Source organism: Oreochromis niloticus, linkage group LG17 (assembly GCF_001858045.2).
Source record: "Oreochromis niloticus isolate F11D_XX linkage group LG17, O_niloticus_UMD_NMBU, whole genome shotgun sequence".
Classification (NCBI taxonomy): domain Eukaryota; kingdom Metazoa; phylum Chordata; class Actinopteri; order Cichliformes; family Cichlidae; genus Oreochromis; species Oreochromis niloticus.
This window is the reverse complement of record NC_031981.2, coordinates 3,770,395-3,991,866: the sequence shown is the minus strand read 5'-3', so window position 1 is coordinate 3,991,866 and position 221,472 is coordinate 3,770,395. Positions and strand designations below refer to the sequence as shown.

Sequence of the window (221,472 nt, the reverse complement as noted above, 5' to 3'; positions counted from 1 at the left end):
GTGTTAATGTTGTCCCTGGGACATCGTGTAAATGTTGTCCCTGGGACATCGTGTAGATGTTGTCCCTGGGACATCGTGTAGATGTTGTCCCTGGGACATCGTGTTAATGTTGTCCCTGGGACATCGTGTTAAAGTTGTCCCTGGGACATCGTGTAAATGTTGTCCCTGGGACATCGTGTAAATGTTGCCAGAGACATACCATATGAAAGTTTAGCCTCTTTTAGCCCCTGTTTGTTTTATATTATATATATATTGTTTTAATATTATATTTAATATTTACATTGTATTGCAAAAAAACCCAAAACAAGTTAAAATGAATTAATGAATATTGACTAATTAAACCTTTGTTATTTTTCCACCAGAAATGGATGATATAATTAGAAGAAGTGTCCTGAATGACGAAAAAAAAAAGACCTGTTAAAGATACACAACTTTGTGTGCATGTGTCACAATGCCAGGAGGACCCATTCAGTGTTGTGTTAGAAAAATTGAACTCATTAACCCTTCATGGACATTATAAATGTTTAAATGTGGCCTCAGGTAAAGACAGGAAAAGAGACTATTACAAATTCAACTGCATCAGAGCTGGAAAAAAAAGTCGAAACAGCTACAGAGCAGTGGGCTGTGAGGCCTATGTTTCATTTAAAGTACTCAAATGTTGGAAAGACCACACAGTCATCGTGCAGCGTACATATGATAAGCATGATGGGCATGATCCTTCGGACCCAAAAGACGCACATTTCAACAATATTTCCAGTGGTTTGAGGAGGAAGATTGAGGAACTGCTTTCCCTTGGAACTAAGCCAGCCATCATACTAACCGAATGTCATAAATGGGCCAAAGAACATGGACACAGAGATCTTCACAACAGAGAGCATTTTGTCACACCACGTGACACTGACAGTGTTAGAACCTGCATGATGAGGAAGAAGCACTTTAACTGTAGAGACAGTCAAAGTGTACATACCTTACTTAATGGAAAACATCAAGAACATGTTCTCTTCTATCAACCATACACATCTGACCAAGAACTAATGATTGTTTTGCAGACACCTGTAATGAAATCAAACATGGAGAACTATGCAAAACAGTTAGTATTTGTTGACACCACCCACCGTGTTAACCAGTATTCATTTCCCTTATTCACACTTGTTGTAAGAGATGATCATGGGCGTGGAGTCCCTGTGGCCTATGCTATTGTCAGCAACGAAAGTCAGAAAACCCTGGAAACTGTTCTTGGAATAGTTTGTGAGCATTTCCCAACTTCCCCGAGGTAAATAATACATTGACAGCTATTAATTTTGAAATAATTCCTTTTCAAAAAAGTTATAACATGCCAGAATCTAATGCTATAGCTGCAGCATGGGCTGCAAAAAACTTTCCTTTCCAGTTGTTAAAGTTATTCCTATAGGCTGTATGCAGTATTTTATATATCTACTTGTGAGTTGAAATGTTTAATTTGGCATTGAAGTGGTGCTTTGAGATAGCAAAAACATTTTCATACTGTTTAATCTCATTTAGTGTTTTCTTGTTTTCTGTAGAGCATTTATGGTTGACAAAGACTTTGCGGAAATAAATGCTTTGCAGAAGGTTTTTCCAGAGTCAGCTATCCTTCTATGCTGGTACCATGTCTTGCAGGTAAACCACATTGTTTTCTTTTCACGTTGTCTAAGATGCACCTGAAACACATTTTTACAACTGGGTCACTGTTGTTATGATTTGCCTCATAGTGATATTCACCTACTCAGGTTAATGAATATAAAGGGATAAAATGTTGAGTGACTATGTCCATCCATTTAAGACCACAGTGCACTCATCTTCTGGTGGCTGCTTCCCAAAGCTCTTTTTGACATTTAAAAATATGTTTGCCTGGTAGATTTCTGTAATGCACAGGTCCTCTTGTCCAGTGAGTGACAGTTATTTTTGTACGTCAGCTTTCTTTTATGCTTTTTGTACAGCTGTTCCTCTGTCTCTCTCTCCAGATTAACTTTTTTTCTCTTACATTAACAGGCTGTTAATCGATGGCTTTCAAAATCTGAGTCTGGGGTCCATGGGCTTTCTAACACCCAAAAGAGAAATGAAATCATTTCTTTCTTTGGTAAGCTGAAAGCTTGCACATCTGTAAGTGTAATTTGTCTATTTCACATTTTGATTTCTTGATTACACTAAGAGCATAATAACTTTCAGTTGCTAAAAAAAGTTACAGAGAGATACAAAATAGATTTTTGAAATGATTTCTAAAACTGGCTTCTTATCTTGCTTATCAAAACAAGTACTTAAGCTGTGCAGACCATCATTGTGTCTCCCACAGTGCAGTAGAACTTGTGAGTGGGATTCTTTCACAGACAGATGCTGAAACCAAATATGCTTATAGGTTTAGTGTTCCTTCTTAGCCATTGTAAGGGAAGAAATAATTGCTTCTTAATACAAAAACACGACATATTATTAATAACTTAAAATTCTTAATGTTATTCAATAAAAGGAAAAGGGCTTCAATACATAATATTAAAGATTTCAATAGGTCTGTTAAATGGATTGAAATATATTCTGTTGCATCCAATTCTCTTAGGAGGAAGACTTTAAAGCCACATCAGCAGAGTTTTGCCAGACATTTAAGCAAAACCCTTATTGGCCACATGTGGTGTGACTACGGCCGTCGCTTCAGTCACGCTCGTTCTGAAACAAACAATGTGATTGAAAGGTATGATTTATTATTTTGACCTCATTCAATTTTATTGATGAAAAAAAGATGTTATGCATTAATCCAAGAGGCTAAACTAAGTAGGTTCTTCATGTCATTGCCAGAACAGCTTTTAGGCGAATCCTTTAAATTCTAGCAGTGTTTTTTATGTTATCACAACAAAAAACAGAGTAGGTGGATTTGCCTAAACCAGCTAAACCGGCACAGAGCATTCCTTTATAAAAGACGTGTGCAATAAGTATTCCAATTTTTATTTTTTTTTTAATAATACACTCTTGATTTAAACTTTAAATTCCTTCAATTACAGTTATTAATCATTTCAAATAACTTTTTTTCAGATTTTTCCACCGCCTGAAATACCAGTTTTTATCTGGCTACAAGAATAGGCGTCTGGATGATCTAATTGAAGTGCTCCTAGGGAAGGCCGACGACTACTTCTCAGTCATAAAAACCCTGCAAGATGTGGGCCGCATGAAAAACAGGTTTGCTGACACCTTGTCTCAAGTTTCAGACTCTGCTTCAAGACTGATGAAAAGTGGTTGGGCTCTTAAAATTACAGTCAAGAACAGCCATGGAGTTAATGCATATCAAGTCCCATCTGAGTCAAGAGAAGACATAGTGTATGATGTCTGCCCTGTTGAGTCCTACTGCAACTGTACATATGGCTTACGAGGACTTCTTTGCAAGCATCTAATGTTACTTGCAAAATTAGCAGAGGTTGACAATGACATCTATCCAAACATGGAAACAGACATTTCTACCTTGGCAAGAATTGCAGTGAAAGAAAGGCATTACTTTGTACACTGTGAGGACTTGAAAGTGATAAAAATGCCAAGTTTGTTTGGAAATCTGTGTTTTTTTGCATCGGCTGAAACACTTCAGTGCACTTGTTGTACGTTCTCTCACTATAACACATGTGCTTGCCTGAAGGTGGCTTGTAGCCATTTTAAACAAATGAAAAACTCTCTGAAAAGTCCTTCATCAACTTTGAATGACACTCCTGTAGTTGAAAGCACAGACAAAAAATGCACAGAAGATGCGGTTGGAAAACTAAATGCTGTTTTAGACACAGTTAAACAGTGGGCATTCATTCCAGAAGGCATTACTGCAATGATAGATGAACTGCATACAAATGTCTTAAAAACAAAACAAGAAGTAGGCAAAGGTATATGTCAGTACGAAATAAAGACGACAGATAATGCACGCAAAATTAGGCCATTGCATTCTAGCAAGAAACGTTCGGCCAGCATCGACATTCCAACAGTCTGTGAAAATGAATGTGAACAATCGATAACCACTGAACGGGAGACATCCTCTGGAGAAAATGAAAACTTTTTGGAATACAAAACAAAAAAGAGAAGAGTTAAAGCTAAGTATATGCACAAGTAGACTTTTGTGTAGACATTTCAAAGGGACCATCCATTACTTCTGTTTATTGAAACCTAAAGCTGAATAGCTGTCTTAACTTTCTGCCAAGGAACAGATGAAAAGAAATTGTTTGGTCTCTCTCAAGCAGTTGTTATTTATGTGTGTTATTCATTACTTTAGCTTGGTTGCTGTTTTTGATACAAATTCATCTGTGCCCATTGTAATACTATTTTTATATTGCTATGTATTATAAATGAAGGATTACTTATTACTAGTAAAAGTCTGCATTTGTAATAGTTGGTATTATTTATAAAATATGTGCTCTTAACTTTTTTGCTCCATAAAACGGTACCTGTCACTTTTTGGACATAGAGTATCAGCTGTTGAGGACCCCTGGCTCATACAAAATAGAAGTAAAAGGTTTCAACATCCAGCCTTTTTATGATTAAATACAAAGTGTAATAACAGAGTTATCGGGGTGTGATTTTGTTAATAGTTAATCATCCTTAATTGTAATTTAGAGTATGACTAATTATAAGTGTAATAGTAATGATGAGTAAGAAAATAAAAAATTCAATTAACAAAGAAATGGGTTTTTTTTAACCCCCCCCCCCCCGAGAAAAAAAACAAAACAGAGCAACCAAAGCAAAGCATTGCTGCTGAAATGGTTCAATCTACAAAAAAAATTGAGATTTTACCATCCTGCCTCTAAAGCTTTAAAAACTGAATAGGCAAAAATGTAAACATTACTTATATGGGGGCGATTGTGGCTCAAGAGTTGGGAGTTCGCCTTGTAATCGGAAGGTTGCCGGTTCGAGCCCTGGCTCGGACAGTCTCGGTCGTTGTGTCCTTAGGCAAGACACTTCACCCGTTGCCTACTGGTGGTGGTCAGAGGGCCCGGTGGCGTCAGTGCGCCCCAGGGTGGTTGTGGCTACAATGTAGCTTGCCATCACCAGTGTGTGAATGTGTGCGTGAATGGGTGGATGACTGGATATGTAAAGCGCTTTGGGGTCCTTAGGGACCATAAAAGCGCTATATAAATACAGGCCATTTACCATTTTTTACATATAGGTTAAAGCTATAGTTTTCAGTACCATTATGACATGCACTCCACATGAGTTCCCATCCTGTTGATGTGGGTGGCTCACATGTGACAAAGTCCACTCTCCAGTGCAGCCTCTTTCTGAAGCAAATGAGCTGAGAGATCGCAGTTATTACAAATAAAAAGCATACAGAGAAATCAATAACCACGTTCGGTAATGATTTCAATTAAATTAAATATGTTATGTTAAATATGTTGATTAATTACCTCCAGTTTTTCAACACCGCACTTTTTCTGACCTCCGACTCTCCAAATGAATTCATATAGACTATGGTCCTCTTGGGTATGTCACAAAACTGTTTTGTAAAAAGATGGATATGGTAGGCTTGGGCCTTGAGCCTTCCTAATGAGGGACACTGAAAAGTATCATGCACTAGAGAGAGTGCAAAATCTGTGCAACTTACAAACAAGGTCCAGTGGCTGCCGTTTTCCAGACGGGCTCCAATCAATTTCTCATACATCTGAAAGATGTTTTTCTGGAAATAAAAAGAATGTGACAAATATGTTTTTCTGTCAAGAATGACACTGCAAAATTGCGAAAGCTTGTCAGGTGAGACTTGTAATTAATTCTGCAGATACACAAACATATAGAAAGTGTCATTTTTTGTTTACATTAATTAAGTTCTATAGTGTGTACGAAACAAATCAAGACCACAGACTCAACACAGAAGTGGAAAAACTAAAGACTTTTCCACTAAACTGTTAGTGGACACCAAACTTTGTCGTCCTTGTTAAATGTAGGTAATCGAGATATTATCATATGATTTGGACCCAGTGGCGCTCCGTAGAACGATTTCAGGCAGGGTTAAATAAATACTGCTTTACTATTGTCTTCTTTGTGTTGAAGTCTATTCTGGCATGTCTAACAAAGTCTAACAAAATTCCTTACTTATTTTTTTTTGTGCATTTACAACGTCAATGAGTAGAGAAGCAGAGAGGCGAGAGATAGCAAACGAAACCGGAAGTAAATAGGGGTTACTTCTCTCGCCTTTTCTCCTCCCCGTTAGTCTTCGGTCTAACCACGCGGAGAGAGGAAAACTTCCCATAATTCTTTGCTCAGCATGGCTGCCTCCTGTTGTCGGCGTGTGTGTAAACAGTTGTAACATTTGATAAACGAAAGAAAGAAAAAAGTGCAGTTTTCATGAGTCTTTTAAATCGCACACAGATCTCTGGAAATCCGCTCTTTTCTTATCAAGCGACGAGGCCAAGATGAAGATCAAATCCAAGTCTTCGTATCACAAATCGGAGAACACCTTCAGGGTAAGAGCCCACAAACACACTGCGGCGTGTTAATAGTACAGCAGCAAAGACAGAGCTGAGAAAAGCTAGTTTGATGTGACTCTGTCATATTTATAATAATTTATGTACCATCTGCAACACGTTTAAAGTCATGTGATCTGAGGTTCTTTTGGTCTTTTTTTAGTTTCTCACATTTGCTGAAAGACTCGCCAACGTCAACATCAATGTGATCCATCGCATTGACAGAACTGGATCTTACGCTGAGGTCTGGAATCAAAATATTCCCCTTCTTATTACGAACACCACTCTCATTTGATTGCATTCATCTGTGTCTTACTGCTGAGTACTGTTTTGCTCTCTTTGCAGGAAGTAGAAACATACTTCTCTGAAGGACTTACAAAATGGAGGGACCTCAACTTGACAATACATTTCAGTATGTATAAAGAAACATGAAATATCCCATACCCTGGGGGAGCTTGTGTGTTAGTATTCTGGAGGAGAGATTTGCACATGAATCTAATACTTTTCCTTCACAGCCACGTTTCTGAAAGAGGTTTCCAACAAGAGCCAGTCATTCAACATGCTGGTTTTCCATCAGAAGTCCATCGTGGAATCTCTGAAAACCCACCTGGCCGTCCAGAACAGTCTGGCCTACCAACCCCTGCTAGAGTAAGAAGTATTTTATTTTTTGTAGCTGTAGACTTGCATAGGATCATCAGGCTGCAATCTAAGCGCCTAATTTCTTCCTCCAGCCTCGTGGTGCAGCTGGCCAGAGACCTGCAGACCGACTTTTACCCCCACTTCCCAGATTTCTTCCTTTTGATCACCTCACTGCTCGACACAAAGGACACAGAGCTCCTGGAGTGGAGTTTCACCTGCCTCTCCTACCTATACAAGTACCTGTGGAGGCTTATGGTGAAGGATATGGCCAATATCTACAGGTGAGACTTAACATAAAGTCAGAGGGGCGAGTACTTTTTATTTTTTAATGAAATTTGAGATAATCAGGAATCTATTTTTAAGACTTAAAATGACTTAAGAAGCTAGTTTTGGGAAGCAAAGTGGGTGAAAATGGGTGTATGCTTTGTAATTTGACCTTAGAAGTGCTCTGGTTTTCCTTCTGCATCCTTCGCAGGTTACTTGTGTTACTAGAGATCAGATGCACATGTGATGGTTAAATGTGAAACCTCTTTCCACCCCACAGTTTGTATAGCAGCCTGCTGGCACACAAGAAGGAGCACATCCGCATCTTTGCAGCAGAAAGCTTCTCCTTTTTGATGCGAAAGGTTGGTGATTTGGGTTCATGTCTCCATTTCTTGTTACTTTTGATTTACTCGTCATCTGCTGCGGTACATTTCCATCGAACATCTTCTATTATTATAGACGGTTCTTGTATAGCACTTTTCTACTCTACACTCAGCACTTATTTCTTCCTCTAAGTGCACTTTTATCTAACGCTCATACACATTCACACTCCGATAAACTTGTTGGGAGGAACTTGGGTTAGCATCTTTCCCAAGGATAGGTTGGCATGCATTGGCATGCATACTGGAGCAGCCAGGGATCGAGCCGCCAAACTTCTGATTATAGATGACCTGCGCTAACCACTGAGCTTGTAGCAATTTCTTTCCTTCTACTGTATTTCTTTATTTGTTGTCGTTTTCCCTGATGAACTGGTGTGTCACTTTGTCCTGCAGGTTCCAGATCTCGATGCTCTGCTCACCCACGTGTTCTCCGACCTAGAGGAGCACCCTGACAAGGTGGAGGGAACGGGCCAGCTGCTGTTTGAGATGTGCAAAGGAGTGCGAAACATGTTCCACTCCTGTGCTGCTAATGTGAGTTAACAAAGTGACTGCACGGGATGGACGTCACTTAGGTTGAATTAAGCACTTTTAGGTGTCGCTTATATAACTTGATGTGCTAAGCAACCTTTTTATCTTTCCAGGCTTTCTCTGTGGCGTTGCGTAAGCTTGGCCCAACAACCAGCCGTGGAGTCTGTCTCCCGTGGACCTCTGTTAGGGACGCTCTGGATCACATGGTCCAGGCAGCAGCCGATCACGTGGACAGAGAGCACATGCTGGTTTTGTGGGAGTCCCTCCAGGTAAGGCTGGACTCTATTTTGTGTCTTTTCTGCACTTTTTTTACTCCCTGCCACGTGTTTTGATGGGGGCGTGTCCTCTTCTTAAGGCCAGCATGTTGGAGGTGCTGGACATTATAGAGGCGAAGGGGAAAGATGCAGACCCCGCGACAGAGCAGCTGGAGAGCCTTCTGTTCATTCTGCACACCCTGGCATCCCACAAGGGTGGAGCCAAGGTCACCAAACCGGAGTCTGTCTGCCAGGTGAGAGGAGAATCTAAGAGATTTAATTATATATAGAAATGCGAGAAATTCCGTGCGTTATGTGCGTCTGATCGTACGATCTCGTCCTGACAGACGGTGTTGAGGCTGATCCAGAGCTCGTGTCTGTCAGCTTCCTGCTCCCGTCTTCTTCTCCAGATCACCTCCTCTCTGCTCCTCGGGGAGAACGTCAGCCTGCCAAACTCACTCATCCAAGAGACTGTGCAAAAGGTTTGTGCATGTAAACATGGCTTTTTTGCATCTGGTGTCACAGTGTGCGTAAGAACTCCATTATAAACACGACCAGAAAGAGAAAGTTGCCCGTTGCTTACGTGCAGACTCTCTGGAAATCTTCTTTATCAGATATTTCGGAGCACTGTGGGGCACGATCTGATTCTGGAGTTCACCAAAGAGATGTTCACCATGAAACAGTTTGAGCAGGTGAGTTGACTTTTTTATTTTATGTTTCTTTTGAATCTCGCGGACTAACTCGCTTCCTCCTCTGCTGTCCTCCAGCTCTTCCTCCCCACCCTGCTGCGCTTCACCACAGGGCTGTTCAGCCAGGGTGATGCCCTCTCTCGCCATAGCGGCCTGGATGTGTTGGTCAGTCTGATCCTCGCTAAAGCTCCGCCCCCCACAGATGGCTCCATGGCCTTTGAAACCTACCCACTGCTTTTCACCGGTCAGACAACAGGGTGAGAGTCTACGGTGAAATGTTATTTTCTACTGTTGTCGTGTCATTTTCCACGAGGTAAATCTGTTTTCTCCTCCAGCAGAGTGTTTAGCAGGAAGTTGGAAGTTCAGCTGGGCCCTGCCGAGTCAGAGCAACTAGCTGTGCCTGAGCTGGTGCTGTCAATCATTAAAATTCCCGATGAGCCGGACCAACCCGTCAGTAACCTCTCGCTGCCGTGGGCTGCACTTGTACTGCTGCCTCATCTCAGGTAACTCCTCCCTGCAGTCAGACTCCTTTTGGTCGTGTGTGCAACAGCATTGGTCAAAATGAGGAGGTGGTCAGGAGCGAGGTACAACAGTGAGCGTCTACAGGCATTTGTAAAGCATCTTAGCGGTTCTGTCATGGTTTGGGGCTTTTATCAGCCAGTGCTGTTGGGGATCTTGTCAAAATTGATGGAAATATGAACACAGAAGCACTATCAGTCATGGACTGACCTCCCCTGGAGCTCGAAGCTCAACATTGTTTAAGTCATCTTAACTGAGAACAAAACAAAAGGCAGCCAACATCCAGAGAAGATGCCTGGAGAGGATTAGTTTTGGTTCTGCAATGTAGTTGCGTACATTCCTTTTTCTCCTGTCTGTTCAATGCGTAAAACTGGCTTTTGTGCTGGGAGCCTGTAGTTTGTGTTACGAGTTCAAAAGTATTGGAGATGGATACAAGAGGAAAACCAAAATAACAACACTGGTCCGGCCAGGTTGAGTCAAACGATGATTTTAATGAACACACGTGTGGGAGAGGAACACTGTACGCAGACAGCATCGGATCTCAAAATGGTGGAGCATTGCTCAAACTCTTATAGCCTCTAGTGGCCCCACCTAGTCATAAAAGCCTAAACATTCACATTCTTTCTCTCACACGGCGCCTAAGCTATGACCTCGGCTCCCTGTTTATCTGCTCCTGCTGAGATGGGGCAGAAAACATCTCCAGTATATTCTGTTCTCTTCTAATCAGACAAATGAGATCATGACTCTCTGAAAACAGTATTTCTTATAACTCGGCCGTATAATGCATCATAAAACAATATCATTCATTCACAATACATCAGCAGTCTAATGTAATGCAAAACAGTTTAACAAATGTAATAGTTATCACCTTCTTCTAATTCAGGAGAATAATGCAAACTAAATATTTCACAATCTTTAATTAGGGGTATAACATGGCATATGGTAATATTATAATCCCACAGTCCCCCTTACACCCTGCAATCCAGTGTTGCAGGGCACTCTGTCCCCCTTTAACGTATCGACCATATGTGAGATGACCTCTGTGTTTGCGCAGTTCAGATGCAAGAAAAACTATGATTACAACAACAACAGTAGTTACAGATGATTCCCCTCACTCCCCAGTTCTCCTACAGCTTTATTTTGGTGCTACCTTATACCCTTGAAACGTACTCAGACTAGAACCTCTGTCCGAGGAGCTTTTAGCCTTTATTTTATTGCTGCAGCTACCAGAGTCTTCCAGTCGGGTGATTCTCTGCTCTTCTTTCTTCAACCTCAGGGGTTAGACCACCCTTCAGTCAGTGCACAGATCAGGGGATTATTCTGCCCCGATTTCAAACGATGATCTGTGTATTCTGGGGTCACAGACGTGTCCCCCACAGAAACGAACAGGAACGTGTCCCCCTTTTTACCAAGAGCTTCCCGAATCTTGTTGGTCTGGTGTTCCTGGATTTCCGCCAAGCCCTTCATGGTTATTGCTGTGTTTATGGGATCCATCCTCTCCAGGTCACTAGTCGGAGCCCAAACGCCATGACACTTGAACCCAGTTGGTGTCTTGGCAGTCTCTGTGTCTGTCTCTGCTGCGAAGGATCCTCGTATCTCTGTGACCTCGTCTGGTGTCTGTTCCTTTCTCTGTAAGAGACAGTAAACCAACACACCTCTCTTCCTGGCCCTAATAATCTAATGTTGTTATCCATTGTTCCTCTAATGATTCAAAATCGGTTCAGCACACCATGTTCAGGACTTCCTGACCAGTGACTTATTCTACTCATAATTTATGTGTGTGTAAGCGTGTTTGCATTTAGCCCTCTGCACTCAAGTCATTTCCTATACTTTATCAGTCCGGACATCACGCCGAACGAAGCTTATGACCTTCAAAAGACCGAGTGCCAACTCATTATGAGCACATTTGCAATGTGTGTATGAAAATTATTAAAACCACTCATTTTAAAGGTTGCTGTGAGCTAACTTTGACAGTTGCGGCTCAAAGTTGATGCTACCAGGGAGCAGAAGTGAGGCATTTGGGGGCCAGGGACCCACCCATGGATTTTCATGGCAAACTTGGCCCGAGTGCTTAAAATAAAAATCCGACCACACTCAGAGGCAACCCAGAGCAGCGGCTCCCACCTGTTTTGCACCACGGACCGGTTTTTTCTGACAATATTTTCACGGACCGGCCTTTAAGGTGTCGCGGATAAATACAACAAAATAAAACCAGTACCACAAAAAAGAAGATTTAGTCAGCGTTGGGGACCGCTGACCCAGAGAGTTGGGGAGAATTTCAGTTTTTTCTTTTCTTTGTCACCTTACAGTGTATTCATACACAGGCAAAAAAGAGAGAAACATGTTAAATGTTAATATTTACACTCTTTTGCTTCAGGCCTCTGGCTCCAGCTGCTGTCGTACCTGATGTGACAGCTTTCCTAAACCGCCTCCTGTGTGAGATCGAGGCAGAGAAACTAGGGAAAGGTTTGTGATTATTTGTTTGGTTGGTTTTTATTAACACAAATGTTTTCATTCGGTTGCACTTTCATACGGCTCAGTGGGGTAATTAACAAATACGTCCAAAGCAAATAAAATAAGGACTGGAATTAATCATTTACCAACAAGTTAGAATGACTGGTTGTGATTTTAGTTATTTTTTTAAAAGTCTGAGTTAACCTTAAACTTCATGTCAGGGATTTCTACAACCCTAAATTTGGGCACCAAAGCAAAAACAGATTAATGAAGAGGAAAATTAAAATACTTTATATATTTAATCCCCCAAGAATCCCCCCTTACCAAAACTGGTGAGGGGTGAAAAAGTAAACAATGATTTTTTAAAATTGCAAATTGAGTGACTCCTTTCTTTCCTGTCCTCTCTCCAGCTGCTCTGTTCGTAGCCAGACAAGCCCTGAGCTGCCTCCTGTCTCTGGACAGCTCTGCCCAGCTTCTCTCACTGGTCACGGTGGAAAAAGTCAACTCGATCCTACGGTAAGCTCTGCGTGTGCGACCTAAAAACACATTTAGCACCCTTTCTCTGTTGCTGAATGAGTTTCAATCTATTGCATCAGATTCTAAACATCTTTTAACAACCTGTAACTGCTGTCGTCGTGATTGTCACAGGAAATTTCCCACAGACCTGTCAGCTCTGCTGTTAGCGGACTTGTACTACACCCGTCTGTCACTCAGTGGGGTTTCAGAGCACCTATCCCACAATGCCTTGCTTGAACTCTACCAGATGCTGTACTGCAACCTCTCGTCCAACATTTCTAAGGTTTGTGCCAGATCACAGAACATTTCGGAATAGTTTACAGAACAAATTTTTCCCCCTTAAAGTTGAGATATCTCACAACCTGAAGGCGCTGATTGTTTGGGTGTTGGTAAAAACAGACATATTTAAACACAGTTTTGTTCTTTTTTAAAATTCAGATTCGTCTGTTGACTCTGAGGCTCTTCTCTCAGTTCGATGCAGAGCTCCCTCCACAGACTGAGGTACAACACCCGCAGATTCTCATTAAACACATTTAAAGTTCGGAGTTGTTGGAAATGTTGTTTGACTGTCTTCGTCCAGGGTGAGGATAACGTGGAGGTGCAGTCGGTGTTCGCAGTGTGTCTGCAGGCAGAGTTGGTGCCGGCTTCAGTGCACGACTACAGAGAGAAGCTGCTTCACCTCCGGAAGCTGAGACACGACCTGGTGCCGCGCAGCCTGCCCCGTGGGCCTCCTGGCACCGTCCAGCAGGTGTGGAGAAGAGCAGTGATGAAAACATGACAGGATGAATAGTGATGCATGTCCTTTATCATGTGATAAGTTGTTTTTTTTTATTGTTGCAGAGAGTATAAATACAGTATGTTAGCATATATAATAATGTTACAGTGGCCCTGAGAGGCCAAACGGACTGCAACTTAAGAAAACACCAGCAATAAGTTAAACGCTGCAAAAGCACACAAAACATAACGGAAATAGAAAAAACAAAAATGGAAATAGGAAAAAACAGATTTCCAAAAGCACAGGGGAAGTGTTTCTGGGGAGACAATAGCCCGACGGATCAGTTGCAGGAACCAAAATATGCTATGAATTGTGCTGGGAGACACTTAAAAGAAGTGGAGGATCTGTCAGTTTTGTGATTAAAGAAAAGATGAGAGGTAAGTGTGTTAGCCTAACTATTAGCCTGAAAATCCATCATCAGTATTATATGAATCATGAGATTAAAACACACTTACCTAGCATGTTTTGGTTCCTGCAACTGGTCCGTCGGGTTATTGTCTCCCCAGAAACACTTCCCTTGTGCTTTTGAAAAGAAATTTCTGTTTTCTTTTTTCCTGTTTCTGTGTTGTTTTGTGTGCTTTTGCAGCGTTTTTCTTATTGCTGGTGTTTTTTAAGTTGCAGTCTGTTTGGTCTCTCAGGGCCACCGTATAATGTAGTTATAGAGAAGTTATACGGTTCCCATACATGAAGGGAACTTTTTTATTTTTAGATTCTTGGGTGGATAACCTTCCTCTTGTTTTGCTTCAGGTTCCTCTGCGGTACCTCATTGCAATGCTGTTTGTGAACTTCAGGCCTCTGTGGGACCCAGTCATTGAACTTATTGTGTGAGTGTAAAATAATCACGCTTGTTTATGCTTTGAGAGCCACGTACGTTCCATCATCTATGCTCCCGTCTTGTTACATGGGCCTTTCTAAATGAGTATGCTGCTATAGAATGCTTAGGATTTCCTCTAAGCTGGCCTTTCTGTCAAATTACAGCCTTTTTCTGCATTTCCTTTAAAACTACGTTGACACTTTGAGGTATCCATGGAATACATTTGGCGTAAATGGGTTTCTATCTTTCCTCGTTGCAGGAGCCATGCCAGAGGCATGGACAACAAGGACTTCTGGATGGTGTACCATGAACATCTGGAGATGGTGGCCGGGCTGGCAGGTAAGGCTGTTTGGTACTTGTGTCACAGCATGTAATTATGATGGCATATTTATTTACCTATGAATGCCTTGAACTGCCAAAAACACATTAAAAGGGAATTCTGCTTTCTGCATGTAACAGAGAAGGAATTGGAAGAAGAAGATGATGATGATGATGAAGAAAAGCCCAGTGTTCAGAGCGAGCCAGGCTGTGATGTCATTGAAAGCGGGGATGTGGGGACTCTTTTCCTAGAGCAGCTGAAGTTGGCCTCCGACCCCAGTGAAAGGACAGACTTCACTAACTTCCGCAGTTTACTGTGGCGCGCTATGGCCCAGTTTACCGACAGAGTAGAGCCACGCAGCCGGGAACTGACCCCGCTGCTGCTCAGGTTTATCAGGTCAGTGTCAGCTGATTGACCATTTTCCTTAAATTTTATTAAAAGAATATGTTCTGTTATCTGATCTTAATCTTGGCGCTTGTTGGCAGGAATGAGTTTTATCTCACAGACCTGCTGGTGGCGCCCACTCAGGACCTGAGGAAGAGAAGCGATGCTGCCCTGCAGGATAAATCAGGGATGACTGAGCACATGGAAGAAGGGGAAGAGGAGGAGGAGGAGGCAGAGGAAGGAAGCAAACAGCAGAGGAAGTCACTTCCAAGAAGAGCAACGGCCAAGTAAGAAATATTTGTAATACTGCAGTCCTCAAAGCAATGAAGTTGTTTTCAGGGATATGATTTGCAAACTGTTTTTGATTTTACCATAATTTTTTTAATCATGTTGTTTCTCTGATGTCAAAGTGATAGCTGCTTTATTATTTGTAGTTACTAGTGCAATGTCTGGTTTCCATTTTCACTTTAGACTTCATGTAAAGTGTGTTTAAGGTATTTAACTGCACAGCATTCAATTTATTTGTTGGATAATTGCATAAAAATATCTCCCAAAAAGTCACTTAAGTTTCTTGTTACTTAGAGACCACTCTCCTAAATTTCCTTGATATGGTTTAAAAGAGCAAGTTATAAAAATACATTTCTCTCCAGGTTTTACGGGGTTGAAAGTGACCAAGAGACCAAAAATGCAGACTTCATTTCTGCTCTGACGTTTGCCATTTTACCATGGAAGTCTATGTGGATTTAGTCTCTTTTGGATTCAGCCTCAAGTGGCCAATCAGGGAACTGCAGCTTTTGCCACAATTTTATTTTATTTTATTTTATTTTATTTTATTTTTTTTAGCCCTATGGGTTACCTATTCAGTTCAATTCAGCTTTATTTTTGTAATGCCAAATCACAAAAACAGTTGCCATCTGGGGCTTTATATTTTAAGATAAAGACCCTGCAATAATAGAGAGAAAAACCCAACAATCAGACTAGCCCCTATGAACAAGCACTAGGCGACAGTGGGAAGGAAAAACTCCCTTTTTACAGGAAAAAGCCTCCGGCAGACTCAGGGAGGGGCGGCCATGTGGCGCAAGCGCTTGGGCGTGGGGGTAGTTTTTACCTAGTGTGCATAATTAAATCAACTTATATGTACCAGAAAACTTTCATTTTTAAATAAAACTTTGATATAATAACTATAATATAATTCTAGTGTATTGTGCAGTAAGTAGAACATAATGAACTGAATTTGTCTTTTGTTTCTCAGACAGCTCATCGCTCATCTCAAAGTATTCGCCAAGTTCACCAACCCTCGGGCTCTCTATCTGGAAAGCAGCCTCCATGAGCTCTATAATCAGGTAGTGCCCAAGTCTGTAGCATGCAGCGTCACACACCCTGTCCTTAAAACATATGAGTTGTTCCTTACTTGAGTCATTTTGAAGCGGTTGCTATTTTCTGGCAGTTGTATCATAGATTTCTTCTCTTATCTGTCTGTGTTCAGCTGCTCACCCATCAGGATCAGCAGATTCAGCAAGTGGCCCTGGAGTGTGTCATCACATACAAGGACCCCAACATAGTTCCGTACAAGTAAGGAAACTACCCTAATCACCTTAGGAGATGGAGGGGAAGTGATTACAGTGCAATTCTCTTTGGCAGCGGCTCTCTCTCTCTCCCTCTGTCTCCTCTTCAGTGGTTTTATTGTTAGGGCTCTTATCATCAGCCCTCTGTGGTTACAGATCTAGGAATGCTGAGTTCCACCTCTGTGCTGTTTCTGTCTGACATTATGTTCTCTGCTGTCTGTTATCAAGATATCCATTTACCACACATTCAGCCAAGCCACAGACAGACGGTCTGATCCAGGGGCCATTACAGATGCTCGTGTGTGTGTGTGTGTGTGTGTGTGTGTGTGTGTGTGTGTGTGTGTTTGGTGCTTTGTTCAGGATCAGCCTGACACACTGAGCTGCTTTCAGAGTCTTAATTACATTTTTTTGTAGTTTTTTGCCACTTGTAGATCGAATTCTAATTCTTTCATACAACACATGTATTGTTTGTGCTTATGAAACATATTACAATATGGGAGAAAATATTTTAGCAAAGGTCCTGCAACACCTTTACTGAGTGATTAGACCTGTGTGTGTGTGTTTGCATTTTTTCAGGGAGAATCTTGAGAGGCTGCTGGATGACAAACACTTCAAAGAGGAAATCGTCCATTTCAACATCTCTGAGGAGACCGGAGTGGTTGATGCTTCCCACAGAGGCAAACTTATACCACTGCTCATGAGGTACTGTACAAGTTCCACTATAAAGTTTCAACTGTAAAGGTAGAGGCAGCATAAGCATGCACGAGCAATATCAAACTTTTAATTTACCACACAGCAACAACAAAGAGAAGGTTTTTTTGCCCCAAACTTCTGACTCTTGCACAGTCTTGATTGTTAAATAGCTCCATTTGGGTTACATATTGCCTTCTTAGTTCATAGATTTACTCTGGTGTCCTCGAGAAAAAGAGGATGTTGCTTTTGTTCACACTCTGGCTGTTTGTCTGATGCCCTCCAGTTGCTGAACATTTCTTCTGTGTTTTGCTTAGAAAGATTTTTTTTTTGTTCTGCATTACATCCATCCAGTGTTTTACATAAATCAGCATGATCGCGGCTTCATGCTGTAACCCATCTGGAGAAGTAGTAAAATATTTTTACTACCTTTAACTTTCATTTCTAAATTTATTTTGGCTTTAAGGGGAAAATTTCTTTCAGAAAATCACGTATTTTATTGTAAGTTTGTACAGCTCAGTGTTGTGTTGTGTACGACACAGGATCCTGTTTGGTCGTCTGCGCTCCAAAGCAGGCAGCAAGTTTCAGGGGAAGGCGAGCGCCACCTACCGGTCCTCCATCATTCTACGCTTCCTGGCAGGATGTCAGGCTGAGGAGCTGGGGATGTTCATTGACCTGCTTTTTGAGCCAGTCAGCCATCACTGCCAAGGTAGGATACGAAAACGTCACAAGTAATTTATAAAAACAGACAGAGTGTCAACAGGTTGCAATTAATCTGAGTCGGTTTGTGATAAAATGTGCTTCTTGTCTGCAATGCATCTCTTTGTAGTGGGGGACTTGATTCACCTGGTGCATTCCTACATAAAAGGAAGGTTGCAGAGTGCCTACATCTTTTTACAGTTTATATATACAATTTCTGTATGTGTAGATGGCAACAGATGCTCGACTTTTAAGGCTTTATTAGAAACAGATGCCATGTAGTTTTGTTGAGAGCCCGAAGTAATATTGGACAACATTGTTGCACGTTATCAGATAATCCAAGCGAGATCCGCTAGCAAAGTGCTTTCACAGACTATTTGGGTACAACAGGCACTCACAGATAGCTGCTATCTAATGCAAATGTTTATAAAAAAACAACAAAAACGAACCAATATTTCATCCATCGTTTCCTCCTCCTGCGTCCTCAGGTTCCTGTCTGGCTGCAGTACAGAGGGCGATAGCAGATACCGACCTGGGAGCTGTCCTGCCGCTGGGCCGTCTTCACAGCCTGCTGAACACAATAAATGTGGTGATCCAGAAACTGGGCCACCTCATCCACGTCTACCTGCCCAAAGTGCTGCAGATCCTAGTGTGTGTCACAGCGTCCGTGTCCACCATTTTGGACCAGAGAGACCAGGTAATCAGAATTATTCTTTCAGGCTAGAAGTTGTTTAATAGTCCTAACACTTTTTAACCGTCCTTATTCCTTTCTGTAAAACATAAATATAAAGAAGTTCATATCTGCTCTCTCAGCTGCGAGCAGGCTGTATTAATCCTCTGAAGAACCTGAGGAGACTCGGGATCCTGAGGATCCTGGACTTCTTCGATTGCTTTGACACCTACAGCTTCAGGCCGGATGAGATTGATGCTGTGTTTGAGGCAGCGATCTGGCCTCAGGTACGTGTTGGAGAAAGATTTATGTATTCTTACTGAGTATTTCTTTACTTTGTCCCGGCTTTCTGTTGAGTTTAAATTTGTTTTTATATGCAGGTGCGCCGTCTCCAAACAGAGAGCACCTACTCCCCCACCCCTCTGCTGAAACTCATCCATGTGTGGTCCAAAGATGCCAGGTCAGCATCCTTCACAGTGTTGGCTGGTAGCTTCATCCAGGCTTAGTAAACCGTGCTCAAAGAGATTTTTTTTTTAATTGTTTCAGGTACTTCCCCCTCCTTGCCAAGCAGAAGCCAGACCACCCAGAGTGCGACATCCTTCTAAACGTCTTTGCCCTCCTCTCAGCTAAGAAAGTATCTCCAGCAACCATCGCAGTAGTAATGGACATAGCTGAGTATTTGGCAACAGCTGCAGACTTTGTTGCCTCGGACACTGAGATGGAGCTCAGTGTCAACGGCTGTGTGTTCCCACAGCCTGCAGAGGGAGCTCTCATCGCAGCAGGTTAGCACATCGTGACGAGAGTTTGGTTTGATTTCCCTCTGCTGCTGATCACCGTTAAACATGCACATGTTGTATCCTCCAGATTCACTTACTCAAGGCTCCAGATTGCTGCTGCCTCACATTCCCACGCTGCTGCGCTACTTCAGCGGAATTGTACGCAACACAGACAGACTCAAGAAGAAGAAGTTCAGGGTACAGGTGGCCAAAGAGCTAAACATCCTGTCCAAGTGAGTTGAATGTCAAGTGACTCATTTTGGGTCGAGATAAAGGTTATGATTGTGATTGTGGTTATCGTTATACACGCGGTTGACTCTTCCCCAGCTAACAATAGGATGTGTCACTCTCTCGCTGCCAGGGTCAGCCGATTTGTGAGCAACAAGGAGCAGAGCTCGATGCTTATCAGCCTGCTGCTTCCTTACCTCCAAAAAGGCAACAAATCACAAGTAAGACTTACAACTGAGTTTGTTAAATGACTGTAATTTCAAGGTTCAACATCTGTAGTAACGACATTAATTTATAAAAACTTTTACATAAAAGATTTTGTAGTGTTAGGGTGTGTGCTCGAGAGGTTCCGCTCAAGATGAACTTTGTTTCAGGAGACAGAAATCGACCTCCTGGCCACCATACAGAACCTGCTGAGACAGTGTGACAAGCCCTCCGTCTTCCTCCGGCCGCTCAGCAAACTCTTCTCCATCATTCACAACAAGCTGCCAAGGCAGGCCCTCACCAACGTCTTCCAGGTACAGCAGAGAATTAATGCAGCATTACGCTGTCTGTAACTTATAATGTAGGCATGGTGAGATCAATCATCAGCGTATGGACAGATGCAAACCCAGAGCACTTAATCTCACCATTTTCTCCACCACAGTCCTGCTGTTAGCCACTGTGTTAAAATGTGTTTGGCTTTGTCTTATTTTTATTTATTTATTTATTAATTTTTATTCATTTCGGGGGGAGGTGGATGACTGTGTTTGAAGTTACCAGCTAAGAGTAAATGATACTCAACAAAAATAAAATAAAAAATCGACTACTTTTCCAGTTCACTGCACACCAAGATAGCTAGCTGCTATAGCGGCCATGTATTTGCTCCCGCCTGTCGTTCTGTCATTCAAAGCAGCCACGCCCCTATTTAGGCCTAATTTTAAGCCTTAGTTGAAAGAGGTGTGTTATGTAAAAATTAAGTTCACTCCTGTACAACATTAGCTGTTGGAACTATTGTATGTCGTTGCACTGGGTGTCCAAAAATAGTATAAAACAGTGGTGTGAAACATAAGGACTGGGGCCCAGAATTGGCCCGGCACTCGAAAATGTGAAGGGGGAAATCAATTTTGAACTTTGAACCGTATTTTCATAAGTTTTGCAGATTTTTCTACTGATACAGAGCTTTCCCATAACCATTCATACTACACTAATGTAATTCAGTAATAGAGTTCTGTAATTTTAAATGTTTACTGCTTACAGTTTAAGCCGGTATTCCTTCATTGTGTAGAAAGTACTGTTGAAACTGCACTTCTTTTTCTAATAATAAAATATCTCAGGGATCAAATGTGTAGTTAAGCTTTTGTACACTGACAGAAAGTGGAGTTTCACCAGTCTGGTGAGCTGTATGTGGCCTGTGATGCCTGGTGTAAATGAAGACAAATTGGGACAAATAATCAAAATAGGAACTAATCAATTTTCTTATAAATAACAATTAAAAGAAAGTTGTTATTATTACTTTTTGTAGCCCTTTTAACTGACTCCCTGTGTGCGCTGCTCTGTTCTCAGACTCTGTCGGATCTGGACCCTTCACTCACATACATCACTGACTTGGCAACAAAGGTGAGATGACTTGTGATATTATTATTTAGACAATTATGAGGAACATTAGAGAGGAAATAATATCCAACTCTACAGGTCTGAACTGTAACCTCTGCCGTCATGTTCAGTCTGGGTCACGATCCAAAGAGCAGCAACTAACGGGCTTTTCTTGTGCTCACCTTTGCAGCTGAACGCGTTTGACAGTCGACACTTGGATGAGATCCACTTCGACGTGCGTCTGACGGCGTTCCAAGACGCCACCAGACGAGTCAAAGGCATGCAGACTCTGGACCTGGACTACATCAGCACCGTCATTCACAATTGTTTCCACACTTATGAGGTAAATAAATATTCACTGTGACACTTTCTAAATCATTTACCTTCAGGATAAACATTTCATTGGCTGATGTTTTGCTTCTATTCTCATGTCGCTCCTCTGATGCAGATCGGGGACATGTCACTGGGAGACAACGCCACCTTGTGTCTGTCTGCAGTGATCACCCAGCTGGCAGCGGTCGGGCCCGGAGAACAGATCTACAGGGACGTAGTGCAACACATCATCCTGGACGCTGTGCACAAGGGACTCCGCAGCAAAACGGAGGTAACAGCTGTAACTATGGTTACCGCTTTGTTGTTTCTGTCAAATGACACAGATGCTTGCTATGAAGCCACTAAACTCACTTGCTCCCTCTGTTGTGCTTCTTTGTCTTTCAAGAGTGTGCAGCATGAGTATACAACCATACTGGCCTGCCTGGTGAAGACCTTTCCTTCCAAGAAAGAGTTTAGAGACCTGGTGCAGCTCGCCAACTACAGCGACCTCGAGTCTGACTTCTTTGAGCACATGAAGCACATCCAGGTAAAAGAGAGAACACAAAAACTCACACTTCTGCCTCCTCCTCCTTTATCCGACTGATCGCCTTTTCTCTCTGTTCAGATCCACCGTCGGGGTCGTGCCTTGAGAAAACTCGCCAAACAGCTGACCGAGGGTACGGTGGTGTTGACGCCCCGTTCCCTCCAGAACTACATCATGCCGTACGCCATGACGGCCCTGCTGGACGAAAAGATGCTCAAGGTTACTTGATTGTGGTTTCATTTGAAAGTTCAGGACGTATTTTTTTCCTTTTTCTTTGTGTCTAACATCTTTATTATTTCTCCTCCTCCATACTGCAGCATGAGAACATGATATCAGCATCGGTGGAGGTGGTGGGCGCGGTATGTCGCAGGCTCACCTGGTCCAAATACCTCTACTACCTCAAGCAGTTCATCCACATCCTGCAGACAGCGCAGGCTGAACAGAAACTGGGTGTCAGGTAAGGTTGCACATATCTGTAATCACACCATATCTTTTTTTGTCGCTTCTTTTTAAATTACCTGTTGTTCTGCTTTACTTGCTCCAGTTTGCTGGTCACCGTCTTGGAGGCTTTCCATTTTGACCACCAGACCCTCAGCAGAGAAATGGAAGCCGCCAAAGCCAGAGAAGGTGAGTGAATCGGTGGGGTGACGTGAATTTGCTTGACTAATTAAATGAATAAATGAAGTAAAGAAATATAAATGTGTGTCTTTGGGAAGCTGGGAGTGTGGAAATCAACGCAGACGACGAAAACGTAGCTGCGGATGACCAATCTGACGCGAGCGACGATGAGGAAGAGATGGAAGTCGACGGTAATGCTTCCACTGATGTCCCCATGGAAATGGAGGAAGCTCCTGCCACTAAAGTCAAGGCGCAGGCAGCTTCTAAATTATCCACGGCAGTGAGTGGACTGCCGCAGAGCGCGGAGGAGCTGGAGTCTCTGATCGGTTTGATCCATCAGACTGTTAATGAGAGCGTGCTGCCCCGTCTCCACAAGTGTCTCAATGCAAAGGTACGACGGACACGAACGTTTGGATGTGTTGGTAGTTTTTCTAAAAACCTTCAGGAGCAGAGTGATGGTGATAGTGTGTGCATTTCCTCCAGGTGAAGCGTGACGAGGAGCACAAGGTAGTGAAGTCAAAGGATGTGAAGGATGAGGAGGTGGTGCGGATACCGATCGCCTTCGCCATGGTCAAACTAATGCAGACACTGCCTCCGCACATCATGGAGGCCAACCTCCCCGGGTACGCAGCACAAAAAAGATCATCTGTTGTGTATTTCAAACCTTAGACAGTAATATGACATCCAATTGATTATTTCTGCTTCTTTTACAGGATTCTGATCAAGATTTGCGTTCTGCTGAGGAACCGTTTCCAGGAGATCCGTGACGTGGCGAGGGGAACTCTGGTGAAGATAATCGAGACTTTAGGCTGCAGATATCTGCAGTACCTGCTCAAAGAGATGCAAGGTGTTCTGGTCAAGGGATACCAGGTTGGAATACACACACCCACACACACGCAACAATGCAGTCCTGCAAACACCAATAAATGCTTCAGGTCACCTTAGCTTTATTAATATAGCGCATGCATCATGCAGCAGTATGTGCTTAAAAGAGTACCACAAGTAGAAGTATGCAAACATAAGTACAAGTGTAACGTGATAAAAGACAGTGACAGTTATCTTTTTATGTGCATGCTCAGACTTGTATGAGTACATCTAATTCAGCTAACCCTAGACAGGATATATAATCTAATGTTACATCTGATATCATAAAAATGTGTTACAACAGTTGACATGAGGCAAACCTGATCAGCCTAATATTTGTCTGTTTTTGTCCCTCCTCCATCCAGCTCCACGTGTTAACATTCACAGTGTACCAGCTGCTCTCAGCTCTCACTCCAACCCTAAAGAGTGGAGACCTGGACCCCTGCATGAACATGCTCATTGATGTAAGCTTGACGTCTTTCAGGAAAAAATTTTTCTTTTTACTTTTTTGTATTTATATTCATCTCTGTCCCCCTATTACACCCTCCTCCTCCCTGTTATTGTTGCTCCACTGACCAGATCTTCAATAACGAGCTGTTTGGGACGGTCGCCGAGGAGAAGGAAGTGAAGGGTATCGTTTCCAAGCTGATGGAGGCCCGCCACAGTAAGAGCATGGACTCTTATGAGCTACTGGCACAATTCTGCAGCAAGGAGAGCATCACCAAGCTCATACTGCCCCTGAAGGAGGTGAGGAGGGATTTGAATTTAGAAACCGAAGATAATTGGTAATCAGTCACAGCGGAGGGTAATCTTTTTAAGAGGCCAACAAGATCTTTTTGTTTGTTTGGTTTTTGTCAGTTTTAAGATTACCTTTGAAAGGATGAAGATGCATCTAAGTGTGCCAAATAATGAATTGACTGATTGTCAGGTTATCAAATATAAAATTAAAAAAAAGATTTTAAAAATCAATAATTATAAAAAAGTAAAAAATAAAGATGGTTACATTTGGTTACATTTTTGAAAAACTTTTTTCCAGCAATCATATTGACATGAAATATTTGGCAAACAAGCACTACTGATCACATAAATCATGTTTCTTGCCTTTACTAAGACTTTGATTAATGTACAAACACATGGTTACCTACCTAGCTAAATAGCCTTTGTGAAGGCCTCTAATAATGACTTTTTTTTCACAATTAGTTTTCTGTTATAACTTATCTTCACTCCAGTAATTTTTTCAGGATAAAATCACCTGAACTCTTTTTCTTCTTTTTAACTTGTAGCTTTTAAAAACTCTAAAATCTATTATTATCAACACAAAGTAACAACTTTAACCACAAAAACATATAAACAATAATCATAGCTAGTACTTAAATCGAGTTTACAAAACATTGCAAAGCATTTTTTTAACATCAGTGGAGTAACAGAGCCCTACTGTGTGGCTAGTTTAGCTTAATTAAAAATGCTGTCTAACATACTTGAATTGTCAGCTAGTTAGCTACCTAGCTAAAGCTAACTAGCTGCTGGATTGAATTAAATATAACCATATATTTAATACACATCTGTTTTATATAACTCTTGTACATAAATAAATTTTGTTAGCTGTTTTAGCTAGCTAGCGTCTTTAACATTACTTAATAGTATTTCTTTCTTAATTTTCGAGTCCATGTTTCCTATTGTTAGCAACAACATTTTTAACAAATGTGTTAATTACTAACAACAAAATTCATAAGTCGAACAAAATGCCGTTGTTGATACAAATTTCGGTGACGGGTAAATTGCGCACGGGCAATATAATGTTGCCAGTGTTTTGTTTTTTTAAAATAGTGAATGTAATATAAACTCTTCATCTAAATTATTTTTCATTTTTATTTCTCTCAAACCAGATCTTGGAGGCTACATCGAGTTTGAAGGTGTGTAACCGGGTGGCTGCTGTACTGCGGCGACTGGTCTCAGGTCTGCTTGTCAACAGCGGCATGACTTCACAAGACATCCTTCTGCTGAGCCACGGCCTTGTCAGCCAGAGCCTGCCACTTCTAACGAAAAGAGACCGGTACACACACACACACACACACACACACACACACACAGAGTCTAAAATCAGAGTACAATAAATTATTTCTAATATTTTTCCCAATTTTCTGCCTATCTCATGTTTGCTTGTAGGGACAAAGCATCAGCTAAGCCTCCCCCAGATCCCAGACTGCCCCCTCCCAGCTGTCTGCTCCTGCCTCCCACTCCAAAGAGAGGAGGTCAGAAAGCTCCTGTCAGCAGCCGCACCAACATGCACATCCTGGTGGACGCCGGCCTCAAGGTGCGCTTTCTCTAACAATACGAATAATCTCTGTAACATGGCACCCTGTACTTTTATCTCAAGAAGGAATAAATGTGTGTTAATGTGTGTATGTGTCTAATGCTCAGCTGCTCCACCTGAGTTTGAAGAAATCCAAAGTGACATCATCCGATCCCTCAGCCCTGGAAATGCTGGATCCTTTTGTGCACTTAATGCTCACCTGCCTCGACTCCATGCATGTCAAGGTACTAACACTTACCTGGGCATCTTTTTATTTTGTTTATCATGGATTGCTTAAATAAACCTCCATCAACCTCTGCTTGTGTCCCTCTCAGGTGATCACGGAGGCTCTGATAGCGTTCACTTGGCTGTTAAAGTTCCCTCTGCCAGCAGTGGAGCAGAACGCTGGGCAGCTGACCAAGCAGCTCTTTGTCCTGCTGAAGGATTACTCTAAGGCTGGAGCCGCCCGCGGGGAGAACTACCACCTGGTCCAGAACTGCTTCAAGGTATAAAAATGCAGGTTTAAAGAGTATTCTTTAATAATCGGGGATGAGGTAACATGTTTTCTTTTTCTTAGGCCATGACTGTTCTGGTGAAGAATGTCAAAACCAACATCATCTCTGAGACGCAGCTGCAGGTGCTTCTGGGATACGCCGAGGAGGACATCTACGACCAGTCTCGCCAGGCTACTGCCTTCGGTCTGCTGAAGGTAAACCGGTGGAGCTGTAGTCAGACACATTTCTAATGTAATGTGCGGTGTGCTTACGTGTGTGTGTGTGTGTGTGTGTGTGTGTGTGTGTGTGTGTGTGTGTGTGTGTGTACACTCCAGGCAATTCTGTCCAGGAAGCTCGTTGTTCCTGAGATGGAGGAGGTGATGAAAAAAGTGGCCAAGTTGTCGGTGACTGGCAGCAACGCTATGATCAGAATCCACTGTCGACAGGTACAAACTCCTTTTCTGCTTTCACACCGACTCATTTGCAGAATCTCAGGTCCAGCTTCTAAGTGAACATGTTTTTATGTGGTGCAGATCTATCTGAAGTACCTGCTGGACTACCCGCTGGGGAAGAAGCTGAAACTACACCTGGAGTTTGTGGTGGCACAGCTGCGCTATGAGCAAGACACGGGCAGGGAGTCGGTGCTGGAGATGCTGGCATACATCTTCCAGACTTTCCCTCAGGTGTGTAAAAATGTACAAAATAATAGAAACGGCAGGATAATGAAATCCAGCCGCACTGTACAATTAATTCCTCAAACATTCACAACATCAATCCTGTTGTCAAACATTGCTTCTTTTTTTCTTTCCCTCCCATTCAGAAAATGCTCTTGGGGCACAGCGCTCTGTTCTTTGCCCCGCTTGCTCTTGTTGTGGTCAACGATGACTCTGCGCGGTGCAAGAAGATGGCAGCCATGGCCATCAAGACTCTGCTCACACAGTTGGACTCGAACAACCAGAACACCCTGTTCTCCATTGTCAGCACTTGGCTGAATGCAGAAAAGGTACATACAAAAAAGCTTGTTTAGACCTCATTTACTCTTCATAAGTGCTTCAGTTCTTGGTGGCATAGTTTCCAGTTCTTAGCTGAAAGGAGTGGCCCTCACTGTGGTCTTCAGATGCTGTAAACCATCTGGTTCATTATTAGACGTGTGCGTTCAGAAATACTCCTTTGCATATTGGTTGTGGGTTTTTTTTTTTAGTGACTGTTTCCTTCCCATCTGTTCAAAGCACTCTGGCCATTCTCCTGAAACTGGATGTTTTATGTTTATCGGACCATTCTCTCTGTAAACCCTGTTGATGGCTGTGTGACCAGCAGCTTCCGAAATACTCAAACCATCCCATCTCGCACCAATAACCACACCACGTTACTTAAATCATCTTTCCTCCCCATCCCATTCTCATGCTCAGTTTGAACTTCAGTGGATTGTCTTGACCATGACTACAAATGTGTGGAGTTGCTGCCATGTGATTGGCTGATTAGATATTTGAATTAATGAGAAGTTGAGCAGGTGTACCTAAAGTGGCCCGTGATTGTGTATATTCTTTCAGGGGAACAGTTTTACTAGTTAAAGTGAACCGTTAGAATAGATAATTTTTAAGATTTTGTTTTGTTTATCCCCGGTCTGGCAGACCGGGGTGGTGGTCCCCATCTTTAAGAAGGGAGACCGGAGGGTGTGTTCCAACTACAGGGGGATCACACTCCTCAGCCTCCCTGGGAAAGTCTATGCCAGTGTGCTGGAAAGGAGAGTTCGTCCGCTAGTCGAACCTCGGATACAGGAGGAACAATGCGGTTTTCGTCCTGGTCGCGGAACACTGGACCAGCTCTTTAGCCTCTCAAGGATACTTGAGGGTGCATGGGAGTTTGCCCAACCAGTCTACATGTGTTTTGTGGACTTGGAGAAGGCATTCGACCGTGTCCCTCAGGGTGTCCTGTGGGAGGTGTTGCGGGAGTATGGGGTGTCTGGCCCATTGCTACAGGCCATTCGATCCCTATACAACCGTTGCAAGAGTTTGGTTCGCATTGCCGGCAATAAGTCGGACTCGTTCTCGGTGGGTGATGGGCTCCGCCAGGGCTGCCCTTTGTCACCGGTTCTGTTCATAATTTTTATGGACAGGATTTCTAGGCGCAGCCAAGTGGCGGAGGGCTTTCACTTCGGTGGCCTCAGAATCTCATCTCTGCTTTTTGCGGATGATGTGGTTCTGTTGGCTTCATCGGGTGAAGGCCTCCAGCTCGCACTGGAACGGTTCGCAGCCGAGTGTGAAGCAGCGGGAGTGAGGATCAGCACCTCCAAATCTGAGGCCATGGTTCTCAGCCGGAAAAGGGTGGAGTGCCCACTCCGGGTCGGGGATGAGTTCCTGCCCCAAGTGGAGGAGTTCAAGTATCTCGGGGTCTTGTTCGCGAGTGATGGGAGAAGGGAGCCGGAGATCGACAGACGGATTGGTGCTGCACCGGTCCGTCGTGGTGAAGAGGGAGCTAAGTGTAAAAGCGAAGCTCTCAATTTACCGGTCGATCTACGTCCCTACCCTCACCTATGGCCACGAGCTGTGGGTAGTGACCGAAAGAACGAGATCGCGGATACAAGCGGCAGAAATGAGCTTCCTCCGAAGGGTGGCTGGCCTCTCCCTTAGAGATAGGGTGAGAAGTTCAGCCATCCGGGAGGGGCTCAGAGTAGAGCCGCTGCTCCTCCACATCGAAAGGAGCCAGTTGAGGTGGTTCGGGCATCTGACAAGGATGCCTCCTGGGCGCGGTGTTCCGGGCATGTCCCACCGGGAGGAGGCCCCGGGGCAGACCCAGGACACGCTGGAGAGATTATATCTCTCGGCTGGCCTGGGAGCGCCTTGGTGTTCCCCCGGGTAAGCTGGAGGAGGTGGCTGGGGAGAGGGAGGTCTGGGCTTCTCTGCTTAGGCTGCTGCCCCCGCGACCCGGCCTCGGATAAAGCGGACGAAGATGGATGGATGTTTTGTTTATATCTTATAGTGTGGTAATGTCAAAATGAGTGCAGTCAGCGTTAATCTCGTTAATACGAAGTTAACGCCATAACTGCATTAATGCGGCAAATCCTCGTTGGCGAATTAACACGGATTGCCCCGTGTGAGGGCTGCATGGTGCTAACGCCTTAACAAGCTAACCGCGTTGACACCGTGCAGCCCTTGCTTGGGGCGATCCACGTTAACTCGCTAACGGGGATTTGCCGCGTTAGCACTAGTTAAAATCTATGAAGGGCCAAAATCCACAATAAATAAATCATTGGTCACATTTATTTTCTATAAGCAGTTAGGAGATGATTACATAACTGACTGGTTGATGTAATTTGTTTAATTGTGCATGTGGTGGCTACATTTGGAAATAGTGAAATTAAATAAAAGATTACATTTTTTTAACAGAAAAGCAAACTTGATGCACTCATATGTAATGTGTCAATTATTTATTTATTCAACATTTGGCAGTTTTGGTCCTCCATATATTAAAGGTCTTATTACAAAATCTGTCCTTATATCCGTATAACTTCAGAAATGTTCTCCTTCCCAGGTCAGCCTGCGGCGTCTTGGGGCGCAGATTTGCGGCCTGTTCGTGGAGGTGGAGGAGGAGAAATTTGCCCGTCGACTGGAGGACCTGCTGCCGTTGCTGGAGAGGGAGATCAACCCCGACAACTATGAAGATGTGAGTCATCACACAGGGAGAAGCAGAAGTGCGATTGAAGGCAGTGAGTTCAGAATAAACGATCAATTTGTAACTTTCTCTTTCAGATCGAAGAGGAGCAGGAGGAGAAAGGAGCTGACCGGCTGCTCTTCAGTTATCTGACTCTCCTCACTAAACTGAGCAAACACTGTGGATTCCTGGAGCTCAGCAAGCCTAGTGACACACTCCGGAACATCTGGGGTAAAGAGCGCACACGCGTTACCTCGCCGTTACTGACATATGCATTCTGCACATGCTCATTAAAACATGTCCCTGCCTTATTTTAGGTCACATCGAAGCCCACCTGCGGTACCCTCACTGCTGGGTGTGGCTAACGGCCTCACAGCTTTTCGGCCAGCTGTTTGCAGCTCACCGAGCAGAGCAGCTGGTCACCGTTTGGAGAGGTGAGGGAGATGCTTCATCTCAGTTGGCAGCCACCGACTTTATCACCTGCAACCTGGATAAGAAGGTAGAGCCAAGATGCTTTTTTTTCCCTCTTGCAGCAGATTTGATTTCTGCTAATATTTTAAATGAAATCTTCCTCTTTCCCTTTGTTTTCTGAAATCTAGATGAGAGAGTTGGCGCTGTCTTTTTGCTATCAGCTGCAGTCCAAGTATCTGGACACGGCATCAGGAGAGCAGGTGCGCAAACCCCACTGAGCCACACACCTGCCTTCCTGCACCTCAGATATTTAAAGATCAGCTCATACAGGTGTTTGGCTAACAGAGGCCCTTCTGCTTCACCCACAGGTGATCAAGAACTTGCTGTTCGTCGGCAAGGTGATCTACCTCATTTCCCCCGAATCCCAAATCATAACTCCTCAGGAGGAAGAGAAAGAGGGAGAGGGAGAGGAGGAGCAAATGGAGAATGGTGATGAGGGAGATGAAGAGGAGGAGGAGGAGAGAGAGGAAGAGGGAAAAGAAGAGGAGGAGGAGGAAGAAGATGACAAAGAAGACAGGCCTCCTTCCCTGCTGTGGCTGATGAAGAAGCTGTCTCTGATGGCAAAGAGAGAAGCTGCATATGCTCCTAAAGTTCCCCTCAAGGTACACTTAGAAACACTTTTTTTTTTTTCTTTTTAACCCAGTGATGATTTGAAGTGTCCATGCTGTGACACTGTTTGTCCTTCACTGTGATTTCTCTCAGAGAACATGCGTGTTTAAATTCCTGGGAGCGATGGCCATGGACTTGGGGAAAGAACGACTCGCCCCGTATTTGACCACGATAATCACGCCTCTGTACAGAGAGCTGGACAGCACATACGCAGACCAGGGTAACTGCTCTGACCCAGTGTTGCCAAGAATAAAAAAACATCCTGAAAAAAAAAATGTTAGATTTACTGAATGACCCCTGTTGTCTCCTGATCTCTGAATCCAGATCCCACACTGAAGAACCTGGCTCAGGAGCTCATCGAGCTGATGAAGAAACAGGTGGGCCTGGAGAGATTCTCCCTGGCCTTCTCTGCCGTCCAGAAGGAATTCTCACAGAGACGAGCGGCACGCAAACAACACAGAGCCATGCAGGTATGATGGACATCGGAATCAGACACACACATGAAAAACTGCTTTAATTTGCCATCAATTGTCCTCACAATTTCTTCTCCGGTCTCTGCAGGCGGTCGCAAACCCAGACATCGCTGCAAAGAAGAAGCTGAAGAAGCACAAGAACAAAATCGAAGCCAAAAAGAGGAAGATCGAGTTCCTCCGGCCTGGATATAAAGCCAAGAAGCAGCGAAGCCACGCGCTCAAAGACCTGGCCATGGTGCAGTGAGCCGAGGACACTAGGCCAGCTGATGCAGAACAGAGACTCAAAAGGAAGCATGGACAAGAGTATACCCAGAATCCTGCGGGCTTCCGATTCAGCTTAACATGAAAGACCAAACAGAAGCTTGACTGTGTGTTTTGATAAGTGTGTACAGAGCAAGGACGCTGTGAAAAACCCAGATTAACGTCTGTTACACATCACGGCGCATCACTCATTCATATGAATTGCAAATTTTATGTTCCTGCTGTGAACAGGCTACAGTTTTGCTCCGATTTCCATCCTGTGCAGTTAAATGTACATGTATTTGTAATTAAAAAAAGATCCATCTGTTTGTCATGTCTAACGTCACTCTATGAAAATCAAAAAAAAAAAAAAAAAAAAAAGTCTCAGCACCGCGGATACAATCACTGAAAGCAATCTTTACTGAGAATTAGTTTCACTGTACAAGCAGATATAAATATGCAACCATAAAACTTTGAGCATACAGTTAGTGTTCAGTAACTGAAAGACTAATATGCCAAAGCTGCACCCAAAAAATTTAAATGAAAAAAAAAAAACTTAACCCCTAAATTATTTAAGACAAATCAACAGAAGGAAAAATAGAAACTGGTGACAAACCATCTGCCTGCTATATCGTACAAAAAATGGTCAGGCTGCAGTAACACTTGGCTAGACGACGGCTGATACAAAGAAACGTGTTCTTTCACATTCTGAGTCAAAATTATTTTTTTGTGATTTAGTGAATGTTCTGTTTTCAACCAGGAATGGAAAATCAATGTTGTGAGTCAGTCCAGTGCACTATAAATATTGTGCACTGAGGTGGACGTTCACCCTCTCAGGAGCAGGACTGTCGGGTCTTGTAATGTTTGTGCCTTTAATGGTGAAACGCTGCCTCCTGGTGGATATTTGCTGGATCTTTTCAGTGACTGTAGTGCTCGTCACATGGTCAATGCTGTCTGGCTGTAAAGCATCCTTCAAGAGGACTTAAAACCTGAAGCTGACTGAATCTTTTTAATCCACGATGACTTCAAAACTACTGCTAATGTATTAATAAGATTAGCAACATTTATTTATATACGTCAGTTATCAGCTGTAACTTTGTGTTGCCAAAATATAGGAAAATGTTGACACCACATTTAAACTGTTGCTCATCCATTGCTGCAGTCTTACAGTTCTCCCAAACCTTCATATGTCTGTGTCCAGTCCACATGTTACTGCAGCCTCTGCTGCTCAGTCCCAGGCTTCAGAGACGTTTGGCATGGGGAGGACTCGGCCAAGGCTTCAGATGGGTGTAATGTAGGGAAGGTGATGGGGAAGGGTAGGAGTGCAATCACCTGTCCAATGGAAAAGGGGAAATAGGGAGCGGTCCATTACAAGACTTCATACAGAACGGGGCATAAACAGAACAGGTGCCAGCCTTTTACTGCCGACTCTTCAGGGAATCCACCAACCTGCAAGCAGTGAGAGCAAATAGAGTTCAGAGGAGAACATGAAAATGATATCCTTCCATTAGTCTCATTTCTCTGTGTGATTAGCAGCCTACCACTCCATAGCCTCGTCCAGCCCTGTGCCTTTGGTGGCTGAAGTCTTAAAGATCTGCCATTTTCTGTCTTTAAGGGCAGGCAGGCCCAGGGCGTTGGCCACCTCGGTCGGTGTCATGGCCTGATCCATGTCCTGTTTGTTCGCAAACACCACAAGGATCGCCTTCTTCAGCTCCTCTTCCTGAACAAGACAAGGTCACAAAACTCCAGCTTGAAAAGCAGACCTTTTTGTTCCAACTTTCAATAAGCAGCTGCTCCACATTATCAGACGAACGGAAACAAATGGCAGCAGCCATTTACAGCTCCAGCTGCTGGGTTCATTATCACCTGCTAGCTGACAGTTAGCACACTTACCTCCAACATAGCAACCAGTTCAGACTTTGAGATGCCCATCCTGTCACGGTCACTGCTGTCGACGACATAGATGACTGCGTCTGTGTTTGAGTAATAACAGCGCCAGTAGGGCCTGTGAAGCAGAAAATTAAATAGAAGTGCTGATAAACTGGAGACTGAGACAGGTAGGACGAGAGGAAGGGGCTCCATCAAAGAGCAAGTGAGAGGTGGAGACTGAGTGCAAACATCCAAAAATAAAGATGAAGGCAAAGATCTCAAACACTTGGAAGGTGAAAAGACTGTGAGAAAATAATGAAAATGAATGACGGTGAGCTAAGAACACAGCTGCTTCTTACAGCAGTAATGTGTGCATGGTCTCAACCAAAGATGAAATAGTTTTGCTTATTCAAATGAAAAGAAAAATGTAAATCTGCAGTTAGAAACACACGCAGGCCTCAATTCTCTACTCTTAACAAATCCACAGGAGGCTGTGCTCTTGTTCCACTTGCACTGTCACAGCACCACCTACCTGATACTCGTCTGTCCTCCCAGATCCCACACCTGGAACTTCAGGTTCTTGTATGTGACCGTCTCAACGTTGAAACCAATTGCTGCCGAAAAAAGAAAATATTATTCATGTTATCAAGTTATGCACTATAATAACGAGACAGGGGGAGAAAATATATACTGCAAAAATATTTGTGGTGCTTTTTAAACATGACATAGAAAGACAATATTAAAACACTTTATTTAGGAAAAAACTTGTGTGAAAGCAGCTGAGTGGCTCCAATCACTTCAGGTGTATTTAAGGCTTTTTATTGCAATGTTGTATCAAACTGTTTCCTGTTTGTTATGGGAAACAACAAAATACCCTTATCTTTAAATAAAAGGCACCCCTGAATGGTCAGGTATCTTACAAAAAAGAAGTAAAAAAAGATTCTCCCTCACTGACACAACATGGCTTTGAGGGAAGTTTGGGTTGGAACTGTGATTAAGAACTACTAAAAATGTAAACAGCCTGTGAGGTGAACTTTGCACACAGAAGACAGTTTGAGTTCTTAAAACTAAATTAAACCAAAATCTGATTAAAACCAGTCTCAAGGTCAGCTGAACATTTTTGGATATTTATGGTGTTGATCTTGATTGATTTATACAGGCACCTATGTCTCCATAGCAATACATTTAAACCTTTTCTGTCCTATCCAGAACTCAACTCAAGTCAAGTGGCTTTATTGTCATTCCAACCATGTGCAGTGGTACAGTACAGAGTGAAACAAGACAACGTTTCTCCAAGACAAGACCATGGTGCCACATATGACATATAACAGACAATCAACACAGGACTACATAAAGTGCAATGTGCAAAAACTGCAACACCCCCCCCCCCCCAAACCTGTATTCATATCTACATATAATAGCTTCCGTGTCATCTGACATGCTGCCAAGTCAACTCAGCTGTGATTGCATAAAACAGGTTTCTCACAGTGTTTGGTTTCAGAGTGCTTCGTTAGTTTGCTCGGCTCGCTGGCCTTTGATGTGTCAAACTTTGATAACTCCCACTGTCTGGCAGTTGATTAAAGGCATATTGCACGAATTACACTGGTTCTCTCTTTTTCTCTCACTGAACCACATTACATTTTCTTATCATTCGCCAACATAAAACCTGAGCCATGGAAATCAGTCACGCCATTCTTTGCCAAATGCACTCATTTTATCTGGCTGTGGATCAGGTCATCTGTGCTGGAGATGCTGGGTTATCTTAGCAGGGAGGCGCTTCATGTAACAGTTAAATCCACCTATAATATCTCACCACTTATCCAAAATCACAGTACATGTGATCAATCATAAAACGGTTTATGTATTTCCACCAGCACGGCGCACCACATAATTGCTGGGCCCAAAGTCAGTGGCACAGTTCTTTGCTGCATGATTTACCTCACATGGATATCAACGCTACTTGTGCCAGTAATGCTATGTACAAATCATTCGCAAACCTGTCAAAATATTGGCTGGCTTTCAAAAGACACCAAGGCAGAACAGGCTCTGCATCAGCACCACACTGGCGGAAAACAAGCATGTCTGATACGGGTACAGGTGGAACAGGCACTGCAGCATTTTTCTTCACAATAACAAGATCAGTAGCTTTTTTTCACTTTGAATTACTGGAATGTGGGAGGAGGGGAGGGGGCGTGGTTTCACTTATACAAATATTACTTGAAGCAGACATGCAGCAGCACTTTGGAGCTCATGAGCGTCAGGCACACGAGTGTGAAAATGTAAAGTTGCACTTGACACGGCACAAAAATGAAGGCATAAAGACATTCAGCTGCTCCCTTATTTCCAGAGGCGTCACTACAGCAAATCTGCACATGGAGCCCCACATTTTATATGGCACAGATTTAATGATGGATGCTTCCCAGGCTTGGGAATACCACAGAAAAACACTAGCTTGTGACTCAGTTGAAGCTGGGTTTGAGTCTCCTCTTGATCTCAGTCTAGAATCTCTAAGGCGAATATGCTAACCGCTACACTATGGAGCCACTAAATGTGCAATCCAGATACAGACAAAACAAATACGTACTGGGAATTGTGGTCACCACCTCTCCGACCTGCAGTCTGTACAGAATGGTGGTTTTCCCGGCACCATCCAAACCCAGGATCAAAATCCTCATCTCCCTGGTGCCAAACAGGCCAGAGAAGAGACTAGAGAAGAAACCACCTGAAGAAGAAGAAAAAGAGTAGTGAGAAAAAGGATGAATGGGCAGAAGAATTTACTTTTCATCAAACACCTAGTTCACTTCGATTTTAGGGGTAGTATTCCTTTTTCTTTTTTAACGTTGACAGTGTGCTGGTGTTGAGCCAAAAAGTGATTTCCGATGTTTATGTGTTTTTTAAAAATGTGTAATGTCTCTGCTTGCACTGGTTAAAAGACTGTAGTCAACAGGATTTATATGGGGTTTTAAACCCCAAACCTTTTTGGCCACTTCAAATATCTTTATACAAATATTATGTTGTATTTGTTGCAATTTCTCCTACCCCCTTAGCCAGATCCTTCTTAAAGGAGACATTTTCAATGTCAATAATAGTTTTAACTGGGTAAATAAAGGATATATAAAAGTCACTTTGCCATAAAGTGACTGCAGCTTCTCCCTTGTGACAGGAATATTGTTTGTATCTCAAGATGACTTAATTTCATTCATGGCTATGGATAAATTTGAAATATTTTTAACATAGTTATTTATCTAATCGTAATGTTATTTAATCACTTTTTGACAGACGATCAGTTTTTGGCACAACACCGGCCAAAATACAAACCTTCACTGACAGCAACGAAACTAGAAGTTAGCAAAGAGATTAATTCCAGAGTGTATTAATGATAATACACATGATACTGTAGGTATACTGTACATACGGGAGCTTAGCTGCAGATGCTTTAAACGCAGAGACATAATTGGACAGATTAAATCATGCCTTTTTATCACAACCATAAATGACCAAACAGGTACAGAATACCAAATATAAAAAATACTATACAGGCTCCGACAATGGACGCAAGTCTTTGCTTTTCACTTTTAAGTGGGTGAAAATTTATGATGCCCTGTGCTACAGATTTCACTGCTTCAGTTCTTAACACTTTTTATTGAAATGTATATAATTTACGATTTTTCCTCACCAAAGTGAAAAAAAACTGTAAAATAAAAGCAAAATTTCAGTGGTTTTAATTCAAGCGCTTTGAGGCAACTGTTGTGATTCGGTGCTATATATATGTAAAATTGATTTTATTTGATTTGACAAGCAGAAGTGACCAAAAGGGCGAATATGCCGAATAAATTTGTAGTTCTTTACTCTCTTCCTGATTTCCATGGAAGCTAGTTACCCAATCTACTGTCACTGTCAACCAGGCAAACTGGCTAACTGCAGTTACCTAAGCTACACACACTAGTGTTATGGAGTACTGGTATTAGCAGAAGATGAAATGCATGTCATCCTTCATGATCAAAGCCAGTTTGTAGATGTTTTAATTACAAAAGAGCTGTGTGAACAGGGAATATTAACAACAACATGCCGTTAATAAAGAGCAAAACGTACTCACTGTAAATTGCTAATGTTGGCTAACTGGCTACACTCGCACATTAAATTAAACAAACCCAACGGAAACAGGGGTATACCGAGATATAATCATTAATACACTTGGAGATTACATGTAACTACACAAAATCACGTTTTGCTGAGCAGTAGTGAAAATACTCACCCATTTTGATAAAGCCAGGGTCCTTATTTCCACGCTAAAGTGCCAGATTTCACTGGATGCGGATCTTCTTCCGTCTGGTTGACGTGTCGCTGAACGACGTCATCAACTTGTCGCTTGGATTTTGCTTATCAACATTCGTCACACACAAAAGCGCTAATAAAATATAAAATAAAGAAATCGCTACAAATGGAGCAAACTTCAATAATTCTGGCTAATTAATTAATTATTTGACCGTTTATATAAAATTATTACTATAAAATGTGTCGTATTGGCTGCACTGCTTTATAAAAATATAATCGTAGTGATCGAAAGTGCGGCACGCGAAAAGAAGATGTTAAAGCCCAGGCTACATTCAAGAAGACAAAACGGAGTCGCGTTCCCACCTGTTTTGAAGCCAGTCTCAGCCAAGGGAATGTAACAAATAAAATTGCGAAGAGTTTTGAACGCAACTCGCATTAGACGAAGGAGTTGCCCTCTCTGAACAGCATCAAATTTATGATCACCAGATACTGGAAAGATTTTAAAGCTCGGCTTTCAAGCTGCTAATGCGTAATGTTAATTTAAAGCGAGATGCAGCCGTTATGAATAGCCGTTATGAATTAGGAGTAACTTCACTGTGAAGAAATTGCTCTGGGCTCTAATTATCCACGAATGGACCTGGTCACTGTCGGCTGAGACATCATTTACAAATCCGCGGTGAGACTGAGGCGGGACCGCCAGGATGGTGGAGCGGTCGGACCGAGCCCCTTTGCTGGACTGGGAAGAGGTTCCGTCCGCGGAGAAGCCCGGAGGTACTTCTCCGACGAAGGAGCGACTGTCGAGCCCCTCCAACAGCCGTGCCTTAGGATGCTCCGCGCCCGGGTTTGGGTGGAGCAGCGGACCGGGGGGTCCCATTGCCAGCAGGTCTGTCTCCAACGCAGACGGCTGCAGCGCCCCGCCCGCGACCTCCAGCGATCTGGCGGGTACAGACGAAGCGCTGCCACCCAACAAGGAGGAGCATCTCTCGGATACAGGACCGAGGGAGGTGTCGCTAGAAGACAGGATGGTGAAATGGGAGGAAAAGGACCAGATAGTGTCGGTATTTGTGGTTACATTCAATACCAGATCAGGTGGGACATCAAATGTACTTGTATGGAATCAATTTAATCTTGTAAAAATAAATACAGGCAGGCTTTAAAAGAAGGGCAATGATCAGCTTATAGACAGGGCAGAATAAACAGATGCAGCTTTAAGTGTTGTGTCTGAATGACCAAGTCTGCAGACCACCCCAGGTGTGGCTTTTTCTAACCTGCAACAGTAGTTTGGAGACATTATCTAAAGGCACGACATCTTCTGCAAGCCTGGTGGCAGAACAAGCCATGACAAAATGTCAGGAAGAGTGCTGTGGTAGAAAATCAATCAGCTGGTGCTTTATGCACAGTAGAGCCATACATTTTTAATGACAGATATGTTAAAGACAGGGGCGAACCCACTATGAAACAGTCACTTAGGAGGGGGGGAGATCAGGTCAAGATTCACTGGATTTAAGGCTTCATGATGATGCTTTGGAGGCATGCAGTGCAGGATATTCCCTACAGGGTGGAGCTGGACACTTTATGATTTTGCTGTGTGTCTGGTTGAGTGAAGACCAGGAGGATGGTGTAGTGAGCAGTTTTATTTTCTAGATTTGACGAAAAAAATCATAAGTACCTGTGTCACAGGGGCTTCACAGGAAAGACCTCGATTAGAAACCAGCAAGCTACCAGATAAACTGAATGTGAATCAGTTCCCAGTTCCCACTCTTCAGTGTTACTGTGGACTTCCAGGCCATTCATGACCCGATCCCACATGTTTGCTTATTGCCGGAACCACGTGACATCTCCACAATATCATTTCCAGTTGCATCATTCTGTTAAGGAGTCTAGTTTGTGGTATGATAAACACAGGATGACATTTGTTTGTTCATTTGTAGGATTTTAAAAGAAAACCGAGATAAAACGAGCAGCAGCACATTGGACAAAGTCTTCTTTAACCAACACTTAGAAACATCAGTGCCTTTCTAAGTCGAACGCCACCCAGATATGTTTATAAAGGATGGATGCATCGATATAGAAGTATAGTGTCTCATAATGGTGGGGTAGAGTTGTCACAACATAACAGTAATGGCAAATATTTTTATTTGAAATAATCCAAATCATTATTTGTATGATGAAATACTAATGACGTGTTATTTACACATACATATACAGTTACTTACAGTGAATACATTTATTTTGTCAACGCTCATATTTTGAGTGTTATTCATTATTCATCACATATCAAACAAAGCAAAGTTACAGGTGGAGTTATTATGATTATTTATCATGATTTCTTTATTAAAGTTTTTATGCACATTACAGTAACATGGTTAAAATATCGATGTGTATATATATATTTTCTTGTGACACAGCTATCTATACACTACACCAGTGAAACTGACGGATTCCCCGTACCAGTTTGACCTACCAGACTCACTTCAGCGTGACTCCCAGTGGTGGCACTTATCAGATGAGTGAGATCGAAGGGAACTGAAGTGAAAAAAATTTGTATTGGATAAAAAATTTAATAATGGAAAAATGTCAGACAGTGAGGAACAGCAAAGTAGAGCTGATTAATTGAACTGATATACCGTTATAATTGGAAAATAATAACACATATACAGACAAACAACATGGTGAATAAATGCATATATTTCTCCTCCTTAAGTTATAGAAACATATGTGTCCTCAGGACCTCATGGTACTCTGCAAATATCTAATTTTAATACTTTATAATGTTTTTTAGGAAAAGGCATTGTACTGAAGTTATATAACACGAGTTCTTCATCAAGGTTGTTTTCTGATACGCAGCATTTGATGTCAGATACGAGATGAAGCGCCGTTTTATGACTCATTCCTTGCATCGAAATGAAACATAATAACACAGAAGCAGATGGATGCATGGAAAAATAATCATCATTAGTTTGTACTTGAAGGTTCGCTCCCTAAGCTCATATGTGCTCATGTTAGTAAATAAAGCAGTTTATTGCAAATATGCTTATGAATTTTGACTTAAATTATCATGCAATATATCGAGTATCACAGAATCGCTGTATTGTCGTTGTGGGCAAGTGTTCGTGGTTTTCATTGCTGAGTAACTCCTCTCGTATTTGCATCTGGTATGTGCATGTGGTGTTTGGGCAAATGTATTTCTGGAAAGTGTCAGTGTCCTAAGGTGCACCGGGTCCTAGACAGAATTCAGTATAATTCAATTTTAGTCATATAGCATCAAATTACTGGAACAGGTGCCTCAAGCTGCTTTATAACAGAGAGAAAACCCCAACAATCAGGCGAACCACTGTGAGCAAGCACTTGGCAACAGTGGGAAGGAAAAACTCCCTTTTAACAGGAACAAACCTCAGGCACGCCCAGGCTCAGTGTACAGGGTACAGGGATTTTATTATTCCACCTATAATAATGCTGTAGGATGCTGTGAGAATGTTTAGACAGAATTTGGACTTTAGGATAATTCCTCCCCGGACGTTAGTTGTGCATCAGCAGTAATTTTTGTAAAATTACTTTGACTTTCCATTCTTAGCAAGACCCTTCAGTAACATCTGGTCCATACAGAAGAACACCTAGCACTGCATGAGAGTCGAAGTTAAACACTTGAAGTCACTACCAGCTGTCAAAGTGCCAGTAAAGCATCTTTTCTTCGTGGATGACAGACACCTGCAGCTTCATTTTAAGCACTGATCAGCTCATATTTCAGCAGAAACTCTTACGCACAGATCTCATGATGAGATTGAAAGGCACACTGGCTGAGTCACCTTCGGTTTCTCAGCTCCTGTCAGCTCATATTTGCTCAGCTGCGTCAACCAACAAGTAATGAATTCCAGAGAATATAGTTGGACTCCTGAAAACACACTGTCCCTGTATCAACCTATATCTATTTATTCAAGTTTTATCATTATTGTCTCTGCGCTGTTTGTTGGGTGTGATAGGAAACATGCTGGAGTGGTGTCTGCCCAAAGACATGGACCTGGAGGGAGTGGAGTTCAAAGCCATTGCCAGCGGCTCCCACCGAGTCAGCACAGACTTCATGTGAGGATCAGTATCTGTGTCTCTTACACTCTTACACAGCTGAGTCGCTAATTCGCTAATTTTAAGTATTAGGATGCACCCCCATGTCCTCATCCTGGCAGGACAGAGCCGAGGAAAGTGTTGCCTGGCAAAAAAAAAAAAAAAAAGGAACAGCCATCTGGCAGCATCTTTGCTTTTCATGACTCACGGCCTCATCTGTGTCCCTCTCCCCTCTTTCCACAGCTACTTCCGTAAGGGCTGCTACTTTGGCCTCGCCTGCTTTGCCAACATGGCAGTGGAGAGCACGGTGGAGAGGGGGGCGAGGATGAAGTCGGTTGGGATCCTGTCTCCCTCCTACACCCTGCTCTACCGCTACATGAGCTTTCTGGAGCACCAGGTCAGGTAAGAGCACCGAGCTTGTACAACGGAGAGCTCTGCTCATCAAGATCTATGACTTTCTATCAAAAAAACCATTTAGACCAACTGAGCGTACTTTTTAGTTGTTTAGTAAAAAAATAGAAAATAGCATATTTGTGGGAATAGTGATCACTTTTATTTATATTGCATGTTTAAAAGCAACAGGCGTTTACCCAAAGTGCACATGAATTAACAATGTAATTATCCCTGCAGTGTGCAAGCCCTTTTTTTTTTTTTTTTCGGAGGGGCGGGGTGGTTTTTTTCCTATCAGTTTTTGGCCCAGCACCTATCCCCTTTCTTTGGTAGGGATGTGCATGTATTTTCCTAGCTTTCATAATATTTCAAATACAGAATACTTCAAAAACAGTAATGCCAACAAAATAAGATAAACATCAAGCTACAGTTGAGAGAAATTTAAAACCACTACCGAACGGACACAAAATGCAAAAGAAACTTTTTAAAAGACGGTGGAAATTGGATTTATGTGATGCCTATTTTGATCTGGTTTAAGTCCATTGAGTGAGTGACTTTTTGTTTATGATGAAAAGAGTCGACTTTCATTTTAGTCGACTGTTCAAGTTGAACTCTGTGAGAACTGGTTTGAAAATTCAAAAGGACCTAAAATGGAACCCTGTGGTACACCACAAATAATGTTACTTGTGCACAACGTGTAATTACCTGTAGTGACTCAATGCAGTGTTGATTAAAAGTCTTGAGCCACCACTCATTTTTTTTTTTTTTGCTTCCTAATAGCCAGACTTGTAATTTTTTAATGTCTGCTTAAACAATAGTCCTACAGCGTTTCTGAAGGTCCTTCAACAAATTTTCTTTTGGAGCTTGACTGCTTTTTAACTCATTTTTAGTCCTTGTACCCGACCATTTCAGGGGAATGTTTTTTAAGCCACTTGACACTTTTAACTACTCAACTATCTAAACAGATGAATCAGCGTTTTGTCTACACACAACATCCGTCTTCAGATACTTTTGTTATAAGCAGCAGGTCACATAACACATATTTTGTTCCCATTTGTTTTGTTGAATCTGCAAAAATGCCAAAGATAACCTTGAAATAAGTTTGCAAACAAAGTCAATCATAAAGGGTCATTAGCTGAAAATTTGGCATATCATGGTATTGTGTGCAGTGCGTCCTTAAAAAAATCTGAGGAAACTGGGTAAGTGGAGGATAGGAGAAGAAGTGACAGGACTAAAAACTAATACAGCAGACGAACAGAATCTGAAAGTCGTGTCCTCAAGAAATAGGCAAAAATCCAGTAACACAGGACCTGAGACATGTTCCCGGACCTGCAGTTGATCTGTTCACTGAAGCCTCATCAGAAATGGCCTCAGTGGCTGTCAGGAATCTCTGTCTCAGGCAGAGATTACACAAGAACTGGACTCAAGGACAGTGTCACCATTTTCAAATTCCAGACGACAAATTAAACAAATGATAAGAAAGCTTACCTTAGAGAGTTCAAGCTAAAAAATAAAGGTGGGCAAACCAAATATTAACTTTAAATCGAGAATTTGTATTATATAAAATATTTCCTTTTATGTTTGGATGTTACAATAAATTGCTGCACCTGTTACCAGTTTTTCTATAAAAAAAAAAAAAAAAACTATAAGGAAATGAGTACGCAGTACTGTAGATTCTTTTTGGTCACTTGGTAATAATCCAGATAAATGAAAGGATGAAGATGTTTAAATGTCCGGGTTCCATGTTTCAAAGTCAGTGTTTCTCTCAAAGCTGAGATCAATCGGTAAGATAGCGAGAAGTCATAAATTCAGCAAATCTTCAATGTTGAAAAAAACTGCAATCAGTTATTCATTGCTCAATAAATGTTTATTGTTATATTGTGTCTTTATTAGAGATTAGACTCACCCTGGGTCAGTATTATTATTCACAGCCAAATGTAGCATTAAGAAAATGGCAGATTTTGGCCAATTCTGAGTTGAATATTTTTGCTCACTAGAATAACAAAAGGTTTAAAAAGATTATCACTAAGTGTCCTACAAAGAGACAACATCAGTGTCTCTACAGCTATTTTTGGTATGTGGAATTGAATCTTGTGCTTGGCAACAATGAAGCGCTCATTTTCACCTCTCTTCACTGTTAATCTGTGCAGTTGTGCAGAGTAGAGTGCCGTGCAACATGCTCTGAACAGAGATACCCTCAGTCCACGTGCACAAAGACTAAATTGGCACAGAACCAGGCTTCCTTGTTGATCCTCTGTCATGTGATCTGTACCAGTGTATCCCGTACAATCTTATCGCCTGTAGTTCACCTGTCATTGTTATCACACAGTGCAGTTTTGAGACTTTTTAGACATCAGATCTACTAGATTTAGTATTTAATGTCAATCAGGACAGATGGTAAGGAGCTGCAGGAGACCAGTGACACTGAGACTAAAGGCTAAAACAGGGGTGTCAAACTCAAATGTGGGCCAAAATTCAAAACTGGAACAAAGTCGTGGGCTAACATTAATATTTATTGAAAAAAAAATCTTCCTCCAGATATAAGAATGAATCTTTTCTTATGGACTCAAACAAGTTTTGCTGAAAAACTGAATATGGAACAAGCAAAGCTTAATACTAAACGATATATATATTAGCTGTATAATACCAGTAGGCCAGCTCTAATAGTAATTTGGCATGGCTTCGCGGGCCAAATGTAATTAGGCTGCGGGCCAAATTTGGCCCGCGGGCCAGAGTTTGACACCTATGGGCTAAAAGATCATCTGCATATATCATTATTTCATTAGTCACCAAAAAAAAAAAAAATTCAGTAGCTTAACAGTGAGCATTCAGTCTCCATGTTTCCTTCTGTGCTGAAACAAGGCTGAAAAGATGTAATCATAAGAAATTTCTGCCTGATGTGGGTGTGCAAACTTGCCTAGTGGGAACACCCTTAGCACACAGACACACCTGGTGCAGACTGGTCTGTTTGCTGTCGAGCAGCTGCACAGGGAGCAGTTTGGGGTTAAGGACAACGTGGAGGAGCAGGCGGCGCCGTTTTACTTCCACCGCTCAGAATCGCTCGATCTCTTCTGTACAAATAAGTGAGAGCTCTAGAAGAAGACACCGGCTTGCTCGCAGTAACAGCTCGCACTTTCCATGCTTCCTGTTTTTTCTCTTTCAAGCAGCACATTCCTCCAGACAACACTTCACTTCCTTTTATTATTATTAGTGGTGTGCACAGGCCCTTTTACTCCCGTGCCTCATCTCAAGCTGTGCCACACTTCCTCCTCAGCAGCTCCTCGAACACATCTCCCTCTGTTCTCGGGCTCTCATCCTCCCTGCTTTCCCTGACAGTCCTCGCTTCCTCTTTCCACAGTTCCCACACCCTGGCCTCTCCTGGCCTCCAGTCATGCAGCGGTCATGCTCTTTACTCACCAATTCCCCCATAGCTCACTCCACATTCCCCATCTGCTGACTGCCATGGTAGTCGTCTGTTTCTTACATAATGGCCTCTCTCGCTGGTCACAAGGCAATTAAGATATTAAGCAATTTGCGAAGAGTTTATCCCGTTTTTCCCCCTCGCTCGCTCGATCTCACTGCTTTTTTAAATATTTTCTGTTATTTGTTTTCTCTTTGCACTCGCAGCTTGTGGAACTCATTAGTTTTGCAGGGCAAAGCTAAAAAAAGAAAGGTGCGATGAATGAAATTGTGTCTTGGCATAGAGTAACTGCAGCCTGAAAACTCTAAGCAACTCCCAGTGCAACACAAAACACATTAAAACATTTACAGGTGATAAATGTGACCCTTTATCTTGTAGTAAAACCCTACAGTGGAGCCAGAGCCACTACAATTCTACCTTGATTTGAGATCAAGCACACACATCTCTTTGATAAGTAATTACCCTGCGTGATGAAGTTAACCTTTGAGGCCTATAATAAGATTCATTGCTGAAACTACTGTTTGACTAGTTGAGTCACAGAAAATGAATCCACAGTAAGTTTACAACAACAATAACAAAAAAGATTTATCAGGCCAAAAAAGGAGCATTTGGTAGTTTTAGTTTCTAATTTGGAAGAAGAGAACATTTGGAAAATAAGACATTATTAAATCATTTCTGAGGTTCAGGAGTTAAGAAACATGCTAAACTTAAAGTTTAGCTCAAATCCATGAGGAGTAAGCTGCATATTGGGTAAAAAAGAAATGAGCTAGCGTGACTTTCCCTTTGGTAGCACAGAGTAAGAGTTTAATGCAGTTTATTAATGTTAAAACTGAATATATTACATTGCTGTTCCAATCTAGTTTTTCTGTGAAAACTCAGTGAAATTCATAGACTGTATATAAAAGATGGATGCAGTTGCTCTAACTTCACCCACTACCCCTGGTAAGTGTCAGCATTGTCATTTTGGCTGCTGCAGCTGAGGCAGGTGCTAAGTTATCAGATAACACCAGGTAGCTGACATAGACCATAGGAGTGCATGATAAAGTTACCAGTTAGCTACAGATTTTAGCATTTCTGCAGTGACTTCATTTTACAGAGGTTCCTGCCACCAACAACACTACAAATTAAATAATCAGCTGATCTGAGCAGAGTAGGGTAAACAAGTTAATAAATCACTGAACATAACAAGTGTTTTAGAAATCTTTTATTTCTTTCATGTGTGAAAGAAAAAGATATTGTCTGAAATATCAAGATATCAGACTTTTAAATCACTAAACATCGGTATCAGTATCAAGCTTCCAAAATTCCGGTTGGGCTCTATTTATACTGATGTACTAGTATAAAGTTGATACTAACTGGAAAGGAAGTCCTGAAAAAAATTGGCAGCTTTAAGTTGGTTAGTGAGACTTTTTTTGGTAGCATTTTCTTTCCCTCAGACTGACGACCAGTCCACCGCATATTGATGGGAATTTGACCCACATTAAAGTGTGGTTTAAGGGCCATACAGAAATTCATTGGTATAACAAAACCCTGCAGATGATCATTTGTTTAACAACACCGCTGCACTAATGAGCGAGTGTTACGTGGTCCATATTTTATTTTGAAATCACGGCTCGCTCTGATGAACAAGCGCACGCACTGTTGTGTTTATGTATGAGCAAAGTGAAGGTGCGCGTGCATATGCAGTGTTTGCCTTTTAACTTAATTAGCTGATGGCCTGAGCAGCACCATCTGTGCAGACACAGAGTAGTGAACTGATTTGAGACAGTGTCTGTTAAACTGATCATATGGTATCTGCATTTTTTTTAATAATCCGCTGTTTTTGTTTGTTTTTTACCTCTTTCTTTTTTTTTATGCCATTCTTACCTTTCTCTAGGCTCCAGCTTCAGTCCCCGGGCCACTACTCTCCCCTTGAGGCCTTCTATGAGGACAAGAGAGCACTTCTGCCCCCTAGTGGAGACGGTGTTGTCACTGCATTACCAGCCAACGCTTGGAGTGCAGCAATCAACCACAGCATGCACCCCGAGATGAAGGTGGGATGGACCATTTTATTCCTAAAACAGTTTAAATGATTATTTGTTCTTCAGTAATGCATATTTCTTCACTTGGATACATTTGGAGCAGATCACCCACCCGGCCGGCTGCATGTCCCACTTCATCCGCTTCTTCGGGGAGCAGATCATGGTACTGTGGAAACTGGCTCTCCTCCGCCGACGCATCCTCATCTTCTCTCCTCCACCCGTGGGTGTGGTCTGCTACAGAGGTGAGAAACATTTGGATAAAGGTTGACTTCCCTGTTATAGTTGTCATCTGGTCCTCAGCAAGGTAGTGAAAAATGTCTCTTTCCCAAAATGTTAATCAAGTCCTTAAAAAAAAAAGAATCAGCCAATTAAATCTTTGTTGTTTACTAAGCTGCCACGGTGTGGGGATTTCACGTCACAGTACAAACAGTTCCTTTCCAGCTGTAGCAGCGTTTGACAGCCCATACATCATGTGCACATTACCTGCTCTGCTCCTCTCGGTCTCCCCCACACTCGTGCATCATTTCTCTAATTTCTCCCTTCACCCCATCAGTGTACTGCTGCTGTTGCCTGGCAAACATCTCTATCCCCGGGGTGGGCGTGGCCGTGCCCGAGTTCCGGCCCTTCTTCTACGTTAATGTGGCTGATATCAGCGCCCTGGAGAACGAGCTTTCCTATGTCGCGTGTAAGTAGATGCTCAAAATAAATTGGTGTTTGTTAAAAACAAAAAGCCTCACTAAAAAACCAGACTCGTCAGGGTGATGTGGAACCAGGAGAGCTGAGCATGTTCTTAAATGTGAGGGATCCTGCATGTTTGTATGTTTAGGCACCACTGAGAAGATCTTTGAGGAGAAGAAGGATCTGTACGACGTGTACGTAGATAACCAGAATGTAAAGACCTACAGAGACGGCCTGAAGCCGCTGCTCCGCCTCAGCACAGCCGACAGGGAAAAGTATCGTAAGCTCACCGAGCAGAGGTAGGCTAAAGTCTGCTTTTTAAAACATTAACAGGCTCTAAAGTTTGAGTTTTTGTTTTGTTTTTTACAAATATTCTTCTTCACTTGGTACATCTTGCTAGTACGTTTTTAGCTTCAGAACTGACTTAATTCTTCATAGCATACATTTATTAAGCTGACAGGAATGGCAACCGCTGCGGTCTTCTGCTGCTGGAGCCCCTCTGCTTCAAGGTTCAATGAATTGTGTGCACAGAGATGCTCTTCCGCATACTTTGGTTGTAACCAGCAGGTATTTGAGTAAGCTCAGAGCAGTCTGGACATTCTCCTCTGACCTCTGACCTCCGAAAGGCATTTCTGCTCACAGAAATGCTGCTCACTTGCTGCTCACCCCTACTGTACTTACATGTAGGAGACGTTAACATGATAACCCAGGAGAACCAGTTTGCAGCTTTAGCGTTATGATTTAACTCTATACATTTAGTCGTGCTAATGTTGGTGGTTCAGACCTGCTGGCTGGTGGGGTTTGCATGTTAAGCCTACATACAGCCTCACAGGGCTGCTAGCACCTGCATGTGTGCACGCTGGGATGAGTTTGTCTTACAAGAACCTCTGAAAATTGTGTGTGTGTGCAGACAGATGCTGCTGTACTCCCAGGAGGAGAATGGAGACTGTGTGTCCAGTGAAGAGGATCTCTTTATTCTGTGAGTACAGAGCAGTTTATTTAATCGGTCTAGTGACAAACCACAGTACTCTGAGCAGACACGGCTCTATCTTATGAAGATTGTGGAGAAAGAACAGTGAACAGGCAGTGAGCCTGCTTTATTATCCTCGTGGTAGCTGTTACGTGTCACAGAGGGCCGTTTTGTGCTGATTTTGTGATTTCTCCACAGTTACTGATATGAATAGTGGGGAAAAAAGAACAGATTGAACAGATTTCAGTGACTGACTCGTCTGCCTTGTCTGCCTGGTCTACCCGAGGTTTTTCCTGGAACAGAACAACAGGATTTTCCAGACGCTGAGCGAGGTGGCAGGAAGCCCCGACCCCACCGTAACCCAGGAGAGCGTGAGGGCCATGGGCCTGGATCCGCACGGAGACAGGCTCTTCCTGCTCCACCTTCTGGAGATCTACGGCTACGACACCCTGCTGGTGTCAGAGCAGCTGTGCTGCAGCTGAGAGTTGCCGCTGCTGGTTTTTAAAGGTGGGCTGATTTGCCTCGAGCCAACTGAGAGTGCTGCACTTCATGGAGTCTTCAGGACAGTTTGAGTGTCCAGAAACGTCTCTGGAGCATTTGTTTCGTTTTGTTTTCTATGTCCACCTGCTTCTTTTGTTTGCTGTAGTTGTGCTCCTTCATAACCCTGCCTGTTGGCAGGCTCAACAATAAGTCAGCTGCTGTGCTACAAATGAAAGTAACGTAGTTAGTTTTACTCAGCGCAGCTTCACAGAGGCGATAAAGTCACTGTTTGAATTTCTCAAACTCGGCTGAGGAAAGAGATGCGTCGTTTGAACACCGTAGGGAGCCTCTCCTAACCCAGGATCGATGATGTAACTGATGCTAAACTGGAACAAACAGAACTGGGGCATCTAGCGGAAGATGAAGACAGAGAGATGGAAACTTTTATTCAAACTTGTTCTGAAAATTAATGTATCTAAGTGAAAGAGTTAGGGTTGTTGTATAAAATCTCGATTTTTCCTTTATGTGTCGTGTGTCCATGTGTGACTGGAGGGCCAAATTTCAGCCCACTGTTGCTCTCCTTGTATCAATTGCTGGATTTAAACATCCAATTAAGAAGCCTTTATGTCGATATCAGGGCCTCCTTTTTTGTATCCTCACTAACAGGTCAAACTGCCTTCCTCTTAAGTCTGTAAGCATCAGTGTTTAAGTGGCATTTAAAGCAGCTAATGGAAGATGTTGCTGAGTAATTCCATTTACATCCCCCAGGCAAAGCTAAGACTACAGATCATTTGTCTCCATGCACACAGAGGAGTGTTGAAATGGCTTGTTTGCACCCAAAGTCTCTTTCATTTTTCATTTTAATTTACAATCTCCAGTGTCAAGAGAAAGTAAGGAAGAGAATGAACTCACTATATATTTTCACCTCCAGCAAGTCAGGGGTGAGTGCTTTAGCTTTTTATTGCCTCAATTTCTGGATGCTGAATATGGAGCTGACAGGCAGGAGGAAAAGAAGAAGACCACAGAGAAGATTTATGCAGAGGGTTGTTGTGACAAGAGGATGCTAGAGATAGGGTGAGATGGAGGCAGACGATTCGCTGTGGCGACTCCTAAAGAGAGCAGCCGAAAGAAGATGATACTGTGAAATACTGAGGTCAGTGTACGTGCAAAAAGAAAATCTCTTTAAACAAAAGCTCAGGTCTTAGACTGATCCTGGCTCTGTATGATGTCAGTAAGAGAGGATATTCCTAATATGGTAGCAGATGCCCCACCCACTTGCTGTCTGGAGGGGCAGCCAATCAGAAGAGAAGGTGAAAGTGAGCTAAAACTTCAGACACAGGATGAACTCAAGGGCTACACCAAGGCCCCGTATAAGATGAGCAAGGATCCTTTTTGAACTACATCCCAGACCTAGAACAGAACCATTTAGCTGGAAATGAGAATATAGGTTCACTTTATTTAAAACACTAATGCATTTTTTATAATTATACATTTGTTTGTTCAGGGTTTTTTTTTTTTTTTTTTAAGAGTTCCTTCGTCTTCAAAAGCTCACTGCTAAAATAGCATGAGTAAGCTCTTTTAGCAGATATGACCATGACACCAGCTAGCAGCAAAGGTTGTAGAGCTGTTTTGTAAGCTGCACACTGGACTTATCAGTTTTTGGTTAAAACAACTGTTGACCGTAGATAAAAGCCGGCTTAAAAGTGAGGTTCTACTGCACAACCAACATGTATAAAGGACATCAGAGCTCTGGTGGCAATTTTATCAAAAGGAACGCTTTTCCTGTCACAAATGTTCATGTAAAAGTGAAAAACTATCCTAATGGAGCTTTAAATCTGCTTTCCTTCTTGTGGGATGTTTTCAGGTTTAGCCTGCACGTTTCCACGAGTCAGGTACAACTGCCATCAAACACTACAGCCAATGTGTGAGGAAGTTTCTTTATTGTCATCATCACATGACCGCTTCATGGACATGCAGTCAGACAGGAACATTTTTATTCATCTCAGTGACTGAAACACACCGTACAGTAAATGAACCTGGTGCTTTTGGTTTCTATGTGCTGCAGACGTGACAGGATGTAAACATTCCTTTTCCAGTTCTTTTCTTGTTTTTGTTGCTTAGCTGTAAACTGTTGAGTGTAAATATCCACTTACTGTAATAATATGTGAAGAAATGGGATCAGCTGAATGTGTTTTATAAGGCGATCGTGATCCCGCAGAGCCTCCATGTGTCACTGGAACTCTTTGCAATCGTGCGTTCTACTGTCTGCTGTAAGAAAATAACCTTGAGCACATTTTCTCTCCACTTGGCACCTTAGCACTTGTACAGAGCTGAAGCAAATGCATTTGTAGTTGAAGGGATAGTCTGACTCACGTTAAAACACCTTCACTTTATTTATTTTACTGTAAACCATTTCTGAAATAAAGTGCACAACACATTTAAAGACAGCACAGCTTTCAGAGTACTGTAACCTTTATATTCCTGAACTTTCATTTTACAACAATGGACATTTGTTCTGCTGTTGCATACGTGACACACTACAAACATTCAAGAGTGATGTTCCTTGTTGCCATTGACTACCGAGTTCTCACCACCAAGACTCCCATTAATGCCAGACCTGATTCCTCTGCTGTTGTCACAAACAGCCAGTGAGCATGCTGTACGCCATCCTGTCATGGCAACTTTCAGAGCACTCAGCCAGCTGCGTTTGATGTCCAGAGAATCGCAGGTGAAAGTGTGGCTGGTTTTGGACTGGGTCAGACAGAAGCAGGACTGACCCTGAAACGCCTGGGGGAAAGCCTCTACGCTGCAGCCCAGTAGCGGTATAGTGAACAGGGGCTTTAAATCCTGGAAATGTAGGGACAAAAAAAACAAACAATGATTCAAAAAGGTTTTTTTTTTTTTGGTTTTTTTTTAGATGACGAGTCAAATAGCAGGGCTGCAATAAAAGACTGGAGGCTGAACCCTTTTATAACATGACACCATCCTTCACCTGTGGGAGGGGCAGCACACCAAACAGCAGCACATTCGTTAAGAAGAGAAAGAAAAAGCACGTGCACCAGGAGACCAAATGACTTGTGGAGGGATGTATTCAAAACCAAAGATTTTTATTTAGAATTTACACGTTTGCCTTTCTTCCTTTACCAATCACAAAATATATTTAGAAAACTACTGGTGGTGGCCAGTGATACCCCTCAACCCCCAAGTGCAGGGGTGGGGGAACTCCAGGCCTTGAGGGCCGGTGTCCTGCAGATTTTAGATGTGTCCTTGATCCAAAACAGCTGATTTAAATGGCTAAATGACCTCAACATGTCTTGAAGTTCTCCAGAGGCCTGGTGATGATCTAATCATTTGATTCACGTGTGTTGACACAGGGTGAGATCTAAAACCTGCAGAACACCAGCCCCAGAGACCTGGAGATCCTCACCCCTGCCCAAGTAGATGCCCCCTTGGTGTCAATTTGAAAGTCCTACAGTGCTTCGTTCTCGAGTTATCACATTCACAAACTTGTGTGTCCATGTTGCCCACCTGCCCAGCAGGGTGACAGCGACACCCCATCAATCTTTTACAGCTGAGGGGCAAACATTGCTTGTACCATACCATCTCTACAGTCCAAGCTGCATTTCAACCATTTGTCTTCATTTGACCATATGACATATTTGCTGTGTTGCAACATAACATCCCAGTGTCCCAAAGAAACACAGTTTTACCCTTATACTTAAAAGCAAAATCCCTTCAACATCATTATTATTATTCCGACTTTTACACAGAGCGGTTTACCTGTGAAATGGAGTACAGGTAAAGAACCGGAGGCTCAGCCCTGGTGAGCACGGACCACACTCGCTGCCAGGTCTGGGGGTTGTCCCCATACTGCAGGAAACCACTCATTACACTGTCAGCAGGCCCTGGAGATGCTTTGGACTGAGGGAAAAAAAAAAAACCACACAAATAAGGCAATGATCAAAATTTGTTAGGTGGCCTTTTTGATCTAAAAAACAACCCATAAAGTTTAAATAGTTGAAACGACTGCAAACGACTCGAGGCTCACCTCCAGCATTCTTTGCTTTTTTCCATCCAAGCCCTCCCCTCTCGGGCCAGTCAGGATGGCGTAACAAGGTTTACACACTTTGTTCAGTTTGTAGCCGTCATACTCTAAAGCCACTTTGTAGTCTGAACACTTCCAACACACCACCTGTAGGAACAGAGAAACCATCATCCCTGAGCCATCCTTAGATAAAGTTCAGTTTTGTGTGATGAAAAGCCGCAGTTTATCATGTCACCCACAAAACCACAGGCACGGCAATGATGTCTTCTTCTGGTAAGGGCATTAAAAGGCTCCATGCAGGACATACACAGGGTCACCTCATTGTCTCTGATCCAGCGAGGGGCTCGTTTGCCAAGTTCCTCCGTCTGTGGAACACATTTTGTTTTAAAACAACAGTCTCCAGCCCCCCTGCAACCTTAAATTACATAAGCTGAAGAGAATGGATGAATAAACAGTGAAAGAAAAAAAAAAAAAAAAAAAAAAAATCCTTCTTTACTCCATATTCCTAGAATTGATACAACGTACTGGTTCTGCTACAGTAAGCTCCCTGGAAGCCAGTCTGAAGGTCTCATTTTTCTTCTGAAACACATCAATGGCTTCACGAATCACCTAGAGACAAAACTTGCTTTAGAAGATGAGAAAACTTTTTTCAAATAAATGTATCATTTAGTTTGTAGAAAACATAAGACAATTTAAAAAAAAAAAAATGCAATCTGATTATACCTTTATCCATTCATCTCGTTCTTGTTTGGAGCTTGGAAAAACAAAATTGAATGCATTTACAGTTAATATAAGTGTAACTGTTCAAGATAATGTGTGTAAACAGTTTAATAAACAAAAAGAAGAACTGATGTGCTTCAGCTAAAAAGGATATTACTGCCATTGTTCAGTCCATGAAATGTCTTATTTCCTAGGACTCAATATGTGCTTGAACAGAAAATGTAAAGTGTACTAGACACATGTGCCCACTTGCATAACTTCAGAATTTCTTTTGCAGCAGTAAATCTCAATTCAGTAAAATGGATATTTAAAAATATTAAAAACAATCATGACATCCACCTGGCCTGCAGCTCAAGGATCCTTTCCCTTCCAGATATTTGGAAGGTGTATGGATGGTCCTCATTGGTGGTTTGCTGCACCTGCATCCCATCCATCCCAATCCTGCAGCGCACAGTGAAACGCTGCCCGACTAGGCTGAACTTTGGAGAGCAGCACAGCAGGAAGTTGTTAAACTGCAGATAAAAGTTACCAAGCAATCAGTCAGTTTATGCAATGAACTAGTGTTAGACTGATGGCAGCTGAAGTGGAATACAGATATAAATTTAAGCTAGTTATGTTTTCATGAATGCTCAATCAAGGTAAGTTAAGGAAATCCCAAAAAGTTCATCTGGACGTAACATTTTCAGTGGGAGAAACGTTTCGGCACTCATCCAAGTGAGGAGTGTCCAGGATGTGTACATCCTCATCATTGAAAGAGTGTCCACAGGCCTGTAGGTGTGAATAGACTGCAGAGTCCTGGCCTGATGAGGTAGCTCTTCTGTGTTGTGCCATCCGCTTAGCCAGAGGTTGTTTGGTTTCCCCGATGTATAAATCATGACAATCCTCCTGGCTCTTAACAGTGCACACTATGTTACTCTGTTTGTGTCGGAGGACCCGATCCTTGGGGTGGACCAATTTTTGGCACAGTGTGTTTTGGAGTTAAAAAGCCACAGAGACTCAGTGTTTAAAAGAAGAAAAAAAAAAATGCATCTCAACTCTTCCGATACTCCAGACACAAAGGATCACTAAGGATTTTAGCTTAGGGAGCGGTTGTCCTTCTCTCCTGGATCGGCTGAAGTTTTCCTTAGGTGGCCTCTCAGCTTTGACAAATGTCCATCTGGGATAACCACATTTATTCAGGGCCTCCTCATCAGGCCAGGACTCTGCAGAGTAGTCACACCTACAGACCAGTGGACACTCTTTCAATGATGAGGATGTACACATCCTGGACAGGGAGGAACGCTGGTTTGAGCACGGAGTCAAGGAGGCGACTTAAAAGGGAAAGACCATCTTTGAATCGAGGAGGAGTCTAAGGGTACATCTTTCACCATCTTGCAATGCTGTGATTGCAGCCATTCCCCAACTCTCTGTGAATGGTACTCATGGCCATTGATCAGTGGTTGCTGATCAATGGTCACAACAATTTGGATATTAATGATCAAGAAACTGACTTCAGTCATTGTACAAATGCACCTGCAGTCAGCTGAGACTGAAGAAGTCACTTGGATGAGTGACGAAACATTTCTCCCACTGAAAACGCTACGTCCAGATGAACAGAATCAACTTTTTGGGATTAAGCTAGTTATACTACTAACTTTATGACAGAGATAACAGAAAAATCCGTCACAGATATAGTGTGCATGTGTTTCTAGATACACCAACCAGGAACAGGTGTCTCTCCATGGCTGATGTGTTCCTGGCAGCAAGCTTGAGCAGACGACCTTCCCTGAGAAACTCATTGGTTGGATTCACGACTTCCTCCTCTCCAACCATCTCGTAGATCTCCAGGAGTCGCTTCAGACCCTCCTGTTAAGGAAACGTACACAGATAAAATACTGGAACAGTTCAAGACAACATGAGAAAAGTCTACAACATTGGTAAACAGTATCGGTAATGTTACATACGGCTTTTTGGATGGCACTGTTTGAGTGTGTGGCTGCCATGGAAATGGTCTGCAAGGACTCTGTTGGAGGAGACGGAGGAGGCTTTACAGACAGTAGGCAGAAAAATGGGGCGACACTGATGATGAATGTCAGATAATTAAGAAGGCAAAACAAAAATTCGACAAACACCCATCACTAATGGTGTGACAAGACCATCAGTAACAAAATGAACAGGTCAATAGATGGTATAAATACACAGACAACTTGCTCTGTGTAAACTCATAATCCAGGTCATCTTCAGGCAGTTTCTTCAGGTAATCCTTCAGCAGCATCTCATAACGTGGAACCCTCTGGATTGGCTCCAACATGTGGTGCTGCAGGGTGAGTTTGCTACAGATCCCCTGACTCTAAAACAGACATACAAAACCTTGTGATGAGAGAGAAAAAGGAACTTGCGATGATCTATACCGTGCAGAATATTTCTTACCTGTATGTCCTGGATAATGTTTCTGAAAGCAGAGGAGCGTTCGGTCCAGGTCCTCACCAGCTCCATTGCATGGTCAAAGTTTCTGACGTAGTCAGCATACATCCTCAGGAAGGGTGCGTGCTGTAGAAGAACCTTACCCAGGCCTGGGCTCTCACACCTAAATTTAGCAGATCAGAGGGCAAATGTAGGGAGCTATTTTATGTTGGTTCACATTGGCTTTAAAATGAAACAATAATTTTGACAAGAGTGTGAAAGTATTTAGCTTTATGATAAATAAATAAAGCTAAATATAAATAATAAATAAATAATAATAAAGCTAAATATAACTGATCTAAAGTTATCAGTTTTAGAAAATATGATCCTTTTATAACTTCCCAGGTTAACTGTATAAATAGCAATAACAACAATAAGGCAGTTTGTATTTGGGTTGCAAGTTTATGTAGTGTAAAAACTCTCTGAAAGACCCACCAGTGTCTGATGCAGTTCTCCAGGTCAGGCAGCAGAAACTGGCTGTGGAAAGAGTAGATTGAGGAAATATTCGCAAAGATATTTCTTATCACCTCGGGAGGAAATGAGCCTCGACCTGCTTCTTCTGTTAGGCGTGAACAGAAAACCTGAGGTGGGAGGCAGAGAGATGCAACACCACATTTAGTGTCATAGTTATTAATCTTCTACACAGCAAGTAAACATCACTCATGAACAACAGTGATAATGTGATTAATCTACAGCATTAAACAGTTTAAGTTTCATTTCAATAATCTCTTTTTAAGCATTGTGCACATATTTGTCTTTTAAAAGTGCCAACAGCATAAACACTCACCTGGTCTAGCAGGTGGAGGCGGGTCACATAGGCCTTCTCTGTTTGCAGGAGTTCAGTAGCGATGTTAAACAACTTCTGCTCTGTGCTCTCTTTATTTTTCGGCTCGTCTCCTTCCCTCTCTTCTTGCTTCTGTTTCTCCTCCTCATTTTGTTCAGCTCTCTCATTGTGAATCTTCTCATCTTCTGTGGTTGCCACTGTCCACTGGCAGCAAAACTTGGAGCCATACCCTGTAGGCATCTTGCCTTCTTCCATTTTGTCATTTTGCCTCATCCCATTTGCTGTTGGCTGTTTGTTCTCCTGCACAATGCCATTCATTTGTCCTGGGAAATGCTCTATGCCGCTGTTTAACAGATGCTCTTCATTTGCGGTTAGACTGCGTCTATGCTTAGCTGATGCTTTGACGGTGATGACAGGTATATTAAAATTGGGTGAGTGCAGCAGTTTGGGTGGAGAGTGCTCAGCTTTATCTGAGGGAATCCTAGAGGGGGAAAAAACTCTTGAAATAAATGTAATCAATTAAAAAGGAAAAAAAGACTTTTACACATGCTATGCAACACGCACTACAAGAACATATCACAAACTGAACAACTACCTGCTCTCATCCAAATACACAATCAGGTCAGGCACACTCAGAGACTTCCCTGCTCTCTTCTCCCGTCTTTCCATTTTCTCGCTTGAGATTCTGTGCAGTCCTAGCAAGGATTTAGAACTCTTGGCAGGGCTGTAGCTTCCCATCTTCCCTTGAACAGGGCTCGAAGCACGCAGTTTTCCCGTGAGAGGTCTGTAGTTTCTTGGGGACAGCTTACCGGGGCTGTGGCCTCCTTCTCTCAGAGGGCTACAGCTCTGAATGCCTCTTTTGCCTGGGCTTGGAGATCCTGATAGTGGCCTGCTTGTAAGATTCGGAATCCCCTGAGCATGTCTGGCAGGGTTGATGTGTGGATCCAAAACCCCATTCAGAAAATAACTTCCCCCTTCTTTACTTGGAAAGTCTAAACAATTCTGTGGGCTTACACAGGAAATAGAAACCCCATTGCATCTTTTAGGATTCTGGTTCTCTTCTGTTAAATTATTTAGCTGGGGTGGGACTTTCCCTGGAGTGAGACTGTAGGCTTGATCTTGTCCTACCCTCGGAGGGCTCTGGAGGTGATCTGGTTTAGGAGGCACTGCAAAGACAGACATTGTGGTTGCTGAGCATCTTTGCAGAACAATGAACAGCTACAGTGTGAGGCAACAACATTGTAAGTTGTGTATGCAGGTTGCAGGATTTTAAACTTACCTTGGGGTTTAAAAGGTGATCTCTTTGTTGGGCTTTTCTCATCATCTTTTTCTGTACCTATTTTTGCAATCAGTTCTGGTCCAGAAACTCTGTCATGAGCATGGCCACCGTTGTATGAACCACACACACCACTGCTCACATCTGAAAACAAACACCGTTACTACACCCACACATGCTTTCTGTATGTTGTAGTCGTTTGGTTACACAATCAGGAAACAAACTAAACACTTAAACATTGTAAAATCATTGAGCCACAATTTAAACTTTTCCCTAGTATCAGCTACAGCCATCGACCAGGAAGGCCTGCCTCACACATCCTCCTTTTTGTTTTCGGGGAACAACATAAGACATCTCTAAACTGAAGAGGATGATTCAAGGTCATTTTCCTTTACCAAAATTTCTACTATGGTTGCATTATTAAAAGCTCTGATTTTGTTTTTTAATTTTGTTATACGTTTTAATGTATGTGTTCACTGGAAATGCATTTTTCCTGGTTATTTTAAAGCATTTCTTCTTCAGCTGCTAAAAATCTTATTTTTACAACCTTGATTTATGAAGAGTGCAAGTGTCATTCATAAATTCTTAGCTTTTTTCTAAATTTTATAAATGAAGAAAAGTTTTTATTTCCAAGTAAAAATATTTTTTTCATTTTCTGAAAATGTTTGCTGCCCTCTCCAATTCTTAACTAACATACTTAAAGGTTTTAGTAAATTATAAGAACAAACTGTTAAATTGTGGCTGTTTAAAAATGTGTGCTAGTCCATTTCATGCTTTAAATCACATGATTTTCCCACAATGATATTGTTATTAACCATCTTGTTAATATTAAAAAGTCAAGTAACTGAATTCTGAATTCTCTGCAGTGACTGAAAAAAGCTCCCTGTTCATGCATGCACACAGTAAGGAGTATTCTTTTACTTTCCAAATGCTCCACAGGCGTTTTTTTATTGTTAAACTGGTCGTAACATTTGATCTAATAAGAATCCTCGTTTGAAAAAGCCATAAAAGTCCCATTTTACAAAAAACAAACAAAAACCCCCACAGTATTTATGGCTTCATTGAAATCTGACCTCTAACCGTATTGACTGACATCCTTACCCAACAACAACTACTTGTAATTGAGTAACTTATCGTTTCCTTACCTGCATATGTCATAGCCAAACCCACGCAGTAATATTAGTTACTTGTTAGAGAGTGTAAAGCTTTCCAGCTCACGCCTTGCTGAAGTGTGGTGGATTGAGTGGTCATGTGGAGGGGCTAAAGCCGACACTATGTAATACTTCCTCTCCTTACTTCTGGGTATTTCATCACAGAGTCTAACCTTTGCCAGTCTTATTAGTTACATCAGCGTCTACAAGACAACATGCAACTCTTGAGAGGAACTGCAAAGAAACACACTGACTTTTTTTTTTTTTTTTTTAAATAAACTATCATAAAGTGAAACTGTGTCTGTAAGGTTTTTAAAGGGGATGTAGGTAGATCATTTAACAATACAATTCTTAATAACAATCAGCAGCTAATTTGGGAAATTTGTCATTTTCTTTCTCTATCAGCTGGAAGCTACTGTTACGGTTTTCTTACCTTTAGATGGAGCCAGAGTGGGTTACTCTGCCGTGCATAGGGCACTGAGCATAATTGCATCATACAGTAAAGGCAATGTTTTAAGTTATCTTAAGGAAATCTTTGCGTTTTCTTCCCATTTCTGAATATGCAATGAAAACTACTCTACGCAAAGAGCTGTGTTCTTATTAGAGGGCTGGCAGATTGAGGGATTTACAACTCTAAAATAAGAACCTAAAGAATAATTTGCATTCAGAATATGGATGCCACTCTTGCATGCGACAGTACCATTGACACCAACATACTTCTAAGCACATAATTCTGCCTCAGTGAGGGAACAGTAAGACTTTGTGTGGATGCTTTTGAGTGGAACTGACAAATAGTGGTCTCAAAGCACAAACTGCCAAAGTCCAGGCTGAATCAGGGGGAAGAGATTTCACATCAGTAATCCAACAAGCTAATGTGCCAAATGTGGCTAAAAAAATTCAAATACACACACAGAGAGGAGTCCAAAGGGACTGGACTGGATTTACAAAGCAACCAAAATAGCATTAACTGATGTAATCTGTGCATAACGAGGAGGGTCAGTGCCCTTACCCTGCTACCCTGGTCACCCTCATACAGAGCCCAAACTGCCAGTGTTAGCTGTGCCTTTTGATTTTTAATGCGGTTTCTTTGCTCTTAAGCTTTTCGACTTACAGATAAAATATTAGAAAGCCCTTTAAAGTATAAATATTATATACACAATTACAGCACCCCAAACAATGGCCTCCGGAGGCTAAACATTACAAACTTTATAGCATGCAGTCTCTACTGCTGGACTGATGATTTAGAGTTTACTAGTATTAGCTTATGAACCTGTAACACTGGCAATTATACATAGAAACAGGATAATACAGAATATAATGAGTACTAGTTATGATTTTATTGGGAATATTAGCTTATATCTACTATAGCTTTCACTGCAGTTTACATTCGCTACAGCCTCTTGAAAGGATAAACTATAAGCATCAACACAAAAGCTAAACTCTCATCTGTTTATTTATTTTTAATTAACACCCAAACTTGATGCAGCCTAGAAGCCAATAACATCATAAATAAGACAAACGTGATTATTAAAGAAAAACGACATTAACGCTTGAGGACAAAAAATAATTATCTTCCAAAGCGGAAAGTGTCTCACCTGAGGTTTGACAGTCACCCACAGGACCTTGGACTTTCCGTCTGACCGCCACTCGTCTGAACTCCTCCGTCCCACGGCTGTCCCTCAGAGTCAAACTATTCCTCTTCTTCAGGTCAAACATGGTGACAGAGCAGCCCTGCTTTCAAATTCTGCCCACGGTCTCAAGTCCACGACCTCTTAATCAATCGGAGAGCAAACGCGAAATGCCAGCGAATACAAGATTCTGCTTCACCTGTTTAATCAGCGTCACTAACGTCACGTCCAGCTGCTGATAAAGCCCCGCCTCTAATTGAAGTCGGCACGCGACATACAACCAGTCCACTGGAGGAGGACGCAGACCAATCAGAGAGCGCAGTCACTTTCACCACTGTGGATGGAACCGGCGAACTGAATGGAAATGCAAGCAGCCAATGACCAAAGCAATATATTGCTTTGGTCATTGGTCATCTATATATATCTATAGATAGATAGATAGATGAGGGCTGCATTTCACCCAGTGCTATTGGGGGTCTTGTTAAAATGTATGGAATTATTAATGCAAAAATGCAAAAGAAAGTACCATCAGGTTTTAATCGACCATGCAAAGCTGTTTACTGACACGCTGGCTTAAACACATTCAAAAAATGTTTTTTACAATGAGTACTGAGGTGAAGACTGGGGGGATAAAGTAGCAGTAAGTCCCTCTCCAAATGATGTAACACAAGGCGAGCTCATAGAGTGGCAAAGTTATTTTAAGCAGTCATTTGTAGCGATAGCAGTTTCAAATGAAAGTGCACTAACATCAAGCCGCCTTCAGCTTTACTGGATGTTGGACCAGTGAGACCGTGAGATGGGCAAGGTCTTTTGAGGAAGCCAGTGCATTTAAGACTGATGAAACAGCATTTTAAGATACCACGATGACAGTGCTTATTGATTACAACATATTTGTTTGTAAGTATTACCAATACACCCACGAGACCATTAGAGCACCATGGTATCTGTAATTTTTGTGTTTAATAATGTCAAAAGAACGTTAACAGAAAATGGCTACTGAATGTCGTCTAAGGATCTTGGAAAGAAAAGCGTCTCGACTTCTTTAAGTTGCTTGAAGACATAGATGCTTCGTTCACTCCTTTTTCAAACCATCTGTCTTCTCTGTCCAAAATGTGAACATTGGCGTCCTCGAAAGAGTGTCCTTTAGTGTCCTTTGTCCTTTAGATGCAGATGGACAGCTGAGTCATCACATGATAAGGTGGGGCTAGGTTTCACAATGGGTTCACCTGAAACCTTGGCTGATTGTGGCCTACACCTGTTTTCACACCTTGACTCGTGTGATTAGGTAGAGGATCAATAGGGGGTCCATGTCCCTCTTGCAGGGACACTCAAATAGGGCTTAAATCTGGGACTCTCCACCATTTGACCCTAGAACTTAAGAAGCTTCTCGGATGAGAGGTGAAACGTCTTCAAGCAACTTAAACAAGTCCAGAAGCTTTTCTTTCCAAGCTCCTTATGCGATGACCTGGATGACTGAGAACCTTCAAAGACGCTATTAATTGTCATATCACTGCACATTTCATAAACCTAGAATAGAAAAGCCATTGTCATTCAGTAGATTTACCAGTTTCTCTGCATTGACACCCCCAACCCCCCATATTATTAAATGAAAAACTGTCGAGGATCTTTTAAATAAATATATTGGACAGCAATATAGGGGCAAAAACCAGTGCACCAGTTTACCCAACTTATTCTAATGCAGTGCTTCCCAAATGTTTTTTGCTAGGCCCCCCTTTTTTACAATAAAATCCCCCCCGGCACAAACACATCCTCCAACCACACACACCCATGTTTTGTTTTCAAACTCCATTGCAGTTCATTTCACACCTCCAACCTTTTGCAATAAAAAAATAAATAAAAGGTAGCAATAATTCAATTCAATTCAATTTTATTTATATAGCGCCAAATCACAACAAAAGTCGCCTCAAGGTGCTTCATAGGTACAGAGAAAAACCCAACAATCATATGACCCCCTATGAGCAAGCACTTTGGCGACAGTGGGAAGGAAAAACTCCCTTTTAACAGGAAGAAACTTCCGGCAGAACCAGGCTCAGGGAGGGGCGGGGCCATCTGCTGCCACCGGTTGGGGTGAGAGAAGGAAGACAGGATGAAAGACATTACCATTAAAATAAAGTACTACCTCTTTTTTTAAATAACAGAAAAACAAACCATCTTTATGGTGTAATTATTTTATGTGTAGTTGTTGTTTTTTTTTTTTTTTACTGTGTAATAATATTCAACATTGCTATCGATACATTTTTCAAAAAATGGGTTTAAAAACATAAATTTGGACAGCCCAATTCTATTGGGGATACTTACCTTGGCACCACCATTGTGCAGCCAAAGGCAAGATATGCTTCATCATATTTTCTAGTCTTTGGTTTGGAAGGAAGTTGGTTTGGAAGCATATGTGGCGATGCTTCATCTTCTGCTTTGCGTTTGTAGGAGCCCCGTTAAAAACCCGTCCATTATGCAAGCAGTGTCCAACCATTCTTTTTTTTTTACATATATATAGGGCCCACCTTGTGTCCCCCGCTTTGGGAACCACTGTTCTAATGCATTTTAACATATTGCAGCTACACTGTAATTATAGTGCTAGTGTCATAGATTTGGACACTTATTTAAACTTTCACAGTTATCAAGATAATTACATTATTTACAGTTTTTATGTTGTGCCATGAGGATCTGGTTTTACCTCTGATGTGCCTTAGCACCAAACATGCTGTAAACAGTATAAGAGACAGCAGTGACAGTGCAGGCGTCCCTGAGGGTGACACTTTTTGCCAGTTGTGCATTTGACCCATGACACTGTAGGTCAGGAAAGTTGATGCTTTCCAGTAGATGCCAGAATAAGACACTTTAACTTAGTGGAGCCAGGGCAAGTTCAGTCACAAGTATGGGACACGGGGCAGTGTTTGCTCCATCTTGGACCTCGCTTGATTTCTCAGTGCTTTTTATTTCTGATATGATGACAAAGTTACGGATCTCCTGAGAGAGCTCTTTGGACTGAAAATAAATTTGCCTTTTTGATCACAACAGCTGAAGCGTCGAGAGCTAGAAACAGTACTAATCCAGAAATGACAACAAAGAACAGAAGTTTGACAGAAGCAGTAGGAAATGAAACAAGCACCCAGAAATTACCAGGCAATTTCTCTGCCTGGTAATAAGATGCGTAAACAGTAGACAGAGTGGAATACATGGCTGTTAAAGAACATAGAGCATATATAAAAGACAGACTGTAGCTTCTAGATCTGAAAAGTGCTGCCATTACAGTGCATTAAACCTGCATTCTTTCCAAAAGCCAGCAGGGGGCAGCTCCTAACGGATTAGGATTAATTAAGTCTCATCGTATAGAAGTACATGGGATTCAGGCCTCTACTGCCTAGATCTGTGATCTAGAACAAGCACTTTGTGGATAAGTTGTATTGTATTGTTTGGTATACAGCATGATGGTTACTTTAATGTTTGGATGACAAACAATTTTTTGCAGCTGAACGCAGACAAGACCGAGTGCTTAATCCTTGCTCCAGAGAATATCAAGGCCCAAATTAGTCAACATCTGGGTGCCTTTTCATCCTCGATAAAAGCTACAGCTCGGAATCTTGGGATAATTTTCGATCAATCTTTGTCTTTTGATGCTCATATTAAATCTGTGACCCGCTCCTGCTCTTTTCATTTAAGAAATATTGCCAAGCTCAGGACTATTGTCTCCACAACTGAACTGGAGATGCTTGTCCACACCTTCATTTCCTCCCGGCTAGACTATTGTAATGCACTCTTCTCCTGTGTATCTAAGGCTTCACTAAATCGGCTCCAAGCGGTTCAAAATGCTGCAGCAAGGCTTTTAACCCACAGTAATAACTTTTCCCATATCACTCTAAAATCCTTGCACTGGCTTCCGGTTGGGTATTGATACAAGTTTAAAATCCTCACCTTTACGTTTATGTCTCTACAAGGTGAGGCCCCCACCTATATCAATGAGCTTCTCCAACCCTACTCTCCAAAGTGGACTCTTAGATCCACTGATAGTGGTCTTCTATCTATTCCACAGACCCGTTTGAAAACGAAGGGGGATCACGCTTTTCAAATCCTGGCTCCAATACTGTGGAACGGTTTACCCTCCCCGCTACGCACCATCGACACTGTGGCTTCTTTTAAAAAACAGCTTAAAACACATCTGTTTAGACAGGCATTTGGGTAATGTTCGTGTGTAATATGTTGTTTTATTCTATATTTATACTGTACTATTGCTTTGTTTGATATGCTTTTATACTTCCTTTATATTGCTATATTGTTTGTTTGTTTGACATGCCTTCATTTCCATGTGAAGCACTTTGTAACAACTTTTTGTCTTAAAAAGTGCTATATAAATAAATTTTACTTACTTACTTACTTTGTAACTGATGGTCGCCTCTGGACTTAAAACGGAGGGTAAACTTCAAAGTAACGTCGTGATTAACACATCACTACCCTATGAGACTTCAGTAGCTCAGGATCAGATCCAACACTCGCTTGTCATGTCTAGTATTTAAAAAATCCAGCCGCAGGATTCAGGTTCATCTTTTAAATACAGTCAGTGTCAAGGATCAAAACATATAATTGACTCATTTTAACAGTAAATAACAATAGATGCTTAATACATGCAGTAATTACCAATAATAATGCTATTTTTTTCTTTAGTGCTGTTACTGTTTTCCACCTTCATCTATTATTATTATTATTATTATTATTATTATTATTATTCATCTGTCCCGTCGTTGTCACATCACTATCATTCTTTGTTCACGAGTGGTCTTCCATGTCCTCCTCATTTGCCGCAGCATCATCATCACAGACAGCTGATGATGAAGATCATCAGCAGTGTTAAAGCTACATTCATCACATGTGTCTACTAAACTGCAGCATGGGAAATACTGTACTACTCAAAGGCTTGTTTAACCCCCTTTGGGTAAATGTTCTTTTTCAGTTATACCCACTAAACAACAATAATCAGTGATGATTCATTATTTTCATTTGTTATCAATAAATCTTATGAAGTTATCCTTCTGATAAGGATTGTATTTGTACTGTACTGCCAGATGAAGAAACAAACAAACATAAAAACAAGTGCTAATCAAATGAATGTAACCAAGCTAATTTAACTGCCAGTGAATAAGGTCTTTCACTCTGGTTTTCCCTGCCCTCTAGTGGATTTATTGGTTAAAGGTTGAGGAAACAGGAAGTTATATTACATTATATCATGAGATTATAGCTTGCACACCTTTGAAACTGCTCAGGAATTTAATGGCAATACCATCAGTTCAAGCTTGTATAATTTTGCCTCGGTTCTAATAAAGTTTATTCAGTCAAATTCACTAGTATCACATTCATATCTCATATGTCCCCTTTAAAGCTTTTCTTCAGGCTGATGTCATCAGAGGTTCGACTCCTGTACGTAAAAAAAGAAGCTGCATCATCAGCTAACTGTCTAGGCATGCAAACGCACACGTTAGACAAAACATGCTTCTTCTCCTTAAAATATGCTTCTTGTCAGAGGTTGCTAATAAGACTATAAAATATTCTGACAAAAAATGCATCTAAACTTGTGATGGAAAAGGTGGAAATTACATGTAGTGAGCTGGTGATTGGACTTTTAACACAAAGCTCTTGTCCCTTGCTGAGTGTCTTTTTTAGTATTTCTTAGACCAGGTGCACAGATGTCAAGCTGCTTGATATGGGGTTACAGCATTACTTGAATAGGCGTCAAAATCAAAAGTTCTAATCAACAGCACTTTATAATCAGCACAGACTCTAAATATCTACTTACATTGCATAAGAAACACTCCAGCTTCTAAACAGCCTGTGTTTCTTTTCTTTTTATGAGGTTCCACTGAAATTTGAACTCAGATCATTGGATTCAGGGTGCAGGGTGCTACCCATTACACCACTAATGGCCCGCTCAGGTTTGGTCTTCTTTGTAAAGGTGGAACACGTTCCAGTCGCTCTAAACTGACTCAGTGTAACTCGTGAGGCCCCGGTATTATTTTCAGCAGAAGGAAAGCTGCTTGACTTGCTTAACCACGTACATAATTGGCTACACAAGATTTAAGAATTAAAAAGCAAAGCTATTGCTTTTCAAGTGTTTCCCAATAAACCTTGAAGGCCTATAGGCTGATATATGCTAGACAAAAGCAGATAATTCATGGTGTTACATTCAGCAACCTGGTCTGTAAAAACAGTGATATGCAAAATAGGTTTGTCACTGATTTTTGTGGTGAATGCACCATTAAGTAGGTTTCCTCAATGGTAATTTACAAGGTTGTTATGACCAAAAATAACCGGCTCATAAAGAGCTAGTTCTGCTTTGGTGCCATTTGAGAATCTGGTTTTAGCAGGTTTGAGAAGTGAGCATAACACATAGAAGTAACACACAGAGAAGTCAGCATAATATCAGAGAGATATCAGCTGAGGTTTCACAGAGCAGCATTACTTAAGCAGTCTTTTTAGAAACACATCAAACATTTACACTGCTATGGAGATGAAGCCAGACAACATCAATTAATCTGCTAATCTACAGCTACGTGTGGCCCTGCCTTCTTCATTTGAGCAATATTGTTAAAATTGTGACCATCCTGTAGAAGAGTGTAGAAGAGACTGTGTAAGAGTGATGGTGAAAAACTAGTAAATGCATTTATTACTTGTAGGTCAGATTATTGTTATTCCTTAGCAAAAAGCCTTCATTTGATCCAAAATCCTACAAACATATCCCTCACTGATCATCTTCTCTTTGTTTACTCGCTGCTACATCCAGAATTGAATTTAAAATCCCTGTTTTCTTTGTACACAAAGCCCCGAATAACCAGGCCCAGACATCTCAAACACATCATATCATCAAAACCACCCAACTAAACACATTTCTCACAGACTGCAGGCTAGCTTGTGCTTCATAAAGTGTCTAAAAGTATAATGGGAGGCAGAGCCTGCAGCTACCACCCCGCTACTACAATGACTGATCACGTCTCCCTCACCCCTGTGTTTTTAGTCCCCATGCATTTAACTTTGGTCTTCTCTCTCCCATAGTCTATGTTTTGTCCTGTTTGTTGCTTCTGGTCTTTCCACACTTCTCTTTTCTGTCATCATCAAACAGTAAAGATTGATAGCTGCCCATCCCTGAGCATGGTGCTACCACAGGCTGTAAAACGAGAGTTCTTCCTCCCTACCTTTGCCAGGGTCAGGTTGGTCGCAGGAGATCATCTGATCTGGAGCTGGAAACTCTTTATTTTGCAATATAAAAAGCCTAGAGATGAAATAAAAAAAATGAAACTGCATACTCAGCTAAAATGAAATATAATATAATATAATATAAATCTTTGTTTTGGTTAATGATGGTCTATTATCTTGTGTTACAAATTATTGGGTGTGTATGAGTGGGAGAGAGACAGAGAGAGCGAGAGAGGGAGAGAGCGAGAGAGAGAGAGAGGGAGAGAGAGAGAGAGAGAGAGAGCCTGTCACTGGCCGGTGCAGTGCTTGCAGCAGTAGCTCGGCTCAGTCAGCAGACGGCGGCCAATCTACCGATTTCCTCCTCTCGTTTCTATTCTCCCCCTCTTCTCCTGTATTGCACACCTTTTATTTTCTGTAGCAGGCTCGCAGAAATGTCCGCCAGACCGGGATTTTACCGGCAGGAGCTGAACAAGACAGTGTGGGAGGTTCCGGAGCGCTATCAGAACCTGACGCCGGTGGGCTCCGGAGCTTACGGCTCGGTGTGGTGAGTGTGTGTGTGTGTGTGTGTGTGTGTGTGTGTGTGTGCAGTGAGAGTGGAGGGGCGAGGCTGAACAGTCACAACATTTACGGTATTTCTGCTCATGATGCATCAGTAGACTACAGCGCTTTCTGTGTGTGTCTCTCAGGACCGAGCTGCTTTGTTAACTGATTGTTTGGGAGGTTTTATTGTCTTCACTGCTGTTATTACTGGCGTTTTGTTGTTATCATGCTCCCAATATTCAGCAAAACACCTTCAAATTCCATTTCCACCCCTGTTTGTGTGTGCATGAATAAGATTTAACTACGTGAACTGATGTCAGCCTTATAGAAAGACAGGCAGGTCTGCAGGGCTTGTTTTTGTCCCACCGCTCACTGTCTGTGGGTCTTATAGCCTGTGTGTGGGAGGGAAAGACAGAATGAGACAGTACAGGAATTTCCCCAATAACCCTCTCCTCACCCCCACCCAGCCTCTACACACAGGAATAGTCTTGGAAACAAGTCTCGAATCTTAAGATTGAATTTGGAGTAGCACAGCTCAGCAGATATTCATATATATATATATATATGTGTGTGTGTGTGTAGCACATCTGGAACGGGAACACATAAGCACAGCTGCAAGTTTGATGCTGTATTCCTTGCACCTGCACACTCACTCTCCTTTGTTTATAACCTCCACGCCCTGTGTGGATGCACTATATAATCAATCTTGCAAAATGTAACTGCCTTAGATTTGGTTAAATCTGCCTCAGCCGGTGGGATGCCGTTGCCATGGCGATATGTCATGGCGATAACCTCCTCTGACAGTTAATATTAATTAAGCTGTTACCAGCAGGCTAAGAAAACGCAGACAGAATTGTTATTGTGTTTGTGTGACAGATCCCAGAGGAATAATCACATTGTGCCACATATTTAAGCGGATTTGCATGTTGCCAGCTTCAGTGGTGTCAGTGAGAAGTGACTATTAAAGCTGCGAGTAGTCTGAAAAACCTTCCACTACAAATTGATTGATCCTGGCAGCTGAGCAAACACTTATCTATGAGCCGAAATGCCCAAACACTGTAGAGAAGTTTACAGATATAATATAATGGACCTTCCTCTAATAACTCTAAAAGCTTTATGAGAGGTAGTTAAAAGCTGTGCCATCACCTCCACAGTAAACCGGGTAGACACCAAGTGACGACATCGCATGACACAAGCATAAGCCCACTCAGCCTTTTCAGGCTAAAATGAGAAACTCTAAAATTTTAGGTCAGCGTTGCTAAGTTCCCAAATCCTGTAAGTCTAAACCCAAATCCTGTGATGCTTTGTAGCAAGGAAATAAAAGAGGCAGAGGATCTAATGGCAGGGAGTCCAAGTTTCTACAGATGGAGCACTCACTCTGTGCAGCCAGTTTGGAGTTGCCTGTTCAGTTTTGATGTGTCATTTTCTGTTTGAGCTTTCTCTACACAGGCAAAAAAACCCAAATGTGCATAACCGATACCAAAACAGGGCTGAATTTCATGCATCTTAGTCTCACTTTGTCATCTCCTTTTTACACAGTAGTAGTGGGAGTTTGTGTCCAGTCACACATATACAGAGCTCATATATTAGCCTGTTTAACCACACCCAAGATGTCGCTGCCTGTGTCCTCACAAAAGCAGTTTATGTCTTGACGGCTAGCATCCTCTCCTGTCAGATTTTAATTAAGGCAACATTTGAACTGGGATGGGATGATGGGATGTGCGTCTCACCCACTTACCCCACTTCGTGATAGAAGCTTTCACAGGAGTACTGACCATTAGCATCTTGCCTATTTGCGGCTTTAGAGTTCTGCTCAGAATAGCAGCAGACTAAAAATGCACAGGGGTGGATCATGACTTTGCCTTTCAGCCTCGAGGTAATACTCACATGGGCATTTTTAAAGTAAGTTTAAGGTCTGATTCCCATTTTGGATACTCATGGTACAAAGGACGCATTATGAAAAAAAGTCCATTCAACACGTATCTTGTCCTTCCCGAGAGAAAAAAAATGTTGCCCTAAGCAATGTGGCATTCACACTTGTTACTCATATTCTCTAAAAGTGCAGTGAGCTTGTGTAAAGACAGAAAAGTCAATGCCAAAAGTAGAGTTATTATTTATAGCTATCTACTGCCACAAGACGCACTTTCTAGACTTCTTCTCTGGTTACATAAAAGGATGATTATGATTTTATGGACTGTTTTCTTGAGTCTTAATTACTGAAGTAAACATTAGCATTGAGAGTGACTCTCATAATCCCCCCTTTGAGGACAGATTAATTCTGAAAATGATACATAACTGTTGTCAGTAGGCTACAGATATGAGCTAACACATCACCACAGCTCTGACTGGTGAACTCACAGAACCTGTTCACTCACATCACTCTGGATCATCAAACTATATCGATTTAAATGAATTTTTCTCCTTGTTTATATATAAAAATGGACAATGGCGTCCTCTTAGAGTTAGCATGTAACAGTTTATAGCCAAATGAATCAGTTTATCTAAGGTTTAGTGGTAGCACTTTAGAATAATGTCACATTACTAAGCATTATTAAGGTATTAGCAAGTGCTTAATTCATCCTTTATATAGCATTATTCCTCCTTAGTATGTCATTTAAAAATATTTATTTATTTATTTATAATTTTAGCTAACTATTTAATCCATTTAACACCTATTTTAAGTTAGCCCAGTTCATCCATTATTTAGCTTACTTACATTCATTTTTTAAACTTTTGGAATATTGTTGTGGTCATTTTAAGCTACATTTTTCAAATATTCATTACTTTCAACTGTTTAAGTAATGACCACATATTAATTACTTATCCATTATCCAACGATCCATTTTTTTAAGTGCTTCCAATACTTATCAGCCAACTGTTTTAACCCCTTAAAGCCCAGCGTATCATATTTGATACATGTGTTTTGGGGAGTTTTTGAGACTTCTGCATCATCAGCGTGACTTTTTTTTACCCCCCAAAAATTATATAAATTGCATGACACATTTTTAATGACTAAATTGCAAAAATATGGCTAATGTAGCAAATGTGATACAAATTAAAACTCATATGCAGATTAAAATTTTATATATTTTTATATATATTTTGTCTCCATTATCAAAAAATTAAAGATTTCAGGTTTCAAAGGGTTAATCAGCTTTGTTCTAGATGTTTTAGCTAATTAATTTAACAATTTATCCACTGTTTTTAGCTATCAAACCTTTCTTCCATAGCAGGTCTCTTAATCCTTTTATCTTACTCAATTGCTTCTCAAAGCATAATTTCTAGACAGGCCAAGAATGGTTGAGCTTTAGATTATTATACAATTATACAAATACACAAAGAGCATTCCTCCACACACATGCTGACACCGAGTACGTCCCTGCATTGTTAATGTTGATCTTGAGCTATTGTCACTGACTTTCTCATGGCAAGCCTTGATTATCAAACAGTAGGGGGATGGGGGTTAAGGGTATGGCATCTGTATCTGTCGTGTCGTGATGGGGGGAGGTGGGGGGTGTCAATACGCACGCAGTCCACGTCTTGAAATGTGCACAAATGATCCATGTTCTCAGTGCAATCTCCCGAGAAAATAGGCCTTAGGTCAAGGACCCGACAAGCTCATATAATCCATTATAGCTGGAGCTGAAGAACATCTATCCCCCATCCCTACTGGGAGTAGGGGGAATCAAGAGGCAGAATTTAGAGAGAAAAATAGAATAGTTGCATGGAAACACATAAGGAATAACTTTGGAGTACAGACACTAGAGCAAGTAGCACCAAGAATACAAAGCTGTTTTAATAATTTACCATTCACTGCTTCTTGAATTTTGCTGTCATACTCTATGTCTAATATAGCCTCACTGTCTTCTCAGCTTCCTGCCTTGAGCCATAATCCCAATTAATATTCCTTTTCTGCTTCAGTTTCTCGTAACCAAAAAATGGGACAATTTTGGACCGTTTGGTCGAGATTGAACATCAAGACAGAATATGTGTTGAGCTGATCAAGGCTGCTTTCATCGCATGTGAGCATATGCAACATCTGTTCACTAGACCTTGGGCATGAAGCCTTTCATTTGGATTACTATGAATAAAACATGCCTGCTTCATTTTCTCCTGTCGAGATTGTTATGTCTCTGCTTGTCAGATTGTTGATTGGAAATTTGATAAATTAGGGAGGAAAAAGCACACTGGGATTCTGAGTTGTTGTGGATCTTGCATGAATAAATAGCATGTGAATGATCGCAGGGTAAAAGCTGTGAAATAAGCTTATTGGAAGACAAATTTAAATGTAGCAGCTGTTTGCGTAGCTTTGCATAATTCCTATAAAAAATGTGAATAACACAAAATTCTCTAGATGCAGACAATTTGATTTAGTAACATGCAGCAGCCTCCCTCAAATCATTTTTGGCTTTCTCTTAAATTTACTCTGAATATATCACTGTTTAGACCACTAGCTATCTTATCTATATGAAACATTTCTCCTCATTGCAAAAACAGTTTACTTCCACCCTCTCCATCTGAGAAACCCGATGTGCATTAAGAGCTGGGATATTAAAGGCATACTGAGACAAAAGGACAGTGGAGAAATCGATGCCTTTGCTAGCTTGTTTGTGTTGAGAATGGTGCATCATACCCATGTATGGAAGATGGCAGGGAGGAAGATATGCTCAAGGCGGTGAGGCCTGCTTTATGTCAGACGGAGGAGGCTGGCTGCTGACCTGGACGTAGCCCAGCTGGGACATCCGGGCTGTCAGCAGGTGATTTGGAGACGGAGAGCCTCATGGATGCACTGAAGTGTGCAAAAGTGTAGCAAACTCAAGCATGTAAGCAGGAAATGATACAACAATATTTATAGTATGTATAGAAAAAAAAACAGGACACATGCATCGTTTCTACTGTAACTGTCTGAAAGTAAACAGACGTTATACCTGCTGTTTGCTGAATCTTTGCAGGTCTTAAGGGTAAAAGAAAAAATGTATTAAGCTGCTAAATGGCCTAAGAACATCATCCACAATCTCTGTAGGGAATAGTACTTTTTACCTGCACAGGAGAATACTCAATAAAATACAGATTATTATGAATTAGAAGAATAATTTGATGCTTTCTGGTTAAAAGCGTTTTCACTCCCTTGGCATCTTAGATGAGAAGATGAGGCCACTCATGTCTATGTAATAATCACTAACGTACACAGGATTTCTAAAGCTTAACATGTAGGCACGGTGATGTCACCAATCACTTTACACAGTCCCACTCTGAAGCCTTGACTTGTGCATTTTTGACTTGATCTTGTTGTGTTTCTTGAAATCAAGGACACCACATGGTCATATGGTAGCAACTTCCCAATTACAAAATGAACAATACTGAATAAATGTACTATAACAATGTAATAATAATATAGAGACTAGCAATTGAGACCATAAGCTCATCAGGAAAATGATAACTGAGGTCATGAATCAACTGAGCTGTAGGGAAATTTTCACAATGACGTCTGTAAAATCTAACCTCCTTTTATGACGCTTTCCGTTTACCTCAGAAGTCAGATGTCGAAACTTGGGAGTGAAATCACTCTGAAGTTAGTGCATTCCAGTAGTAAAGCTAGAAAAGCAAGAAAAAACTTGCTTAGTTCTTAACAAAGTAGAGTCATTCAGGTATCACGAGTAATAGCGCATACTACTTTTTTGTTTTAGCTTAAAACCACTACTGGAGCACATTTGTGGATAGAGTCGAGTCAGTGCTAGCCATATGTTTTATTTATTTTATTTATTTATTTATTTTATTCAGAAAGAGGGGCAATACATATTAATGAACATTTTAACAAATGTAAATATGCCATTATGGCCTTGGGCTAATTTCCACCTGCAGACCCTCTGGCAGGTTGGTGTTAAACACAAGTTAGTAAAAACATACAGAGACACTATTTACAGGTCATGTGACAAGGACAAAAACAGTCATCACATTATAGTAGAACAAACAATGACAAGAAGAGTGGACAACAGAGGACAATATAGATAACAATAACGGAATAACGGAAATTTAGCAAGTCATAAATTGACAACAGTGGCAGCACAGATTAGTTTTAAAGTTTTACTACTATTTATGCTCACTTACGCAACCTTGGATTGTTAGCTCGGGGTTGGCAGGGCTGCTCTTACTTTCTCAGTATGAAATCCGACTTGAAAGGGCGTTCCAGATAAAGAAATTCAGACTTAATCAGGAATGCGGCATTACGCCCAAAGGAGTCGCCCCCCCTGCTGGCTAGTAGACATAATGCAGGTTTTAAAGCGCTTAGCGCTGGCTTTACTTAGCCATCCTTTATATACAGTGTGTCATCATAAACTGGAGTAAAACATTTCATCCATACTGCCAGACGTAAACGATATTTGGTTTAAAATGTCAAATGTTCACAGTCATTTGTCGTTCTAGAACTTTATAGCAAAAGAAAGTTGCACACAGAGCATCCACTGTTTAGGATTCATTTATTGGACCCCAAAGGTCCCACAGTGAAAGAATAAAACAGACCAGATCCCGTGCAGCAAGACAAATTCTGTTATGAGTATGTTGGTATGGCTTTCAAGTTTAGCCTTTCAGTAAAAATATAGTGAGAAGCCCTAAAATGTGTCCATCTTTATAGGAAACAGAAAACTACCTTGCAGTATAAACAATAAAAGAATTCTGTAAAGTGTTGTTCATCACATAGATTTTCAGGTCATAGTTCCTTTTCTTACTTCTTGCTCTATTTTTGCAATGCTATGCATTGTTACTCAATTCCCACCCGCTCTTCCTGTTGGTCTGTTCCACCCTCTGATGGCTGTATTATTATTCCTTCTAAGAGCGGTTGCAAAGCTGGCAGGCCTGAAAAGACACTGGCACCACAAAGGCATTCAGCATGAGCCGCAACAGGGCTCAGTGTTCAATATGTGGAGTGACATCTACATTTCAAAAGAGGCAGATGAAAAAAACCCAGCAGCACTTTTACAATATCTGACATCCTCACTTCCCTCGTTCCACCACATCCTCTTTCACTCACTTCTCCCGTCTGCGTTTCGTACTCTTCCAGCCCTTCTCTTTATTTATTTTCAACTTTCAGGCATTCATCACAGCTTGAAGTAGTAGCTTAGCCTAGCTCGGTGTGTTAATGACACTGCATTTAAGCATATCCACACACATGTTAAATGCTTTATCTGTTTGCTCTTTGCAGTTCGGCGTACGATGTGGTCTTAAGGCAAAAGGTTGCGGTGAAGAAGCTATCCAGGCCTTTCCAGTCTCTCATACACAGTCGCCGCTCGTACCGGGAACTCAGGCTTCTCAAGCACATGAAACACGAGAATGTTAGTGCTCCTTATAAAAATACCCAGAGACAGACAGACGTGGCTCTCTGCATGTTTTCCGCTCCGTTATTGATCAGCTCTGCTTCTGTTTCTGTCTCTGCAGGTAATAGGGCTGCTCGACGTCTTCACACCTGCTGCCACATTAGAAGACTTCAATGAGCTGTAAATCTTTGTTTTTCCCTCTGTGTTTTCTACAAGCTGTACAGCTGTCCACCCTTTTAGATATTTCTCTTATTAGAGGGCATACTGATGTATATATACAGGCAATCCTAGGGGGATTATAGGCTTGTAGAGATGTCAGATGGTTGCTATGGCAGCACCTCCATGTTCTCCTCTGAACTGAAACGCCTTCCCCCATTCACTCATGCGTACTGTCTCCTCTTTTCCAGCTACCTGGTGACTAACCTGATGGGCGCAGACCTCAATAATATAGTCAAATTTCAGAGGTTGTCAGATGAGCATGTGCAGTTCTTAATTTACCAGCTCCTCCGTGGCCTCAAGGTAATTTACTGCATCACGAGTATCTCCTGCATGCCACACTGCAACATGAATAATCAGCTGTGTCCGTTTAATGCCAGCAGACACATGTAGCAGCAGTTCCAGCAGCGAATCATAGACTGTATACAAAAGACAGACAGACTTCTGATTTGAAGACAAAAGTCTGGAATTTTGGTCATCGCCATCTTGTTTTTTTCTTTTTTCGTTCTTTATTGTTTGTTTGTTTGTTTTTCACACCACTTTTTTGCATGTTTGTCACACTTAAATGCTTCAGATCATAAAACGAATAAATATTAGACAAAGGTAACACAAGTAAGCACAAATTGCTGTATCTAGGTCACAAACAGGATGTTTCGGTGGACAGCCCTAGACCATCACACTACCACCACCATAATTTATTGTTGGTACAATGATCCTTTTCTAAAATGCTATTAGTTTTATGCCAGATGTAACGGGACTCAAACCTCTCAGAAAATTCAGCTTTTGTCTCATCAGTTCACAAAAGTCTTTTTGGCAAATTCGAGACGAGTCTTTCTGTTCTTTTTGGTCAGCAGTGGTTTTTTCCTTGAACTCTCCCATGGATGCCATTTTTGCCCAGTCTCTTTATTATTGTTGAACCATGAACTCTGACCTTAACTGAGAAATGTGAAGCCCGTAGTTCCTTAATGTTGTTCTGGGTTCTTTTGTGACCTCCTGGATGAGTTGTTGATATGCTTTTGGAGTAAATTTGGTCAGCTGTTCACTCCTGGGAAGCTTCACCGCTGTTCCAAGTTTTCTTGATTTGTGGATAATGGCTCAAACTGTGGTTCAATGGAGTCCCAAAGCCTTAGAAATGGCTTTTTACCCCTTTGCAGACTGATAGATGTCAGTAACTTTGTTTCTCAGTAGTTCCTTTAGATTGTGGCATGATGTGTTGCTTTTTGAGCTCTTTTAGCCTACTTTACTTTGTCAGACAGCTTCTATTTAAGTGATTTCTTGATTCAACAGGGCCGCCAGTAATCAGGCCTGAGTGTGTTTAGTGAAACTGAACTGAACAAAAACTGGTGGTAAATTACAGTTAATCAATGATTTAACAAGAGGGGAAATTACTTTTTTGCACACAACCAGGTTGGTTTGGGTAACTTTTTTTTAATTTATCAATGAAGTCATTATTTAATAAGTGCATTTTCTATTTACTCAGATTATCTTTGTCTAATATTAAAATTTGTTTGACAATCTGAAACATTTAAGTGTGACATATATGCAACACACTAGCAAATCAGGAAGGGGGCAAACACTAGGTCCATCTTTTACACTGTTTATGCCTAAAACGTGCTGAAGACTGGCTGAAAAAAACCCAACTTCTCACACCATTTCTGACATTTTTCGGGTGACTTTTTATAGCAAGACATTCGTTTTATACATCTCATTATGTTTGGTTTTGTTTTTTTAAAAAGTTCAATACGCTTTAGGTACTGGACACACTGCTACCATAGTGTAGCACTGACATGTGACTTCAAAAAACAAAAGATGGTGGATGGCGAGGCTTCAAAACAGTTCTGTGAAAATCAAATAGATAACTTTCGATAATTTATATACAATGTAACGTTCCAAGATTTGCCATCTAACACTGAATCAGTCTAGCTGCCTGTAGAGGCTGGCTCTTCGCTCTCTGACGAGGCAGAAAGTAACATTCTGAGCTGCACTGTTGACCCCCATCTTCTCTGTCTCTCCTCCCCCTGTACCCCTGCCACACCACCTGTTGAACAGTACATCCATTCAGCTGGATTGATCCACAGAGTGAGTTCCTTCTTCTTGCCTTTCTTGTCTTTTTTATCCATCAAGAAAACACTGCTGCACTTTGGTGGTTGAAACAGCAACATCTTAAGCATTTTCCTATTTCGTTTCTTAAAATGTTTTAAGGTGATAAAATCACCTCCAGACTGTCCGGCATTATCACATAACATATCAACATGTTTCATTGGGTGAAATTCTGAGAACACATTTCACATTTGAAAAGAAAAGTCGAACAGAAAATGGGATAATGGTTATTTTACTCATGCTGCTGAGCTTCAGATATGTTGTAATTCTTGTGATGTTTCTCTATCCATTTAACCAACGTCCTCAGGACCTCAAGCCAAGCAATGTGGCAGTGAATGAGGACTGTGAGCTTAGGGTAAGACTGGCCTTTAGTTCAACCCTACAAATGCTGCATTACACCCAATGAAATCCATCAATCTGGAAATAAAATGTTCACCTGTCCTACAGATCCTTGACTTTGGCTTAGCCAGGCAGACAGACGATGAGATGACAGGTTATGTGGCGACTCGCTGGTATCGAGCACCAGAGATCATGCTGAACTGGATGCACTACAATCAGAATGGTAAGGTGCCATCGAATGAAAGACACTGAATGAGGTTTTCAAGGTATTTTGCATTTGGCAGCAATAAAATGGTCAAATGCTGAATGGCTGAACCTGTAGTGTTTCTGTTTCAGTTGATATCTGGTCAGTGGGATGCATTATGGGAGAGCTACTGAAGGGAAAAGTCCTTTTTCCTGGCACTGACTGTATCCTTATCATCGTGGCGTGAGTCCACCGCAATTTGCAGCTTTTCTTCTCTCTTAGCGGGAACCTTCCATTGCCTCTTTAAACCGCCCCATGGATGCGGACCTCTTGTGGATTTGCATTACAATCATAGGCCTTTCTATGGGGGGAGCTGCTTCAACAGAGAGAAGCTGGGGAATGAATAGGAGCAAACACAAAAGACTGAATTGTCTAGGTTGTTGTATTCAGTGTCTCAGAGGGGCTCAAAAACAAATTTGATTTACTGATCTTTCTGTGCTGTCAGACTTCGAGATGTCTTTTAAGCAGCGATCTGCCTCGGTATGTGAAAAGATACTCTAATGAGCCAAATCTTGCGAGTTGATGACTTCCGCAAATCTCGATGGCCCTTAACTCCTCCTGTGCTAAGATATCGACCAGCTGAAGAGAATCATGGAGGTGGTGGGAACTCCGACACCAGAGCTCTTAAAGAAGATCTGCTCTGAACATGTGAGGACTCTACAAAGGGATTGGGAATGTCAAAATAATGCTTTCTGCAAAAGCTGTTTCTACTGACAAAAGCAAACTGCTCTGATTGATTAGTCACTCCATTGACCTGGCTGTCAGTATGTCTGAGTGTTGGACGTGATTGATCACCAGTGGTTTGACATCTTATCCAAATTGTGACTTGCCATGAGTTGAACATTGTTGTGTATTTGCAGGCACAGAAGTACATCCAATCTCTGCCCTTCATGCCCCAACAGGACTTGGAGAAGATCTTCAGAGGGGCAAATCCGCTTGGTGGGTGATGGACTGCAGATTGGATTATCAGCTTCTCAAATTCAATTGAAAGCCATTAAGACTCTGCTAAAAGTAACTCTCTCCAGACTGCAAATTTGAAATGCATTTTAACCATCTAGGCTTAAATTAATTTTTGGACCTCCTGCTATTTCCTTCTTTCATATATCTAGTTTTTTGTCTCTCTTTTAGCTGTTGATCTGCTGAAGCGCATGCTGGTTCTGGACTGTGATGGGAGGATCTCAGCTAGTGAAGCTCTTTCCCACCCCTACTTCTCCCAGTACCATGATCCAGATGATGAGCCAGAGGCCCAGCCCTATGACCAAACACTGGAGAGCAAAGACCGAACTTTAGAAGAATGGAAAGGTAAAGCCTCTTTTTAAAATTTGGTGATTTTATGATTTAAAACAGCTGACAGAAGATACCACACTCACACGTTACCTGAAACACAGAATTCTGCCGTAGTCCCTGCCGTCAAACAAGAAAATATGACTATGAAAGACATTTGTCCAGGTTTTAGATTTGTGGTGCCAGTAGCAACTTCCTCTTCTGCAAATAAAAAAGTACCATTTGAAATAAAAGTCTGCTGGAACTAGAAGACAATATATTTAAGCTGCACAGATTTTCACATTGGATATTGCATGGGTGTTGCAGAAATGCACCATCTAAGCAATATGGTGAAATATTGGAGACTAGTATTCACCACAACACCACCTGCCTAATACTGTGCTGCCAAAACAACTCTGACCAGCCAGGGCATAGACACGTGACATCTGGGAAAACCTCGTGGTGTCTGGCAAGAGCACACTGGCAGCTAATTCATGGGGTCCTGTGGGTTGCAGGACGGTGCCTCTGTGGATGGAGTTTGTTTTGGCAAAACCAACAGAGGCAGTTTGGAGAGTTTTGAGCCTGGATCTGTGCCTTGGGCTCTTTTTTCATCGTTGCCAAATCATTCTCTAGCAGTTTTAGTGGGTGTAATGAGGTGGATTATTCTGCAGGGGGGCAGCGCTGTCATGCCTATAGCCCCACATGGTCTTGATCTCAAAACGCCATCTGTACCAATGTTATGGTGGGTGGTATGTCTGTGAAGGTTCTCAGTCATCCAGGCCATCGTAGTCTAAGGAGCTAGGAAAGAAAAGCATCTGGACTTCTTTAAGTTTGTTGAAAACTTAAAGAAGTCCAGACACTTTTCTTTCCAAGCACCTTGGGTGGTAACATCCACCTGAATGCAGGATCCAAGACATCCCTTTCTATTCAATTCAGTCAAAATAGTTGCTAAAGGCAATTTCTGTTGAACACAGAGATGACACTCCAAGGACCTCAGGGCAAGCACTTGGCAAAAGTGGAAAGGAAAAACTTCCTTTTAACAGGAAGAAACTTCCAGCAGAACCAGGGAGGGACAGCCAACTGCTATGATCAGTTGGGGTGAAACTTGGTTACTTTTTAGTTTATGCTTTATGTTTGGGTTTTATTGACTGTAATATGTCTTAAAGGTATTGTAAATCATAGTCTTGCATTGCTATTTTGAGTGTTTTTGATGGAGCAATATAGCAACCTGAAGAAACCTTACAGTATGCACATTATATTGTCCTGTGTTGTTGCCATGAAATATCAACAAGGTGCTTTTGCAATGTCACAATTTCTATTGTTTCTATTGTTACATTCCAAATATTGAGCAGCACTCCTAACAGTGTTTCTTCTCCCTTATTCTTCATTTATGTCCACAGAGTTGGTATTTGAAGAGGTGAACAGCTTCAAAGCATCTGGCAGCAAGACTGACAGCCTTCAGGTGGAGCAGTGAGACTTTTACTGCTCTGCCTCCTCCTCTGCTTGAAGAAGGACCATGTAGTCAATAAATGCAAGGAGGGCTGGAAAAACAAGCAAAGGAAATGACTGTGTTTGATTTCCTGTCATGAGTTTGTCTGAGCAGCAGGGCAGGATGGATTACATGTGCACATTACTATTACAGGGAACATTTTCAAGTTTAAAAAAAGGATTTCACCAGTGCAGAAAGTTGCTTCCTGTTATGGTTCCGCACACTGAGGGTAAAATAAGGAACTGCTCAATATCAGGGGCCACGGAGGACGTGAGGATTCATGTGAGGAAGCAACTTTAAGCAACTGAACTGTGTTTAAAGACCAACAGAAGGTATGGGAGGAGGAAAAAAATGCACACTAGGATTTCCAAAGCAACAACAGGAATGCTGTGTCATCATCAAGACGAATGCCATGAACATTTAAAGCTTTCATATATAAAAATCATGCTTAAAGGCTTGCAGTGATACCATTTCACATCACAGAACAGCTTAGCATTTAGCCTGCATACTACTGATGCATGATTTCTGTGCATTTTATTGTTAAAGCATATTACTAGTGGTGTATTATAACCACTGCTTACTGTGTCTGCCACACTGCTATAAAACCAGTTTGGGGTTGAGAAAGAGGCATTGCCAGAAAATGTGGCCAGTGTTCCACCTCCTCTGTCTTTATAATTCATGTAGAAAAAAAATCTGAAAATGTTCTTCCATGGATGAAAAGTCATCCCATTCTTACAGAATAGTAAACACCAATTGTGCTATTAATTAGCAAGATAATTAATATATGCCAAAGCTGAAACAGAATGACTGCCCTGCAGATCTGTGTTTACAATGTGAGTCTCTTTCCTCATATACAGTTTCCGCTGTCAACCGATCACCTGTTGGCTTTGGCCCTGCTCCGTAAGGTCTCTCTACTGCTCTGCTGTCTTATACAGATCCCCATTTGTGTTTACAACTGTTAACATTACAGACATTGTGCAAACTGTCAGAATCAGTTCCCAGAAGGTGTCTAACAATGCTGGATAATAATCTGTTATGCAACTTGTAGCTTCATCCAAGCATTGACTGGTCAAACACCACAGACTGATGATTCACAGAAAGCAGCCATATTTGGCTGCTTGTGGCAACCAGGGAGCTCATTAGTCATCTTTCATGTTACCTAAGCATCTTTTTCTTTTCTTTCCATAATTCTTGGATCACCTCTTTTTTTAACCTCCATTGCATGTATTTTAGTTTTGCTGCAGTTAAAAGCTTGATGCAACATTATAACATAAATATTCATGCTTAGCAACTCTGACTGGAAATATTTGCGTAAGCACACAAGCTGAACGCATATATGCATTTTTCTAACAAATGGCTGACTTCCCCACTGATGTGTCACTCATCTTGCCACAAACTGGAGTTTCAGTTCTAGTAACTTTTTTTGCTGCTGTTAGAATAATAGTATGGTATTAAACCACTGTAAGCACAGCCAACAAACCACAGATTTTGCCCTGAAGGTCAGTGAAAATATCAAGTGAAAGATATTTGAAGTTGAATGCAACAAACTAAATAATAGGTTTAAATTGTAATTGAATCATTTTAATTGTCCATGTTGAACAACAGAATAAGAAGCAAAGTAAGCCAGTTAAACACTCTATTCACATCTATATCTGACTGCTGCTGATGTTTTAATTCAATATGTAAACTATGTTGACAAATGTTGGCTAGAATGTCAGGTATAAAGCAAATAAGTGAATTGGTTTGCCTTCCGATGTTCAAATGTCAGGTAGTAGCGCAGGCATTCACAAGACTAGCTAAGGTGATACTGTAGCTGTTGTTGTAGCCTAGCTAGCTTGGTTAAACTCTAGCTAGAATAAATGTACTGATACAGTTCTGTCAGTAAAGAATGGTCTATACACATCATTGGTACTTATTTAAGGTTTAATGCTACAGCATATGAATTGAATTTTAGCATGTCTCTCGACACATAAACCACTCCTAGCTACATAAAGTGGATTGTAACCCGGGCTTGCTCATATGTACGTGGGCATTTTGGTAAACATAGCTTCATTCTCTGTATTTGGCCTTTTGTCCACTCATAATTAAGGTAAATGAGCATGACATTGATTGTTTTTCATCTGAATACAGTTTTTTTAACAACAAAAGCATAAAATTGCTGTTTTTAAAAATAACCATGTACCCGTGGACGTATCCACATGTGCTCCAACACAGTAATGCAAAGTCTTCTGAGTTTATTGATTCAAAATGCTCACGTTAAACTCAACCAACAAGATTACTTCTGCATGAAGACTAATTCTTTAAGGACACAAGAAAGAAAGTTTATTCTTGTATTTTCCCTTTTTTCCCCCCAGATTGGTTCACACTGGAGTGCTACATGTAGCCTGTTGTGCAAGTTGTCCACTAACACTGGATGAAAAATGTTGAATTTGAAGTCTAAATTTATCAAAACTGTGTCTCAGTCAAGGTGTGAGCTCTGAATGTTACAGTGTTATGTGCTTATGTTGTATATGTGGTGGATTTAATTAGCAACTGCAAACTGAATGTATATGTATGTATGTTTGTTAAAAGTTATAGGTGACCTTTGAATACATGGTGGCATGTGAGTCAGCTGTAGTCCTGAGTTTCAAATCGCTAAAATGAATGTCAGCTCTTAGTTTCCACATGATTCAAAGGATTTCCTCGTCATCGGACAGTACCATGACTTTTAAGCTTTGGCTTCAACAGAATAAACTCGATCATCTCTGTTTGCCAAAATGTCTCACATAGAGTACACATCATTCTTGTACACTTCATATCATTAAACATGTGATTTTTATAGTTTGGACTAGAACCATTTATTGTGAATAAAATACATTGTTGACATAAATATATACTATAAAGACATAAAGCAATCCAGATGATGGTGGTTTTACATCTAAAACTCAGACACTACAAACCTCATCATTTAGTATTTGTTTTCTGACTGAATGGATTTTCTCACAGGGAATTTGCAGTATATTTTGTATATTTCAAAAATATACAGCGGCCCTGTGAGGTCAAATGCACTGCAATGTAAGAAAACACCAGCAAATAGAAAAATGCTGGAAAAATACACAAAGACAATCGAAGTTGAATAAAAGAGAACAACACTGGAGAAAAGAAACAGCAAGAGCCCACACACAAAAAACCCTCAAGAAACACAAAAATTGTTTTTGGGGGACAGTAATTCAGAGATGACAGGCTAAACAGTAAATAGTAAACATAAACAGTATTTTATGAATTATGTAATTAAAAGACACATTACCTTGCATCTTTTCTCCCTCACATCACCAGTGAATCCTCCTCTTCTTTTAAGCATGTTTCAGTAAAATCCTTCGCATATTTGGATTTCTGTCATGTCTGCAGCTGTTCCGTCACATCTTTGTCTTCCCCCAAAACACTAGCATTTTATTCTACTTCCATTGGTTCGCTTTTTCTGCTTTTGTTGCGTTTATTTAACATCCACTGTGTTTTTTGTGCTTCCCAGAATTTTTCTAAAGTTGCAGTGCGTTTGAACTCTCAGAGCCACCGTAGAAGGAATTCAAAAAAATTTAATTTGTGTAGCAAACACTGGAAATTAATTAACATGGATGAACATGGACATGATAATGGATTTTGCTCAGACATCCTATATTTTGGATTTGCAGTCAGGGCACCCCATGCGCCCACTCTGGACATGCCGCTGCTAAAGGCACGGACACGTATATCAGGTATTTAAACTGAGGTGCACACCAGGTGTAAAAGAAAATACAATTCAAAATAATATCAAGATCCTAAAAAAAATCCCCCAAAACAAATAAAAAGAAAGCTTACTGACTTTATATTAGAAGCCAAGGTTAGCTCTGAAGGGACGCATAGCAGGGGGAACCTAACCTTATAGGGTGGACAGATGTTTTGCAGTCTTTCCCCCACATTGTAGACACACCCACGGAGTGCCATGGGCGACCAGAAACAACCGCTAACAATTCAGTGCGCGTGAGTCTGCGTGTGCTTGCGTGTGCGTCCTGGGGGGCCGTGAGTATCGACCCTCCAAAGCGCACAAGAGATCGCATCTGGAGGAATTTGCGCCCCAGCAGTTTCTACAGCTGCTCTTTACTGTGGAACTTTTATTTCTTCACATGAGAGTTTGGACCGGAGCCGCAGCCTTGTTCGTCGGTAGGGTATGGCTGTGCGCTCCAGGACAGGGTTCTACCGGCAGGAGATCAACAGAACCGTGTGGGAAGTACCGGAGCGGTACCGAGACTTGAAGCAGGTCGGAACGGGAGCATATGGGACTGTGTGGTGAGTTTTGCAAGTTGTAGCTGAAACAAGTATTGATAGAGTTTGATTAAAAAAGAAAAAAATCTGTTGCGTTTGACTGATTGGTCAACAAACTCAACCTATCCTGTGGTGTTATGTAGTTGGACACGTCTGTGAGACTTTAAGCAACGTCTGTGTACAACATATTGTGAAAGGCTAAAACAACTATAAAGTACAGTACGGTCTGAAAAGTTTTGAGCCTCTTTTCATTTCCTTATATTTTGCTTCCAGGGAGCCAGGTTTGCTTGTAATTTTTAAAGTGGTTCTCCGGGGTTTCTCAAAAATCTTTCAAAGCTTTTCTTTGGCTCCTTTTTGACCCATTTTCAGTCCAGTCCTTGTACCTGACCATTTTCAGAGGGAGTATTTTCCTTGCTTGCTTGTTTGCTGATTGGTCAGCAAAGCATGAAGAAGACACCGAACCCAAGTGTTGTCTACAGAAAACAGTTAGCTTAGCAAATAATCAGTTCTGCACTTTGTTTCTAGCAGCCTGTTGCAAAAACACAACATTTGTTCCTGTTTCTTCAGTTGAATCTATGTGAAATACCAACGGTAACACAGTTGGACAGGCATGAAATGTTACCTTGCACCAACAATGTAATTCCCTTAGCATCATGTGCAGTGTGTTGTTAAAAAAAGAGTCCTGTCCTTAAGAAACTGAAAAAAAAACAAAAAAAAACAAAACAAGCTGACACAGGACCTGAGAGATGCACCTGACTCTTCAGTTGATCCATTTACTGTTTATTGAAGCCTAATTAAAAATGGTCTCAGTGGAAGGGCGGCTGTCAAGGAAGGAGGACGAAGAGAAATTACACCAGAACTGGACTGAAAATCAGTGGAAACGGTTATTGTGGGCTGATGAATACAAATTCAAAATTTCTGATTCAGAGGACAGCACAGAGGTACAACAGCAAGTGTCTACAGCCATCCATAGAACATGCTGGAGGCTCTGTCATGGTTTGAGGCTCCATTTTAGCCAGCGGTGTTGGAGATCCCGTAAAAATGGATGGAGTTATGAACACAGAAAAGTACAATCAGAGTTCGGTCCACCATGCAGTGATCTGGGATCTTCATTTTTCAGCATGATAATGATCACAAACACATTGCCAATTGTATGTGTTTGCATTGGCCTCCCCAAGAGTCCGGACCTCAACATTATCAAAGCAGTGTAGGATCAGTCAGTCAACATCCAAAGAATGTCCGTCCTGAAGACTTCTTAATGAAACTACAAGGAAACTTGCCAACGAGAGATCAGGCTGTGTTAAAGAATGATGGTGGACCTACCAATTATCCACTTTCAAGCTTATTAGAATTATAAATTCTGTTTTTGCATTATATGCTTTATTTCCATGTATGTTTTAACACATGTCTCAATAAATCTCTGTTTCCATTTCCCATTTTTCTAGGAAATTGTAAATAAATGAAAAGTGACTCAAGATTTCTACACAGTACTGCATCTTATGTTGCAATAAAAGCCCAGGTTCTCCCTGGGTAATTTGACTGATCACATTTTATTTTTATTTTTGTAATATTATACACCGTCTAAGCATCAGGTCCTGGTTGTATGTGCTGTTTTGGTCAGTGGTCTCTCCACAGATGGCTGTGTAGGGCCCCTCTTTGCATTGTGTAATGTGACTGAGGGTCAACAAAGAAAACCCACCCCCAACTTTTATTGTTAGGGTCAAGCTAAAGACCCTGAGTTAATTCCTCAGAATGCACTTTGTCTCCAGTCACACTGCAGTCTACATTTTTCCCACTGCAGACACGGTGACTTGTCCTGCTAGGAAAAGCACAGGTTTGCTTAACTGGGAAATACATCCACACACACACTAAAAATGGGGCAGGTGCCTGACTGAAACCAAGAACACAACAAAGAAACACATTTCTGGGGAAAAAAACATGGAAAGATGCAGTTGTTTCTGGGTTTAATTCAGATCATTAAAAAAAACGTTTCATTGTGCAATAGGGGTTTGTAACTCCAGTTTAAATTTCAGTCTGACAATAAAACCTGTTCTTGCGTAACCCTTTTATGCTCATCAGTTCAGCATGGGACCGCCGGACAGGGACACAGGTAGCCATCAAGAAACTCCACCGGCCTTTCCAGACCAAACTTTTTGCCAAAAGGGCCTACAGAGAGCTGCGACTTCTCAAACACATGAAGCACGAAAACGTAAGATGGGGAACAGCAAATAGGACTCACATTATAGCAGATGTTAAAGTTCATGCTTGAAGGAGAAGAGATTAAATGATTAAATATTATTCAAGTCTGATTTTAATTGAGCTCTTTTTCCTCCTGGCTGGCTCTTGTCAGGTCATTGGGCTGTTGGATGTTTTCACTCCTGAAATCTCACTCGACCGGTTTCGTGACTTGTAAGTTTCTCTCTGCTCTCCTTAACCACTCTTAAAGAATCAGACAGAGCTCATTTGAATTGATCCCATGCCTCTCCGCAGTTATCTGGTGATGCCGTTCATGGGCACAGACCTCGGCAAGCTGATGAAGCTGGAGAGGTTATCGGAGGACAGAGTGCAGTTCCTCGTCTATCAGATGCTGAAAGGACTCAAGGTGAATGAAACCTTCACGAAAGTTCTTGAAACAACAGGAAAGTGTTCCAGTGAGCTGATCTGACACCCCCTCTCTCTGCTTTCTCCACAGTATATCCACTCAGCAGGGATCATTCACAGGGTTTGTGACCTTTGACCTTTCAGACTATGAGCTTTGGGGGTGGCGGGGCTTTTTTCTCTTTTTTTATACTCGGTCCCATTCATCTCGACTCCCACACAGGGAGCTTTGTTATGTGAGTGTGTGCGTTTGTGTCTGATACGCTGACTGTTAGATCGTGTTATTGAAATGTCTATTTTCAAAAGCCTTTCCTTGATTTTTCCCGCCTCTCAGAGAATTGCTTATTAGAGCAGAGAACGTATCAATTACTGCTAAAAATGTGTCCTTTTTTCACCCTTGCTAGCCCTGCTAAAGAAACAAGCCTTCCAATTCCAAATCCTTTGTCCTGCCTCTCTCTGTTCTCTTCTTCTCCCCTCACCACCAACTGCTCACGGCAGATGGCCGCCCCTCCCCAACCCTGGCTCTGCCAGATGTTTCTTCCTGTTTAAAGGGAGTTTTTTCTTCCTACTCTCACCAAGTGCTTTCTCACAGGGGATTATGTAATTTAATCTAATAAATTTTAGGGTATTTATGCGTACAATATAAAGCGCTTTGAGGCAATGTCTGTTATTGTAACAGCAGTCTGGCAGGAAGGAGCGGCTAGCAGGTCCAGCAGGCATGTGGTGTGGAGGTTAGCTGGATAACTCGAGGCCAGTCAGTTAAATCGAACAACAGATCTTTATTTAACGTTAGCAACATAACACCATACAAGCCAGGTCTCCACGGCTCTCCTCTGTCCGTACATACATGTGCAGGGATGGGTAGTCGCGTTACAATGATGAGGTCTCTCTCTGAACGGACTGCTCGGCTGTCATGGCTGCCGCTGCACTCACACACACACTAGGAGTCTCCCCAACTACTACAATAGCAGGACAACACCCCCTAGCGGTGCTGTATCACAATAAGAAGGGTTGTTACATTATACATTTGCAGAATGTAAATAAAATTGAGTTGAATTCCTACTTTTAACAACTAATGTTAAAACTGAATCACATACTGTCTGTATCTCTTAGTCTCGTTTGTCTTAACATTTCTTTTTACCACAGGATCTTAAACCTGGAAATTTAGCCATTAACCCAGACTGTGAGTTAAAGGTAATGCCGAATAACATGAAGATGTATCGATGTGAAGTCTCTAGACGTAGTCACGTTCTGTGTTAAAGTTCAGTTATTTCCTCCACTTCAGATTCTTGATTTTGGCCTGGCGAGGCAGGCTGATTCTGAAATGACCGGCTATGTGGTGACACGGTGGTACAGAGCACCAGAGGTTATCCTCAACTGGATGCACTACACGCAAACTGGTACAGCTATCTTTCTTATAGGGATGGGGGTAAAAATCAGGGGGATATATTTCTTTCTTAATCCAAAATTGCAGATAAAGATGCTTTGCTTTGGGTTGCAGTGGATATCTGGTCGGCAGGTTGCATAATGGCAGAGATGCTGCTGGGAAAGCCGCTGTTCAAAGGGAACGACCGTATCCTTCACTGTGTTAGTCTGGCGTGTAACCCTTGCCATCTTTTATATGTAGTCTGTTTAAGACTAACCACCTGAATCCTTCACTTCACAGCAAAATTAAGACTAATTCGCCCTTTTCCTATTTTTACTGTCTCGTCATGTTGATCCCATTGTAGTTGCAAGTTGAAAAGAAAGCTCATAATTGAATATCAAAAATCAATGAAACACACCCTTCTTAACCATATTTCACTGTCAGACCTGGACCAGCTGAGGGAAATCATGAAGATTACAGGAACCCCATCTCCTGACTTTATTGTGAAACTACAAAGTCAAGATGTAAGTAATAACCCGGGGTTACGGTTCCCTTTGAGTATGAAACACTGGCTGTAAAGTTGAAAAAGGGGAGGGCTGTAAAAGATGCAATTTGCTCTCTCAGACCTCAAAGGGAAAAGCAGCTGTGGTCAGTCTGGTTTCATAGTTGCTATAATGCATTCCAATACAAAGTTGGTCACAGCGTTTTCACAGTTCTAATCACAAAACGACGCACAGAAATTTATCAAAGCCATTCCTTTTTTCTCACTGTATGTTTGAAACACATATTTTTTAGATTAAAAGCACAGGAGTAGCTGTGTTTTGGACTTTCTCAGCACTGGGAGTCGAGTGCAGTGCATCTTCCTTACCTATTTTCTTAGTTTCTTTACTACTTTTCGCCAAACTGGTGCACCCTTCTTATTCTTATATTCCATATGAGTAGCATGAGTCTCATGATTGGCTGCCCCTTGCAAATAGAAGGTTTGAGCAGGAATGGGTGGGGCTTGTTGTAATGACAATTGTAGACATATGTGCTGTCACTGATTTAATATTTCGGAGTATCAACCAGTAGCACCTTCTTCCTCTTCCTCTGCAAACAGGCCAGAAACTACATCAGAAGCTTACCAAAAGTGCCAAAAAAGGATTTGCACTCAATTTTCTCCAAAGCTAGCTCAAATGGTACGTTATCACACATCATCCATAAATTACACTAAGCTACTATCATCCAGAATGTGACATGTCTCTGCATTACAGCTGTATGTGTCCTGGAAAAGATGCTGCTTCTGGACCCTGACCAGAGGCTGAGCGCCTCTGAGGCGCTCGACCTCCCTTTCTTCAGTGAGTTCAGAGATACGGAGGAGGAGACCGAGGCGCTGCCATACGATCAGACCCTAGACAACACAGATCTGCCGCTGGACCTGTGGAAACGTAATAAAAGAAATACTGGAGTTGTTCACAAATATTCTGTAACGTGAATTAATCGAATTTAAAGTCATGTTATCTTAGCTCTAAAGACCTCATAAAACCATATCGCCCCAACATCACACTCTCAGACTGCTGGCGTACTTGTGGTATTTAAAAGTAGAATGGGAGGTAGAACTGTCACGACAGATGGCCCCGCCCCTCCCTGAGACTGGTTCTGCCAGAGGTTTCTTCCTGTTAAAAGGGAATTTTTCTTTCCCACTGTCACCAAGTGCCTTCTCACAGGGCTCATCCGATTGTTGGGGTTTTCTCTGTATAATTGTAGGGTCTTTACAACATAAAGCGCCTTGAGATGACTGTTGTTGTTATTTTACATTATATAAAATAAAACTGAAATTAATCGAGTTGCAAAAAACCTATTACTCAGCTGTTAATGTTTTGGCACAGACCTTTACTGTTTTGGTCCTTTTTCCCAAATTCTCCTTTTTTGTTCTTATTTGCAGCCAGCAGTTGTTTCTCAGGTTAAAAAAAAAAAAATCTAAGAAAGCCTCTAATGCTTCCTGATTAACACCAAACAACCAAAGTGGGGCATTTAACTGCTGAAGAACCAGATTTTTCCTTTAGATAACCCCAAACATTCAGTAAAGATGTATAGATAATAGGTAAAAATTGGTTTAGTACTATGACAATGTGAACGACAGTAAAAAAAAAAAAAAAAAAAAAAAAACCAGACTAGAAAATGAACTCGTTCCATGAAGTTGCAGTACCTGTTGTAGGCCAGAAGAGGTCAGTGTAAACTAATCTTACTTGATGCAGATTTCAAATCTAATAATACACAGAAGCTGCCTTGATTCGTAACATAATAAGCAAGGGGGGCAGTGTTTTAGTTGTTGAACTTGAGTTTAGCATTGCTGTTAATAACAGTTTCCTCTTTTGTGTTGTGCAGGTCACACTTTCACAGAAATACTGACCTTCAGGCCACCCAAGGACTCGAAGGAAACGTCACTTTAAGAGCACACACACACATATTCTTACAAATAAAATTGCACCTACTTGCACCTACACCCAGAAATATTCTTTTCCTTTGACATGTAGTATTTGTGTAGAAAGATTGAATGTTATTAGTTTGTCAAATTGTTACTTTCAATAAATGTGGTATATTCAGTTGTTTTAAGTTGTGTTAAGTTGTTGTGTTGTAGTTTTTTATGTGCATGTGTTTGATTAGTTTGAGATATATAAAGTGCTTTGAATTGTCAATAAGACTAGAAAACTGCTATAGAAATGCCTTTCTATTTAAATGTTTGCTGTTCGAGTGGTCAGACCTGTGACATTTCCTTTTTGGGCTACTCTCTACAACTATCACCACCCTAGATTCAAAGCACTCCTTTTATCTGGCTCTGAGCCTGTAGCCCAAAGATGGGAGTACTGCTGCACTGTAATCCTCCACTCTTTAAACTCAGCTTCTGGAAAACTGACCCAAGGTGCACAAACTCATCCATCTAAATCGGTTATATGTAGCTGATGAAATTCTGAAACCTTTGTGTAGCCACTATGAGTCGCAGTGTGCTACGAAACAAAAGCAATGGATTGCTCGGTGACGAAGAAGGGTGATTTCTTTTCAGCTCTTACTGATATGAGCTGTGTGCTTAGTCATGTTGACTGGCTGCCTGACTGCTCTGTGTCAGTGGACTGTTTCCCGGAGATACACTTCAGCTTCGTATAGTAAAATGGATAATACCTACACATCCAAACCAAACGGAGAAAACACTAATGTCATCAGAATTTCGGTGTTTCTGTTTCTGGCAGGTAACACAATCCTTTGATGAACTCAAATGTAGCTGTGATAGAAAAGTTACCGTGGCACACTTTACAAAGACTAACCCGTTTCTATTGACAGTTAACCTTTTCCGCTTTTTCAGTTTTGTTGCTGTTTTTCCAAATTCTTACGTTTAACATTCTACATTTATCTACAAAAGCATGATACATAGAAAAAGTAAATTGAATCAAGTTATACTTTTTTGACATTATGAGCACTATTATTTATGATTCTTAAAATATATTTTGCTATCTTATATTTTTTGGGATAACTTTAAGCTCAACAGCTGCCAAGTTAGTAGTGGGTAACTTATGGATCCATGTGAAGAATATTCATAAAAACAATTTGAAGGCTGTGCAATTTATGTGAGCCTCCCAACTAAAATAGTTACTGCTAACATCTAGTTATCAGCGGCTGGACTTCTTTATGGTGAGGTGAAATGAAGTCCAGTTGTTTTTCTTTCCAAGCTCCTTGGATTAGCATGACCTGGATGACTGAGAACCTACACAGACATATGCATAGGTCTATGGCCATGATTAACAACATAATACTAACACGGTGTAATTATAAACACGAGTACAGAGGAAGTGTAAAGTCAGCACAGGGCCTGCAGTAATGCTACACTTTGCTAATGTTAGATGATTCTTCACATACCTGTTAGCTTAAAATAAGCAGCAAGTAGAGTTGATTAATAAAAACAATCCCAAATAAAAAACTTGTTAACAATCTGTTCCTTACAGACCTTGTATGACCGGAAAACCCCCAAAATAGCTGAACCTTTGTTTAGGCCTAGATTTTCTTGTAAACTTAAAAGCTTACATGTTTTATTTAGTATGCTTTACTGGTTCTTAGGCTTTCACCCAGTACTGTCTTCAGATGGAAAGCCCTCTCAACTGGCTGACAGTGGTAAGTGATTTTACATTTAATTCAATACAAGTCTTATGCTAATGCTGTTCTAGGTATCATCATAAACAATATATAATAAATGAACTGTAACTGTAAAGAAATTTGAACATTATGTGCAAGAAAGTATTAATTTTTGTGATATTTTCTGAAGGCTTGAAACCAGTCATTATTGGCCCAAACTATGTGACGGTGGGTGTGCCAAGCAGCATTGAGTGTGGTTCCAGTTGTGGGCCATGTACCTACTCCATGTCTCTGGATGGACAGAGCGCCGTGGGTCAAAGCAACATGCTAGCCTTTACTATTAATAGTTGGGTACCTTCTTTAACAGTGACATGTACAGTCTCAGACGACAAGGGGCTGAGTGCTACGGCAACAAAGATCATCCAGGTGTTAGGTATGAGCTTGTTAGATCTTTTGCAAAACTAGGAGCAGTTCACTGAGTTATTGTCAGGTGAAAAATTACATACACTAGCCCATACTGGTTCCACTAATGACAAATATATTTTTTTTTCTATCATAGCTGGACCTACCAATGTTTCCATTTCAGGCCCCAGTTTGATGAATCCCACAGTGAGCCATACCTATAATTGCTACGCATACTGTCACCCATCCTGCTACTACAGCTGGAGGACAGATAAAGGCCCATGGATACGTGGTCAAGGAAATGTTGTTTCTATCACTCCTCGGGAGATGGACACCTCCAAAACGGTCACCTGCAAAGCCACCAATAACGTGTCTGGGCTGTTTGCCACTGCTACTCAAAACATAGCTGTGACATGTAAGTCAAGATTTGGAGACAAAGATGCAAAACTGGGAGCAAATACCTTTACACAAAGATTATTTTACTAATAAAAGAGGGATATGGTCATAGCTACTTCTTAAGTTCCAGTAATTTTTTTAACAGAAGAAATCTGGAAGTTGAATATTTAAAGAAGATTGTCACAGACGGTTAGCCTGGCCAAGCAGAACTGCAAGCTTTTCATTCGCTAACTCTAAAGTTTATAGGTTTAGATGTTTTGTACCATATTTAGTCTTCTACAAAAACAGAAGTGTCAAAGGGACTTGTTTTATGTAGTGATGCACCAATTCATTTTTTCTAAGAACCATAACTGACAGTATAGACAAAAATCATCTTTTCTTCAATGCAAAACTATTAGGTTCATAATAAAGATGTTTGCCAATTTACCCCAAACTGTTAGCACACTTAAACAACTTCAAACAAAATCACCTACTACTGGAAAGAGCTACAAATGATGAAAACATGTTTTTCAAATATTAAAATAGTTGTTGTACATCCCATTTTACCTTACATATTCAACCATACCAAACAAAAGCAAGAGATTTGTGTAACAAAAGTTGCACTGATCCTCTTCATTCATCTCACAACTGCTTCGGTCCTTGTCTTTTACCAACCCTGCTGGCTGTGGCTGGCTCTCACCCATAGGTAGCTTTAATTTTAGCCACGTTTCCTTTGTTAGCATCTTTAAAATGTTTAAGTGTGTTATCAGGTTTGTTTCCTCCACAGTTTACTTTAGTGAACTTTGCGTTTTCACTCTCTTTCATGCTAACGTAGTGCGTTGCTGAGTTGCAGACTGCTTTGTAATCGGTCATACGTGAAGCTGACCAGTCACCAGTCTGGGCTCAGAATACTGGACGTCGACCGATTCAGTCAGTGTATTTCTAGTTTTATGATGTCGTTTTTAAAGCCTGGGCATTAACGGATTTTGTGGTCAATACTTCTGCAGAGATATAATTTAATTATCAGTATGGCTGTAGCGCTAGATGGTTAGCTAGCACCTGGAGTTAACCTTAATGTAACTTTTTTAAACACATATAACAGCTTAAAAGGGTAAAGCTTGATGTAGAGAAGTAAAAGAAAAATTTTTCTATCTTTATTCTATCTAGTAAATTTGTATCTCAGAATTATAAATGGCTAACAATAACCCTAGCTGTGTCCCAAAACGTAGGCTGCATCCTCCGGAGGCCGCATTTGAAGACCGATTACGTCACAGCCAGGCGATGAAGGCTGTCCCAATTCGTCGACTCCTTCAAATGCGGCCGACAAATGCCTCCTTCATTTCCCCGAATTTGAAGGATGGGTAAGGTGTGTCCTTCATGGCCCACCATATCCCAGAATTCATAGCGCGACCCAGCCAGTTCCAGTTTCCAACAATGGCGGCAGCTACTAAGTTTTAATATTACTCTTATTAATCTTTCTGGGTCACAAAATAAACTTTTAACATATTTTCAGGCGAGAAAGTAGCTGTGTAAACTTCTAATATCTGCTTGGTTTATCAAGACATCGCATATTTGCAAAAGTGCTCCGATGTTTTCGGATATGTCAGTTACCCACCTGCTCGATAGCTAGCCGGGGGGTTCAATGGTCACTCGAGCCGGCGAGAGCAGCGGACTCCTGGCTTCATTGTTTTCAGATCCCCGCGGTCTTTCGCTACTCAGGTTAAACATGATATATAAGTCACTCGGATAACTTAAAAATGTAATTGTTTGGCTTTTTTCTGTGTTTTATTTGTTCCGGAGTAAATCGGTTTGGCTGAGATCAAAGTTATTAGATTAGAATAGATTAAATTAAACTTTATTAATCCTCGGGTGGGTTCCTCCGGGATTTTCACACAGCTGAATAAACGTCAAACAGAAAACTGATTAAACAGAAGTGTGAGATGGTCGAGAATTTACGCCAGCGTCCGGTTATATTTAGATAGCAAGGAGCAGATGGCTGAGTTTATTTAACTCCACCGAGACAGCGGTGACGCAAATCTGAAGGCTAGACCGTCCCATTTCACAGCCTCGCACTTCCAGCCTTGTCGGTCTTTGAAGGACAACTTTGTACGACAATGTTTTTCACAAACCATGAAGAAACAACTAGACTCAGCCCCATCATTTGTCTGCTATCATCTTTACTCTGGTACATGTGGCGTAAACAGTGTAGATAATTGATGAATTGATTTATCCTCACTATCTTTCTTTCAGTTGGACCATCAAAGGTTCAGATTGAAGGCCCAGACGTTGTAGAAATTGCGGAAACGTATAAATACGTGTGTACTGCTGAATGTCACCCGTCTTGTCGCTTCCTGTCGTCTGTGGACAGCCAGACCGTGAGGGGCAATGTGATCGAGATGACAGTGGATCATCCGCTTAAATCGGTGACTCTCAAGTGTGAAGCACAAAATACTGCCTCAAGGAAGACAGTTACGGCCCTAAAAACTGTACAGATGAAAGGTAGACAGGCTGAAAACCATGGTTTGATGTAAAGCTTACAGGATATTAACTGTTTTTACTGATACTTGACTCAGATCTTTGCTTTCTGCTTGTGTTCAGTGATAGACCGCAGTCTGTCCACTCGCCCTGAAGAAACTTCAGCCCTGCTGCTCCTGGCCTTCGGCATTTCTGCTGCCTTCACACTGTGATTGAGTACAGAACAAGTGAGGCTCTTCATGTTGCACGGGAGACGATCAGTTTATTATCATTATTAAATATTACACAAATAGTTTTTGGCTGTAGTAGTAGCATGTTTATTATTATGTTTGAGTATTATTATTATATAGTATTTATTATTTGGTAGCATCAGTATAGTGTCAATAAAAATATTTTATTTCTTATTTTCATCAGATAAATAATTTCTCTTCTTGTCTCCGTGTTTTTTTCTGTCAGATCTTTTTTAGGTACTGAGGATCAGTTTTGTGAAGAAATGGCGCTGAATTGCTGACTCACCTGTAGTCTAGTGCACGTTGATTTTATGCATTTGCCTCACATGTTGATAATAGGCGGATCCCTGTTTGTACTTGATAAATGAACTTAAAAGGTTGTCAATATCAAAGTATGCGAAGGGAGTGTGCGGACAAAGCTGACATTCTTCTGCACTGATACAATTTAAATGTGTACAAAGAACACATTCTTCTTCTGACATGTACAAAATTATCATCTCTATTAATAAAAATGGACCTACTCTGGAACTCCATGACAAATATCCTAATGCCGGCTTTAGTAGTCGTTTTTTTTAATGGTTTGGGTCAAACTAGAGGCAAACACTTATATCTTTATAATCAGTGCTAAAATAAATCATAAATAATCACTATTAATCCGTGTGTGGTGTTATCAGCTTTACTACAGGAGCTGAAGCTTCTGAAAAGGTAGAAGTATTTCTAGATCTAGACAAGCTGTTTAAATCATAAAGACGTAAAATATATTTATATAAAGCGCCTTGAGGCGACTGTTGTTGTGATTTGGCGCTATATAAATAAAATTGAACTGAATTGTAAAATTGAATATTGTTCAGTTACAAAAGTTGTACCTGGGAAATTTTTGCTATGTCACCCAATCAAACCATCAACAAAAGAGAAAAAGCTGGTGAAGTCACACATACTTCAGTCATCTCAGTTTCCTACTAAATCAGTAAATAAGAAAAATTAATTTAATGAGAAAAAACCTTTTTTTAGTGTTACATTTTTAAAGGTGATGGGTGGCAGCTGTGTTTCACTTGCAGTGTTGCCAACTTAGCGACTTTGTCGCTATATTTAGCGAGTTTTCAGACCCCTTAGCGACTTTTTTTTCTAAAAAGCGACTAGCGACAAATCTGGCGACTTTTTCTGGTGTTATTGTTGACTTATTTATGACGATTTTTTGATGTGAAAGCGGGTATCGCTCTTACTCTCAACAAGCAGCGGCGCTGCCATGGGCACCTCACCCGTGCCAAAGCACTCACAGGCGGAGGATAGTCCTCCCCCAGCTGCTATCAGGACAGGAGATGTTCACACCTATACCTCCAAACGGCAAATGAATCGCGCATGAGCGAAGCCGCTGCTCCCGCACTGACTGTAACGCAGTCAGTTCTTCTTTTACTGTTATGCTGTTTTGTGGATCACAAGGTTTAAAACTACTTATAAACACACACTCACACACACAAAGTAACTCCACCAGAGTGCCAATTTCGGGTCACTTTTGCCGGTCCAAACCCGGATAAAGGAGCAGGGTTGGAATTGTGACATTAAAAAACAATAATTACTAAAAGAAATTTAATTTGTAGTTCTAAATAAATTCTAACTGCATTTAGGACGTTTTTTACTCACTTTATGTCTCTTCCACGATGTTATTTCTCTCTCCAACAACGTAGGTTACAATTACATTAGTGTGACCAATTATGCAAATTAGACGATGACGTCATTTAGCGACTTCTAGCGACTTTTAGGACAGCCAATAGCGATTTTCCTTACTGAGGAGTTGGCAACACTGTTCACTTGGCCTTAGCAAGATTTAAAGCCAGGAGAAAATATGAAAAAGTTCAAATTTCTATTATTCATGTATTTTTAATATTATGCAGCGTCTTTACTGGTTTGTCACACTTGAGATTAAATGAGGCTGTTTGTGACCCGTGAACTGAAATGACTTTCACGCCCCTGCTTTATCAGAAGAAAGAATGAGTAACCAGCGCAGCCACAGTTTCCTGTTGATAAGAATCTGCACTTAATGAGCAGTCAAGTGTTAATTAATTTCACAATGTTTGCAGTCTCAGGAAAAATGTCATATGTTTCATAAATCTTATCACATTTAGAACTTTATTTGTGGTTACCTACGGACTAATCTGTTAAATGTTTCCCACACTTGTGCATTTAAAGGCTGTAATCTCATGTCACAAAGAGCACTGACAGTTAAGACTGAGCTGCTAAAGACGCAACAAACTTTTCATTTTGGTTTTATAAAAAGAAATTTTGAAAACACCAAACAACACCTCCACACTGACACTGTAAATCATCGCAGGAAGATGACCTGCACGAATTTGCTCTAACTGCAATAATTAGCAGATTAAGTATTTATTAATTCTATTTCTTTTTCTGCATAAATTCAAACCTCTTCTCAGTAAAACTGTTGTGAATTATTTTGCTGAAGATGTGATGAATTTTAAGTGTCCTAATACACATTATAAAAAAGTGTAATATTAATGTCAAATGATTCAGCTCTGTATTAGGTCTCATTACTTTTAAGATGTGCAGCAATTTCCTCATAAGCAGTAAAAAAGAAAAAGACTAGATAAAAACAGAAATGTGACTTAAATTTGAAACAATCATTAAAACTGTGATTTCCAATTAGCCCAACTATACAGGGAGTGCAGAATTATTAGGCAAATGAGTATTTTGTCCACATCATCCTCTTCATGCATGTTGTCTTACTCCAAGCTGTATAGGCTTGAAAGCCTACTACCAATTAAGCATATTAGGTGATGTGCATCTCTGTAATGAGAAGGGGTGTGGTCTAAGGACATCAACACCCTATATCAGGTGTGCATAATTATTAGGTAACTTCCTTTCCTTTGGCAAAATGGGTCAAAAGAAGGACTTGACAGGCTCAGAAAAGTCAAAAATAGTGAGATATCTTGCAGAGGGATGCAGCAGTCTTAAAATTGCAAAGCTTCTGAAGCGTGATCATCGAACAATCAAGCGTTTCATTCAAAATAGTCAACAGGGTCGCAAGAAGCGTGTGGAAAAACCAAGGCGCAAAATAACTGCCCATGAACTGAGAAAAGTCAAGCGTGCAGCTGCCAAGATGCCACTTGCCACCAGTTTGGCCACATTTCAGAGCTGCAACATCACTGGAGTGCCCAAAAGCACAAGGTGTGCAATACTCAGAGACATGGCCAAGGTAAGAAAGGCTGAAAGACGACCACCACTGAACAAGACACACAAGCTGAAACGTCAAGACTGGGCCAAGAAATATCTCAAGACTGATTTTTCTAAGGTTTTATGGACTGATGAAATGAGAGTGAGTCTTGATGGGCCAGATGGATGGGCCCGTGGCTGGATTGGTAAAGGGCAGAGAGCTCCAGTCCGACTCAGACGCCAGCAAGGTGGAGGTGGAGTACTGGTTTGGGCTGGTATCATCAAAGATGAGCTTGTGGGGCCTTTTCGGGTTGAGGATGGAGTCAAGCTCAACTCCCAGTCCTACTGCCAGTTTCTGGAAGACACCTTCTTCAAGCAGTGGTACAGGAAGAAGTCTGCATCCTTCAAGAAAAACATGATTTTCATGCAGGACAATGCTCCATCACACGCGTCCAAGTACTCCACAGCGTGGCTGGCAAGAAAGGGTTTAAAAGAAGAAAAACTAATGACATGGCCTCCTTGTTCACCTGATCTGAACCCCATTGAGAACCTGTGGTCCATCATCAAATGTGAGATTTACAAGGAGGGAAAACAGTACACCTCTCTGAACAGTGTCTGGGAGGCTGTGGTTGCTGCTGCACGCAATGTTGATGGTGAACAGATCAAAACACTGACAGAATCCATGGATGGCAGGCTTTTGAGTGTCCTTGCAAAGAAAGGTGGCTATATTGGTCGCTAATTTGTTTTTGTTTTGTTTTTGAATGTCAGAAATGTATATTTGTGAATGTGGAGATGTTATATTGGTTTCACTGGTAAAAATAAATAATTGAAATGGGTATATATTTGTTTTTTGTTAAGTTGCCTAATAATTATGGACAGTAATAGTCACCTGCACACACAGATATCCCCCTAAAATAGCTAAAACTAAAAACAAACTAAAAACTACTTCCAAAAACATTCAGCTTTGATATTAATGAGTTTTTTGGGTTCATTGAGAACATGGTTGTTGTTCAATAATAAAATTATTCTTCAAAAATACAACTTGCCTAATAATTCTGCACTCCCTGTATATACATGGTTATACAAACAGAACTTTCTGTTTCAGATGTGTGGCCTGTGGTTATAAGCATCCAAGAGTGTCGGAAATGCCACCGTGCCGGTGGTTAGCAGTGTTGCCTTACAGCAAGAAGGTCCTGAGTTCAATTCCACCATCAGACCGGGGTCTTTCTGTGTAGAGTTTGCATGTTCTCCCTGTGTTTGAGTGGTTTCTCTCCGGGTACTCTGGCTTCCTCCCACAGTCCAAAGACGTGCCGTTACTGGGGATAGGTTAATTTAACTCTAAATTGCTCATAAATGTGAATATGAGTGAGAATAGTTGTCTGTCTCTATGTGTTTGCCTGGTTACAGACTGGCGACCTGTCCAAGGTGTACCCTGCCTCTCGCCCTAACACAGCTGGGATAGGCTCCAGCGCCCCCAGCAACCCTGAAAAGGATACGTGGAAGAGAATGGACGGATGGAAAAAAATTGTGACTATGAGACAAACGGATACTGTAAGTGTGCAGTCTCATTTTAATCTAATTGAAGATCATTTTCAAGAGGAACTAGAGCCTTAAAGAAACAAAAAGGAAAATCTAAAATAAAGTGTGAAATACAGAAAAATAAATAAATAATTCTAGGAAAGAAAGCTAGACTAACCATTGTGTGTTTGGGATAATAATTTTGAAGTTTATAAAAATCCTGGCAACTTGAATTACAACATATCTGTGATTAACTAGGTTAACTATAAAATTTTAGCTTCAATGGCAAATGTTTCTACCTTGGGCACATAATACATTTATTTATAGGCGCCTTTAAGACCCTCAAGGTTACCTTACAATAACACAAAAACAATAGCAGCAATAAAATACAATAAACATGGCAAAATAAGATTTAGACATAAGGTAAAAAACAAAAACACAAGCATGAAAGTATAAACGCGAGTATAAAAGCTGAGCAAGGTAAAAATGAACTAAGATCAGGTGTATGCAATTCTGAATAGATGGATTTTGAGACGTGATTTAAAAGTGGAGAGAGACTTTGTGGTCCGGAGATCTGGTGGAAGTGAATTCCAAAGTCTCGGGGCAGAACAACTGAAGGCTCTGAGTCCCACTGCAGTCAGGCAAACAGGTGGAACAGACAGAAGGGAAGCTGAAGAAGAGCGGAGTGTATGATGGGGTGAGTATGTATGGAGAAGATCGGATAAATATGGAGGAGCGAGGTTATGAAGCACTTTGAAAGTGAGAAGCAGGATTTTGAAATTGACACGGAGGTGAACTGGAAGCCAATGGAGCTGTTTAAGAACAGGTGTTATATGTTCAATGGATCTAGTTCTGGAAATAATACGAGCAGCTGTATTTTGAACTAACTGCAATTTATGGAGGGATGTATGAGGTAGACCACAGAGAAGAGAGTTACAGTAATCTAAATGAGATGTGACAAGAGCATTGATAAGTATGGCGGTACTGTTTGGAGTGAGTGAGGGACGAAGGCGGTTAATATTACGGAGATGAAAGTAGGAAGACCGAGTGATATTATTTATATGTGCTGTGAAGGACACAGTGCTGTCGAGGATGACACCAAGACTCTTAACCTGAGGGGAGGGTGTGACAACAGTAGACTTGTAGTCAAGACCGCCTAAACCAAGACCAAGACAATACCAAGACCAGAGGGTATCGAGACCAAGACAGACCGAGTAAAGACCAAGACAAAGTCGAGACGAGACCAAGACCGAGACCGAGACAGAGACAAAAAAAGCCTTTAAACTGCAGCCAGATGCTGCTTCGTTTACGGGTGTCAGGCATATTTATGTGTTTTGCATACTTATGTGCGATGCACTCGCACAGCCCTCCTCACCGCTGTCTACTGTCTGACTCACTTACTGAGAGGACAGACGCACGCTCCACTTAACTGTCGCGTCTCTCACCCTCTCTGTTTTTCACATAATGATATTATCCTATATCCTAACATGTGATTGGCCACAATATGGAGGGATTGGAGCATAGCTGAGCCACTGTGTGAGAGCTGAGCAGCAAAAGGAAATTAAGTGAGGAGCCGGCTCTCGCTCAATGCGAGTCGACTCTTCTGATTCATTACAAAGCACTCTCTAAGCTCGGCTCTTAGAGCTGATGCTTTTGCACATGACACATTATCGAACGTTACGTCATGTGTCATGGATACTGTTGACTCCAAATCTCCCGACCACTATGTCGATCTGAGACAGCAAGACCAAGACAAGACCGAGGGATCCCAGACCAAGACAAGACCAAGACCACGTCCAAGACCGGTTTCGAGACATCCAACTCTAGACACCAGAGTTATCAATGGATAGTGAAAGACTTCTGGTTGTTTTGATCTGGTGCCTATTAAAATAAATTCTATTTTATTGCCATTAAGCCTAAGAAAGTTGTGAGTAAACCAGACCTTGATTTCACTTAAACAGTCAGAAATGGATGTGGGTGGGAGAGTAGCTGTGGGTTTGGAGGTAGAGCCGGGTGTCATCTGTGTAGCAGTGAAACTGGATGTTATGCTTCCTGAAAATATTACCTAGGGGTAGGAGAAAGATGATAAAAAGTAAAAGACCCAGGATAGAGCCTTGAGGTACACCGGAATTAACTAGATCGTGATTTGTGAGTGAGTAATTGAACAAACTGTTAGCGGCCACAGAGATAAGAGGTAAACCAGGCGAGTACTGTACCATTGATGCCAATAGATGCAAATCTGTGAAGAAGGATGCGGTGGGAGATAGTGTCAAAAGCTGCTGTAAGGTCAAGGAGAATGAGAATGGTCCAGAGTCAGCTGCAAGCAGAAGATCATTAGTGATTTTTACTAGAGCTGTTTCTGTACTGTGACATGAACGGAAGCCGGACTGAAACTGTTCGTACAAGTTATTTCCAGTGAGATGACGATGAACCTGTGCAGCCACTATCTTTTCCAGAATTTTGGCTAAGAAAGGCAGATTTGAAATTGGCCTGAAATTATTTAGATTGGAAGGGTCTGAACCATTCTTTTTCAGTATTGGGGTTATTATTGCAGCTTTAAGAGAAGAATGAACAGAACCAGATATAAAAGAGGAGTGTACGATATTAGCAATCAGTGGGGCAAGAGACAGGAATGAGAGTTTAACAAGATTAGTCGGCAGTGGATCGAGTTTACACGATGACTTTAACTTAGTAATTCCTGTAAGCACAGGATTTTTTTTTTTTCTTTTTTTTTTTTTGCAGCGCTGTTCAGAGAAAAAAAAGGAACCCAGACAAAAGAGCCAGCTGATAACCAACATGTACTTCTCATGTACTTCTTTTACCCCTCGAGGTTGTTTGCTTTTTGTGTTGAGTGGTTGATAACAGTGGGCATACCATTTCTCCCATGTATTATAAGGACTGTACAGTCTGTATGATCATAAGAGAGTGGATACTTCAGCATCTGCGGACACCATGGTTCATCAGTCAGCCTGTCTGCTGCTGCTCACTTGTCTGCCTGGTAGGAAGATACACACACACCTCACATCCGCTTGCATGAGTTGGAATTATATAAGCGCGGGTTATCAGATTTTTATGAAAATGGTATGGTGAAACTTTTTTATGGACTTAATGAATTGAAAGTTAAATTTTGAAATTATTTATTGTAGTGTGACCTGGAACATATGGAATATATGGTGTTAATTTGACATGCAATTTGTACATTTTTCATGATAAAGGATTTTATGGCAACACAACTGAGCTACTTAGAACCACAGCAGACCCTACATGTAAGATTCTTCGATCACTATGTTTCTAAAATCTTTTAAAAATTGTGTTTTATCTTCAACTTTTGTCAAAAATTATAATCCAATAACTTACTTGAATGTAACAGCTTTATCTGTTCAACCATTCCCAACAGATGGACCATCCTCAGTGGTGCTCAGTGGGGTTGACGTAGTGACTCTGGGCATACTGTACAGTTTTCAGTGCTCGGCCAGTTGTTACCCTGCATGTCAGTTCACCTGGACCTGGGGGAATGTGACTTCCCAGGGCCCAGAGCTGAGCCTGCAGCTTACACAACTACAGGCAAACCAAAACCTGACGTGCACAGCTGTCAATCCTGTTACCAAAACAGCAGCCACTGCCCAAAAGATGCTGCAAACAGCAGGTAGAAACAGCAAGATTCAATTTGATCTCATAAGTTTTCTTAGCAGCAATAACTTCAAGCAAATGTTTTTTATTTTCTAACTTTTCAGCCGGACCTTCAAACGTACAGATACGTGGCCCAGGATTTCTCACTACAGGAGTTGCGTCCAACTTCACCTGCTCGGCTGAGTGCTACCCCTCCTGCAACTATACATGGAGAGTTGACTTCGATGGCGTGACATTCAGTACTATAGAAGGAAACCCGGTTTCCATCGTTCCACCTCCCAGTACTCTCTCTGGGTCTCTGACCTGCAAAGCTAAGAACTCCCTCTCACATCTTTACATCTCCACAACTCTGCCTCTGCAGGTGGCATGTACGTAAAGGTTTTTAAGTCTATGAGTTAACAATAAAGACACTGAGAAGTTCTTATTAGGCAGTGCATCATTTGTGTTGCTACTTGCTAAAGTAAAGTTAAGTTAAAACCAAATATCAGCTGATCTTGTGGGGACTTTTGTCATTTGTTCATCTGTTTGCTGTGAGACTTTGAATCACGTGATCACAGTGACTCCCAGAAAGTTGATTGTGTTCATCTGGATGTTACATTTTCATTGGGAGTTTTGTCCGCAAACCTTATAAACGCTATATTTGCATAATGACTGAAACTAGTACCGCTGACGGGCTGTGAGGTCAGCGTCACGATCACTGATATGCAAATTGTTTCAGAGATGGCGTTCCTCCTGGTCCAGGATGTTTACACCCTCATCATTTTCATTGAACAAGAGTGGCCACTCGCCTGTAGGTGGAAAAAGACTGCAGAGTCCTGGCGTGACAAGTTAGCTTTTCTGTTTTGTACCATCTGCTTAGCCAGAGGTTGTTTAGTGTATAAATCCTGCTGGCACTTAACCCTGTACACTATATTACTCTGTGCTGGGGGACGCAGTCGTTGGAGTGGACCCATTTTTGGCGTAGTGCATCTTGGGGTTTGAAAGCCACTGAGAAGCGATGTTTTGAGACAATATGTCTCAGCTGTTCTGATACTCCTGAAACATAAGGAATCATGAAAGGATTTTGCTTAGGCACTTTTTGTCTTTCTTCTCTTCTGGATCACCTGAAACATTTTTAGGCGCCTTCCCAGCTTTGACAAATGCCCAGCTGGCATAACCACATTTACTCAGGGCTTTTTTGACACGATGTTCTCCTGCTTCCCTGGCCGCTGTGTCGGTGGGGATGGTGTTCGCTCTGTGTTGTAGTGTCCTGATGACACAGCGTTTGTGCTCCAGTGGATGATGAGAGTCAAACCTAAATAAATAATTAGCTGTATCCATTTATGGTACACATAGATTTTTAAATTTCCCTCTTAACTGATAGAAATCTTACAGTCTAAGTCCTATTGGCTGTGAATATTGTTCAGTTTCTTCCCAGAAAGCTTCAACCCATTCAGTATTCTTGTTCTACACATGACAGGTATCAGAGTTCAGTTTAAAGCTGAAAGTTAGTAAGTGTTCATGAAACTGAGCTTACTGTTTGATATTTTAGCTGTGTTTACATGAGCATCCATCATGGTTTGCTAACCATGCGTTTGACTATCAAAGCAACCTCTGTTTCACTGACACCTCAGTCATTGCCTCTGTGTCAGACTACATTGATGCAGCAATTTGTGATAAAGACAAATCATACAGTGGCTAAAAAAAGCAAAACAAGGAAAAAAAACATATTCCACAATATAACTGAAATATGTATCTTTCTATTAGCAAAGCATTTGCAGCGTTGGGTAAGAAATGAAACTTTCTATCTTGTCTGTTCTGCTTCTAACCTCAGATGGACCAGCTTCAATAGTCATGAATGGGGTTGACGTAGTGACTCTGGGCATACTGTACAGTTTTCAGTGCTCGGCCAGTTGTTACCCTGCATGTCAGTTCACCTGGACCTGGGGGAATGTGACTTCCCAGGGCCCAGAGCTGAGCCTGCAGCTTACACAACTACAGGCAAACCAAAACCTGACGTGCACAGCTGTCAATCCTGTTACCAAAACAGCAGCCACTGCCCAAAAGATGCTGCAAACAGCAGGTAGAAACAGCAAGATTCAATTTGATCTCATAAGTTTTCTTAGCAGCAATAACTTCAAGCAAATGTTTTTTATTTTCAAACTTTTCAGCCGGACCTTCAAACGTACAGATACGTGGCCCAGGATTTCTCACTACAGGAGTTGCGTCCAACTTCACCTGCTCGGCTGAGTGCTACCCCTCCTGCAACTATACATGGAGAGTTGACTTCGATGGCGTGACATTCAGTACTGCAGAAGGAAACCCGGTTTCCATCGTTCCACCTCCCAGTACTCTCTCTGGGTCTCTGACCTGCAAAGCTAAGAACTCCCTCTCACATCTTTACATCTCCACGACTCTGCCTCTGCAGGTGGCATGTACGTAAAGGTTTTTAAGTCTATGAGTTAACAATAAAGACACTGAGAAGTTCTTATTAGGCAGTGCATCATTTGTGTTGCTACTTGCTAAAGTAAAGTTAAGTTAAAACCAAATATCAGCTGATCTTGTGGGGACTTTTGTCATTTGTTCATCTGTTTGCTGTGAGACTTTGAATCACGTGATCACAGTGACTTCCAGAAAGTTGATTGTGTTCATCTGGATGTTACATTTTCATTGGGAGTTTTGTCCGCAAACCTTATAAACGCTATATTTGCATAATGACTGAAACTAGTACCGCTGACGGGCTGTGAGGTCAGCGTCACGATCACTGATATGCAAATTGTTTCAGAGATGGCGTTCCTCCTGGTCCAGGATGTTTACACCCTCATCATTTTCATTGAACAAGAGTGGCCACTCGCCTGTAGGTGGAAAAAGACTGCAGAGTCCTGGCGTGACAAGTTAGCTTTTCTGTTTTGTACCATCTGCTTAGCCAGAGGTTGTTTAGTGTATAAATCCTGCTGGCACTTAACCCTGTACACTATATTACTCTGTGCTGGGGGACGCAGTCGTTGGAGTGGACCCATTTTTGGCGTAGTGCATCTTGGGGTTTGAAAGCCACTGAGAAGCGATGTTTTGAGACAATATGTCTCAGCTGTTCTGATACTCCTGACACATAAGGAATCATGAAAGGATTTTGCTTAGGCACTTTTTGTCTTTCTTCTCTTCTGGATCACCTGAAGCATTTTTAGGCGCCTTCCCAGCTTTGACAAATGCCCAGCTGGCATAACCACATTTACTCAGGGCTTTTTTGACACGATGTTCTCCTGCTTCCCTGGCCGCTGTGTCGGTGGGGATGGTGTTCGCTCTGTGTTGTAGTGTCCTGATGACACAGCGTTTGTGCTCCAGTGGATGATGAGAGTCAAACCTAAATAAATAATTAGCTGTATCCATTTATGGTACACATAGATTTTTAAATTTCCCTCTTAACTGATAGAAATCTTACAGTCTAAGTCCTATTGGCTATGAATATTGTTCAGTTTCTTCCCAGAAAGCTTCAACCCATTCAGTATTCTTGTTCTACACATGACAGGTATCAGAGTTCAGTTTAAAGCTGAAAGTTAGTAAGTGTTCATGAAACTGAGCTTACTGTTTGATATTTCAGCTGTGTTTACATGAGCATCCATCATGGTTTGCTAACCATGCGTTTGACTATCAAAGCAACCTCTGTTTCACTGACACCTCAGTCATTGCCTCTGTGTCAGACTACATTGATGCAGCAATTTGTGATAAAGACAAATCATACAGTGGCTAAAAAAAGCAAAACAAGGAAAAAAAACATATTCCACAATATAACTGAAATATGTATCTTTCTATTAGCAAAGCATTTGCAGCGTTGGGTAAGAAATGAAACTTTCTATCTTGTCTGTTCTGCTTCTAACCTCAGATGGACCAGCTTCAGTAGTCATGAATGGGGTTGACGTAGTGACTCTGGGCATACTGTACAGTTTTCAGTGCTCGGCCAGTTGTTACCCTGCATGTCAGTTCACCTGGACCTGGGGGAATGTGACTTCCCAGGGCCCAGAGCTGAGCCTGCAGCTTACACAACTACAGGCAAACCAAAACCTGACGTGCACAGCTGTCAATCCTGTTACCAAAACAGCAGCCACTGCCCAAAAGATGCTGCAAACAGCAGGTAGAAACAGCAAGATTCAATTTGATCTCATAAGTTTTCTTAGCAGCAATAACTTCAAGCAAATGTTTTTTATTTTCAAACTTTTCAGCCGGACCTTCAAACGTACAGATACGTGGCCCAGGATTTCTCACTACAGGAGTTGCGTCCAACTTCACCTGCTCGGCTGAGTGCTACCCCTCCTGCAACTATACATGGAGAGTTGACTTCGATGGCGTGACATTCAGTACTGTAGAAGGAAACCCGGTTTCCATCGTTCCACCTCCCAGTACTCTCTCTGGGTCTCTGACCTGCAAAGCTAAGAACTCCCTCTCACATCTTTACATCTCCACGACTCTGCCTCTGCAGGTGGCATGTACGTAAAGGTTTTTAAGTCTATGAGTTAACAATAAAGACACTGAGAAGTTCTTATTAGGCAGTGCATCATTTGTGTTGCTACTTGCTAAACTAAACTTAAGCTAAATATCATCTGATCTTGTGGGGACTTTTGTCATTTGTTCATCTGTTTGCTGTGAGACTTTGAATCACGTGATCACAGTGACTCCCAGAAAGTTGATTGTGTTCATCTGGATGTTACATTTTCACTCATCCAAGTGACAAAACTCCCACTAAAAACGAGTCCAGATGAACACAATCAACTTTTTGGGATTTCCTTACCTGGATGATTGAGCATGTGTCAAGACAGCACTGTGTGTAGAGTCCAGCAGAGGCTGCAGGAACTCATTTGTTTCCACAGTTAGTCCAGTCGTGTGGTTCAAGTGTTGACTTGACACATATTTTTGCTATTTTCTTGTGTTCAGCGGCAAACCGCAGCCTGGCCACTCGTCCTGAAGAAACTTCAGCTGTGCTGCTGCTGGCCTTCATCATTCCTGCTTCCTTCACACTTTGATCGAATAGCAACAGGTGAAGCTTTAGATTTTGCCTGAGATATGATGTAATCAGCTGTTGTATTGTTGTTATTTTTGCAATTATCTGTCTTGTTAGTGGATCTTGAAATAAAAACTTAGAATGTATATTTAACGAATATATGAAGCAACAGTCCAAATTAAAACAAAGTTTAAAAGGTAACAAAATCCAGGGAAAACATGAGAGCAGGAAAATAGACAAAAAACTAAACTAACAAACGCACAGACAAAGAATGAGGGAAAACTAAAGCTACTCATACACACGAGGCTAATCAAGGAACAGCACACAGGTACAAACACTCAGAGGCATGAGGAAGTAAAACTAAATACAAAACGCTGAAGACAAATAGGTACCATATTAAAAGAGGAAGTAACTAAAAGTGGGAACATCTACCTTGGTAGTCGAGCCCAAAATGGAAGGCACTGACTAAAAACAGACTGAGGCCAGACACTAAGAAACTATGAGATAGTGGACGTAAATAAAACAACCTTGTAAATTCCAAAAGTACAGTGGCCCAGAGGAGTCAAACACTGCAAATTTCCATTTGACCTCTCAGGGCCACCGTAAATAAATGAATGAATAAATAAATAAATGAATGAATAAGCTTTGTCAAAACACCCAGCACTGTGACAATCTATTATTAATTTTCTAAGCATTTTTAAAATTATTATTTGCTACTATCATGTTAACTACTATAAATATTTTTATCTTACTGTTAGATAACTTTTTCTTTTTATATTTATGTGTGTTTTTCTCTGTCAGATTTTCAGGCCTTTGTGAATCACCTCAAGAAAAAATGGCTTCGACCAGTAGAGGGTGAATGACTCACCTGCAACCTGACAATGCAGCACTCTATGCTTGTCTCACTTGTTTACAATGGGCCGGTCTCTATTTGTACTTTCTAATCAGTGAAGCTGAAGGGACTTTCATATCAGACTGTACAGAAGGGAGGGCGCATACGAGGCGTAGCTATTAAGATATTTGTGACATTCTTCAGCATGTGAACAAGAACGACTTACACGTGGTGAGATATTTTCTTCTGTATCCTGAAAATCTGAACAAATAAAATCTGACCGTGCAGTGAAATCACCTGTAAGAGTGTGTGTATAATCTTAAAACTGCTCTGGAACTCTAAAGCATGCCCAGTTTCTAATTTAGCTAGTCTTGTTTTAGCTTTGGCTCCACCTGCTGTACAAAGCTAACATCTGCATTTAAAAATATGCAGACATATGCAACAGTTTGGCAGGCATTCAACAAAGTTTAGGCTGGCATCTCTTCTGTGCCAATCAGGAAATGGCTCGGCGTTTGAAGCTGTTGTTCATCTGCACTGATTTATGTGGTTTTCACTGCAGAGCCTCACTGACATGGAGACACTGGAAGAACTGCGCTCAGTGGTCTGCTCTGCACAAGCATCAGTAACATATATACTGTATGTGCAAGGCTATGTTTACACATTCTGTAGCTGTACTACCACATTTACTATTTACCACTACCACATACTCTCATCACCCACTGGAGCACAAATTGGGTGTCATCAGGACACTATAACACAGAGCAAACACCATCCCCACAGACGCAGCGGCCAGGGAAGCAGAAGAACATCACATCAAGAAACCCTTAGTGATCCCTTACATGTCAGGGGTATCAGAACAGTTGAGACACATTTTTTTTCTAAACACTGCGTCTCTGTGGCCTTTAACCCCCAAAACATGCTGCACCTAAAAAAAAAAAAAGGAATCTGTCCCCCGACACAAACAGAGTAATATTTTGTACGCTGTGCCGGGAGGATTGCCATGTTTTAAACATCGAGGAAACCAAACATCTCGTTAAGTGGATGGAACAACATAGAAGAGCTACCTCATCAGGCCAGGACTCTGCAGGCTATTTACACCTACAGGCCAGTGGACACTTTCAATGATGAGGATGTTCACATCCTGGACAGGGAGGAACGCTGGTTTGAACGAGGAGTCAAGGAGGCAACTTACGTGAAAAGGGAAAGACCATCTCTGAATCGAGGAGGGGGCCTAAGGGTACATCTGTCACCATCTTACAATGCTGTGATTGCAGCCATTCCCCAACTCTCTGTGAATGATATTCATGGTCCTTGATCAATGATAATGAAAATTTGCATATTAATGATCAAAGAACTGACCTCCCAGCCCATCGTTCATTCAGTGGGCTGGTTTCAGTCAAAGTGAAAATGTCCTGTTTATAAGGTTGGAAACCTGCAGTCAGCTGAGACTGAAGAAGTCACCTGGATGAATGACGAAACGTTTCTCCTGCTGAAAACGTCCAGATGAACAGAATCCACCTTTCGATTCCACGTTTACCTGACTTTTATTAAGACTCAACAGCTTGGGTGTTTACTAAAACTCATTTTCTACCATTTCTCACACGTGGGGAGACTCATCAAATTATCTAAGTCCAAACACAGTAAAAAAAAGTATTCTTTATTTGGTGTTCAGTTATTTAGTATTTAGTTTTCTTGGCTTACCTCAAACAGACCCATAAATGATCCCATTAATAACTTGGTGCCATTTACATTTCTGACCAATTTCTTGTTATTGAAGGTAAACATCTGCTTTTATTGCATTTCCAAGTTGCAGTGTGTATCTTAATTGACAGTCAAGTGAACTTCTGTGAAAAGTTTGTCTTTATTTTTTATTAAAATGCAGCTGAAACTTAATTACAGACGATAAACTGTGAATTTCCAGCCTCCAACTTTAAATAAACTCAGTTATGACAGAAAATGACACCGCCTTTCCAGAGGAAAGATTCACAGCTCTGCAGTCTTATTAAACAAAAGTTTATTCAGCAAACAAACAACAGCTAAATTATTTGGTTTTCTCTGAAATCCAAAGTCTGTTGAGGCGCCAAATTTCCACTAAATGCAATTAGACGCCATACTTCTTCTGCAAAGCCGTGATAGACGATCTGTCCAGGTCGGCTTGGTGAAGAAAGTCAAACAGTTCTTTGAGCACTGTGAGGAAAAGAAAAAAAACCCAGAAATTATCAATATGCTGGAAAAATGTGGATGAAAAAGACAAAGTGAAACTATGAGCCATTTGCAGCGGCGCATCATGTAAAGACTCCACCTTTCTTCTCTGGTGATGACATGAACATAACAGCCATATCGAAGCGCCTCACACTTGCAAGACTCCTGAGATTCTCCAGTATGACGGCCGGCTCTTCATTCCTGCAAACAAAGCTGTTTTTTTAAATCCACCATAAAGCTACACGTGTTCACTACTTTAAGAGTTTGGCTGCACCTATTTGTCTGAGTATGACTGAAAATAGCAGGATGCTTAATGCATAATAATTTTACTATTACCCATAATTTTGATGTAAACACCATTTAAAAAAAAAACTTACTTGATGTAGAAGTCACGTAGAGTCCTCAGGATAAGATTGAGGATATCAGGTTCAAGGGAGTTTTGGAAAATCTTGGCGTAAGCCTCAGATTTGATTTGCTGTACATAAAAACACAAGAAAGAGAAAAAAAGCAAAAACAAAGACGATTTTAGCCAAAAATCTTTGATAACTTGACAGCAATTCAATTCAATTTCATTTTATTTATACAGTGCCAAATCACAACAACAGTTGCCTCAAGGCACTTGTAAGGCAAACACTCTATAACAATACAATGAAAACAGAGAAAGCCCCCAAAATCATATGACACTATGAGCAAGCGCTCTGGCAACAGTGGGAAGGAAAAACTCCATTTTAACAGGAAGAAACCTCCAGCAGGACCATGGTTCAGGGAGGGGCGGCCATCTGCTGCGACCGGGTGGGGTGAGAGAAGGAAGACAGGACCAAAAAAAAAAAGCACACAGAGGCTCACCTTCAGATATCTGTAAACAGTTTCGGGCTGGTTTCCAATCCTGCGGAGGTCCGCCTCCAGCTGGAAGCTGTTGGTGGGTGGAGGAGGCAGGTCTGTTCCTGTTGAGGAAGGTTCGGTTGATGGTTCAGGAGGATGAACGGTTCCTGCCTGCTCTGGTTGTTTGGGCTGTCTGGTGAAATGAAGAATAACTTTTAAAAGGACAAAAACTGATACAATAAAATACCATCTGGTGCAGAAAAGTTAAGAGCAATACTCAAAAATGCTGACACCTACTTTTCTGATGCCTGTGAGGGGACGTCTGACAGCTCCTCGATTTTGATCATCTTGGCGCTGGGGGATGTAGACAGGGGAGAAGACCCCTCCTCTACTTCCTTCACCACTTCCTGCACCAAGGGCTTGTATGCATCTGATTCCACCTCAGGCACCACAACCTTTCCGCTGATTTCCTCGATGTCTATCCTCCTCAGAGGTTTCTGCAGAGAAAAAAAAAAGTAATATTTGTGTTTGTCAAGCTTTATAAAATTAAAAGGACCCCACCGCTGATTCTGATCATTCCAGGAAAGATTAAAATTAACATAATAAAAGTCATGTGTGCACTGAAGATTTTTATGGGTCTCCAAAACAAAACAAAACAATAGCATGCAAGCAATGGGAAAATAAGTGTTTGTCTTCCCTCAGCAGCGTATACAAACAGAGCTCCACTGGATCACAAATCCACTTTCACATAGTTCACATTAGAATACAAATACACTAGTCTAAGGGGTGCCAAGAGTAGGGATGGGTATCGTTTAGGTTTTATCCGATACCGGTGCCAAACCGGTACTTTTGAAACGGTGCCGGTGCTTAAACGGTGCTCGAACTGGTGCTTAAAGAATGGAGAACACAAACTTTGTCCAAAAACCTCTCATGTTTAGCTGTTTTTTTTGTAAAAAGATAACAATGTTAGCCTTTTCTGCAGCTATAGGGCCTATATGGTCTCACTCTATCAAACAAGAAGACAGCCGCATGTAACTACGACGGTGTTTGCTAGTTCACCTTACATGCATTAATGTAATAATGTGGTTAGCCTACTCAACGTTAATTACACACGAACAACATGAAGCTACTCACGCAGAGAAGAACGGCTGCTGCTGCCATCATCATCCTCATCATTTCTGCTACGCTGACAGGGCTAGGGGCCAGGACTCTCCTCTTCAGGTTTTTGGGGGATGTTGCTAACTCCGGGTCCGATAACAGGCACCACACCCGCAGTAGATGTGCTTGGTGTGAGGTCTCGCAGCAAGCTATCAAATACGGTGCATTTCTCGGCTTTAAAAAAAACGCTATGCGTCGCCAGGTGTTTCATCAGATTTGAGGTGTTACCTCCTTTGACAGTATCACAGTATCAGCTTAAAGCACTTGTTGCAGGCTGCTGAGTTTGCATCTTTTGCTGTGAAGTACAGCCAGATTTTTGATCGCTTCACCTTGGGTGTTTTTAATCTGTAGCTCTGCTCTAAAAGAACGTACGTACCTGGACCCGCCTACTATCCTTGGAAAGGTAAAATGATTGGCTAGAATCCAAAGTGTATGACATCTCAAGAAAAAAAAACAAGCACCGAAATAAAACACCGAAATGTGCGCTGCTTTTCGGTCTGGTTACTACCGTTTATGTCAGAACCTACTGGTACCCATCCCTAACCAAGAGTGATGCTTGCAATCCAGGAAATGCTTCTTAAACAGACATTTGCTACTCACGGTTGAGCGAAGGTGTGTTGGTTTATCTACTGGTTGGACTATTCTCATCTGTGAGCCGTTCACTGTCTGCAGACGGCCACTGGAGCCTGTGTCCTAACACCAGGAGAAAGACTAAAGTGAGAGGAGAAAAATCTCAAGCCTAATAAAGACATCAGAAGCTAATGGAGCTAATGCTAATAATGACTGGATTTTGACACATACCATCTGCAGTTTCTGGAGTTCGTTAAGGGCTTGCTTGTTTCCAGGTTCCAGTTTCAACAGCTGCTGAAAATCTGTGACACACACAAACAGAAGTGAAGATTAAAACCAACCCAACAGCAAACAGACAGAAGACACAATGTCGTTTTTTGGGCTCATAAAAACACAAACACACTGCACCTTGTCTGGCCTCTTCCAGCTTTCCTAGTGCAACTCTGGCTGTGCCTCTCCGGGCGAAAGCCTTGGAGTAAGTACTGTCCAGGAAAATGGCGTTACTGCAGTCCTCCTCCGCCTCCTTAAACCTGCAGCAGAAGAAGAGGAAAAACAAAGCCAGTCAGAAACAAGAAGGAAAATCTCCAACAGCCTTTTTAATCTGTGTCAAGAAAAAGTGTCCGTACTTCTCCAGCTTGAGATAAGCCATGGCTCTGTTGGCGGGCAGCAGGACGTTCATGTGGTCTGCCTCCATGCCTCGGGTGTAGCACTCTACAGCTGCTTCATACTTCCCTTCTTTGAAGTAGGCATTCCCCTAGAGACAAAATAACCCTCATCACTTAAGATCTTTGGGAAGAAAGCAGAAACACTGCTAAAATCATGAAAACCTTCATGAATCATCATCAAAAATCCTACTCTGTCCTTCTGGAAAACCGCCTCCTGTCTCCTCTGCTGCTCCTCTATCCGTCTCTGTTGATCAGGATCGACTGCAGGGGCCTCCAGGGACTCTGCAGCTTTGCTTGTGATGGCAGCCGCCTGATATCCAAGGGCCTGAAGCGGACACAGGAGAAGATCAAAGACGATGAACCGCCAAGTTGACTGTGTGCACACAAACACACGTTGTGCACTAACCCACCTCTCTGATTTTCTTTATTTCATTCTGTGCTTCCGTGTTGTCAGGCTCGAGCTTGAGAACCATCTCGTAATCTACAGAGGATAGTTTTACTGTCATCTAAGGGCGCTCAAATTAAAATATACTGTCTTGTTGGTACGCTTGTTACCTTCTAATGCAGGTTCATAGTTCTTCAGCGCAAACCGAGCTGCACCTCTCCGCGCGTACGCTTTGAAGTACTTGCCGTCAAGAGCAATTGCCAGGTTGCAGTCGGACTCAGCCACAGCGTATCTGCACAAACACAAAATGAAAAAATAGCAAAAAAAATGAAATGAAAAAAACTACACAAACATCCTAATTGTGTGATTTCATTCTTGGTGCTTTGACTCACTTTTTGAGCCTGAAGAATGACGTAGCTCTGTTTGTGGGAAGCACGGGGTTGTAAGGATCGGCAGCCATTCCTCTCGTGTAACATTCGATCGCGTCATCGTACTTCCCATCTTTAAAGAATTTGTTACCCTGAGAATTAAACAGAAACTATGGCTGTAAATTTAAAGAGGAAAGTGTGTGTGTGTGTGTTACATATGTTATGTCATAAGACATAAAGATGAGACAATAGAATCACTGCTCATCCAAGTTATGAGGGGAATAGGGATGGGTACCAGTTCTGACATAAACACTAGTAACCAGACCGAAAAGCAGCGCACATTTTGGTGCTTTTTTTTTACTGAGATGTCATACACTTTGGATTCTAGCCAATCATTTTACCTTTCCAAGCGTAGTAGGCGGGCCCAGGTACGTACGTTCTTTTAGAGCAGAGCTACAGATTAAAAATGCCCAAGGCGAAGCGGTCAAGGTCTGGCTGTACTTCACAGCTAAAGATGCAAACTCAGCAGCCTGCAACAAGTGCTTTAAGGTGATACTGTGATACTGTCAAAGGAGGTAACACCTCAAATCTGATGAAACACCTGGCGACGCATAGCGTTTTTTTGAAAGCCGAGAAATGCGCCGTATTTGATAGCTTGCTGCGAGACCTCACGCCGTGCACATCTACTGTGGGTGTGGTGCCTGTTATCGGACCCGGAGTTAGCAACATCCCCCCAAAACCCGAAGAGGAGAGTCCTGGCCCCTAGCCCTGCCAGCGTAGCAGAAATGATGACGGATGATGATGGCAGCAGCAGCCGTTCTTCTCTGCGTGAGTAGCTTCATGTTGTTCGTGTGTAATTTACGTTGAGTACGCAAACCACATTATTACATTAATGCATGTAAGGTGAACTAGCAAACACCCTCGTAGTTACATGCGGCTGTCTTCTTGTTTGATGGCAGATACTCCCTTCACCCTGGCCAAAAAGGCTAAAATGACCAAAGAAAAAGTGGGAAACAGCTAAACATGAGAGGTTTTTGGACAAAGTGTGTGTTCTTCATTCTTTAAGCACCGGTTCGAGCACCATTTAAGCACCAGCACCGTTTCAAAAGTACCGGTTTGGTACTGGTATCGGATAAAACCTAAACGATACCCATCCCTAGAGGGGAACATTGGATATGGAACGCCCCAAACGAATAATCAACGACATGTGACAATAAAAAATGTTGTTAGTAAGGACTCATAAATGAATACACATGCACACTTTCTATAAGAAACTTGGAATGTAATGGGATAAATCATAGTTTCAGGTAAAAACTGCAATAATCAAATGTCTGTGACAGAGTAATCAAATAGATCTGCATGTTTGATGTGTTTTTACCTGGAAAACACTTTAAAAAGGCAGTTTTTGGTTATAATATGACAGTATTAAAAAAATTATATTGGCCTTGAAGGAGTATCAGACCCTTTCAGATTATATAACTTATTTTGATGTATCCTGCATGATCACCTGATTGGAGATTTATCCTTCAGCAGGACATCTACACCATATCGTGAATGCAAGCCCCTGTAAAACCCTAAGTCGTACTTTACAGTGTAACCAGATGCACACCTGTAACAACACATTGGGTTGATTTTGATTGGCCTGTCCAGTACCACATCTATTTTTCCTTTTTTTAAATGCCTCACATATAATATCCACCTTTTCCTTCTCGGCCAGCGCTTTCTCCGGATCGACTGCAGCTTCCTCTGAGTCTGACTCGTTGGACTCTACAGGACAATCTTCCTCCTTGTCCATTTCTTCCAGAACCTTTTCCTGCCACAACAAATCAAACAAATTAAATAAAAGTTGTAGCTGATAGCATAAAAGTTTTACTTCTAAAGCCAAGTGTGTTTTATAGGCTTTCAAAGATACCACATCAAACTTGTCCCAGGATTGATAGTCGAATGATTTTATTCTCGAAGCCTGTTTGGCCTCCTCTGTTTTTGTGTCACCATCTCCAGTAACCTCCTCCTCCTTCTTGTTTTTCTTTTTCTCCCTCTTCTTGGCTCTGTAGTCCTTGTTCCTCACTGGAGGGAGTTTTTTCTACAACAGAGACAAGAAGCTGCTGACACCTGGACGGACTTCAGTTCACCAAGAACCTCGCGAGCTGTCTGCAGCGGGAGGCATACCTGAACCTCCTGAACCACCCCCGTCCTCAGCTCCTCATCCTTCCTCTTGATGTCCGCCTCCCAGTTCTCCAGCTCTCTCACGAAGCTGTGCAGCTCCTCCACATTTTGCCGCATCTGAAGCTGTAACTCGGCGGCTTTGTTTCCCACGGACATGTCCCTCCCTGTGAAACACACATTTGTTTGGGGGACAAACTCTTAGCGGCACTTGTCGCCTTTGGGTCCGTGCGGCAGTCGGGAGGAAAACACGAGAATCACGCCGTCACGCTTCTTTGGCTAGAAGCTAGCTGGCTAGCAAAAACATCGCTTTACTTAAATAAAATAAAATAAAGAGAAATGACTGTTGCTGCTCAAAACGTGTGAAATACCTGTTACTTCTTTTCCCGCTTCACAGTTAGCGTTTAGCTTCCGTTAGTTTGGCTAAAAACTACAAGAAAAAAGTGCCGTTTATTCACAGCTTTCTGTTTACGTTCGCAGCCATGACAGCAAAGTCCCAGCAGCCTTTGCTCTTAATGGAGCAGCGCTACACGTACCTAGAGATCGTCTATGTTAGTGTGGGGTCACTTTGGTGACTTTAATGTGCGCCCAAACATGAGAAGTTTAAAATTACAGGCAGTGTATTTTTATTGCAAGTAAAAATATCTAAGTTCCCTGACGGTGGATGATTTCAAGCTGTCACTGCAGTGAAGACTCGCCAGTGGATGCTAGCATCAAAAAACAAAATCGAAAACCTTTGGATATGCATTTTGAATTCACATTTCCAAACCTGCACTGACTCTGCCTCCAAATCTATATTTTGGATTCCAAATCTATTGACTGCATAATAAACGCACAAATGTCATTCCATATAGTTTGTTATAAGCTGACACGCCTGTACATTGACAGTACATTAGCTACGAAACACAAAATATACTCAGCCTATAAATTAAAACGTTTGATACACTAGTTTTAGTTTTGGTCCTTAGACCCACTTCGAGTTAACGACTTTTCTGCCCATTCTATATAGACGATCTTCACTGTAGTCTTGCCAATTAACTATATAAAAGGCTAATATTTTATTGATCTCCGAATTTCTTTGAATTATATTTCAATATTTTATTTTTATTTTTCATAAGAGTGACGCCAGCAATAACAAACTCAATTTCCATATTCATTACCTTTGACCTAAATGTCCCACGTGACCTACAAAACAGTGACGACCCCTCCTGCTAGCTGTCTGCAGCTAACCAAGAGGACCTTCATGCTGACATTTTAATATTCTGGGCATTTCACACAATGGACCAGACTAAACAAGAGGAGGAATATGGATACGACTTATTCCCGGAGAGAAAACCGGGAGAGCACAAAAAGACCTCAATCGCAGAGAGCCTGTTCACTTTCAACCACAAGTGTCAGGTCATGTTACAGTTCGCAGTGGAAACCAGTGAGTATCAGTATTAGCTTTTTTTTTTTTTTTTTTAAAGGGAACGTCACCTCAGCAGTAAGAAGTAGATACCTGCCGGTTCGGGGGACTGCATGCCTTTGCAGTGTACAAAGTCACAGTCTATATTGGCAGCACTTTTAGCGTTAGCTGATTCAGTTAGCAGTGAATGATAATGCTAACTAGCTTGTGTGCTTCTCTCTCAGGTCCTTACGCCAAACTCCTCCTCAGTGCCATGAAGAGTTCAGGATGGTACGTGCCATTTCAAAATAAAGTACCACGCTTGACCTTCCACTGTTAATCTCATTTTACTGTAGTGATACCTATATACAGAGCAGTCCCAACAAATGGGAAAGGGGGGATACTCTTGCTATTGCTTTTTATTGGTAACAAACAGTCGAAATGAACAGTTTTTCAAGTTTAACTTTGCTGCAGATTATTCGTTTTACAGCTACTGTATACCTATAAAATTTTTTAGTACAAATGCTCAAAAAGCCATTTTAAATTTTTCCAGAGTAACAAATTCACTGACATTTTCACTTCCCCAAAACTTAAATACATTTTTGCCACATGTTTCAGATAATCAAATTTTAAAATTGGCTAAATTATGCAAGGAGAATTTCGTTTTTAAGTCATTACTTTGTTAAGGGAAAAAGCTATCCAAACCTTCTTGGCCCAAGTAATCGTCCACCCTACATGAGTTAACTGTCGTTAATATTTCAACATTTTTGTTTTTGTTTTTGGAAAGCAGAGTTAAATTTCTTTAACCACATCCAGGCCTGTTTACCACCAGACCTTTAAGAAATCTCTTAAATAGAACGTGTCCACCAAAGTGAAGTAGACTGAAAGCTCTTAAAAAGTGATGTGGTGAACCCTCCCAGGAGTGCCTCTAAGAGTGCACTGACGTCTCATCCAGGAGGTCACAAAAGAACTCAGAGCAACATCTAAAGAACTGCGGGCCTCACTTGTCTCATTTAAGGTCAGAGTTCACGATTCAACAATAGAAAAGAGACCAGGCATCCATGGGAGAGTCCCAAGGAGAAAACCACTGCTTGATGATTCCCAAAACTTTTGGGCAAATATTTTCTGAACTGATGAGACAAAAGTTGAACTTTCTGAAAGGTTTTGTGTCCTGTTACATCTGGTATTAAACTAAAGAGAATATCATACCAACAATCAAACATGGTGGTGTGATGGTCTGGGCGACTTGTAAGCTCGGTCATCATTTCATGCTCCGAACCTCAAGCACACTTGGGTTCTGCAGCAGGATCCAGCAAGTCCACCTCTGAATGGCTAAAAAACGCCCAAAATAAATTACAATGCTGTAAAGAAGAGTAGGACAAAATTCTTCCCCAGTGATGTGAAAGACTCATTACCAGTTTGTTTAAAAAGCTTGATTGCAGTTCTTCTTATTGCAGTTACTTTTTCACACAGGGTGAGGGAGGTTTGGACAGTTTTTTTCCCTTAATAAATGCACTGCACTTTGTATTAACTCGTTATCTTTGTCTAATAATACAATTTGTTTGATCTGAAACATGTTAGTGTGACAAATATGCCAAAGCACAGTATTACAAAATAAACAGCATCACAGTGTTTTCACTTTTCCTCTCTGGATGCAGTAAAGTGTTTAAAGATCGGCACTTTTCCTGTGAGGACTGTGACGGGACGGTCAGCGGTGGATTTGACGCGGCCTCGTCTCAGGTAGGAAACACAAAAACACAGGTGTTGCAGAACGTGCGGACCTATGAGAACTGACTGTATTTGTGTTGGGGTTTTTTTTCCCCCAGATCGTTTTGTGTCAGAACAACATCCACCAGCAGTCCCACATGAACCGAGTAGTCACGCATGAGCTCATACATGCCTTTGACCACTGCCGGGCCCATGTGGACTGGTTCAATAACTTCAGACATCTGGCCTGTTCAGAGGTGAGTGGTGAAGTCTTCTTTTCACAAGAAAACTGGGACCGAATAACAAGAGTGGTTCCGTAAGGCTACTAGTGTCCAAAAGGTCCACTGAGAATGACCTGACAAAGTGTCTGGAAGCATCGTGAAGCTTACTGATGAGTAGTGAGACTGGATTCTGGGAGGATTTGGTTAAGCCTCACAGAGTGAAGTGTCAGTGTTGTGCTGTCCTCAAAGATTCTAGTTTTTGGTGCCTCTGTTTCAGATCCGGGCAGCTAACCTGAGCGGAGACTGCTCCTTCACCAACGAAGTTGCTAGATTCAACTTCGGCTTAAAGCGGCATCATCAGGTACTTTCACCGGTCAAAAATTATTTGCAGATTTTAGCGCGCAGCTTCCATTTCAAACCAAACTCGTGTGCTTTCCTTCGACAGGAGTGCGTCCGAGGCCGCGCCCTTCGCTCCATCCTGGCCGTGAGGAAAATTAGCCGAGCCGAGGCGGAGAAAATAGTCGACGAGGTCTTCGACTCATGTTTCAACGACCATGCGCCGTTCGGACGGATCCCGCACAGCAAGAGAGACGCCAAGTTTGCGTACAGAGATTACATGAACAGGGACCGATATTATGCAAACCTTTAGTGTTGCCACATTTTCATGAAACTCCCAAAGGGTGCTGCGCATGGCCGACTGGAGCTTGGCAATATGGTCAGCCTCAGCAGAATGACTGTGTGTCAAAACAATCGTATCCCTTCAAAAGGGATTTTCGGACGATGATTTGTCCTTGGAGGAGAAAACAAAGGAAGGAGCTGCGTACAGATACATTTCACCTGCTATCTTTTGGACACTAATTCAGTGTAATGGGATTGTAAGGACTGATTTTACTCTGGAAGTGTTAGTGATTTTTGTCCTTTGTTTTTAGGTGATCAATGGGTGCTGTTAAGGAAATACAAGATTGCCTTTTTGTACATCGGTGCGTGTGCTATGATGACAAATAAGGATGTATTTCTCTTGGTGACTCATCAGCTTGTTGCCACGTTGACCTCGATCAGTTTCCTCTAAATATACTTGATTGTATGTATATTAAATAGAATCAAATTGTATGTGAATTAAAGTTTATTTCCTCTGGAAATGCTTGATTCGGGGTTTTTGTGTCTAGATTTTTACCCCTCAGCTGTAAAAAGCTGATGGGGGTCTTGTCATCGTGGCTGGGACACTTAAGTTTGTGAATGAGATAACTCAAGAATGAGGCCATGTAGGAGCTTCAAATTGATGTCATAGGTGTGTCTACTAAAAATCTCGGACGAGTTTGAATCTCAATGACCTCGACCTCAAGCTCAGAGTTAAGTTTTCTGAAAATCTTGTGAGTGCGAAAACTTGACAATGAGGTGACGTAGGATTTTGTGTGTCTACTAGAAGGCTGAGGGGTACCGCTGGTGGTTGCCAATATTTTTTTCTTGTTAGACTCGAGCAGTACCACAAAGTTATTTTGAGGACAGGACATACCCGTTGCATCTGACCTTGTTTGAATATAAGAAGGATAAGTAAGTATACGTGTCAGAACATGTTATGTTTAATCCCAGTAAAGGATCTTTCAAATTAACATGTGAGACAAGTAAGATGAGGCGAGTGGGAAAAGTTCTTCTACAACAGCACAGTCAACCTTGTTCACATCTGTGCAGTCACTGTAAAATGTCACCGCTGACATCTTTATTGGACATTAGCATTTAAAGAATCTCATGCCCTCCAAAAAGATTAATGAGGGGAAAAAGTTATGAGGGAATTAGTCTCATAATCCCTCCTCCTGTTTCTCCTCCACCACTTCAGCCTATCTCAAAGACAACAGTTCCTGTGCCTAATGAGTAGTGTCTGAGCGCAATATGCTACTCAATATTCTGCTCTTAGAAGACACTACAAAACCACACGATAAGTGGGTGGGACGGGCAACGGAGATTAGGTGAATTTTAAGAAGCCCAACAGAGAAAATGAAGCTTCAAGGCGGTGGGATTAATGTGAAAAAAAACCCCCAAGAAAACAAAGGACAAAAATGATATTTGGATTTGTGCAATGTCATACACACAAGTAATAAATAAGTACAAAACAATAGAATTACTAGTGGAATTGTGTACATATCAAATGCTAGCAGCCAAATACATTTGATACAATTAGCAATGCAAAACGACTTAATTATTAAGATGACTTATTTTAGTTTTCCATAATGTAGTCAGGATTTAAGGTCATTCAAACCCTCTCACACATTTAAGTCTCTTAGGAATACGTTCATTTATAAATTACAGAAATTGGCTGGTAGAAAAACTCACCATATTAGCATTTTAATTAAAGAATGCTGAATTTTACTCAGGTTTCTAAAGTGCCAAGTAGGTAGAAACTGCAGAGGATGTGACCTCAGTGATACAACAGCCCTGCTGTTGTATTCTTATCAGTATAAAGACGCATATAAGGGAGACATTTAGGATTATGTGCAAAGAATCAAGATTTAGAATTGAGCATTTTAAGCTAGCAGTAGTTACTGCTTTGAATATATCTGTGAGACACAAAACAACATTAACATTAATTTGGAGTTTTGTTTCAGGCCATTTAATGACTGTAAACTAAATAATAAGTGTGATTTTAACCTTGCTTTGGTCTCCAACATCTCCGGAGGGAAATTGTATATGCTAAAAGGCATGTTTTGTCCAGAGGCTAACTGCTAACTTGTATGATGGTGTTTAGGAGAACAGAAAATGCGCTGAATTATATTTTCAGCTGGAAGGAAGTGGCAAGTGGCAGCAACAAGAACATTCATCCATCCATTCGCTTCCGCTTATCCTTTTCAGGGTCACGGGGGGCGCTGGATCCTATCCCAGCTGTCATAGGGCGAGAGGCGGGGTACGCCCTGGACAGGTCGCCAGTCTGTCGCAGGGCCAACACACAGGGACAGACAACCATTCGCACTCACATTCACTCGCACATTTACACCTAGTGGTAATTTGGATTATCCAATTAACCTATCCCCACAAGCTGCATGTCTTTGGACGGTGGGAGGAAGCCGGAGTACCCGGAGAGAACCCACGCAAACACGGGGAGAACATGCAAACTCAACTGCAACAAGAACAGTGAGAGTAAATACAAAAGAGAGAGAGAGAGAAATCAGTTAATGCAGACTGTAACATCAAACCAATGAGCTAAAAGATGCTAAAACACTTTTTGGACCATTTTAGGACCTGCATTGATCTTTATTGTTGGAGGACAATTTGTGTGTCGCAATCACTTATTTTACACTACAAATAGCTTCAGTTTTTTTGTTAATTCTCTTAATACTAATAGCTTAAATAGTATAATAGCTATAAAAGAACATAAAGGTATTGAATATCATTGAGGTTAAAGATTTTTTGTAGGTACACTTGTTCAACAGCTCATTAATGCATATTTATAATCAGCCAATCACATGGCAGCAGCTTGATGAATTTAGGCATGTAGACATGGTCACGACGACTTCCTGAAGTTCAAACTGAGCATTAGGATGTAGAAGGAAGGTGCTCGAAGTGACTTAGCATGGTTGTTGGTATCAGACAGGCTGGTCAGAGTATTTCAGAAACTGCTGATCTCACTGGGATTTTCCCACACAATCATCTCTACAGTTTCTAGAGAATGGCCCCCCCAAAAAAGAGAGAGAAAATATTCAGTGAGCAGCAGTTTGCTGGGTGAAAATGCCTTGTCGCATGTCAGAGGAGAATTGTCGGAGTGCTTCAAGCTGATAGGAAGGCAACTCACCAGGTGACACTTCTGTAAGATAAAAACAGAAAACATACTACCATACATCAAAACTCAGCTACACATTGTAAAATCATTTCCTGCTCTGATGTTCTCTGTTGCCACACTCACATGGTATGATCAGAATTTGCCACATACAACATGCTACTACCAAGGTACAAGTAGTGATAATAAGTGGCCAGTGAGTAATTTTTAAGCAAAAATGGAAGGAGAACACATAAACATTATCATGTTTTTTGTATAGAAATGAATTATTATTAATACATTATGTATTACGGTTGTTCAAGAATAAAACAGACTGTACGAAAGAGATGATCATTCTCTGTAACTTTAGATGCAGCATTTGTGTATTCCTCTGCTGCATGCTAATTACTAATCTCTCAGTTATGGTTTGTTACGCATCGAGGTTAAGGTAATACTGTTTCTGGACACAAAATTAACAATTTAAAACTGCAGTACTGTCTCAGTCCTTTAGATGGCAGTTTTGGCCCAAGAATTCTGATCATCACAGTCAAGTCAGTCCAACTCAAACTTAAAAAGAAAGTGCTGTTGCTGTTTTATTGATACATATAATTGAATTCCTTTCACTGAGTCCTGTTCCAGGTGAATGTGAACCTTTTATGAGCAGAGATAGGGCGCAGTAATCAAGTTGCTGCTGAGAAGAGTGACGACTTTCATTATTCCATCTATTTAAGCAGGCAGCACCCACTGTGATCTAATTAGGTACTCCAGCAAAAGTGAAATCCCTTCACTAATCTGTGGAGGACAACACATTAACCCCAAGAGCAGTAATGAACTCATCTCATTAATTAGAATAATGTCAGATTTAGTTGTAGCATAGAGAGACAATGAAAAGCGAGGACGCCCACTTGCCTTTGTGAAGTTTTAAGGTGTCTGCTCTTCACGGGAGTGGAGCTGATAATGAGAAACCGTTGAATTATTTAGTCTTGAAAGTACTCTGAGACTGTTTGCACAACTCTTTTTTCCCTTGTTCTTTTTTCAGAAAAAAACATGTCATTTTTAAAACATTTCAGAAAAGAAATATTTTTTCCCTTTCAAGGTCTCGGGTGACTTTGAAATGACTGTGAATGAAAGAAAGCAACAGAGGAGAGACCTAGGGAAAAGAGTGGCTGACTTGGCAGGCTGTGGCCAAGATGGACATTTTTCTGTCCTGACTCCAGTACTCTGGGGAAACCCGTGAACAATAGCAAATACATTGAGCCCAGTCTCCTGTCCTTTAGCCTGAGGAGAACAATCATAGTCAGATGATTGAGGACAAGAGTGCATATCTAAAGATGGCCACCTTGTTTTATCTGCTGATGCTATGCTTCAGCACAGATATTTAAGGGTAAAGAAATACTGAATAGGTAAAGCACAAATGTGACATGAAAAGAACAAGCTACAAAACAGACAGCTATATAATGGGGCAGTACAATATGACTTGCAAAGTTTAACCTTGTAAAAACAATACAATGTAAGAGTATTACCACTGTAATTATTACACAATTACTGTGACAGCTATAATTGTAGCTGTAATACTAAAACTATTTTAGAGATATTTGGGGGCAAAAAAGGCAAGTTGCTTTCTTAACAAGAGCTAAATGAAAGGCTAATGCTAGCTAAAAACTAGAAACAACAATTAATTTAATCCTCCTACTATCAACAACAGAGCTACTAAGTCACAAGTGTTACTAAGTGACAATTCTAAGTAACTCATTAGTTTAATATCAACAAAATGCAGAAAGCAAAAATAGCATACTGCGTTTCTATCTTTGCGCTAACTAAGCTAACAGGCTGTGTCGTCTTCACAGCTACGAAATTGTTCCGTAGGTACGTAAAATTGTTTCATTTAGATTTAAGAATAATGAGTGTCAGAGCCTGAATCCAGGATTAATCACAGAGCAGGAAGATGGCTTCCATACAACACAGCCCAGAGTCTCTGATTATGGAAGCACAAGACAGTCAACACATAGTAGCAGGATGTCAGATGCAAGCTAGGACACTGCACAGAAAGGAACACCCACGTGGCTAGGATGGTGTACAGGAATATTGTAAATGGACTGGTTCTTAAGCATTTTTAACTCTACTTGAGCACTCAAACCAGGTTATACAACAGATACGATTCACCCACACACATACATACATACAAGCACTTTTTTCCCTACATCTAAGAGCTTTCTATTCAACATTTACACACAAATTCATACGCCGATGAAAGCATCGGGAGAGCCACAGCCACCCCATTGGTGCCACATATGGAATTGTCCCTAATGAGCGACACTGCCGAAGGTGGTTGAGAACAACATGGCTAAGATCCTGTGGGACTTCAAGTTCCAGACAGACAAGCAGCTGCTCCCAGCGGACAGCAACATCAGGAAGGAGCAACGAGAGAACTGGGAAGCACCAGGGCTTGACGGAACAACAGGACAGCAGAAGTGGAAGTGCAAAGTAGTCCCAGTGGTAACAGGAGGGTTAGGAGCGCTAACTCCCAAGCTGGAAGACTGACATTACATCAGAGACAATACCAGGAACAGCTGTGTACATACTTGAAGCAATTTGCTTGTCACGTCAAGCTGACAACTGATCACTTGTGGACGTTCCAAGTTGTGATTGTCTAGGTTTAACTATCGGATCATATGTCAAATAGCATTATTCTGTGCTCTTACTGGCAAGTCTTGAAAAAAGTTTATCTCCTTAGCACTGCTAGCATTTCTTTCGGATGTAGTCGCTTGAATTCACTGAATGTCACTGACTTTCTGTGGTGTGTGGTTGCCACAACACTACAGATTCCTTCCAGTGTGGATGCAACTGAAGACGCTGAAGACAATGACAAGTACCAGATCTTCTTAAAACATAAAACAGCCTCCCCCTTAGCAGTAAAAGCAGAAACATTTCTTGTTGTAGTGTACCCAGTACAGCCAACAAATAGCATTTGTTGTGCTTCATAAACTTCTTTATGTAAGTGTCACAGGATAATTCATTAGGCTGTTGACTGCCAAAACGCTGGGAAAAAAAGCTGAAATCATTATAATTCAGACTGCAAATTCTCAGGGGGTGGGGGGGACTGTCTAACCTGACAATTAACTTCCCCAGCAGGAAAGCACTGTTTGAGACTGCTGTGGGGAGGGGAGCATGTAAATCAATTAATTATGTGTGCAAGAGGAGGATTAATTAAGGAGCTGTTTAAAGTTGGCTGAGATCATCTTCATATTACTATAGGTTTATAGAATTTTAACACAGCCCTCTTTGGCTTCACTCCATTACTGTTGGGGCACGCATAATTTAAATATAACAACACTGGCTGACCCAAATTACCCCCCCACCCCCCACCCTCCCACACACACACACACACACACACACACACACACACACACACACACTGTTTTCATTCTTTTACCACAGAAATGGTGCCGACATAAATTGCTATGAGCTTGTTCTGTTAGTTGTTTTGTGTAACAGGGACACTGACTGACTTGGACTGAAGACAAACTTCTTTATCCTGAACTGCGCTGACCTGTAGGCACAACCTAAACCCACTGAAGCTGTATTTTCCTTCCATACTACAACTATATATTCCTACTGAGTAAATCTTTATTGCTCATTTGGATGCAAGAGTTAAAAACGTGAATAAGGTGAAAACATCTGCATGCAGACTTATCACGTATAGTCGTTTGAAGTCAAAGTAGGAGGAGGTGAGCCAGGTAAGTGCCCTTTTCCTTTTCCCACGTTGCCTCAATAATAACAATAAGTCGAGGGATTTGTGGCTCATTGAATGGTGTTTGTTTAGAATGAAAGGACTGGAGCTTAGATCAGGAAATCCCTCTAAAACGCACACAGATATGCCCACCAGATCGTGGATCATCTCAAACAACCATTAAACATCCTGTGTACGAGTTAGGCACCGTTTTAGGGTGGACAGTCAAACAGCAGAGGCACTGAAAAGCACACAGGTAATATGAATTCTGTATTAAAGCGATGCAGTTCAGTTACACCTCAAAGTTTCTGTTTTTTTGTGGGTTTTTTAAATGCACATTTTATCCTTCCTCTCTCTGTTGACTCTGTAAACTTATACAATAATTTCTGACACTGATGAGAGGGCTTCAGGTAAATTAGCACTGGCAGACTGTCAAAAATTCACAGGAGAAATGTAGGCTAGAGGACTTCTGCAGCAGTAATTAACGCATGCTGGCATTTGAATGTTCATTTTGCTAATAATATGCATGGTATTAATTAGGCCTAAGTGATTAACATAACAACCGCTGGACAATGTCCCTGGGTAAGAGCGGGGCTGTTTTTTCTTTTTATTAACTCTCCCTAAAGCCACAGGCTCATTAATAAATCCTAGCAGCCACCTCTGCTAACCTTGACAAGTGAGTCATGTATTTGTTTGAAAGTAATTTGATAAACTCTGCAGGTTGAACTAAAAGCCCAGGAAGATGCAGTTGAAGTCGTTGAAGAAGGACAAAACCCCCAAAAGCTAAGAGAATTATAACCAAAAGAAAGGAAGCAGATGCACGATTAACCCACATAAATAGAGAAATTAATAAAATAAGGCGAGTTAACAAAATAGAAAAGAAGGAACTGGAGGAAAAACCCTTGAATACAAAAGAAGACAAGGCTGAACTGAAAAGCCGAGGAGAGAAAAGCAAAATGTTTTGTGTTATTAAATTAGCGCTAGCTCCACATTTAGAGGGTAAATTTGTGACTTGAACCTTGCCACACTTGGGCTTTGCTCATTCAAGGAGACTGTAAATCAGAGATATGAAACGTTAGCATTCCCTTCCTGGTATTATGAGAAGAATATTTTGGGGGGTTTTTAAGCCACAAAACACTGACCTATGACTCATTTAAGTTTAATGAATTCAAGGGATAAACCACAGACATACAAACCAACTTTAAATTGTATCTTCTGTTGCAAAAACGCAGATTTTGTTCTCACTTCTTTAGTTGAATCTATGACAAATGTCAATCATAAGACAGTTAAAATAAAATTGTGCTTTTGCCGACATCTGCAGTGAGTATCTACAACTATCTGTAAAACAGTGGTGGCTGTGTCATGGTTTGGGGCTCGATTTCAGCCAGTGCTGTTAAGGACTTTGTTCAAAACTGACGGCATTATGAACACACAAAAGTGCTGTTAGATTTTGATCAACTATGCAGCACCATCTAGAAAACATGTGATTGCCAGTGGCTTCATTTTTCAGCATGACAATGATCCCAAACACACTGCAAATGCAGTAAAAGCATACCTAGATGGACCTCCAATAGTCATGGATTAGTCTTCCAGAGCTTGGACCTCAGTGTTATTGAAACGGTGTGGGCTCATCTTTACAGACAACAGAACAAAAGGTATTCAGCAAGAAGAGCTTTGAAGCCAACCTCTTCTCAAAAGAACTATTCCTGAAGACCACTTAAAGAAAGCTTACCTATGAGAGTTCAAGTCATGTTGAAGAATAAAGGTGGTCATACCAAATATTGATTTTCAAGCTTTTGTACAAGCTTGAAACTCTTTTTTCCCCTTTCCACGTTTCAATAAATACACAAATCCATTTTCTAAAACATAAAGAAATGAGGGGTGGCTCAACTTTTGGACAGCACTATTTACATTTAGGGCTTGCTTAGCCTGCTTTCATTGATGTCTTAGAACAGCGGTCCCCAACCTTTTTGCGCCACAGACTAGTTTATGTCCGACAATATTATCATGGACCGGCCTTTAAGGTGTCGATAAATACAACAAAATAAAACCAGTAGCGGTACCAAAGAAAAAGAAAATTTATTCATAACACACGGGGAAAGACCCAGGGAAACCGAGTTAATGATAAAAGCAATAAAAAATAACGATAAAAACCCTGAAAACCATAAATTTCACACCCAAGCCTCAACTCTCGTGGCCCGGTACCGGCCTGTGGCCCGGGGGTTGAGGAACACCGATCTAGAAGACATTAGTATAAATTTGCAATGTAACGATTACTTTATCTTTTAGCTTTTTGGTCTACATCAACTATGCAAAATACTCAGATTATTAATAATCTCTGGGTCTCTTCCACAGTGTGTCTTTTGTCTCTTTCTTGAGATGGCTGCCCTGCCCTGAGCCTAGTTCTGCCGGTTTTTTCCTTTTAAAAGGAAGTTTTTCCTTCCTACTGTTGCCACGCGCTTCCTCGTAGGGAATCGTCTGATTGTTGGGCCTTTCTCTGTAGGGTCTTTATCTAACATAAAGTGCCTTGAGGTGACTGTTGCTGTGATTTAGCACTATCTAAACAAAATTGAATTGATTTGAATTGAAACTAACTCTTTAGCTGCTGCATCTTACTTCACCTCTTATCTTATTTCACAGATTTAATATGTGTTGTGTTTGGTATTGGCAGGTAGCATAAAGTTAAATTAATTTCACCTGCTACATACTAGGTTGATTTGAAAGGTGAGATCGAACTCAAACTGTGAAGTTGTGGGCTGTCAAACTTAAACAAAGGTACTTAAATCTCTCTGGTGAGGAGTGTTAAAAATTGCACAGAGAATTTTGCAGATTATTCTCTGTGGGTTTGTCACCAAAAGTGACAACTTTAATATAAACGCAGGCAATTTCTCCATTGCTGTTACAAAAATATCAATTAGTGCAGCTTTAAAAGAACACATATCAGCTCTAAAGTCACAGCCTTTGTTGTACCAATCAGCTTGGCATCATGCTGAGAGGAAGCTGTGGAGTGAGAACTTAATTAGGTAGCATTCAAGATGAAAGACTCTTGAGGATCAGTGGAGATGTTAAGAGCTCTTTCTGTGCAACGCTGTGCTCCTCTATATACATAAAAATTTGACTGAATAACTAATATGTTCAACTTCCTGTTTCTTCAGGAAGAATTATTGATTTTGTTATCAAACTCTGACATCTTTTGTCTTTTTTCTTTGTTGTCCAAGGGACCAGATTAGCGGTCTGGAGACTGGCAGCCTTGTGAAGAAAGCTAAGACTGAATGCTCTCCTGCCTTTCGATACTTTGTCATGCGAAACTCCAAGGACGTCGGAGGATCACCTCATTCTCCTCCTCGCCCCATTTGTGAAACATGGCCGGCCTTCTCGGAGCCAAAGCGGGCCACCGGTGGGACTTCCAATTCATTGAAGGGAGGAGTAGGAGATTGCCTGAAGGGTGGACTCCACTCTCTGGTGAGCCAATTTAGTCTGACCTCTTGTCTCTTGCGTCCCAAGTCCAGATAAGTGTCCTCCAATCTGAAGGCTTTGTCACAGTTGTGTGACTGAGCTCTGGCAGCGGGCGGAGCAGCTGAACCTGAACATCCACAACTGGAGGGATTACCGTGTCTTCTCCGAGGGCCCGTGTGAGGGAGGGATTAATTCTTTTTTTCTTTTCTTTCTTTTTTGCTGACATTTTCCTGTCTCTGACATCGTAGATAGGAACTGGGACAACAGACTGAGCGTTTGGCAAGACACAGGCCTACTATTCGATAACTGAAAGGTCAAATGTTTGATCACTTAAACTGCTGCACTGTGTTCTTGAGCTTCATACATGCAAAGACTTGGCAACAAATACACTTTTGCTTTTCTTTGTTGGTATTTACTGGTAGTTTGTGTCTTTTCACGCCTTTTCGGTCCAAACTGCCCAGTTACCTGGGCTTATAAAGGTCACACACCTCAGAGGCACTTATACTGTTTTTGATTGCAAGGACAAATCACTGGAGTCCTGACCAGGGAAAGAGCACCACAACAAACTAAGGTTACAATGTTGCCATTTATCATCAAAACACGACTTTAAATGAGAGCACATCTCGAACTCCTGCAGCATTCTGTCTCATTATCATTTCCCAGAGTTAACATGCACTCTAACTCAGCATGGGGTTCATTACTCAGGAGGGTGAGGATGACTCTGACCCTGTATCTTCAGCACACATCACACTCATTAGTCAGCGACGGATGAGGCAGGATCGGCCCGCTACGCCGCTTTTAACGCTGCACCCACCGCTATTGATCAGCCACTGGCTCAGGCACTTCTCTGTCTCTCTCAGTCGGCGGGCAATTACAGAGTAAATAAAAAGAAAACACACATAGAATATGACCTTAAAACGCTCTACTTATCACATGTGCTGGAGTGAGAGAAACACATCGATCTTGGAGTGAACCTAGGTGGCTCGGATAAAGGCTCAAAGTGAAGTGACAAAGGCAGCGCATGTACAAAGGCTGCCTTGACTGCAACAATACCAAAAGGAAATGTGGTTAAAACTGATTCTCTTTCTATAAATGATTATATTAGAAGGCTAATCTTTGGTTATTTTGCCACTGGCTATCCTTGTGGTTGAATACAGACATTGATTAAGTGCCTTGCTTGAGGGCAGCTCTACCAAAGCTGATGAGGAAAGGAAGAATATTTTGATTTCCCTGGAGACACTCGAGCCTGCTTCTTAACCTTTCACACTTTCATTAATAACATCTGTACACGCCTTTCTGTTTTTCATTTGAAAACGTCATCAAATTAAATGTGTCACATTTTTCAGGAGAATGACATCGTTTGCAGAATCTGTACAAAAAACTCCCCAAATTTTTCTTCCTCTTTTCTCTGATTACCTACTAAAATTACACTTGCATCCACTAGAGGTCGCTCTGACGCTGCTTTCTGTATTATGTACTTCTCTGTTTTGCCTTAATCCATCTTATTAACCCTTGCATTAACATGAGGAACAGTCACACAGTGCACACCAAATCCTGTATTTGCATACAGTGTCTAGGAGATCTACAGTGTGAGGAGATGTAGGAGTACAGAGGAGGACCTGAGCATCAACCAGGCCTCCTGAATGATTTGTTTGCATTTTAAATCCCTGCATTAAGTTATAAAAAAAAAACTGCACACAAGACTGAACCTGAAGTCAGGAAAAGACGCCAGACTTCTTGCTAAAAAGTCCTTCCTTTAATGTAACTTGAAGTGACTCATCTCACAGTTCATTAGTTAGGAAAACACTCTTGATTGGTTTTCCCCCACAGGCCAGGTTGACCTTCTTTAAGTTGCCCGTTCCCATCAGTAAATTTTGGTCTGCGCAAATTCAAGACTTTGTTGTACCAGCGTGTATGAGGCACGTCTCACTTTTATCTGCAGCTCTTACCTCCCAACCCCCCTCTCCTTCCTCCCCTTCCCGAGGAAGACAGGAAAGAAATCCATCTCCTGAAACCACTTCTGATGGAAAATGCAGCTGTTTGCAAGTTTGCTCGCTGACAGAGCATGGAAACGGCTTGCAAGGCACGCTCCGACAGTCCTGCAGGCCTCCTGGCAAACTAACACAAGGGCACAGAGCTGTGGTTTCACATGGTTCAACATGCTGCATGAGTCATAGACCAGAAACATGCGCGCCCCCCAACACGGTGAGGCTCGCTAACTCAGACAATAATCCAGAGGTTGAATAATAACATGTGTGAACGACACATACATACACAATGAAAAATACATGTCAAATGCTTGCTAATGCTGAGAAATGACCTTTAAAAACGCCGCAAAGCATGACAAGCCACACAGTGGGAGTTGAACTGACAGCACAATAAATTTTATTTTCCATTAGGTGTTTAAACATTTGTAGTCAATTAGGTCACACTGTTAAACCTTTAAAAAAAATCAAGAAACAAAGCTTCTGTTGTCAATATTCTTCTTCTAACAATGACTAAAATGAGTGACTTGTAGCAGCAAACACACAAATGCAGTTCCCTTCAGCTCTTCAGAGAGTTTTCATGTTTCTAAGTTGTTTTGGTTTTATAGCCCACAATTTTACCGTTTCACACTCCCTAGTCTCAGAATCATTTTTACACGCAGCTGTTTTCACTGACAAGGCTCTAAAACCCTCTAATTGTACAGCCCAGTATGAAGCTACATTTTCATTTAGGTTAATGCTAAAAGTCACGGCTGTTCCGGCTACTCCAAGGACAAAGTTTAGGTGTCAGAACCGCAGTGGGAGGTAACGTAGCTGAATTATGACTACTGTGACAGTAGGCATGTTTACTAACTCTTTCAAGCTGCTAAGGAAACAGGAGATACAATTAATTCAGAAAGTATATAGTATTTAGTGATGTGCAATACTGCACATTTTGTTATGGATCTGATACCAATTAAATACAGTGCCAATATTGCCGATATCAATACCGATACTAAGGCAGCTTATATAGGGGAGAACAGTGTGTCATGACTTATTACATGAGTCATCATCAATTTGCAAATGCTGAACACACTTTAATAACCACTAAATCGATGCAAGTTTTCCTTTCCACAATAATTAATTAACACAACACAACAAAACACACTATTATGCTTTTCATGTATTTTGAAACTGGGTTTTTTGAAGACCTGCAAATGTGCCTGTCTCATAGAGCACTCTGGGTCAACTTCTGTTGTCTCAAGGTGCTATAGGCTATAAATAAAATCAAAAAGGTTCAGATATTTTTCATAGGGCATGTTTGGGGTACAGTATTTTCCACACTATAAGGCGCACTTAAAATCCTTTAATTTTCTCAAAAATCGACAGTGCTCCTTATAACCTGGTGCGCTTTATGTAGGAATTCTGGTTGTGCTTACTGACCTCGAACCGATTTCATGTGGTACATGGCGCTCAAAAATCTGTCAAAAAATGTTTTAGCACAACTTTGGTAGCTACCATGGATTGTCGGAGCATTACGGCTACCGTAGTCAGGAGCCTCACGGAGTAATCTGGGTCCTAAACTCCGTCCGCTTCAGGACCCAAAGTCAAACGAACACTGCGGCATCACTAAGAGTTAAAAACTGTCTAAATTCTTTCATCTTCAATAAAATGATCTGCTTTGCTGCTTTACCAGGTGTAACAATTAAGTTTAACATCCAGGCATCCATGAAAACAGGATTTATTAAATTTAACTGAGTTAGAAGTTAGCAGGAAGTTAGCTCGCTAGTTTCCACCTGAACATGATATAGCATGATGAACATGATACAGCTGAGAGATTTCTGAAACAATTCAAACATACAGCTCTGCTATCACTTCCAACATAAATGAAGACAGAAAACTAAACAGCAGTGACGATTTTAGGGTTACTGAAGTTGGGCTAGCTGGTAAATAATGATGTGCTACGTGATCGCTAGCGACACAGCTATGTTAGCATAGCATAAACACAGTGAAGCTGGAGGATGAGCTAACTTTTTTCCACTCGATAAAAGTTAACGTGAGGGTTCCCGATGGTTAGGGACAAAAAATGCAATCGCATGGCGGGATGCTGTAAACGGACCAAACTTCAGTCAGGAGAACAACTGAGATAATCCATCCACAATACGAGGTTAGCCATTAATATACTGCAACAACATGGGAATAGAGCAGCTGCAGTGTTGCCAACTCCTTAGTAAGGAAAATCGCTATTGGTTGTCCTAAAAGTCGCTAGAAGTCGCTAAATGACGTCATCACCTAATTTGCATAATTGGTCATGCTAATATAATTGTAACCTATGTTGTTGGAGAGAGAAATAACATCGTAAAAGAGACATAAAGTGAGTAAAAAACGTCCTAAATGCATTTAGAGTTTATTTAGAACTACAAATTAAATTTCTTTTAGCAATTATTGGTTTTTTTAATGTCACAATTCCAACCCTGCTCCTTTACCCGGGCTTGGACTGGCAAAAGTGATCCGAAATAGGCACTCTGGTGGAGTTACTTTGTGTGTGTGTGTGTTTATAAGTAGTTTTAAACCTTGTGATCCACAAAACAGCATAAGAGTAAAAGAGTAAAAGAAGAACTGACTGTGTTACAGCACCCGCTGCTTGTTGAGAGTAAAAGCGATACGCGCTTTCACGTCTTTTTTTAGCGACTTTTTTAAGAAAAAAAGTCGCTAGGGGGTCTGAAAACTCGCTAAATATAGCGACAAAGTCGCTAAGTTGGCAACACTGGAGCAGCTGTGAGAGAATTAAACATTAATGAATAAATGGTACGGAAGTGGAGGAAGCAAGAAGAATGAGCTGAGTAAAGTTTGACTTATCTGACTGTTTTCTTTCGCTTAATGCGCCTTATAATCCAGTGCGCCTTATGGTCCGAAAAATACAGTGTGTATACATATATATATATATATGTATATATTTAATTAATTTACTGCAATTCAGTTTATCAGTTTCAGCTTATAATCGTCTGGAAACTCCACAAATGCATTATAGATCTGTGCTGAAGGAATACCTTTTGTATATGCAGTGTGTTGAACTGCACTGGATGAAGCCCAGCTGTAAAGTTACAGGAGCACAAACTGTAAACATCACATTATCACTGGAATTTGCATGTATACAACTTTTTATGTTTGGTCATCATCTGCTGCCAAGTCTCTCTTGGAATTCTCTCTGGAAATGCAGCAACAAGAATACGGATCATTTACACTGGTAGGCTTATTCAACACCTATTCCATCAGTAAAGTGAATTACTTATGAAAAGACTGAATAACCGCTGATGTTTGAATGTATCACCATGAGCTCTAATGTCAGGCTTTTATGTTAGAAACAAACAGCAGAATATGTTGAGTTGACTTTGTAGGACTAGCACATAAACCCTATGCAGTCAGTGAGGAATTTTCAAATGCCATAGTAGAATACATCAGTAGTTGTTAGCAGAACATGCAGAATCTCATTAATGGACGTCATGGCGCTGCCCTCTTCTGTTTAACTATCTGATGATTTCTGGGAGGTCAAGTACATAAGCAACACATTTTACAAATTCCCCGTGGTTGAAACCCATGTCATTGTGGTCAAGTCTAAGATTACACAACTTCTCCCTGAAATATCCCCCCTCCCCATGTCATCAAAATGGAAAAAAACCTACATTTTTGTGTTATTATTTGCAGATTGTGGAGCTGAACTAATGCTTTGTTTTGTTTTTTATTTGCCTGCGTTCATTCTTTTCAAATTTACTGCAGGGATGAGAAGTAAACAACACAGTCATTTAAGACTGCTGTGCATTCTATAAAAAATAATAAAATGAGTTGGTGGCTGTCATGTGTTTTTTTTCTTCATTCCCCGCTCTAAAAATTATAGTTTTTAATATCCTACTTTTCCTCTTTCAAGCATTTAGCTCTCAGCTATTTTGTGGGTGTCAAAACGATTACTGCGGCCATGGGGAGGTGATTAAAGTCAGGTGTTGCCGTGTGATTGATGCAGTGTGTGTCACATGTGCGCTGCATTCATGTTGGCAATTACAACACTTTCAAAAGATGTAGATTTTGCTTTTGATGTCGCCTACATCTGGGACTGAAAAGAAAGTGGGGGGAAAAGAGAGAAGGAATAAGTGCTTCTGTCACATTAATGTCTTGCAAAGGGAATGTAGCATCCAAGGCTACATTATGTGCCTGTTGGATATACTGAAAAAGCAGAAAATACAGACCTTGTTAAGGGTTTTTTTTTTTTTAATATATATGGAAGCAATTTTTATGATATTCTTTAAACACAACTTCTATATAATTAAAGGTCATCCAGTTTCTCTTAATGTTAGGTTATAGCCTTTTTGTTTTAGCAGTTTATTATTAATTAGATGTTAAATGTTGATTGTTCAGTGAGATTGCTATAAAATAATCACAAAGCCGAGTGAGAGTTGGTGGCTTTCCTTCTGTAACTGAAATGGTCAACACTGGAAAAACGAAGGTTTAGCGTAACTTCAAACAAATGTTCTCATAAAATATGAGACGAAGCCTTTTGGAGAGAAAGCAAAGAGTAGGAAAGACACCTAAGAGCAGTCTGTTGCAGCAACACGTTTCAATCTCTTCTTTGAAGACTGACCAGAAAGACAAAGCAAATACTAATACATCTCCTGCAAATCTCAAATATTCTATTTAATGTTCTTGGTAAAGATCTTGTATTAAATTCTTAACTCACAAACCTGCACTGATGTTCAGCAACCCACTTCCTGAAATAGATTTAGTAGTAGCAGAAAACAAGCCAGAATTTCCTTTTTGTTTTAAACAAAAAATGTTGCTTTCTACTCCTTCAACCCTCCTTTTACTTTTAAAACTGCTGAGAGCAACAAGTCCAGTCATGTTCCCTTTGGGGTAGTTGGAGGCAATTCTGGGAAATGTAGGAAAGTATGTTGAGAACAATAAATGATTTCACTAATTAGATTACTTTAATGAGATATCCTTTCCTCATAGTTTAAATAAAGACATGCAATTGTACATCTTACACGACAATAAAAATCTCCCACCTCACCAAAGCAATTAGCATCAATCCTCATCATGAAACTGCACAGAAATCCTCGACTTAAGGCAACATCTGGCTGGTTTTAAGAGTCATGGACAGTTTGCCGCAGGTGGTGGTGGTGGTGGGTGGAGGTTCATGTGGGTTATATGGACCGTGGAAGTTTAAAAGGGTCAATACCGGCAAGTACAACATAGCTTATGCTCATGTTAAATGGAAAAGGGGGGGAATAAGAAAACAGCAGGAAAAATGTGCATTCTTTCCCATTTGTTTTTATGAAATGACCTTTAAAGATAAAGTAGTATATTTTAGCCAGTTATTATAGCAGTAACTAGAGGTATAACACTGTTTCCTGAAATGTTGGGACCCAAAGTAAAACAGAATGCAATTATTTGCAAGACATTTCAAACATATATTTAACTGAAAATAGAACAAATTAAACATAACAAATATTATACCATGTGTATGTATATATATATATATACATATATATATATATATACCTAACATTAGTTTTATAACAGTTAAAAGTGCAAAAACAATCCATAAGACTTGACATAGACAGCTAAAGAAATCTGTTATTGTTTCAGCCCTAACTGAATATTGTTCAGCCATGTGGGCCCTAGTTAGAGGCTAATGCACTGCATTGCAACTACGTAAAAAATGCATTTTGCTTCTTAAACAACAGAAACTGGAGTAATTTTCAAAAATCAATCAAACAAACAATATTAAACTTTACTAATTTGCTTTCATCAATCATCTGTTTTGTAGTTCCTTTCGTTAAGGTTCCGTTCAACTGCAAATGCAGACAGAAACCGTGCAGCAGCAGAAAATGCAAACTTCAAAATATGACAACCAAAATCCAAAAACAGCAAAAGGTCCAAACTATAAAACATGAAGGCACAAAAATTTACATAGAGGAAACAGGTTACACAATAAAGCCTTAGACAAAAACCCAGAGGAAGACATGATTATAGCAGCTTTCTGTCAGGGCAAGCAAGACAGGACGTGCTTGCCCTGTGGTCTCTGGTGTGCTAGACAAGCTGCTTCTGGCTCTGCTTTCACTGTTCTGAGATGAGGTACAATTTGAGCTCTGTGTTTTTCTATTTTTAAAGATGCATTCTCACATGCTAGCCACTTTTCAATCTTACGATTTCTCTTAGAATAAGATGTGTTACTGGAGATATAAAGTATTTCAACTTTTAACTTAACCTTAAGTTTCTGCAGTGGTAATACTGATCTATGTAACACTAGTAGGAACATTTTTCTGCAACATAAATAATATGACTTTTATAATTTGATCCTTTTAGTTAAATTTGTAAATACAGTTTTATGTGCTGTGAGATATTTTAATAATGCAGTGTGCTACACAATTCTCTTGCACTCATTATTGTCAGCTAACAGTAAAGTAATGTTATAATTCTTTAGCTTAAAAGGAGTGCACAAGGCTGTTGACATATACAGAATATGTAGAGCAACTGTGGTTGAGTGGTTGATATCCCATAAGCAAAAGTTATTTATTTCTTTTGCTTTATATTGTTCAAGCATGTATACTAACTATCACAAATGCCACCAGTTTGGTTGAGAGGGCACTGTCCTGTTTGAAGCCGAGATGGAAATGATTATGTTCCCCCGCTATCATGGAAAGTAATGCTTGGCAGCAATTTGTCCACCTGCACTTCTGAACAGCGGGCTTGGTAACAATTACTGGTTCAGGAAAGAAAACATTACAGAGTCATTACAATAATGATAGTAATTCAGGCCAGAAGACATGTTAGCCTCTGCAGGGCCTTCTTTCCTCGCTTTTCTTTCGCTCCAACCCTTCCCCACCTTTACCTTGACTTTCGATCTTTTTCCTTATATGAGACGTGCCCTTTAGCTTGTTTGAAACCATTATTAATTTCATTTACTCTGCTATACTCTGCAATCATAGCACGTCAAATGGTACTTTTCCATTTTTATTTTCATTGCTGTTATTTTACTTAATAGCACCATAAATCCACATATATTGTAAAAATTCACTCTGAGTTTGGACAGAAATAATAGATTGCTGTATGCCTTAAAAAGTTACGCTACTTAAAACATGAGAACATCTACCTATTTTCAGCAAACAAGAGCATGTGAACGCCCCTTCCCACAAAGGGAGGGGGCACTGAACAACTAAGTAGGAGGCTTGTTGGAGCCCCTTTCCAACAGGCAGCCAGTACTTGTATTTATGTTTCAGAAATCTATCCCAGGGTGCCAAGACATCATCCAAGACGCTGATGGAGTCGCCACACAGAGGCTGCTGCCATCCAGTCTGGAAAACATTTAAAAATCTTTGTTATGAAAAGAGTGCAGAGATGCCTGTCCTGCATGCTGGAGGAAAGATGGCTCCATTTTCCATCTGGAGTTCGCTTAGTCAGCGTGGGAGGACGTGTGTATGCTTTCTGTACAACACAGTGGATGATAAAATAGTTTATGAAAAAAAAACAAATGGCTGCAAGTCACTCTTCTGGGTGGGCCCACAAGCGCATGACATATTAGGCCTGTGAGGGATTATTTTTGTATTTCTCAGCAGTTTTTTAATACATTTGGACTGATGTATGGGCCATTAAATATCAATCATGGATATTCTGCTTCAATATGAGGCCGTTCTTTGTCAGATTGTTTTTTAGCAGTTATTTAAACAGTTCTCATTCATATGTCTCTAAACATGGCAAATGAATCCCAGATTTCAAGAAAGGAAAAGTGGTATGTGCCTATTAGTTTTAAGCTTTATTGTACTTTATGACTTCTTGGCAATCCTAAAGATGTGAGAAATAAGTGGAAATATTAACACAGAGGTATCAGATGTTGCCTTTTGTCCCTGCAAATGTTGGATTTTTATACACATCAGCTGTCACCACAAAGAGGAAAATTGTGGATTTACACTGATTTATTGAATAGTCCTAGGAGATCTTTTGGGTCTTTTAGGTTTGTGAGATATACAAAGATATCATGTGCATAAGCAGATATTTTTGGTGATAGTTAATGGTACGCTATGTTGTTATACTAATTCTGATGAACAGCTGCTGCTATACCAAAATACATCATTGTTAGCACAAGCAGAACATACAGCAACTCACTACCACATCCACTTTCCAAAATCTCTATGGCTAGCTTGGAGAGTGTGCATCCTTCTCTTATGCAACACTGATGTTTGAAAGCCTGGTGAGTATAGTGCCGCTACCCAAATGCCACTACACGTGCCTTTTTGAAAGATCAAAACATTCACATTCTGCCACGGAAAAGTCAACTTTAGAAGTCTGAAATCACTCCACAGTTGTTGTTTTTTTCTTAAATAATTTTCACAGATACCAGATACTATATTTCAGTCACATTTCCTGGGTGGACATCAAGTATGGCCTCCAGTATTTTATTGTTTATGGTGAGCAGATTACCTACTATTCACAAGGTTAGTGGTTCGATTCCCAGCTCCTGCAACCCTGTACTGAGATGTTTTTAGGCAAATACCACGTGGGCGTGCACAGTGTGTGAGCATTAAAAATGGGTCTGTGGATGCAGCTTGCAGTGTAAAATGTGCTTTGTGTGCTAAGTGAGAGTAAAAAAGAAGAGTAAAAGTTGCAGTCTACAAACACAGAGGACAAAGACATGATTAGATTAGTCATGTGACTGGTTGCTTTGAGATAGAAAGTTTCTTGGAGTGAACCCATCCACAGACCTGCTTGTCAGGTTAATTGGTGACTCTAAAGTAGCTGCTGGTGTGACACTAAATAGTTATCTGTCTCTCTGTGTTAGCCTGTTACATAAATAAGCATTGTGCCAGCAATGAGAGAGCTGCGCCAAGGGTAAAGGAAAGCCTTCATGCATCAAATACATGACATTCGTTGAATCACACGGGAGTAAATTAGCACTGGATGAATGTTAAATGTCTGAACGTCATGATGCTATCAGAAGGCTTAAAGGGCAACCCACTCATACTGACCTGTCATCGGACCATTGGAGCATCATGCAGCATATGTACCACTGCAATGACTTTAAAGACTCTCTGGCAAAGTTATGAATTTGACTTGCAGTAAAAATCACAATTCAAGAGTAAAACCTCTGAAATGTATCTAATGTCTGAAATGTTGCTTCCTAAAATGGAAATTATGGCCAAATAGGAACATTTTGAAATTTTAAAACTTCAGAAGGCTAATGATATTTTTCAAATGAATGGCTCCAGAGGGCCAAACACTGCAAAATCTGGTACTTTTATCCACTTTGGAAAGGTTGATTCAGTTAACTGCTGCACTAGTGCGACTTTGGGAGTTTGGAGTGCAGTGAAAAGGTGAAAAAGTATGGCCAATTAACTCCATCAAAGGCTTTTTTTTCCTGCATCCAACTTTTCTTTTGAACTCTCCTGCTGTTGGTTTACAAACTATTAAGACAGTGTACTGAATTTATCCGACCTCTAAGGTGAGAACTGCTTTTTCATCAGTCAGGTTTCAGGAGAGAATGACGCTTTATCACCCTGGTCATTAAACTAGTTTCAAACCCAGAATATTAGCACACGGTCGCTTTGAAAAGCCTGTTTTAGGTTAAAAGAGAATCAGTCAAAGACAGACCCATCAGGCCTCAGTACAGTACTTTTGGACAGATCTGTGGATTTTGACTCAGACAGGGTTTGTCTGAGGAAAAAGTGGGAAATCCCCCCTTTCTCTCCCATCTCCTCAGCTCCTAGCTGTTGCTCCTGCAACTGATGTCATAATTTCTCACTGAACCCTTAACCAAACAATAAATATTTGACAGCTCAGTTGCTTTAAAAAGCCTGAGCTGTTTGCACAACAGTGCCTGCCAGAACATGTTCACAAAGCTCACTGGGTATGATGGTATTGTCAGAGACCAGGTTAGAAATGCAAAGCTGCATTTCTTCTGTACAGCAACTCGTGATTTCTGTTCTTACACTCTACTCGAGTTTAACTTCTTTGGATCTGGATTCACTTCCCACCCAGCCAAGATGGAATCCAGCGGCCCGACTGGCCACATTGTACTCATTAATGACTGGCACACATGAAGAAAGTATCAAAGAATTGCTGTGACATTTCAGCTAACATATAAACTCAGCGGTCTAAACATTCCTTCTCAAAGAAGCTGTTGAAAATCCAAGTGAGTTGTAGGCCAACCATCAGAACATCATTAAACCTTTGTTTGGAAGTGTCGCTCCCCAGTGTAGCACAGCAGGTTTCACATGCACCATTTGGCGTCCCTGGGTCTCAGTAAATAGTAAAGAGGTTAACTTATGAAAACACTCACACCCTGTTATCAGATTAGGACTCTACAAAGAGCTCTCAGCATCAACAAAAGGGAGAGAATTTTTTCAAAGAAAGAGGCTCGATGAACACTGTGTCCTGTTGGTCTTTGCCCCCCCACCACCACCAATCCCCATTCCTTCCTTTCCTTTCATTTGTTCGAGCTGTTGACAGCGGGCTTGGCCTGAAATTAAAAACCTTTAGTGTTTGTTTGCTCGTTGTCAGCGCTAGGCTTTTCCCATCATTTCCCAGAGACAGCATCACTCACATCTTTTGAGAACAGCTTGCGGTGGAGGGGATGGCATCCAAAAAGGCAAGGAGCATCCAAATATTAAAGAATGCATGAAATTGATCATTTTAAAAAAGGAATACAGCAGAAATACAGCATTTGCTAACTAACAAACAAAATCAGTTTTAGCATAGTTTCTATGGCAAGTTTGCATCCGTTTGTAGGTGTGAGATTTTTAGCACATAATCTGGGGTCAAGCACACACTCAGTGTCAGTGTGTTTGACCCAGGAGTGTCTGAAGTGTTGATGCTCCATAAGGTCAAAAGTCAGGCAAAGAGTGACGACTGAGCTATTCTACCAAAGGCCCCTTTAAAAACAGTCTAAAAGCAGGGAGGGTCTACACAAATCCATTTGTTGTAGTTTTTAGTTGACAAATTTTAGCATTTAGATTTTTTTCCACTGATATTTATTATTCGCTTTATTTAAAGTCACTGCTTGCTGCAGTGCATTACCCCACAAGGATCAATACATTGTTGTATAATTGTTTAAATCCCTCTTCTACCAGCTGTGTGTGCAGTGTACTACTGAAAAGATACTATATCACAATAGGCTCTCTGAGAGATTACTTAAGTATTCAGTAGGAAATAAGACAGTAATGGCACAGTAAGCACTTTGCACTAAAAAATATGGGTAGATGTGCAACTGAAGCAAGAGCCCACATGTAAAGATTTAGTAAGATTTAGAATTGAGTCAGCGTTGGGCGTGTTGCAACACGACATGGCAAACTGATTAGTTTGCTGTTGTGTGGATCTTTATTTCTGCCTCTTAAAGGTATTACTGCAATCTACATTTCTGTCTGTCTGAAATATACAGTATGTGGCTAACCATGATTCACCCTCTATACTGTATCTGTGGGTGTTTTTATCATCATCTGCTTTGAAATGGCTCTCCATATACTCTGTCAAGGGGATCAGACAAACTAAAAAGATAATTGCAGACCGTTTGCAACAACTACTAGCCACCATAGCACAGCTTTCTTTACATACAATGAAGGAATGCAGCCTGTCTGAAGCATCAGATGGCGATGACAGGATGAGCGGAAACCACCTGGATCTTAAACTTAACCCACAAGGTCACCTTTCTTCATTTCTCTCCTACTGTGGCTTGTAAAAAAGAGAAAAAATATGGGTTAGTGCTTCACCAGCCCTGATTTATCCGGACCGAATGGTTAACCTAAGCTAAACATCAACAGCAATTACTTCCTAATTGGTAAATTGTTGGAGAGTTTCTGGGTGTGTAACAATGGAAACAATATCAGTTGTTCTCATTAGTGTTCCTTTCACTTTAAAGATAATTTCAGATTTAATAGAGACTTAATTATATGGTATCAAAATACACAACATACAATTTGTTAGTTTGCCATTTGCAATATGTAGGTATTTGAGAGGTAATAAGTAGGAGCTGTTAAGAAACAAAACAAACAAAGCAACAATATCCCAGGTGCAGGGAAATAGCTAACCCTTGGGCAGTTTCTTGTCAGTGTCTCGCTTATAAACCTCCACTCTCATCACTACCAGACCTCACACCTCACTCCCACCCACCAAAACCTTACTATAAAAAACAGTATCTAAAACAAGGCTAGAAGAGCACAGCTGAACTTTGTTAGAGAACTAAAGATAATCTAATAGCTGAAATGAAATAACTGAAATGATTTATGCTAAGCTAACTAGCATCCTCATCACAGAGTTCTCCAGGCAGAACCCTGCCCTTAAGATGCCATGAAATTAAGATGCCAATTATAGAAAGTTTAGTAGATAAGTAAAAGAAAAAATAAACAGGATTTAACCTTGGTGTGCTAATAACACTATGAACCTGTACAGTAGCTTAATGCTAAAATCTACTTGCTAATGCGCTAATTAATCAGGTACAATGTTTATCACCTTCAGTGCACCTTTAGACAATTATGTAACTTTATAACTTATACTATATAAATATCGCAGTTGTCAGTGAGTACAATTGTCCAGTTTTTAATTTCATTTTTTAAGTTTTGCTATAGGTGTTGCCAAACGCTTTTAGCATGCTAATATTTGATCGCTTCCAAAAGGTAAAGCTAATAGGAGTGCAGAGTTGGTAAATATTTGTTCATAAACTAAAGTTATATTGAACCAGATGACTCTAAATGAAGCATTAAGGCATCACTAAAGTTACTACAAATTAGTCAACTTTGAACAGGGATTTTTGTCCTCTGTTTCATGGCAATACATGCATAAAAAATGTTGAGACATTTCTTTTGAAATCCTTTATGTCTTAGGGGTTTTAGAGTAAAAGTCAGGGGATCACCAAAGTAATTAGGATTCATCCTCTGGGTACCTTGGATATCTGTACAGAAATTTCATGGCAAGTCATCCCACAGTTTTTGAGACACTTCACTCTGAACCAAAATACTTCCATCCCTGGAGCTCTGCCTTTATCTGTCTTGTTAAATCTGTGCACTAACTCTGCTCCCACTCTTTATGATAAGCTAATCACTCAGCACTTAAGCTTTGTGAAAATTTGGATATTTTTTAATGTATAGTATGATGACTGGTCCACACTGCCAGACACTTTTCTGTAACTTTTGAATCCCATGATTTCAAACTTTCCATCCAACTTTGTCAGCCACTCCTCAAATCAATTTACAGCGTAAAATAACCTGCAGAACAGGAAAAATTGGACTTCAGCTGTCCAATTCCAGCGGCCCTTAATTGGCTTCCCCCTCCTTGTCAATATCAGTGTAAAAACTTTTAAAAGTTGCACGGATGGTGGTGAGGATTTAAGCTTTGAAAGTTGCCTACAGACAGCATCTTGCTCCAAAGCCCCAGAGACTGTGATTCACAGCCTGGTCTCCATCTCAGCCATTATGGTCACGTCTTTTTTACGGGCATGGGGGTGTCGGTTACAGACACACAGGCAGACTGACTGATTTAGCTCTTTAGATTTGTGTGGAATTAGTCACAGTGGAGGGCTAGCCAGGCCAGTGGGGAGTTTAAGACATTGTGGGGGAAAGAGAAAGCCTGGAGTGGGCGGGCTTCTTTTCTTTCTAGTTTTACGACCCCTCAGGTTTCCACCTGTGCTGACATGGCTGAGGTTTTACAATAGTCCTGAAAGAGTTACAAGCAGCCGGGTAGAAATTCCAGACTTCTTTCTTTCTTTTTTTACCCCCCTTTTCTTTTTTTCTCTCTCTTTACTGGAAGGGTGGGGTGGGGGCTGTCGTTATTGTGGAGCATTTGTCAGGCAGCCAGTTGCAGAGGCAGGGCCAACTGGTGATTTATAGTAACATCTGCAAGATGCAAAGCTCTTGTATATGCTTTTAATCATACAAAGAGCTAGAGATTGAAAAGAGATGGGCTGATGGGGGTTTATGGAGTCCATGCTGGGATTCACACTGATGGCAACTCGTGTGAATGTCTCACACGGCCGGGGGATTTCTCCAGCTCAGTGTTTCCAGGCTGAATTTGGCACTGGTGTGATTTTGCCAAGCAAGTGCTGTTTCTCTTGTCTGATATGGTCAGTAGATTCTCTGCAGGCTTGAAGATAATCTGCAATGATTGAAATGTTTTGCTACATAAAAGGATAACCCAAACGGACAGCCAGGAAAGGTGAAAACCTTCCAAGAAAACAGCACTACACAAATCTCTTTGGATTCATCTGTCAGCGGTTGAGAAGTCAGAGTGAGTGTGACCTTACATACCAACAATCCAGGGTCACCTCATTTTTAAAATCTGTTTTCTAGTATCGACAAAGCATATATAATGTTGGAAAAACAGCTCAGCAGTCGTAAATTTCAGACACCAATCCCTGAGCAGCTTTCCCGAGCTTCATAACAGAGGAATAATCATTTCTATGAGCTGCCCGTAGCTATTTAATATAATAAACATCTGTCTGCATGTCACCACATCTGGTAATAATGAAAGCAAATTAGCTACAAAATTCAGGGTGTCTGGCAGTTTGATAAGAACATGGCATGCTAAATTCATTTTCTTGGCTCAGACCCTTGGGGGTTGAGAGCAACAATGACCTAAGGAGCTGAACCTAGATTGGCGTGCGACTACTATTGTGTGCACAGTACAGTCTGAAAATGGAGATCAGAGTCTGATCTGAGACCAGGATTAGTGGGCTCCAATGTTTGTCTGCCAGTCATTGGTGGTCTGGAGGAACAGTCAGCTTCCTGTCTCGTTTCTCTGGACACGGAATCAAAGAGGGGAAATTATTCTGCAATCTGGCGGGTGTTTCCCCCGGCTGGAAATGGGAAGGTTGTCACTGACTGCTGGAGACTTCTGGATACACAGTCTTGTTGTTGTTTTTTTGTAAGAGTGGGAACCTTCCATGTCTCAGTCGCTTGTTAGGCCACAAATTGTTTTTTGGTTGCAGCAATTTCAGAGACTTTAGGAGTAAATAAACCATTCTGAGGGGAATTACATCCACCCACTTAATTGTAACATGCATAGTGTAAAACCTTGCTTTCAAGAGGCAGATCACATATTGTTGATAAGAAGACTTGAATCCAGCAGACCAGCTGTAAAATACTAAAGTGGAGTTAAAGTTATTCCCTCTGTTACAGGAAAGGACCTCAAGCACAGCAGTTGGGGTGAAAAAAAAAAAAACTCCAGAATTTCTTGCTGTCAGCAGACTTTAATCTGAGCTTTTTAACATAATTCTTTCAGTCACTTTATAGGATGTGAAAAATTTTGTTTTCCATCAGCCTAGCTGGCCTTTCTCTTCACCAGCCAAAGATATAAACTGAAAACTCCAGTGAGATAGATGTGGATATTCCATCAGCTGTATTTGGCAGGTAGAAAATGGTGGCTTTTAATAATAATCAAAAACTATTTATCAAAGATGGATGTAGCCACAGCGATAGAACCCACTGGCTTGTGGAACACAAAACTGCCCCAAGCATTTTGGATATCAACATCTTGGTGTTTAGGGGCCAGAAATGAGCAAAAGGTCAAGTAGTAGGCTATCGGGTAACGTTAGTCAGCTTGGTTTTGGAATGTGAACGCATAGACTGTATGGGTGCATTTCAAACATACCAGCCAATTTACTATTCATATATAAATAAAACACTCAGAAGACTTTCTATTTGTACTCTATTGACTACACAGAAAGTTGCAATTTGCTGAATAGCAACATTAAAAATACTACTAACACCACAAATATGATTGGGAGATTGAGGACGCTGAGTTTGGTTAATCAAGGCAATGTCTAATGGAAACCTAGCAGCTGCCAGCACTCAACTGTTACCTAAAGCAGTGTGGCTCGCTATGTGGTTAATTATACTAACAGACCTCTCAGGTCTGTGGTGCATTTTTGATAAGTGAAATTTGATTATATTTATCTATTTCATAGCAACAATTAACACTAATAAGTGTCTGTGCTTTGGATGTGTACAGTTTATTGCACTTTGTTAACCGAGCTTGTTTCAATTAACTGATTACCTAGTGCCACAACCTTAAAAAAAAAACAGGCAGGAGGCTAATTTCTCAGTTGAAACATGAAGTCCAAAAACTAAAGGTGATGTCACCGTGGCCAAGTCTAACTTTATTCATTTTCTATATTTTATTTCTGCTGGGTGATTTAACATGGAGTCAACAGATGGGCACACTTTTAAAGCCAGCATGGTAAACTCTGAATCTGCTGGAAAGGTTTTATATGTCTGTCATGCATGGCTTGGGAATGCTTTGGGATACCCCAGGATGAACTGGAAAGTGCTGCTGGGGAGAAGGACTTCTGGAACACCTTGGCTCGTGCACCTCTCCCGTGACCTGAGTTTCGGTAACTGGAAAACAACGAATAGATGGATGATGACAGTATACTGTATCAATCATTATTTGTGTTGTCATTTTCTACAGAGATCTAAAAGATCTCTAGACGGGAATATCTGTAATGTTCTGCAAAACACAAAGCTCGTTGTGCGCACCCTCTTGGGTGTACCAGGGCCAGTGTGGAAGCTACTAAATGAAATATGTTACTTTACAATGCAAAAGATTTCTACTGTTTATGCACAGATTTTGCAACAAAAGACAAAGCAAAAAGTTGCCAAGATAACTCTCCAGATTTCCAAACTTCTCTTCTAAAGTACTTCTAAGTATTGTGCAGTGTTTGGGTATCTGATGCACATTCATAGTCATAAATCTACCATTCAAACTAGATTTTTTCCCCTTTCTTCTTCTTCTCCTTCTTCTTCACCACTACATCTCCTGAAAGTACATTTTCTCCTCTGTTCCAACATCTGTTTATGAATGCCTTACATACAGCACCAGATCACCATATATCATCGAGCTCACGCAAAGGTTTGACTATTTACTTGCAAAACAATACAATGTGACACTCCTATAAATATCACCACATTTTGTCGAACAAGAAGTGTAATCAGAATCCACTGAGTTTATCATTTATCACTCCCCAGCCCCATTTTATCCATGCTGCAGGGCCGTGTTTGTGAGAAGTCCTTTTGTGACGTGAACTAGCTCAGCTCTGCGCTGACTTTAGATTATTAGACAAAAGTGGACCAGTCCTTGAATGTTGCTTCAGCAGCAAAAGCACGGCAGCTGTTTCCCAGGTGTTTGGACGTGTGTGGCTCCACCATCTTGTCTTAATCGCAGCCTCCTCGAAGAACTGGCAAGACTTCCAACAAACCCCCTCATTCCTTTAGACTGGGGTAAAAGCATACAAACCAGACCAGCGTAGCCAACAGCCAGGTGTACTTAAACATTAGTCAACCAGAAGGATGAGAAAGAAATAACACATCCTATGAAAGCAAAAGTCTACATCAGTGTTTCCATACACAAACTGAGTGCATGAATCCAAAGAACTTTACGGTGAACATGACTACAAGAAAAGCAATCAGTTTCACCTCTTTCCTCTACAATGCTTTTCACACAGTAAACTGAATGCAAGACTAAAGTTACTGCTCCTGAATAGGGGATCTGATTAAATCCTCTTCCAAACTGCTGGCACCACCATCGTGAATCTGCCATTTCATAAACACACAGCTCCACTGTGGCAGCCAGGGAGCTGCAAGACAAGTTCCAAGTGCAAGTTTCAACAGCTAGCCCGGCGCACAAGCACACCTTTTTTCCTCATGTTGAAGAGGAGAGGCCTGAAAAAACAAACCGCCAGGCAAGAAGGGCTGGGGGGATTAGGGGAGGGGGATGAGTCATCCAGCAAACAGAGAGTCTAGTATGGAGTAAGGTATATTGTGCCATACTGTTCTAACGGCAGTTTGTGGGTTTAACACAAATTACATGTTGTTACTTAGTTATAAGCACCGTTATTTAAAGAGCTATTATTAATGATAGGATACTGGCCCCTGTCATAGTCTTTGCTGGTTTATCTTTTTGTATGACATTAACACTTTGTTTTCCTTGATACTTTGCCTGCTAAGCTGAGGTTGGAGGGGTATTAACAACATTTCGGACTTACAAGATTTATTCGTGTGGTGCAGTATGGGTCTCTTCAGTATTCAGACATGAAAACGTATAAGCCAATAAAAAGTAAGCAAAAGGCCAGTATTCTGCCAGTGAGACATGCCGTCTTCTCGTTTCAATATTTATTAGCTCTGACTCCAGTGCAGTCCACTCATGCAGGATTTATGGCCCCGCATTGATCTTCTTTGTTTGCAGCTTTTTGGCTACGTAGAGCGACAGAGGGATTTTGAGAATTCTCATACACTTGTGAGCAGTCCTCCAAAAAACCAACAGCATGTAGCCCCATGGTGATGACACTGTGAGTAAATCGAATGGCGATTGGTTTAAAAGTTGGCTTGAACATGAAAGCAAACCACAGCGGAGTTGACTACAAAGAGGGATTGAAAAAACAAAACAAAACACCATCAAAGATCAAACAGGCACACACGAGAAGCATGGAGAATGGCTGCTGTCGACAGTTTTGGTTGTTGTTTCTAACACTCAGTTTCACTCTGATACAAAGAAGTTTTTTGGGGCAAAAAATGACTTCTGCTCTTTCTGTGGTATGTGGTAAAGTATCAGCGACAACGCAAGAGCAGCCCACCTCGTGGGTTCAAGGCTCACTTTGGTACACAGTTACAACACGTAGACACTGGTCTGCAAAGCTTTGTTAGCATCTGTAGATTACCAGCTTACAATCACGATGGGTTCAACTATGCTGAAAACATTCCTCTGAGAATCTGGTTCATATTGACACGACAGCATCATACAGTTAATGCAGATTTGATGATGCAAATCTCCTGTTGCACCATATCCCGAAGTTTCTCTTTTGGATTGAGATCCGGTAACCATGGAAACCATTTTAATAACAGTGAGCTTATTTTTTTCAAGAGGCCACTTTGAGCTTTGTGCATCTTGCTGGAAGCACCATCGGAAGATGGATGCACTGTGGTCATAAAGGGATAGACATGGTCAGCAATACTCAGGCTTTTAAATGTGTTTAACTCTTTAAACCCTAACCCGTCGCTGGCAGGTGGGCAACTCCAGGCCTCAAGGGCCGGTGTCCTGCAGGTTTTAGATCTCACCCTGGGTCAACACACCTGAATCGAATGATTAGTTCATTACCAGGCCTCTGGAGAACTTCAAGACATGCTGAGGAGGTAATTTAGCCATTTAAATCAGCTGTGTTGGATCAAGGATAGATCTAAAACCTGCAGGACACTGGCCCTCGAGGCCTGGAGTTGCCCACCTCTGGTTTAAAGGGTTAAATGGTGCTGAGTTGGTACTAAGGGGCTCAAAGCGTGCCAAGAAAATATCCCCCTCACTATTACATCACCACCAGCCTGAACCGCTGATATGAGCCAGGATGGACTCATGCTTTCATGTTGTTTACAACAAATTCTGACCCTACCATCTGAATGTGGCAGCAGATATCAAGACTTTTCCATCTCTTAATCTTTGTGAGACCATGTGAACTGTAACCTGTTCCCTGTTCTGAGCTGAGAGGACTGGCGTTGTGGTCTTCTGTTGCTGTAGTCCATCTACTTCAAAGTTCCTGTTGCCTTCCTACCAACTCGAAGCAGTCTGGCCATTCTCCTCTGGCATCAAGAAGGTATTTTCTTCCGGATAAACATTGCTTACATGATATTTTCTCCTTTTCTGACCATTCTCTGTAAACCCAAGAGACGTGTGGGAAAATCCCAGCAGATCAGCATTTTCTGAAATACTCAAGTGATTTTGAGTCGCATTTCAATCACCTTTCTTTCCCATTCTGATGCTGAAATTAAGCTTCAGCAGGCCATCTTGACTACATGACTTAATGGATTGAGTTGCTGTTGTGTGATTGTTTGCCCAGATATTTGTATTAATGAGCAGCTGAACAGGTGTACCTAATAAAGTGGCTGGTGAATATCCCAATATGGCACTGAAACATGAATTTGTATGATTACTATGAAAGTCAATAAACAGTAATACCCAGTTATTCCCAAGCTGTTTCTGGAGTTAGACCATGATACTTAACAGTTAAATATCCTCTCTGTGGGGGGGCTCACTGATGACAGACCTAGACCGTCCTTGGTGGTTTGTGGTTCTAAAAAAAAAAAATGACTGGGTATAAAAGGCCAGCATTAACCTCCCACCCCCCGACATATGCCACATGGCCACACCTCCATCTCTTGCACGATGAAGTGAGTAACATCGTGAAGCCTTACTTCAATGAATTTAGCAGCACACATTTAGGTGTTTTTATTGTTTACATAATGTATGTGCAAAACAATGCTTCATTCAAAGCTGGAATAAGTGAATAGGCAGGGCTGCAAAGTACTCAAAATGTAAGCAAAAATAATGAAATCTTTTTTTATATACAATTTACAAAATATAATAAACTTTGATAAAAAAAAAAATGTATATATTGATCTTTAATATTTAACAGAATCTGTGTCCTCAACAACAGCTGGTAATATGTTCCTTTTTCTTTCTGCAGGAACACTAAATTGTCCTTTACATTCACTCGTTGTCCACATGAGGAGTCCTTTTATTGCAAAAGTGTACATTTAGTGAGGTAGAAATGTTCTTTTTTTTGGTTCTCTTCATGAAAAACACTAGCTCACTGGAGCTCAGTCACTCAGCTAAGTGCTTGATAGACACTGTGAGGTGGAATCAGTCCGAGTGTTGTCAAATGGCTGTTCATACACGCTGTTGCTCTGCTCTGATGAAGAGTCGTTGAACTCCTTGTGGTCTGCCTCTGCATCCGGAGCAGTATAAGGATTCTCGTGCAGAGTTATGCCATTCTGTGTTACTGACAGTGGGGTGAATCCTGGATGAAGGTCCTGCTGAGGCCTCCAATTGGGAGCTTTCCCAAATGTTCCTGAGTGAAAACGTGCAACAAGAAGTCAGGCCAGAGCACAGGAAATTCTGAAGTAAGAGCGATTTGGGAAACATGAATTTAAGACCTACCCATGAAGGTGTTGCAGGGAGAGAGACATTCATTAGGTCTCCCATAATCAATCGTATCCCCCTCCTCCACTGATGAACGATGGTCACTCTGATGGTAGGAGGAAGCATGATGCAAACTAGCATTGGGAAGTTGGGTCAGGACAGTGGACGAGCAGAGGTCAAAATGCTCGGTCAGGAAGTAGTCCCTCCTTTTAGAGTTTGTCAGGCTGCCGTTGTAGGAGTCGATACAAGCTGGCCTTTGGTCGGTGGAACAACCTGAAGGGTTTGAAAAAGAATTAGAATCTTTATACAGAGTCGGACATTTTTAAAGTACGTCACATAGACTTGAATGCATTTTTATAGCTGAGCAACAGTAATGTTGCCAGACTATTTTACAGACCTGTAAAGACTTCTGCTGGGTCAGTCAAGTACATGTTATCTCTGTGAAGCAGTGAGCCAATCGGACCTTGGTAATGGCAAAGCAGAGGATCAATGGCCACTTCCATATCCACTTCACTTCCTGTATCCAAATGACAAAGACCTGTCAGGACAAATGAATGGGCTCGAGTACGAAACCCTACTGTTTCTACAGCTTTCACTAAGGAAACAAAGAAGAAAAGGCAGCTTTTTACCGATCATTTCTTTAGGCTGCAGATAGAAACCACTAATAGAAGACGTCATGTACTGATGGCTGCTACCGCTCTCAGACGGTATATAACCATCCTGTCGGTCTGCTAATGTGCCCTGAGATGACAGGTAGCTGGGGATGTCGGCAGGCAGGTTGGTCTCATCTAAAGCAAAGGACATTTGGTTAAGTTTTGCTTTCATTATTATATATTAAATGTGCAAGGAAAAAGAAATCAGGTACTGAATGATAGTTAAATAAGCCCCATGGACTGACCTGTGTTGGTGACACTGCAGTCTTCATTCCTTCGACGGGTGTGGTAGATGATGACTACCCAAACCAGGGAAGTACCAACCACACAACACACCACCGCTATGATGACAATGCCTACTGTGGTCCACCCATCATCGTCAGATCCTGCCCCAGTTCCAATACCCACCCCAACGACGCCCTGCGCTCCAGAGTCACAGTTGGGATTCGGCACAACCGTCAGTCGAATGTTGCCCCTCTCTGTGCCCAGAGTGTTGGACATCTCACAAGTATACTTTCCTGCATCTGCCTCTGCGGCGTCAACAATGATAAGGAGTTGGTTGGCAGCTGCGAAGAAGTGGCGCTCTGTAACCACCAATGGACTGTCATCTTTGGTCCAGTTCAGCTTTGGGGGAGGACTACCGCCAGCAATGCACTGAAGGACGGCGGTCTCACCTTTGGCCACGGTGCGATCCATGAGTGGACGGAGAAATGACGGTGTTTCTATAAACAAGCAGAAGAATAGAGTTTAAAATGGGCCAATAACTTCTACATATAAGACTTTGGACCTGAAATTGATGCCTTTCTCTCACCTAGAACTGTCAGTGTAGCATTTGCAGAAATGGCTCCAGCTGTGTTTTGAGCTGTGCAGCTATAAACGCCAATGTCTTCAGTCTTGACATCCACTATGAAAAAGACATCATCCTCAGGCATGACATGCATCCGGCGTTCACGGGCGGCAGGAAAGTCGGTGCCTCCATCTTTCTGCCAGGCGATCTGGGGGGAAGGGTGGCCAACAGCAGCGCACTCCAGCCTAGCTGTTGCCCCAGCGCGGATACTCAAGTCCATAGGTGTCTTTGTGAAGGAAGGGAGCACTGAAAAAAGACCAAAATACGTTCTGATTAGACTGTTTAGGATCTTTAAAGGTGCGTGCCCATAAAATGATGCATCCCACTCCAAACTCACTGTGGACGGTGAGTCTGGCCTTGGTAGAATACGAAGATCCAAAATGGTTGGAGATCACACACTGATACCTCCCCTCGCTGGAGAACTCGACGTTTCGGAGCTGCAATGTGGTCGTATACTCCGTCACCTCCGTCTCACCTCCTGCTCCCCCCTGCACCCGTAGGTGGGCCTGGTTGTGGATCTCCGCATCATTAAGGACCTCATTGTCTTTTTTCCAGGCGAAGGTCATCGGCGAGTCGCTTGAGCTGGCCGCAGAGCACACAAACGTCACATTGGCGCCTTTGAGGGCCGATTGGGTTTCCGGCTGCACAGTGATCTGAGGCTTTGGAAAATCCTCTGTGTGAATAACAAAAAGGAATTTGAGCTACAAGTACATATATAAATATATAACATGTTTACATTTTCTTAGCTCATTCCAATTTCCCATTTTTAAGACTTTGGATTTTAATAACTGACATTATGTCCTCAGTTGCACAAGGTTTGAGGACCTCCTATATCTCTTAATCAAAGAAAAGTCTTTCAGATTACTTTTTCATTGTCAGGCTAAACGACTCCTTGCAGATCATCTTTATTATGTTTTTAGTTTTTGTTAGTCATTATTATTATTTTAAAGAACTCAGACATGAGTGTAAATCTCATGATTTTATCTGTAACTAAGAGCAGATGGGGCCCTGGAGGAAAAATGTAGTAAACTTCTATCATATTCCTTCTCGAGACCCATTCATTTGTCCAGAAGTCAAGGAGGAAAATACCCAACAATCTGGGCCAGTCTGTGAATGGAAAACCTGTCGTGGATAAATGGCTGTTTCTCAGACATTACAGGACATTTGTGTCAAGGTCTTGCACCAAGTGGATGCATCACTCACCACACACAAACTCCTCCTGGCGGACGGCGAACACGCTCCTGCCCTGCAGCATTTGCGGGTGGGCGCAGCTGGCATTGACGCAGTACAGGAAGGTTTGTTCTGCCACCCAGATGGGTAGCCACTTCAGCTGGCAGTCGCACAGGAGGCTGGAGGTGTTTAGACGCCTGCCGGGGGGAGAAGATACCAGAAGCATTTAATTCACTTTGCAGTAATATTTAGAATGGCTGGTAGTCTGCGTTTCCTCACACAGCCGATGAAGGTAAAGCTGCGTGTCAAATAAAGACCACAGTGGAATCTACAGAGGGAGATTTTTATCAGTACAAGACCATCGGTTTGTGTGTATGAATCAGGTAAATGTGGAGTGTTTTTCTTAGGAGAAATTAAAACGTTTAGGAAAAAAATAGATTCATATATTGTTTGGTATTTATACTGGATATTTAATGTAGATACAGACACACAAAGATACTAAAATATCACCTAAAATCCGACTACAATGCACCTGTTTTCTTTAGGAAACATTATTTCGGTGTACTGTGTATGTAATTTGTCAAGACTTGCACTGAATTTGAATACATTTAAAGGTTGCTTTGCTTGGGTTTTCCAGCGAAAGCTATCCTATAATGAAGGACACAAAGAAAACCGTGAACCCGTTATTAACACTGGAGTAAGCACTGTTTGTTGCAGACTTTTCCCAGCAGACCATAATGAGTTTCACCTGGTGTTCTGTCCCACATCAACACTGAAACACTAACTGAAGCTGCCCTTAGACACTTACAGCTCCTGCAGGTTCTTCATCTGGGAGAAGGCATTCGCTTGAATGGACATGATGGCGTTATTACTCAAATCTCTGCGGAGCGGAAAGAGAGAAGAAAATTAGGGCCGCTAAGATCCCCACACAAAGATGGCAGCTTTTTCTGCCGACATCAGCCGTGTGGAGCGAAGGCTACAAAAACTTCAATCGAGTGAAGAAAAAGGTCTGGGCTCCAGAACAATAAAACTCTGTGCAGCAGTTTGCTGCGTTAATCAAGAGAGGCCCAACGCTGGGCTGCTTTTGAGCTCTGGCAACGGCTGGGAAAAAACTCTAATTAGAATCAAATGCAGCTGTTGCACCACCATCCCCAACACACACACATTTACACACACTGACTTCTCTCCACTTGCCTCGGTGATCGATATAGTCTGGCACACATGTAAAGATACTAATGGCAGAGTTTTCTTCTTGATTCCACATCAAAGCGGAGGAATGGGAGAAGAAACAAACAGCCTCTCTGTCTTAGTGTGATTCACCCTGGTTAGTTTACAGCTCGGAATTTGGAAACAATCAATGAAACACGAGGCCGACTCACAGGTGCTGCAGCGCGTCCAGGCCTGAGAAAGACTTCTTGGTCACCGAGCGGATCTGGTTCCTCTGCAGAAATCTGGGAAAACAACAAAAGTCTTATCAATTTCCAACCTCACTTTTGACTCGGTGACCTTACATTGTTTGTGTGTTCCACTAGGATTATGGCAAAATGATCCCACACTCACAGTTTTTTCAGCTTGTCCAAAGCAGAGAAAGGTCCATTCATGTCTTCGATAGTCCAGGAGATTTCATTATTTTGGAGATCCCTTTCAGGAGAAGCAAACATAAAAAGCACTATTTAAAAAGAAGGAAGAAAAAAATCCACACCCAGAAAACAACTGCGCTTGTGATGTTAATAAAACTTTATGCGGCTTTACATTTCGCGTGATGGAGGGAAAATGCTCGAGATGTTAAAATTACAAAGTGGCCCCATGCCCAAACAGGAAGTCACGTCTTGGCCGTCGTGGCACTTTTTAAAAGTCTAACTTGGCATTTCTGTGTTGTATAGTGGAAAAAAGTTTTACAAGCAATATAAGCTGTGCTGCATTTTAAACTGCATTCGGGGGGATGATATATTCCATGTGCAATTTAAATCTGTATGTGATCATCGCCAAAGGAGTTTACCAATATCTTAACATAAACAAAAACACTTTGTTTATTCTAAATGGACCAAAACTAACATATCCTTCTATATTTACTGGTTAAGTTCGCCTGACATTAATTGCTTATTTTGCTATGTCCTTGTGAGTTTAGATATTTCAGCCATTTTCAGCGTTATATTACCTTGGCTTTGTGAAAACGACTCAACTACCTAGCATGTCTAGTTTCCACTCAACATTTGAGTTAGGATAACTTTGAACTTCAGAATTACCCCCGTGGGAATAGAAATAAAACACGAGGTTGAAAAAAAGAAACATTACACAGAAAAAAAAATGTCCCTTTGAAATCGAGAGACTGTAACCAACTGTTGATGTTCGCTGAAACATTTTCTGCTACCAAAACTAAAAACTCCTGGAAAAAATATGGTTACATTTATCCTGCTATCCACAGAAAGAAAAATACATGAAAACAACTAAATACACAGTTTTAGGGTATGAACATCAGTAAAAGCCAAGCATTTCCCTGAGAAATTGCCTGCTTTGATCCCCGAGCGGCTCTCCTGCTTTCAAACAGTTCTTTTTCTCCTCGACACGCCTGCTATGGCTGATACAAACTGAGGAAGTATGTATGTGTGCGTCTGTGTGTGTGTGTGTGTGTATGTGTGTGTGTGTTGGGGGCATTTGGTTTGAAGGCCTGAAGCAATTTACGTCTAACTAGGTGCACACCTGCCCTATGATGACCTAAGGAAGACATTTGGTTCTAGTTAAAAAGACCTAACTGGGAAAAATGTTAGGGAGCCTCTCTGTGGGAACAGGGGACGATGGGTGTATGGTGTGTATGTGTGTGGGGAGGAGGGGGGGTGTTGAGGTTGGGTTTGTGGCTCTCTGAAGGGTTTTTTTCCTTTCTTTTATACAAGCTGTGTTCTTTTTCCCTAGCACGGAGAACCTGAAAAGAAAAGTTTGAAATCTATTTTGCCTCGATATGTTTGGTTTCTGAGTTACAATTATGCCAATGAACTTTGGGTTAAGACGGGACGGTAAGGATTTTCTAAGTGTTCTAGCAATGAAACATGATTAGTGGTACTGCTGTTTTAAAAAAAAAGTAGAAAAATGAAACACTCAGAACAACAGTGTGAATAACGTTCTAAGTGATGATCTAGAAACTACTTAACGTAATCAGCGCTAGATGTAAAGCAGTAATCACATTACATTTACTTACATTACATTAATTTTGGTTTGTAGTGCAAGAGGGCAAGACAAGTGCAAACCGTGATTAGGCCATGAAAGACTATCCACTGCTGGTAACACAACACTGACGCTTCGCTAGCTCTTGCAAACACAATATGGTAACACAAAGCTGGAGATCTTTGGAGTGAGAACAAAGTTCAAGCTTTTGATTTTTTTTTTATGTCTTTTTTGATTTGTCTTTTAAACTTAAAGAAAAGATCATGTGCATGTCCTTATTTTATAAGGATTTATGTGTGGGCATGGAGCCCTGGGTTTATAATTTTAACTTGCAAATATGTAACGATTCATCTCAGGCATAGACAGTATAAGAGATGGACGTAGCTGCCATGACGCCATCCATTGGTTCGTGCAGTCCTGTTTTAAAGCATCCAGATTAGCATTTTTACCATCTGCACCTTGGCTTCCAAAACCAAAAAGACCTAGTTGTTTATTCAGTATGGCCCAAAAAAAGCTCATCAGGAAGACTTTACAAAGGTCAAATCAGAAGGCAGTTTCCCACAGATTTATACATGACTGACAGTCTTATTGTAACCCCGGCTATCACCATGGTGTGGTCTTCACATAGAGCGCAGATTACACCGTCTATCATCTCGGGCCATGTAAAAGCAAAATATAACGCAACAAGTTGTGTAAGAAATTACTCTTGTTAAGAGAGTAAGGCACTACTTAGTCAACAGTGAATACAACTTACAGCATCTGCAGATTGGAGAGACCACGGAAAGCTCCATCAGCGATAAAGCTCACGCGGTTGTTTCCAACGTCAAGCCTGTCAAGCACGCCGAGATTTGCGAATCCCGATTCGTCCAGCCTGGACAGGTGATTGGAGGACAGGTTGCTATGGGAAAAAGAGAAGGTAATATTAAATACATTGCTGCAAAGCGCTGATTACAAACTGGCTCGGCTGTTGCGATGCTTCATGTTTTCATATTTTTAAAAAAACAAAACAGAACTGCCATTTTTCCCCATCTTTATATTTGCAGACCAACCTTATCTCCAATCAGTCTGCAGAGATCAAATTTTGCATCAAAAAAAGAATTTGTGAATCACTCCGAACAGACTTTTTTTCCCTCAAAGTAAACTCTGATGAGAACAAATCAAGATAGCTGAACACGTTCACAACCCACAGGCGACTTGTTTACTCTCAGGCTTGTGTGATAAGAGCGAGAAAAGCGGGGAAAGAGAGGGAGGAAGAAGGAAGAAAAGAAAAAACAACCTATCCGTGAAAAATGCTCCAGACATGGCGAACACTAAAACCGGCCACTGCTGTAAACAACAACCACAACAAAGGAAATTCAATCCGCTCGCAGGAACGTGCGTTGATGGCTTGAGAAATCAAGTTTGTGGGTATTTCAAAGAAAAGAAAATGCAACTAATAATGGAATTTCCAAAAAAACAAACAACTAACAGGACTTCCAGAGGCCAATGTTTTGGCTCAAGTGACAGCAGAGCAGAAAGGAGGCAAAGGGGTGTGTAATATTTTGGCAGTGCTTTAATGTTGGCACTGACTGGCAGAGCATAAGAGACGCTGCTTTGTCTACGTGTGTGTGTGTGTGTGTGAGATGGGTTTGGGGTGTATTGGCAACGGGAGGAACTGGAGTGTGAGGAAGGGCAGGCAGGAGTGCCAGAGAGGAGGAGAGGGCAACACGGAGAAGTGTTGGGAGTTCAGAGTGTGAATAGAAAGTGGGGGGAAATATCCAGAGGAACGACAGGGAAAGCAGAAAAAAAAAGGTGGACTCACAGCTCACTGAGTTTCGGGCAGGGCTCCCAGGCGTCAGATTTGATCTTGCTGATGGTGTTGTGGCTGAGGTGGAGCTGCTGCAGAGACTTCAGGCCGTACAGCCAGCCTTTGCTCACCTCTGTCAGGTTGTTGTAGTCCAGCTGCCTGCACACACACACACGTGCACGCACACAATGAGACTTTATTCTGCAAACAACATTACCTCTCTGGAACAAAACATATCACAAAAAAATGCTTACAGGACTTCCATATCGCCGAGACCCCAGAAACATCCGTCCATCAGGCGGTTGAGGCCGTTTCTCTGCATCTTCAAGGAGCGAAGACTTGGAAGGTGTTGGAACGTCAGCCCATCCACCCTACGAACCCGGTTTCTGCTCAGCTCTCTGAAACGCACGCAGAAAGTTCAAAGTGGAAACAGATCATTTACATGGGCTCAAACTATTTTCACAGTGAAAAGCAGTACAAGCATGCCCCCGCGCTCACACTACAACTCAGTCGAGGAGGACAGCTCTATTGTCGAGGTGTCACCAGCATACATCTCTCATCACAGGTAGATACACTATACTGCTAAAAGTAATCACGTCCATGGCCACAGGTGGATGAAATCAAGCTCTCAGGCATGCAGATTGCTTCTTCAAACATTTGTGAAAGAATGGGTCGCTCTCAGCTCAGTGAATTCCAACGTGGTACTGTGATAGCAACCTGTGCAACGAGTCAGGTCGTGGAATATGGCAAAACAGTGTGCGAGCTTCCTTCAGGTGGATTTTAGTATAAAGGAGACAGTTCCTACACGAGACTGCCTGTGGATTTTGCCACGTGAGCCCAACGTGGCAAGTGACAGCCTATATGTCCAAAATCGGGAAACCAATACCAAATCTAGATGGATAAACAGCCTTTAGAAGCCAGAGGAAAATGTGGAATTACGGGGCAAAACAATTTGGGAACACCTCGATGGGGGCTGGGCTGTTCTGTTTAGACTATTACCCCTGTGACCCAGAGCCAGAGAAGTCCTAGAAATGGATGGATGGTCAAACTGTTTAGCAAGCCTTGGTAATTTTTTTGCTTACAGATGTTGTAGGTGAGGCAGCGTGAAGATCTTGGGTCCTATGTTGGAGAGGCGGTTGCGGTTGAGCCGGAGAACCTGCAGCGTGCTCGACAGGTTGGTAAAGCAGCCGGGCTCCAGAGAGGATAACCGATTGTTGTTGAGGAACCTGAAAAAGAAAGATATGCTCATAAAATCTGCTTTAAATACAAAGGTACTGCAGAAAAACTGCAATATCTACTGTTGAACTAGATAGAGTGATTAAACCTGCCTAAAATTGGTATGCATCTGCAAGCTGCTTTGCAACCCACCTCCGCTCATTTTCATGCCATGTCTGACTAATAACTGTCATCTCTGTTGTGATCAAATGTATTGTGTTGTGTGCCGACTGACTGCTGTGGGGTCCCAGAACACAAATATGCCGCCAAATATAAATGACTACAGTTGGCAATACCACCTTTCTTTGGCTCTGAATGAACGAGTTTTATGACAACGCCATGCTTGTGCTCTGATCTAAATGCTTTTCTTAAGATAAAGAAGATCATAACACTCACAAGTTCTTGAGAGGCAGCGCAGGGAAGGAGCCGGACTTTATTTCCACAACATTGTTGTTACTGAGGTCGAGGGTTTCCAGGGCAAGAAAGGGCCGGAGCTGAGCCTCGGAGATCGCAGTGATCTTGTTGTTTGCTCTGAAAATACAGACACCATTGCTCAAATAAATGACAAAAACACCATGTATTTGGCTAGCGGTGCACATCGGTTTCACGTTTCCAGATACACAAGCACTCACGTTCCCAAAATTAGGCTGCGGAATTAAAAAATGACAAATTCTCTCGCTCTTGTGAAGCTTAAACTTACCACCCAACATGAAGCTATGTCATCTTTTTTTTCTGCTGAGGTTGCACGCGCATTTCATAAAAAAGCCAACAAATTATTCAATATGATTAATGTTGCTGCTCTTCACACCAAACAAGCTTTCACTTTACTGATGTGTTATTTTGTTTATAAGGTAATTACCAACAAAGTATTTAAAAAAGTAACCTGCCAATTACTTGGCTGATGAATACCATTCCCTCAGTGAAAGCATGCCTCAGCAGAGGCCAGCAATTTCCTGAGCTGCACGCCTCCTAAATTGCAGTGCAGGGACTGCTTAGTTATAAACAGAGCCTCTACAGTGCCCTCTTTGTGCATGAGACTCGGCACCAGAGAGGGAGAGAGCAAGTGGAGTGGAGGGGGGGTTTCCCTCCAAAGCAGCAGACTACAGGCCTCGTTTTCATTACTTACAGTCCCTCCTCCAGCTACACCTTGCTGACCAGGAGAGAGGTTTTCCTGAAGCCTCTTTCCAGCAGCCAAAAAAAAAGAAGAAGAAAGAAGCAAGGACAGTTTTATAATATAGGTTTAATATGAGATGCGGTGCCATTAATATTTAACCAATGCAAATTAGCTGCACCAATGCAAATTAGCTGAACCTGCACCACGCTGCTATGAAACTGTGGTGTGCTGCAGATTCATAGAACTGGGTGGGAACTGCAACACCTTTTTGTAAACTTCTCATTCACGGGGTGATATGATGGGAAGCAAAGAGTTGGGAGAGATGGAGGAGTCTGGCGGGCATGGAGGCTACGTCCACACTATTACATTTTCGTTTGAAAATGCATCTTTTTTTCACCGTTTTGGCCTTCCGGCCACACTGAGACGGCGTTTTTGGTCAAGGAAAACTGAGCTTTTTGAAAACGCTCTCCAAAGTGGATAAATTTGAAAACACTGTTTTCGTGTCGCAGTATAGACTGCATAAATGGAGGCTTTTCGAAAACGATCACGCATTTTAGTCATGTGATGCAGTCATGTGACCAATTCAACCAAGATGGCGGACGGCATCGTCCAGCAGTTGTTTTGTTTGCTCTCAATTTTGACAGCCCTAAAAAAGATTAATATCAGTTTGTACATGCTTCAGATAGCTTTTCTTCAAATTCTTTAATTCTCACTCGCTTTTGCAACTTTGTACTTTTGTGTTACTCACAGCAACAACTCCACCTCATTGTTAGTCCATTTAAAAAACTTGGTGCTTTTCCTCAACATTTTACCGCAATGTTTCAAAGAGCCGGAAAGTAAATAAAAAGCAGACGGAAATGACGCAGGTCGAATCATCTTACCTTTCACGCATGTGCAGTACAGGAACGTAAACGATTCCGGTCGTTTCAGTGTGGATGAACAACTGTTCGGAAACGATTGAAAACGATAGTGTGGACGCAGAGTGTTTTTAGATGAAAACGTTTTCAAATTTATCCGGATTAGTGTAGACGTAGCTGGAGACCTATATGTTCATGAAACACATGAAAACATTGCTCCATTAAACTGTCACACAGAATCTGGCGAGCGTGCCTTCACTTTCTTTTCTTGTTCCACGTTTTTCTAATTTGTCCGGTCTTCTTCCTCTCAATCCAAAACCGGCCGTAGCAGATGGCCGCCCCTCCCTGAGCCTGGGTCTGCTGAAGGTTTCTTCCTGTTAAAAGGGAGTTTTCCCTTCCCGCTGTCGCCAAGGGGTCGTCTGATTGTTGGGGTTTCCTCTGTATTACTGTGGGGTCTTTACCTTACAAAATAAAGTGCATAGATGTGACTGTTGTCATGACTTGGTATAATTAAAATTCAATTGAACTGAATTGTCAAACCTAAACATATGTTGCAGTGTGCACGAACTACATTATTACAGAAGTAAAACACATTGGATCACTGTCAGCAACTTTTGTTTGGAGATTTGCAGCGAGCCTTCTGTGCATCACAGCCCTCGGGTCCCAAACAAAAGTGCCGCACACCACCTGTATCTCAGTTTTCATGTTCCCCTGACTGGTCGCTGAGAGAAGGAGGGCCGCCTGGTGAGACAGAACCAGTCTTTCCAGTTTTGCTCAGAGAGAGAGCTCAAACAGGGGACAGGTGGAGGGGCTCGGTGCCTGCTCCTCGCGCCCGGGGAAGAGCTCAGCCTTCGATTTGACTGCTAGATGGTATCATCGCTGTCTCCCATGTAATTATTGCACAATCCTATCCATTATTTCGCAGTAGAAAATATCTTCCGCTGTTCATCTTTAAACATTAACCCAACCGTGAACTCTGTGTGTGACTCTCTGTGCGACTGCATGCCCAGACAATTGCGGGACTGTATGTCGAGACCCTGCTTTCAGTCTCAACATCGGCACTGCCACTCAAAGAGTCTTTGCCACACACAAACAACCAGAGCTCTGTACACTTTAAATCCGCTCACTCCAAACTTGTTCATTCAATCTAATGTGATTATGGAGTCATTACTGGTGTGATTGCAGGGCTTTGCTGCAGCTTCTGGAAGTCCGTGGAAGGCCAAGCATGTGTCAATAACAGCCCAATGGATGCTGAATACTGATGAAATCTGCACTAATTATTAAACTATGGCAACGTTTTTGTTGTGCAGCTTTCGTGGCTACAAAACGATTTAATCGCATGTAATGGTCTTTTTTTCAAACCTTCTCAAATGCTTACAATGTGCAATATAATCAGGTAAAGCCTTTTTATACTTGCAGGCCTATTACACCAATAAGACAAAGGTTTCACACAAGCTTATACCTGTCAGCACTTGTTGCATAGCTCGATAGTATTTCTGGTCTCAGCCACCATCGAGCTGACCACATTTACTCACTGCAAAAACATGAGATCCTCGATGAGCCTTTTTATTGTTACTGCCCCGTGTTCAGCAAAGTTCAGTACAGTGACTGGCAAATAATACTTTTGGAGGGGGAAGTTCTTTAAATGGAAAGTCACTTTTTTTTCTAAATGTATCTTGCCTGTGGTGTGTGTGTGTGTGTGTGTGTGTGTGTGTGTGTGTGCCTGTGTGTGGTATTTCCTATTGGAAAAAGAACAGAGTTTTCAGAAGCCATCTGATGACTCTCCCTCTCTGCAGTGGCGCCTGTAATGAAAACCAGCGCTGTGCTTCGCTGTTGAGACGCCATATTAAACTCTGCACATATCTGCATATCTCACTCAAATGGCAGATCATCTTAACACGTCAGTTAGTGAGAAGAACACACTGTGTTAACGTGAACTGAAGGACACTCGCGTAGATCAAGGATGTCTTTAAGACTGTACATTTCTGCACTGCACAAAGTACTAAAACACACTGATGTATTTCTTAAATTCTATCAAATACATAATGTTAGAATGCTGAATACCCATAGTGAACATAGTCAAATAATAACAACCTCAGGTTTCAGACTGCTCTAAGAACTCTGTTTCTGACACTTTTTTCTACTCTTGGCTCTGTGTGACATCAGCAAGAGTGTATAACCCTAATATGGTCTTACACACAGCAGTTCTGCCCACAATCTGTAAATATATTTTCTGGTGATGAGGGGCAGCCAATCAGAAGAAAGTTGGCTTAAAAAACAGAGAGCCTTTCTCCGGCTACACATTCACAGGTATTTGTTTCAAACAAGTTCATTTTGAAAAACATCTTTGTCCACAGGAAAAAGACGAGCTGAAGCGCTGTCAAGAACATGCCAAAGCAACTGGTGGCCATATATCCTTAAACATATACACACGTTTGCCAATTAAAAGCTTACAAAGACTAACACGGCACACAGTATTACATTAGTAAAAGAGATACGGGCACACTCCTTTTAAGTTATAAGAGAAACTCTGTTTTCTTTGTCTACATACAAACGTAGAAAGAGTTGTGAACATCTCAACACTAGAAGGAGCTCAATTTTCAATTTTTACATGTGGCTGAAAGGCCAAAACACAGAACAAGTTACATTTAATAAAATGCCTGAGTATGCATGGACAGGGCCTAGGGTAGAGGAGCAAAAACTGCTTGTATCAGAAAGACAGGTAGCAACAAGGGCTGGTATACGGATTCCTCTGAACTATTAATGATACAATTCTACTGGAGTAGATCCCACCAACCACAGTATGGAGCTGGAAGTAAGCATAGGTAAGAGGGAAAAAGACAACAACAACAAGAAACACACAAACTTTTAATCCCTCCTTTAATTGCAGTTTCTCAAGCTTAACTATCCATCAAACCATCTGGTTGAAGCACTGAGGAAGGCATTTTTAACTCTGAGTTTACAGAAATGCTACAGTGACACACTTTTCTAAAGCTAAACATATCTGACCAGCTAACACGACTCACACTAACCTCACAGCCATCTTCCTCACATAACAAAGCTGCCATAGTCTTTTATCTAGAGTACAACAACCTACTCAATTAGCATCAAATCATGTTTAGCTTAACCCACACTCAGGCAAAAACAACTAAACACCTTGTAAACGAATACCGCTGGGATTTTTAAAGAACAGGTTCAACAAAACCCTTATTTATCAAAAGCAAACCAACAAACTGAACATTTTCATTAGCAGCTGAATCTCTATCACATGAAAAACTCAACAAACAATTACTTTAACTGTGCCAATTTTGCTTTGGATCTCTTAATTTCAACAAGGTTCCCATTTCCTGAGGCATGTAGAGGTTCACCTCCTTATAGACCTAATCCAACCTGGAATCTCTATGGTCATTTGTTGAACCCTCCTTGAACACAAGTAAAGGGATTTGGTGGTGGTGGGGTTTGCCCCCTCCATAAATTCCTGGGAAATTGTTCAATTAATTAAACTGATCACGACTCAATTACTACCAGCTGCAGGGTTATTGCCGTTTGTTTTTACTCAGAGCAACGGGGTCAAAGAAGTCGACGAGAGCTGCCGCTATGTCTGACTGGCTGTTTGAATAAGTGGTATTCGATACCCCGAGGTCTTTTTTCCCCCCTCTTTACAACCCTCCCAGCTTGGAGAAACTAAAGGAGGGAGAGAAATTCTGGAAAAATATTTCACTGGAGGGAAAAATCACACTGTGCCATTTCATCTGAAGGAGGAGGATGGCAGCCAACAAGGATAGTGTGAGAGAGCAAGTGTGAAATTTCACTTCTTTTTCTTCTGCGTGAGCTCGTTTTCTTCACTTCGGTTTTTGCATATTTCAGATGAATTGTGCTTGACAACAATAACAAAGTTACAATGCGGTGTGTTCTGGGTTTGACAAATACGGGAGTTTTTGAATGCTGGCAAACCCGCTGATAACCACAGTTTTGCAATGTGATCTTTTTAAAGGCAAAATAGCCAGTATTTACTTAATTATATAGCACAGGCAATGTTTCACAGAACATTCTTTTATGTTTCTCAAATTAAAACAGACCTTGAACTGCATATTGTGAGCTTTTTGGTTAAAAAAATTTGTATGTCAGCAAAATAGGATTCATGAAGCACCATGGCACTATCCGCTTCCAGAAAATTAGCATGACAAACTGTATCTATTAACTAGAATAGTTTGTTAAAATGAAAGACTGTTTAAAGATGGACATAGCCCTGCGTGGGCGTTGCCATCTCGTTGGGTTGAATATGACCGAGACAAATGAGAGCTCACCTCACATTTATTTGCTAACGTGTTGTGATAGACAAGTTGTTAGCCAATGAGCATAACCTTGATATTTCTCCTTTCTGACTCTTAGAATTACCAAAATGTATAAAACTAAACTTCAATTTTTATTTAGCATGACCTAAAACTAGTGACTGAACCCATAAACTCATCAGGAGAATGTTTGCAGGAAGGAAAACAAGAGCTGTTTTCCTTTAAACCTTATGTCTTTTTGTAACCCCAGAAGTCGCCCACTAGTGGCAATTAAATAGAATACACTTTAAAGGTACTTCAGCTCTGGCTCCACCTCTCAAACCTGGAAGCTAGTTCCATCTGTTATACAGTCCATGGTTAAGACTAGCAGAAATGTGTATTAGCTAATATTAGCTACAGCTTCTCGTACATCCTTTTTTTTCACTAATTGTCAGCATTAAATGGTAAATTTTATTTCAAACATTTGCAAAACCATTTGCAGAATCAGAGGCTCCAATCTGGCCCACTGTATGGCTTTGAACAATATGAAGGAGGGCATAAATTTTAACTTATGTTAACAAAAGTTAACGTTTCCTACTGATAAACACCTCCCCCTTGGCCATTCATACTAGACCGAAGTAATTACGTAACAGACAAACAATTCACATTCACTAAGTGCTTAGAAAGCGCTTGTTTTTAAACAATGGATTCACAGTATAAATAAATATATCAGACATTTTCTCTGAATGAACAAAAACTTTCTGTTTTATAGTTACAGGACAGTCTCTGCAGTAGGTTATAGAACTTTTTTTCATTTATGATAGCAGCATTTTTTAATCATAGATAAAAACGAAGATGTACTGTTGCAATCGCACTTGTTTATCTAAAATATGTTAGCGATTAAATGTGTAGTTACACTTCTTTACAATGTAAAATGAGTGTGACATCCCTGCTCTGAAGTATGAAGGTGTTTTGGGTTTTTTTGGATTTTAAAAAAAGGCCAACCTACTCATGTTTCTGTGCTAAGAAACTTATAGCTGGAGGTGACGCTCCTGAGTGAAATCTGCAAACAAATTGTCAATTGACTGACTGAAGACTGCACGCCCTGTGGCAACCGCGGGGTTTCGTGTTGGGGCTTGATGAGGAAAAGGCCTCATCTAGCTCAGAGTGGAGGCACATTCCTCCACAGTAACTTCACTTTGGCTGGTTTTGAGAGACGTGCCACAGAAAGCAAATAAAATTGTTGCGGTTTCACACACTAATATCTGGCGTTGCCCCGAGAGCACGTATTGCACAACAAGATTCTTCTGGTTAAAGTCTGACAGGGACCGACTACGACAAGTCAAATCACCTTTTGCATACTCAGCATCACTCAAGCACACGAAGTGATCGTTCTCAACAAAACTTAGAAAAACTGATACAACAAGGCAATGTTAAAACTTGAAGCATTTTCTTCCAACTCTCTTTAAAGGACTGGATGTGACCCATCCACTTGGGATCACACCAAAAAAATAAATAAATAAAAATTTTCACATGACAGATTTTCTTTCTTCCCAGTCTCACGTCACTGCCTCCAGTTTAAAAATACACTAACAGGCAGCGAAAGCCACCAAAAAAAAAAAATTTCCATTTCTGTTGATGGCATTTGTCTCGAAACACGTGACCCGTCTGGGGCTGACTGCCATCTCTCTGACTGCCCCGTCTGGGAACCAGCTCAGTCAAATGGGTTGCTCTCTAGAGAGAAGGAGGAGGGGGAGGAACCACTTCCCTGCTCACTAGTTTAACCAGCAATGACAGCCCTGGCGGAGAATTACCCTCCACACCACACTGAGGTGAGAATCCGGAGAAGTGTTAGAATTTAAAGGAAAGGTTTACTTACAGAATAAGAACTGTGATGTTTGAGGCGTAAGGGCCCAGATCCGGTATCTCCTCCAGTCCATTGTGGTTCAGCTTTCTGCATATATCATCAAAAAAGACACGGTGAAAGAAGAGTTAGTCACAGACTGTTTTGGAAAAGCCAGTGTTTACTCTAAAATGTGCTGCGAAACACGAGGCATACTCACATTTCTTTTAAATGTTGTAGTTTGGAAAACAAAGTGCTGTCGAGCACCTGCAATTTGTTGTGGCTCAGGTCCCTGCGAAAGAAAAAAAAAGGAAAAATTAAGGGAAAAGTATACCCCACGCACTGTAGTTTTCAGCTGCTACAGTCTTACATTTGGGTCTGTGCAGCAAACATAATTACATACAAATTTGGTGTGTTATTGTGCCTTAAAACTGTGAACAGTGAAAGCGGATCAAAGAAAAACTCGCTGTAATGTAACTATGAGGTTAAAGCTCCAAGACGTAACAGAATGCTTAGAGTCGCATAAAGTCACAAATTTTAAACAAAGTCCCTCGACTGGTTTGAATTTTAGTTCCAGTTGTTTTTAAGGCTGGGCGTGACTTTGGTTTCAAACCACAGGTATATCCCTTTGAAATACAGTCAAATAACAGCAACATTAAGATTGTTTAAGGTCTTTTAGAGAAGTGCCCAATATTGGACAACATCTCAAAGCAAGACAAAAAAAAGTTCCAATACAATTTTTTCCCCTCTGAATGCTTCACAAGTGAAAAGCCTGCTTCTGACATTTGGTCTCTCCCTTGAAACACAGCAGAAAAGGCTGATGCCAAAACAGCTTCCTTCAAAACCAGACGTCAGCAGAGAAAGCCAAAACCTACAACCTGATAACTTATTATGTGTGTGTGTGTGTGTGTGTGTGTGTGTGTTATAAAAAAGACGCCAAAGCCTGACGAGTGGAGCCGGCAGAGGTTTGTTAGTGACTGAGTCTCTGTCCAGACGTCTTTGTTGGTGTCTGGACTTGTAAATCCCTTTTTTCTGACTTCGATATTTACAAATCCTGAAAATCAAATCTAACATGTATTAAACATGTACTTTCAGTGTTATTTAGTTGTGTAGTGGACCTCAAAAACCCCTAGCAATCACAACAAGTTTTGACAATTCTGGAAACTCCTGAATATAATACTCTATTTAGAAGTATGAGTACATAGGCTGCACGTTGTTTGTTTTAGTCTTGAATATTGCTCAATTTGATCTGGTCTATGTCTTGGTTTTGTCTGAGCCCCATTTGGATGGAGGCCTGGCTCAAACCGAGCCTGGTCTTGGACTCGTCTGAAGCAGCTTTGGCTGCAGCTCACTCGGGGTGAGACTCTTGTTTTTGCTGCCTGTTTTTCTGAAAAGGAGCCTGAAAACCAGCTCAAGAAATCTGGCAAGCAGAGCCTCGTGCGCCATAAAGCACTGGAGTTATTGATGCTGCTGCGCACGATCGACGCTGTGGTGCCAGACACTTTTTTTTCCTTTTTTTTTTTTTTTACACCTCCCCTCCTCCTCTTCGCCCCCCTTACCTCCCTCATCTGGAATCCATCAAGCAGCTCTGGAAGGAGGGGGAAAACCTAACAACTGCTAATGTATTCTCAATGCCGGGAAAAGTGAGAGGGACGCCTTTCATACGCCTAAAACACCCCTGTTGAATTTTCTGGGGCCTGTTTTTGTTCTTTGGTGGAAAGTTTCTTGAGCCACTCAACTAGAGTTTTACTTCCCTCGCTAAAGCTAACCCCCACCCCCCCCCCCCCCCCCCCGAGCACGCAGCTGTGTGTTGTTGTTGTTGTTACAGCTCCAACGCTGGGGGCCATAAGGGAAAGGTGTCCTATCATACTCTCGAGATAAACCCTGAGTAGCCATGACACTTTCAGATGCCTCACAAAGCAGGCTCTGAGAGGAGCAAGATAACAGGCAGCGCTGGGTAGAGGCTGCAGAACTATATCTGCTGGGCTGGTGAAAATGTACTTATCACTCACTAAAAGAAAATGAATAAGCTACTCTACACACTACAAGAGCTGTCATTAACATTTTACAATAAAAGGAGAAATAGCAGAAGATTTCAAATTAAATATGACAACTGTTTCTCTTCATCACCAAATAATGATGCATAAACACCACAAGTTAGCCAAATTTGATCGTCACATCACAAACTACAGTTAAAAATAAAATAAATCATTCTCAGCTTTTTAAAATACCAACCACAAAAAATGAGGATTTTGGAGGGCATGTGGCAATTACTAGCTTTCAGATTTTAGCCACTAAGCTAATATCCACACTAAGGAATTAGCAGAAGTAGCAATCATAATTAGCATCAGCTATCACGTGACTTTTTAAGAAAATGTTCTTATGGTTTTTACCTGGTCAAATGAATATCTCAGTAAAGTTATCCAATAAATGTTCAATCAAATATATACTATTTGTCATATTTCTATGACATTTAAATGCATTTATGGATGATAAGCTAATACTTTAACTGGCCAGCAGCTGGGGTTCACTAGTTCTAGCTAGTTAAACTCAGAGACATCAGGTGCTGTACTAGTAAATATCTTCATGGCATCTCCTCTCTGTCTTTTTTCACCTCTTTTCCCCTTTTATCTCTTTTTCAGTGTTGCATGTCCTAACAAAGTTTATGTATAAGGCAGCAGCCCAAAGTAACTGTTAGTGTTGTCTGTCCCTGTGTTAAAATAAGCAAAGCCTGGCTAAAATCGATTGTCAATACTGGTTGCCCCTAAAATGTTCTTGATTCATTATGACTCTTATATTAAAAGCAAGTTAGCACAACATTGCATTGTTTAGTACTTTACATACTGTTGAATAACCACTATCTAGTTAAAATCAGATTGGCTAATGTGCTAGAAAATTCACTTTTAGGGCATACTAACATGTCATTACTACATTTCAGAGACCAGTACTAGTCGACTGACACATGACAGATATATCTCTATCTTAAATGTAGTGTCTGAGATTCACTCACATAAAAACTATTTTTAAAACACAAAAAGCAAACTAGATGTTTTAATTTAGAAACCCTGTCGCTATCTGTATATTTATCCATCTGTGATATTGCCTCTCCCTAAAAAAATAAGACTATGGCCCCAAAAATCATGTATTTGTCGAGCTTTATTTTTAATATTATGCAACCAAGACTTCTTTTTAAGGAACTAAAAATCAAATGGTGCTTTTCCATTTAATAAATATGTTCTCAGTTTAAAAATTGGACTAATCTTTTGCCTTTTCCCTCAACAACCCGTCATATATGTGCGGCTTAATCCTACTTCTCCATACTTTCTCCATGCCCCCCTCCTCTTTCTGAGACTAATCCTACACGCTCCTCCTTAATCAGTACCATCGCTGGCTCTTGTGTTGCTAATTCAGCAGAAATAATGGGGTGCTGGAAAACAAAGGGTCGGGCGGTCTAAGGGGTTTAAGATGTGCTGGAGAGCCACTCGTAAATTAGCATGCCAGAGTGAAAAGAATTTTTCCCCCCATATGGAACTTTTTTGTTTTTTTGGGAAGACTGGGCCTCGGTTATGAGGCTCAGGCTGGGTCTGTTTTCTCTGGCAACTTCAAGTTTCCAGAGCAGCACATTTTAGGGAGAGAGAAAACTCAATTCAGCAGCAGCAGGGCAAGAACTACAACCAAGCACCGAATCAAGTGCTGTAACACGGGGCAATAAAAAGCCAAGATGTAAAAAAATAAGTCACTTAGAATAATTATCCAAGTTGAACACATCTAGGATCACGCTGTTACTGCTGGCTATGGTGTCTCAGCTTCAAAAAAAGGCCGCAGGCCGAGCTCAACCAAAAGCAGCCTGTGGACAGAGTAATGGAGGTCTGACTCGAGGAAAGACTTCAGTGCTGCAACCAGACTGCATCTGGTTTACGCTTTTATGGCTGTAGGGAGGCCCGCGGGGGTTTGTAACACTAAAAATCTGGACAGGGAAAACACCGAAACACCCGATCACTGCGGATAAACATGCAGATGCCCGTCTTTCAAAGCCAAACGCAATACTCTTCTTTATTAACAGCACTTATGCTTATTAATAACTGCTTACTGGCAGCTTCTATGATGCGATCGCCCACGGGAGAGCCTGACTGAACGCCCAGTACCTGCAGTCGCTGGGTGGATTTGTTCACAATTAACTGCAGGTTATGTAAAAAGGGGGGTTTGGTGTATGTATGATGTGTTTAACGCTTCCCTCACATAAATGGCACGTTGCTAAAAAGCATCAGTGAATATAACGCACACAAGCAGATTCATGACTAAGGTCACCATTACGCGCAACTTTTTCTGGACTCCTGGCTGGATCTACAGCAAATCACAATAAAATCAAAGCAAATTAAGTCAGTCTTCTTCTACTTTTTCTGCTTTACAACCCGTTCCCTTTTCAGTGCGACAGGAATGCGGATCATCCCATCTCATCTCAAGAAAACTAAACATGTTCCCCAAGACGTGCGCAGAGCTTTAAACCCTTATTCACAGCGATTCAAATCAAAAGCTGATCCAGTAGACTCACAGTTCAACTGTCCACTCCGGGATCACGGCTGGTAGTGTTTGTCCCCTTTTCAACCGACCGCAGTCCACGAGCTCCCTGAGACAAGCGCAGGGAGACGGACACGTCCTGGCGTTAGTACCAGATCCGCTCTCCACTCTCAACAACAGCAGGAAAATCACAGCGAACTTTGCAAAAGTGCGAGGCAGCGTAGAGGAACGCATTTTCCCCCCAAGTGAACACCTCCCAACTTGTTTTGCTTTTATCTTCAGATGAATCTAAGTTATCCAAGTTATCGCCCCAGAAAAAGAAAAAAGAAGAGGAAGAAGAAATAAAGTCCAGATCTGGAGCTGTCTGTCGGGGCGCAGTCGATCCTTATATCCAATCCGTTGTCGTTGTGGGGATCGCGGGGGTGAGGTGTAAAAGAAAAGCGTTCTTCTCAAACTTGCCCATTCCTGTGGAGAAACTTTTGTACCGTGAGCCTCGCTGCTTCTGTTGGGGCAACTCGCGCTGAGCAGGATCCCCACAGCGCAGCGTGAGCGCACACCAGAGGTATGTGGGAGGGACGACAGGGGTGCACGGGAAATGTAGTCCATACGACTGCTGCTGGCGTAAAGTGCTGAAAATCTGGACCATAAACTGTGTCCTTTAGTGCAACAATAATAGAATTCTGCTTATATTTTATGTATCAGTAATTAAATATTTGTAAAATGTAGAGTTTAATCATTTTTAATTACACACACTTTGCACATACTGTTTGTAATTCTCCTGGAACTTGTATTTAGGGCTCATAATCATACTGGATTGCGGTCTTGCTTAATTGATTATGTTTTCAGTCTATCAAACGCCTGATAATTGCGGACAAATCCCAGCAATCAAAAGGGAAAATTTGGTAACAGTGACAAATCCAAATGAAATTCACTTAAGAGAGAACCTGTAATATTCACATTTAGGAGCTGGAACCGGTGCACATTTAGCGTTTATGCTCAAAGAAAAGCAACTAAGCGATTAATTTTCTGTTGCCTGACTTGATTAAGCGACTAATCGTTTCAGCTCTACTTGCAATTGGGTATTTTCCATCGTGGCCTCATTACTTTTAATTAAGGGAGGTTCTGAAATCTTCCTTTGCAGGTCTTGTTTGTGCTGGTCGTTGTCGGCAGACAACATAAGCCACTGCCTGGTGCAATGGTTAATTACACCCAACTGTAACCTATCAGTAACATTTGGGTTATGGACAATAATAAACCTGCAAAACTGTTGAAAACAGACAAAAACTACGAGATATGCTTTGCCATTTAGACGGTGGCTGGAATTGAGGTTTTGTTTGCATTTCACTGTGTAATAGTGCAGGGCTTAATTCATCAGTAGTGCTAATTACACAGAAGGCCAAATTTCTGTTGTTGTAGGACACAAAACACCGTCCTTTACCTTAAAGATAGTTATTAACAGAGGATTTAATTGGCATTCAACACTTGAAAGCCCATTGATATTTTCTAATTTGCAATTTAAAAGGTGTGAGTTCTTTTTTAAATTTCCACATGAAAAGACCCCTCACAGGAAATTCATGCCCAGGCAGATGTGTTAGTTTCACCTCAGGCAAAGTGTGGAGCAGTTTCCTGTGTGACCAAGGGCATGCTTTCTCTGCTGACTGACCTTTCAACTTCTCAGTGAGGACACAGACTCATTATTACTTGTCTTGATGCTGAATAAAAGGTAAATGCCATCGAGTCACTCTGTATGCTATCTGTGGCTCAAAGAGGCATAATATGCTTCAGACAAAGATCATGTGTTTATATATTTTTTAAAAGTGCCCACTTGAGGTATGATTAATATTCAGCTCTGTATTAATTAAATGATGGGCGATTTTATTAGACTGTGTTTTAATGGAGCCCCTTTTGCAGTTTGCATGCTAAAACCAAAAAATAAAGGTTTTACTGCTTAACACAATGTAATCTACAAACATTTATGGAAGCATTATTGACCATTTACAGGACATTTTTATGAAAATCAAAAATGAAGTCAGAATTGCATGATGATGTTAGAATAGGACCATAAAATTGTCGTAGGGAGGAGACTGGGGTGGATGGATGGGTCTGAAAGATACTAAAGACTGCTGTTTGTTTTCAGACAAGCTGATGCTATTTCTTTAAACCACATCGTTTAAAAACTTAAACTTTCTTTGCTGCAATCAAGCTTCTAATATTAGAAGCTTTTCTACGGGTCAAATAGTGTGAACCTTTAAAGCCGACTATTTCTGAAGACTTATTTAGCTAAGCTAGTTAGTAGTATAAATTTTAGTTTGTTACATCTAACAACTATAACTATGCTCATCTTAAGAGTCAAATTAGGGCACTGTAGGATTTTCAACTTGCTCACCCACCATATAGTCTCTGCAAAATAGCAGACTATGTAACTGTGGTATATATATAGCCTAGGTTTCATTTGATCTTTTAACTTCTAAAGTGCATTTTAAATGACGTGTTAGTTCCATCTCTGTGGTCAGCTCAGCTAAAACACCTTTCTGCAATATGTCAATACGCATCAGTGTCTGTACCTCACCAACAAACATCCAGGTTATAGAATACCCGCCCGTCAGTAACTAACATTACTCTGAGCTAATACGTTTCAGTAAATTCAGAGGTTCTCGTGTGATGGGTGTTGTGATTTTACAATGCAGGCAACTGATGGTAAGCAGCTCCATTGTTTTTGCTTTGTTTTGTTTGCTGCCTTCTGAGTGGGTTTTATTGTCTCAGTAACAGCAACCTATTGGTGCGAGAGTCATCCTCTAATCAAGCAGCAACTCATTTATGTTAACGAAAAAGCGAAGCGAGAGCAACAGCCAACGGAGAAACATCCCTGCACACTGCTTAGAACTGTGAGGATCATTTATTAAAATAGACAATATTGTACAAGCACATTTATACCACATAAATGTTAATAAATATCCCTACATTTAATATCACAGTTTAATCAGATGTTAACCTCAGTTGTTTAATGTGTTTATGCCTCTTTCAGCGCCTATCAGCTGCTTCCTGTTGCTCCATATGCTGCCAACTTCAGTCATTTTTAATTACAAATTTTCAATAAATTGGATTGTGCCAAAAAACCCTGAAAACAAGGTTGTTGAGCAGTGTATCGATTCCACTCTTATGAAGCAGGATGCATTATCAGTACTAAATGGTTATAGCTGGAGAGAACACAAAGACATTAATCAAATGAACCCAAATCCATGTTCATTTTTTTTAATTAAAACAAAAAAACATCTCCTAACATTAGCAGAAACGAATTAAAAGGCAACCAATTCCCAGTGGATGGCACAACTTCTTAGGAAATACACAAATAAAACCTCTCGGGTGGTTAAAATAATGAAAACTGAATTTCTGCAGTTGTTGTTTGTGGCAGCATCAATCTAAACTATTTGTGTAAAGATAAGTTTGTTTTTCATTTGAACAGATGAAAAGTTTTTCTGTTTGATGTCAAATTTGATGTAAAAGCCATGTGGCGTGACGAACTGGCAGAAATGTAATAAAATTGAATCTTTACTGGAGCTGAATAACGATAAATGTGCCAATAGACTCAACAGATCAAAACTACGGATAATAACTCACTTCTTTTTTCAGGGAACATGCTGTTCTTCACTAGCTCAGTATACTGATTTGCCAGTCGGGGGAAAACAACTGTAAACTTAGCAGGAATGCAGGACAGGAATGGCATGTCTGAGTATTTATCCTGCTTGTAGTGACTGATTGGATTTCAGCAAACTCCTGGAGGATTTTGGAGAGCGGAGGAGGGGTTCAGACATCCCAACAGGCCCACTCATCGATGGGCTGATTGCTTCCTCATGGCTTCATCTGCTTGAAGTCTCAAGCAGGAAACCAACACCGGACAGCAACAACAACAGCAGCACCTCCCTCCGAGCTTAACAAGTCGCTTAATCTTGAACCTAAGGAGAAAATCTTTGCTGAGTATGTAACAGTAACTTGGGGTAATTTCTCCCACTTTAGCTTTTTTTTTTCTTTTCTTGAAAGTTTTGAACAGCCTAAAATCAAAAAGCACAACTGCAAATGTTCAGTCCAGACCCCCTGAGCACTCAGATGTCCTTTAACGTGAGCCCTCACCAGCTGCAGCCCCGCAGAACCTACTCATCCCATCCTGCCGTCGTTCTCACACAGCCATACAGTGTGCGCCAGCCTTGAAGCGTCTCAGCTCCCACATTCCTCCCCTGGTGAAATCATATTTTCTAGCCGCCGCTGATTTGTTTGGTCACAGCGGCGCCTGCATGATAGATGTTTTTCTGGCTGTGAAACACCTCCTGTACCCCTCTCTGCATCCCCTCCTCCACCCAACCCCCGGCCCCAGAAAGTTTGGAGGTATGTGGACCTAAAAAGAAAAAAACGGTTCGTCAGTCTCTGCAGAGTCTGTGTGAAGCACCTACAGATGTTGGCAGCGAGCTCGTGGAGCTGCTAATGCTGTGCATGGCTCGCCGCCAGACATTATACTCAGAATAGCAATGGCACTGAAAAATGCTTTCCCAGCATGCTCAGCTCCAGGTATCACTCTCTGCCAGGAACAACATACAGCAGAGGAGTGGAGCGCTAGGAAAGGTTTGGCTGAACACGCAGCCAAACTTTAAGATTATTTCCTAAATAAATGAGTAGAATTGTGCAAACTCATCAGTTTTTTTTCTTTCTTTTTTCCCAAAAGAAGACGAAGAAAATCATCTGGGAATATTTTGGGTAAACTGTGGCATCTTCATTATGTAATACACTAACCAGTCATTTCATTAGGTACACCTCTTCACCTGCTTGTTAACACAAATATCTAATCAGCCAATCATATGCCAGTAACTCACTGCTTTCAGTCATGCAGACATGGTCAAGACGACCTGCTGAGGTTCAAAATGAGCATCAGAATGGCAAAGAAAGGTGAGTTAAGTGATAAAGTATTTCAGAAACTGCTGATCTGTTGGGAGTTTCACACACAAGCATCTGTAGGGTTCGCAGAAAATGGTCCAAAAAGAAATGAACGTCAGTTTTCCGGGCAAAAATGGTTTGTTAAAGTCAGAAGAGAATGGCCAGACCACTTGTTACAGAACAGCATCATTGAATAACACATGCATGTTTAACCTTGAAGCAGATGGGCTACAGCAGCAGAAGACCGCACTCCTGTTAGAAGATTGGGAAAAAAGCGTTCCCTGGTCTGATGAGTCTGATTCCTGTTGTGACATTCAGATGATAGGGTCAGAATTTGGTGTAAACAACACCATCCTGTCTGTGGTGTAATGATGTGTGGGATGTTTTCTTGGCACACTTTGGCCCTCTTAGTACAAAGTCAAAAATATTTAAATCCCACAGCCGACCTGAGTGCTGTTTTTGACCATGTCCATTCCTTTATGACCACAGTGTACCCATGTACTGACGACTGCTTTCAGCAGGATAACGCACCATGTCGCAAAGCTCAAACCGGCTTCTGGAACATGACAATGAGCTCACTGTACTCAATGACTCTGGGTTCCTCTGGCTCTGGAGGTAGAGGAGGTTCGACACCCAGCTAGACCGGTCTGCATGTGGAAGTATACTTACTACAGAATGAGTTTCCCTGATGAATCCAATGGCGTGTGAGTGTGTCTGCAATATTAGTGTTTCCTGGTAGAGGAGCCAAGATTAAGGAATGCAAACATGTCATAATGCTTTTAAGAATTTCTGACTGGTTGTCCTTTACAAACAGAAGGTTTTTATGGTGTGGAGTGGGACTGCTTTAGAGCTATATTAACTCATTTAATCCCAAATTTTTCCCTGCAAAATAAGTGCATGCATTTTACTCCTTACACTTCCCTTACACACAATATGTTTAATCTGGTTCATGTAATCGGGGGTTAAAACGGTGGGATTAAATGGGTTGAGAACATGCCTTCTCTTTACCTCATTTACCACTAAATATAATATTATGAAGCTTTAATGGAGGTTTCTGTTTTGAGGTAGGGTTTAGACAACGTAAAACGGGTCTGTCACTAACGACTCATAACATATGGCTCTTGTAAAGTAGTCCTTGGCATGTTGTTTAAACATCCTGGTTAAGAGTCATTTTTCATTCACAGGGTTAAAGGTGTGAAAAGGTGCACTTGAACCCAAACTATAGTTTAGGTTATATGTGGCATAGTGTGTTGCTAAAGTAAAACATAAACCAGTCTGAAAGCTGGGTAAAAAAGTCTTCAACACAGTGCCTCCCAAACAAGACGCCTCCACCGTTTGGCCCTCTTACACTGCAGAGGTTATTTGCTCTTTACTAAAGGACTCTTTGCTCTTGGTCAACAATATTATAACAATAACAGCTGATAACAACTGATGTGGCCTTTCAGTCAAGGCACAAATGCCAAAGACCACTTAGTACAAGCATCGTCTGACTGAACTGACAGCCTGATGTGAGCATTCACTGAATGCTGGCTAAAAAATGACTGAATAGATAATTTGGGGGATGATTAATAGGGAGCATCAAATTTCTAAATCAATACATTGCCTTACACTGTATGGTGGGTTTATGCTTCATGCTACTTGACATTTCCTGAAATGAAATAGTTTTCTCATGTAACGTGGGATCCCTTTTATATCATTTCAGGAATACTCACCTGGGCCGTTTCAGTACAAAGAATGGGACAGAACCTTTACTGATTTTGCTGAGAGTCACAGCTCTCATTGACATTTACAGCTATGTAAAGTTCAAACAAAATTAAATGGCAAACATGCTAAATTAACAGCTCGTGGGGTGGGATTTAAAGGCTAAAAAGAACGTATTGACCCAAACAGAAGCTAAAATGGGACTAACTGGACTGAAATGACAAGAAACACATAACTACATGACTGATAATGTTTCTTTCTCTCTGCCAATTGTGTAACTAAACAACTACTCACACTTTTTCATCATCATTTATTGAAGACAATGTCAGTATTATGTTAAGACTTGTTTTGGTTTAATCCAACCAGCATCATCTGCTACCACATCACTTTCACAAATGAAGCCCAAAGAAAGTTGTGTCATGGAATTTGGTTAATGAGACTTTTGGGAATTCTCATGTGCTCATTTCTTTGTCAGCAAGTCAGAAATCTGGTTTGATTTGTAGCTCGGTTGTAAACTTTCTGATGCTTTTTATTAATATTACAACAGTCTGTCTTTTATTTTTTTAAATGAACCTGAAGTTCTGCGGGTTAAATCATGTGGTGGTCTGACTGTTAATGAAGACAAAACGCTCTTTTGGACAATCGAGACCTTTTTTTTTGGTGGTGGGGTGATGCTGAGGGTATCAATGCTCCTCCATGGCGATTAGTTGTGTATTTTTAATGCTACACTGGTGCAGGAGATGTTCCGTGGATCGTGCCGCATCAAGTCTCATTCCAGGTGTCAAGCCATATTTGTGCTCTCTGTACCTAACACAGGATCTTTCAAGCATTAAAACAGTGCGTGTGTTGTCAGGGCCGAGCCTGTGTGAGGTTGATGTTGACGGGTGGCTGAGAGGCTCCAAAGTGGCCTGTGTTAAGGTCTGCACTGTGTGGCCTCCGGCAATTACAAATCTCCGAGCCCGAAACAAAATGTCTGCTGTGCGAACAGGTCAGCAGGAATAAACGAGGCAGTGTGCAGCGCTCGGTCAGGATGCCTGCCTCTTATAATTAATGGGACGATTGACTTTGGCATGGAGTACGCCGGCCCAGACTGATGGCCATATGATTTGTCAATATGTGTCCTTTCACCTCATAATTCCACCCCCAGCAAAAAAACACACATACAAACACTGCCTGAAAACCAAGCAACAGTTTCGCCTTTGAGCAGCTTTCTTATCATACGAATCGTTCCTATTTTCACTATCTTGCCCTTGACACCAGTGTGAAGGGAAATTTCACTTTTAATATGGAAATAATTAACAATATCAATACCAGTTATTCAGCTGTGAAAAACAAACAAACACCCATAGCATATACGTCAGGTTCAAGGTCAGACGATACAGGAATTTAGTGTGAGGTTAGTATTGATTGTAATTATCTTTCACCCTGAGGTAGAATTGTTGCTCATTTGTAACCCAATTGTCCCGTATTTGCTAGCTCTTATTAGACAGGCACGCCTATCATCCAATAATCCTGCTCTCAGACACACTGACCGAGATGCACACAGCTCAGTCAGCTCAATATCCAATTTAACTTCCCAATCAACCTTTCGCACTTTCCTTCACTGACATTTACTTCACATCATACTCTGGTTCTCCATTTAATGAGCGAATATGCATTTCTAAAATGTTAATTCACATGGATAAACATATCGAACAAGGAGCAGTGAATGGGTATTTGTCAGAAAAAAGTAGTTATAAAAATATTTCCTTGCTAAAGATACGAGGGAAATCCCAAAAGTAAGGTCTCCGTTTTAGAAATACAAACCATTTATTTTCCACAATATTTACATCATTTTAAAGCTTGAAGACTTATCTGTTTGTCTACATAATCGCCATTTCGGTCGATGTATTTTTGTAGACACTGAGGCAGTTTTACAATGCCCATGTCATACCCACTCTCTGCCACTGCATAATCGCCTTCCGGATAAATGTTCGTTTAACTTTGGGAACAGGTCATAGTCACTGGGTGCGAAGTCCGGACCGCAGGGTGGGTGGGTGATGAAGTTCCAACCAAAGTTTTGCAGGAGAGCGACAGTTTGATGGGCGACGTGTGGACGGGCGGTGTCTTGGAGAATGCTTACGCACAGTGCGCAACTGTGTTTTGGGATCAAAAGGGGGTATTGTTGGTTGACTTTGTGCCTGTTGGGACCACAATAAATGCTGCCAGGTACTGTGAAATACTGGAAAAACTCAGAAGGGCATTTCAGAACCGGAGTAATAGTGTAATAGTGCATCTTTGGAGATGTTAACAGTGAGCGCCTCAAGACGGCTCACTCTAATGAGTGTGTGTGCGCCATTATTTTGACAAGTAAGAAGAAACACGAGAATGCATATGCTTCTGATGTTTGTTTAAAGTGTTATTTAAGCACGTCCAAAGTCATCTAAGTTCTAATCTAAGTTATTACTGCAAGGACTATGGACCAGTGACTGGTCAGCTTAGGCTTCTTGTGCTTTTGTCTTCTAAGTTTCTTGTTGAAAGTACAGAGAACAAGATCAAGCTGAATAATCTCAGTTATTCTGCTAACTTCAAATCTTCTGCACAACATGACAATTACCATTGATTTCATTGGCTGAATGGAAAAACTTTCATAGAATGATTACAATGACTGTGCCATTACTCATAAATAACAAGAAAAAACGATTCTTGCAGGATTTCTTTGAACCACATGTTGTGAAAGGCCAGGGCCTGAATCCTTACGTGACCCCCTGTAGTCCACAGTGGATCTCTGTCCTGGTGACTGTGAGTGTGTCCTGTGAAAAAAAAGGTGTTATTTTTCTTTTCACTAATATATACTAAGTACTTGTGCTCCAGTGTTCATCATTAACCAGAGTAGTGTAAATCTCTTGGTGATGCCTTATCCTCGACTGAGTTCAGCCAAACAAGGCAGTAGTCACAGCCCTCCTTCCTGCTGAGTGCTTCCAACCTCGGGACCCCCCACCTTAACTTATTCACCTCACTTACCCCTCCCAGCAGGAAGAATCAGCGGTAGGTCCACAGCAGTGATAAAGAAAGCCCAGCTGTTCAAACAGTTGGAAGGAATACAGCGGGGATGGTCGAAGGAATACATCAGCTTATTTAATTTACAGAAATGAATATCCATGCATATCAACAGACCACTGATTAATCAGAGCAAAAGCCTCACGTCAAACATGACCCTGAAACCTCTCTCACTTGGTGAGATTCTGTTTGCCGCTATTTCAATTTCTAACTAAGAGACACATCTCCAAGAAGATGTTTTACATGTTTTCCTCTCAAAAAAAGTGCCATATTTTTCTTGTTTTCATGGAAAACTAAGGAACAACTTTATTAGCAGACTAACGTGCTTCAGTTTGTGGCCTTCATCTGGACCATTACAAAATACCAAACAGTTAGTGTTTAAATAAAAAAGTATACTACAGAAAAAAAAAATCAAATGAACCAATCACACATAAACAGGCTAACCAGTCGGCATTTAAGGGGAGGGTACTCGCTAACTGGTTGAACCAGAGCCCAAATAGGCGCTGGATTGAACCACTACAAATTTAAAGGGTAAATCACCCACAAAGTCAACCACGGAGTCAACAGTGAGCCCCCAGCATGAGGCAGAATTTAATGCAAACTCCACATAAGGACAAAAATACAATCAAAGATGTCCTGGAGTTAGCAGCTGGGAAGGTCTCGTGCTGCTTGAATGCTGCTATATTGAGGTTTCTCATGTGACATCAAGTGCACAGTTCTCAAGAGTTAACCCACCATATTGGATCAGATAGCAAAGTTGCTAGCAGATTGCCATGGTAGCCTGCAAATAATCACTAACCACTAGCTGAATGATAGTAAAATGTGCAAAAACAAACCAGAAATGGAGAAGATTCGCCTTCAATGTAAAATCTGTGCTGTAGCTAACATGTATGAAAAGCCCCAACTTTTACTCTGAAGGAAAAGGGTCTTAATTTCCAGTTCCTGTTTACAATTTAACTGGAGCTCAGAGAGGAGCTGTCACCATTTTTTTTTTTTAATAAGTCCATCACTTTTTATTTAAAGCACAATGTTAGCCAAACCAAAGCAATCACGAGGACATTTTTGCTGTTTGGGGAATACACGTTTTCCCCTAGCAACAGGTGGTTACCAGCTGGTTCCTGACATGTCTGTAGGCCTATGTGACTCAGGCCTTATTCACTTTATCTTACAGTGATGGTCAAACATTCAAAATAGTGGACAAGCTAACGCCACATGGTTAAAAGACACGTGTTTGCAAAAGCTCAGTACGCCAACTGACTGTATAGCATGACATAATTACATGCAATAGTAAATCTTAACAATTCAGGACAAACATGTCTGCATCTCTTCACCGTTTTTAATAATACTAGTTCACACACAGAGTGAGAACCTATGCTGCCTGAAGACATGGATACAGTTTTGTGAAGATCCATGGATGTCATTAATTACAACATTTTTTCACTGGCTATACAGAAATTAGAGTATGAGGTGCTCTAAAATGCTACAGCAGGGATGTCAAACTCATTTTACATTGTAGGCCACATTAAGTCCACTTTGATGTTAAGTGGGCCGGACCACTGAAACGTCCCTTTTTGGCACTTAGCTCTTTCCTCAGATTATCCTTCATTTAATTTGTCATTTAATTGTTAATATATAAATGATTTTGAGATAGTATCAACAGCCATGGGGGAGGTCTTTCAGTAGAAAACGCTGCAAAAGTTATGAAAATACACTTATGAGTCCAAAACTCCCCTTCACATTTCCCAAGCCGTCCAGTAGGAATGGATTGGAGACTTTGCTTATGTTTGACACCCCCATGTTATAGTGTCCGTAACAAATATGCTAGGATTGGGTACGTTTTGAAATAAGATGATCAAAAAAAGAAAAGCAAAGTCTACAGCTGCAATTAAAAAGGAGCCTTTATTGAAGTATACAAAGGTAACATAGCCAGGGTCACACATTTGATCTCAACAGCTTGTTCAGTGGCAGCCCCGGGGCACAACCCCTCACTGAAGCCCACAAGTAAGAGTTACTGGAACAAAATATCAAAAATAGTTGATCTCGCTCACCTGCTGATCAGAGCTGGAAAAACAAAAAAAACCAGTGTCCTTTTGGGGCTGACAGGACTGTGTTTGCGCATGTCTGCTCCGGTCATTGCTTTTGCATTTCAAAGCATAGTTGTTTGATTTAATAGCTTGGCTGTCAAATCAGTAATGGGTTAAAGGGTCACTGCGGAAAACAATGTACTGCTAATAAGTGACTCATTTTGAATAGAATAGAGGAAGCAAGCATATCTGATGGGAGATAACAGGGAGAGAGCCTGCAGGGGACACGGAGTTAATGAGGACTTTTACTATAACACAAATATACAATGGATGCTCTTTATGTTTTGGTTTGATAGTTTTTGAAATGTTCTGTGTTGAAACAAAAGACTTTGAATGCCCTCGAAATATTTTGCATTTTAAGTTTTAAATTTCTAAACATTAACTCCTACACATTATCACTTGTTATAGCGTAACACCTTTACAATAGTTAACTATTAGCAGTCTAATCAGCAGTGGGGCAGTGCACCTTCACAGGGATTCTGACATCTCAACCCAGCACCCCCTCCCGGCTTTTATCCCCCAGAAACCTCCTGCTGCTTTTCTCCTGAATGCTTTCCCTCCTCCTTTCACCTCTTCTGTTTTTCCATCCTGACCTATTGTTTGCCGACTGATGAAGCACAACATTCAAACCGGCTTGAGCTCTTTGTTTCCAGAGCAGCAGGAGATACCTGGTCAACCACCCGAAAAAAGGAAAGTACACTCTTTAGGTTTGTGGTAAGTACATTTAGTATTGTTTAGTTACTTTCCAAGAAAGAGTATGAGCTCTGACTGTCAAACACTAGACTATGTCCTCCCCGAGAAACACCCCATAGGTCATTTTTACAAGATGTTATCTGAACCTTCTGAAGCTAAGATTTTCATTTGCAGTGACCAGAATCGACATGGAGTTAATCATCAGAGAGACAGATCAGGTCAAGGTGTTTGAAGACAAAGTTAAAGAGGCGAGACTGAGGCTACGTCCACACTAGCCCGGATAGATTTGAAAACAGGGTTTTCATCTGAAAACGCTCCGCGTCCACACTAGCGTTTTCAGTCGTTTTCACAGAGTCGTGCGTCCACACTGAAACGGATGAAAAACGCTTACGTTCCAGTCCTGCGCATACGCAGCGTTTTTCCTTGAGGAAAGTGCCATCTAAGTGTGGACGGGGGGCCAAAACGGAGAGAAAACGATGCGTTTTCAAACGAAAACGCATTAGTGTGGACGTAGCCTGAGATAGTTTGGACAAATGCAGAGAAAGGATAGTGAATAAATGGGACAAAGGATGTTAAAGATGAAGGCAGGAGGAGAAGGATGTAGTGAATGAGGACATGCACAAGGTTATGAGTGATTTAGATTTAGACCGGACGCCCCTCTTAACCCTAAACGTTGACCTGATGAGTAGTTACATTTCTCAGGAGGTGGACGTCAGGTTAGGTGGAAGGCATGTGCGGCTGTGTCATCTGGGGTAAAAATTTGCGCTTTTTGGTCATTTCAGGCAATAATAACACAACATTTTAAAAAAGGAAATTACCTCTTAGCACTCTTGCCTCAGAGCAAGAAGGTCCTGGGTTTGAATCCACCATCTGCCCCATGTCTGGGCTCTCTCCAGGTACGCTGGCTTCTTCCCACAGTCCAAAGACATGCAGTTAGTGGGGTTAGGTTAATCGGTGATTCCCATAGGTGTTAATGATAGTATGAATGGTTATCTGTCTCTATGTCTTAGCTATGCAACAGACTGGTGACCTGTCCAGGATGTACCCCACTTTTCTTACTCTATAACAGCTCCAGCACCCCTGTGACCCTGAACTGGATAAGCAGAAGAGAATGGATGCATGGATGAAAAACAAAATCAGTTGTTCAGTTTTCACTTTGCTTTTCTCTTGGTTTTTGGTCCCCAAGGTGTCATTGGCCGTAATATCTGCACATCCTTTACAGAGAAAATAGCAAAGTCAGTATGATAAAAAGAATACCTCAATTTCAACTTTGTCAATATTCAGTTTTGTGTATCATACTGTATTGGGATATATTAGAGGTATTTGTATTTGCTAGAGCAATTTTGTAATATATTGTATTATTTAATATTATAATTACTCTTGGATTAATGAAGGATTCTGATCAGGATGGTTTCAGTGATTATTTTTTTCCATTGAATTAACCAATATTCATATTGAAAGTGTTGATTTGTATGGTGCTATGTATGAATCACTACTTAACAAATTTAGGAAAACATCAACAAATAGAAAAAAGCTGCAAAAGCACACAAACCAAAACAGAAGTTTAATAAAACAAAATTACAAAAAATGAATGAAAACTCACAAAACACAACCAAAGTGTTCTTGGGGAGACAATACCATGAAAATATCACATGTGGAAGTGACAAGCTAACAGTAATCGACTAATCAATCTTTGGCATGTTTTGGTTCCTATCACTTCCGAAGCTGTTATGTAACATTGTTGTGCCCCCAAATACACTTTGTGTTTTTGTTATTTTATTTTTTTTTTTTTTACATCTGTTGTCTTTTATTTATTGTGTTTTTTTCCCCTACGTTACAGTGAGTTTGTCCTCTCAGGACCACCATAGATCATGCAGCTTTCAGCACTTATTTTACATGAATGTGAAAACCTTCAGCTAAATGTATTACTGGACAAAACTCTCATCTCAGACGTGCTGCTAAATAGACCATGTAAGGGAAAATTTGCAGTTCTTTTAGAGTTGCTTTTTGAAGTGTATTGAATGGTAATTTGACTGTGCTGTAAAATAGGAATGTGTTGGTGTGAAAAGCAGAGACAGGTAGGTACAGCTGTTCGGTGTCTCCTCTCTCTTTCATCCCCACCCAAGTGGGAGGTGTTGAGGTGAGAATGAAGCCCTCCCTCCAGCTGCAGCCCCTCTGAACCCAAACAGTCAGGGTCCTCCCAGCTTTTGTGGAAACAAGCTGACAGGAAAGGTAAACATCAAGGTGTGGAAAGAGCCTCTTCCTTTGGTGGTCTCATCAGTCACAGAGCCCCACACCAGTTTAACTGCAGCTTTAAATCACGAGCGGAGGCCGTGAATTCAAACATCGGCCAGGAGAGATGAGAAATTACGATGTGAAAGCTGATGTGATGATGTGAGAGAATGGAGCTGCTTTTCGCCTGTTGTCAAGGAGATATCTGGTGTATTGTGACCTCTAGGGGTGGAGATCATGGAGAGGACACACTTACTGTACATTTGTACATCGCTATTAAAAACTACACTGCATGTTTCTGTGTTCTTATATATCTGTACAAAACATGGAAACACTCCAGTGACCAGTCTGCTTACTGTTGTTTTAGGTAGTTTTTTTTTTTAACTACGAACTTGAGCTTCTTATTTTCTTAAATTTTTCCATTCTTATTTAACTTTTTATTTTTTATGATGGCAAAGCTGTCTTTACAGCAACGCGCCAAAAACAAACTTAGAACAATAAATACAACTTAATACAACTGATTTCCAGTATGTGCAAAAATGATTGTGGGAATTTAAACTGTTAAAAGGACTTTTTGACCTAAAATCTGTCAAAAATACATGAAACTAGGGTTTCCAGTACGGGAAATCCCATATAATGAGCAAAATAGGTTCGTCCCTTATTCTACCTCAAATGTCCTGTATATTGCCATTACCCACAATGCCACAGATGGCACTCTCACAAATACCTAATCTGATATGACCGCAATTGTATCAGACAAGTGCTTGTATTTGAATATTTTTTCCTTTTTTCCTTATTTATCAAAGGAAATGCCCATGTGATTTCTGTCATCAGTTACTTTGTGTATTGCTTTAGATGAGGTACTGATTAAACTGAATACCAACATTGTACTGCATTTTTATTATAAGAATATGAACATGCAGTGCATATTTACACTATGCCCAGCTGTCTGTGCATTGTGCTTCTGCCATGCCAGTGTCCCTTATTTGGTAGTTATAAAAGTGGCAACCCTAGGTCAAACATATCTCTCATGACTGATATCAAATCATTTTGAGCCAGACGTAACATTCCCATCACCAAGTAGAAGCTGCAATCAATTGTTGGCAAAATGACTCTTCTGTGTAATTTCTGTAACTGGGTAAAAAGTCTCATTGACATTAAAAATGTGTTTTTTAAGAGAGATCTGGTCAAGAGAGCACTAGAAATTGTAAGAAATATAACATCACAGTTCTATAAGCACAGTTTAAGTTTCCAAAAAAGGACAGGATTGATTGTAATCTGGTACAATGAGTAAAGTAAAAAAAAATAATAAAAAAAATACAGAGGCAAAAAGATACTTGTCTTTATTTTATATATAATCCCTTCATAAATACTCTTTAGTTCAGTCTATTTACTCATTTAAGTAAAGATATTATGCATAAAAAATCACAAAGAAACAAATCAGTTTTTGGTAAACGATCACCAGAACAATGCAGTTGTCCGTAAGTTACGGTCACAGCATTTCAGCATCCAGTTAGTGCTGCCAAAGCATAAAGGGAGTAACATTTTTTCTCCCAAAGTTTTTTAATTCAACGTTTCTATTAACTCAACAAACATCAGCAAACACACAAACTGTTTGTGTGCAGTTTGTTGTACAATGTGTTGCTAGCTAAAGTTCCAGCTGCTGTATTTCCATTTGTACTCACATTTTTTTCAAATTCTCTTTCACTGCTTGTGTCTTATGCAAGAAGATGCATGAAGAACCGGATTTATGTTTAACAGAGTTAGAAGTTAGCAGGAAGTTAGCTTGCTGTTCCATCTAAAGATGATCACTGACCGAGGGATTTCTTGAAAACTGAGACGTATAGTTCTGCTGTCAGTTTGAACATAAATGAAGACAGAAAACTAAACTGCAGCATTGTTTAGGATTACTGCTGTTTGGCTAGCTGGTATATAATGGTCTGCTACGTGGTAGCCAGCTACAGTGCTATGGTTAGGATGAGTTGAACGCATTAGCATAGTGAAGCTGGACAATGAAGGCCACTTTTTTCCCCTCAATAAAAGTTAAAGTGAGGGTCCCCAATGGGCAGAAACAAATGCAGTTGCATGGCAGTAAAATATGCTGAAAATGAACCAAACTAAAGTTAGGAGAATATCTGAGATGATCCATCCATAACACAGGGTTAGTCATTAATATACTACTGCATGGTTTGGATGAGTGCTATCTAAAATTCTTACTCCTCAGCTTCATTTACCCATTCTAATCTTTCTTTGGACTCAGAGAGATTCTTTTCTGACCCATTCAAATATTTGGTGTCTGGCACACCATGGGGTGATGGACAAGGTTTTAAAAACTGAGCTTTAAGACATGCTGCAGATGAATCCTGCTAAATGCAGAGAGGCCAACAGTGATCACTGACTATTTTTTAGGGCTTCTTCAGATTAAATGGAACGAGACAACAGCCTTAATGAACACAATAGGTGTTTGGACCCAGAAGGATGGTCTATGGGTTAACACTTAACAACTGATTACAAACTGTGGCTGTTATGATCCCAACTATACAGTCAACACAAGGCTGTAAATGTAAGGCTACGTCCACACGTACCCGGGTATTTTTGAAAACCTTTTGTCCACATGTAAATGGGGGTTTTTGATCACTGAAAACGGAGATTTTTAAAAACTCCTGCCAGGGTGGAGATTTTCGAAAAACTCCGTTTTTGCATTTATGTGTGGACGAGGAAAACGGAGATTTAGTCACGCAACGTCAAAGGTGTGTGCCATTTTTGACATGACGCTGTGCGCCACGCTATTGTTTACATGCGATTATTTCTACAATGGCAGAGAGACACAAAATAGTGTTGCTGTTAATCTGACTATCTGCAGTTTTAACACACATATACACACACGGTTACTGTCCCTCCATTTACAAAGACAGAGGCGTTAGGGTGAACTTTGGACGTGCCTTCTACATTCAACACAGCCGCTCTCACAACCCAAATCCCGACATCGGTTTTGAATAAATTTACTTTTTTTAAATATTTAAATTTATGTATGCTGTATGCATTTTGTTCATTCCTAAGTTGTGAGTCTACACAGACCAAAATACTGTCTTTAGTTATTAACATTTGAAATATTGAAGGCACTTGAAAAGTAACAAAGTTAGCTGCCTTTCCAGGAAAAAAACTTTTCAGAAGTACTTAAGGTTTTGTGAGGGTTAAAAACCTTGTTTAGTTTTTCCCTTCTAGGCTTCTGTTTGGCCAACATTTCGTTTTCAGTGTTTACATGTGGACGGACATGTTTTTTCAAAACTGCACGTGTGGACGGGATTTAAAAAAAACCCCAAAAAACGGAAAATCTGTTTTCAAAAATACCCGTGTACGTGTGGACGTAGCCTAAATCTGTAAATTAATAATTTTTTAAGTTCAGCAGGTCCAGTAATGGTGAATAATGTTTAACTTCCTGTGACAGGATGTAAAAAGACCAAGAAAGGAAATAATAAAACTTGTGCTTGTTTATTTGTGAACTCTGTTATAGCTGATGAGTGTATTTATGCTGGATAGCTAGTTAGCAAGCACCGTTACTATTAGCTAAAATGGTCATTCACTCTGGTTTTTGTTGTGCCCCTAATGAGGAATGAGGGATTTCTGTGTTGATTTCCTCGTTCCTCATCAATCAAGTGCTAAATAAAGCTTTGAAGGAGACTTGGCTCTCTGTGGTATGTGGTTGTAAATCCAGCATGGTGGACTGGAAAAACCCGTGTGGGTCATATTTAAAGAGCAGGAGCACTGCATTGGAGCACTTGTTGGTTTACGTCATAAAATAAACTGTATGCATAAAATAAAAGAAATGAAGTTTAGCTATTAATTACTGTAACATATTTATGAATTATGTGATAATTACCCTTATTGTACATGAACATTGTTGGCAGCTGCAAAATCATGAACCCCACAAAAAACAACAACTTGTTGAATTTGTTTCAGCACACAGGTGTTAAAAATATGGGTTAAACTAGGGTTACATCTTACAAAAAGCTATTTTTTTCCTTTTTGAAAAGAAAGAACTAGAGTTTAAAAATAAACTTTAAGAAAAAAAGATGTAAAGTAAAAATATTTTTATTTTGACACGTTCTAATGTACAATTGTTGAGTAATTGCAGTATCTCTAACCAGAGACCTGCAATATATGCATTAAATATTTAATACATTTACAGAGAGTAAAGCAACAGAAGGAAAGAAAGAAAAATACATAAAAGGGAAATAACAGAAGATGAAGCGGAAGAGTGGCTGCGGGAGGATTGACGAGCGGGACACAGGTGCAAACAATCAGCTGATTTTAAATCCTTATGTTTCGATTTTGCAGCCAGGGGTGCTGTTGACTTTGTTCCAGTGTTGCTCACTTTTTTGGACTTTGAGTCAAACACATCTGCAAAAAAAACAACGATCGGGATAGAAACTTCAGTGATAGTTTGGAACTTGTAAGTAAAAAGTACTGCACAGTGTTAGCACCATTTTCCTTTTTCTGTCATGGTCTGGGTGGCTGGAAACTTCCACTAGTTTCCTGAACTTCCCTGGTCTCCGCCCATGGGCATGGCCACCACACCCTCTACCACCTGTAGCTGATTGAGCTAATTAGGCTGGCAGATTTAAGATCTGCGCTGACGTCTCTTCTCCGCCAGTTTGTTGACTACTCTATGTCGGTAACCAGACCTTGTTTCATGCTTGTGACTGTAGGTGCTTTACTTACCTTGTTGTTTTTGTGTGTCAGTACTCCCAGATGCTCCACAGCTTTAAACCACACATCCTTTTGGTCTTTAGATTTTCCCCTCTATTTCCTGGGATTCACTCCTTGCCTCACCTGCCCGCCCTCCTGCTGTCCCTCGGTCTTGGACCCACAAGGAACTCCAGTCAGCCATATTCACATCATCAAACTCACCCGGATCTACGCCGCCTCTCCTTCAACGCATCCATCTCTCACCTGCAAATTAAGCTGAAAGAATAATTACACATACTTCCTCCGGAACTCCCCTCTGGCTAAGCGTTAATTTGGTTTTCCTCGATTCCCAGTGTGACTATTCCCGCTCCAGTTACCTTCTCAGTTTTGCCCCAGCCATGTTGCCATGCCACCCAAATCCTGTATAGTTTTGTCACTACCAAATATTATTCTTGTGTTGATCAATAAAACTCCGTTAAAACCTGTTCTCTGCCTCTGCTCTGGGTACTGTGCTTGGGTTCAGTTCCAGTTACTGGCCTCTTTTTGTGACATTTTCTCACCTTGGGACATCTCAATATTAAAAGCGGTCGTCGTGCAGAGATACTTAGATGTGGTAAATTGTTGCTTTCCATCCAGCATGTCATATAGCAACATGCCCAACTGCCAGACTGTGGTGGGGCCTCGTATCTCCCATGGGTTAAACTCTTGGGGGGGGGGGCTTTGGCTTCTGCAATGAAAAGACAAAGTGTGAGGAGCAGGCTTGGACTGAAACCAAGTAACTGAGCTCTTCATTGTCACATGTCATACCAGAGAATGGAGTATGGTTCTTCTTGAGCCAAGCAGCCACATCCAAAGTCGATGACTCTGACTTGATAGTCATGGGGGCCAGTTTCAACAAGTACATTTTCTGTCCTTATGTCTCGATGGAAAACACCGTCTGCTTCATGATGGTCTGAAACACAAACAGTTGCAGAGCTGAAGAACAAACTGGTTCCTGTCAGTGTGGCAGCTATCAAACAAACAAGCTCTGTGGAGCTTCTCTGGGAAAGTCTACAACACAAATCTGTATAAAACTTTAATAAAAAAAAAAAAAAACTTCCTTCACTCAGCTTCAGTACCTCCTCCTTTACACAGGGGACTGTCATGATGAGAAGAACCTTTTTCTCAAGCTCATGCCAGTCCAGTATGGAGACTGTGGCAGATTTCCCTACAGAGGTGGTCCACTTCCCGGTCATGGGTAGAACTTCAGTGGAACTTTGCAGGTTTTCCCACAGAAATGCTAAAAAGAAGAAAAGTGAATGAGTACATGAGTTTTTCAGACAAGAAAGTGAAACATCTTTATTAAAAAGTTCTAATCACTCACCACTAGTTCACATTGTACATCATCTTTGTGGATGTGTTTGATCACCACCTACAGGCCAGTCAGGAGTACTTTGGTTACTGCAGGGAACGCTATAAGAGAGATAAGAATATGTATGTTATACTCACTGGCGAATTACCTCTTTTTCTTCTCCCAGCAAAAACCGATCCAAAGCCGCCGCCTCCGACCATTTCAAGCTTTGTATATTAGGCCTCAAAGCTGGCTACACATGCAAAGACAGATACATGTTTTACACACATGAACTTGGGATAATGTCCAGATAAAAGGTTTCTCCTTGTCAACTGTATCACAAAGCAGGAAATGGTCAAATTTTCACTACTAGAAATACTCCATTTGGTTTGTTTAAAGGAGAAAGATTCTGTAGATGGAAGCTCAACAGGCCAAGTGTTGGTGTAAAATATTACAAATATCATTTCAGAGTACTTACATTACTTTTTGTTATAGGAAGTAATATGAAACGTTACTTTTGGAACTTAAGTGATCAGTTCTCATTTACTTAAAAAAACAAACTTGTTAACATAACATGTCTTAAGCAAACGAGAACATCCCAAATCTGTCCAGAATATTTCAAGATATTTTTACACTTTTGTGTCTGAGTCTGCATTTTAGGGCATCCGATCATGTTGATTGATACGAACAGTCTGGGTGATGTTCAGTGTCACTGACTCTTATTGTTCACCATTTTACAAATGAAATAAGTACTTAAATTTAATTAATTATTCAACACAGCGACAGTTTGGTTAAGTAGTAGTTATTTAACTGAAAACAACCTTAATCAAAGAAGATATTAAACTAATTATATAAAATTTGTTTTTATATAATAATAAAATTATATTTGCAATATAACAACATTTTAAAAGGTACACAGACGTGTTTTTATCCTTTAACTTGAATAAAAATCGTTAGTGAGTGACCTGTGTGTTCTGAGGTGCTGTGTTTTAATTCTGATGAACCAGGTTCCTTTCTGTGATATCACAAATATACAAGACTGAACTACCCAAATGAAGAAAACAAAGACTTACTAAAAGAAATGTATTGTATGGCATTAGGCAGTTTGAAAATGAATGATGATCAAACTGTGTTGCGTTTCTTTCCAAATGTAACCCTAGGACACAGAAACTATAAGAACTGATCACAAACAGAAGTACTGTACATACAGAGTACCAGTAGGAATAGTTTCCTAACTTGTTATCACATTAACCTTCTATTGTCTATTCTTCTTTCACACATTAAAAACAAGTCTACATTTTTTTTTTTCTTTTTTGGGGGGGTGATGGGGAGCAGCAGAACCAAAGCATCAGCATTTTACATGGCAGATATTTCCATATTTCCATTTAGCAACAGGTGCACATATACACATCCAGGAATGTTAGCTTTCATTTGGTGTTTTGTTTCTGCCCATTTAATAAGTGTAACATAAGTTAGCTCTTTTATTACATCTGTGTTGGTCTCAACTGCGGTACGTCCACAGTTTTTGAACACTGAGATTTTCGTTTAAAAAAAAAAAAAAATCCTGTCCACATGTAAATGTCTGTCGGTCCCGTCCGGTCCGACTTCCCTGTCGGGCAGCATAGCGGTCTGCAGCCGGCTGCTCTCTCCTCCGGCTCCGCTGCCATGCTTGGAAGAACTCTCCCTCACCGTTTTGTCCTCCTCTGACGACCGACGCGTAGGTTCTCAGTCTGTCCTGGGATGGAAAGCTGATGCGTCGGGGCGATCTGCGTCCGCTCGTCCTGGCCGTTCAGCCACAATCTCCTCTCCGGTCTCTGCGCCGTCGAACCACGGTTCACTGCTCATACATAGTAAACGTGGGCATGTTTGTGGCACCACTAATGGCTTTAGCTATACTGTGGGGTCACTAGTGACCTTACTTGATGATGCTAAGCGGTTCTGTGCTAACGGATGACACGTGCTACTGGCCTCTGGAGAACTTCAAGCAGTATTGTCAACTCCTCAGTAAGGAAAATCGCTATTCGCTGTCCTAAAAGTCGCTAAATGACGTCATCGTCTAATTTGCATAATTGGTCATGCTAATGTAATTGTAACCTAAGTTGTTGGAGAGACAAATAACATCGTGGAAGAGACAAAGGCTGTATCCCAATTCAGGGTCTGCAGCCTTAAAGTACGCAGCCTCAGCGGTCCTCAAGGGCCGCGTACTCAAGCTGTGTCCCAAAACGTCGGCTGCATCCTCCGGAGGCCGCATTTGAAGGCCGATTACGTCACAGCCCGGCGACGAAGGCTGTCCCAATTCGTCGACTCCTTAGCTGTGTCCCAAAACGTCGACTGCATCCTTCGGAGGACCCGGCCTTCGCGGTCTACGTGGGCCGGGTCCTGCGAAGACCGAGAAGGCCGGAAGTGCGAGGCTGTGAAATGGGACGGTCTAGCCTTCAGATTTGCGTCACCGCTGTGTCGGTGGAGTTTAATAAACTCAGCCGTCTGCTCCTTGCTATCTAAAATATAAACAGGACACTGGCGTAAATTCTCGACCTTCTCACACTTCTGTTTAATCAGTTTTCTGTTTGACGTTTAGTCAGCTGTGTGAAAATCCCGGAGGAACCCACCCGATGGATTAATAATCTAATAATCTAATAACTTTGATCTCAGCCAACCCGATTTACTCACGAACAAATAAAACACCGAAATAAGGCAAACAATTACATTTTTAAGTTATCCGAGTGACTTATATATCATGTTTAACCTGAGTAGTGAAAGAGCGGGGGTCTGAAAACGATGAAGCCGGGAGTCCGCTGCTCTCGCCGGCTCGAGCAACCATTGAACCCCCCGGTTTGCTATCGAGCGGGTGGGTAACAGACGTCTCCGAAAACGTCGGCGCACTTTTGCAAATATGCGATGTCTTGATAAACCAAGCAGATATTTGAAATTTACACCGCCACTTTCTCGCCTGAAAATATGTTAAAAGTTTATTTTGTGACCCAGAAAGATTAATAAGACGAATTTTAAAACTTAGTAGCGGCCGCCATTGTTGGCAGCTGAAATTTGGCTGGACCGCGCTATGAATTCTGGGATATGGTGGGCCACGAAGGACACACCCAACCCATCCTTCAAATTCGGGGAAACGAAGGACGCATTTGTCGGCTGCATTTGAAGGAGTCGACGAATTGGGACAGCCTTCGTCGCCGGGCTGTGACGTAATCGGCCTTCAAATGCGGCCTCCGGAGGATGCAGCCGACGTTTTGGGACACAGCTCTTCAAATGCAGCCGACAAATGCGTCCTTCATTTCCCCGAATTTGAAGGATGGGTTGGGTGTGTCCTTCGTGGCCCACCATGCATGCAACTGATTTGACTGCTAATGGGTAATTGCATTAAACATTTTACATATTTAAAATCTATAGACGTCAACCTATATACCCCTCCACCTTTCTATTTAATATCACTCCAGATCCATGCCAGTTATTACAGTTAGAGTTTAAAAATAAAGAAGTACTAGTTTTATTATGCTTTACTGTTTATTGTGGCAGTTTTTTATCCTTATTTGTCCTTTGGTATCAGTAGCGTATTTCTCATGTGACTTAGTTACTTCAAACCAACACTGATATTTGTTACTGCAATGTACACATGATACACACTTCTACACCTTTACCACACTTTCATAAACTGAATGATTCTCCTTTTGAAGCTAAGACACTTGATGTGATGTTTTAGGAAACATTTATTTAATTCACTTCTTCACCAAGAACAAGAAATGGACTTGAATAAATTCCCTGTCCTCCAAGGACACTAAAATCATTTGTCCATGCAGTATGACCTTGTGGATGAAGTCACCACACCGCCCTCTGCTGGCTGGATTTATTACACCCATTCCTGGGCTTTCATTAACCATTTGTTGGCACCTTTCTGGAGTCAATATTGCTAAAGGTCACCTAAAAAGTAAAATGTAAAAGGGCACCAACAACTTGCCATGATTTCTATGAAAGCACATGCAGGACACAAATATTAACAAAATATTTTACCAGTTTGCAAATGAATGGGGCGAAAAGACACTAATGAAATAACCACAGCGGTCTCTTACTTAATGTACACAGTATTTTGTTGGTTTAATTTTCATTACCATCAACCAAACTTTGTCACTCACATGTTACTCAACACCACAGCTGAAGCTGCAGTAAATCTGGCGATTTTATTTTTACTTTCTAAAAAGTTGTGAAAAGAATCAGTTCAGTGTATTATGATGTATTCCACTATTAATGTTCATGCTCAGAGCTTAAATAGCATAACTGCAGCATTTTCTTTTCTGCTTCACATATTTCTTTCTAAAAGCCGACCAGTTAGTTTCAAGCTTGTTTCAAATTGCTTTCAGATTTAGAAAACAATACTCGGCCTAAAAGTTTTGTCCCATCAATCTCAAGGATCCTCTGTTGTTCCCCTTTGGCCTCCGTTCACACCATACCTGTCTGAAGTTTCTGTTTTGCTTTTGGGAGTGCTGTATCTCTGGTAACCGGAGCTTCCATGTTTTCATTTTCTTTTTTTTCTTTCTTTTTTGTTTTTTACGTATGAACCTGTAAATATGGAAGTTTCCACAGACTTTGTTTTGATGAGAAGAAACTTAAGGAAGTTGTTTTTGTATCCTCAGTGGAAGGTACAAAGGGATGTGATGTCAAACTGAGAGAGCAATTCTTATATAAATGCATACCATGGAGGAAATGATTATTTTATCCCATGCTGAATTTATAAGTTTGCTGATGTACAAATAAATTTTTATAATAATTTCATTTTAATGGAGAAAAAGACAGAATATCAACCAACAATCTGGAAAAAAACACATTTTAAAAGTTATAAATTGATCTGCATTTCACTGAATGAACAAGTGTTTCCAAGAATAACATGTCTTAGTACTTAGTGGAGAGACCCTTGTTGGCAAGCAGAGTGGTGAGATGTTTTTTTAGTTGGTCACACAGCTCAGGAGGGATTTTGGCCCTTTCACTGAACCCAAACTCTCTTAAATCCTTTAGATTTCTTGGATACCGCTTGGCAACTCGCCGCTTCAGCTCCTTTCACAGATTTTCTATAGGACTGAGGTCTACAGACTATCTAGGCCACTCTGTGACCGTAATATGCTTCTTTAGACACTCCTTTGTTGCCTTGGCCACTGGCCCACTGTTATGCTGGAAGATCCACCCACCACCCGTGTTCAAGCTCAGTTTTTTGGCCAAACCCTTATAGCACCTGTGCCCATCCATTGGCCTCTCAATGCGGCAAAGTTGTCCTGTACTCTTAGCAGAAAAATAGCCCAAAGCATCATGTTGCCACCTCCGTGCTTACAGGATGGATCACAGATTACAGTCAATGGAATTAGGGCTGCCATGATTAATTGACTAGTCACGATTACCAGAGGTGTGGACTCGAGTCACATGACTTGGACTCGAGTCAGACTCGAGTCATTAATTTTATGACTTTAGACTTGACTTGAAAAAAGGTTGTAAGACTTGTGACTTGACTTAGACTTTTACACCAGTGACTTGGGACTTGAATTGGACTTGAACCTGTTTACTTGAAAAGACTTGATATTTTACCCAAATCTAAAATTTAACATACATATTATATAAAAAGTGCGGACCATTAATTCACTTTATTCATTCATTCATTCTTACCACACTCCGTATGTATGTGAGCGTGGGCTGTAGCACAGCCAATCAAATTAACCAGATTTGAAAAAAACAAGAACAAAAACGCTCGAGCCAAAAATGCTTCCAAGAGTAATTCCCTTCGGGTACATAAACTACGAAGTAGTCAACAAAAAACGAAATGCAATATGCAAAACATGCAAGAAGAGAATCACAGACGGAGATGGAACAACTTCCAACTTTGTCCGATATTTGAAGTTGCATAAAGAACGGTAGGTGGTGCTTTTTTTTTTTCTTTTCTTTTTTTGCTACGATGAGACAGCTGACTTAGCTAACTTCATCTTATTAGCAAATGTTCTTCGGGCTACGTAGATGATACTGTTTGGCTTTAACAGGTATGATATGTTTGTCATGCTATTTTAAATCCGGTCCTGCAAGCGCATCCAAAAATAACATGCAACTTGTTAGCTCAGAATTGTCGGTGAATGGTGAGCAGGGTCCGTTTCAGAAAGTGGGTTCTGTAGCTGTACTCAGTCTCTCTCCGTCTCCTCCCCATCATTAACCCCGTAGATTTAACCCAGTTTATACTGACAAATATTTATTTTACCATCACATCACAATTCAAAATCACTGTGTTTAATTTGCAATTAGTGTATGGTCGTGTTTAACTTTTGCATGTCTGAGCCAGGGAAAAATTTTTTTGGTTAGAAAATCTGGCCCACCTTAGTGTGTAATTGAGTAGTCCTGCTATACATGGCCTTTTTCTTCTGTCATTTATGTCAATACATCAAATAAAATACTTTGATCTTATATTATTAGCTGTTGTTTATTTGCAAAGGTTATTCTCAACAGGGATGCTAGACAAAAACGGCGTTTTCTACAGACAGCCTAGCATACGCTCTCCACTTGCGAGTCAAAAAAGAAAAACACCCCTTCCCTATTGGTGTTGACTGCTGAATTTCATATTTGATCTAAAAAAGCTGTCAAAGGCAGATTCCAGTGTAAACGCTGTCTCCACATAGAAAACTGGACTGATGCACCTCCAGTTGTCAGACCTGCAGGGTTTAGGCCTGTGCTGTTCTCCTCTGTCTTATACTGAACACAAACTACATTTTTTGGACTGGCACAAATAATTTGTGTGCCTTCTTATTTGATGCAGCACACCTGATTGTTCTGTAAATAGATTTAAATGGTTATATAAAAAACGCCTGAGGCCTTGGCTGCATTTTTAGGTAAATAGTACCATATAACTTTGTTGTTTGCAAAACTTGTGCATAATTTTTAGAAATGTACAATTTCTATTTGCATTTCAAGTTATGAAAATGATTCGTTAAACATGTAAAAAAATATAACTTTTTTCTACTCGGATTCTGAATTTTTTGTCTGAATTTAGATCAACTGTGCTAATATAGTATACCAAAATGAAAAAAATAACTCAAATTTCAGATATTTGAGGTTGTGCTGTAAATAATGATACCAAACAAGGCAAGAAAAACATATTTTAAAAGTGAAATATAGAAGTAAAATCAAAAGTAGTCAAGAACGGCCAATTATACCCTGGACCCCAGAGGGTTAAAAAAAAGACTTGAAAGGACTTGAAATTCAAAGTTTCGGACTTGGGACTTGACTTGAAAGTTGTCTGTCTTGACTTGCGACTTGACTCTGACTTGCTTGACTTTACTTGAGACTTGACTTGTGACTTGAGGATAAAGACTTGGGACTTACTTGAGACTTGCAAAACAATGACTTGGTCCCACCTCTGACGATTATGTCGACTATCAAAATCGTTGAAGACTAATCTAGTGGTCGATGCGTCGTTTGAAGCTGAAAGACGCAGGAGTAAGTAGTAGGATTTAAGAGTGTAATAACGGACTGAAACAGAAGATGGCAGCAATGCATCTACAAGGATGCCAGCTGCCGTTAAACGCCAAAGAAGAAGAAGAAGAAGCAGTATGGAATATCGTACCTGTGTCTACATTTCAGGGGCCACATCCTTCAGAGACCGCATTTATAGGTCGATCACGTCACAGCGACACGATGAAGGCTGTCCAAATTTGAAGACTCCTCCAAATGCGGCCAACAAATGCGTCCTCCTTTTCCCCGGATTTGAAGGATGGATCGGGTGTATCCTTCATGGCCCAACCTATCCCAGAATTCATAGCGCGGCCCAGCCAATTCCAGTTTCCAACAATGGCGGCAGCTACTTAGTTTTAATATTACTCTTTCTGGGTCACAAAATAAACTTTTAAGATATTTTCAGACGAGAATGGAGCTGTGTCAACTTCAATGATCTGCTCGATTTATCAAGACATCACATATTTCATATTTGCTCCGATGTTTTCGGACTAATCACACAAATAGTCGATGACTAATCGACTATCAAAATAATTCTTTGTGGCAGCCCTAACTGGAATATAATCTTGCAGTGCCTTTAAAGGATAGTGTCTTACCAGTAGTTTTCTTGGTGACTGCGGTCCCTACTACTTTCAGATCATTAGCAAGCTCTCAGCTTCTCACCAAGCTTCTTAATGATGGCATTGTAGCCCATTTCAGCCAAGTCTAAAGTCCCCAATGTCCCTGACGTCTTGCCCATGGTGGTGGAAAGGGTTGAAATTGAATAAATCATATTGACAGGTGCACTTTATACACATAATGAATGGAGATCAGGAGTGTCTGTAATTCATTAATTTATTGATTGCAGTCTGTGTGCCACATGGGCATACAGCCAATCGTGGAACTGAGAATTCTGGCTGGGTTGGAGGGGATCAACTACTGATTTCACTCAGTGACATGCAGGTGAGTTTATACCTTTCCTGTAATGTGTTTTTTTTGTTCTGGATTTTTGGTTGCCATTCTGTCTCTCCATTATAATTAAAAATTAATAAAAATTAGAGTTTGGAGGTGAGCAAGCTTATAAATTCATAAATAAATTCAGCAGGGGATAAACAATAATTCCCCACTGATCACAGCATAAACCAAACCCCACTAAAATCCCCAAACCAACTTTTGCCACAGAGCTCCTCTGGTATCCATGCATAATTAAGGGCATGCCAAAATGGACTAGCTGACATTCTCCTTCCTTATAATGAACATGACACATTCACCATCATGCACCCAGAAAAAAATAAATAACCAGAATATCAAATATGTGTTGATCCCCGACCAAAAATAGTCCTTCAAATGTCCTTTTGTTTTCAGTGTTCTTAAAAACGGCAGCACCCAGCTGTTACAGGGAGACTTTCAATGCTCATGCAGGTTAAAAAAAATGTGTGAGCTCTGATTTGGGCTGTAACTTTGCATGCATGAGTGTTTTGCACAGCAAAAAAGAATTTATATACAGTACTAAGTACTAAAGTAGTCTTCAGGAGTCGTTTTCCAGACGTCTTGAAAAAGGTCATCTTTGAAAGATGGCTGCCTGTTGTTCTATTTTCTGTCCACACTGCTTCAATAATGTTGTTCCAACCAGCAACACCTGCAGTTGTGCTTTGTGTTTACATTTAAAGGAGTGAATAAGTGTATTTATGTCAGTTCTCTTGGTAAGATTATCTTTGGTAGTGCTTCTTTGGACACATCTGTTTGTTTGTCACGTTGGCCTTGTCTCACTTTGACATCAATTTATGCTCCTCTATTTGTAAAAATGTTGTTAAAAACAAATTAATTTTATCTCAGGTTGTTCTTCTGTTTGCTTGGGACTTGTGGCCGATGGATGCCTTTAATGATGTTTCTTGGTCACCTCTAGAGGGGGCATAACACAAACAATTGTAAGATTTTTCAGTGGAGTCAGTCAAGAATCTCATACTTGCTTGGCCTTGATTATTCTTCCTTTGGCTGAGATTTCTGAGGTTTAGTTATGATATTGGTTTTGCTGTGTGAGCACTGACAGAAACCTACTTTTTCAAACTTACACTACATGAAAGTCTGTGGGGTGGCTGTCTGATGTATACATTACCTGACTTTACAGGGTGTGAGACAGAAAATATGGGAGGAGCTTGTAAAATGTGCAAGAGAAGCATTAATGAATTAAAAATACTCTCAAACCATTTGTGTGTTCCTTAGTTAACTTAAAAAATGGCAAAAGTCTGTCTATACTAGCCATTAAACCAGTTTAAATTTACTGTGTGTAAATTTAAACCGGTACAGTGGTCCCTCGTATATCGCGGGAGTTACGTTCTAAAAATAACCCACGATAGGTGAAATCCGCGAAGTAGCCAGCTTTAGTTTTTACAATTACTATAGAGATTGAAAATGTGACGTCATTCAGGGGTAAAACCGCAAAGGATTCTGGGAACTCGTGGCAAGAGGTACTAGCGCACCCAGGCTTTCAATTGAAATCAGTCACACAGTGATAAAAAGAAACACAAAAAATGGCAAGAAGCTGTTGTATTATTAACTGCAATAGCCGGTCGCATGACAGCCACGGGAAGCCGACGGGTAAAGAGATCGGTTGTTATCGGATTACGTCGTTGAAGAGAAAATTGTTCAAGCCATATTTCCGAAGTAACAAAGAGCCGAAGGATGGCCTGGATTGCAGCCATTCGAAGACCAAATATAACGTCCCAGAACACTCCAGCTCACATGTTAGTCTGCTCCAAGCATTTCCACAAAGGTAAGTGTTTTGTAGTAGTTAATACGTCATTTTTCATAACATAATTGGTGATATAGGTTACAAGCAAGTCTGGCACTGAACAGAAATTGTCGCGCTATGCTCCTTTGTTTATTGTGCATAAATAGTGAATTGTCCTGACACAATATTGCGTTTTGCTTCTGTTATTACCACGGTACATTGACAAAAACATATACTTTTATTCACAGGATAAAACAGGTTTTTTGTATCACTAATTGCCCAGTACGATTACAGCATACAATATTATTGTCACTGCTACATTTCTGTAATGCGTACCAGAAATTATTTCCACTACTAATTAATTACCGTTGAGCTCAAAGGTCCTATTAATAAACTGTTAACGAATGTGTATTTATGAAGACGATTTGTGAGACTGGTAAACTTACGATACGTACGATGGTCTTTCGTTCTACACGGTGCATTTCAAGGTCCTGTACCCATCCGTCGGTAAACTGTACCTGGGCTTGCTGCAGTGACCTGAAGTTACTAAAAACTTCATGAGTGTATGAACTCACTCCAAGAACCGTATAATTATAAATATGAGCGTGGTGAAAGTTGGGCAGCACGCTAACGTCTTTTGTCCACTCTGTGTGCTCGTAAGGGTCTGACCCTTTCACTCCTTTGATTTTTTCCTCGTATCTTTTCTTTGACTTTTCATCAAGTCTGTCTTTGTACGGACCGGCATTGTTCTCCTTCGTTTTGTACATAACTTTTTTGGGGGGCAAAGAAAAAGCAAGAAGGTATTGGAACCGGAGAATGAACATTTTGCAGTGCTGCAAATGCTTGCGTTTGATGCATTGCTTTGACAGACCACGTGACTTTCGCGCATTGCACGCCGGGTACTCGTGGCAAAACAATCAATCTCTATAGATGTTACTAGATGAAGGCTGTAAAACCCTCTCACTACATACTTTATACACTTTTCTCAGACAGGCATGAACATTTTCACACTTTTCTCTCTTGTTTAAACTCTCAAAGTTCGAACCCTCATAGAAAAATAAGTCCAGTATTATAGAAAGAAACCAAAGATCAAACCCTGTTTTCAGGTCCAGAACATGGAATAGAGCAGCTGCCAGAGAATTCAAAATTAGTTAATCAATGATACGACAGTAGAGGAAGCAAGAAGAATGAGTTGAGTAAAGTTTGACTCATCTGTTTTGTTTCGCTTAATACGCCTTATAATCTGAAAAATACAATAACTTCTACCTTCCTTTAGCATGTCCAGAAGTCCAACGGCACGAGATTGATTGACAGTGGTCTACAGCCAATCAGGACGCAGAAAACAATGCGCTGTTAAAAAAAAAACATGCAAAATTGCACAAAAAAAATCCATGAAATAGCGAGGCCGCAAAGGGTGAACCACGTTATAGCAAGGGACGACTGTAGTTGTTTAAAAAACTGCATGTAATCTTCTGCAAAATCCACAGTCACACATTGAGGCATCTACACATGACAGAGAAAATAATGATATTGATATACCTCGCAGCTTTTGCCAAACATGAAAGACTTTTGAAAATAAGCATTTTGATAGTTTTCAAAGCGCTCAAGAGGCAAAACTCCTCAGTCGCCAAATCACAGAGACACCGGTAAAAAGCTCTGTTAGATCATTCAAGTCTTTTTTTTTTTTTCTTCTGAAGCCTCTGAAATATTTAGATCAAAATGGACACACAAAGTGTTTTGTGAAGATTTGGATAAGGCCAGAATGGTGCAGCACTGGGGACAGTTTATTTACTTTTCATAAAGTCAGAATCAAATCTAAAGTCTCCACTGGTTCAACGTTGTATTTGAAACCACCATAATTGAAGTTTATGCTTATGTTTATGTTACTTTAAATAAAGGTCCATGATTAGTGTTTTCATATCATCTGGTGATCACTGGTAAGAAAACAAACTGCAGGGCAGAGCTAATGTTGTTGTGTAATCCCTGGAGAGCTGAGTAATGAGTCAGCCTTTAGTTCTGCTGCTCCTGAAAGACTGACTGCAACAAAAGCCTGTTTATCACAAATGGATGCACGTTTTAGATGTTAACTTCAGTGAAGTTGTGTAGTTTAAAAGTTTAAAATATTTCATTGCTATACTTACCATTGCTATATCACAAATTGAATTTCTTTAACAGGTTTAGCCTTCTGCTGCCTCCTCCACCACCACACACCCTACACTATCCTCGCTGGTCTCTCTAATCCCCAGTCACAGATGGCTGGTTACCACAGTCTGAAATAGGATAAGATGCTGGTATTATAGAAAACACGCTGTCTAGTTCCTATACCAAACAAGCTGACACCATCTGAGTTTAAGAAACTATCAATCAGTTACTCTCACATTGTATGTGATCAAAGTGCTGGAGAGACTCCAGGTGAAAACAACATCTGAACCCTTTTTGTGTTTTTTATACAGAGCAAATCGGCGAATGAATGAAGCAGCCATCCACATCCTGCAGAGAGCTCGTGCTTACTTATTTTAGGTAGTAACAGCTGCACGGTACAGATCACCTTCTTAAGTGTATTTTACTAGGTGGGACCACATCCTCATTTTCAGTATTTGTAGTAGCTAATGGCAGATGGCTTGAGTATGAATTGCAGTTGCGGTTTGAGGAAGGCCTCAGAGGGGAATGGTGATGGCTCCCGGCTAAACTATCTCCAATTAACACAAGAGAGACAGAAGCAGCAGGAAACGTCAGGAAACATGTTGACCATCTCATGGATCACTGACTACCAGACAGACAGGCTGCACTGTGTGAGATTGGGCTGTTTGGTTTGGTGATGTGCACTTCAGGAGCTACACGGGGAACTGTGGTGTCTCCATTCCTGTTCACCTTGCACACCTCAGACTTTAAGACTCATACCACTGACAGAAATGGGCAAGGCACTGGTGTGGCTGACATTTTGACAGTTACATTGTTTTTTTTTTACCATTATCTGTAATGTTATTAGCTCATCCAGCAGGCATGTCCATCTTTTAGATACAGTCTGTGGTTTGAAACTACAGAGAATGTGAAAAGCTAGATAAATTAATGTCATAAACTGAAGTTATACAGTTTGTTTTCATGTGTTTTTACACACTTATTAGTAATTTTAATTTCATTCACAGAAAAAAATAACATATTCATCCAACAATTAACTTATCACGTATTTAAATGTGTTCATCCTATGTAAAATCCCATGTGGAAAAGGAACAACAGAGGTTTGTGTTTCATGTGTTTTATATCCTCTTGCATTTAAATGACCTGAGAAGAAGTAGATGAATGGATGGATAAACAGACAGATGGATGGGTGGATTTAGTGTTAGAGATAACGGGGATCTTGATATATTTTCTGGAATGGATAACCCACCATTTGACCAAATGCACTGAATGATGCACTTTGCTCATTTTTAGGTATTCTCTCTCAGTGCCCCATCCAATGACCTCTGGCCGCTTATGGACTTTGAAAATATAATGAGCACCCTCTAGAGCAAACTAAATGCCAGCATCACCTGAGCTGCACTTTAGATTCATTTCATTTGCCAAGTGAAAATGACACATTGTGAAAATAATGCACATAGATGAATTAAAATGACCCCAAAATTGAAAGTAATAAATGCAAAGAGAAAAAGCCCAAAGAAAAGCAGAACAGAAAAATTGTGTTAAGTTGTTGACAGAATAGAGCCATATCTGTACTTTGAGCAAAACTTAGGAAAATAAGCTAATTAGGATGTGACTGGTTGCGTAAAGGTAGCTTGTTGCTGTTTGTCAGGTTTGGTTTTTGATCATTTGATTATAGACGAAGGCATGAAATTGAAAATGTCTCATTGCAGCTTGAAGAGAGGACTGATGAAATCACTTGAGATAATCTCTCTAAAAGGTTTAAAAGACGAACATGCAAAACCTGCAAAAATTGGAAAAGGAATGTTTTTCATTTCATTTTCATTCAGTTTCATTGAGCCTTTGCTGTTAAATTTCATCTTTACATGTGCCAAGTCAGCATCACCATATGTAGAAGCTTCACTGTGTTCCTTTCACATTAATCCCGTGGATTGAGGTCAAATGACCCAGATTGGGTGTGTTTGATGTCGGCCGTTTTGTACACACAAGAACATTTTGGAGAAAGACTAAAACCCTCACAACACAGAAAAAACAAATGTCCCTGTATGCAGAAAATCAACCCTCCACTAATTTGCATTCTTCTTTTTAGAATAAAGGAATTTCCCAACATGTGTGACTAAAAAGTATATGTTATTTAATACTTCAGCTGCTTTTACAGATTATTCATAAACTGACATTTTTGGCTTCCTTCCTCAGATTTTGACTATATTTTTAAGGCTTTTCCTCAGTACCAACAGTTCCACTCCCCTCAGTAGCGACAGATATCAGTTCCTTCAGACACTCCCATTTTTAATGCCCATTGTCTCAGAAACAGTATCTCGATTGTCTCTTCAATTTGATCCACTAGTGTTGCTGATTTCAAGACCTTTGCATGCACATTTTCTGCAGTGAGCATACTTTTGTAATCGTTTTGGGATTTTGTTGCAATTTTAGCTTCTGTCTGGATTTTGTAAGATTGTCTCTCTTACATGCTGCACAGGATAGTGAAGGGAACACTAAAACAGCATCTCAGAGCCTGGTGAAAGCAATGTTAAAGTTGAAAATCTTTACTGACAAAAGTTCAAATCTGAAATAACAGACCGAGCCTGTTCGGTTGTGTCCATATATGCCTGACAGCCCCTGAGCATGTTTCTGATGAGACAGTGGACGGTGTCCTGGGGAATCTCCCAGAATATTTGGCAGGGTTGATACACTGATGCCTTTCCCTTAGAGATAGAGTGAAGAGTTCAGTCATTTGGGAGGGTGTTAGAGTAGAGCCGTTATTGGTCCACATTGAAAGGAGCCAGTTGAGGTGGACTGGGTATCCTGCTGGTGGTGACAGTAGGACTGTGATGTATTTTATTTGTCTGCTAATTTGAAATCCAAAGGTTTGTACATATGTTTAATTTTTGAAAGACCAAAAGCTGCAACAGGCATGTGTTTCTAAAAAATGTAATTATTGAGCACAACTTAGTTATCTGTGTGTGCACTGCACTGAGCAGAGGGTGAGGACTTGGCAGTGCCTGCAAAACTGTTGGGCACATGACTGCTGTGAAGCAACCTCCCTTATCACGGCCACCACAGACTGCTTTTCTTTATAATCAGCATTTGAGTGTTAGCCTTCAAAGGGCCAGAAACTTAGTCAGTTGACAGTTCCCAAAGAAAATCAGCCATAGAGTCAATTGGAATCTATTTACTCTAGATGTTAGTAAAACTATACAAATCGAACAAATTAACTTTTCAATCTATCACTATTTTTGAATGACAGTAAGTGTATTATAGGTTAGTACTTACCATGCTATATCATCATTTTCAAATGCTTGCTTACAGTCAGCTTAAGTTGTATCAGGTAATATCAGGTAGTTTTACGTTTTAAACCATACAGTGGTAAATGGTAAGATAATGAATTGTGCTCATTTGTGTCTTTTTTAAATGATCTGTTCCCAAACTTTCTGTCAGGTCCCTTTCATCATTGCAATTTAAAAAAAACCAACCAACCAAAAAAAACCCCACTGTATGCTGTAACTTCTGTTATTGGCTGTCCAGTGCACCTGTCGTCACTTTCATTTGCACCTTCATTCAAATGGACATGCATGAGCTTTCTTTTTTAAATTTTTATTTTTAGGATATGGAGCTCTTCTCTTCCTCATTCCATGTCTCCTACATCAAAGTGACCTTTAGACTGACACCATCTGTAAGTCTTAAGAAGTCAAAGTCCCAATTCCTAAAATGCGTCTGAAGGAAAGACGCATTTATCCTTAGCCAACCTCTTTTCAGCACTACCAGTTATAAAAGAGGTGTGACATGTAGCTAAATGTATAAGTTGTAATAATTATATAAAACGATTTAACATTTCTGTTACAGGTGGTAGAACAATCCAAATATCGACAGTAGCAATACCGATGGTGTTGGATTGATCCAAGCATGATAGGATCAATACTTTGTTTCTGTTCCACCCCATATGGAAAAGATATATATAAATCTTATAAAGTTCTGTCTTGTGTGAAACTTGTATGAAAAGCATACAAGAGTGAAAACAGATATAAGATCCCTTGAAAAATTATATAAATGAAACTTGTATGTTTTGGATACTTACTAAAGCAATATATGAAAGCAATGAGAAAGTGGCCACTTTCATGAGTAAATCATATAAGCCTTTTATAAGTTTTTACTATTTCTTTTCCATATGGGACTGAATTGTGTTAAATAATTATAAATAATTATTTTTGGGGGAATGAAAAAATACACCTCACGCATTCATTCTGAAAAATGTCTGAATCTTTTTGTGATGTCATGTCTATTTTATTTATAGCCTGTAGCAGTTTAAACAACAGAGGTTCACCCAAAGTGTTTTAGAGACATGTACATTTACATCCCAGAGCTTCAAAAAGAAACAAAAACCCTGTTTCAAAATACATGAATAGCTGGAAGGAATGTTTTGTTTTGTTGTCTATTGTGGATTTAATGGTCATTAAAATGTGTTCTGGATTTTCAAATTGATGATATCTCATCTAATAAGTCATCACACTCCCCAACATAAGCTGCCTATAATGGTTATAAGTATCAGTATTGGTATTGGTACTGGTAATACTTACAAACACACACAAAGAAGGATAAGAGTAGTGCTGTGGGTTACTGCAAATGTTGGTATGATCTATGCCAAGTACTGTAGTGTGTGTGTTTGTAATAAACACACTAAAATGTATGGACGATCTGATATCCTCGTTTTGGCGTTGTTTCCACATCATCATAATTAATGTTGTTCCAGGGTCCACATTACAAGTAACCAATCACCTTCTTGTGACGTCATACTTTTGCGACTTCGAAAAATACCCGCCTTAAAAAAACAAATGTTCTTCGAGAAACCGCCTTTTGTCCGCCGATCCAGCAATTTCAATTCCTCTCAAGATACTTTTCTTTAATAAACGGTAAGCATAATACATATGTTTTCCTTGAAATGGCTGAAATGGATAGCTGTTTGTTTGCTAGTGATAGGCTACTTGCGAACCAGTGTTCTCCAGACAGAGAATTGCGTGTCAATGTATTATGATTTATTATGAAAGTACAGGTGAATATAGCTTTCATAACAATGTCAGGCAAAATTGCAGTAGCTTCCCTGATCATTTTACAAACATAAGTGAAGAGAATTTGAACTAAAAGGCCTAGACTAATGGTTGTGTGCTGAATCTATGAATCAAAATATCACCTGGAAACATAATTAACTGGTCCATAGCCGTGAAACTGGACATGAGTTCTTGATTCTGTGGAGATTAACAGTAATCCAGAAATTCACAAATTTGTCCTGGGCCATCATGTTAAAGTTGTCCCTGGGCCATTGTGTTAATATTGTCCCTGGGCCATCATGTTAAATGTTTCAATGTGGCCTCAGGTAAAGACAAGAAAAGAGACTATTACAAATTCAACTGCATCAGAGCTGGAAAAAAAAGTCAAAACAGCTACAGAGCAGTGGGCTGTGAGGCCTATGTTTCATTTAAAGTACTCAAATGTTGGAAAGACCACACAGTCATCGTGCAGCGTACATATGATAAGCATGATGGGCATGATCCTTCGGACCCAAAAGACGCACATTTCAACAATATTTCCAGTGGTTTGTGGAGGAAGATTGAGGAACTGCTTTCCCTTGGAACTAAGCCAGCCATCATACTAACCGAATGTCATAAATGGGCCAAAGAACATGGACACAGAGATCTTCACAACAGAGAGCATTTTGTCACACCACGTGACACTGACAGTGTTAGAACCTGCATGATGAGGAAGAAGCACTTTAACTGTAGAGACAGTCAAAGTGTACATACCTTACTTAATGGAAAACATCAAGAACATGTTCTCTTCTATCAACCATACACATCTGACCAAGAACTAATGATTGTTTTGCAGACACCTGTAATGAAATCAAACATGGAGAACTATGCAAAACAGTTAGTATTTGTTGACACCACCCACTGTGTTAACCAGTATTCATTTCCCTTATTCACACTTGTTGTAAGAGATGATCATGGGCGTGGAGTCCCTGTGGCCTATGCTATTGTCAGCAACGAAAGTCAGAAAACCCTGGAAACTGTTCTTGGAATAGTTTGTGAGCATTTCCCAACTTCCCCGAGGTAAATAATACATTGACAGCTATTAATTTTGAAATAATTCCTTTTCAAAAAAGTTATAACATGCCAGAATCTAATGCTATAGCTGCAGCATGGGCTGCAAAAAAACTTTCCTTTCCAGTTGTTAAAGTTGAAATGTTTAATTTGGCATTGAAGTGGTGCTTTGAGATAGCAAAAACATTTTCATACTGTTTAATCTCATTTAGTGTTTTCTTGTTTTCTGTAGAGCATTTATGGTTGACAAAGACTTTGCGGAAATAAATGCTTTGCAGAAGGTTTTTCCAGAGTCAGCTATCCTTCTATGCTGGTACCATGTCTTGCAGGTAAACCACATTGTTTTCTTTTCACGTTGTCTAAGATGCACCTGAAACACATTTTTACAACTGGGTCACTGTTGTTATGATTTGCCTCATTGTGATATTCACCTACTCAGGTTAATGAATATAAAGGGATAAAATGTTGAGTGACTATGTCCATCCATTTAAGACCACAGTGCACTCATCTTCTGGTGGCTGCTTCCCAAAGCTCTTTTTGACATTTAAAAATATGTTTGCCTGGTAGATTTCTGTAATGCACAGGTCCTCTTGTCCAGTGAGTGACAGTTATTTTTGTACGTCAGCTTTCTTTTATGCTTTTTGTACAGCTGTTCCTCTGTCTCTCTCTCCAGATTAACTTTTTTTCTCTTACATTAACAGGCTGTTAATCGATGGCTTTCAAAATCTGAGTCTGGGGTCCATGGGCTTTCTAACACCCAAAAGAGAAATGAAATCATTTCTTTCTTTGGTAAGCTGAAAGCTTGCACATCTGTAAGTGTAATTTGTCTATTTCACATTTTGATTTCTTGATTACACTAAGAGCATAATAACTTTCAGTTGCTAAAAAAAGTTACAGAGAGATACAAAATAGATTTTTGAAATGATTTCTAAAACTGGCTTCTTATCTTGCTTATCAAAACAAGTACTTAAGCTGTGCAGACCATCATTGTGTCGCCCACAGTGCAGTAGAACTTGTGAGTGGGATTCTTTCACAGACAGATGCTGAAACCAAATATGCTTATAGGTTTAGTGTTCCTTCTTAGCCATTGTAAGGGAAGAAATAATTGCTTCTTAATACAAAAACACGACATATTATTAATAACTTAAAATTCTTAATGTTATTCAATAAAAGGAAAAGGGCTTCAATACATAATATTAAAGATTTCAATAGGTCTGTTAAATGGATTGAAATATATTCTGTTGCATCCAATTCTCTTAGGAGGAAGACTTTAAAGCCACATCAGCAGAGTTTTGCCAGACATTTAAGCAAAACCCTTATTGGCCACATGTGGTGTGACTACGGCCGTCGCTTCAGTCACGCTCGTTCTGAAACAAACAATGTGATTGAAAGGTATGATTTATTATTTTGACCTCATTCAGTTTTATTGATGAAAAAAAGATGTTATGCATTAATCCAAGAGGCTAAACTAAGTAGGTTCTTCATGTCATTGCCAGAACAGCTTTTAGGCGAATCCTTTAAATTCTAGCAGTGTTTTTTATGTTATCACAACAAAAAACAGAGTATGTGGATTTGCCTAAACCAGCTAAACCGGCACAGAGCATTCCTTTATAAAAGACGTGTGCAATAGGTATTCCAATTTTTTTTTAAATAATACACTCTTGATTTAAACTTTAAATTCCTTCAATTACAGTTATTAATCATTTCAAATAACTTTTTTTCAGATTTTTCCACCGCCTGAAATACCAGTTTTTATCTGGCTACAAGAATAGGCGTCTGGATGATCTAATTGAAGTGCTCCTAGGGAAGGCCGACGACTACTTCTCAGTCATAAAAACCCTGCAAGATGTGGGCCGCATGAAAAACAGGTTTGCTGACACCTTGTCTCAAGTTTCAGACTCTGCTTCAAGACTGATGAAAAGTGGTTGGGCTCTTAAAATTACAGTCAAGAACAGCCATGGAGTTAATGCATATCAAGTCCCATCTGAGTCAAGAGAAGACATAGTGTATGATGTCTGCCCTGTTGAGTCCTACTGCAACTGTACATATGGCTTACGAGGACTTCTTTGCAAGCATCTAGTGTTACTTGCAAAATTAGCAGAGGTTGACAATGACATCTATCCAAACATGGAAACAGACATTTCTACCTTGGCAAGAATTGCAGTGAAAGAAAGGCATTACTTTGTACACTGTGAGGACTTGAAAGTGATAAAAATGCCAAGTTTGTTTGGAAATCTGTGTTTTTTTTGCATTGGCTGAAACACTTCAGTGCACTTGTTGTACGTTCTCTCACTATAACACATGTGCTTGCCTGAAGGTGGCTTGTAGCCATTTTAAACAAATGAAAAACTCTCTGAAAAGTCCTTCATCAACTTTGAATGACACTCCTGTAGTTGAAAGCACAGACAAAAAATGCACAGAAGATGCGGTTGGAAAACTAAATGCTGTTTTAGACACAGTTAAACAGTGGGCATTCATTCCAGAGGGCATTACTGCAATGATAGATGAACTGCATACATGGAATGAGACTAATACCTGACCTCACACTGAGATTTGGTTTGAAGTGGCATGTTTGTGCTAATGCTGACATTGGGGCTCAGAGTTCCTCTGTGTGTATATATTTGTGAACGTTAACTTGGCTAATGTCCAAGGGTTTGACTGCTTTCCTGTTGGATTGTATCACACAGAACGGGGATAAGAGCACCAGTGGCCGTGCACACCCTCATCTCTCTCCTTCACCCGATCATTAGTGTTGGAAACCGGCATTAGCTCAGAGTAGATTAGACTTCAGTATAGTGCAAGTGATTTGATTTTATGATTATTTGATTCAGTTTCTTCTGTGTTCAAGCTCAATT

General features: G+C 41.0%; 11 protein-coding genes and 2 long non-coding RNA genes across 22 annotated transcripts; 8 read left to right on the top strand and 5 right to left on the bottom strand.

The window, feature by feature from the left end:
• Window positions 1-428: 428 nt before the first annotated feature.
• LOC109195012 (uncharacterized) lies at window positions 429-3,385 on the top strand. 2 transcript variants are annotated; one of them, XR_003214401.1, is made up of 5 exons: window positions 429-1,273; window positions 1,542-1,638; window positions 2,011-2,098; window positions 2,570-2,701; window positions 3,040-3,385. It is a non-coding gene; the product is annotated as an uncharacterized LOC109195012 (long non-coding RNA). The 2 variants fall into 2 exon arrangements; XR_003214400.1 differs by having other exon boundaries at window positions 2,011-2,121.
• A 2,832-nt stretch (window positions 3,386-6,217) lies between these two features.
• Window positions 6,218-32,067, top strand: utp20 (UTP20 small subunit processome component). Of its 2 annotated transcripts, none has more exons than XM_019346822.2 (62): window positions 6,218-6,254; window positions 6,337-6,431; window positions 6,595-6,675; window positions 6,777-6,843; window positions 6,947-7,079; window positions 7,163-7,351; window positions 7,615-7,696; window positions 8,108-8,245; window positions 8,356-8,511; window positions 8,598-8,750; window positions 8,844-8,978; window positions 9,111-9,188; window positions 9,264-9,442; window positions 9,521-9,688; window positions 12,082-12,170; window positions 12,569-12,674; window positions 12,807-12,957; window positions 13,113-13,175; window positions 13,255-13,422; window positions 14,197-14,273; window positions 14,523-14,602; window positions 14,723-14,978; window positions 15,068-15,253; window positions 16,219-16,309; window positions 16,453-16,538; window positions 17,108-17,233; window positions 17,764-17,930; window positions 18,409-18,617; window positions 18,734-18,877; window positions 18,971-19,050; window positions 19,137-19,372; window positions 19,455-19,599; window positions 19,728-19,815; window positions 19,969-20,112; window positions 21,140-21,193; window positions 21,360-21,512; window positions 21,618-21,773; window positions 21,888-22,028; window positions 22,107-22,244; window positions 22,343-22,482; window positions 22,570-22,652; window positions 22,742-23,034; window positions 23,127-23,266; window positions 23,357-23,513; window positions 23,873-23,971; window positions 24,087-24,254; window positions 25,394-25,560; window positions 25,674-25,821; window positions 25,929-26,045; window positions 26,136-26,306; window positions 26,378-26,509; window positions 26,630-26,740; window positions 26,828-26,977; window positions 27,115-27,297; window positions 29,826-29,957; window positions 30,044-30,176; window positions 30,263-30,444; window positions 30,545-30,616; window positions 30,725-31,018; window positions 31,119-31,245; window positions 31,350-31,495; window positions 31,587-32,067. In XM_019346822.2, exons 1-62 carry the CDS (start codon window positions 6,233-6,235, stop codon window positions 31,740-31,742), a joined length of 8,511 nt encoding a protein of 2,836 aa, XP_019202367.1. In that variant the 5' UTR covers window positions 6,218-6,232; the 3' UTR covers window positions 31,743-32,067. The 2 variants fall into 2 exon arrangements, with proteins under 2 accessions (XP_019202367.1, XP_019202368.1); XM_019346823.1 differs by having other exon boundaries at window positions 9,524-9,688; window positions 31,587-31,742.
• A 68-nt stretch (window positions 32,068-32,135) lies between these two features.
• On the bottom strand, window positions 32,136-37,998 carry arl1 (ADP-ribosylation factor-like 1). Its single transcript, XM_003445142.5, has 6 exons — window positions 37,863-37,998; window positions 36,192-36,329; window positions 34,140-34,221; window positions 33,632-33,743; window positions 33,280-33,458; window positions 32,136-33,187 (listed from the first exon to the last, which is right to left on the bottom strand). The coding sequence occupies exons 1-6, from the start codon at window positions 37,864-37,866 to the stop codon at window positions 33,157-33,159; spliced, it is 546 nt and encodes a 181-aa protein (XP_003445190.1). The 5' UTR covers window positions 37,867-37,998; the 3' UTR covers window positions 32,136-33,156.
• A 158-nt stretch (window positions 37,999-38,156) lies between these two features.
• LOC100709697 (protein LCHN) lies at window positions 38,157-52,480 on the top strand. The gene is made up of 9 exons (XM_003445092.5): window positions 38,157-38,971; window positions 41,863-41,962; window positions 42,185-42,343; window positions 47,629-47,785; window positions 47,877-48,015; window positions 48,327-48,458; window positions 48,600-48,750; window positions 49,362-49,430; window positions 49,708-52,480. The coding sequence occupies exons 1-9, from the start codon at window positions 38,584-38,586 to the stop codon at window positions 49,901-49,903; spliced, it is 1,491 nt and encodes a 496-aa protein (XP_003445140.1). The 5' UTR covers window positions 38,157-38,583; the 3' UTR covers window positions 49,904-52,480.
• Window positions 52,271-62,174, bottom strand: LOC100709969 (FYVE, RhoGEF and PH domain-containing protein 4). The gene is made up of 16 exons (XM_003445093.4): window positions 61,915-62,174; window positions 59,172-59,312; window positions 58,488-59,058; window positions 57,896-58,373; window positions 57,544-57,689; window positions 57,076-57,232; window positions 56,857-56,995; window positions 56,610-56,668; window positions 56,368-56,511; window positions 55,006-55,178; window positions 54,670-54,700; window positions 54,472-54,555; window positions 54,186-54,311; window positions 53,950-54,093; window positions 53,682-53,822; window positions 52,271-52,748 (listed from the first exon to the last, which is right to left on the bottom strand). The coding sequence occupies exons 1-16, from the start codon at window positions 62,033-62,035 to the stop codon at window positions 52,449-52,451; spliced, it is 2,955 nt and encodes a 984-aa protein (XP_003445141.1). The 5' UTR covers window positions 62,036-62,174; the 3' UTR covers window positions 52,271-52,448.
• Window positions 62,175-69,434: 7,260 nt separating this feature from the next.
• On the top strand, window positions 69,435-85,471 carry mapk11 (mitogen-activated protein kinase 11). 2 transcript variants are annotated; one of them, XM_003445145.4, is made up of 12 exons: window positions 69,436-69,691; window positions 76,886-77,015; window positions 77,119-77,177; window positions 77,405-77,516; window positions 79,263-79,292; window positions 79,621-79,668; window positions 79,761-79,875; window positions 79,989-80,060; window positions 80,465-80,544; window positions 80,757-80,835; window positions 81,025-81,198; window positions 82,560-85,471. In XM_003445145.4, exons 1-12 carry the CDS (start codon window positions 69,579-69,581, stop codon window positions 82,631-82,633), a joined length of 1,086 nt encoding a protein of 361 aa, XP_003445193.1. In that variant the 5' UTR covers window positions 69,436-69,578; the 3' UTR covers window positions 82,634-85,471. The 2 variants fall into 2 exon arrangements, 1 of the variants encoding a protein (XP_003445193.1); XR_001224396.3 differs by lacking the exon at window positions 82,560-85,471 and having other exon boundaries at window positions 69,435-69,691; window positions 80,757-80,907; window positions 81,025-81,165.
• Window positions 85,472-86,584: 1,113 nt separating this feature from the next.
• mapk12b (mitogen-activated protein kinase 12b) lies at window positions 86,585-93,485 on the top strand. Its single transcript, XM_003445146.5, has 12 exons — window positions 86,585-86,950; window positions 89,006-89,135; window positions 89,277-89,335; window positions 89,417-89,528; window positions 89,619-89,648; window positions 90,671-90,718; window positions 90,810-90,924; window positions 91,026-91,097; window positions 91,335-91,414; window positions 91,990-92,068; window positions 92,144-92,317; window positions 93,258-93,485. The coding sequence occupies exons 1-12, from the start codon at window positions 86,832-86,834 to the stop codon at window positions 93,320-93,322; spliced, it is 1,083 nt and encodes a 360-aa protein (XP_003445194.1). The 5' UTR covers window positions 86,585-86,831; the 3' UTR covers window positions 93,323-93,485.
• Window positions 93,486-93,710: 225 nt separating this feature from the next.
• On the top strand, window positions 93,711-99,024 carry LOC100710236 (uncharacterized). The gene is made up of 7 exons (XM_003445094.5): window positions 93,711-94,117; window positions 94,980-95,033; window positions 95,185-95,427; window positions 95,554-95,811; window positions 98,022-98,270; window positions 98,370-98,473; window positions 98,703-99,024. The coding sequence occupies exons 1-6, from the start codon at window positions 93,964-93,966 to the stop codon at window positions 98,456-98,458; spliced, it is 1,047 nt and encodes a 348-aa protein (XP_003445142.2). The 5' UTR covers window positions 93,711-93,963; the 3' UTR covers window positions 98,459-98,473; window positions 98,703-99,024.
• A 4,695-nt stretch (window positions 99,025-103,719) lies between these two features.
• On the top strand, window positions 103,720-112,881 carry LOC106098237 (uncharacterized). Its single transcript, XM_019346390.2, has 11 exons — window positions 103,720-103,856; window positions 106,056-106,157; window positions 106,375-106,425; window positions 106,557-106,805; window positions 106,894-107,157; window positions 108,603-108,851; window positions 108,940-109,203; window positions 110,649-110,897; window positions 110,986-111,249; window positions 111,695-111,797; window positions 112,563-112,881. The coding sequence occupies exons 2-10, from the start codon at window positions 106,112-106,114 to the stop codon at window positions 111,781-111,783; spliced, it is 1,725 nt and encodes a 574-aa protein (XP_019201935.1). The 5' UTR covers window positions 103,720-103,856; window positions 106,056-106,111; the 3' UTR covers window positions 111,784-111,797; window positions 112,563-112,881.
• Window positions 112,882-114,435: 1,554 nt separating this feature from the next.
• rpap3 (RNA polymerase II associated protein 3) lies at window positions 114,436-122,561 on the bottom strand. Of its 2 annotated transcripts, none has more exons than XM_005451803.4 (17): window positions 122,425-122,561; window positions 120,933-121,093; window positions 120,676-120,846; window positions 120,463-120,576; window positions 118,788-118,915; window positions 118,566-118,687; window positions 118,421-118,491; window positions 118,201-118,335; window positions 117,972-118,099; window positions 117,754-117,875; window positions 117,577-117,647; window positions 117,376-117,468; window positions 115,915-116,114; window positions 115,642-115,810; window positions 115,173-115,270; window positions 114,896-114,996; window positions 114,436-114,780 (listed from the first exon to the last, which is right to left on the bottom strand). In XM_005451803.4, exons 1-17 carry the CDS (start codon window positions 122,444-122,446, stop codon window positions 114,695-114,697), a joined length of 1,992 nt encoding a protein of 663 aa, XP_005451860.1. In that variant the 5' UTR covers window positions 122,447-122,561; the 3' UTR covers window positions 114,436-114,694. The 2 variants fall into 2 exon arrangements, with proteins under 2 accessions (XP_005451860.1, XP_005451861.1); XM_005451804.3 differs by lacking the exon at window positions 122,425-122,561 and adding an exon at window positions 121,298-121,456.
• Window positions 122,045-125,377, top strand: atp23 (ATP23 metallopeptidase and ATP synthase assembly factor homolog). The gene is made up of 6 exons (XM_003445147.5): window positions 122,045-122,352; window positions 122,556-122,601; window positions 123,969-124,050; window positions 124,137-124,274; window positions 124,516-124,599; window positions 124,684-125,377. Exons 1-6 carry the CDS (start codon window positions 122,205-122,207, stop codon window positions 124,885-124,887), a joined length of 702 nt encoding a protein of 233 aa, XP_003445195.1. The 5' UTR covers window positions 122,045-122,204; the 3' UTR covers window positions 124,888-125,377.
• Window positions 125,378-157,359: 31,982 nt separating this feature from the next.
• Window positions 157,360-180,046, bottom strand: lrig3 (leucine-rich repeats and immunoglobulin-like domains 3). Of its 2 annotated transcripts, XM_003445096.5 has the most exons (19): window positions 179,535-180,046; window positions 175,203-175,274; window positions 175,019-175,093; window positions 167,294-167,428; window positions 166,765-166,908; window positions 165,937-166,080; window positions 165,698-165,841; window positions 164,651-164,794; window positions 162,298-162,378; window positions 162,117-162,188; window positions 161,546-161,617; window positions 160,771-160,934; window positions 159,905-160,240; window positions 159,532-159,813; window positions 158,966-159,442; window positions 158,697-158,855; window positions 158,465-158,584; window positions 158,086-158,340; window positions 157,360-157,996 (listed from the first exon to the last, which is right to left on the bottom strand). In XM_003445096.5, exons 1-19 carry the CDS (start codon window positions 179,732-179,734, stop codon window positions 157,758-157,760), a joined length of 3,315 nt encoding a protein of 1,104 aa, XP_003445144.1. In that variant the 5' UTR covers window positions 179,735-180,046; the 3' UTR covers window positions 157,360-157,757. The 2 variants fall into 2 exon arrangements, with proteins under 2 accessions (XP_003445144.1, XP_019202749.1); XM_019347204.2 differs by lacking the exon at window positions 161,546-161,617.
• An 18,202-nt stretch (window positions 180,047-198,248) lies between these two features.
• Window positions 198,249-207,916, bottom strand: LOC102075876 (uncharacterized). 5 transcript variants are annotated; one of them, XR_003214387.1, is made up of 7 exons: window positions 201,881-202,233; window positions 200,361-200,444; window positions 200,225-200,272; window positions 199,980-200,140; window positions 199,669-199,813; window positions 198,895-199,588; window positions 198,249-198,573 (listed from the first exon to the last, which is right to left on the bottom strand). It is a non-coding gene; the product is annotated as an uncharacterized LOC102075876 (long non-coding RNA). The 5 variants fall into 5 exon arrangements; XR_003214385.1 differs by lacking the exon at window positions 201,881-202,233 and adding an exon at window positions 207,789-207,916 and having other exon boundaries at window positions 198,249-199,588; XR_003214384.1 differs by having other exon boundaries at window positions 198,249-199,588; window positions 200,350-200,444.
• Between the last annotated feature and the right edge of the window lie 13,556 nt (window positions 207,917-221,472).

Bases quoted from the DNA above. Each gene is read 5' to 3' on its own strand.
- LOC100710236 (XM_003445094.5), top strand. From the start codon at position 93,964: ATGTTGACTGGCTGCCTGACTGCTCTGTGTCAGTGGACTGTTTCCCGG. The intron at 94,118-94,979 runs GTAACACAATCC...ACTGGTTCTTAG, and splicing joins GGTGTTTCTGTTTCTGGCAG to GCTTTCACCCAGTACTGTCT. The intron at 95,428-95,553 runs GTATGAGCTTGT...TTTCTATCATAG, and splicing joins AAAGATCATCCAGGTGTTAG to CTGGACCTACCAATGTTTCC.
- LOC100709969 (XM_003445093.4), bottom strand. From the start codon at position 62,035: ATGTTTGACCTGAAGAAGAGGAATAGTTTGACTCTGAGGGACAGCCGT. The intron at 54,094-54,185 runs GTGGGTGACATG...CTGTTCCTACAG, and splicing joins ATTGCCGTGCCTGTGGTTTT to GTGGTGTGTTGGAAGTGTTC. The intron at 52,749-53,681 runs GTAAACCGCTCT...CTACATTTCCAG, and splicing joins ACCTGTACTCCATTTCACAG to GATTTAAAGCCCCTGTTCAC.
- mapk12b (XM_003445146.5), top strand. From the start codon at position 86,832: ATGGCTGTGCGCTCCAGGACAGGGTTCTACCGGCAGGAGATCAACAGA. The intron at 89,136-89,276 runs GTAAGATGGGGA...GGCTCTTGTCAG, and splicing joins AACACATGAAGCACGAAAAC to GTCATTGGGCTGTTGGATGT. The intron at 89,529-89,618 runs GTGAATGAAACC...CTTTCTCCACAG, and splicing joins AGATGCTGAAAGGACTCAAG to TATATCCACTCAGCAGGGAT.
- arl1 (XM_003445142.5), bottom strand. The intron at 34,222-36,191 runs GTACGTATTTGT...TTTTTTCGGCAG, and splicing joins GGTGGTGACCACAATTCCCA to CAATTGGTTTCAACGTTGAG. The intron at 33,459-33,631 runs GTAAGTGTGCTA...TGTCTTGTTCAG, and splicing joins AACTGGTTGCTATGTTGGAG to GAAGAGGAGCTGAAGAAGGC.
- atp23 (XM_003445147.5), top strand. From the start codon at position 122,205: ATGGACCAGACTAAACAAGAGGAGGAATATGGATACGACTTATTCCCG. The intron at 124,275-124,515 runs GTGAGTGGTGAA...CCTCTGTTTCAG, and splicing joins GACATCTGGCCTGTTCAGAG to ATCCGGGCAGCTAACCTGAG. The intron at 124,600-124,683 runs GTACTTTCACCG...TTCCTTCGACAG, and splicing joins GCTTAAAGCGGCATCATCAG to GAGTGCGTCCGAGGCCGCGC.
- utp20 (XM_019346822.2), top strand. From the start codon at position 6,233: ATGGCTGCCTCCTGTTGTCGGC. The intron at 7,080-7,162 runs GTAAGAAGTATT...TTCTTCCTCCAG, and splicing joins GCCTACCAACCCCTGCTAGA to CCTCGTGGTGCAGCTGGCCA. The intron at 22,029-22,106 runs GTAAAAGAGAGA...CTCTCTGTTCAG, and splicing joins AGCACATGAAGCACATCCAG to ATCCACCGTCGGGGTCGTGC.
- rpap3 (XM_005451803.4), bottom strand. From the start codon at position 122,446: ATGCAGTCCCCCGAACCGGCAG. The intron at 118,492-118,565 runs GTAACAAGCGTA...TATCCTCTGTAG, and splicing joins CTATGAACCTGCATTAGAAG to ATTACGAGATGGTTCTCAAG. The intron at 115,811-115,914 runs GTAGGTGTCAGC...TCATTTCACCAG, and splicing joins CCCTCACAGGCATCAGAAAA to ACAGCCCAAACAACCAGAGC.
- LOC106098237 (XM_019346390.2), top strand. From the start codon at position 106,112: ATGGTTCATCAGTCAGCCTGTCTGCTGCTGCTCACTTGTCTGCCTG. The intron at 106,158-106,374 runs GTAGGAAGATAC...TTCATGATAAAG, and splicing joins GCTGCTCACTTGTCTGCCTG to GATTTTATGGCAACACAACT. The intron at 109,204-110,648 runs GTACGTAAAGGT...TTCTAACCTCAG, and splicing joins TCTGCCTCTGCAGGTGGCAT to ATGGACCAGCTTCAGTAGTC.
- LOC100709697 (XM_003445092.5), top strand. From the start codon at position 38,584: ATGGTGGAGCGGTCGGACCGAGCCCCTTTGCTGGACTGGGAAGAGGTT. The intron at 47,786-47,876 runs GTGGGATGGACC...CATTTGGAGCAG, and splicing joins GCATGCACCCCGAGATGAAG to ATCACCCACCCGGCCGGCTG. The intron at 48,016-48,326 runs GTGAGAAACATT...TCACCCCATCAG, and splicing joins GGGTGTGGTCTGCTACAGAG to TGTACTGCTGCTGTTGCCTG.
- mapk11 (XM_003445145.4), top strand. From the start codon at position 69,579: ATGTCCGCCAGACCGGGATTTTACCGGCAGGAGCTGAACAAGACAGTG. The intron at 77,016-77,118 runs GTTAGTGCTCCT...CTGTCTCTGCAG, and splicing joins AGCACATGAAACACGAGAAT to GTAATAGGGCTGCTCGACGT. The intron at 79,293-79,620 runs GTGAGTTCCTTC...CAACGTCCTCAG, and splicing joins CAGCTGGATTGATCCACAGA to GACCTCAAGCCAAGCAATGT.
- lrig3 (XM_003445096.5), bottom strand. From the start codon at position 179,734: ATGCGTTCCTCTACGCTGCCTCGCACTTTTGCAAAGTTCGCTGTGATT. The intron at 162,189-162,297 runs GTGAGTGTGGGA...TTGTTTTCCCAG, and splicing joins TTGGACAAGCTGAAAAAACT to ATTTCTGCAGAGGAACCAGA. The intron at 159,814-159,904 runs GTGAGTTTGGAG...GTCTTTTTTCAG, and splicing joins GGCCAGACTCACCGTCCACA to TGCTCCCTTCCTTCACAAAG.